Source organism: Cibotium barometz, chromosome 27 (genome assembly GCF_041138505.1).
Source record: "Cibotium barometz isolate CiBa-2024 chromosome 27, ASM4113850v1, whole genome shotgun sequence".
NCBI lineage: Eukaryota > Viridiplantae > Streptophyta > Polypodiopsida > Cyatheales > Cibotiaceae > Cibotium > Cibotium barometz.
The window spans coordinates 37,218,728-37,425,655 of record NC_141072.1 but is presented as its reverse complement, the minus strand read 5'-3'; the positions used below and the strand labels follow the sequence as shown (position 1 = coordinate 37,425,655).

At 43.3% G+C, this 206,928-nt stretch overlaps 2 protein-coding genes across 6 annotated transcripts; both read right to left on the bottom strand.

Annotated features, from left to right (window-relative positions):
* Positions 1 to 28,306: 28,306 nt before the first annotated feature.
* On the bottom strand, positions 28,307 to 31,406 carry LOC147623353 (uncharacterized). Its single transcript, XM_086821498.1, has one exon. The coding sequence runs from the start codon at positions 31,193 to 31,195 to the stop codon at positions 28,532 to 28,534; it is 2,664 nt and encodes an 887-aa protein (XP_086677624.1). The 5' UTR covers positions 31,196 to 31,406; the 3' UTR covers positions 28,307 to 28,531.
* A 42,578-nt stretch (positions 31,407 to 73,984) lies between these two features.
* On the bottom strand, positions 73,985 to 185,648 carry LOC147623352 (general transcription and DNA repair factor IIH subunit TFB1-1-like). 5 transcript variants are annotated; one of them, XR_015269375.1, is made up of 22 exons: positions 185,373 to 185,648; positions 185,132 to 185,242; positions 181,991 to 182,069; positions 174,937 to 175,010; positions 173,683 to 173,743; positions 143,897 to 144,056; positions 143,185 to 143,260; positions 142,997 to 143,092; positions 142,875 to 142,919; positions 140,738 to 140,794; positions 133,021 to 133,176; positions 132,863 to 132,928; positions 126,386 to 126,509; positions 95,930 to 95,989; positions 95,356 to 95,483; positions 95,056 to 95,250; positions 94,638 to 94,751; positions 94,468 to 94,545; positions 77,622 to 77,669; positions 74,526 to 74,594; positions 74,236 to 74,405; positions 73,985 to 74,196 (listed from the first exon to the last, which is right to left on the bottom strand). XR_015269375.1 is itself a non-coding variant. In XM_086821502.1 (21 exons), exons 2-21 carry the CDS (start codon positions 185,210 to 185,212, stop codon positions 74,304 to 74,306), a joined length of 1,869 nt encoding a protein of 622 aa, XP_086677628.1. In that variant the 5' UTR covers positions 185,213 to 185,242; positions 185,373 to 185,648; the 3' UTR covers positions 73,985 to 74,303. The 5 variants fall into 5 exon arrangements, 4 of the variants coding, with proteins under 4 accessions (XP_086677628.1, XP_086677629.1, XP_086677627.1 ...); XM_086821502.1 differs by having other exon boundaries at positions 73,985 to 74,405; XM_086821503.1 differs by having other exon boundaries at positions 73,985 to 74,405; positions 185,307 to 185,428.
* Positions 185,649 to 206,928: the final 21,280 nt, after the last annotated feature.

Here is a 206,928-nt window from a genome sequence, read left to right as displayed (position 1 = left end):
AGCTAGAGAGGCTAAGGTGAAAGAATTCAGTGGAAATAACAGAGTGCTATTACTGGGCAACAAAGCATGGTGTATAGTAAAGGATTGCTATTAAAAGTAGAATGACATAAAAAGTACGAAGTTGCAATCAGGGAACTACACATCATAAGTAAGCAGGTTGAAGATAGAAGTGAGAAACTATTTAGGAAGTTACAACAAAGGAGCTATGCATCGTAAGTAAGCAGGCTGTTGAAGATACAAGTGAGCAACTGTTTGTGATGCAACATATGCTTGGTTCCACTTTAAATGTGCCAAATTTAGGAGATATATGGTATGTTGATTTGGGTGCTCTAACCACATAATTATCCATGGTGTGGTTCGAAGAACCAAGGACCATGTTATGTGAAAACATGTCATGATACAGTGTGCACCCTATTGTGTATGGTGGGAAAGTCCCTTTATATATGTAGAATGGAAAAAGGAAGTATCTTGCCGATGTACTTCACGTTTCAAACATAACAAAGAACAAGGTTTCTATTGGGTAAATGATTGAGCAAGGACTACAAGTTTGGTTTAACCCTGATGGATGTAAGTGCCTCTTCATTGTAATGGAAAACATAGTTGCCGAAATGTTTACATTGGATGTAAGCATGCTTGAAAAGTGAAGGCTGCAATGTTTGCACATGGTACAAGTGTGATTGTAGACATAAAAAATACATTAAACATGTCAATATTTAGTGGCTACATAGTATTGTTATAGATTTGCCAAAGTTCAAAGTGGATAGAATGCATAGAGTATGTGAAGTGTGTCAATTGGGCAAGCATGCTAAGTGTATTTTTCCATGACAAGCATGCAAGGTGCATTCTATTCTTTGGGGACCAACAAAGATGGCATTAACCAAAGGATGCTATTATTATATATCCTTTAGGAAAGTGTGAGTGTATTTTATAAAAGAGAAAAGTGAAGTGTTTACTTACCCATAGAGATTCAAAGCTATGGTAGGAGAATATTTCTCCAATTGAATTAAGTGACTATTTGAGAGAGCATGGGATAAAGAGGCAACAACAAAATGGGGTTATAAGAAAAACATACATATTATAGAAGTTGCCTGTGCATTGGTGCATGAATAAAAGAATATAGCAATTGCAATTTATATCATGAAGATTGTGTCACGTGTGCAACAGTTCATCGCATGGCGCTTGAACACAAGTTTACTGGTAGAAAAACAGATTTGGCACACTTTAAAGTGTTTGGATGCATTGCTTATATATACGTATCAGATGAGGTGAGAAGTAGGTGCATGGCATGAGAGGATGCGTATGTGGAGCAAGAAAGATTGAGCAAGCAGATTGAGTTTTATCGACATCTTATAAGTATGTAAGCATATAAGTAAGCAGATTTTTAGATATGTACTATACTAGGTATATATGTGTGGATATGTATTATACTAGGTAAACATACTAGTTAATTATTATAATGAACTACCAATAATAACAACATATTAATGACATCAAATAGCAAGTCGCTAAGTGATGCAATCAATAATTAGTAAAATAGTGAAAAATATCAATGGTAAAACTCAAGTAAGAAAATAAGTTACATTCTAGTGAAGCATTTGCATTGTAGTGCTAGTTTTTAGGAGAATCTAAAACCCATGGCATTTTTTGATTATCTCAAAAAGTTGAAGTTTCCACCATCCACACACAAATAAGCTACCACATGGAGGCATCCTTGAATAATCAATGTGCCTATGTTATTCAGATCTTGCCAAGTACCATAAAAAACAAAAAATATATATTCTTACAAGCAAGATATGACTTCTTGTTGTTTACCCTTTCCAAATGCAACACATGAACAAGTGGGTTGATTCTATATTATCCCTTCATATGGTGGTAAGCCCTTCTCATCAAGATTCTCTTCTTTTAGACAAAACATTTCTCTAACACTTGCCTTGTACACAACTTCTCCAACAATCTCTAATTTTAAGTCCAATGCTTATTGAACCTACTCAAATGCTGCTTTAGATTTAAGGCTTTTTGCCCTCAGGGAAGTGAGAGTTACGATGTAAAGTGGCAGATGGTGGGAGATCCTCCAATGAAACATCATTATCAAAACCTGCATGAAAAAGCTTTCATGCTTCACCAATTTTCAAAAAGGTACCCTTGCCATGGGCCATACATCGAGAACAATAGGGTGGATGTAAAATCACCAATCTATGAATCTTCCACATATTTTTCACATCAATATTGCAAAAATAGTACATCTTATCTTTTTTTCATTTGTGAAAATTGCAAAACAAGGAGCTACAATCCTTCCTCGCAGTTGCACATCACATTACCAGAACATATCCTTTTGCACCAATTCAAGCATGGCTCAAGACGAAGACAACGATAGTTCCTTACAAAGTGAAAAGTACATGAGTTACTAGATCCAATGGAACACCAATTCTCCAGGCATTACTGAGCATGTACACACAGACACAAGTCCCAACGGTAGAAAGCCAAATCCATAGTATTTCATGAGTGGCATCAACAACTGCCATGGATATCAATCCAATGTAATGAGAGAGCATGGGTGGACCAGGTGGGTGGCCAAATGGTGAAAACATGCCCCTATCTTTGGCTCTCTTTCCCTTGATCTTTTCTCTGCAGCCTTTGTCTCTAAATGCCTACAAATGACTTCCCATGGCTTGCCTTTATAATGGGATCTTGATAGGAAGTTGTATTCAGGTCGGTTTACCTTTTCGACCTACATAATAATTTCCATAACGTCATATTTAGCCTTCAAACTAAACCCAAAAGGTGTCCCAAATATTTTTCCATGTCTTTTGCACCAATAGGCACCTTTTAGACTCCCAAAACCGCTCGAAATTGCCCATATAGGGCCCTTAACTTTTCCCTTTAGGTGGCTCCAAGAAATAATTATGTCGACGTGGCACCGTTAGAAGGTGTGCATGTGACATCAATAGCACACTTCCCATTTATGCAATATAATGTGCAGTATCATCACCTATGGTTACATAACGTGGAATAGACATAGGTTTCGACCTTGTGAAGTGGGGACTCTTGGCTTCTTATCAATTGTCATCCTCAACTGAAGGTTTTCTCAAAAGCCCATAAGATCTTTGGGTAATCCTCAAAATAACTCTAGACCCACTTTGCATCGATCGTTGAATAATTCTTGAACTTCACAAGGTACCTTCTCATAATCTATCTTGTGAACCTTTTCTTTCTTTGTGGATGCATGATAGATAGATTGGTTTGTAGGTTTCCCTCTTGCAAAAACATTAGCTTCTTCTTCTTCCCTGCTTTTTGTGTGTGGGAGAGAACCATCGCACCAAAAGCTATTTCTTCTTACCTCCATCTAGGCATATAGAGCTATACCTTCACCCCATTGGCAAAGGGCGTTCCAGTGTGAGCGGAGTGAGGACTTTTGCGGATGAGCTAGCGCACATCGATAAGTTGCAATTGTGGCTCTAAGGCAAGGCCTAACAAGACATGATTTGATAGACTAAGGTAAGCTATTGACTTGAACATATTCGACGCCTTGACGGGTCAACTGAGGGATTTAACTCCGTTCATCCATGCACTCCAAGCTATGGAGATCACCTAATATTTCACAGTGTTGATTAGGAGGGCACACTCCAAAAAACATACGGGTTTGGAGCCTTGGATGTGTTAGTTATGTTGTTTTTTTTAAATTTGGAGTTTGTTGAACTAGGGCAGTCTAGTTTCATATCTTAGAAGGGGAAAACCCTGATTTCATTAGCGTTTTGTATGATTTTGAAGCCTATTAAGCTTTGATCTTGTTGTATTAAGCCAAGGAGGAATAGCTTAGCAATTGTGATTAGGAGTGGAATCCGCTTTGAAAACATTAACATGAATCACCATTAGGTGTGGATTAGAGTGGGTTAGTTACTTGTATTTATGCATTTCATATTTTTTCATGCATTATTTGAATTGGTAGATTATCCAACAAAAAATACTTAAACACTTGTATAACCACTATTATAACTAGGATTAAGAACCTTAATCTCCTTTCACATTAAAAAAATCTAAAAAAACTAGTCCAAACCTGCCCTCGGGTTGGGGAATGTGGACTACATTCTTGCATAAAAAGATGTGATTTTGGACATGTGAACCTAGAGACATGAGCCTTGGATATGGGAGTTTGAATACGTGAGCCTGTAGACGTGAGTCCAGAGGTAGGCATACCTAATATTTTACTGACCAATTATTACTACCTTGAAGACTTATAAGGACATATCTACTCATGTCCAGTAGACATGAGCTTGGATATGTGAGCCATTTGTCTAGACACGTGACCTTGCATACATGAGTCTAGAGGTATGGAGGAGGTAGTATACCTAATATTGTACTGACCAATTATTAGTTTCTTTATAAGACTTGTAAGGACATACCTACTCATCATAAAATCTATACTAGCTACAAATTCGAAGGAAAATTCTTGTCCTTCTCAATTATTATGAAAAATTAAAGTATAATTATTACCTAATAAGTACACACCAACCCTATTATTGACGTAGTTCCTCGAAGTATGTGTCTCAGGTAGGCTTATTTCATAAAAAGAAATTGTGTGAGCATAATTCATACAAAAAAGGACATGAGCTTACATACATGAATGTATAGACATGAATCTACAAGCATGAACCTATAGATGTGAGACTGGACATGTTAGCCTATAGATGTTAGTGTAAGGGCATGTCCCTAGACGTGAACTTGCAAACATGAACCTGGACATGTGAGCCTATAGACGTGAACCATCATACGTGAGCTTGCAGACGTGAGCCTTGAAAAAAAATGGTGTCTAAAAACAGTTTTGGATTTGCTTAAAGAACTTTTGATGCAAACAAGTTGTGGACTAATTATTAGAAACAATAATGCAATAGATTGTAGTGCATGAAACCACACTTTTTAAAACCTGCCAAGCCTTCAATCCCCCTAGAAAATGACCAACACTTAGCAGAGTGCTCCCCTGCTAATAAGTGTTACCATATTATAGTAGTGATGTGTGTGAACACACTTAGGACCGCCGGGGCACTTTTTCCCTCACTAGGAGGTTTTTTCCCCCGTGCATTGTATATACGCCCATTATCTTCTAGGGCTTGTCATCTTTCATTTTTGGCACTCATAATACACTACTGTGTTGTGCTCAAGCTTCCTCATCTTCTTGAAGTTGTGTGTGCATTCCTGCAACCCTAATTCCAACAATTGGTATCAGAGCAGGCTTCCACCTCCCGGGCAGCATCACCGTCACCTGCCGCTTCATCTCCTCCGATTGCGACGAGGTTTCACGAGCGTCTGCAGGTTAGTATATGCCGTGGGCAAGCCCGTAGGGCTTGTTCGTTTCAGAATTTTGATCTGAAGTCATTTCGCCCTCCGTTTTTGCATTCCAAGTACTGCGCAGGCAAAATCGTCCTACTGTGCAGATTTTCTGTCAAGATTAAAATCTGCAGGACAGGTGCCCATTCGTCTGTTTTGGGCTGTGCTACATAGCACAGGTCGATTTTATACAGGTTTACCTCTTACAGACAGCATTTACATCTAGTAGTACAGTCATTGGCCATGGCTGACAACAATGATGTATTCCGCATGTTGGCTGCTGAGGATAAGTTGGATGGCACCAACTATCCATTGTGGGCATATATGATGCGACATGTATTGGTAGCAAAGGGGTTATGGAACATTGTGCAGGGTATTGATGCACGTCCTATTGTGGCTGGGAATGCTGCAAACACATCAGAAACAGGTACTGTTGATGATGGTGCAGGCACAAGTGCTGTAGCAGCTGTTCGAGAACCACCACTTTCAGCAGAGCAGATTCGTTGGGATGGTAGAGATGCGCAGGCTCATGCCTTGATTGCGCTGTCTGTCAAACGTACCATTATCCCACATATTCGCTCCTGCAGGACTTCTAAGGATGCTTGGGATGTACTTGCCACATTGTATCAGGCAAGAAATGAGGCTCGTGTTGCTTACCTCCGAAAACAGTTGGAGAGTGAGCATATGAACGAAGGTGATTCTATGGATAGCTTTTTGACAAAGATCAAGGATTTCAAAGAGCAGCTCATTTCTGCAGATGAAATCCTATCAGACAGTTCACTTGTGCAGACTGTTTTGAATGGTCTACCAGATTCTTATCAGGGTTTTGCTTCCACTCTTCGCTTGATGATGAAAGGCAATCCCAATGCCTTATCATTTGAGGAGTTAGTTTCTGTTTTGCTGCAAGAAGACCAGTCAAGGCAAAACAGGAATATTATGCGTGTCGCAGATCAAGCTTTCGTTGCTAGTCAGAGAAGCGGGAAAGGTAAAGCTGGCTTTTCTTCTAGTAAGCAGAAATCTGCAAATGCTGCGCAACCAAAGAAGGAAGACAAAGATGAGAAGAAGGGTGACAAACAGAAGACATTTTGCAAGTACTGTAAGGGAAATGATCATGTCATCAAAGCGTGTCCTAAGCTGGCTGCGAAAGAGGCTAAGAAGAAAGAGGCTGGTATGGCTGTTGCAGATGCCTCTCCTTCTAACAATGAATCTGCTAATGTTGTTCAAGTTACAGAATGGGCATTCAATGCGCAGTGCAGTTATGACCCATCTTTGCATGACACATGTATGTCTGCAGTAGATTCAGATGTATGGTACTTTGACAGTGGTGCCACTAAGCATATCACCTCGCAGCGCAGTTTATTCACTTTCCTTGAGTCTGCTCCCACAGGGAATACTGTCACTTGTGCCAATAACTCCTCTTATCCCGTTAAAGGAGTTGGACAGATTGTGCTGAATGTTGCAAATTGCAACACCTTTACACTTTTTGATGCATTGTATGTGCCAGGGATCAAAAAGAATCTGCTGTCAGTCTCCGCATTTGCCAAAACAGGTTTGGTTGTAAAATTTGTGGATGACAGATGTACTGTTCATGATCTCTCTTGTGGTGACATCATTGTAGCATCTGGTTCACTATGTCGAGGGCTGTATAAGCTCAATATGGATGGCAAATGTGTAGAGGATTCAGCATGTGCTATTATGGATACGCAGGCTATTTCAAATGCAAAACTGTGGCATGCACGTTTTGGTCATCTGAATTTTGCAAGTTTGCTGCGCCTGCAGAAATCTGAAATGGTGTCTTCTTTGCCTAAGCTTGAGGCACCTGTCAAGCATGTTTGTGAGGGCTGCATATTGGGTAAAATGCAGCGTGCTTCCTTTCCCAAAGATGGATCAGTGAGAGCTGAACGCAGATTGCAGCTTGTTCACAGTGATGTTTGTGGTCCCATGCAAACTCCATCATTTGGAAACTACCTTTACTTCGTGACTTTCATTGATGATTTTACCAGGCATGCATGGGTATATCCTTTGAAGGCAAAGTCCGAAGTGTTTTTGTGCTTCAAACAGTTTTTGGTTATGGTTGAAAATGTGTCAGAAAGTAAGATGGGCACCCTCCGTTCAGATCGAGGGGGGGAGTATATGTCTTCAGAATTTAATGCATTTCTGGCTGAGCGTGGGATAAAACACCAATGTACAGTGCCGTATACACCACAGCAAAATGGTGTGGCTGAGAGAAAAAACAGGTCTCTCATGGAAATGGCAAGATGTATGGTTAAGAGTCAAAGTCTACCACATGGTTTTTGGCTTGAGGCTGTCATGTGTGCCACTTATGTACTAAACAGGTGTCCCACCAAAGCATTACAGGTTGTCACTCCATATGAGGCTTGGCATAGCCGCAAGCCATCTGTTGGCCATTTACGTGTTTTTGGTTGCCTGGCATATGCATTAGTGCCTGTGCAACATCGCAGAAAATTGGATGACAAAGCTGTCAAATGTATTTTTGTTGGATATAGTGCTGAGAGCAAAGGCTATCGTTTGTATCATCCACAGACAAAGCGCATTTTGGTTAGCCGTGATGTTGTATTTGTGGAAGATGCAGTTCAGCCCTTGGTTTCATGTACTAAGGAGACAGATATCAGCTCACGTGATGTCTATGATACATTGTTGCCTCTTTTCAGTGGTGCACAGTCAAGTGCAATACCTCATGAGGCAGTTTTTCAGCCTATGCAGGTTTTAAATGATGGCACAGATCAGCCTATATCTGATGCAGATGTGCATGATGCACTTGAGGATGAGAGACAAGAGATTGAGGGCTCTAGGAACATGCCTAGATGGCTGGTGCAGACTTTGCGTGACAGCAAGTTGGATGTCCCTTTGTCTAGTCGCACTCGTTCTGGCTCTCATGGTGCCTCTTATGCGTCAGATTGTTATGCATTGGCTGTTTCTAGTATGTGCGATGAAAGTGAGCCTGTTTCATTTGATGAGGCACAAAGTTCAGAAAATTGGATGGCTGCTATGCAAGCAGAATACGATGCTATTATGAAGAATAGTACATGGTCTTTATGTGACTTGCCCCCTGGCAAGAAGGCCATTGGCACTAAGTGGGTATACAAATTGAAGCGTAAGCCTGATGGCACAGTGGATCGCCATAAGGCTAGGCTTGTTGCAAAAGGTTATGCTCAAGAGAAGGGCATTGATTTTGATGAGACTTTTGCTCCCACATGTCGTATGACCACTGTTCGTAGCATCTGTGCATTAGCAGCTCATAATGGTTGGAATGTACATCAGCTGGACATAAAGACTGCGTTCTTAAATGGAGATTTGCATGAGGAGGTGTATGTATCGCAGCCTCGTGGTTTTGTTCAAAGAGGGCAGGAAAACAAAGTGTGCAGGTTAAAAAAGGCTTTATATGGTTTAAAGCAAGCTCCACGAGCTTGGTATGAAAAAATACATGCATATTTGACTGCACATGGGTTTCAGAATAGTCCAACAGAAAGCACTTTGTATGTTAAACGTGTGGATGGTGTACATCTAATCATTGCTCTCTATGTCGATGACATGCTGCTCACAGGACCAAATGAGAGTCATATTGCTGATTTTAAGGCTGATTTGAATGCCTCTTTTGAGATGTTAGATTTGGGGCATTTGCATCATTATTTGGGGATACAATTTAAGCAGTGTGATGGAGGTATTGCTTTGTGTCAGACAAAGTATATTGAAACATTGTTGCGGAGATTTGGCCTTGAAGACTGCAAGCCTATTGCTACTCCAATGGAGACAAGTTTGAAGTTGAGTCTTCATGATGCTGGAGATCACTTTGATGTCACACTCTATCAGACAGCTGTTGGTTGCCTCATTTATGTATGCATTACGAGGCCAGACATTCAGTTTGCAGTCTCACAGGTGAGCAGATTTATGCATAGCCCAGGCATTAAGCATTGGCAGGCAGTGAAGCGTATCTTTCGCTATTTGAGTGGTACTCGGCATCTTGGGTTGTTTTATCCCAAGGGGGGATTATTGCCGCCAGATTTACATGTTTTTTCAGATTCTGACTGGGCTGGTTGTTATGACACACGCGTGTCCACGAGTGGTTTTTGCTTCATGCTTGGAAGCTCATGCATATCATGGTTGAGCAAGAAGCAGCCTACTGTGGCCACTTCTAGTTGTGAAGCTGAGTATAGGGCAGCTTTCACAGCTACGGTTGAGTGTGTGTGGCTCAGACGCCTTATGGCTGATTTGGGTGTTGGGCAGCCATCTGCCACCACCATCTTCACTGACAGTCAGAGCGCATTGGCAGTTGCGCGGAACCCAGTGTTCCATGCTCGTACGAAGCACATTGAGGTGCACTACCATTATGTCAGGGAGAGACTCTCTGCAGGAGAGATCAGTTTGGCTTATGTGCCAACACAGGATAACCTTGCAGACCTTTTCACAAAGGCTCTGCCTCGTGAGAAGTTCGAAGCTTTTCGCAAAGCTTTGGGCTTACTCCCTTTTGTGGATTCGTCCACATAGCTAGACACTTCCCTATACATGAGTGCTAGCTCTTGTTCACCGCATCACTCCAGGGGGGATTTGTTACCATATTATAGTAGTGATGTGTGTGAACACACTTAGGACCGCCGGGGCACTTTTTCCCTCACTAGGAGGTTTTTTCCCCGTGCATTGTATATACGCCCATTATCTTCTAGGGCTTGTCATCTTTCATTTTTGGCACTCATAATACACTACTGTGTTGTGCTCAAGCTTCCTCATCTTCTTGAAGTTGTGTGTGCATTCCTGCAACCCTAATTCCAACAATAAGGCTATACTCCTTCAGGTCCATCTCAACAAGAATCTTTAAGAAGAAATCAGCCAATGAAATGCAAATGTGAGCAGAGGAACACTGGAACACCTGGAAATAGGAGCTATCATAGTCCTTGGAGCTCAATGTTCACTATTGACTCTATCAATTGCTCAATAAACTTCAAGAAAAGGGCACTATCCTTCAGCGAAGCTCCAACGAAGGAGAGAGAAAGGTTCATTATCTCAAGAAGTGATCAAACCATGTTGGACACCACAATGTTTCAAGAATTTGGTGTTGATCATGAGCTAGGGTTATGACAAGCTGACCATGACCAACAAGTAGCCCAACAACAGCTGTAGTCATGGAAAGGCATGCTTCCTTTGGGATTAGTGTTCCTCAAAACGCACAACAATAAGCGCACATAGTGCAAGCATGAGTTCCACTTTCCACAAGATCTTATTATAGAGTGTCTTCACCACCATTGAACCAAGTTCCAGTTCTTCTCTGTTCCGAAGAGGAATAGAGAACATAGGGAAGGGAAAAAAGATAATGTATGGGACTAGTTCAAACCAAAGAGATTCACGAGGGTGGCATTCATATAACATGTCGTTAGCCACATCACAACAAACTTGCAACACAAAGCTAGGCCGATAGATGATAAGTGCCATTGGAAAAATTGCACAGCCCAACCCCATGGGGCAATGAGGAATAGAGAACATAGGGAAGGCCAAAGAGATAACCTAATCCAATGGCATTGAGATAGGCTTACAGCCTGTCATACCATACTTGGACAACATGTCCAAGCCATACTCTCTGTAGTAATCCAATACCATGTGGTGACCTAATCACCTCAATGCCCAAGAAATATCTGAGCTCCCCCAGATCCTTCATCTCAAACTTCTGTCTAAGCAAGATCTTTACATCAAACATCTCTGCATCATGGTCCCCCGTAATAATCAGGTCATCTACATAGATGACAACAAGTACAACCCCTCATCACTCTGTCTCACATACAGCGAGAGATTTGCATTGGCTACATGAAAGCCAATAGTGACAAGATATTTAGAAATCTTGTCAGACCATGCTCTTGGTGCTTATTTTAAGCCATACAAGGCTTTCTTCAACCTGCACACATGCTCGGGGTGACTCACATCCTCATTAACCAGGTGGCTGCAACATATACACCTCTTCCTGCAAATCCCCATGCAAGAATGCATTCTTTACATCCATCTGATGTAAAGACCATTGCTTTGACGTAGCCACTGCTCTCACAACTCTCACTGTTTCCATCTTGGCAAGTGGGCTGAAAGTTTCCTCATAATCAATGCCATATACTTTGTCTACCAATCTAGCCTTGTACCTACTAATGCTTCCATCATTGTTATGTTTTACTTTGTACACTCACTTGCATCCAATGGCTTTCTTGCCTTTAGGCAATTGCACTAAATCCCAAGTCTCATTTCCATATAGTGCATCCATCTCCTCATCCATAGCCTTCTCCCAACACACATTTCAAACAGCCTCATCAATGCATGTGGGCTCTACAACCTGTACAACTTTTGCTCCCAGATGTTCGCAACTTTGCATTCATGGCTTCCATAGCCTTCTTTACACACCAGGTGTTCTCATAGCTGGTATCCCAAGATCCTCATCAAGGCTCATCTCTGAGCCACTAGACTCTCCATCAACATGAGAATGCCCTGCAGAAATGTCAGGCATACTAAGGGGCTCAACCTCTTTCTCTTTGCCTTTATGTGATATACTAACCACATTTGCAGGACTGGTATTATGACGCAGCCTGCCACTCCATGGTTTATGAAAACTGAACCACTAGATGAGGACTCTCCTGGTCCACTCAAAGACTATAATTGCTGACTTGCATTTTGTGCAACCACATTTCCACTCACATCAGTCCCAACAGCTTCTTTTTCAGCAGCATGCCAGCTGCTCATCTCATCAAAAACAACATCCCTGCTTACCCTCAACTCACGTGTAGCAGGGTTATAACACCTGTATCCCTTTTTCTCAAGGGAATACCCAATAAACACACATTTTTCAGCTTTTGGATCCAGCTTAGTTCTCAGTTCATCTGGCACATGCACATATGCAATGCATCCATAGACTTTCAGATGAGACAAATCAGGTTTTCTGCCAGTAAACCTCTCCTTTGGAGTTACATCATGTATGGCTGCAATTGGAGTCCTGTTCATGATGTAAACTGTTGTAGATACAGCCTCAGCCCAATAGTTATGCGGCATATTCTTCTCTCCCATCAATGCTCGCGCAATGTCAGCAATGTGCCTGTTTTTTCGCTCAGTAACTCCATTTTGCTGCAGAGTGTATCTGCATGTAAGTTGTCTCCGAATACCATTCAATGATCATTATTGGTCTAAAACTCATTTTTGTTGATGGAATATTGGGATGAAGCACCTAAGTATGCATTCCCATAGTTGGGAATATGGAAGTATGCATTCTCATAGTTCTTGTCTCTATCACCTATGTAGTTTCTTTACTGATGTTGTGATCGCTATTGTTACTTTTGATGTTTTTGCAACTCTTCCCCTAACAGGTTTCAAATTATCCTTTAGTTAAATCTTGATCATCGTGTTATCCCTCTTAGACATGATCCTCTATTAATAGGTAGGATTCATCCCAAATTAGCTCAGAGCTCTCTCGAATAGGTTGTTTGATGGTCTTGTTGGTAAGAGCATTTTTATTCGATTAGCAATACTTTCATTACTGCATATCCTTAATGCAAATCTACACTTTTATCCATATGATCTATTGAATCCTCACACTGGAAGTAGCATCATACAATTCCTTGTATCTAAGACGAATAACATTCCTTGGTGTCTAAGAAACTGGGGACCATATAACATAATAGTGTCATCATATGGTTCCTAGTGTCTAAGACCAAAAACACTCCCTTAGACATCACATGACATGATCCTGACCTTGGTTAGTATGAGTATCTTGGATTGTTTGATGCACTATCATCTGGATGGATTGGATGGACATTATATTCAATTATTTACCATGATCTTAAGCATATTAAATATTTTGATTCAAGGTTTTAACCTTTTCATAGAAAACTCAAGCTTTTAGAGCACTTTGTTGGAAGGCACTCTAAATCTCAAAAGGTCAAATTTTCAAGTATCTAGAAGTTTCTTTCTTTTCCTAGCACCCCTACATGTTGGCCGCCGGACTGGATATATTACTAATGTAAATGCTTGTCGACTAGGTGGCAATGCCCAAAATGCATGTCTAATATTGCTTCCAAATGTGGGATTATGGTGTGAAACCACTCTTATAGTGGTTCACATAATATCTAGATATTTTTACCTGCTTGACATCATTGCTTATGTCATGGAGAAGGACCTTGAAAGGTTATAAAAGGCATTGTACTTGGTGTATCAATCATCTCACATTGAGTCATGCAATATACTCTCTCTCTCTCTCTCTCTCTCTCTCTCTCTCTGCATCCACTACAATGGACTATCACCCACACATGCCTGGCCTTAGTATCAGAGCTAGCTAAAGTTGCTTGCCGTCGTAGTCAACCATCATACTATAGCTGCTTGGTGCCGTCTTCGTATTGTTAAGAGCTGCACTGATGACTGTTGATTATTGCTTCACCCAGCCTGACTGGCCACACCGCCTCTAGCTACTCGACCTATTACTTTCTCCAGACAACCGGCTCTCATTCTCTGCTCCTTCTCTGGCTGCCTCAGCTATGCCTCTCTAGAACTTCATTATATTTTGTTGGTGACATCAACTCAAGCATGTCTCTACTGCTGTGAAACTATGGGCATAAACATTACATCTCTTGCTCTCATACAACATCAATGGATCTTTTACAAAGGTAGCACTTCATTCAAAAAATTCTCGAGCTCAAAATTCCTAGCTTGGGAGGCTAAGATTAAACAAAGGGAGAAGCCACATCTCCAAAAATAAAAGCATGGAATGACCAAAATGATAGAGATTTGGCACATATTGGTCTTAGTTTCGCTGATAATCTCATACACCACCTTGACTTTGACAAACCTACATAAGAGGTATGGGATAAGCTTGAGAATTTGTTTGGAAAAAAAATAACTCTAAGGTCTTTCTCAAGGAGAAGTACTATACTCTAAAAATGGAAAGAAAATCACACTCCAAGAGCATTGCAGCACAATAGGCTCACTTCTGCAAACAACTCACAAGATTAAATGCAAATTTTGATGAGGATGATAAAAAAGGCAATTCTCTTATATCTAGTATGGAAGAGATAAACAAGTTCAAATAATAGTTGTCTACACTATGAGTGTCCTATGAGATGGCATATGACAGCATGGTGGCAGTTTTGATTGATGAAGAGACAGATAACTTTAAGACCACAATGCCTCTAGTCTTGACTTGGAGAAAAGTTTCTTCACCAAAGAGGGTAAAAAACAAGGGAGTTAGTCCCGTATCAAAACAAGGTCGAGTCTATTAGTTTGAATCAATATCACTGTTCCCTTTCTACTCAAAGCATCGGTCACTAAGTTGGCCTTTCCTGGAAGGTACTCGATCATACCACTAAACTAGAAGCGTCGGCTCCAGCAGTGTTGATGGTCACTCCACTGTGCACTTGGCATTGTTGGAATCTAGTGCAATGCTTGATGGTCAATGCGAACCTCAAATTCGAATACCCTCTCTGTAGGGCCTCCACCATGAATGGTGTATTTGCTTTATTAGAATGATGTAAATATGAAAATAGAGACTGGTTCTTGACCTGCACTTTTCACCTTGGCTGGAGCACTCACCTTGGATGGAGCATTCCCCTTGGCTGTCCTAGCCCTTGGAACACACTTGCCCTTTTTGAATTATGAGGCAGTCTAACTGAATTCTGGTTTGGGTATTTATACCCCTTTCTTATGTTGGTTGGCTAGGGAGTTCGTCAAGCCAGAAGGCATGACCACAAATTCATAGTGACCCCGTTCCATACGAAAGGCTGTCTTGGGGATGTCCCCCTCAACGATCCTAAGATGGTGGTACCCACTCTTTACGTCTAATTTTGAGAACACCTTGGACCCATTCAACCTCTCGAGAATATAATCTATTCGAGGCATTGAGAACTTACTCTCAATAGTCAGCTTATTGAGTGTGCGATAGTTGACACAAAATTGAGAAGAACCATCTTTCTTCTTAACAAACAGGATCGATGCTACAAATGGCGACACAGGCATATGAAGCCAGATTGCAATTCTTGGAGTTGGCGGTCCAATTCTGATTCTATTGCCTTGGACAAGCGGTATGGAAACTTGCTCGTGGGATTTGAGCTTGGGAGGAGGTCTATCTTGTAGTCCTCCTATTTAGATGAGGGGAGCTGGGGAGGGATATTGTCTAGAAGAAAAATCTTATGGAACTTTCACGGAGAGCTTGGTACTTCTCTGAAACACTGACCATCGTCTGGGCAGTCTGGATATAAATCATTGTGCACTGTGCACCTTTCCTGATTTCTTGTTTAGCCAAATGGCTTATGAGAGGAAAGTTCGGGATTTCTGGCTCACATTTAATGTTCACTGGGGCTTTGGACACATTTTGGATAATCCAAAAAGTGTGCCTGTCCCAATCGATATCTGGGTGGAACTCGTGAAACCATTGAATTCCGAGAATGATGTCTACTCCTACCAAAGGGGCAACCATAAAATCTCGCACAAACCTTATGCCTTGAATCACTAATTTAGTACCTTGAGCTTCAAACTTAATGCTTGTCGTCATTCCTGCGCTAAATCCCTCAACTTTCTTATCTACTGAAGTCAAGAAAAAATGAGCTCGCCGAGCGGCCTATTACATGACCACATCCTCCATGTTGCCATGCTGTCAAATAAGACAACTCTCTGGCCACCTATGTAGCCAAAGGCCTTGAGAAATTCATTGCACTCATACACTTAGGCTTGGCCGCCCTTTTGCTTATCTTCGAGCTCCCGACTAACGATTGCACCAACCGAAGAACTGGGACCCGAAGAACTAGGGATAGCCCACTGGGGTCTGTGTGGGAGTTGGGCTCACCATGGAAGCCGTGGAGGCTGAGGTGGTCGTCTGCGGAGTGGTAGTCTTCTTTGGACAATCCTTGTAAGTGTGTCCTTTTGTGTGACAAAAGAAACACCTACCCTTCTTCTTGTACTAGGCTGTCTCCTCAGCACCTCAATTTCCCACCGGTCTTGCTTGCCTGAGCTTTGTGGTCTAGAGTAAGCTTGGGTGCATTGGTCGAGTTCTTGGAGCTAGAGGCTCTCGTGTTATGTCCAAGGAAAAACCCCATCTGGTTTTGGCCTTTTCTCCCCAAGGCAGGTGTCTTGGGAGGGCAAGGCTGGGAAGTCCTTGGCTTTCCACATGTGCACTTCCCACTGGATTTGTGTGGACGAGGCCATAAAGGAACTTCCCTTTGTTTTCCTTGTGAGGTATGCCCAATTGCAAACATAAGTTTGAAATCTTATTGGCAAACTGTAGGACTAGTTGCACATTTTGACATGCCCCCTTAAACTTGTCTTTGAGTCACTCAAAGTAATGGGGCAATAGAAACTGCCGCTTAAGATTGAGGGCAAACTTGTCCCAAACATAAATTGCCATACCTAATCTAGTGTGGGCATGATCCCACTAGCTCCACCAAGGAATGGCCTCACCTTCCAAATACCAACTAGCCAAGATCACTCTGCAAGTATTATTCTTTCTAATTGCAGCAAAATAAGCTTCAAATTGATGTAACCATGAATAAAGGGTTGTGGGGTTGAGTTTACCATTATACTTACTAAAGTTCATCCTCTTGGGAGGATGACTCGAGGAAGCCACTGGTGTCACTCTTGCATCTAAAGCCACAAGAAATCTGTTGTTGCACTCACAACACGTCGCCTGGCGTCATCTTATGCAGAAGCACTGGATGCTGCCACACGGTCTTCTATCAATCAAAACTCCATTGCTCGCATCTGCAACTCGAGGGTCGAACTCGGCTGCGTCGTGACCCTTCAAAAGGGTCAAGCAGTAGAGGATTTGCTATCGAGATCTAGGAAACAAAAGGAGAGGGAGTAGGAGACGGAAAAACGGGCTAGAAATCGGGTTTGCTCTTCCAGGGCCAAGATCTATGCCTTCTGCTCTTCCAATTTAGTGCTTTGGTCTGCGGATTGCTCGTATCATCTGCTGGAACATATCGTGCACAGTCATGTCTGCTACCCTCAAAGGACTTTCTCGTGCTCTTTGTTCCGAAGTTTGTCGTTCTCTCTCTTCATTGAATCTCGCCATCGTAGGAATATGCAATTTCTTTCCCAGAATGCAATCTGACCATCCACTATGTTCGAGATGGGTGGTTGTACTACAAGGATCGACTTTGTGTCATCAAGGGTAGTGATTCCCACCAAGCACTTCCACATGAGGGGCATATGTTTCAAGACACCGTTGTGAGGGTCCGACATTGGAGAAGTTATCCTGTCTTTTGTTTTGGCCTCGCATGAAGCAAGATGTTCATTAGTATGTATGGTTTTGCTGGGTCTGTTAGAAGTCAAAGCCAGACACCAAGAAAGCTGTTGGTAAGCTTCATCCATTGCCAGTTCCAAAGCTACCATGGGAGGACATTTTTGGACTTTCTGGTTGGATTGCCGAAGAGCCAAAGGTTCCAGAATGATTGTATTCTTATAGTTGTTGATCAATTGAGTAAGCAAACCCACCTTATTCCTTGCAAGTCAGATGCAGATGCTCAGGAGGTGGCCATGATTTTCATCTAAGAGGTGTTCCGCTTACATGGACTCTCAAAGATGATTATCTCATATAGGGATCCAAAATTCACTGGAGGTTTTTGGAGGGCCTTGTTCTATGGGTTGGGGACAAAGTTACAATGTAGTATGTCTTTCATCCCCAGACAGAGTGCCAAATCGAGAGCATGAACAAGACTATGATCATGATGTTGCAGTGTTATTGTCAGGAGAATCAAACACTTTGGGAGTAGTTCTTGCCGTTGGTGGAGCATGCCATCAATGATACAGTGCAAGCATTGGTCAAGAAGACTCTCTTTGAGGTGGTATATGGTCGTTTGGTTATTAACTCGTTGATGGCCCGAGCTCTCAAAACTTCCACAGGGAACTATGGTGCCAACCAAGTGGTTCAAGATTTGGACCATCTATGCGACAAGTTTGGGAAGAATTATGGAAGCCATAGACAAAAAAAGTCCATGAGTCCGATAAACATTGTTGGGATATTACTTTCAATGAAGGAGATTGGGTTTATGTCAAGATCATGAAGCAGAAGCTCAAATAGTTTAGACAAGTTTCTTGCAAATCAGCTCCAAAGAAGAAAGGTCCTTCAAGAGCATCAAGAAGCTCAATCATGTAGTCTTCAAGTTGGAGTTACCAAGCCATTGAAGGATGCATCGGGTATTTCATTTTAGCAACCTTGTAGCGTATGATGGTGAAAGGAGGTCTTAGTACTAGAGCAGGTTGTTTAACACCAATACAAGCAGGGTTCTCGTCAAAAGAAAATCCAATATATCCTCACTATCCAATCTAGTAGGCAGTCTAGTTTAATAAGAATTAGTTCAAAGATGAAGAATTAGTTCAGAGATGATTCTCGCTTGTTTTTGATAGCTTATCAGAGGGCCATACATTTGTCCTCAATAGCTTCGATGCAAGTAGGGGAGAATGTGACACACCTATGAGTATGCAAGGCATAACGAAACATCAGATAGCTGCAGGAAGAGTCAGACAAAGCAGGTGACATGTGGCACTGTCATGTGTTATTGATGATATGGTTATAGTGACATGGCATTGGTAACATGACGGTCCGGTACAGGTAGCTGATATCAATACTACTGGCTCACTAGGAGTGTTGGTGTATATATATACATGGGCAACCAACTCATTATATTTTGCTTTCTTCAGTGTTGGACTTCACATAGTGTTTCTCTATAAGTGAAGTGCTAGCTAGGAGTGTAAAGTAGTTCACAAGGTTGTGATTTGATGTCTTCATTCTCAGCCACAACTTGTACTTGAATTTCACTTGTGTTACTTCTTTCTTGTACATAATACATAGTAGTAATTTAGGACTCTTGTGTGTGCTATATGTGATTCTGTCGCACTCTTCTTTCTATCTCTAGAAAGTCCTAGCACATAGGCACAAGTGTTCTGCATATTTGAATGATGACTCCACCTACAATCAAGATAGATAGATCTTGGATTATGAATGGTCTAAAAAACTAGCGAGTAAAGAAATATGAGTGATTTTCAAAGACCAAGATAGTTGAAGAGAGCCTTGGAAATTGGAGAATATGACCAAGATAAGAAAAATATATAGGAAGAGCCAAAGCATCTCTAGTTCTAAAAGAGAACAAGAGCAAAGAGCAGAAGGTGATGTGAGGCCAAGAAGGACAAAAAGGAGGAGATACTAATTACAGTATTGAAGAGGAAAAGTCTACAAAAACTGAAGAAGCAAGTGGCATACTTAAGCAAACAAATGGATGAGACAAATAGATGGATGAGATAACCAAAAAGAAGAAAGAGGTTCTTGAGCTGAAGTGTGCTAGATGTGACAAAACCGATCATGTTGTAGGTGACTGACTACCAAAAGAAGTATTACGTACACTCTACAATAAAACATGACATTTTACCTAAGACTATTAGCATAAGCCAAAGATTCTAACAATCAATGCTATTGCTTGCATGGGGACATGAGAGCCAAAGATTCTAACAATCAATGCTATTGCTTGCATGGGGCTAGGATCAGGAAAGAAGGGACCAAGTAACATTGCTTGGGCCAAGTAAGCCCAAGCAGTGTTAGAAATAAGCTTTTTTTCTAACCATTGAAAAAAAGATCACCCTTCAATCACAACCGGTTTTTATTTAAAAAATGTATAGCTTAATCGGTTTTATAATCAAAACCTCAAAAATTTGAATCTTTAAATTCAAGACTAAGCAAAATTACAAAGGATGGTTTTTTTTGACATTGAGACCAAGAAGTGAAAGATATGAAGAGAATAACTAGCTAAAAGGCTAAGAAAGATTGATGAAAATCCAAGAGGAGTAGGAGACAAGTTGGTAGAAGAACTGGGAAAAAGAGAACTGGCTGAAGTGTGAGGATAGAGAAGACCAGAGCCAAAAGTGTCATGAGAGAGAAGACTAGCAAAAGAGCCAGAAAAGAGAAGGCAAGGGCTAAAAGAGCCTTGAAAGAGACGACTAGTAGAAGAGATAGAAAAGAAAAGGAAAGGAAGCAAGAAAACTCAGAGCAAGTAGATATGCTAAAAGGTTAGGTGGAAGTACATAAGAATACTAGAAAAAAGACTAGGAGAAGATGTGGGAAAAAAATGAAAGCCAAAACAAAGAATCTAGAACAAGGGAACTAAAATAGAATTAGTGAGAAGGCTAGGAGAATAGAAGTCAAGCAAGTAGGACTTTTGTGAAAGACCAAGATAAGATCCTGAGCACAATAGAAATGGTGGAAACAAGATTATTTGGGGAGAAATCAAGAGCATGAAGGGCGGGTCTAGCTAGAGAGAAGAAGAGAAAAACTTTGGAAGAAATTTTCTAAAAAAATCAACTAAGATAAAGAGTAGGCTTCTAAAGAGCGAGCTTGCTAGAAATCCAAGTAGGAGCAAGAATTGGGAGTTATCCACAAACAAGAAGCTGGACCAAAATAGGAAGACATGAAAACTTTCCTCCAGCTGTTTACCACAATGGCAGTTCCTACTTCACTTGTTGCCACGTGCACACAGTGTGATATGGCTAACCTCACATATAATCCCTAAAAGACAAGGCACGTGTAGGAGGGAGGCTATGGTGGCGGGTGAAAGTCTATCATACTAGATGCGCACAGAGAGAGAGAGAGAGAGAGAGAGAGAGAGAGAGAGAGAGAGAGAGAGAGAGAGAGATTATATTGCACGACTCAATGTGAGCTTGGTTGGATATGATTGATACACCAAGTACAGTGGCTTTAATAACCTTTGCAAGTACTTTTACATGACATAAGCAATGATGTCAAGTAGGTAAAAATACCTAGATATTATGTGAACCACTATAAAAGTGGGTTCACACCAAAACACACACATAACACATAAGTGAGTATTCACACCCTTTTTAGGGATGTAAACACACACACATTGGTGGGACACAGAGACATGATTATACATAATTGAGTGTTCACACCCTTTTTGGGGATGTAAACACACACACACTGGTGGACATAGAGACATGGTTACACATGCATACGACTCCGAATCCTAACAAATCCCCCTTCGGAGGGAAGGTGGAGTGACCTTAGAAAAACCTTCAGTATGATGATTTGGGCTCTATACAATCATGTGATACAAAAGAACACAGTGATGCCAACACCTAATCTCTCATGTCAAGCCTAGTAAAGAGCTAGACCTTTCATATGGATACATCAGTTCAACCAAAAAAAACACAGGCCCCCTTATTAAAAATAGGGATCAACATGGAGTGGATCCTTTTATAGAAAACAAGACTTACAATAAGAAAACTCTTGGATCCTTTTATAGAAAACAAGACTTACAATAAGAAAACACTCACAAGATTATTTATCAAATTTTGGGGGGGATTCGAGGTAGAGAACCCTTGACTCACACATAGACACAAACTTATAGGTGGGCTTAAAAAGCCCAATCATAATCTTCCTCTGAGAGAGAAAGATTAGAAAAAGAAATGAAAGCTTTTTCTGATGTTGTAGCAAAGGTTTTCGATTTGCTCAAGGTGTCTTTAGTTTCTTCATCTTCATGGCAACTAAGTTGGCGTGGTTCTTTTCTTGCTTGCTCTTTAGCTAGATGCTTGAAGTATCTGTCCTCAGTATTACCTAGCTTCTTGCATAAGGTGCGCATGTACGTGGATTTTGAGGAATTTGGTACAGAGTGAGAGTAGGCATTTGATGCCAGAGGTCCATGCCACTTTTTGATGTAGGATGGTTGGCTTTTCTACAAAGGCCGACTTTGTGTCGTGAAGTCGTTCAGGGCAACTCTTCTCCATGGTACCCATGACACCATCACTGGTGGTCATCGGAGCATGAATTCATCTATGGAGAAGATAGAATGGAAATATTATTGGCCAAGAATGAGGCGAGATGTGCAACACCGTGACGTTTGTCACAAAGTGAAAGCTCTTTGTGGGGAGAAGATAGGGTTGCTACAGCCTTTACCAATTGACCTTTCTAAGATATATCGATGGACTTTGTCACCTCACAAATCTGCCTCCCAGTCCGCGTAAGCATAATACACAGTGCTTAACTATTCTTGATAGATTTAACAAATTTGTTATGTTATTTCATGCAGGGCCAATGTGATCGCCGAAGGTGTTGCCCATTTGTTCATTCGGCATTGGTACCCAATTGGTGGGATCGCTAGAACCATAGTGTTAGACTGAGACTCCAAGTTTACCAGTCATTTCTAGAGGGCTTTGTTTGGTAATTTTGATACTAAGTTGAATTTTCTAGTGCATTTCACCCACAGACTCATGGCTAGACATAAATCTACAACCAATTGGCCTTTGATGTGCTGACGTATTATGTCCACGATCAGCAAAGTAAGTCGTAATCGTATTTGCCTTTAGTAGTTTAAACAGTTTTGAATGATTCATTTTCTTCAGCTATTGACAAGAGTCCATATGAAGAAGCATTTGGAAAACCATTCCAATCACTATTGACCAAAACCTTGTCTTCAGTACCAAAATGACGGAGTCTTACTAAGAGATTTTGGAAACAATTAAAGACATGTTAGCTAAAGCACAGGAGGCCTATACTCGACATGCCAACAAAGACCGAAGGGATGTGAATTTCTCAAAAGGAGATTGGGTTTATCTTCGGATTATGAAGCAAAGACTGAAACATGTGGACAAGTGATGCCCAAAGTTATCGTTCAGCAGTTTCAGACCTTTTCCTATCTAGAGAAAGATCAACGAGGTTTCAATGAAGTTGAAGCTACCACCAACCTAGGCTATGCATGATGTGTTTCATGTTAATTGCCTGAAACCATATGCAAGTCCAATCCCTTCAAAAGTGAAAGATGAAGCGGAACCATATATAGTTGATGAAACTGAGATGATGGTTCTAGAACATATCCTTTTGCACCGCTTCAAGCATGGCTCAAGCCGAAGAGTAAGACAGTTCCTCACAAAGTTTTTGGACCGAGGGACTCATGAAGCAGTATGTCTTGACAAACACTTCTTTGATGACTATCCGGCTTCATAGTTGCAAACATTCTCATTTGCATAGGTTAGCAAACGTTTGCAAACTTTGCTACATTCTTAGTTTGCAACACCTTGCAAACTCGACTTTTTTTGTAACTCAAAATTTGGGCGGCCATCCATGTTTTAGGTTTTTCTTGGGTAGCATGTAAATACTAAACATTGGGTGGCATGGCTCATCAAAGAGTACCGAATTAAAATGTTGCTGAATGTTGGGAATCGCACTCAAGTAAACTGCAATGCCCATTCACCTTTCAACATTGTGAAGAAGCTTGGAGGTGTGTGATGTACCCCACAACCGTAGCCCACTATAGCCTAAAGCCTACAACCTTTAGGTAGAGTGTCTATTGATATTTTTAAAATTTGAAATTCTCCCAGAAAAGCCCCAAATTTGACATGTTAGTCTACCGAGATGGTTTTCTTTAGGAAATTAGTCATCCAGTAAATGTCACGAATGCATCTACGCCAAGGTTTGAAGCATTCTTTAGCAAACTTGGCAAACTCGAATGTGAATGCACGAATGCAATGAATGCTTGTAACTATGTCTGGCTTTATGGACAGACTATTTGGAGGCTATGCAACCTCCGTCAAGTTAAGCAAAAGGGGATGTCATGTGTATCCCGCACTTGGATGCCACCTGGACATATCTGAACAAGAAGTTGTAGGACGTGGAGTGGAAACTGGTCCCATGTGAGCCCAGTCCGGGACGAGTCAGCCACGGTTTCACTCTACGCATCCGAGGTCGCGTGTGCATTGTCGTGCACATGAAGCAATGCCAATCCGTACTGTGAGTCTCCCTCCGGAACGATGTCGGATGATCTGAGTGTTGGGTTTGCAACCAGATACTAGACATCTGTAGGAGCATGTAGGAAGGGGTCCAACCCTTAGGGCCACCCCACAATGAGAGTCATCTCTAGACATGGGCATTGGTTAGGCGTTAGGCCACCCAAGAGGGGCCAGGAAGGTCCCAATACTTACTCACTAGCCTATGGAGGGGCTGGTAGGCTGTCGGCCAGCCCAAGGGGCCTGGCCAGGTAGCCAATAGGCCCTGGGAGCCTTGCCCAGCCAGTCGGCCAAGCATGGGGGCTGCCTAGTAGCCAGGATGATGCGCATGGTGGCCAGCCTATCTCCGGTGTGAAGCGACTGCTTTAAAAAGCACTTATTACATTTAGATCCGGTCGTGTGGTTTTCGCACCAAGACGACCCCTGTAGAGACAGCCGACTAGCATCAGAAAGGTGTATAAATACCCAGACCACAAACCTTGCCCCGCCAGTTGGCCTAGCATGGGGGCTGCCCTACAGCCAGGATGATGCATAGGATGATCAGCCTATCTCCAGTGTGAAACGACTGCTTTAAAAAGCATTTATTACATTTAGACCTGGTCGTGGGGTTTTCGCACCAGGCCGATCCCTGTAGAGACAACCGACCAACATCAAAAAGTTGTATAAAGTACCAGACCAAAATTCAGTTAGATCATCTCATGATTCACAAAGGGCAGGTGTGTTCCAAGGGCCAGGACAGCCAAGGGGAGTGCCCTAGCCAAGGTGAAAAGTGCAGGTCAAGAACCAGTCTTTATTTTCAGATTTACATCATTCTAGTAAAGCAAATACACCATTCGTGGTGGGGGCCCTACAAAGGGTATTCCGGACCCAATACTGTGTCTAGTGGCTCCAGAGTTTTGGGTATGATATGGACCGATTACCACCTACCCAGTATGATCTACATGCCCCACACCTCTCCCTCTCTCACACTGAGAGGAATAGAGTCATCAGGCAGGAGCTGATTCAGAGACATATCATGCGCACATGGGTGACACCATCACAGCCTCTTTGTACGAAGATGGCATCCTACAGAGATCATTTCTTGATGCTGACTTATGATGGTTTCATTCAGAGACCGCACTACATGGATCTATATCTTCCACATGCTCTGAGAGTAGAGATTGGATAGCTCCGAGTTTCATCACACCCCCTGGAGATTGAGGCTGGACGAGCAGCCCGCATCCCGCGGGAGGAGAGATTATGCAGATTATGCAGAGAGGATGTGGAGAGCGAGTCACACTTTGTATGCAGATGTCCATATTATGATGGGATCAGAGCCACCTACCCTACTCTCTTCAGAGGAGCAGACACATCTTTTCAGTCCATCCTGCAGATATCAGACCAACGAGTACTTGCGCGCTTCTTACTAGAGATATACAACGCTTCTTACTAGAGATATACAGACACAAAGAGCAGTTACTCCAGTCAGGAGACAGGAGAGCCCAGATCCGACAGACTCAACTGACCGATTTCTTCCAGGGGACAGCCATGCCAGATCCCATAGTGATGGGCCGAGGAGTCACTTTGAGGAGAGCAGCGGAGATTCGAGCATTGCAGCGTCCACGAGCGCCCGGATACCGACCTTCCCATAGACATCGACATATGATCAGGGACATTCGGGCACGACACCAGAGAGGCGACTACAGGAGAGAGGACAGCCTGGGCCCATTGATCTGGCGGCCATCTTGCATATCATTACAACTGGCGCTAACATGTATGACATATTACACCCCCCCCTCACCACAAGATGGAGCTGACTAGGAGCATGCCTGCATTGAGCATCGTTGTATCACCCTGGCATATAGTTGTGCATTTACCCCAGTAGTGCTCCATCCTTATATATGTACATACATCCCGACCTCACAATAGCAGTTTTCTTTCAGTTGTTTTATTGTGCACTGAGCACCATCTGATACTCAGAGATACCACATACATTGTACATGGTTTTGTCTCATAGGCCAGTTCTCTTTGGCCTGAGAGAGACATTAATACAATCTCTCTCTCTCTCTCTCTCTCTCTCTCTCTCTCTCTCTCTCTCTGCACATCTTCTTCTATGTTGTGTGTTATCTTCGTCACATACGATTGTTGAATTCTGAGCATTGAAGTTACCGATTCTTCCACCGAGCTTCTGCATGTTATAGAAGCTTTTGGCTCTCATAGGCAAGCGGTGTTGTTGCAACACTGCTCTAAGGCCTCCACCACTAACGTCGCAGAATCCAACAAGTCATCAATGCAAAGCAGCCGAAAATTGTTTTTAATAGTGAGCTTGTTGATGAGCACCCGATAGACGAATACTCCCGTCCTTCTTGACCAAGAGGACCGGAGCTGCAAATGGTGAGAAGCTCAGACGGACCAAGCCTTTGGCTAACATTTCCTCCAGCTATTGCTTGAGCTATGTCATCTTAGGACGACTCATTCGGTATGAGGCACGAGAGGGGGCTATGCACCAAGAATGAGTGGTCGTCGAAAAAATCAGCACTGAACAAGTATCCATGCTCGTCCAAAATGCAATGTCTATCTGTTGTACTGAATCCTCTAACTCATCAGGTTGAATAGCTTGAACATATACCATACATGTATAAGCACCCTTGCGTACCACCCATTTCTTCTAAAGGGCAAATGTAACTGCAATAGGGCCTATGGGAGACGGTAAGGACTCCCCATCACCTCTAAAGAGCGGTCGAAAGTATCCCAGAAAGTCAACATGTGCTCCTTGTGCATGATCATACAACCATGGGTGGCCTAGAATAATATCCACCTATCCAAATGTGCCACCTTGAACGTGCGACATTCAGAAAGCTCTCCAAAAGCCAACAGGGCCTCCTCCAAGGTCTCTGCAACCCGAAATTGGTTCTATCTCCTCTCATGGCAGTGGCTAGGACTATGCCAACGGTGTCCACCATCATAGGCAACTTCAGTCGCTCAACCACGCAATCTCTAATGATGTCCTCTGAGGCTCGTCCATATGTTCATGAAGCATCCGTCAACACATCACAATTTCATGTTGGTCTAGGACCATTGAGATTCTCCCAGACCGGGTCAAGTGAAGAGCAGTTGTGATACTGGTGGGAGCGGAAGGAGAAGTAGATGATGTCGATGTCATAGATACTATTGCGGGCACACAAATTGGCCTTCTCCTTGGACTTCTCCTTGCCATAACCATTCTGCTTCCTCGTGTTCTTCGAACAGTCTCTTCCAATATGCTCGATGGAATCACAATAAAAGCACTTTCCATCAGCCATCTTGGTGCGATGCTCTTCAAGGATGAGGCGAGTCACCGAGGCTCCCCTACTTGCCTTGTCCTTATCATTCTTGGGCTTGGACTTGCTAGCCTTGTCTTTGCCTTTCTGTTGCTCCTGTTATTCCTTTTTACTGCTCTTGTTATTGCGTCCTAGACTTATAACTCTCCCGCATCTCGAGGGTTGTAGCAAGACCAACCGCATCTGAACAATCATGAGGCCAATGTGCACGGACCTCTGCTTGCAAAGACGGTTTCAAACCATCCACAAATCGCTCAACCTACTTCGACCACCAGATGATCCTTAGGAGCATGAGCAAAAACTTCTGAAAACAAGCAATATAGTTGGTTGATTCGCCATGTTTTTGCATAAAACGTTCCCACTGTTTCTTCAATTCACGTTGTTAATCTACGGAAATAAACTGCTTCAAGACCACCTTTGCGATAGTCATCCCAACAAGTCACAGAGTGGTGCCTAAGATTTTCTTTCCACCACAAGAGAGTGGCACCTCTCAAAGCCGTACACACCAAATAGAGCTGAAAAATATATGAGCCATTTGTTGTTGCTAACGTAGCAGTCATCTTGCAAGTCCAATTGGTGATGACTTCTCTGTCCATCTTCCCATTGAACTTAGGAGGCTTCAGAAGCTTCATTAATTGAGTTCGTTCCTCACGAGGTATGGAGGAAGAACTCGATAAACCGGGAGTCCTCCAACGTCCAGCCGATGAAGGAAAGCGAGAACTGTTTGGAGAATCCGGTGGCAAGGAACTCCGTGAACGAGACCATCGGTGACACGAATGACGTCTCTTCTATTGACTTCACAAATTTCAGCCATTACGCAATGAGGTAAGGGTTGGTTGGACAAGGAAGCACAATATACCCCAATTAACCCACGTGCAATGAAGAGAACCCCAAGGAGTAAAGAGGGAGGTAATATTGTAAAAGGGGAAGACAAGGAGTTTACCACCTACAATGAAATGGGATTTATTGAGTCTCCATTTGGTGTGTTTGGAAGGTCCAATGCTGGATTTCAATAAAAAGACGTAAATTACAATGCCTTTGCCACTGTACATCATGTGTTAGGCAGTGACTTGCTTCCACCAAGGGCTTGTGTAGTGACCAGGTTCAAGAACCCAAAACTCCTCAAGGGCTAAGAGAGGAAGGGAAAGTGATGTCACTAGAATCTAGTTCAGTGAACTCGAGCTTCCTAGAAAATCCATGTCATCTATCCACTCTAAATTTTCAGTTATTTCAGTCAGCTGGCCCAGGTATTGAGCCGACTCTTCTTTCCGGCCTGCCATGTGAAGGGCCTTAATAATTGTCTTTAAAGTTGCAGCATCCGGATTAACACCAAAAATCGGCATCCTCCGAACAATTTTCAAAGCAAACTCAAGTTTTTCTAGTCTGCATAGCCCAAGAATTAAGAGGTTGCACGTTTCTATGTTTGGCACCCATCTTTTATAGACCATTTCATTCAATAGTTGGAATGCTTTGTCCACCTTCTGGATTTTGCAGAGGCCCCTTATGATCACCTCAAAGCTGGCCCCGTTTAAAGAAAGGCCTTTTTCTTGCATCAATTTGAAAACCTTGCATGCTTTCAGCACTCTGCACATGTTACAAAGACTTTCCATTACTTTGTTGCAAGAAGCAACATCCAGAAACATGTCCTGGTCATACATCTCAATGACAAGCCTGTAGGCTTTCACGGCACTGCCGGCTTTGCAAAATGCAAGAATCATACATGTGTAGGCAACATCATTTGGGGCCATGCCCCGCCTACCCATTTCAAGAAAGAATGCATAAGCCTCTTCCACACTCCCTTTTTGACAATGTCCATTGAGCATCGTATTGTAGGTTATAACAGTTGGTAGGCAGCCTTCAAGAAGCATTTCTTGGACAAGCCTCGAGGCTTCCTCCAGTCTCCCTGCCTTGCAGAGAACATTGACCAGCATATTGTATGTGAAACCATCTGGTGCACATCTCATTTCCAACATTTCCCTTTTGAGATTGCAAGCATCATCTACCTTTTGTGCCCTACAGAAGCTGGCAATGACTATGTTGTACGTAGCAATATCAGGAAGACATCTGCTTTGAACCATCAAGCGCAAGACCTTGAGAGCATCAAAAGATTTGCCAGCTTTGGCAAACCCAGAAATGAGTGTGATGTATGTACATGAATCCGGATGGTGCCCCTTGGCTTGCAGCTTGTCCACGAGTACAAGGGCCTTTTCAAACATGCCCACCTTGCAGAAGCCATTAATCAAGGTGTTATAAGTGTACATGTTCGGTGGACAACCCCTCTCCATTGCTTCTTTGAACACCTTCTCTGCCTCAAACACCCTTCCTATTTTACAGAGGCCATCTATAAATGAGCTATAGGTGGCAACATCAGGGACACAAATCTTCACCATTTCCTCCCAAAGCTCAAAGACTTTGTGCACCTTACCATGCTTGCACAGACCACCAATTAGAGTACTATATGTCAGGATGTCCGGGACACAGCCCTTGTTCATCATTCCATCGAGAAGATTGTAGGCTTCAAAAAGCTTGCCCTCCTTGCAAAGACCATTCATCAACACATTGTAGGTTACAATACTAGGGACATGGCCCTGGCTTGTCATCTTCTCAAGAAGAGAAAAAGCATCCTCAGATCTGTTTGTTCTACACAGTCCATCTATCAAAATTGTGTAACTCCTAGCATCTGGATTGCAATTGATCAATGCCATGTCATCTAAGAGCTTGAAGGCCTTTGCTACGTGGCCTGCTTTGCAAAATCCATTTATAAGGGCATTGTAGGTGACTTCATTTGGGGCACAACCTGCCTTCTTCATGCGGCGCAGAAAAGAACAAGCCTTACCCATTTCTTTCGCCTTTGAAAAACCGTCGATCATTGCAGTGTAGCTATGGACACCTGGAGCGAGGCCCTCTTTTTTCATGTCCTTCATGAAGCTGCATGCCATTCCAAAGTCCCTTGCAGCACAGAATCCATGAATGAGGGTTGTGTATGTATGCATGGTGGGAGATATGCCCGCTGGCTTCATCTGTTGATAAATCCGGAATGCCCTGTCTAGATGATTCTCCTTCAACAGCACCCCAAGAAGGCAGTTAAAATGCATCACCCCAGCCTTGCATCCAAAACTCTCCATATGTTCAAATGCATGGAGGGCAGCATCAACCATACCCGCCCATCCAAAGCCCTTGATTAAAAGGTTGAACTGAGCAGGTGATATTACTGAGCAGGTTCTGTGGTTGAACACATCCAAGACACTTAGGAAAGCAGGGAATTGCTTCTCGTGACTCCATTTTCCAATCATCTCACGCCTTACACATGCATCATGAGCACATGCACCATGGTGATGTTTCCCACATGCATCATGAGTGCCTGCATCATAATGATGCCTCACACGTGCATCATGATAATGATGATGATCATCATCATAAACGTGTTCTTGTTGGCTTACCCAGATGAAGAACCGCAAGGCCTGTTTGTTATCTCCAAGACACCGAACAACCTGCACTACATGCTGTGATGTTAATGTAAAGCATAATTTCCTAAGAGAGTCTTCAACACAATGGTTCCAAGAGCTTTGCCCAAGAGCTCTGCAGATGGAGTCGACTTCTCTGGCCACCTCAGTGGACAGACACCCTAAAGGCTTGGCTTTCCACAGGCTTCTCTTTGGAGCTTCAGCCCTGTCCTCGTCTCCACGCAGCCTTGATCCATCGTCCTCTTCTGTGTGAAGGGAAGAGCTTCTTATCGACCAGCGTAGATGAGAAGGTAGGAAAGCTCTTTCTCGGAAACGGGCATTTGCAAGCAGGTTGCTGATCCATGGCGTCGGTGACCTCACCATCACGCCCGTGTCTTAGGCCCAATACACGTTGGTAGGGCACCCAACATGGGTGCCCATCCCCCGAGCATGCGAAAAATGTTGTTGCTCGGGCACCCGCAGAGGTGCCTCACTTCTCCACGACAAAACAGATCGATCAGCGTCGATGAGCACGAGTCGACAGTTCTATGTAGTTTCATAGTCATCTCATGTTTGAAACTTTAAAAAAACTGTTAGGAGTGTTCTAGACACACTCGTAGGGCATCCAACATGGGTATCCATCCCTTGTGGGTGCCCATCCCTTGGGACTGCAAGAAAAATGTTATTGGGTGCCCAAACTCAGGCACGTCTTTGATGGCTTTACTAAGAATGCGGACTCGAAAAGTCTATAAGTTATCTTTGAGATTTGCCAGACCTTATATGATCTTGAAAAATATTAATGAGATTGCTTATAGGTTGCGTCTCCTAGATGGAGTACGTGTACATCTTGTCTTTCATGTTAGTCGACTGAAAGAGGTACTGGGTGCATGAAATAACTTGGTTTCCAACTAGGAGCATGCAAGACTCGAGGATCTATTTGTCTATGTTCCCCACCATGAGCCACTTCTTACCATCATGTGTGGGTTGGAGCCTAAGCCAAACAAACCGTTTTATGTTCCTTCGTGTGTTGATCAAATTGCATGATTGCAGTGGCTCAGACATGCTCAAGCATACAATTATGTGTAATTGGTCTTGGGTGGACACACATATAAGTGGACTCTTACTTGGGGTGTTCCAGATTTGTTGCTTTGATTTTGTTTTGAAGCTTGTTTTTAGGTCATTCTATTTACATGCTTTGGAAGGGAAAACCCTTATTTCTTTGGCCATTTATATGATTTTGAAACCAAAAAGGCTTTGATTTTGTTACATAGAGAACCAAGAAATAGCTTAGTAATTGTGATTAGGAGTGTAATCCACTCTAAAACATAAGGAGTGTAATCCACTCTAAAAAAACATAAGGAGTGTTTTTAGAGTGTAATCCACTCTAAACAACATAAGGAGTGTAATCCACTCTAAAGACACGAGGAGTGTAATCCACTCTAAAAACATAAGGAGTGTACTCTAAAAGTAAGTAATAGAGAGTGTAATCCACTGTGAAAGTAAGTAATAGAGAGTGTAATCCAGCCTGAAAGTAAGTAATAGAGAGTGTAATCCAGCCTGAAAGTAAGTAATAGAGAGTGTAATCCAGCCTGAAAGTAAGTAATAGAGAGTGTAATAATCCACTTTGAAAACTTAAGGAGTGTAATCCACTTTGAAAACATAAGGAGTGTAATCCATCTAAAAGTAAGTAATAGAGAGTGTAATCCACTTTGAAAACATAAGGAGTATAATCCACTCTGAAAAATGTAAGCAATAGAGAGTGTAATCCATTCTGAAAACATAAGCTATGAGAGAGTGTAATCCACCCCAAAAACATAAGGAGTGTAATCCACTCTGAAAAACATAAGGAGTGTAATCCACTCTGAAAAACATAAGGAGTGTAATCCAAAAACATAAGGAGTGTAATCCACTCTGAAAACATAAGCTACAAGCTCCATTTTATGTGGATTAGAGTGAGGAAGTTGTGACTTTTTGTTCATGCATTTCATAATTTTTGTTTATGCATTGCTTAGTACTATAACATACAAAATCAACTAAAAACAATTAACTCGACAGAGTTCTTCCCTGTTTAAGAAGGTAAGACTCCTTCAAATCTACCTCAAGCGAGGAGATTTGGGAAGAAATGAGCCATATAAACATAGACACCATGGAACCTTTGGATGAGAGGAGGCACCATAGTCTTCAATGCCCTAGATTCACCAATAAGCTCAATAAATAGCATCATAATTTTTGTGAAAATGACATCGAATTGCCCCATGTTTGGGTGAAGCTTCAGTGAGGGACGACCATCAAGGTTTGCTCGAGCCAAAAGTGCCCAAACCATGTCGAATGCTACACTTTTTTAAACTTTGGTGTCAACCCTTTTGCCCAAGCTGCTGGCCATGGACAACTAGCCATGGACAAGCAGCCCCAAAACCACATTGCAATAATTGGGTTGTGATAATCGGGACATGCAAGCACACACAGTAAAAGAAGGAGTACCATCTCTTGAAGGAGCCCATTTAAGAAGCTTCTTCACAACACGGAACCAAGTTCCAACTGACAAAGAGGAACAAGGAATGCAAGAAAAGCTAAAGAACCAATTACAGGGGGTGTTCCACAAGGTGTCTGTGCCGGCAAGCTTGTAGCCTCGCGCAACCAAGACACTCGAAAAGGCGTGCCAATCCACATAGACGAAGGCGCCCAAGCGTTGGGCACTCAAGAGCCACAAGACTAAGCCACAAAGCAAGGCCACCAAGCAACCACACCCCCTCTTGGTGATAAGAGGTAAGAAAGCAAAAATAGCCTATAAAGGCTCCTAGTTTCTTTAAAAAATGCTATGTGGGATAAATATAGAGCTCCATGCACACAATTTCACTATATTTATCCTACATAACATTTTTGGGAAAGCTAGGAGCCTTTATAGGCTATTTTTGCTCCCTTGTCTCTTATCACCAAGAGGGGGTGTGGTTGCTTGGTGGCCTTGCTTTGTGGCTCTTGAGCGCCCAGGGCTTGGGTGCCTTTGCCTGCATGGATTGGCATGAGCTATGAGGTCTTGAGACATAATTTTACTGTGTGATTTTTATCCAATGGAGCCCCATTTCGCAAATCTACAACATCAAGCAAGAGGAAGGTGAGACTATGAGGGACTACATTGCCAAGCCAGATATCTTCATATGAGATGCCGTCTTTGACGAAAAAGTCTAGATGTCCTATCGCTCATGATCAGTCTTAAGAGCTAAAGGCTTCATAACCATCTTTATACTACATCTACTGCCATGAGGCAAATGGACCTGGTAGACAATCCATAAGACATGGATGTGTCGCCCACTTGAACCGAGAGATAGGGATCATGGACCAAATATCTTCATATGAATTCCAGTCTTGGATGAAAAAGTCTAGATGACCTATCACTCACGATTGGTCTCAAGAACAAGAGGCTTCATAACCATCTCTATACTAGGTCCATTACCATGAGGTAGTGGGTCTAGTAGACAATCTATAAGACATGGGTGTGTTGTCCACTCGAATCAAGAGATAGGGTACACATCATATGCACTTAAGGGATCCCAACCACCACCAACAGAGTCAATGTGATGGGGGCATGAGTATGGACGAGTTCACAGACAATTTTCCCAATCGATTAGGCTAACATTGGCAAGGCTAGCCCTAAGGGCAACCTCACAAGGCCAACTCCATCCAGTTCTGTAAGCCAAACACCCTCATTTATTATAACTAAGAGATATGGTTTGGTGTGCAATTTCTCACCAAAACTATACAAGCATGGAGTGTTTGTTTGCTAAGGGTAAGAGCAACAATTTTGTGCTCATTACTAGAGCCACATGAACCATGACACAACTTATTTATTAGTATTAAGAAGGAAACCTGTAGGTTGGACTTCAAGAGAGTGGACACTCTAGCACCAAGACATATGCTTCCCCACTATGGTAACCCTTAGCCCTACCAAACCCACCAGAGCTACTCACTAACTAGCATAAGCTCCACCAAAACCCTTTACTAAGAGGTATGTAGTATAGACCGTCATATTTTCCATACCCATCTCTGGTACTACCAACTCAATCCATTTCTCCAAGAACCAGAGTACTATTTGACACTACGTGTAGTAGATGCAACGAAGAGAGCTATGAGTCTTAAGCAACAAGACTCATATGAGCAATATAATCTATATGGGTATCTAGAATATGCTCTAGCCATAAACTATGTCTCCTTGTTCAAAGCTATGGTGCAACAAAGGGCGAGAGATCTCAACAATATCGGATGTATGCCATCGCCAATGGAATGCTTCCATTGGAAGTGGCATATATTTGGAATGCTTCCATTGGAAGTGGCATATATTTGGAATCTTCCATTGGAAGTGGCATATATTTGGCATGCTTCCAAATGTAAAGGCCCACACCACATCATAAGGACCTCACACCAAGCCCCTTGAGTGCTCCTCCAAGCACTCCAAATCTCATGCCTAATCCCAATTCATTTCTTATAGGATTTATTGGTCCCATTAACCTAGGTGCAAAGGGAAACCCAAGCATAATGTATCATAGTCGTTGTATTGAGTGGGCCAAGGCATAAGCTACTATGAGATCTACCCGCTAAAATCCTTACAAATATGTGTTTAATCGTTCCTCGCTAGAAATAGTGATGAGAGATTACAATATACATTTTATTATGCATTTTATGAATAAAGAAATGGTGGAGTTTTTACTCAAAGAATTCCTAGTGGAGGATGGATAGAAGAACACCTTACTTCCCACTAGTGAATGGCCAAGCCAATAGTAACAAAATATTGTTTACCATCCTCACCAATAGAATTTTATGTACCACGGGGATTGGGGTTCAGATCCTGGACACACTTATTTTAATCTACAATATTTTGGATCATCTTCCAGAATAGACAAGGTTTTCTTCAATCAAAACAGGCAGTATGGGTTCCTCATACTCTAAGGATGGCAGTTGACTCCAGCATTGCTTTGTCTGATCATATTGTTAGCCCATTTATAGGGTTAACAAGAGCTACTATCATTATCTTACATCAAGCAGTCAAGGTAGACATACCAAAACGTCATACATTTAAGATATGAAGCAATGGTGTCCAAATCTACAACTTGGATGGGCACCCGTAATGGTCGGACGGAATACTCATGGCGATTTCCACTTCAAGAACCTGCGGTAGAAAGTTAGGATGAAGTCCCAAGTGATGTATTTCATGGATATATTATGAGTCATTGTAATAGCATTAGGCCTCTTATGAGCCTAAAGTGCCCGACCGGCCACAACTTAAGTGAGTGTGAACACTTATGGCCATGTATATAAGTGAAAATGTCTCATAATACAAAAGACTCTCCGATTGTGCAATGTTGGGTGTTGGACTCACACACTCACACACACAAACCTGCACATTAGGGTTAGGTGCAGGATAGAGAAGCTCACACAAAAATGAGAGGGAGAGAGAGAGAGAGCCAAAAATGTGGTACCCACAAAATGCAAGTCAACCCTTGCATGTGTGCCACATCCATATAATATAGAAGTACAAAATATTATATGTTAGAGTAAGATAAATTGATCTCCCCTGCATGTAGCCTCTCTCTGACATAGTGATAATGAATCTCAATGTGCTTGGTACGTGCATGAAATACTGGATTTCGTGCCACGGCCATAGCACTCTGGCTATCAGTGAGAATGGTGGTGGGTGTCTGCTGACACTCACGAAGATCAGCCAATAGTCTCCTCAACCATACACAATCTATTGTAGCTGTGAAGACTGCCCTGTACTCAGCTTCACAAGTAGATGTGGCAACAGTGGGTTGCTTTTTACTCAACCAAGATATGCATGAACTGCCAAGAAAAAAACAATTCCCACTGGCTGGTATCATAATCACCAGCCCAATCTGAATCAGTGTATGCATAAAGCTGCAAGCTGCCCCCCCTGGGATAGAACAAACCAAGATCCAGGGTACCCTTAAGATAACAAAAAATGTGTTTGACTGCAACAAAGACACCCCAAAAGATATGTCTGGCCTCGTGTTACACAAGTAAATGAGGCATCCCACTGCCTGGCTGTAAATGCTGGCCTTAAAAGGCTCTCCAATATCATGCATAGTAAGCCGTACACCTGGTTCTATCGGAGTAGAAATGGGCTTACATTCATCCATGTGAAACCTTTTTAGTAAACTTTTTATGTACTTAGTTTGGTGCATAACAATGCCATCATCTGTATGTATAAACTATATGCCGAGATAGTAATGTAAAGGCCCCAAATCTGACATATCAAATTCAGCTTTCAAATCAGCTTTGAAATCTGAAATTTGTGCTTTGCTAGTACCTGTAATGAGCATGTCATCTACATACAAGATGACTATGAGAATATCGGCATCGGTTTTCTTCACATACAATGTGCTTTCAGCTGGACTATTCTCATATGGCAAACCTAGAATCTCAAAATATAATGTGGCAATATCCATATCATGATAATGTAAAGCAAGTAAGGGATCAATGGATTGCATTCAATAGACCTGCGAAGCCTCACCAAGGAGTTACAAAGGGAAGTGAATAATGTGCAGAATGAGATGTAAGTAATTATCAACCTTCAATATTTGGTTTTTTTAGAAATACCTCAATATATTCTTGGTTATCATTGATAAAGTAGTTCATAACATTGCCTAATGTTGAGAATGTTGTGCAACAATTTATCGAGATAGCATGAGTTGTAGTGTTGTAACCAAGGATGCACACATGCAAGATCTTCCACTTCTTCCATAGAAGGGGGCTGAATGGCTGGCTGTTCTACATGAGGATTTTCTTGTGTAGGGGCTGGTTGATTTGAATCCCCCCTAATTGCAATGGGTAAAAGTCCATCAAACATGTCCTGTATGCCTGTATCATTGCTTTTATACAAGTTGTACATGGGCTATTCTGAATTTTCAGCAAATACCACATCTCTACCTGACAAAAATCCTTCGTGTAGTTGGATTATAAAGACAGTATCCTTTGCTTTCATTGCTGTAGCCCACAAAAATGCATTTAATTGCTTAGTCATCTAGCTTTGTTCGGAGTTGTTCTGGCACATGTGCATATGCCAAACACCCAAATGTACGCATATAATCCACTGTTGGCTTTCGGCTATACCAAGCCTCAAATGGTGTTATGGTTTTCAAAGCTTTTGTTGGACACCTGTTCAACACATGAGTTGCACACATTATAGCTTCCATCCAAAATTTGTGAGGCAACTTTTGTGCTTTCACCATGCATCTTGCCATCTCCATGAGAGACCTATTTTCCTTTCAGCTACACCATTCTGTTGCGGTGTATAAGGCACAGTACATTGGTGTTTGATGCCCTTTTGAAGCATATAATCCATGAATGCATTTGACATGTATTCTCCACCTCTATCTGAGCAGAGTGTTTGGACTTTACATCCACACATATTTTCAGCCATTGCTACAAAGTGTCAAAAGCATGTAAACACATCTGCTTTCGCTTTCAAAGGGTAAGCCCAAGCAAACTTGGAGTAGTCATCAATGAATGTGACGAAGTAAAGATGCCCCCTATGGATGCTGTCCGCATTGGACCACATACATCACTATGTATGAGCTGTAATTTACTTTCAGCTCTTACAGCTCCATCTTTGGGGAATGGTTTTCATTGCATCTTTCCCAAAATACACCCCTCACATACATGTCTTGGTGGAGACTCAAGAGGCTGCATATTATTAACCATATGATGCTTCTACAAAAGCATCAAACTCTGAAAATTTACATGCCCAAAACGAGCATGCCATAGCTCTGCATCATGCATAGCAGGAGTGTGGGCAGCCACTGTATTTGCATCATAAGTATGCTTGTCATAGCTGTCCAGCTTATACAAGCCTTTGTATCGTGTATCATAACCCTTTGATGGGTCTTTTACCAAACACTCCTCGTCTTCAAATTCAACCTTTAAACCTTGGTTGTTTGAGACGGAGAGCAGATTTTTCTTTGTCCCTGGAATATACAATATATTTTTCATACATATATTGGCACCACTGCAATAAGTATGACATTACCAATTCCCTTTATTGGATATGTGGTATGATCTTCACATGATACAATGTGGCCATTTGAAGCATAAACCAAGTGCTGAAATACATCTTTGCATGAAGTGATGTGGCTCGAAGCACCACTATCAAAATACCATGATGCATTCTGTCTATCAGATGCAATGCAAGACATATCAGTGTGTCTGAAGCACTTGGTCACTAGTGCATGTGACCAAAAAAGTGTACTCTTCCTAGATTACATTAGCTGATTGCTGTGTTTTGTCATCAGAAGAGTCTGCTCTACTGCATTGCCTGCTTCTTTCCTTTTCTCTTTTGCAATCCGCTTCCTACATTCACTGATGTAGTGTCCAGGCTTATGGCACAGTAGTGACATTTGCCCTTCTTTTTGGGCTTGTTTGCATCCCTTTTGTCAGACTTTTCACCACCAGAAGAGGGCTGTCCCATGACCAGCTTTGCTAGACTGTTGTCCCCCATGTTTAAAGCTCTTTGCTTTACCCTTATCCTTGGCTATAAATGCCTTGTCTTCACCATGGTTGCTCGATAAGTTTCCTCTTGTTTGCTCTTCCTGCAAGAGTAAACCCACAAGCTCTTCAAAAGTGACGAGATCACCACCTCCTCTTATTGAGAGGTTGAGAGAGGTGTGAAAGCCCAAGTAGGAAGGTGGTAAAGAATGAAGAGTGTTGGTGACCATCTGTCTGTCTGGGATAACCTCATCAATGTTGAGCGATTGTTCCTGCAAATCTTTCACTTTGGTGAGATGATTCCAATGTGTCCCATGCAAGCTTCGATGTCTTGCAAGAACGAATGTGTGAAATAATTGTCCTTTTCACTGAAAGGGCTATCAATGACATGGCTTGTGCATCTCTAGAGTCCCATCTCTTCTGCTCTTGTGTGGGAGCAGGTTCTACATCAAGAGCTCTTTGAGCACCTCCCCTTTGAGGCGTGGCTGGCTGTATGGTAAGTGGGCGTGTGTCACCACCACCCACGATGCCCCAAAGCCCTTTGGCTACCAGCAAATTACGGATCATGAAACTCCAGAGGGGGTAGTTAGATCCATCCAGCTTGTCCTCCTGGGTGAGCACACCAAATACATCTGTAGCATTCTGTGCCATGTCAACAAAATATACCTTCAAGCAAACCAAGCACCAATGTGCACTGCCAGCAACCAAATGTCATGTGCAAATGTATGTCTGCAAAGCAAGTGTAAACCTGCACCAAATTGTCCAATTACACAGTGTATACATACGCGACAAATCACAGCTGTAATGCCCAATTACATGCTCCAATATGAAAATCCACGATTTTTATGCACTCCAATTGCTTCAATGTGCATTTAATTGGCCAATTTTCATAAAAGCCCCAAATTTCTGCAAAACTGAAAGAGGTTCAATTTGCTGATTTCGACCTCAATTTTGAAAACCCCCAAATTGTAATTTTTTAATTTGGACTTAAATTGAGAAATCCCCCAAATTGCACCTGCAACTTTCCTTTGAATCTGACTTGCACAGAAGTGTCTGCAAAATCTGCATATGACCTGCATTGAAATGGCTACAAATTTTATACTTGGGTTTGACCAAAAATGTGTACTAGGAATACCTTGTAGTTGTAGAGTGTAAATGATGTTAGGCAGGGAGCACACATGCGAGTAGAGCTGACGGTGGGAGCCGACGGAGCTGGGAACTCAACGAGGAGAAGCACTTGGAGCTGCAAGCGGGTGCATGTACGTGGCAGCCAGGTGGAGGCGTGTAGAGTGCGCTGGAGCTGCAGGTGTCGAGGAGGGCGCACACAGCTGACGAGGTAGGCGGAGGCGGGGCGGCGCCAGGGGCCCGGCGGCGGTGGAAGACAGGACGGGCGGGCCAGGCGGAGACCTTTCCACTATCGCAGTCGGCCGGTCTGGGGCAGCCCGACGGGATTTTGTGCAGTGACTGCACCGGCTGGGGGCTGGGCACTGGTGGCTCGCTGCGCACTAGAAGCACCGACGCGGTTGGACGGCGAGGGCGAGCAGAGGATCGGAAGCGGCGGAGCTGGGCGGCGGCGGCGCGACAGGGCGACGAAAACCAGTGAACGCCCTAGAGCTCAGAAATGGACGGAATTTTGCCAGGTTTGCTGCAGATTCTCCACAGGCAAAATTTCAGGGCCAGCTCCTAGCTCTGATACCAATTGTTGGATGTTGGACTCACACACTCACACACACAAACCTGCACATTAGGGTTAGGTGCAGGATAGAGAAGCTTACACAGAAATGAGAGGGAGAGAGAGAGAGAGCCAAAAGTGTGGTATCCACAAAATGCAAGTCAACCCTTGCATGTGTGCCACATCCATATAATATAGAAGTACAAAATATTATATGTTAGAGTGTCCTTTCACACTTGATGTCCAAGGGGAAAAAACGACATGGGAAAAAAGTGCCCTTGGTGCCCTTGGTTAAGCCCTGTTCACACATAGCACGACCATAAGTGAGCATATGCCTACATGAAATAGAGTCTTTCTCTTGCTAATCCTCTTGCTAATCCTCTTGCTAATCTCTCTCTAATCCATGCTAGTGAGTGTGTGTGAGTGAAGTAGGTGAGAGGAGGGAGGAGTACACTTATTACAACGTGGCGGGGTGTGACAACGCTCCCATGGGAGGTGCGGTGGAATTGCTTCTCAAGGAGTTGTGGAGCTTGGAGACCTCAAGGGTTATGAGCTTGGCCATTGGAAAGATCCCCATGACAGTTGTGGTTCACCAGGTAATCTTCTTGTCGGTGTGTTTCGAAGGGGGTTTGGTTCCATAGAAGTAGAAACATGTTTGTAATCTGTCATTTGGAACTGTTCTAAGAGCTACTGAATGTATCTCCTCTGAGATAACATGATGTCCCCCTCAACTAGTATAAACTAGATACCCAAATAGTAAGAGCTACTGAATGAATCTCCTTTGAGATAACATGATGCCCCCCTCAACTAGTATAAACTAGATACCCAAATAGTAATGCAAAAGCCCCATGTCGTCAGAAACATCAAATGCATGTTGGCCAGTCTCATGAGCAGATCATCCACATAAAGCTTCAAGATTATGAGATTATCCCCTTGTTTATGAACATAGAGGGTACTCTCAGTCGGACTATTCTGAATCAGACAAGAGATCAAGTATGCGTAATTTTTTTGATACCAAGCATGTGGAACCTACTTAAAGCCATATAGTGCTTGACGCAATCTGCAATCTGCATACCTTATGCTATGCATGTTTCTGAACAAAGATAGGAGGCTGAGATACATAAACCTCTTCCTACAAATCACCATTCAAAAAAGCAAATTTGACATCCAGCTGATGTACATTCCAGCCTTTATGTGCAGCCAATGCAACAATTATAGTGCGGATGGTCGTCATACGTGAAGTAGGTGCAAAAGTCTCATCATAATCAATGCCTTCTCTCTGGGCATACCCTTTGGCAACTAAACGAACCTTATAACAATCAATGGAGCCATGAGGATTCCGCTTCAGTTTATATAGCCACTTTGTGCCTATAGCACACTTGCTGGCAAGCAAGTCGCATAAATTTCATGTAGCATTTTTTTCAATGGAGTCCAACTCCGTACGCATGGCTGAAACTCAATTGTCATCCTCCAATGCATCAAGATGAGAAAGTGGTTCCTCATTACATTGGTAGTAACAAGGGATGTGTTAAGAAAATGAGATGCATGTTGAGAGGCAGCTCATGTCTGACTTGGTATAAGTGGAGTCAGCTTGTCACACAACGTGGCACTCAACGTGGCACGGAGCTAGTAGGGAATTGTTTGCGAGTCATGGTTAGCTACATTCTCTTTAACTAATGCATCACCTAAGGTGTCCGGATCAAAGTGTGGCTGATCTCTGGAGCAATATGGGGAATGTCAGACTGCTGAATTTGTTGATTGTTAGCACATCAGAAGGTTGATTTAGAGCCAAAGCAGGCTCAGCTGATTCAGCACCTGTACCAAATAATGGCAGCAATGTATCAAAAGTGCCTTGGTTGTAGCTGACATGAAAGCATAGGTTGAGATGCATATTCATCAAGGATGACATCTCTTGATACAATAAGCTTCCGAGTGGACGGAACATACATCATGTATCCTTTGCTTTCACTGTTATACCCCGCAAAAGTACATTTCAATGCCTTTTCATCAAGTTTATGTCTGTGTGGTGCTGGTACATGCATGTAAGCCAGATAACCGAAAACATGCATATGACTATAGGAATTCTGCCATTCCAAGCCTCATAAGTTGTCATAGATTTCAATGCTTTAATCGGATAATAATTTATCACATAATTGGTGCACACGACCACCTCAAGCCAAAATCTAGATGGAAAATCCTTTCTTTTAAGCATATATCTTGCCATTTCCATCAGTGGATGATTACGACACTCAACCACACCATTCTATTACGGTGTATAAGGTATACTACACTAATGATTAATACCAACTGACTGCTGCAGAAAAGCTGTAAAGTCATGTGATAGATATTCCCCCCCTCGATAATGCAATATCAAGAGCTTATGGTTGCAAGAATTTTTAACCATAGGGAGAAATTGACGGAGAGATGAAAAGGCATCCAATTTGGCTTTCAGACCACACCCAATAGAAATGAGTGTAGTCATCAATGAACGTCATAAACTATAGTTGTCCTACAAGAGATGATGCCCTCATAGGGCCACACAAATCACTATGTACAAGCTGCAATGGCCAAGTAGCTTGCACAATGCCATCTTTCAGAAAGGAACGACAATGCATCTTTCCCGATATACATCCCTCGCATACATGCTTGTGTGGGAGCTACATTGGTGGAAACTCCTGAACCATAGACTCACATTGTAACCGCCGAACAGAAGGGTAGTTAAGGTGACCAAAATGAGCATGCCATAGCTCAATATCATGCTTAACGTGTGATGTAGAAGCAATCATAGCATCAACATGATAATCACTACTCATGTCATACATGTCAAGCCTATAAAGGCCATTACACAATGTACTAGAAAGTAGAAGCGCATCGGAATCAGTTCTATCATAAATGGAGCAGTAATGATCAGAAAACTAGATTTTGAGGCAAGTGCTGAGACATAAATTAGATTCTTATGGATTAGGTACATACAAAGTGTCAGCAAGAGTATATGTGTCCCCACTACATGATGTTAACTCAACATTTCCAATGCCTTTAATGGCATAGGATGCATTATTAGCACACAAAACTATAACACTTCATGGAGCATCTCTCAAGGTGGCAAACAACTTCTTGTAGGAAGAATGTGTTTTGTAGCACCGGAATCAAAGTACCAATCAGCAACAACAACCAACAATGACAAACAAGAAGCAGACATAGTACTCCATGTGATTGTTAAGGCATAGCAATCATGGACAAAATTTGCTTCCTTAGCATTTCCAAACAAGTCACTAATGTTTCCAGACATATTACACAGCAAATAAATGTACAAAATGCAATATATCTGACACAAGTAATAGCTGCACGATGCGACTCAAAAGTACCTCAAATGTCTTCTCAATGCATGTGCAAACTCACCAGACCAACAATCTACAAGTTGGAATCTGCAGGCAAATCGGTAGACTCAGAATCTGTAGGTCGGAATCTGATGATGTGGAATCAACAGGCCGGAAGTTGACATGGAATCAGCAGAACGAAAGCTAATATAGAATCAGCAGGTTAGAAGCTGATGTGGAAGCAACACGTTAAAAGCTGATATAGAATCAGTAGGATGGAAGCTGACATGGAATCAACAGGAGGTTGGAAGCTGACATGGAATCAACAGGAGGTTGGAAGCTGATGTGGAAGCAACAGGTTGGAAGCTGACATAGCATCAGTAGGTTGGAAGCTGACATGGTAGCAACACACACCAAGGCAGAAGCTGACATGGAAGCAGTAGGAGGTCGGCATCTGATGTGAAATTAGCAGGTCAGAGGGTTGACGCAAATTCTACAGATTAGAGCCTACAAGTAAAAGCAGCTAACGTTGAATCTATAGGCGGAAGCAGCTAATGCTAAATCTACAATGCAAATGCCGAATGTCAAAGGCCATAAGCAGAATGCTGAGTGCCAAATGCAAAAATTTGAAATTCGAATGCCAAATGCCAAACGTAGTAAACCTAGCCAAGAAAGTAAACGTGGCCAACTATTAAAGGTGGAAGCCTAAAATCCGAGTTGCTAACATGGAAGCTGTAATCAAATGCTAAACATTGGGGTTGAAAGCTAAATTCAGAATACCAAATGCGGAGAGCTAAAGGGCATGACGCTAAATGCTTCATGTGGAATGCCTGAAGCTAAACATTCAGCTAAATGGCTGAATGAGGAAAGCCAAACATTGAACGATTGACTGGGCGCAGCTGCTAACGGACGTAGAAGTTCAATGCCAAAAGCTGAAAGTCGAAGGTTGATTTGCTAAACTGGGAAAAATCAATGGATGTAATTGAATGGCGGATCGAGCAAAACTGAAGCTGAATGCTGAATGTGTGAATGCTGAAGCCGAAGGGTAGCCAAAGTCTGAACTACTGACCAGGCCAGGCTGACAGACGCAATTAAATGGATGACTGAGTAGAATCGACCGATGTAGAAGTCCAATGCTGAATGGCTGACTGGGCAGAATAAATGGACTTAGAATTCCAATGTTGAAAGTTGAAAGACGGTACTTAGATAGCGGTAGCAATGGTAGAAACATTAGAACTTGGTAGATACTGAAACTTGATGTTGCTAAAAGCTTCTGAAAGTTATGTGTAGTGCTAGTGTGTGAGGTTGTCTAGAATGTATGGCAGCACAAAGGAAAGCTGATCAATGTATAGAAGGAGGCAAAAACCCTAGATGTGTGAGAAGTGCAAAGTGCAAACTATGAGAGCTTACTGATACACCAATCTGTTAGGAGGCGACGCCAACGAGGAGGGTGTCAAGGCCAAGTTGAGGACCTACAAGAGCAAACTCCAATGAAGGAAAGGTGTCAAGGCCAACAACAAGATGTCAAGGTGAGAGCAGATATGAACATCAGTGGGTGTGGCAGGTGTCGAAAACCAAATGCGAATGCGGGTTCTAATACCAAGACTCTAAACATTACTCTGATACCATTGTTGATGAGGGAGTAGATTCTCTGCACACACACAGACACACATGCACACATAGTCATATCGAGCTCAAAGAGAGAGAGAGAGAGAGAGAGAGAGAGAGAGAGAGAGAGAGAGAGAGAGAGAGAGAGAGAGAGAGAGAGAGAGAGAGAGAGAGAGAGAGAGAGAGAGACTAGAAGCGATAGATGGAAGTACTTGATAATGATATGAAATGAGTGGAGTACATGAGTACTACTAGCCCTAGCCCTAGGGCTGATGTGGTTAACACACAAGAGTGTGTTCACATAAGGAAAAAAACCCCTACCAAGCACAAGAGTGTGTTCACACGAGGAAAAAACCCTGCCAACAAGCACAAGAAGGTAAAAAGTGCCTGTGGGTGGCTAATACTACCCTCATCATGGTAAACAATCCCTTCATAATCGTCAAAGTTCTACATTGGAAGTAAACCTACATCTTGTAAGTTTTACATTGGAACTATATCTTATAAGTTTTATGTTAACCCCATAGGTACAATGAAAGAGTGAAAGAGAGGGAAGTAAACTTGCATCTTGTAAGTTTTACATTGGAACTACATCTTACAAGTTTTATGTTAACCCAACAGGTACAATGCAAGAGTGAAAAGAGAGCATCATCCTCCGGAGGGGGTGGATTACAACCATTGACTATGAAATCACTTGGCAAAGAAGAACCGCTATACTAGAGCTTTCCCATGGGATAGTTATCATACCCTTGGTGGACAAGGACACCCTAAACCTTTCAACATCCTAAGCCTCATCTTCTAATTATAGGAGGGTCCATCACCTTAAGTAACACCTAACACCCCACATTCCTCTCTCCTTACACTACATTGATGTTGGCCCCCTGTAAACCCTTATTGAGATTCAAAACCTCATTGATAAAGACAAAGACCACCCTAAGCATAATCAACCACCCTCTTGGGAAGTAACGGATATCAACAACCCTCCAAGAGCTGTCTTCTTGAAGGCCAAAGAATCTATGATACCTAAAATCAAATAGCCACATCGTTGAGTAGAAATATAGCAAGCAGGAGTCTTAAGCAAAAGAGCTTTACCCACAACCTATCATTGGACCCTTGTCAAGTTGCTAGAAGTTTAAGGCTTCCATTTAGCTCCCCTAAAAACCTCAGTATTGTTAAAATTTAGCATTTCTAGGGAGGCTCATAGAGAAAGCAATAAATTTCATGATTAAATAATAAGAAAAACACTTAAATAAAGATTAACTAAAGCATAATCAAGATAATAATCACATGATGATTGTATAATAAGAAAAACACTTAAATAAGGATTAACTAAAGCATAATCAAGATACTAATCACATGATGATTATATTAGTCAAGCTCTTCAAATGAGCCAAGGACTACATGCTTTTATAGCTCTCAAGGAGTCATACATATATGTTTACTAAAATATGTGCTTACTAATAGTCTCTTATATAAGATTAGTCTCTTGTATGCTTACTAAACTTTGTGCTTACTAACATATAATATTAGTCTCTTATATAATGTCATCTCAAGCATTAACTTTAACTTGCATTTTGAGGAAAATCCTCATGATAATATCCAAGCCGCAAGCTAAGGGACAAGCAAGGGTCTAACTGAAAGCCAACTGTCTTGGGACACTTCACGGCCATAGGCATATGCTCCATAATGGTGGTGCCCACAAACCACCCTTGGTCACACAAGAACCAATCCGCTAATTGGAAGACCGACTCCACAAGCTCTCTACTATGAATATGCCATGAAGGAATGCTACCCTTGTTGTGAAGCCGTTTGGGTATCAATGATGTTGGTAGATTAGCCCAAACAAACTCTGCTACACACTTGCTTGGTCATCCCTTAAAGGTTAGTCCCTCCATTGTATGTGCATGTTGGTAGATTAGCCCAAACAAACTCTGCTACACACTTGCTTGGTCATCCCTTAAAGGTTAGTCCCTCCATTGTATGTGCATGTAAAAACCGCACTAGTTTCTTCATTGATCTGTCATGCCAACAAAACATAATTTCATAAGAAGAAATCCTTTATAAACAAGGGAGAATTTAGGAGAGGATGTAAACAACAATAAATATTTGATTGATAGTTTATTGACATACTTATTTGGATCTTCAATCAAGTTTTCCATCTAAATGATGTATCCACCACGAATAGGGAGTACAAAAATAAATGGTTCTTCAAGGTCTCCTGTCATAGTCCAACACGATGATGATTTTAGAATAAGCTAGCCATGAACCAAGAGGTGACAATAAAACAAATCCTACTAGGGTGCTCCAAGGTCTCCAGCCATGGTCTCCAGCCATAGTACATGATGATAATTTTATAACAAGCTAGCTATGAACCTAGAGGTGACCATAAAACAAATCCTACCATCAACATTTTTTAGCTTCCTCTCCAATGTCGAAGCCTAACACAAGCATTAATTGGAGTTATCTATAAAGCATCTCAAAATTGTCTTATGAAAACACAATCACGAACATGAGAGTTAGCTAGCTACCTTCATTATAATCATGTATACTTGAATCTATGCTTGCATGTCTACCACCACTTTGTGATCCATCACCACCATGCGATCTACCAACTCCAGCTCCAAACAAGTCTCGACCCAATTTCATTTTTGTTCTATATCTCTATCCACATTTGGTGGTGGGTGCAATGCATTTTTAGCTTCCTCTCCAATGTCGAAGCCTAACACAAGCATTAATTGGAGTTATCTATAAAGCATCTCAAAATTGTCTTATGAAAACACAATCACGAACATGAGAGTTAGCTAGCTACCTTCATTATAATCATGCATACTTGAAACTATGCTTGCATGTCTACCACCACTTTGTGATCCATCACCACCATGCGATCTACCAACTCCAGCTCCAAACAAGTCTCAACCCAATTTCATTTTTGTTCTGTATCTCTATCCACATTTGGTGGTGGGTACAATGCAGACCCACGTTGCTTGGACATCTTGCAAAGTACACAGAATGTAACTCTTAATATGGTGCTTTCCGAAGTCATTGAGGAGGACATTGAAAAGGAAGGAGATCTCTTTGATAATTGCCTAGACCTTGTGGAAGATGAAGACGATCATGAGCTGGAGGGGGAGTTTCCATTTAATCCTGGCGGTGCCTTGTTTTAGGCTATGTGATTATAATGATGGTTTACCTACACCTATGTGTAATTTTTGGGATGATCCATGCATAGAGCCCACTGTATGTACCTTATCTCATGATTTTTTATGTCGGATAAAAGGGTGCACGTATCTTAAGACTTAAGGCATTCATTAATGGAAGGGTGGCTCGTGTATTGGTTGATAGTGGTAATACACATAGTTTTGTTAATAAGAAATTTATGTGCAGTCTCAAATTACAATCCACCTCTTTGGCAAATTTGCATAATATTTAAGTGGAAAATGGGGCTAGAATAGATTTCACAACAGTGTATTATAATGAGGACTTGGAGCTCACCTAAGCATACACAATGGAAGTCAACTCAAGAGAGACCTCAAGAAAGTGGGGTATGTCTATGTATTACAACTTTGCAAGGATGAGAACAATGTGGAGGAAGAGAGTAAAGTTACACATGAAGAGATGGATAAATTGTTGAAGGAATATGAGGATGTATTTCAAATGCCCAAGTGTTTGCCACCTAAAAGGGATATTGATCATGGGATAGAGCTTGAGCCTAATGCTAGGCCCATCAACAAGCCTCCATATAGATTGTCAAAGGTGGAGAAAGATGAGGTGGGGCAAAGTAAGTCCAAGAATTAATGGACATGGGTTGGGTGGAGCCATATAAATCTCCTTTTGCATCTCCTATGCTTTTGGTAAAGAAGAAGGATGGTACCTTTCGAATGTGCATTGATTATAGAGACTTGAATAAGATCTCTATCAAGAATCGTTATCTAATCCCAAGGATAGACGATCTCTTAGATAAACTGATAGGAGCAAGATTCTTCACCAAGATTGAATTGAGGTCCAATTATCACATCAAATAAGGATAAAGAGAGGTGATGAGTATAAAATGGTATTTAGGACCGAGAGGGGTCTTTATCACTTTATGGTTATCCATTTGGGTTATGTAATGTACCCGCCCACTTTTCAAGCCTTGATGAACAAGTTGATTCCACCTTTCCTCTTCAAGTTTATTTTGGTCTTCTTTAATGACATAATGGTGTATAGCAAGAGTGAAGAGGAGCACATGGTTCATGTATGCATGGCTTTTGATGCATTTAGAGCCAACCAATTGTATGCCAAGGAGAGCAAGTGTACATTCATGGCCAAGTGAAGTAGAGTACCTTGGTCACATTGTGGGCAAAGATGGCATAAGGGTGGATCCAAAGAAGGTGGAATGTGTGAAGAATCGGCCAACTTCTACCAATGTCACACAATTGAAAGGATTCTTGGGTCTATCATCCTTCTATAGAGTGTTTTGAGAAGTATGCTCACATTTCATTTCCATTGACGCGGATAAGCTCAAGCCTGAAGATTTATTTTGGGATACTACGACCCATAAGAGCTTTGAAGAGCTGAAAAGTACGCTTACTCTGCTCCTATTTTGGTATGCATGGAGTTTTCTAAGCCTTTTACTATAAGCAAAGATGCATATGGAAGAGGTATTGGTGTCGTGTTGTATCAAGATCATGGATTAATTGTAGTTGAAAGCTACAAACTTGATGACAAAGAGATGGAGATGCATGTATATGACCAAGAGAAAATTGCTATCTTGCATGAAATCAAGAAGTGGCATCACTAGCTCTATGGAAGCAAGTTTTTTGTGAGAAGTGACAATCTCTCTCCCAAGCAAAGAAGATGGTTAAAAACCCTTCAATATTATGATTTTGAGATCACTTATATGAAGGGAAAGGACAACATCATGGGCCAATTCACTTTTAAGGATATGGGCATGTTCATTACCATCACGGAATTTCATAAGGATTGTGGATATCCAAAAAGTGTATATGCTAGATGAAGAGGCATCACATATGGTACATAAATTATAGCATGGTATGTGTGATGATTTGCCTCATTTTTTATTGCATAATGGGCTCTTATACTTCAAGGAGAGAGTGTATCTTATACCTCATTTTTTATTGCATAATGGGCTCTTATACTTCAAGGAGAGAGTAAATCTTATACCTCATTTGGCATTCAAGCAAAAATTTTGGTTGAGATTTTTCTCCCATGGCGGGACATTTGGTTCTATGATGCACTAAGAAAGAGTTTTCAGTAGAAAGTCCTATGAGGAGATGTACATGAGTTTGTCTCCAAGCGTATGCCTTGTCAACTCAATAAGGATCCCATGCATATTTTCTTCAACATCTACCTATTTTGGAGGGTAATTGGAAGCATTACAATGGATTTCATTATCGGACTTCCTCTTACCAAGAGGGGATGGGATAGTGTTTATGTGGTGGTGGTTTGCTTGATGAAAGCTACCCATTTTGTGCCTATAAAGGAAAAATATTTGGCATTTATGGTTGCACGCCAATTTATGTTATTTTTGTTCGAGTAGCATGATATGTCATAGCAAATAGTGAGTGATCGAGATGTAAAATTCATGGACACTTTTTAGCGTGCACTATTTGAGAGCATGGGAACTCCAGTGACTATACTAGCACGACCTATCAATTTAAAAATCAATGGTCAAACAACAAATGGCTTGAGACTTACTTGAGGCATTATTATTATGAGATGTAACATGCATGGGATGAGTGGTTACATTTGGTGGAGTTTGCATATAATAGCAGCTATAACATGAGCTGCCTTTGAGGTTGTGTATGGCTATAAGGTGCATGTATCTATTATGGCTTAGGCAAGAGAATTTGAACCCTCATGCCATGGATGAAGTGGAAAAAATGCAAGCCCATTTGCAAACATGCAAAGATAATATCAAGAAGTCTCAAGAAAAGATGAAGCATTATGAAGATGCACATAGAAGACCATTGGAGTTCAAAGAGGGTGATTATGTGTTCTTGAGGATACCCAAGACGAGGATGGTTCTCTCAAGGGAAACACCAACACTAAGCTTGGTTACCACTGTTATGGCCCTTACAAGTTTTTGAGAAGAGTTGGAGAGGTGGCATACAATTGTTTCTACCTACTACCACAAGGATACATAATTTCTACCTACTACCATTGTTATGGCCCTTACAAGTTTTTGAGAAGAGTTGGAGAGGTGGCATACAATTGTTTCTACCTACTACCACAAGGATACATAATTTCTTTCATATATCTCACTTGAAAGCTTATGTTGGGCAAGAAGCACAAGTTTTGGATGCGTCGCCTCCCATATGAATGAGGATGGAATGGTCAAATATGTGCCGAAAAAAGTGTTGGATATGAGAGATAAGGTGCTTCGTAATCAAACTTAGTAAGATGGTTGAATATGTGCTGAAAAAAGTGTTGGGTATGAGAGAGAAGGTTCTTTGTCTCATCAAAACTTAGTAAGAATATCTTATCAAATGGAAAGGATTACCTCAAGATGAAGCAACTTGTCAATCCTATTTCATGTTGGAAGGCTTTGAAGCTCTTTTGGATGTATTTGATGGGGCAAATTGAGTGGAATAACAATAAATACACTTTTTGGAAGTTTTTGTTATTCATTGTTATAAGGCTATGGCAAAGCCGATTTTGCATACAATTGGTATATGCACTTCTCAAAAACATAGTACTATCATGTACTATAATTTGGAGGTCGATTTGAGGGCATTACATCTGGATTTAGGGACTTTTATGCTCAAGAATTCTCTCTAAAACCAAAATTATAGATTTAAACCTCTTCACTCATGATATTAGTATTGGTAATTATCTCGGTTTTGAGGACACAACCACTCCTGAGGGGCAAATACTTGGTCATGTAATTAGGCCATATACATATTGGCTAAAATAAGAAGGCTAATAAGCCAACAAGGGGGCCATGGGCATGCTCAAGTGTGGAGGACAAGGCATAAGTAAGTGTGAACATGGCCAAGGGTATATTAGTCAATTATAGGCTTAATTGTAATTATTCCATTATGATGACTAAATATTTTCACTAATCAATTATCTTACTCAAGCAAGCTTTAATGACCTATATCCAACTCCATGTAAATGAGTTAATTCCCAATCTCCTTCTTGTAGCCATTAGGAGTATGTGACATGTGATTTGCTAAATATTTTCACTAATCAATTGTCTTACTAAAGCAAGATTTAATGACCTATATCCAACTCCATGTAAATGAGTTAATTCCCAATCTCCTTTCTTGTAGCCATTAGGAGTATGTGACATGTGATTTGCTAAAACATGTTGCGATCCTTTTCTCACATAGCAGTGACCGTAAAGTCAAATTTCAAAAGTAAGAACAACCATCGAGTAATTTGTCCCATTGTGTAAGGCTTACTGACAAGATATAACAACGTTTGATGGAACACACAAAACATAAATTTGTTGGCCAAAAGATAATGTACGTACATTCTCACAGCATAGACCATGGCCAACCCTTCTCTTTCTATGGTTGTATAGTTCATCTCTTCCTCATTGAGTTACCTACTAGCAAAACAAACAGGGTAGTTCAATTTGTGTTCCCTTCTCTTTCTATGGCCAACCCTTCTCTTTCTATGGCTGTATAGTTCATCTCTTCCTCATTGAGTTACCTACTAGCAAAACAAACAGGGTAGTTCAATTTGTGTTCCCTTGGGTTGTGGCAACACACGTCCAATGGTAAAGTTAGAAGCATCAATATGCACATGATAGATTAAGTTCCAATTTAGGGGTCATAAGATAGGTGTACTTGTTGCCAATGCCCTCTTCAATTCATCATATACCCGTTGACACTCTTCACTCCATTCAAATACCACTAATAGTCTATACAATGGCCTTGCAATTTCTGCATAAATACATCTTTGATAGTACTCAGCATGATAGTACTCAGCATGTCCCATGAATCATTGTATTTATGCAATTTCTGCATAAATACATCTTTGATAGTACTCAGCATGTCCCATGAATCATTGTATTCCCTTTTGAAGTTGGTGGTGGAGGTAATTCTAACATCAGTTTAACCTTGCTCTCATATGCGAAATAGCATTTTTAGACGTCCCAACATAATCCCACATTTTACACAAAATTGTCATTTTTATGGATTTGGGGGTATTTGATATAATTTACACCTTAGAAATACCTTCCTTAAGCAAGTTAGGTAATCCTTCCCATTGGAAAAAGCACACAAAGACTTCCAACCACTCTTGTAGGTAGTCCTTGAATGTTGTGCACATAAGCATTTAAAATGTTGTGAAGGCATTGGTTAGTCCAAAGGGCATAACTTGATATACAAACGTGCCTCCCACAGTGGTAAACTTGGTCTTATGTTGTGAAGGCATTGGTTAGTCCAAAGGGCATAACCCAATATGCAAATATACCTCCCACATTGGTGAATTTGGTCTTGTGATGGACACTTGCTTGTAGCCTAAGAAACTATCTAAAAAACCATAGAAATGTTGCTAACCTGATATGTAAATGTGTCTCCACCGGTGGGGAATTTGGTCTTGTGCTAGTCTTCAAATGTGATGGACACTTGATTGCAGCCTAAAAAATTATCCAAGAATGTGAAGGCTTTTCGTCACCACAGCAACTCTATCTAAAACATGTTCTATATATGGCAAGGGGTAATGATCCTTGCTACGCATTGCCATATAACTTTTTCCAAATCCACACACTCGCAACTTTCCATTCTTCTTTGGCAAATTGGCACAATGATGATGGGTGACACCCAGTTAGTGTGCTCGATTTTGTAAATGAATCATGTAGAGCAATAAGTTTGTCAATCTCCTCTTACACAATGGTTAAATAATACTTAGGATTCATTTGGTAAAGTCTTTGCCTCATTGGTCTCGATCCTCAATTATAGGGATTGTGTGTTGTACCCCCTATGGTAGTATTTCCTCTTACACAATGGTTAAATAATACTTAGGATTCATTTGGTAAAGTCTTTGCCTCATTGGTCTCGATCCTCAATTATAGGGATTGTGTGTTGTACCCCCTATGGTAGTATTTCCTCTTACACAATGGTTAAATAATACTTAGGATTCATTTGGTAAAGTCTTTGCCTCATTGGTCTCGATCCTCAATTATAGGGATTGTGTGTTGTACCACCTATGGTAGTATTTCCTTCTTGTTTGTATATTTCCAAGAAAAGCAATCCTTAAACTCTTTTAACAAGATCTATTTAGTAAGGTCTTTGCCTTGTTTGTATATTTCCTCTTACACAATGGTTAAATAATACTTAGGATTCATTTGGTAAAGTCTTTGCCTCATTGGTCTCGATCCTCAATTATAGGGATTGTGTGTTGTACCACCTATGGTAGTATTTCCTTCTTGTTTGTATATTTCCAAGAAAAGCAATCCTTAAACTCTTTTAACAAGATCTATTTAGTAAGGTCTTTGCCTCGTTGGTTTGGATCCTTCATTGATAGGGATGGTGTGTTGTACCACCTTTAGCTCTGGAGGTTGGGATTTCTCTTGATCCTTACAAATGGATAATGACTTTCTCTAATTCCTCAACCAAATGTCGAAGAACTCCTCATACACCTTTGCAGCTTTGACGTATCTTAGCCGCCGTTGGGCATTTGTCGATTTACTTCGTAACATGGTACATCTAGCCTGATAATGCTTTTGCCCCTAACCATCTTCGGATGTGTTTCCCTTTCAATGGTGCCTCGTTGTCTGAACTTGTTATACTTGACAATTTTGATTCTGAATCAGCAATAGTACCAACCCTTATCATAAAGATAGAGGTCAAAGGATCCCTCTTTGTTAAGTCTAGACCAATGTACTTGGATGACAATACGTACATCCAATTTTCACTAAAATATGTAGGAAGGAAGGATGCATACATCATGTCCTATGCTTCCCCAACATCTAGAATAATTTTTAGTATCAGACACTTGTACCGAAGTGGTTTGGTTAGTCGTTTTGTAGATTCATTCCCAAAGAGGTTACCCTCTATCGGATGAGTCTTCCATGTTTGTATGTCTACCTTTAGAACTTGGGCATCTTTATGCAAATAAAGATAGTCTAAGTCCCAATCATATACCAACCTAGTCTCTCTCAGGAAAGGTCTTCCAAGTATCTTCAAAACTCGGGCGTATTTCCACAAACAAACTTGGTCTAAGGCTGAATCATGTACCAACCTAGCCTGGTGCATCTCTCCCTACCTCTCCACCATCTGCAAGTCGATTAGCTCCAGATGCTTCTCTCTACTGCGATATAGTGCTACTCGCTGTACTCGACTATGTACTTACATTGTACCTGCTCTCCACCCACTGTACTCGACTATGTACTTGCACTATACTTGTACCTGAAATACTAGACTCTGTACCTATTGTACTAGCAGTACCTAGTTGTACCCGACTACTATACGTTGCACGATTAGACCTACAAGTACATGCTAAAAAAACCCTATTATACTAGCAAGTACATGTTTAAAAACCCTACCGTATCGACAAGTACTTATTGAGAAACCCTATTGCTAGCTAAATATCATCCTATATCTACAGTACCATATGTACGTTTGTGAACCAGCACCAAGTGTACCTATTTGAGCACCGCATACCCCTATTCATGTACCTATACTTGTTTGTGTACTCGTACAAAGAAGGCTTGAGCCATGGTCTGTGCCAAATCTACAGTACCAAATGTACGTGCTGTGAACCGTCACCAAGTGTACTTGTTTGAGCACTGCGTACCAGTACCTATTCATGTACATGTACTTGTTTGTGTACTCGTACCAAGAAGGCTTGAGCCATGGTCTCTACCAAGGTGCGAGCCAGGCTCTAATAAGAGAGCACTTGTTTGTGCGTGGTCTCACCAATGACACTTTCACGTTCACCTCCCTCCAAGTGTATGAGGTTGGTGGCCATGCTACTTTGACTCATTCGATGAGTCTAGCATTGACAGTCTACTCCGACAGAATTTTGTTTGGATAATTTGTCTTCGTACTTGCATTGTATTGGATTATTTGGCAGACATGCCCTTGGAACTTTGTACACATTAAATAAACAAATAATATACTTCAGTATTGAGGGGGGAGTCGGCCTGTTTACAGCCCCAGTGGTGGTGTACTGTGCAGTGCCTACCTCTTTCGTAGATTATCTTGTGCAGTGATGTATCATTTAGTTCATGCGTATTGTTCCCAAGACAGCGCCCAAGGACATTTTGCACCAGTTATAGCGGTATCTAAGCACGGTTGTTTTTTCCTTCTTCTCAGTGGGGAAACGATCGATTAGGCATTAGGCTCTGTGTGGACAGCCATCAACACTATGGACAGCCATGCACAAACTAGTCAAAGGGCTAGTTCTTCACATGGCCAAGCAAGTGGTACTCATGCTTATGAAGCTTTGGGCAATAAGCATATGCATGGAGGTTATACAGAGGAGAAAATACATGTGGGATAGCCTTCTCAAGGTAAAGAGAAGATGTAAGAGGATGACCCAAATGTATTGAAAGCAAAGATTGAGCGTGTCAAAAGGTAGTTGTATACCAGGGAAGAAGACTCAAGACGCTCTATGATAACCCGCAAGCTCACAAGCTTATGGAGGCCACAAAGACTGAGTCTATGGTGGCACACACTATGGATTCTATGGCAAAGGAATTGGGTATGAATCCCCGAGAGGTAGCCCTCAACTACCTTATGCGCATAGGAGACTTGGTGAAGGGCAATGCAAGTGAACTTTGTGGGAAAGAACTCCCACATGTGGAGACAGGTAATGCTATGTCTCACAAGATAAAGTCTTATGTGCACAAGATGAAGCTTCCATGACTTCCAAGCAAGCCTCCACCCTACATGGGTCAAGAAAAGCAAGGGATGTACATGGCAAAGAGAATGGCAAAAACAGGATGATAATGTACATGTGATGCATGCTTCCCATGGGGAAAGTGATAGACATGCCGCCGCGCTTTGCCTATGGAAGTGGCTAGAGATGAGCCCCGTCATGGGCTGAAAGTTGTGCAAAATGTTAGGACATCCAAAGCTGATTATGTATCACCTGCCACTCATGCCACTGAGTATACCCATGGTGAACGAGTCTCATGCAGGGATCCTTATGTGAATGCAAGTGTTGGAACCGCCTTTGCACAGGTCACCATTGGATAGAGCACATGCATCCATGGTGCATATTTCTCATTAGGGTCTTACACATTCACCTACTACTGCCCCGGGGAAGAGAAAGCTAGAAGCTGGAAGCTGGAAGAGAAAGTGTTTCTCTGTTCAAGTCTCAAGACGACTCCGGTCGTCCCTGACCTCGGCTCGAAAAACAAAAACAAAAAAAGAAAGCCAGAAGATGAGGATCACCATGCCAAGAGGCTCAAAGAATTTAAAGCATGTGACAAATTTGTAAAGTTTGAAGCCTATCATGGTGATTATGATGCAAGGTAGGCAATGGCTTTTATAGCCCATTTAACATTGCCTTCGGTGATGAGGAATTCTCTAAGAAATCCAAAATTTTCCATGTAAGCATGTTTCCAAAGAGCTTGGCTACCCATTGATGGATCACAAAAAAGCTCTCTAGCACCCCTGTTCAGCTATGGGAGGACTTTAAAGAGGTTGTATGCACATTCTTGCCCCAATGCCGTGGAGAAGAGCATGAGCAAGTGGGATAAGATTGAGCAAAAGGACAATGAGTCCATGCAGACATAAGTAAACAAGTTTTGTGAAAGATCTACTTGTAGGTCTTGCCATTCTTGTTTGTGGGTGAGCCCGAGAAGAAAAGGAAGTTCAAGTCTAGACTTCAACCGGTCTACAAGTCTGGTCTTGATACCACAATGCTACCTTGCAGGACTATATAGCAGTTGCTCTTGCCATCGAGCAATTGGAGCATAAATTGCAGTAGAAGACCATGTTTTCAAGGGCAAAGAGAGGATTGGTCATAACCAGAAAAAGAGCAGACAACATGCTAAACTTTTTTTGAAAGATGTAAAGAGTGCTGGGAAGGCTGAAAATATGCAGCCCAAGGATGCCTCACAAGTTTGGCCTCACTCCCGACGAGCAAAGGGGTCAATATGTTGAGGGTAAATGCTTCTCATGTGGTAGCAAAGATCACATGTTTCCTGAGTGTCCTAAATGTAAGAACAAGGGCAATGAGAAGTAGCAAAAGGCAAATGTGCATGCCACCCCTGCTGTGCAAGGGAATACAGGAAATGAAGACAAAGAGAGGATGATTTGGGACAGCTCAAGGATCAGCTTGCATTCTTTATTTTGATGATTGTGCCATAGATAACTTCATTTCTATGGAGATGGCATCTGCAATGAACATTGATGTAGGGGACATGGGACCCCATATTGAGGCGGGGGCTGCTTTGTGGGCAACCAAGTGCAAGTGACCCCTATCTTTGGAAAGTTGCACATACACATCCAGGGATATCTTGCTCATGAGAATTTCTTGGTTGCACTATTGCACAGATGTGATGTATTGCTTGGAAAGCCGTGGCATCACCGCATAGAGCCACCAAGGAGTATAAACCAACAAGATTACTTTTATGCATAAGGGTCACGTGCATGTTATTGATGCTGACCAAGAGGGAAACTCCATCCCAGTTGTATCTCATGTTCAAATAAATAAAGCAATCAAAATAAGTATTTCTGTGAACTTGGTTTTTGTACGTTGTGTGGTGGTTGGGTGATGGCCTCTATAACACCACTAGCAGACACACAAGAGGAAAACGTGTAAGGATCAGAACTTGGGGACTCTAGAATCCCAGCTCAAATGATAGCAAACAGCTTTGGCTCTATCCCTTGACCTCTAGCTGACACAAATGGGCACCTCTACACCTTTCTGTTCAACCTGGCTGCTACCTCCAACTGTCCTCCACCATCATACCTAACCTCCAAGACTTCAAACCTTTTACTCAAAAGCCTCAGCAGCAGCAGCTGACAAATAGCTGACCTAAATCTCTTCCAATTGCCCCAGACAGATCAGATAATGACTGTTTTCCGAATCATCAATTGATGACCCCAGATGAGAAACTATTTGCCAATATCCGAACACTTCAAAAACTTATTTCAAAACTCCATGGCACTCATTAGCATCCTTTTGCTGACCCAAATTCACTTCAATTGTTGCAAAAATGACAGAAAACCACCTCTGAAAACCTCCTTTATGTTTCCAGTCCAAAATGAGTCTTTCTGGATCCTCTATGATCCTCCCGCTTTAGCAAACTTTATAGTCACTATCCCAGAGTCTTACCCAACTCTTGGCCAACCCCCTTCTGATCCCCTATACGGATAGAAAAACAGACAGAAAACTGTCTTAGATGACTGACACAAAAATGATCTCAAAACCTGACCATAATTTAAGACAGATGACTGCAGCATATTCCAGACAGATTTACGTCTGTCTATCTTCTAGAGTGTCCTTCTGTTGTCACCCTGTTGGCACAATTCTTCCCTAGATGCTTGTAAACTAGTTCGGATGCCTGACGCAAAATCCAACCCCAATATTCGTCCTCCTAGATCTCTTATTGTCCTCCCTCATCTGCTAGCATCAATCTATCCTCCCTAGGACCACGCTAGACATTCCCCTAAGTTCTGCTGATCTCCAGCTAACGCTAATCCAACTGGTCTCAGAATCCCTATCTGGATCAGTAACTCTCTCCTTTATGTCCACCATATCCTCCTAGTCCTTAGACTACTCTAGTTTCATGAAGATATGACTCCAAAGACACTTGTTGTCAACAACCGACTACTATTGACTGATCTGATTTTGCTGATTGCTGATGGGGCTGACTCAACTGGAGTAGACGCTTGTTGTCAACAACCGACTACTATTGACTGATCTGACATCTGATTTTGCTGATTGCTGATGGGGCTGACTCAACTGGAGTAGACGCTCTCAGCTTTGAGTCCTCTAAGATCTCTAAAACCTCCACTATCAAGTCACAACTGCTCCGTAATGAGAAGTTTTTCCATAACCCTATTTGACTTCTGTCAGACTACAAATTGTTAGACTCGACTCAGAATAGCTTCCCTTGTATCTAAAATGATCTATATGATCCTTATTCTCAATGTGCTAACTCCCTAGACACATAGCTGCCTGTAGAGCTGACATCCTTCTGACCCTTTCTGACAGCATTCTCTCAACAAAAGAGGACTTTTTCAATTAAAGGCAGCTCAGACCCCCTAGATTGTCAGACACTCCTTCATAGGTGCTCTATATCAACAAAAAACAAAACAAAACAACTCAAACCAACCTCCAAAACACAAATATTCATAGACAATGACACATGTACAAGCTTCAAACTCATTGTTCTGTTCACAAAACAAAAAGAGACTGTCTCAACACCCCTAAGACAATGGGTTGTAACTTATCAGCAAAACACACTGAAAACTTAGGGTTTTTATAGGTAAGCTCCAGCAACTATCCTAACTACAGTGAATACACTGATACAAACTGCAGGCCTCTCCTAGACAGACTCAACTCAACACACAACTGACCTACAACAACAACTGAACATGAATTGGGCTAAACCATGTCTGTAACAACAGAGTCGCCTTTCAGAGATAACCAGGGACACATCTCCTGCTCGATTCTTTGGACCAAGACACCTCCTCTGTTCTGATTTACCCAATTGCATCTCACTTCAATTCTGTGACCTTCGAGAACTGGAATCTCTCCTGTTTGCAGTAGTTTTCTCCACTGTAGATCCTTCTCACTCTTTTTTCACACTTACTTCTCTCTTCTCTCTTGATTCTCTTGCTCGTCTTTGTCCCCCATAAATTGTCTCAATTCCTCCTTTTTCCCATCGCCGCCTCACCGCCTTTCTGGAACAAACGCGTCGGCTTTCTCCATCTATTTATTGGCATCCTCCATGTTTGCTTTAAGCTTTGGGCACCTCTCACAACGTGAAAATGTCCAAAATGATGATGTATGTATAAACACTCTTATGAGTGATAGGCTGAAATTTTTAGATGCATACAAAGATTGTTTTACAAATGCATTGCTAGGAGACTTACCTCTTGAGCCAAGGCCTACCTAATATGATAGGGTATGCCCCAACCCCAGCTGGCATTACATTCATGTCAATCACAACCTTATGTCCTAATACATTCATTTCCATGGCCTCAATTACACCCAGGCATTTGACTTTAGAGGTGTTGGCCATTTTAACACTAAAAATGGACTTCCCTGTTACTTTGAAGCCCAAGTCATGAATTTCTTCCTCTCTCATAACACAGACTTGGGATCCATCATCAATATACACCCTACTTACCTTTATGCCCTGTATCTAGACATCTACAATTGGCAGAATGTTACACACCCTGCTCAGCTACACTACATTAGCTTGAGGTGTCTCAAGAACCGGTTTCCAATCCCGTGCATAGATGAATCTTCGATAAACTTGATGGGTTTGCATGTTTCAACCACATTGACCTTAAGAGTGGGTATCACCAAGTGCATGAGGCACCACAGGACATACACAAAACCGCATTCATGATGTCATTTGGATTATACGAGTTTTTGGTTATGCCGTTTGGTCTCACGAATGTGCCGGCCACGTTCAATAGAATGACGGATCACATTTTTCGTGAACATTGGAAATTCACGAGTGTGTTTTTCGATGATATCTTAGTATTTTCCAAGAAAGAACAAGAACACTGCTAGCATTTGGCCATTGTGTTTGAAGAGCTTCGTAACAACAAGCTCTTTATCAATGCGAAAAAGAGTGAATTTTTCCTTTTCGAGATTCACTATTTGGGGCACATTGTATAAAGGATGGTGTCAGGATGGATTCTGCAAAGATTGAAGCCATTCAAAATTGGCCTGAGCTATCTTCCGCTAGTATCTGGCCATTGTGTCTAAAGAGCTTCGTAGCAAGAAGCTCTTCATTGATGCAAAACACTATTTGGGGCACATTATATAAAGAATGGCGTTAGGATGGATCCTGCAAAGATTGAAGCCATTTGGAATTGGCTTGAGCTATCTTCCGTACATGAAGTGTGAAGCTTTTTGGGTTTATGCTCATACTACAAGCGTTTTACTAGGCACTTTGCATGGATTGCTTCACCATTGCATGAGCTCACTAAGAAGAAGGCAATCTTCAAATCCATAGTTGATGAGAAAGAGGCTTTCTTTCGCCTCAAGGATGCCATATAATGAATGGGCTTGTGTTAGTCATCCCAAACTTGCACAACCTTTTTGTGTGGCGTGTGATGCATCCGGAAGTTGCATTGGGGTTGTCCTAAATCAAGAAGGACATGCCATAGCTTATGAAAGCCATCATTTGCATGATGTCGAGCTTTCTTTGGGCATCTATGAGAAGGAGTTATTGGTTTTAATTCATGCATTGACTAAATTTTGAAAATACTACCTTCTTGGGGCTGATTTTATGGTCAAGACACATCATCAAATTCTAAGGTACTTCTTGACGCAAACAAAGCTTTCAGCGAAGCGTATGAGGGTGGCAAACTTCTTGTATATGTTTCATTTTCAGATTATGCACACTCTAGGAAAGAAGAATGTGGTGGCAAATACATTGTCGAGGAAGCCATATGTGGTTGCAATGTCAGTTGCCTCACATGGCGACTTGTCTACCATGCGTGAATCGTACCATATAGATGCTAATTTTGGGCATATATGGACTGATTTAGTGGCTGGACATGCACATGCCTCTTATGTGATCAAAGAGGGGTATCTCATGAAGGATAATTGCCTATGTGTTGTGTCAAACATGAGGCAAAAGGTCAATGATGAGTGCCATGCTTCACTATATATGTAGCACATAGAGGTATCATACCTACTATGCACATGATGATTGAGCATTATTTCTTTTGGCCTAGTATGCGCATGGATATTGAGGCATATGTACGTGCATGTATCACATGCCAGACGGTCAAGTTTGATAGACAAAAGGCTCCAGGTTTGCTTCAGCCGCCGTTGCCTAGTCCCTCGCATCCATGGGAAAGTATTGCAATGGACTTTATCATGGATTTGCCTCGTACTCAGCAAGGCAATGATGCTATTTGGACCATTGTTGACAATAGGTTTAGCAAGAAAGCACACTTCTTGCCGGGTCAAAAAGACCATTAAGCCTGAGCATATGGTCAAGATATTTGAGACACAAGTGTTCAAACACAATGGTAGGCCTAAGTCCATTGTGGGAGATAGAGATCCCAGGACTACGAACCCCTTTTGGAGAGCTCTGTTTGACAATATGGGCACTAGGTTAGACTTCTCGTCTGCTTTTAACCCCCAAATGGATAGGCAAAGTAAGGCTACAAATTCAGCTGTGTTGAATCTCCTCAAATGCTATGTTGCAGATCAGAAAACAGCTTGGGAGAAGTATCTACCACTGGTAGAGTTTGCATATAGAAACACAATGCATGCCTCCATGGGAAAGGCCCCATTTGAGATTATTTATGGAAAAGTGATATCACCACCCATCCTATGAACCAAGGATGAGATCTTTGCAGCTGATGAGTATGTCAGAGATCTTGATGTTGCCTTTACACAAGTGCGGATAGCCATTGCTCATTCACAGGATAAGCATAAGAGGACTATCGATGATAGTTTTTTTCGTGTCCAGATGCTGATGCCCAAGATATGATAGTTTTTTTCGTGTCCAGATGCTGATGCCCAAGATATGTGCCTACCCAAACCCTAGGAATGAGAATAAGCCCGTAGAGTATGGTTAGAACCTTAGGAAATAAGTGGTCTTTGCATGGCCACCTTCTAAAAAGAACTAATTGTTGTCAGTCCAGTGAAGTGAAGCAGGAACTTCTGCATGCGTAGGGAAAGGAGATTACAAGGAGAGCCGGGAGCCAAAGGAGGGAGAGGAGAGAAGAGGGCGAATTAGCCAGGAGAAGAGAGGAGAGCTCGTATTGTGGGGAAGCTCTGTAGAAACTTGTTGGATAGTTGTCTTGTTGTTTGGTCTTTTTGGATTGAAGGTCGTCGAATCATTAAAGGTAGACTTTGGATTGTTATAACAAGTTTCTTTTTATGGTTCTCTCAAATGGATAATCTCCTATGGATGAGCCAAGTGTTGGATTTAGCTAAGTAATCATTAAAGTTAAGCTTTGGATTGTTAACAAGTTTCTTTTTGTGGTTCTATCAAATGGATCCTTCTCTTGTAGATAGTTTGGGTTGTGGATTTAGCTAAGGAATATTAAAAACATTAGCCCTTGTAGGAGGGAAACTTTACCCATTCTTGTGATGTTTAACCCCACCCCCCCCCTCTCTCTCTCTCTCTCTCTCTCTCTCTCTCTCTCTCTCTCTCCATTTGTATGTGTGTGTAGAATTGAGTTTTTTAACTAGTTGTCTGACAACTTCTGTGAAAGAATTCACCAAGACTAGGTGCTTCTCTCATGCTATTATTATATGACAACCTACGACAATGTAGTGGTCTTTAGCATTGTCTACATGTGCCAAAGACCACTACTATGCCATAGTAGTGCCAAAGCTATGCCAACTCTATGCCAATGGAGTGGCCTTCGGCACTTTTTATATGTGCACACACTTATATCTTGGTTAACTTAGCTTCAATCTTTGTCTTCAAAAAAAACTATCCAATCACGCTAGTTTTTTCCTTTTTTAACTTGTCTTCAATTTTCGTCTTCAAAAAAACCCTACCCAACCACACTAGTTTTTTCTTTTTATGCTTTTAGTTAAACTTTTGCAGATTTAAAAGAGTACTCAATGTCTCGTAAATTTCACAAACTTGCCCCCATGCAAAAAGAGCAGTTGCCCTTGAGTGCTCTATTATTTTTTCAAATAATCAGATCTCTCATCTCTCAAAAAACAATGCACATGTATGTACATACCAATTTGTACAACCTCGACATTATAATGTTGCTATATGAAAATCATGTAGGCTTAAATAATGTATTGTTGTTGTATGTACACACACACACACACACACATATATATAATGTACATATAAATTTGATGAATCACATAACTATATGAACATATTTGATACAACTTTATAGACAAGTCTAACACCACTGCTGCATTTGCGTGGGATAGATTTGACGTTAAATTAAAGCTATATATACAAATTACATGAATCTTATGGTTGTCTATGACTACGTAAAAGAGGTAATTGGCATTAGTTCTTTGTGTGTAGACTAGATTGATTTAATAACAATGTATGTATGTTTTCTCAAAGCTGTGTACCTAGATTTTTGGAATAAAAGAATTCTCTAAAAAGGTAAACTTGCCCACACGTGGATGATGGTGCACCCACTATAGTGTCTATGCACAAAGCACACATATACATGCATTTCATCACACATTTTCCCATATTTACATTGTTTTGTTGTCCCAATAAGTGAACAAGGAGCCTAGCGGGTGTAGGGACTGGGCATAAACCACTTAAACACAGCACCACAAAGTGGAATATGCATTTTTTGCACCACATATTCATGGCCCTTTTTATATCGACCTATACATCTCCCTGCCTTCTATTCATCAATCTTACAACAACCAATGTCCCACCATCCCAAAGCTTACACTTTGGGATGCAAATGATGAGTATTAAGACATTAATGGTTGCAACTTGACTTATAACACCAAGTCTCAAACAAATTATGCGACGCATTCACTCTAAGTGTAGCAAAGTTGCTAACTTGTTGGCTTCATCAAGACAATGAGTTAGACATATGGTCAAATCCACTCTAACTCAATAGGTAATCCATTCTCTCCCATAAAATTTCATCATCTCTCTCTCTCTCTCTCTCTCTCTCTCTTAAAACTTGAAATTTTATAAATGACCAAAGTGATAATTAAAAACTATAATGGGCATCAAAAAAATCTCATATAATGGACTATACTGAAATGTAGTAAACCAAAATGTTTTACATAGGAAGGGCCACCAAAAAACCTTATATATAACGAGTCTAAAGTGGAATATACAAAAAGATAAAATACATCTAGGTAGAATCAGATGGGGCCACTGAATCTTGGTGTTCTTTAGATGTAGAACTTCCCTTTTCAAAAAGGTGACGTCTATGTGGTGTCATGTGCGTACTGTAATGATGCTTATAATCAAAATTTTCTAGCTCTACTTTCAAATCAACATGTACCTAGGTAATACGTAAAAATCCATTAAAAACTTTTTGGATTTTTGAGATAAAAGAGCTTGAAATTATACAATCATAATACTGAATATACCTTGGTCAATAGATGATGTACTTGCATGGATAAGCATATAGGTGGGCCTCAAAAAGCTATACATATACTCGTCATTATGATCATGCCCAATAGCTTGCTAGTAGTCAGTAGGCTCTCAATAGCCTAAGTATGATATAGTGATGCAATTTGGACTACAAGGCCCTGCAACCCTATGAAGATCTACTCTATAAAACCCAAGTGAAATGTATTATCCATCAAAGAACCAATGACGTATAGAGACAATCAATTTGTATCACACACAAATAGCTAACAGAATAGACCGCCTATACTCTAGCCTTGACCTGCACCTAGTTAATACATAAAACCCATAACAACTTTGGATATTTAAAGATAAAGAGCTTTACAATCATACAATCATGATATTTAACCAACCTTGGTCAATACATGCCACATCTTCTTTGATATACATATGGATTGACCTTTAAAAATATATATAAGTAGTCCTTATTACAACCATCCCCCATAGGCTCCTAGTCAACACTAGCCTTGTAATGGGCCACAAAAGTGGCTCTAAGCCATGAATGTGGCTTAGGTTGGATCTGACTGAATTCTATTGATTTGGATGTAGCTTTTAGAAATGAATTTAAAAAGTGATGAAACTTGTCAAGTGTATCCAACTGATGTAGACAAAAAATCCGTTATGATTTTTGAGTGAAGTTAAGCTTGGTATTTTTCAAAAGCCACAAAAGTTTTCAAGATACGTAACTTTGAGGGTTTGAAAAAGTTTTCAGCTTTTATCTTATTAATGTCATATCTATATGAATGAATGACATACATATAGAGTTTTTTTCATAAAATTTGTGGCCTCTGCTAAAAAAATATTACAAAAATTTATGGTATAAAAACTCAAATTGAACAACATTCTTCAAAAACACTCTCAATGAAGACTCTCAAAAAATAGATTTTTAAAGCTATTTTTATTCTTATATTTTTTTTTCCAACTACTATCTTGTGTTAGGTATAATCCCTAAAAGGAATTCGTTTGAATATTTATCACTAGAGAATAATATTGTTTTAACAAAAGTCTCTAATAAAAGCCACAAAAGTGGCTTTTTTTCTACAAGACTAGTGTAAATGGGCTTTTGGTAGCCAAAAAGAACACAACCATATAAAATGGACTCTTATGGCTTGTAACTCTGTTAAGCTCTACCATATAATATGGAAGAAATACACTCACTCACTTAAGACCAGCACAAGGATCACGTCCAAACGTCTCAAAATAAACTGCTACATAGATACATAAAAAATGTATCTCTTACAATAATAATAATATCCCTTATGCACAAGAGAACATTTTCTCCTTCACAGAGGATTTAAAAACAAAAAAAGGTTAGAATATTAACTTATAAAAATTTTCTGTATACAAGAACTCAACCAATAAATGAGTAGGAAAAATGTTGAGATATCGAGCTCAACTAGTGTTTCGAGCTCAATTAGTGTTGGGGGTGGACATTGATGACCGATAACTTTTGCACTTATGCCACTTACACAGTTGGAGAGATTATGGTTGATATGCTACCATTGGGTGATAGGTTGTGTGATATGCTGTCATTGGGTGATAGGTTGTGTGATAGCCACATTTGGATTACTAGAGTATGGCATAGTTATAGCCCTAGCTCATATAGCCAGGTTCACACTATGGAATAACTATTGTATTTTTTAATAAGAGAGTATTTTTCTTTATAGTATGTACTCTTCTCTCTTTAGTTTATAGTATGTACTCTTCTCTCTTTAGTATGTACTCTTCTCTCTTTAGTTTATAGTTGTATAGAAGAGAAGAAGATAGGAGAAAATTAATCCATCCCTCTTATGTCTTGATCTCTCTTGTGTGTGTGTAAATGTTTGCTTGCAAGAAACTCAAGCTCACTCTCTCCGCCCCACATTCTCTTTATGGTAGCAAAGCTCCGATTTATGTAAGAGCTAAGAAGGCAAGCAAGAGGTAAGAACGAGGTAAGCAAGGAAGCCAAGCATGGCTAAGGGTATTTCCATCTTTTTCCCTCTTTGATTCACCTTTGGTAGCTATAGGAGTTACATGCAGACATAGGGAGGTCAATGTCTTAGATTGAGGTATCCTCCTCAATCTATCAGTGAAGAAAGAAGACCATGTTGTATCTAGTTAAATTTGTTTAACTAATATTTTTGCATTTCGATGCGATTCGAGTCCCGTTTTGGCTCTGCAAGTTTTCCACAGAGACTTTGTGAAAGTGTTGATTTTGATTGTATATGTCTAATTTCTAGTTCGGTGCAAAGTTAAGGTAGAAATTCGGTTTCAAAACAGTCTATATAGAGAATTTGTGATTTGCTGGTTGTATGTTTATGTGACTATTCTATATATAGTTGTAGTTGAGCATGTGTGCGGTACCACGGTGTTGAAGATTACAAGTATGCTGTAAGTGAAGAAGTATTTGTAAGCACTATTTCGTAAAATTTACTGCAAGTAAAGATGTCAGATAGTCTATCCCAGAATGTGAGTGAAAAGCTAGACAAGAATAATCAAGTACGAAAGTTCAAGATAACCAATTTCCTTATGAGACGAAAAGTGATATTTGGGAACTCATCATAGGTGATGAAAAGGAGCTAGAGATTGGTGAAGAAATCCCACCCCATAGTAAGTGCATGTATCATAGCTTCTCTTCTTCTTCTAATAGAAAAATACAAAACCTACAAAACCCACGTGCAAAACAAAACGTGCAAAGTACTTTTCTTCTTTAGTTACTAATTAGTTTAATAAAAAGAAAGTTGGTGCAAGATAATTGCGCAAAACACTCTAGACAATTTCAAATTCAAAACTTAAAATTCTCTAATGCACTAAAGCCGCTTAAATACTTTAAATACTTCTTTTTCCCCAAAAATCCCTTAGGTGGCACGTGATGATTTAAAACTCCCCAAAATTTAAAAACCCACAAAAATTCGCCTGACTGCCACGTTCCCTCCCCTTAAGAGATATACATATATATAGATAGATATAGAATCTTACAAATTGCTTCTTAACAAATTTTCAAACTAAAAACACATGGCCACGTGTAGGTCTATCTTCGTTGGAAACTTAACCAAATGCATCATTGGTAGGAGCCTGTCTAACCATTATGTGTGGAAATTCTCCCATATTAACTCCCCCCCCCCCAAACAAAAGATGGTAGGTCCAATTCACATTATTTATCCCCACGTGATCCTTGCATGTAAAAATTCATCTATTAGAAAATAACATTTTCTCCAACCAAACTAAAATCTTTCGTGGATTTCCAATTAAAAAAGAAGCTAGCGTCTACACAAGAACTTTTGTAGAGTCATTCCTATTGGAATGTAGGGCCCCGCGTGAATGCTTATGAGGATGGACGTATGCAAAACTACCAATTATAATGCAACCGCTCCTCTCCTCTCTTTATCTATTACACATTAACCATGGACAACCAAGGCATAAGGAGATGAGAGAAAGCAGAAATATTGGATTGCTAAAAAACAAGAGGAAAAAATCCCTTCGATTGACCCTTTGTATTCCGGCTTCCATTCTTGCGTTTCGCTTCTTAATGTCTTTTACATACCATAGCAACGTGCGGGCTGAGTACTAGTATGGATGTAACCGTGCTCATGCAACTAATCCAACTAATCGTGTGTGTCTTCGCCTATCTCTTCTTGTCTCTTGTCTTTCTGCGCATGTAGCTATGGTGATTATCTTTAATCTACTCAGGCCTCTTGGCATGATTTCTTACATGGTATCAGATGCGCTAGAAGAACGTGAGCCCGTCAATTGTGGCACTTGTTGCAAAAGAAGAAGCCTCCAATCATACAAAAGCAACCACCGGATGCACTCTGCCCTCCTTCGACTGCTATTCATTCATGGATGGAGACAATGGGTCCTCATCATCTCGTTATTCTTGGCCAAAGATCAAATCAATCTTAATGCCACAGATGCCACACATTCTTCGTCACTACCGCTTTTATTATTTTTTTAAATATTTACATGGTATAATAGTAAACTCTGATGGTAGAGAACACTAGGCTAGTGGGTATTTGAGAGAGAGATTATTGGTATCCACGAAAAGATGGAGATTAAACATGCACATAGTAGAGAAATATACAGAGAGGTTTTTGCATGTGTGTGAGAGTAACTTTCGTTAGATAGATTTTTCTACTAGCATTAATACCTAAGAAAGCAATGTTGATTGTGAGCAAGGACACCCTACAAACTGCAAAAAAAAAGCACACAATCTTACATGTATATCTTATCTTAATCTTCTCTTCTTCTTCTTCTTCTTCTTCTTCTTCTAATAAACAATACTTTAATAGTCATGGAGCTTGGAGCTCTCACCTACAAAACTTGCAACCTACTTGCAAAACAAAAAGTGCAAAGTGCTTTTTTGCTTTAGGTAGTAGTTATTATTAGTGTAATAAAAATAAAGTTGGTAAAATAACATCACGCAAAACACTGTAGACAAATTCAAATTCAAAACTTGAAAAGCTCTGAGCACTAAAGTGGCTTAAATGCTTTAAATGCTCCTTTCTCCCCAAAATTCCCTTAGGTGCCATGTGATGAGCAACCCCCCACCCTCCATTTTTTAAAATAAAAAAACCCTCTAAAGTTCTCTTGGCTACCACGTGGCACACCTTCCCTTTCCTTAAGAGATATATCGATTATTAGAATTTTACCAACTTAGCTCGCAAATAGTATGTGCAAAGCAATCACACCTAGAAAGTTGTCATATGCTTAAGTGGTTGATACAATCATTTCCCAACTAAGCTTTGCCAAAGCATCACCAAGATTGAGGCTAGACCAATAGTGAGCCGTAGCCCCCCGCCCCGCCATGCGGTGCCCACACATGAGCGTCCCCTCTTTTTGGGCTCACGAAGTGTTCATCAATGCTTGTTGCCTACAAGTTGCCCGCATTCCGATGTCCAATGCTACTACGGCTCACCACATTCCAACTAGTTGAAAATAGGAAAAAAATTAGCAATAATTTTTAGCCCAAAGATGAACTTAAGGCTTGATCTAAATAAAAAGGGCTATTTTGATACCCTAAGAAAAAATAGCTTAAGCTCAAAATATTACAAATGTCACATCCCAAATGTTTCCACTTCTCCTTGTATTTTAAGTAGTTTCCCTTTCATTTATGGAGTCCTGTGAAGTCTTGATATAGTCCCATGGACATTTGCCTAGCCATTGTTCAAGAAACATGTTTACTAAAGCTTTATATCAATCCTATCCTTTTCACCATGGTTTGAAGAGAAAATAGTAATTTTGAGCAAGCATTTTCTTCGTCGTTTCATTCAATTTTAACTAAAACTTGAAATCTTTTAGGAGTTGTTTTTCCTTTTCTCACCATTTTAAGTAGGAATACCATAGAAGAAGCTTATGGTTTTTCAAGGCATAAAGGCCTTTCCAAGTGTTTAAATGTGTGACTATTTGACTTCAAGTTTGTTTAATCTTTTTCGAGGTGGGAAAGCAAGCACCACCCTATTGCTGGGCTAAGGCCCAAACATTAACACCCTCAACTTGTAGGATTATAGGTCTTGGGTTTGAACCTTGGCGCTAATATAGTATATTAAACTTTCCAAAATAGGAGAGGAAGCACCATCCATTGGTGTGAAGATATGGAGCAAAGTACATTCCTTCCAAAGATGGAGTACATTAGTTAAAGCACAATCGTGGCCAATTCTGGTGTAAAGTCGATGCTGATCTTCAAGCATGTATATTTACAAATATACAATCACACTTATTCATTAATCTCAACGTGGAGGACCTTTACACAATGGAACATCCTATGTTAAAGAATCCAAATCATGTTTCAATTTTGCTGCTGCTTTTTTTGCCCCTTTTGAAACCTTTGCTAATGTTATGTAATAAATATTCTATTTTTAAAAGTTTTCTTTATTTTTTAAAGAAGGTAACACCCAAAAAAGAACCATTTCTTGAAAAAAAAAACCATCATGCAAATTTATAACCCTTTTTTTATCAACGTACTCGTGTGAAGAAAACAAGGACTAATCTCCATTCTTGCTAGAACAAAGCCGCACGTGCAATTTTTACCCATTGACTTGGTTGGCTCTACGTGATCAGTTTCAAGGATAGGGTTCTGAGCTCCATTGCATGCAACCTGACCAGATCTGCTCATTGCACACCTTCGCACTCTCCATGGGCTAGCCCATGGCTGGTGGCTCTGTCAGAGGCTTGGTCAAAGGGCTCCTGACCCTCTATATGAGGCAGCCGACAGCATGCACGGACAGCATATCCCTGTCGGCCAGCAGGAAGGCAGCCATGGACCTCATTTACAGCCTGTCTTGGTACTACTAGGAGGTGGAAAAGAAGGAAAGATTAACTGAGATATTGACCTAACTTGTTCGGAAATAAACACAACCCCATCTTTGTTTGCTTCCCATCTTGCACAGCATTTTGATGGAATTTTTTCCCAATCTGCTTCTATGAAAATGTCCTCTAAAAGTGGAAGTGAGCTTGTGAGCAAAGGGTACATGATGCAATACAAAAACTCGTATGTTGGGTTTGCAATGCACAATGAAGGGTTTGCATGAGCCTAATATAGCTGAGGAAGCAACTCATGAGGATGAGTTGGATTTGAGAGTAAACATGCGCTTTTTTGTTAAGGGTTCGCCTAACACACTATATAGTATCTAATCATTTCATTCTTCTACATATCGTTTGATTAAATTTGCCTATTGTGTCTCAATGTCCTCCCCACCTTGTGAGAATTCAGATCCACTAATGAATGAGCCCATTTTCTCAATGTCCTGCCTGCCCAGCATGTGACATTTTAGATCCATTAAACAACCTATTAAATGGAAAGAAAGGTCTTGGCTTAAATTTGCACATGCCCTTAAGATTTATGGCCACCTTTGGCAACACCTTAGAAATGCAATGGATGAGAATGCAAGAATCCACAGCATGCATCACAAATAAATCAATAATGGGACCACATAGATGATGAATATTGAACATTTGTAACTATAGTTGTTGGGTTTGTAGGTCTGGCAACGCTCTTGTACTCATTTTTGACTAGTGTTAGGAGCAGCAGTCATGACTTTTGGCATGTGCACACCAAGCATGCACACACACTGCACGTTTTGTAGTCCTTGTTGGACATCATTCATTCTTCATATTTAGTGCAAGAAGGGGGGGGGGGGGGGGGGGTGGTACACATGCAGTCGAAACTATAAAAATTTGGCCAGAGGGACGTTGGTTTGCTGTTGTGTTGGCTCCGACAATGACTCATCCAGGAGTAGGCACACCGTTCATGTCGGAAGTCTTCTGAAATGACTTCAAGGTCCTCTTCTCATCGTTGTCCCAGTGTGAGAAGGCAGCATCAAGGGCCTGAATAAGAAACATGTGGCCAGTCTAGGTTGATCTGGCTTTGAAATAAAGCATATTCCAACTCTAAGCCTGTTGTACAGATTTCACTTGTAAGTGCATGCAAGATTGTTTTATGATTACCTGGATCAATGGTTGGACCAATTGTGATAGATGATGGCGATACTCTGGCCTTGCTGCTTCCTTTATTGCCTGCAACCCCACATATCTCATGAACCACCGATGGTTTACTCTCATATTAAGCTACTGCTGAACCAAAACTCAAAAAGGGCATTCAACAAGTCTTTACTTTACTACTTTATACATCTGAGGGATCTGCATGCTGCAATGCTGGTGCATCTCTCTCCTAGGTGCAGCCAAATGTAGCTAAAACCCAGCATGTTTCTTTGAAATCCAGGGCAAGCCAAGTTTGTATGATGCATCATTTGATATTCAAATAAGATAGGCAAGTGACACATCTGGCCTACCACTATAGATACATTGCAAAAAAAAAAAAACTATACCTTAGACATTTCTACCCTTTGATTCCACCCCTTCTTTTTTTTGTTTCAAGCCTTAATCCACTACAACACTACACACATACTTGAGGTTAGGATCCCGTCTTGACCGTCCAACATTATTTTGACGAGTTTTGGTCTTACAGGAGCAGAAGTATTTGCCGTCAAATTTTTTAAAAGTGACTTTTTCCGCAATGATTTCAAATACCTTCTCCAGGTTTACCTTGACCAAAATATCTCTATTATTTTATGGAGGAATCTTACAGAGGGAGAGGGAGAAAATTAGATGAGCTAGTTGGCCCCCTCCTCATTGACATGGCCACCACCATTACTAACACATGATACTTTAGGGTGATATGAGAGCTGGACACTTTTTGTTTTGGGATCAGATCTGACATTTCAGCTCCTACTACTTTCTTTGATTTTTATTTTTAGTACATGATGCTGTATTTCATGGACATGATGTAACCTTTTGGTCTCATAGGTCATTTTGGCCTTTGTTAGACGTTAATACAACTTTCTTTCTTTCTCTCTCGCATGGCATGAAACACCCCCACACAACCCCCCCCCCCCCCCCCCCCCCCCCCCGCCCCAACAAATGGAATCATGGATCGTTTTCCCCCATTTCATTAGTCTAAATTTCCCCTACCACGACCTCTCACAAAATGAGATCAACCGGATCATTTGGTTAGACCTACTCGGACTACACATACATCAGACATGGGTGTCACCGTCAGAGATTCAGGGTATCCTTCCACTGCCTCACAGTAGAGACTGGCAGAGCTGAGAATATCCAACAAGAGAGGATATGCTGAGTATGCACCACGGGAGCGGTAGAGGATGAGGCCCATTATATGTTTAGTTGTCCAGATTACTACGAGATATGGGGGAGATTCCACTGCATTTTCCAAGAGGGAATCGAGCCACTCGCAAGGGTGATATAGAGTGAGGATCAGAGATGCCTAGGCATGTACTTGATGGAGCTTAGACGACATAGGGATGTAGTGCTAAGGCAACATGCTGAGAGACAGAACTTGCCACACCCATAGCTGCGCTCCAGCTCACGTCCTAGACGAGTCAGAAAGCTCCAACCCAGAGCATCAAGACCCTCCACCACACACAGACACATCCCGGAGGTTCTCCACCGACATAACATGCTCCCATCACAGAGGCCTGACCCATAGGATAATCATTTGCTATCTAGATGTATACACACATTGGTATTTCTTCCATTTTTTTTTTCGTTTCCTTTTTAGTTCTTCCATGGCTCAGTATATCCATGTTACCATTGTATTACTTATGGTCTCATAGACCCTGGGGGCCTTGCGTAGATTTTAGTATAGCTCTCTCACTCTCTCTCGACCGGCACCCTCGACCTCATGGTCCCCGCCCATGCCCGCGTCACTACAGGAGGATAGAGCCATCATCTCCCACCACCACAGGACTTTCTCCCGCCGGCTCAGCTTTACTACATTGGGTGCCATGTTGTAGTGTCCTATGTGGGATACTTCAGGGTGATATGAGAGCTGGACACTTTTTGTTTTGGGATCAGATCTGACATTTCAGTTCCTACTACTTTCTTTGATTTTTATTTTTAGTACATGATGATGTATTTCATGGACAGGATGTAACCTTTTGGTCTCATAGGTCATTTTGGCCTTTGTTAGACGTTAATACAATTTCCTTTCTTTCTCTCGCATGGCATGAAACACCCTCCCCCTCCCCCTCCCCCCCCCTCTCTTGGAGGCGGTGGTCTGCGAGGGCTCCCTAGAGATGGTTATCCCTTCGAAATACTAGGTATCATCAGGTGAGGTTCAAAGCAATCAATAAGGTGTCATGAAGTGTGTGCACCCTGCCATATAGCCTCATCTACGTCTCTTGGAGGTGACACATCTCTAGTATGAACAGACCAAGGCATCTCTAATCTCTTCAATCCAGCGTGCAAAAACAAAGGTCCAAAACCCACTCTGAAGAGGCAATGGAGTCTCCCTTGTATCTCATCATTTGACATGCATTTCAATCGGTAGTGCTCCTCTATTTCTAGCTTCTCCAGTTTGCATTATCTGAATATGCACTCCTTTATGGTATATACCTGCTAGAAGTGGAGATGGTAGCAGAGGTAGCAGAGGAGAGCGAGCTCATGCCATAGTAGCAAGCTGAGATTCAATATTAAATGGTTATGCTTGGGCCGCATAGAGGGAGTATGGATACATCTTATCAGCTGTCGAAATCGGATGCCCTGCTCCCAGCTGAGCTTTTAGCCAGCTTAAGGTGCCCACCTGCAATGTGTCTAAAGCATGCATATTCTGACCTAAGGTAAGTTTCTGATGATCAAATTCCATTACCTTTAAGCTGCCTGCCTACGTCCATCCTCAGCATAATAGGCTCTTATATGAAAGCCAGCTGCATTGCCTTGACACTGCATTATTCTACTCATCCTACTATAGCTGGAAGATTGGCAGCCCCAAAAAGTCAAGTCATTATACATACATACATGCATGCATGGATGTGTGTGCGCGCGCGCGAGCGTGTGTGTGTGTGTGAATGTCCATTCCTCCAGTGTAACTGAATTTTACATGGTTAAAGATCTTCAAAACATCTCTTTAGGTGAAGCAGACTTTTCTGTCTAATCGGATATATCTTAATCTTTCTTTTTCTTAATTTTTCCACAATAAAACAATACATGCTTCATGATATTAAAATTAAAAAATTAAGTCCATACTTGTAATTTATTGTGGATTTGCATCAGTGCCCCTTTGATTCGCGAAGCCTGCATCAATCATTCGAAAGGAGAACATCACTCACTTCTTAGAAAAAGTTGGAGATTAGATAACTTATATGAATGCAAACAAAAAGCAATACAAGGATTTGCACTAAAACTAAGGTGGTAATGAGAGCATAGCTGGTACCGACTCTCATGCCATTACTATACACACGTAATACACATGTAACGTCGATGCGCACTCTCATGCTGTCATGGTACCAACTCTCCTTCACACAGCTTGTCCTTGAGCCGACGGCTCTTTGAGATCGTTACACCTTTTAGTTAAAGCCTTTTCCTGGATTCTTCATTGAGGATGTTAACTACTCGTGCCTTCCAGTATAGCCCCCTCTACTGTGTACCCATTACATGTACTAGGAATTACAAGACTTTGCTTTTCTTTTTTCCAGGGAAAGAGATCCTTCTATAAATTACTGAGAAAAACAGCCATAATGGCTAAGTACAAAGGGCCAATCGGAATACAAAGAGGGGAGCAAGAGTAAAGAAACAGAAAAAAGGGGGGGAAGGATGCTCTCCTCCTCCGGCTGGCCGCTCTGGGAGGAGAAGGCTCTCATACAATGGGGGGGAGGGGGTGGACAACCAAATAGGTGGTCTATAGTGCCAAGTGGCCTAAAGCTTCCCACACTATCCACAGAGGGTGTGAATAATATCAAGCCAGACGCTCCAGATGGACTCCGCTAGCGGGGTGAAGGTGCCCTCGATGGCCTCACTACAGTGAGCTCTCTAAATGTGCCATGCAATAAAACTGCTGCAAATCTCTGAGAGTCCAACGATCAGTGGATGGAGCTTGAACCAGCACTGCAGAAATACGAAGATGGGAGACATGTAGAGCAAGTCCCCCACCCTCCTCATAGGCCATGGTGGCCTTGGCCTCAGTGGCCCAAGCAACTGAGCCCCAAGTAACTATAAGGGAGGGAGCCTGGTCCATAGTGAAAATGCAGAGAATACGCTGCCAAACATGCTGAGCCTTCGAGCAATCCCAAAAGCAATGATGCTGGGAATCCGAGAGATGGCCACACCTTGAATAGACTATTGGCCTACCTCCTATGGCCAGCCAAGTGCCAACCGCCAGGCTCCGATGCCCCAGCTACCACAGAAAGAGAGTGATCTTTTGCGGCCGAAAACTATCCCACAGCCTCTTCCAGAAATTTGAAAGAAACTAAGGGGCATAATCCAAATGCCAGAATCTCTCTATGGCCACCTTGACCAATGGAGGGTCTATGTGCCACTCATGAGCATGGAAACCATTGTCTTTAAATGCAGGTCTAAAGCCACGAGCCCACATCTACGTGAAAATCTATCTCATACTCTAGGGACAAGAACTTCCCAAAACCTGGGTGCAGACGGAGATCCTAGCTAGGAGGAAGTCCTTCTAGGGCTCACCACCCAAAAGAAGGCCACAAACTATCAACTTGCCCGAAAGGACGTGGCTCTGAATAGAGGGGTTGATAATGCCCGTGTTGGAATTAGGGTTTGGGTTGCAACAATGCACACACACAAGATAGAGAAGATTGAGAGCACACAAACTCACTAGATTAGAATGAACAAATGTGTGCGAGATACAAAAGATAAGTACACACCCCAAAATGAGTAGATAAGAGGGTGTACATACACACGGGAAAAAAACCTCCCAGTGAGGGAAAAAGTGCCCCGGTGGTCCTAAGTGTGTTCACACACTACCATATAATGCTACAAATCCTCCCTGGAGTGATGATGTGAACATGTACAGGGTATAGCCGATCAATCCTGAAAAGGCAGTAAGCCCAAAGCTTTACGAAAAGCTTCAACTTTTCACGAGGAAGAGCCTTTGTGAATAAATTTGCCATGTTGTCATGTGTAGGCACATAGACCAAGCTGATCTCTGCTGCAGAGAGTCTTTCCCTGACATAGTGGTAATGCACCTCAATGTGCTTAGTGCGAGCATGAAACATTGGGTTCCTCGCAACTACTAATGCGCTCTGGCTGTCAGTGAAAAACGTAGTGCTAGACGACTGTCCAACACCCAAATCAGCCATAAGACATCTGAGCCACACACTCAACTGTAGCTGTAAAAGTGCCCTGTACTCAGCTTCACACTTGGAAGTGGCCACTGTAGGCTACTTCTTGCTAATCCATGATATACATGAATCACCAAGACGAAAGCAAAACCCACTAGTGGACACTCGTGTATCATAACATCCAGCCTAATCTGAATCACTGAAAGCATGCAGTTGTGACTCACCCCTCTTTGGATACAATAATCCAAAATACTAAGTGCCCTGTAAATAGCGGAAAACCCGCTTAACAGCCTGCCAATGCTTCGTACCTGGGCTATGCATAAATCTGCTCAACTGTGAGACCGCATACTGTGTATCTGTTGCGCACATAAAGAAGGGATCCAACAGCCTGCTGATACAAACTAGCATCAAAAGAGTCTCCTGTATCTTGAAGACTAAGTCGAGTACCTGTCTTGATAGGTGTAGCCAGAGGTTTACAGTCTTCAAGATTAAACCTCTTAAATAGCTTCTGTATATATTTAGGCTGCAGCATAACAATGCCATCATTGCGCTGCATAAATTGAATCCCCAAATAGTAATGCAAGGGTCCCAAATCTGACATCTCAAACGATGACTGCAAATCAACCTTAAAGGCTGAAATCTAATCTATATTGGGTCGTGTGAGTAGCATGTCATCAACATATAGAACGATGACAAAAAATGTGTCCTTACTCCTCTTCACATAGAGGATACTCTCTGTTGGACAGTTGCAAAAATCATTTGCAACCAAGTATGCATGAATCTTCTCTTTTTTAACCTGCATACTTTAGACTCTTCTCCTTTCACAACAAAACCAAGAGGCTGCGATATATACACCTCCTCATGTAAATCAACATTCAAGAATGCAATCTTAATATCCAATTGATGTACATTCCATCCATGATGTGCTGCCAAAGCAATGAGACACCTAATGGTAGTCATACAAGATGTGGATGCAAAGGTCTCATCATAATCAATGTCCTTTTGCTAGGCATATCCCTTTGCAATGAGTAGCCTTGTAGCAATCAATGCTACCATCTCCTTTGCGTTTTAACTTGTAAACCCACTTAGTACCAACGGCCTTGCCATGAGGTATATCTGTCAAATACCAGGTGTCATTCTTGAGTATAGAGTTACACTCATCCTGCATAGCATGCATTTAATGATCATCATCCTGTGCTTTCTCAAAGGAAACAGGTTTCTCCTCATTACATAAAGTAAAAATGAGAACATGATTCACATGAGAATAATCTGCATGATGAGAACTTGCACGAGTTCTGCTAGGTAAAGGAGCTGCCAACTTGCTATCCCTCAATGTCTGCACAAGTCATTTTGACATACGCCTAGATTCTTCTATGCTGCTCTCTTCTCATCCACTACATCCTCAATAATTGCCTCATCAAAACGCTGATTTGCAGGTTGATTTTGCACTTGCAAAGGCTGAATTTCAGCACCTGGTTGAGCATTCAATTACTCTACATATGGCTGCCCTCCATTAAACAAAGGTAGGAGCGAATCAAACATGACCTGTGAGCATACATTCTGCTGTTTTTTGCATGAAAGCATCGGCTGAACTGAGTTTTCCACAAAAATAACATCTCTACTTACCAAAATCCGCTTTGAGACCGGATGATAGAGTCTATATCCCTTGCTTTTTGAATTGTATCCCACAAATATGCATTTAACTACCTTATCCTCAAGCTTACTACGTTATTGCTCAGGCACAAGATCATAAGAAAGACAACCAAAAACACGCAAATGAGCCACAGAAGGCTTCCTGCGCATGCCAAGCTTCATAAGAAGTTTTAGACTGCAAGGCCTTGGTAGGGCATTTGTTCAACACATAGTTTGCGTACATAGTTGCCTCTAACCAAAAACCATGAGGTAAATCTTGGGCTTTCACCATACATCGTGCCATCTCCATGAGAGACCTGTTCTTCCTCTCAACCACACCATTTTGCTGAGGTGTGTATGACACTGTACATTGATGCCTTATGCCTTTTTCAGCCATATATACATGAAATTCCTTGGACATATACTCCTCCCCTCGATCTGAGTGAAGGGTGCCAACTTTACATTCACATGTATTTTCAGCCATGGATACAAAGTGCCTAAAGCACATAAAAACCTCTGACTTCTGCTTTAATGGATACACCTAGCTATATCTGGAGTAATCATTAATAAAAGTGACGAAGTAGAGATATCTCCCAATAGATGGTGTCCTCATAGAACCACATACATCACTATGTATAAGCTGTAATTTCTTAACAGCTCTCACAGATTTATCCTTTGGAAATGATGCCCAATGCATTTTACCAAGAACACACTCCTCACATACATGTCTAGCAGGGGTCTCAAGAGTTGGCAACTCAGACACAATATCATGCCTTTGAAGGCGTAACAAACTGCCATAATTCAAATGGCCAAATCGTGCATGCCATAATTCTGCATCGCTCATAGCACGAGTCGTAGAGACTGAGCAAGTATCATGTTGCAACTTCTCAAATACATCCATCTTGTATAGGTCATGAAACAAGGTACCTGAGACAATGATAGAATAACCATCATTTCTATCTTGGACTATGCATCTGTCATTCACAAATTTCACCATCAAGCCTGACAAGGCTAAGGCTGAAATTGACAGCAAGTTCTTCTTAATGCCTGGCACATATAAAACTTTAGAAAGAGTAAATGCGTCCCCATTTGCAGCAGTGAGCACAACTCTACCAACTCCTTTGACAGGATGTGAAGAACCATTTGCACATGTGACGGTTCCTGTACTTGGGACGGATTCCAGAGATGAGAACAAATTTTTTTGCGGAGTAATGTGCTTACTAGCACCACTGTCAAAGTACCGAGAATCCGATTCTACCACTGACATGCATACATCATGAACAGAAGGATCATAACTGCAATGTATAGTCCATGCCCATCATCTTGAGCAAAACTTACAGATTCCTTCTTCTTTGCACTTGGTGCAGATACATCAGCCACAACCATACCCGATTCTTTCTTTTTCTCCTTCTCTAAACTTTTTCTGCACTCATTTATATAGTGCCTTGGTTTTTTGCAATAGTGACACTTGCCCTTCTTTTTAGACTTATCACCTTCTTTCTCTCCATCCTTACCTGAGGATTCTAATTTTGGCTTATAGCCACCATGCGAAGAAGCTTTACCTTTGCCTTTCTGACTGGTAACAAAAGCTTAGTCACCAACTCGCATAACAAATTTGTTTTGCCTAGACTGCTCTTCTTGCACGAGTACTGAAACCAGCTCATCAAATGTAAGGGCATTTGGATTTCCCTTTATCATGAGTCTAAGGGTAGAGACAGAACTCTGATAAGAATCTGACAATGCATTGAGAACTGTGGGTACTAATGTACTATGAGGATATATCTCATCCACACTAGTGAGCTGCTCCTTTAAATCTTTGATCTTGGTCAAGAAGCTGTCCATTGAGTCTCCCTCATTCATGTGCTCAGACCCCAATTGTTTGCGCAGATATGCAACACGTGCTTCATTGCGCACCTGGTATAATTGAACAAGTACATCCCATGCCTGTTTTGAAGTCTTGCATGACCGAATATGAGGAATAATGCTTCGCTTCATAGAAAGTGCAAGCAATGCATGTGTCTGTGCAGCTCTTCCATCCCATCTCGTTTGAGCAGCAGTGGGAGGTACTGGTGGTGCATGTGAAGGAGCTACATCTGTATCAGATTCTACTTCAGATGTACCTGCAGTACCTAGTTGCACTGTAGTTGTAAAACAGGACAAGTTTCACTACCATTGACCACATTCCAAAGACCTTTAGTAATCAGTACATGCCTCATCATATAAAACCACAATGGGTAGTTAGTCCCATCAAGTTTGAACTCAAAAGACAACATGTTGAATACATTGCTACTGCCAGCCATGATTGTCTACCAAATAAAAAATCTTTCAACACACTGCAAGTACTCCGTATTTACTGAATGCAATCCCGAATGGCTGCCAACTGGCTGAATCACCTTCAAAGTGTATGAAAAATAACACAGAGTAGAGAATAGAGTGTTATTGGAGAAAGTATGATGGTCAATGTTGTTGAAGACACTATAGATGCTTCTGCACACCAAATCTTTACCGCTGCACAGCCCAAACATCCAAAATCAAGCAGAACCAATCCAAAATGACGCCTCTCTACCTAAAACATTTGCAGAAACCTTGCAGTGTCCAAAACGTGTCCAAATCGCACCGCGGACCTCGAAAATTCAGTATACTTCGTATACAACACACTACAGTATATACCTTCTTCGCCTAAGAGGGTATCTCAATCGGAGACAGAAAAACAGGGTCGTGAGGAGAAAGGCAGACTACTAGATCAAGTGTCAAGGAAGCTAGCTCTGATACCAATTGTTGGAATTAGGGTTGGGGTTGCAACAATGTACACACACAAGATAGAGAAGCTTGAGAGCACACAAACTCACTAGATTAGAATGAACAAATGTGTGCTAGATACAAAAGATAAGTACATACCCCAAAATGAGTAGATAAGAGGGTTTATATACGCACGAGGAAAAAACCTCCTAATGAGGGAAAAAGTGTCCCGGCGGTCCTAAGTGTGTTCACAAACATCACTACCATATAATGCTACAGCCCAAGCCCCCCTCTGTCATCGTGGCTGAATGATCACTCTCCAAGCCACCTCCGCCCAAGCAGGCCTCACATCGTTACCAGCCTAAAGAAACTTGTGCATCAATCATTGCACTTGACCAATGCAAGCTCGAGAGAAGGGCAAAGGCCCAACAAGAAGTGATGTACCACATGGTGGTGAGAAGAGCCCGGTTCACCACCACAGCAAGCTAAGGAAAGTATGGTTGAACTCCAATATAGTAGCTTCTTCCGAATGTTGAGAAGAGGGGCTAGCTATTGCTCCAAGGAGGTATCGATACCAATCTGGCATCCAAGATAACCAACTGGAGTGCCACTTGGGATCCATCGCGCCTCAATTGGCCTCCAAGTCAGTGCGGGCGATGAGCCAACGCAGAATCCACACGACTTGTGCCACTTGATCTGTGCTCTAGATGCACGGCAAAAGGTCTCTATCGCCTTGATGAATCTCTAGAGATTCCCCTCATCTTCGGATAGGTATGTTATTGTGTCATCGGCAAACTCTGATTCAAGTAACAACTCCTACGTACGGATGGGGATGTTGAGATTCAAGCTCGTGTATGCCAGCTATGCTATGTGCTGGCATGTTAGGTAGCAGCATGTGTGAGACATAAATGACCGTGTCCAGCTGGTCATAGTGTGTGGACATTAGCGAGGGTTAGAAGTGTGTGGACACAACACAATAGTGTGTGTGTGTATTATGGATTATGGCTTTATGCATTGTGTGAGAAGGGAGATGGCTTCCCTCTATGGTTAGGTTTTGCAATATACATTAGCGTTTGCTCCTCTGTGTGTGTCTCCTCTCCCTCTACCTGTTTTTCAACATGGTATCAGAGCCTGGTGCTCTCTATTAGGGTTTATGAGTAAGTGAGAGAAGAGGGAGAAGAAGCTGTGAAGCTTGCCATTGATGCTGTGAAGCTTGGAGCACACTGATTTCTATCAGATCTGAGAGCTTGGCCTACCGGGTAAGGTCTACTAAACACCCTTGAGCAGATTGCAGGTGATTCAAGCAGAAACAAAGTAAATTAGGGTTGCCCAAAGCAAAGGAAAATTCTGGTGTTTTGAAAGCTTTCCATTGGAGCTTGGAAGCGGTGATGTATGGTGAAATAGATGCAAATCTGGCAAAGAAACATGTATGTGACAAGGATGAATGTATTGGCAACTCATGTACAAGCCCTACAACTGATTTTGGAGCAAATTTGATGCATATAAGTGATTGAAAATCACTGGTTTTGAAGCTCTCACAAAACAGAGAAATAGAGGTCAACTTTTGATAAAATTAGAGCAAGTTTTTGGCAAAAATCAATCCATTGATGGGATGTACACATGCCTAGGAGTGTTGGGCATCTAAATACAACATCAATTATCATTTTAATCAACTCAAATTCCCTCTACAGCAGGCGGCACAGCCTGGTATGCAGAAACAGAGCATTTTCTGATATTTTTACTGAGTGGAGACCACAAATCAACTCTTGTGCTTGGTAAATTCCAAAATTGGCTTAGCAAATTTGTGATTCATACTACTGAGGAGGTTGCTACACGTTTGGTTGGAGCAATTATGATCTATGGAGCTGGAAATGAGCTGATTAAACAGGCTGTCTACTGTGTTCAGTGAAACAGAGTGTGATTAATCGACTAATTACTCTCTCATCTTAAACAATTGGTCTAATTCTTTTTACATGGAGTTAGTGGACATCATTGCTAAGCTAATGAATGCCTGGTCTCTCAATTTGGACAAGGATTGAAGAAATTAGAGCAATTTTACTACTGCTTTTTTTGGTTTTTCTGGTTTTTCTCAAAACAGAGAAGAGGGTTTGACAAAATTGGTATGTACACACCTTGGTTGGTGTTGATATTCAACATTGAGCTTGTTTAAGCGTCAATGCAAGTTATCCACACTTGATTGAACCACTACATTGCAATTTGGAGCCTCTTGGAAAGCGCATCAAAGCAAGGTATCTTGGACTGCGTAAACCAGTTCATTTTGGATGCATACAGTTTGATTTTCTACATCAAAATTGAAGTTTGTTGACTACTTTGGAGTATCTGGAACACTCATTAGAGTGTGATTGAGTTGAGGAAGGCTCGTTTACAGATTTGGACGTGTGCGGAAGGTGCATTTGCATTGAGCAAATATGTCGGATAATCCAGTACAAATTGTGGGTGAAAAATTGGATAGGAAGAACTTCCAGGCATGGAAGTACAGGATTAAAAGTTTTCTGAAAGGAAAAGGCTTTTGTAATCTCATTACGGTGCAGAGCCAGAGCCGGAACTACCCCGACAACCTACACAGCAGCAGGTTATAGCTCATAAGCAATGGTCAGAAAGAGCATACAAAGTCTTGCATTATCTGTCTATATGTATTTCGGATGCTATACTCATATATCTACATGATGCTGAGAATCCCAAGGATGCATGGGATACATTGGTAAAGCTGTTTGATACAGACACGAGTGCTCGCAAGTCTCAATTGCGACAACAGATTCATAATGTGAAACGGAATAGAAGGAGCATCCATGATTATGTACAGGAGATAAAGAAGTATGCAGATGCATTGGCAACAATCAATGCCCCCATGCCTGATGATGATTTGGTAGACACTACCTTGCGTGGTCTTGGCAAGGAGTATAAGTCTTTTGATACATGCATCTCGGTTCGGAGTACAGGTTTACCAGACTTTGATGAGTTGGTTTCACTCTTGCTTGTTGTAGAGATCAAACTCAGTGACTCCTTTCATGATGCATCTACTAGCCATGATGATAATGGCAGAAATAAGGCTTTCTATTCACAAAGAGGATCTAGAGGCAGGGAGAGATTTGCATCACGTGGCCGTGGTAATGGTCGTGGATGGCAAGACAGGTCACCACAACAGAATTTTCAGCCTTCATATGGTGCTAGAGATGGTCGTGGATATACACCTCAGAGAGGCAGAGATAATCCTCGTGATAGAGGACGTTGGGAAGGCCAACAAACATCTATGCAAGATGTGAAATGCCATTATGGAAAATTTGGTCATACGGCACGTGATTGTTTCTGCAAACAAATTGATTTGAGAGGGGGTAGAGCACAACATGGTGGACATTATGCACAACATGGTGCTGGAAATTATGCATCAAGCAGTAATGATGGCAGCACAAATCACTTGTTTGCCATGAAACATGTTGTGGGATCTATGATGACGAATGCTGAAAATGATGACACTTGGTATATGGACTCTGGAGCATCAAACCATATGACTTGTCATGGTGAATGGTTTGAGCATATGAAGCCTATGGATGTGAAAGGCTATGTGGAGACAAAAGATGATACCCAACATGCCATCACACATGTTGGAAGTGTACCATTGGTTATGCACAATGGTGAAACAAAATCTATGTCAGATGTATTGTATGTGCCTTCTATTACAAAAAGTTTGGCCTCAGTTGGTCAAATGGTGGAACAGGGATTACAGGTTCGTTTCAACGAGCATGGTTGTTTCGTTGAGGATTTCAAAAATGGATGTAGAGTCATTGCCAAAGGCAAGAAAGAAGGCAGGTTATTTAAGCTGGATGCTGGGATTCCTGAGTTGAAATCAGCCATGTTCTCTAAAAGCCGAACTGTGGTATAGGACATTGACATGTGGCATAAGAGGATTGGACATGTGAATATACAAATGTTAAAGAACATGCAGGCAAGAGGCATTGTTAGGGGACTGCCTAGATTCAAGTATGATGGAAATATGCATGCTTGTGAAGCCTGTCAGTTTGGAAAGCAGGCGAGGTTGCGGTTTCCTAGAGAAGGCAACATGAGTAGCAGGCCACTTGAGATAGTACATAGCGATGCATGGGGTCCTGCACAAAACCCATCCATTAAAGGCAGTTTATATTATGTGACATTCATTGATGATTTCAGCAGAATGACATGGATTTACTTTCTCAAAGAGAAAAGTGAAGTGTTGGGAAAGTTTATGGATTTCAAAGCTTTTGCAGAGAAGCAATATGGCTCTTGGATAAAATGTTTGAGGATAGATGGAGGTGGTGAATACACCTCACATGCTTTTGAGCATTTCTTGAGAAAGCATGGCATAAGAAGACAGTTAACTTGCAAGTATACACCTCAGCAAAATGGTGTTGTTGAGAGAAAGAATAGAGTCATTTGTGAAGTGGCTAGGGCGATGCTCAATGAAAAGAGCATGCCAGATTATTATTGGGAGAAAGTATGTGCTAGTACAGTGTATATACTTAATAAGACACCCACAGCAGACATACATGGAAGTACGCCAGAGATGCGGCTTACACGTTTTAGGCCAGACATTGGACACCTCAAAGTGTGTGGTTGCATAGCTTATGTACATGTGCCTGACGAGAGAAGCAGGAAGTTGGATCCTAAGACAGAAACGTGTGTGTTTGTTGGTTATGCATAGGATCGAAAGGCATACAAATGTTACAATCCACAAACTAGGCAAGTGGTTATCTCATGAGATGTGGTGTTTGATGAACTTGCTAGTTGGTACAAAGCAAAGGATGAGGGTGTCATTGATTCTTGATGCTGATGTGCATGTGAACTTGCCACAAGCAAGTTCTAGTTCTATCTCTATGTTTGGGCCAGCAGAGTCTGAGAGTAGAACTGTACGTCCATGGTCAGGACGCTTGAGACATGAGAGTGTGAGCACTGGGAGTAGTGCTGTGGATAAAGGAAAGAAAAAGGTTGAAGGAATTGGAATTACAGGTTATGAGTCGTCAAGTTCAGAGAGTTTGGATGAGGAGCTTGGCATACCCGTTTTACGCACACCTGGTGCATATGTGCCACCACATGCTAGAGTGACAGGTGTTCAGAGTGACCCGCATGCATTGCGGAGATCCCAAAGGGTCAGATATCCAGTTGACAGGTTGACATATCGTGATTTTGCTATGCATTATGCATATATGACCTCTTTGGTGAAGCATGTGGAACCTACATGCTATACAGAAGCTATTGGGAAGCATGTATGGGAAAAGGCAATGGATGTTGAGATGAACGCTTTGGTTCATAATGAAACATGGGATTTGGTTGCATTACCACAAGACAAAAATGTTATTGGTTGCAAATGGGTTTACAAAGTGAAATGCAAGTCCGATGGTTCCATTGAACGTCATAAAGTGAGATTGGTAGCTAAGGGTTATGCACAAACCCAAGGCTTAGACTATGATGAAACATTTAGTCCAGTGGCGAAGATAGGAACAGTGAGAGCAGTCATTGCTATGGCTGCAGCAAATGGTTGGGAAATGCATCAAATGGATGTGAAAAATGCATTTCTAAATGGTGATCTACAAGAAGAAGTGTATATGGCACAGCCAGAAGGATATGTACACCCAAAGTATCCCACTCATGTATGCAGATTGAAGAAGGCATTATATGGTTTGAAGCAAGCACCTCGTGCTTGGAGTGATAAGATGAGCAGATATCTTATCTCCCTTGAATTTCAGGTTTCTACAGCAGATTCTTCACTCTATGTGAAGAAAACAGATCATGGGATTGTTTTACTTGTCATCTATGTGGATGACTTGATTATCACAGGAGATCATGATACAGATGTGATGCATGTCAAGAAAGCATTGAGTGGGCACTTTGACATGAAAGACTTGGGTGAATTGAGATACTTTCTTGGAATTGAAGTGATCAAAGACCATGTAGGTACATGGTTAGTGCAACCCCAATATGCACTGGATATGTTGGCAAAATATGGCATGACAGGGTGTAAGCCAATGAGTACACCTTTGGAGCAAAATGTGAAGTTGCAGGCTGATTTTGGTGAGGAGTTGGATGATCCATCTATGTACAGAAAGATGGTTGGTAGTCTCATTTACATGACTATCACACGCCCGGACTTGAGTTATATTGTGGGGCTAGTAAGCCAATTTATGCAGAGCCCCAAAAAACCTCATTTGGATGCAGTGAGACGCATTATGCGATACGTAAAGACCACTGCACATTATGGTCTTCTTTATGAGCATGGTAAAGGCTTGGATATACATGGCTACACAGATGCAGATTGGGCAGGTAGCTCTTATGACAGGAGGTCTACTAGTGGTTATGCCTTTACACTTGGAAGTGCCGTGGTGAGTTGGAGTAGCAAGAAGCAACCTACTATTGCTTTATCTAGTACAGAGGCTGAATACAGGGGTGCAACCATTGCTACATGTGAAGGAATATGGTTAAAGTCTCTTGGTTGATTTGGGTGAGCTTATTGATGGCAAGGTTGTCATTCATTGTGACAACATGAGCAGCATACAGTTAGCCAAGAATCCAGTGTTTCATGCGCAGACCAAACACATAGAGGTCCATTATCACTTTGTTAGAGAGAAGGTGCTGGATGGTACAGTGGATCTACAGTATGTGAAGACTGAAGAGCAGGTGGCTGACATCTTTACAAAGCCACTTAGCAGGGAGAAGTTTGAGTACTTCCGTACTATGTTGGGAGTACGTGGGATGAGCTTGAGGGGGAGTGTTGAGAGCTTTGATAGCCCAAGCTCATCTACATCTTCATCTATGGCAGTACATCATGAGCTTGAGAGGGGCTGTTGAGATTCAAGCTTGATGTCAGTGTATGCCAGCTATGCTATGTGCTGGCATGTTAGGTAGCAGCATGTGTGAGACATAAATGACCGCATCCAACTGGTCATAGTGTCTGGACATTAGCTAGGGTTAGAAGTGTGTGGACACAACACAATAGTGTGTGTGTGTATTATGGATTATGGCTTTACGCATTGTGTGAGAAGGGAGATGGCTTCCCTCTATGGTTAGGTTTTGCAATATACATTAGGGTTTGCTCCTGTGTGTGTGTCTCCTCTCCCTCTACTTGTTTTTCAACAGGGGAGACGCAGCTTCTAGAGCCCTGTCTCTTGACTAGAGAGAAAACTGCTCATGGCCTTGGCAACAAACAAAAATGGATAAGGAGCCAATGGATAGCCCTGCCAAACTGAGCGCCAAACTGAGCGAGAAAGCGAAAATCTATCACCTCTGGCTCCCTAAATGAGAACCTAGCTGTGTGAAGACGAATAGAGCCTAGAAACACCACGAACCCACTCCTGGGAAATCCCATCCGACACATTGTCCCCTCCTAAAAGCCCCAGTCTACCCTGTCTCATAGGCTTTCTCAAAATGCCCCAGTCTAACCTGTCTCATAGGCTTTCTCAAAATCCAAAAGAAGAACAATAAGATCCTGCTGCCTCAACCTAGCTGAAGGAGTTGCCTCCCTAAAAGTGAATATGATGTCTAGAATGCTCCAATCCTAGACGAAACCCGTCTGTGTGCCATGAATCAAATCGGGGAGGAAAGGCTGCAATTGCCTGCTGATGCTTTGGCTAGGATTTTGTAGGCGGTCCCTAAAACGGTGATGGGCCTCCACTATCGAATCTCCAATCTGTCACCACCCTCCTTGGGAAACAATTCGATCAATCCCTCTGATAGCCTCTCCGGTAGGGAGCGCTTGTGGTCATAATCTCATTGAAGGAAGCTTTGAAGCCACCTTCCATGAGACCCCAATGCCGAAGAAATAAGGAAACCAGAAACCCACTTCTCCAGGGCAATTACCCCTCGGGAGTGCCATCAGAGCCTCCACAAGCTCCTCTAGAGTAAAGGGTGTGAACAGGAAAGTCCGGAGAGCGGGAGGAACCACCGCTCTCGTGTGTGGCCAGACCCGCTCGCGCGTGTCCAACACCTGAGGGGATAGGCACGCACCCATGAGAAGAGAATGGAAGAAATTTGTGGCAATGGCTCGCACTTGGGAGGGATCCGCAACTATGAATCCATCTTGGCCTCGCAACCTACGGATACAATCCCTCTGCTTGTGTAGGCTTGAAATCTGAAAGAAATCTCTGGTGACCCTGTCTCCCACCTGGGTCCAAAAGGAGGCTTTGGCATGGTATCTATACTCCACCCTCCGCTCCTCAATAGACCAAACCTCAGTACAGGCTGCAATCAATTGGGCCTCAATCCATGGGCTGTCCGGGGTACTCTCTTGAAGCCATTGCAAGGAGGCTAGGCTCCGATGGATTCTCCTCTCTTGCTCTCGGAAGCCATCCAGTCTAATTTGTGCGGACTCCTATAATAAACTGCTGATCTCACCAAGGCCTGTGACGACAGCTCCTACGGCTGAACCAATGTGAAAATCCCAAATCTTCCATATCTCCTCTATCATGCTGCAAATCTTGGAATCCTGAATGACGCTGTCTAGGATCTGGGTGCTCAAATGTATGTCTTGCCTCCATGGGTCCTCCTCCATGGATAGAATGACACGTGCATGATCAGAGAAAGTAGTGTCTGCCAAAATACCAATCATGCCACCTTGTCCACAAGCCCACTCATCCACATAAAACCGGTCTAACCTAGAGAGGTTGGGGCCTGTACTCCTCCTGTTGGATCTCGAGAAGAATAGACTCCCGAGGCTAAGTCTGAAATCTGGTAAATGCCAAGGGCCTGTGTTCAAGGAATAGTACTAGGTACATAACATCCTATGAGGCGCAGCCGTGCCAGATGGGCACGAATTCTACCCTCCATGTGGAGCCACTCTGTCCGGGCCCTGGAATATGCATACTCTTGGCTCCATCTATCACAATGAAGGTATTTGTAGGAGGGGGGGGAGAGGTACTGCTGCTGAAACATAAAGAAATATAAAGAGAAGTACCTTCAACCTGGAGGACACCAGCTCCCCTCCGGGGTCCTTGTGGCTAGAGCCACCCACCTCCATCCATGCCAATGGCTAGAAGTGAGTGAGCACATTGGTGATATGCAGATGATGTGAGAGCTCTGTGATCTACCCGTGAATAGCGGCAGACACCGACTCCGTGCTCCAATCCGTCCCGGGCGCTGCACTCAGAGGGAAGGACAAGATCATCGCGCCACTCTTCGGGGTGCAAGGCCTGGAGTGATGAAAACCACACACGCAAATGGGGGCCACTATCTCCTTGAAGATACCCGCTCCCTCGATGGGGAGGCATCGGTAGAAGCTGTAATCAACTGGTTACCCCCGAACTCGGGGAAGGGGGGGTGGGGGGGAGAGAGAGCACGCACCGGGGAGGATGGTCATCGCTACCAGGTCCGAGAAACGGTGGATCAAGCGATGAACCGAGCTAGCCTGTTGCCTCCTCTCCAAGTACGGTGTGGCCCGGTGGCCGGCAGGAATGCTCTTGTGAAGCGGAAGGTGGGGGAAGGGGGGTTCCGAAGAAGCTGGGGCAGAGGGAGCCGAAGGAGGGAAAGCCAGAGCAGAAGATGGTTTGGGGGGGGTGGGAACAGGGGCTGAGAGGGAGCTCAGAGGAAGAAGGGTTCACCTGCGAGGGAGGGGGGAGTGGGCTGCGAGATCAGGCTCACGAGAGGCTTTGAAGGGTCAGAAGGCCTCATGTGAATCTAGATGCCTGGAGCGGCCGGGTAACATGACTAAAAGAAGAGATCATACTGCCGACTAGTGTTCCTTAAACCTAACTAGTACAACTGTTCTCCATAAGAGTTGAATTGATTTGGGAAGTGATCTCAACAGAAATATGAAGGTTACCGGAATGATCTCAACAGACACTAGGGCACAAACGATAAAGTTCATGATGTCAAAAAGTTCCAAAAATGATTACAATAGAGGTTATTTATAGTTGTTGTTTCCTGCTACTATCAGTTACCAGCAACTGTACATTTATGATATAGAAGATGAACTGTTTCCCCGGTTGCTGGATTCCTAATTTCTCACGGCGCAATTGAAACTCCTAGCCTTGACTACACGCAGGCAGTACTTAGCCGTCTCCATCCAGCCTCTTGGTGACAGTTCCCATCACCAACCCTGGCCTCAAATAATCTTTTAGCTTCCTGCGACTGGGTCTCCAACTAATAGGAGGAGAAGATGGATGAGTCTCATGTGCCATGTCTCCTAAAAAACATGAGTGATGTCCTAGTTATATATAAAGCATCACACTACATTTCTACCAATTCTATGCAGGTGAAGGGCAGACTCAGCCGTGTTGAGAACTAACACTAGAGAGAGAATAGTTATTTGAACAGCAATAATAATTAACATTTCAGCTTACAAAACATGTGTACACACGTGCATGCACATATAAGAAAGTGACCGTACTGGATTAGAAGCATTGGAAGTGACCATGGAAAAGAAATATCATGGTTACCTTGTCTCGTAAAGAGCTTGATGTGAGTGGATAAGCTGCCCAAAAGTGCCGCAGTAATTCATGGCTGGTAGCTGACAGCTGCCAAGAAACCATAAGTGGGTCTCTTCATCATGGTTATATCAGAACAAAAGGGCCTACTCGAAAAAAAATCAACATGTAGTCATATTTACCTGAAGCAGCTCATCTCGTGTGTTGCGTGGAAGACTATCAAGTAAGTTCTTTTCAGCATTTTTCCCAACTTGGAATTTTCGATTTGATATGTACTGTGTGAGCTCATTCAGAACCTTAAATGCAACAGAGAGTTACTAAGAACACCAGTTGCATAATGGTTGATAAGCTTCTCAGGGTCTCTACTGATAGATATCCTGCCCAGCCAATGGGCAGGGATCGGGATGGAAGGGCTCCGAGGAATGGGCCGATGAGATCACCCCTTTTCATTTGTGGGGTTTGTCTCTAAAGACCCTAAGAAATGAAAAGTGGGGTTTGTCTCTAAAGAACCTAAGAAATGATAATGCTCATCTATGTTCGGAGTTCAATTAGCCGATATGATTGACAAAAAGGAGGCTGAACTTCAACACTCGCACATACCCTTGATGCTATCTCTGGTACAACAACAGCATCTGACAAGGAGTTTGTTTGAAGTTCACGACGCTGCTGTCTGAAAGCAGAAAGAGTTTCCTCTGGATTTGCTGGCGTCAATACAGGTGGTCTGCTTATGCCTATGTTTGTTGATCCTGTCGTTGCAGCATTGGGCTGTTGTGAATCAAAGTAACTCCTGGGATCCTGCGAGAGAGAAGGTTCTTATAGCCACACCAAAACAGAAAAGGGCAACTTTAGCCGTAATACCTTTAGTAGATAGTACCTGAATGCAAGAAGACATGATAGTACCTGAATGCAAAGAGGGACATACGGAGGAACTTGAGGTCCCTCTAGATCATCAACCTTGGTCATTTCATGCACCCTCTTTAAACGCCTTTCCTCTAATCTGGTGTTATCATCCTTGGCAACCACTTCGCCTACAAAATATCACCAAGATTGCTGATCTTATGAGGGAGAAGCAGTATCATGTGTCAGTTGTTGGGCAGGAGAGTGGAGGTCTTACACATAAAGTCCCCCTCTTTCCCATTCATTCCCACTGTCAGCAAACCTCACGGTCAGCACGGGATCACAATTTATGGAAGGGCTATCAAGCACGTGCACAACTAGCCCGTCCACAAAATGTCCTTTACAAAAACAGCCCACCCATTCCCTTTGTAAGAGAATCAGAAGACTGCAACTCATGGATAGGCAATGGAACCCATCCACAACCTGTTTGGCTGCAGCAAGTGGGCTGTTTGTGTACAGGCCCTTAAATTACAGAAATTTAGACAAACAAGCTGGTAAGATAAATCTTCACACACAAAAAGGGAGAAGAGAACCAAAGCAGTACTAGTCTCTTTCTTGAGAACCGATAAAACGATACCTTCTTTTGCATTCAAAAGGGCATATGCCACAGTGGTTGTGTCGCGTAAGCTTTCAACATCTGCAAAAGCAATGCCAATAGATGTGGCTGATCAAATGATTAAGAACACAGAACTTCCAAGCCCACGTACCCCCGCAAAAAAGGTTACAAATGCAAACTGTGTAAATGATATAGAGGCAGGTTGTTCTAGCTCAAAACTTAGGGAAGGCCACCAGCCAACCACCCAAGGAATAATGGGCTACATGACTTTCTTGCATACACTTCCAAGAAGAAAACCCTAACCACCTAAGTGATCACCACCACCTGTGAAGGAGTTTCTTGCCCACCAGAAGGGGCGCTACCAGTCCAAGTGGCAGCCACGATAGATAACTAACCGGAGTGCCCCCTAGAGAGCCAAACCTCTGCAGGCTGGTCGCAGAGATTTTCTCGCCGGAAGCTGCAAGAAGCTGCAAGACTCTCCCCACTGAGCACTAAAAGAAATTCTCAACGGCTGAAATAAACCTCCTCAAGCTACCCTCTGAGCAAGCTAGGTAAGCTATACATCCTCTATAAACTCTAGTCAAAGAGTTTAGGAACTCTTAAGCTTCTCTGTCTGTCCTCACATCACAGCTTAGTTCCATTGCTTATGCGCCAGCACAAGCCAGCTTTACACACACCATTTTCTCCACTTGCAAGGCCCCCATAGGATCACAGCCTTTCAATAGTTGGTATGATGAGTGTAAATTTACACACCTCTACCTTATACAAGACAAGTCAAAGGGACGGATCTCTCCATCAGAAATGCCGAGATTCTTTTTCCGCCTTACCCTTCAAAAGAAGAATGTGCACAAGTTGGATATGTATCAATTTTTCATGAGTGCAGATAGTATTTTAGGAGAAGAGACCACCCATGCCCCCACAATGGGAGCCCTACACACATCTGCTTTATAATATCCCTAATCAGGCCCACCTAATCAATTCAACACACCACATCCACCACCTTCTTCACCAAAAGCCAGTGACAAAAAATCGCATAACAGGAGATGCAAAGACCACAAGGATCTCCGTACGGAACATTTTTCTTGTGAATGGAAGCCTTCGGCCCCTATCTTAGCCAACATCATTAATTGGGCTTTATGTGAGCAATCCCCTCCATCATGGACAACCATCACCATTATCTCTATCCACAGAGCACAAGACCCCCTGGATTCCAATGACTACGAAACTATCATGATCGACCACAATTTGACCAGGGCAAAAAAGGTGCGAGCTCCATGGGCTTCAGCAAGACCACTACAATTGGACCATATCTTCTGTTGAGGACACAAGTTTTACTCCTGCACTGTGCTTTTGACAAGAAGACCACTACAATTGGACCATATCTTCACACTGCGGACACAAGTTATACTCCTGCTTTGACAATTGCAACATTGATTCATAGTCCAACAAGCCAATTAATCACCCTAGTCAGATGGGGGTCAAGCAGAACCTCATTTCAGATATTAAGACTTTGAGCACATTTCCAATGCAGTATGTAAGCAACAGGGCTTCCAAAGCAGGTGTTCAGCAATACTTGACGAAATTCTTCTTGCATTCCAACGGAGCTCTATATATGACCACAGAAAAAGAGGTGCAAGCTCCATGGGCTTCAGCAAGACCACTACAATTGGACCATATCCTCTGTTGTGGGCACAACTTATACTCCTGCATTGTGCTTTTGGCAAGAAGACCACTACAATTGGACCATATCCTCTGGTGAGGACACAAGTTATACTCCTGCATTGTGCTTTTGGCAAAAAGACCACTACAATTGGACCATATCCTCTGGTGACGACACAAGTTATACTCCTGCATTGTGCTTTTGGCAAGAAGACCACTACAATTGGACCATATCTTCACACTGCAGACACAAGTTATACTGCTGCTTTGACAACATTGATTCATAGTCCAACAAGCCAATTAATCACCCTACTCAGATCAGGGTTAAGAAGAACCTCATTTCAGACACAGACTTTGAGCACATTTCCAATCAGTATGTAAGCAACAGGGCTTCCAAAGCAGGTGTGCAGCAATACTTGACGAAATTCTTCTTGCACTCCATTGGAGCTCTATATATGCGAGCTGCCAGATCTCGTTGATATAATAGGCCACCAACTGAAATAGTAGTCTCGATTCTACTCTATGAGAACAATGTAGCACTACTGTGACACAAAACAAGGTTTGCGAACACGTTACTCTTTCTCTGAGAAAGAGTACCCAAAGACAAAGGTGACGGTCTGCCACATCAGTCATAAAGTGCTGCCAAAATAAGCTTCAGCCAGAGAATGAGTGTGCTCAAGGACTACAAGTAAGTAGAAGTGGTTTTTTCATGACCAAACTTCCTCACAACACCAGCCCCAGAAGCTAAATTAAGCGGCATTATTGCCTGCACACCTGGGAAGGAAACAATTCTAAACAGATCTCCAGCAGGTTCAAAGAAAGTCCCTCTTTTTCAAGGCACCACCCCAGCTATTCCTAACCCTAACATGCAAAACAAACTCAAAAGACATGCACGACTTCTGAAGAAAACCTCAAGATAGAAAAGCCCCAAAACCAAAATACAATGGCATGAAACACATTAACCACCCAACCATTACATACCGATCAACCTCCATGCACCCTAGATGTGAACAAATGAATCCAAAAATATGTTTTTCCCGTTGATTGATCCCCTGTGCATACATACAAAATAGGCCGTGGTTGGCCTAGCCTATGAACCCGATCTTCTTTTGGACTCCAGCCTCTGCCAAGTGTTCGCACCTATGACATAAGTGATGGTATGCACTATCTCATGCAGAACAACTGGAATATTTGGATCAGGAGCTAGAGGAAGCACAGCAGCTTCATGCTTCACATCCATTCTTTGGCACAAGTAGTTCCAGATTTGGAGCTGGCAGGAGAGCGACAGGAACTACAGCAGCTTCACCTTATACACCTTCACTCTTTGGCACAGGGAGCTTTGGAGGATTTCATCTAGGAGCAAGAGGCTCTGAAACCGGATTCACCCAATGGGGGGGGTCACTATTCTTATTACAACCCTCCTATTCACGGATACCCCCCACAATACTACAATACTCCAGTTGGATATATATCACGCTCCAATCACAGAGGCCTGACATTCACTCCACCATCAGATCGGTTCTGGCCAAGGCGGGTATCAACATTAGCTGATCACAACATATCTCACTCTACACAGGATCATCTGTTGATCACATGTACTCTCAGATGTTTTCATTTTACTTTTTCTTTCAGTTTTCCATGGCTCAGTATATCCATGGTACCATTGTATTACTTTTGGTCTCATAGGTCCTTGGGGTCTTCCATAGACGTTAATATAACTTTCTTTCTTCTTTCTACTCTCTAAAGTTGATGCTAAAGATTCTCACCCCATAAAGGTATAAAGAAGGCCTTGTTGTGCATTATCATGATCAACCTCAGTGCATGTAACATTGGTATTAGAGCATTAGGTTGGTAACCCAACTCGGCTACCTAAAGAAGTGAGAGCATCCGATGGATGGTTAAACTGTGGTCCGAAAAAGAAACCCAGGCCTCCACCATGTCGGGAGAGACATCTCATCAAGAAGAAATCTAGCAGGAAGGGATGGAGGCACAAAGCTTCCAAACAGAAAAAACGCTTCCACCAAGCACAAAAGAGCTCTTGAGAACAATGATGGAGCAAATAAATTCTCTGAAGATGCACCTTGCCGCCGAAAAAGAGAAGCCCAAAGAAGGCATCTCAGATCTGGCACAAGTCCTGCTACATATTGAAGAACAACAAAGAAAAGATGACGAAGCAAAAAGAAAAGCAGATGAAGAAAAAGAACTGAGACGTACGGAGGAACAAAGGGATAGGGAAGCCACACGCACATATGAGGAAGACCAACGCCGCAAAGAGAAAGCCGACCGAGAGTTCTAGCAAAGACTCAATCGGGAGGCTGTGCAAATCTAGAATCAGCAAACGATGGCACAAATTTTTTCGGCTCTTCCTCAGCAAGCTCCGAGTTCCTTGTCCTCCATCACCTTGACCACCACCGTCATACGCACCTCTCCAAATTTTAGTAAGTATGATGGTAAGTGTGATCATGCTGCAGTTACTCAATTTATTCATCAATTTGAAGCACATTTTCCATTAGCTAAAATCACAAATCCACAAGACAAATTCCATGTGGCAGCACCCCATCTCACTAGGGAAGCCATTACTTGGTGGCAGCATTGGTCAAAACTTCACACAGATCCCATCACAAGCCAATTCCGTTTCATTGGAACACCTTCGTGGTTGACCACAAAAGCCCGTTTTCTTCCACCACAGTACATGACCAATCTTGAGGATGAGTTTTACAAACTCACTCAAGGTGGTTCCCTTGTTTTGACCTATTCAAACAAGGTCATTACAATGGCCGAGTAGTTGGGCATATCGGAAGAAGATAAACTCAAGTAGTTCATTTGAGGCTTAGACACTACCATTAGGTACCCAGTGAGGAATTTTGAACCTCAGACTTATGCACGAACACTAACCCTCATTCAGAATCAAGAGTTGATGCTGAACGGAGGTAAGCCCAAGCAGGTACAGTCTACTCCAAAGCCCCAATAGCAGTCATCTACCCAAGGTAAGGGGGCTCAAACTAGAAAAGGCCAAAAGGACCAAAAGAAAAATTCCTCGGGTCAATCAAGTAATAAGAAAGATTCTACGCCCAAGAAGACTCCTAAGGAAAAAGCTAAGGAGGGCATCACTGAAGGTTATCTCCAGCCCAATGAACAAACATGGTACAAGACAGAGAACCGTTGTTTCTTCTGTCACACTGTGGGACACGGGAAGAAAGATTGCACTAGGCTCAAAAGTCTGCTAAGGCATCCACTTCCACAGTAGCAACCGTAGCATCATCATCCACACCTCCGCCATCAACCTCAAATGCCGTTCAGCTTTTACCCTCTTTGAATTCAGTGCCACCAGTGGTATTTGATGATAAGCAGGAGGGTGAGGTTGACGGCAAGACCAAGGCTCTCATTCAGGCCTACGGCACTGCAAAGGGACAATACTTCATTGTCCTCTTTGACATGGGCAGTTCTGAGGATGCCGTCTCTCCGCACTTGGCTACCAAGATGAGTTATACCTTGGTTCCTTATCATTTAGATGTGGATGGGTTTACCCTTAGTCTATGTACACACATCACTCATAAAGCTCAACAATTTGAGTTTCAAGTTCAGTGGGCCACATTCCAGCAGGATTTCATTGTCTCCTCTCTTTTAGGGTGTGACGTGATCCTTGGGATCCAGTGGTTTCGTTAGTATGCACCCATTCCTAATTGGAGGCACGACACTTTCACCATAGATGAAGGCTTTCCTGAGCCTCTCATGATTCACGGGGATCGGAGCATTCCTCGCATTCCATTCACTTCCCACATTTAGGCCCAAAGAGCCATCAAAAAGGTGCAAAGTGTGCGTTGTTATATATGTCCGCTCTCAATCTAATGCAGTTCAAGTAGCACCCAAAGGGGAGTAGCAGATGGCTGGTCTTTTGTCTCTATACAGCAACATCATGCTCCGAGACGACCTCCCACCTACTCTCCCACCCAATAGACCTGAGGACCATCGCATAGAGTTGGTTCCTAGTTCAGAACCTCCCAGCAAGTTCCCCTACCGCCTTTCTAAGGCATTGGAGAGCGGGCTAGAGCAGCAGTTAGCCCAACTCCTCCGGTACGGATTTATCCAACCATCTTCCTCACCTTTTGCTGCTCCCATTTTGTTTGTCCAAAAGAAAGATAAGTCCGCACGCTTATGTGTGGATTACAGGGCACTCAATAAGCTAACAATGAAGAATAGGTTCCCCATGCCCAGAATAGAGTACATCCTAGAATGACTCAATGGTGCAAAGATTTTTTCTAAGATAGATCTTAAGAGCGGCTACCATCAGGTTCGGATCTTCGAGGCCGACATTCCAAAAACGGCCTTTAGGATCGAGCGTGGCCACAAAATTTGTGGTGATGCCCTTTGGTCTCACCAATGCACCAGCGACGTTCAACAAAATGATGTCTCGGGTTTTTCAGGATCTCATTGGCAAATGTATCTTCATCTTCTTAGATGATATTCTATCTTCTCAGGGGGACAGCAGAGCAGCAAAAGCGAGATGTGGCACAGGTTCTGCAATTCTTGCAAGCCAATGAGTTGTTTATCAATGCCAAGAAGAGTGAGTTTGGAGTACATGAAATCCATTACCTGGGATACATCATTAGTTCTTCAGGTATTAGCCTCAATCTTGAAAAGGTACAAGCCATTCTCAGTTGGGATGTTCCCACTACAGCCTAAGCAATCCACTCATTTGTGGGTCTTTGTCAGGCCTACAACACCCACATGGACAAGTTTTCTGACCTTGCAGCACCTCTTATGGACTTGCTCAAGGGTGTGAAGACTCGTTGTGTCAAAAAGTGTTCGTCACGGGCAAGGCTCTAGAGGCATTCCAGGCAATGAAGAAAGTTGCCTCTGAGTCTCCAGTTTTGAAGTTGGCATCATGATTACCTTTGCCAGTAACCTTGCCATTGGAGCTGTTTTACAGCAAGATGCTAGGCCAGTGGCTTATTATAGCCGCAATTTGAATAACGCCGAGAAGAATTATTCAGTGTATGACAAAGAGCTCTTGGGGGTGATGACCACTCTTAAACATTGGAAGCACTTCCTTTAAGGGAGGGACTTCACAGTTAAGACAGATCACCAAGCACTTAAATGGTTGCAAACCATGCCTAGTGCCCAATGGAGTGACAAGCAGTCTACATGGAGTCAATTGTTCCAACAATTTGGGGGAATGATTGAATACGTCCCAGGCAAGAATAACCCCGTTGCTGATGCTCTTAGTCGCAAGGGCACTGCTCAGACATTGCAGGAGTCCACTGTGCTTGAAATTCTAGGCAGACTTAGATAGTGTAAAGGCACGGTATCCCGATTCGGAAGAGTTCAGGACTCAATATCATTTGACTCTCAATTCAGAACCAGGCCATTATAGTATATAGGATGGTTAGTTGTTTTTCAAGAACCGTCTTTGTGTACTCAAAGAAAAGCGTCAAGTCCTTCTCCACGATGCCCATGATTCTCTTGTTGGGGGTCAGAGGTATCAACAGTACCTTGGAGAAGTTAAAGTCGTCATTATATTGGCATAAGATGCAACAGGATGTCTACCAACAGCGCACAGTTTTGGGTGAGCCCCTTTCAAAGGATGAGCTTGTTGAGGCTTTGAGGGTCCTTCCGCGTCATAGTTGCCCTGGGGAGGACGGATTGACGCCTGCCTTTTTTATGCGCTATTGGGACCTTTTGGGGCCAGGCCTCCGTAGGGGCTTTCAGTATGTTTTGGACACTGGAATGATGCCACAGAGCTTTTCAGAGGGCTGGATCTTTCTTATCCCCAAGGGGGAGGGAGTGTCAGATGATATTCGGCATTGGAGGCCTATTACGATCCTCAATACTGTCTACAAGGTCCTAGCAAAGGCCTTGAGTTTGAGGATCCAGCCCTTCCTTGGGGAGTTGATTCATGCTACCCAGACAGGATTCGTCAAGGAGCGCAGTATCCTTGACAACATTTTCACCTTTTGGGAAGCGACGGCCTGAGCTAGATTTCTCGGTGAAGACTTGGTCGTGATGCTTCTCGATTTTGAGAAGGCATACGATAGAGTCGATTGGGGTTTCCTAGAGGGCACTATGCTTCGCCTGGGTTTTGAGCCAGACTGGATTCGAGGAGTGGTGGCTCTATATTCCACAGCTCGTAGCCAGGTGTTAATGGCAGGAGGACGGGGGCCGAGTTTTGAGTTGACCAGATTAGTCTGTCAGGGATGTCCTCTCGCCCCGTTCCTTTTTCTCTTCTTTGCAGAGGCTATGAGCATGTATCTGACAGCAAAGGAGATTGGTTTGAGAGGACTCCAGCTCCCAGTCCGGGGTAAGGACTTGCTCCATTCTGAGTTTGCTGATGACACGGGATTGTTTCTGCATGGCTAGGCGGCCAATCTACAGAGGGCAGAGCAATCGCTACAGGTTTTTGGTGTGGCTTCGGGAGCATTGATCAATTGGCGCAAGACAGTGGCTTTTTAGATTAGTAGCGCTCCCGCTTCGGCATGGAGCCTAGACCCGGGTTTTAGATGGATTCCTCCTGGCACAGCAATGCGATATCTGGGATGCCAGATTGGACTTGATTTGTCACCTAAGCAGCAGATCGCCCCGCTTCTTCTGAATATTCAGAAGAAGCTTTTATATTGGAGTACAGCTCGGCTATCCTTGGCTCGGAGGGTGGTGGTGACAAATCAGGTGCTTTTAGCGACTGTGGTACATCACGTCTTGTTGGATCTTCTCGAGCTCTTGCATCAACCGGGTACAGAGACTGATCAAGAACTTTCTTTGGTCTGGGCGGGATGGTCAGCTGGCCCGGGCTAAGGTTGCTTGGGCACTTATTACTCTTGCGCTGACCCAGGGGGGCTTGGGCATTATAGATCCAGTTGATTAAGGAGAGCCTTGTTAGGGAAGCTTATTGTTCAGGGGCTACTTGCAGGCGCTGAGCCTTGGAAGGAGCTTCTATATCAGCGGCTACAGGCTAGAGCTCCCCCCGCAGGGGGCACTTGGCCACCTGAGATACGGTGGATCTTCATAGACATGAGGAGGACAGGCCTCAGTAGAGGATGGGAGGACAGAGTTGCCTTGAGCATCCTGCGAGCTTGGGAGCTGCTGCGACCCGGGCTTTCTCAGAGACCTCCCACTTGTGATGAGGAGCGAGCCAGACAGCCGCTCATCTGGGCCCCGCGGTACCCACAGAGCAGGGTCATATGCTGGGTTCTCGACCTCGTCTAGCCTGGGGACCATTGGCGGCAGGCCCAGCACGCAGTTTTGGAGATTGACAGGCCTTTTGCAGTCTCCCGGAGGAGATCCAGGCGGAGAGGCTGAGTCATTTCAGAGGGGGGCTGATTATGAGGGATGACATTCAAGAGGCACTCACTGAGGAGTGGTTCACGCCTTTCGAGCCAGCGGCCCACGGTGGATGGGAGCCTTTACACAGTTGGAGATCCTGATTGCTGTCAGAGCTTGCACTGAGGATGGTAGATGCCTCCACTATGAGATACAAGATGAGGGCAGACTTCAGAGAGTGGAGGCGGAGTCGCCTTTGGTTGCAGAGTGCATCTTTCAGAGGATACGGGTAGTGGCCGCCGCTTCTCGGAAGTGGCATATTGATCTAGACCCTGCAGATGTGGACTCTGATTGGCGCATATGGGCATATGTTGCGTGCCCTTGGCCCGGCTCTAGTGGGACCCTGGCGAGTACGAGTGGCATGCTCCTTATTGGTCCCCCGAGGCCACAGAGATCACCTTTTTCCAGTACACTGTTCGGCTGGGGAGGCATGTTTTGACTGCGAGGAGGATGGTCTCTCCAGCTCCATCGGAGCATTGGTGGCTACAGGGACTCTCACAGGAGTTTCTGGAGGATTTCTGGACCAGGCTCTGGGCTAGCCGACAGGCACGCAGGATCTCGACTTTCCAGTGGCTGGTTGCCCACAGGGGCTCTGCAGTTGGCACCTGGCTTGTCTACAGTGGCCTTCCATCTCGGCTTGCATCCGATGCGGCGATCCATTGAAGACATAGAGACATTGCCTATGGGACTGTCCACAGGCACAGCAGATTTGGCTGAGGATGCTGTGCATTTTGGCCCCCCTCTCTCCAGAGGGCCTGTATACGTGGGGAGCCGTTGCTTGGTCGACTTCGTCAGGGCCTGCTCTGGGATACGAGACGGAGTAGGACAGCCACGCCATCAAATTCATTAGGGGCCAGCCTCGCCTTGTTCCTTCACCGGATTTGTCGTCCGCCGGCTGGACACAGGAGAGGGATCTATGATGGGAGCTCCTCAACAGCCTCACCATATGGTTCACCTGTAGAGCCCGTTGTTTCAGGGCCTTTGAGGGGAGACTGGAGCCACCAGCAGAGACTGTTCGGGGGATCTGGCAGGAGTTGATTCACACACTGCGAGGACAGTATGACCGCATCCGGGGCGACTCGGATCAAGCGATCTTGCGGCGCCAGGCCTTCCACACCACTTGGCGCTGCGGCCCCTTCTATACTCTACACGCGGGTACCCCCCGCTGGCACTACAGGCCACCTGTTTGGATTTTCCCCCCTCCTATTGTATGATATAGCCTCTCAGTTATTTGTACATTTTTGCACCTAGGGAGAGTCTCCCTAGCTGCCTTGATTGGCTCTCTGCTCTGCCTTCTTATGAGCAGGAGAGCGTTTTTGTAGCCCAGTGGGCGTTTTTTTTAAACTAATGAAAGGATCTTTTCTCGGGAAAAAAAAGCATGTCTACCAACATGTCCAATCATGCCAGATATGTGAAAAAGTGAAAGTTCCTCATATCAAATAGGCCGGGTTGCTTCAACCTTTGCCTATTCCGGAGGGACCCTTTTACAACATCAGTATAGACTTCGTAGGCCCTCTTCACGCCTCAACTGGATCAAGAAACACACAGTGTATGACAATTGTTGATAGATTTAGTAAGTTTTGCATGCTCATTCCATGCAAGCAGACAGCCACAGCCGAGGACATAGTTCGCATGTTCATTCGGTTTTGGTACCCCATTGGTGGTTTGCCACGGACTATCACATCAGATAGAGATCCAAAATTTACGTCCCATTTTTGGAGAGCATTGTTTGACAATTTTGAGTCTAAATTGCAGTTGTCCAACGCATTCCATTCTCAAACAGATGGCCAAATAGAAATTTACAATCAATTGGCCTTTGACGTTTTGAAATCATATTGCCATGACTAGCAATCAAAATGGGAACAATATCTTTCTTTGGTTCAGGCAATCCTAAATGATACTCACTCATCGAGTATTGGCCGAACGCCGTATGAGGCCGCATTTGGTCGCTGATTCTCATCTCTTTTAACGAGATAGGTCTCACCATCTCTTGAGGCCGAGACATTCTCGGAAATCATAGAGTCCGTTAAGGAGCGCCTTGCCAAGGCTCAGGAAGCATATACCCGGCAAGCTAACAAATCCAGGCGAGATGTCAACTTTAAGGAAGGGGATTGGGTATATCTCTGCATCATGAAACAACGGCTAAAGCAAGTAGGGCCCATTTTCAGTCATTCAAAAGTTAAGTGATGTCTCTTTAAAGTTAAAGTTGCTGGAAAGTCAGACTATGCATAATGTCTTTTATGTTTCTTGGTTGAAGCCATATGTAGGTCCAGCATTGCAAGATATATCTGAAGAGCAACAACCAGATATGATAGATGAAGCTGAAGTCATAGAGCCAGAGCGAATTATCCTCCACAAATGGAAGCATGGATCCGGTCGAAGAATACACCAGTTCTACACGAAGTTTAAAGACCGCATAACCCATGAAGCAGTTTGGCTGGATGAAGAGTTCTTTTAGGAGTACCCCCAGCTGTTGGCGGACTACTTGGAAGCCCTGAACCTACCACCAAGTTAAGTAGGAGAGAATGTCACGTGCACCCTGCACTGGGGTACAAAGTGACACACTGGCATGATCATCAGTGCAACATTTGTACAGAACTAGAACCTTTTTTAGGATTATTTGTCGTGCGCCCCCGTGACCCCGTTGTGAGCCCTCAATCCAAGGATAGTCAGGCACGAGCTACATAGGTCAGTCTCCCAGCTTTAGGGGTCAATTAGTTGTCAGTCCTCTTAACTCACTTGGAGAAAGCATCATTCAAGACCATGTATGTGTCAAGCTTAGCATGGATGCATGTAAAGCATTGTAAGTGCACTCACATAGAAGGGGGCCAGCCCTAAGGCCAGCCCCAAGGCAGCCCATGCTTGGGCTAGGCCTTGCAAAAGCATCCAAGGGCTTTGCCAAGCAGTCGGCCGGCAGCCAACAGTCCGACCAGCATCTAATGGCTAGCTGACAGGGAATATAGTACCCGACCAGCATATAGTGCTGACCAACTGGCATATTAGCAGTCGTGACGGTCTTTCAGCAGCCAACTGAACATTTCATCAATCGTGGGATTCTTGCATCAGCCGACAGCCTCCTAGGGGCAGCCGACTGCTGTTCTGAGTAGGTATAAAAGCAATGCCTCAGCCCACACCAATTTAGTCAAGCATTCAGCAAAGAACATTCAGTCTGCAGCATCCTATCAACTCCAGGCAAATCAGGAAGATACTCTTCTATCTCAGCTAGCAAATCTGCAGTCCTACAGTCATTTGGACTTGCATCATTAGCCAAGGAGAGTCTTCAGCAGAGCCTCAGGATAGCTGGATATTCAGCCGAGTACGGTCTTCCTCCTTGCGTTGGGCATTCACATCATTTGTACTCAGCATTTTCTCCAAAGAATAATATAAGCAAATCTCCTATTTCCAGGGGGGGGCCTTCAGTGGGTATTGGGACCCAATATTGTGTTGTCTATTACATTCTCATTCTCTTCTCTCTCTACTCTCTAAAGTTGATGCTAAAGATTCACACCCCATAAAGGTATAAAGAAGGCCCTCTTGTGCGTTATCACGATCAACCTCAGTGCATGTAACAACAAGAGATCCCATTGCTCATCTGGAAATGTTTGACTAGATATGCGAAACATGTAGGCTTTGCATCCACTGCAAAGCCTAGACAATCTGACAAGGTCAAACCAATCCAAATTGCTAAACTCATGTTGAAATTCAACGGGACGAGATCCCATTGCTCATCTGGAAATGTTTGACCAAATATGCAAAACGTGCAGTTGACTCGATGACCAAGTAAAGGTGAGTGCCTTTGGCCTCACCATGGAGGAAAAAATCATTGGTTTCAATCGCTTTCCGAGGAAAAACCAGATTTCAACGTTATAAAATGGCTTTAACACTCAGTTATTACCAAGAGGGGACCTGCAAGAATCCGTGATCAGCTATACCACGTGAAGCAGCTCCAGAAGGAGTCAATCGGCAATTACATTAATCAGGTGCAATACCTACATCCTCGTTGCACTGATCCGATGAAACACTATCCGGAAGATTCACGGATGGACTACATGATCTATCAATGGCATAAGTCCTTTGAGCCATGCTATCGAAGCTGCAACAGAGATGCTTAGGATAGCGATGCAAATAGGTAGGGGGGTTGCACTTGCAGCTGCGTTCATTGCAACACCTAAACACAAGGTCAAACCAATCCAAATTACTAAACTCATGTCGAAATTCAACGAAACACGAGACCACACTGCTCATCTGGAAATGTTTAATCACAAACCCAAGTGGCTTTTTGGGTCCAATTCCAACGATTTAGGAGCATTTTTTGTAGAATCCATCAGATGACCTACTTGGTACTAGCGGGGAGGCCACTTCAATCCACCACTAGCAACTGAAACTGGCCTTCAGAAAATCTGGCGAGCGGTGAAACAAACACTCGCACACAAAACACTTCAACACCTTTGAGGATCAAGAAAAGGAAAACAAACAGGGGGAGCTAGAGTGCTCCTGCAAACAGTACACGGACACCGATTGGCCCCAAAACGCAGTGGCGCCCCTTGCGGTATTTCTTTAATTGGTTATAAGAGCTTTGATTACAATAGGGCTGGAAACTCAGCTGTCACAGTAGAAATCCTGAAACCTGCAAAGACTCTGCATCATGGCTTCTTGTCCACTTGGCATCCACAAACAAGTCCAGCCATTGTTCACATCAAAAGACTCTCACACATTGAGTTTGCATACAAAAGCTTTCTCCCATGATCACGGCTACCATAACCATCCATAGCCTCTCACCCTATGAATAGCATCACACCCTAACACATCCGGTGCTTTTGCATCACAACACAGACTCCCAAATTGTCTCAAAAAAGAACTCGCATCATAGCTTAGCATACCATACAGTCGACACACCTGTACCAACCCTCTACGTACTATCCATCTCTGTCATGGATTCCCTGTCCCCTGCCCAATCAGTAGCAAGGCTGTACCAAACATGTGTCCATTCCTGTACCTTCTGCCTGCATGTGACCTATCTTCTGGAGAACCATAAACATGTTTCCTCGAGAAACCTACGACCTGTTTCCACGTGAAACCCTTAGGCATGTTTCCCTTTGAAACCTTTGTCTTGTTTTCATACAGAACCATTCACAGCACCATTCAACAACAGTGCCAACAACGGCGTACATCTAGTTACCTATTCCCTCATGAAACATCTGGAAACATAGAGATGCCCATCACTGTAGGTCCCTCTGTTCCTTTCTAGAAGAAAGAAAAAAATCTGCTCCATTAGCACGCAGCCATGCGAGCTTGCATCACTCCCATGCCAAGAAACACTTTCAATTGACTTGTACTTGCAGCCGGAAACCCAAGCACATAGCTGAATTTGCAGCCAACCAAAAACAGCCCATAAACAGTCCTCGAACTGATCTCAAAACAGTCCCGAGCATTGCTCATGTTCATAGCCACATGCACTGCCACGAAACAGTTCATAAACCCTTTCCAAAATCGTCCCGAACCAAAGCAAAGAGAAGCTGAAAGTTCCATCAGTTGAACGCCATCGACATGATGTCTATGTTCATGAAAAACCAGCCCCTGTCCGCCTTTATGTCCAGAGAAACTAGCCCCCTGGCCACCCAAGAGAAGAGCACGCAGCCCTGAGCGCCTATAGTCCAGCCCTCCTGTGCACCAAGCGAGAGAGAGAGAAAGGAGCATGTGCCGCAGCTTCAGCCCTCCTCCTACTGTTCAGCCCTCAGCTTTTGCACACATAGAAAAGCGCCCAAAAGCAGCCTGCCAGCCCCTGTTTTCTCCCAAAAAGCAAGAGAGAGAAAGAACGAGACCTGTCTTCAGTCTCCAGAACCTCCCCCAGACTTGCCAAGAGAGAGAGAGATTGGCTGTGTGCTTCCTGCAGCCCAACAGTCCTCCAAGGAGAAAAAAAAACATGTATCTCTGCTGCATCTGCCCGTCCAGCCCTCCCTGCAGACCTGTCCACTTCTCACCAGAGAGAGAGAGAGAGAGAGAGAGAGAGAGAAAGAAAGAAAGAAAGAAAGTTATATTACTGTCCACGGGAGGCCGAATACGGGAGGCCGAATCCGACCTATGGGACAGATCAGGTACATCCATTTACATTCCACTCTGGGTATCGATGCCAAAGAGGCATAAAACTGGAAAAAAAAAAAACTCAAAATGAACTCTTAAGACTCTTAAGAGTTTAAGTTACAATGGGTTCTATTGCATCTAGTTCGAAATTGAGGTTCAAAATAAAAATAGCTATATTTCATCCATGGATGGATTTGCTCTTGAGGGGGGTGGGGTACGGAATTCTTTAATGATTGTATATTGCCCATTTGCCATTCTTTCTTGCTTCTTTAACTTTATTCAGCTCTGCCGATTTGTTCTTGAGTTGTAGCTAGGTGAGTTCATCAGGTATCCATACCTTTGTCCCCTGGAGAGACCTTGTTTGCTTCATCACTGCTATTTTCTCATTGTTGTCCATATAGAAGACTTTTGCCTGTGTACCCTTTACTATAATAGAGATAGGGTCTCCTAAGTCCACGAAGGGGACTACTTTGCTCAGTTGTGCTGTAAGTACATCTGTATCTAATATGTAGTCTTCTCGAAGCTCTTGAGCTATGTCTGCCCTATCCCAGCCTTGAGAAAGAAAGAAAGAGCTGCAGCCCAGTCCCCTGGCCCGACCAGCCTGCCTGCTTTTCCCACAAGCCAAAGCTCCTTTTCATCATAAGAGAGGCGCCCCTTTTCTGCCCACCACCCCCCTTTCGAAAAAGCACACACGTGGCCCCAAAAATAGCATATGGGCCACGTTTACTTTCATAAAGGGCATTATAATGTTTTTAAAGGTTTTTAAAACCTTTTGAGTTAAAATCTCTTTGCCCCCTTCACACTTGGGATTGTCCACACATGGGTTTCCTTTTTAACTCCAATCCGATGCCGTTCACACTGTCCACCATGTCCCTGTGCACACCTGCATACTGTCCAAAGAAAAACACAGGGTCGTGACAAGCAACTGTCTAGCTTCTGCTTTGATCAAATGTGTGAAAGGTGTGGTTGGCCAGACAACCAAGTTAAGGTGAAAGCCTTTGGCCTCACCATGGAGGAAAAATCCGGACATTGGTTTCGATCACTTAAGTTTGAGGACAAGGCAAACTTCGACGTTTTAAAAATGGCTTTCACAGTCAATTATTACCGAGAGGGGACCCGCTAGGATCCGTTAGATTAGCTACATTAATCAGGTGCAATACCTACACTCTCGTTGCGCTGACACTGACAAATTCTCCAATGAAACACAAATTCATGGTGGGACTCCGTGATCCATCATTGCAATATGCCTCGTACACACAAAGGCATAAGTCCTTTGAGCCGTGATAACCACACTAGCACTGGATGCCCAAACTTGAGATGCTATACTCTACCTAGGTTTACTCGGGATTTTGTTACCACAACATGGGAGGTGTTGAGTGGTGAATCAGTTGAGGGGGGACTGGAAAGTAGAGTAGGTAATGAAACCTCTCTTTTCTTTTTTTTTTCCATAAAGAGACTTTTATTAAGTATGAGAAAAACATACAACAATCACAGCTATAAGCCGGAAAAGAATAGAATCACCCCAATATGTAAGGTGATTTCAACCACTGAGGAGCATCATGATGCCATGTAGACCTATGGTACTAGAGGAAAAGAAAATGCCATGGTCCCATTCCCGCATAAATATCGCATGCTTCGCCTGCGCAGAACGAGAGGGCCCTTGAATGCGAGCCCAAGTAGCCATAAGAGTGTGGATGATATCACCCCATGTAGTACTAATGCACTGAGACCCAAAAATCTGGACACCCTCAATAGCCTCCATGCATCTACGCTCCAGATCTGCCATGTTATAATACTGGCAATAATCTCCCAAATGGTGTCAATCCTCTGTCTAGGGAGTGTATAATCAAAGTGAGGAACATCCTGCAATAAACCATGCTGGGCAATACCGCTACGAATGAAAAAAGCAGAATCTGTATCACTGCCCTCATAAAAAAGCTGCGGACCGGACTGGGAGAGCCAAGCAACTGCCCCCCAAGTCACATGCATGGCTCGGCTACTCAGTTTGCCCATAAGTTGGGCTACAGGACCCCAAATCTACTGTGCAATGCTGCATCCCCATGGACAATGTTGTACGGACTCAGGATCTACCGCACATTTAGGACAGAAAGGTGCTACACCAAAAACTGATCTCCACTGATTGGTAGGGAGACCTCCATGTAAGAATATCCAAAAGAAATGAGAGATCTGGCTCCTTCTGTATGAGTGCCAAAGTCTATGCCAATATCTGTACTGTATCATTGGAGAAATATCATAGCTCTCCCAATGAGGCCTGAGAGTAGGGATCCTATGCATCTGTCGAAGAGGAGAAGCCTGGCATTCCGAACAGTGAAACTGAAAAAAAAAAAGGCTTTTCAAAGGATCGAAGGCATCAATCCACTCCCACTCTCCTGGATCCCACTGAAGATATCTGATAGGACTACCACCATATAGCCACAAACACCAAGAGCCATGAGTCACTATCTAAGGAGAAGGGTCAATAAACCAGTGCTTCCCCGACCGACCAACAATCCTCACTGGACTAAGCCTAGTATTTGGGATGATCTCCTCCATACTAAATCTCCTCAATCTCCCCCCAAGCATGATAGAATAAATGAGGCAATCTGTATCCTCCTGGCCCGGGAGAGCAATGACCTGCAGAGGTATGCCTATCCTCGAAAAAAACTCCCAGCCAACTTGGATGATAGTCTCCGTGAAAGGTGTCCCAGAAAGCCACTCATGCGGAATAGCTGCATCAATCTGATCAATACGAATGCGAGAGCCCCTAAGATGCTGAGTGGTTGCAAGTCTCCGATCCTCCGGAAGACTCTTAAAGGTCTTCCAAGCAAGAACTGTGTATGCGCATCTCTCCCATCCTGACCATTGGATATAACGAGATGCACCAAGTGGCCGACCAACCTCATCCCTAATGAGCTCGTTCCACATAATAGGTTGTCGGTCAGCCTCGTCCAAAGACCTAGGAAGCCTTTGTCGCAAAAAATATCTCATGCTTCTTCATGCTCGGACAATGGCTGCAATAAGAGGGAAAGATGGTGCCCTAGTATCAGCCTCTGTGAACAAAAAACATGTGCTGGGCATCCAGTCTCTCCCGACCCTGGGTGTACATCTGGAAATCTGAGACAAGAAAAAATCCTTCCAAGGCTCAGTGCCTGGTAGGAAACCTCTGACCACAAGTTTGCAAAGCAACGCCCTGCACTGAACATCCGGATCGATAATATTCAAGCCCCTCTCTCTTTTGGGCTGAATAACTGTGAGCCAAGCTACCTTGGCACGGGTGTCTGAGGTGCCATCCAAACCCGACTAGAGAAAATTGCGGATCAATCTCCGAAATTGGCCAATGCACGCACGAGAGAAGCACCAACAAGAGGCAATAAACCAAGCTGAGGCAAGCAAAACCTGATTAGCCACCAAGGCTCTGGAGGCTAAATCTAATCTCCTAGAGCTCCAATGGAGGAGCTTCTTCCGGATACTCATAAGTACCGGAGTAAACTACTGTGTAGGAGAAATATCAATCCCAACTTGGCATCCCAAATATCTAGCAGTGCATCCTCTGCTGATCCAAGTAAAACCAAGCTCTGCACCCCAATCAACTCTCGATGAATCACTAACCCAAAAACCAACAGATTTGTGCTGATTAATGAGTGCGCTTGCTGCCAAACAGAACTCCTCTAGTGCTACCTGGAAGGAACATAAGCATATATGTGAAGCCTCCAAAAATAGGGCCGTGTCATCAACTAACTCAGAGTCAACCAACTCCTCATGACTACGAAGAGGCAACCTCAATCCTGAAATACCAGCAGTGGAGCGGAGAAAGATGCTCATGGCCTCTGCAACTATGATATATAATAAATGGGCTAATGGGCAGCCCTGTCGTGCTGAGCGAGAAATCTGAAACCGCTCCCCTCTATCACCGCAAGCAAGAACTCTATTGTAGGCATCACAATACATGCATGAAACTCCCTTGATCCATCTCTGAGAGAAGCCCATATGACTAAGAGTACCCCGTCACCCCTGCTTTGATGTATGCTGCAGCAGTATGGGCACCTGGGCTCGCCACCTCCACATGGTCTCAGATAGAGAAGCCTCAGATGCTCATGCTTTCACGGATGATCCGCAGCAAACCCTCCGTCCCACATGACATTGTCCGCACGGAGTTCGCTGCACCTCCTATGCTAGTAGAGGCCCTCTTCCAGACGATCTGCTTCATACAGAGGATCAGAGATACGCCATCAGATCGACTCTCACATAGAGCTTTTGAGGCATCCAAGCAGCTCGCATAGAGTGGAGATAGGAGATCATGGTATTCACAGATGATACAGTGGCTCACTCAGCATGGTCTCGACATAGATCACCTGCCACCTTTCCAGTATGATATACATGCGCCACACATCCAGCTCTCTCACAGTGAGAGGAACAGAGTCCTTCGGCACGATTTATGGCAGCGATACACTCGAGACTTGGATTACACCCAGTCAACCTCTACCGCCGAAGATGCTATACTACAGAGATCAGTTTATGCGTATCTGAGCGGATGGATTGATACAGAGACCTGGATACATGGATGTGTACATGCCTCACAGTGCCCAAGTGGTGATTGGCCAGCTCAGAGTGTCATCACACTAGCTTGAGATTGTGGCAGGTAGGGCAGCACGGATCCCCAGAGCAAAGAGGATATGCAGACTATGCCAGGAGGAGGTTGAGAGTGAGGAACATTATGTATGCCGATGCAAAGCATATAGTGTCATTAGAGAGAGATACACCACCATCTTCAGTGGACATCCCTCACTCCGCCAAATCATGGAGTCCGCAGACCAGCGCAGATTTGGCCAGTTCTTGCTAGAGACACTGCTACGGACTCATACCACAGGGAGAGGTGGGCGATAGCTCCAGCTCACTGATTTCTTCTAGAGATCTATATCCCAGTGCCTACCCTGACACAGGAGGGGGGTTACACTTCAGCGCACTGCATACCTCCGAGCGAGACGGAGACCGAGAGCACCAGGCTACCAGACTCCCAGACTACATCATAGGGAGATCACAGAGATACGGGCTCGACATCGGCACCATATCCAGGAGCGGCTAAACTCACACCCGGAGATGATGCTCCAAGGTATTTTTGCCTCGCCATCGCCTATGTATCACATATTACACCCCCATTATGGTACTGGTTGGAGCTAGACAGATCTGCATTGCATTCTTGTATACCATACGCATATAGGTTGCATATCGAGCCTCTAGTAGTAGTGCTCCATCCATCACACCCCCCCACTAGCTCAGTACTTTCATACTTTATTTCATGTTCATTTTGTCCTTTTTTTCTGGACATCCAGAAGACATTGACAGTTGTACATTGATTTGTCTCATAGGTCGAGTTTGGCCTCTAGTAGATATTAATACAGCTTTCTTTCTTCATCTTCTTTCTTTCTCTCTCTCTTGGTCGAGAGGTGTGACACTTGACAGAGCCACTGAGTTATGCAGAGCTCGACGCCCTAGACCCCATGGCCCTCGCCCATGGCCAATCCACCATAGGAAGATCCCGGCCATCATCTCCCATCATCGCACGACCTTCCCTCTGCGGCCCATGAGGGATGTATTAGGGTGATATGAGAGCTCTCTGCTCATGTACCTAGATCAGATTTTAAAGTTCTAGATTTTTGTTATCTTTCTTTATTACTATTTTGTACCCAGGATGATGTACCTCTCATGGATATGATGTAACCTTTTGGTCTCATAGGTCCTTTTGGCGTTTTGAAGACGTTAATATAACTTTCTTTCTTTCTCGTATGACTCCATCACACTATGGCGTTCTTCATGCCACAGCCTCCATAGCCTCCACAACTAGGAGTCCTTTGATCCAACAAGGACAACACGTTTCTGGAGGGTTTTAGTATTGATCCTAAACTGTTGTTTCTCAATACTCTCAGCCACATCAACAATATATGGGCTATGTGCAACCCCCTCAACCTTGTGGACAGCGTTCACCTGCTCCTCAACCTCCTACATCTCCTCTTGTGCATACTTTCTATTCTACCATTCTTGATTTTCAGAGACAGTTAGCAGAGCTACACTCCCAGGCTCCCCAAGCTGTAGCTAGTAATCCTCCTTGTCTGCAAGTCTCTTTTCATACACACAACCTTTTTCGGGTGAGAAGAAAGAGTGTGAGGAGCTTTACATGGATAGCTGGCTTGGGAGGTGGCCCGCCTTTTTTGATCCGTATAAGTCCACTCACGCTCAGCGTATTAGTCAGATTCAAAATTATGCTTCAGCATAAGGCATTCGCCTCTGGTGGAAGGACCTCCGTGTGAAGCCAACATGGGTGATTTTCAGCTTGTGTTTTTTTTTTTGGAAAAGTAGGAAAAAATATACAAAAATGAGATTTCAAACCAAACAAGGGAGAAATCTCAACCAATCAGGTGCCTTGTGCTGCCAACAAGATCCCATATGTGTGGCAGTGAAAAAGATGCCATGATCCCATTCTCTCATAAACTAGCCACCCTTTCTCTCTGTAGGCTCTTGAAGATCCCTAGATAGTGGCCATGAGGGTGTGGATGATATCACTCCAAATCTTGCAAATGCCTGTGTACCATAAACCAAAGTGTCCTCAATGGCCTCAGTGCATTTAGCCTTGCAAATGTGCCAAGCTGCAATGCTAGCAATAATTTCCCACGCAGTCTTCAACCTCTGTGTAGACAGGAAGTATCCTAACTCCAACACATTAGGATACATCATGTCCTAAAGATGGCACCGCCGAACTGATCATAATGGCCAGATCCTTGTCGCTCCCTTCATACCTAAGCTCTGGGCCCGACTGTGTCAACCAAATGATAGCACCAAAAGAAATGTAGGCAGTCCTCCTCATCCTTCCAAGGAGAGGTGCTATCGCACTCCAAATCCTCTATGCTTCCCAACAATTCCATAGACAATGGTAGATTATCCCTGAAGCTCTTGCACATCTTGGGCATTTTGGGCTAACACCAACGACCAATCTCCACTGGTTGGTGGCAAGACCACCAAGTAGAGAAAGCCAAATAAAGGATAATATATGTATCCTCCTATAAGAGTGCCCCAACCTCCGCCAAGAAGTCCTCTGAATGTTAGGTGTGATACCATAAGCCTCCAAATGACTAGAGTTTGTCCCACGGCAAGATGCCTGGCGTTCTACATAGTATAACTAAAGGAAGGCATGCTTTTCATCGGGTTGGTAGCATCCCTCCGCTCCGATTCACTGGGCTCCCAATGCAAATACCTGATATGACATGTGCCCTACAACCAAAGGCTCCAAACATCTGTAATCATCTTGGGGCGAGATCAATATAAAATTGCTTCCCCACTCTACCAACTCTCACAAGACACACCACCAGGCCCTCGGTGATATCTTGCATGTCACATCTCTCCAAATTCCTGTTACAATTTGTGCATCTATGTGTTTTGGGGCTATACCTATTATTGGGTATTTTATACATTTTCTCCTATTTATTTTGTCTAGGGCCAGTCGGCCAGTTCCCTATTGCACTGTAAAGGAGTTCCCATTATTCACTCATTCATCCACTTCCCTTGCACATTGTTCAACACTCAGTGCTGGCTATTGCCATTGTAAAGCTTTACTGTTGTTATCAAAGGTGATCTTGTCCAACTCTCTCAATCTCCTTAGCACTCTCTCATACATTTACTGTTTATGCTTCCGCCTGTGATCTCCTTCATGGTATCATACGCTTAGGTCCAGGCTGCTCCAAACTCCGCAAATCTGCCCACCTTTCCTCCTTTGCTGTGCGTTTTCCTCCATATCTCTCCCGGCTGCAGATCCATAACAACAAGTGGCTGCGTTTCCCAACTGTGCTGCGTTTTCAGGTCCAGCCAGCCTGCTGTTTGCTGCCAGCCAGTTTGGTGGCTGCATTTTCTCCTACAGAAGCAAGCCGGCCAGGTACTGTGCTGTGTTTTCAGGTCCAGCCAGTTTGGTGGCTGTATTTTCTCCTACAGAAGCAAGCCGGCCAGGTACTTGGCTGTGTTTTCTTCTACAGAGGCAAAAGGTGGAGTTGTGGCTGTGTTTTCTGCACCGGCATCTGTTTTTGGGTGAGTTCTTTGCATTTGGTGCTGCCAGACAAGTGGCTACATTGTCTTCTTCTTGCACAAGTCCTTGCCCTTCTAGTAGGAGGTTCCCGGTGGATCTTAGACCGTTTTGCTGCTGTCCAGCCTCTTTCTCTCTCAGGTTTGAGAGGGGGCTGATTGTTCCTGGTGCCTCGCTTCATCGGAGAGCACTTGAGAGAAGTGTTTGAGAGCTGAGATTTGTTCTTTGTTGCTGTGGATATGGCTCCCCCCTATATGAACAAGGATGACAAGTTGAAGGACCCAACTATGCTCATTGGAAGCTTCAGAGGCGGATCTGGTTCATCCACAAGGGTTTGTGGGACATTGTTCAAGGCATTGAAAGGAAGCCCAAGCATCCTCAAAACTCTAGGAGGTGGACTCAAGATCAGGAGGATGAATTTGTTGCGGAATTACAAGACTGGGAGAATCGGGACTCGAAGGCGCATTCTGTGCTTCACAGAGGAGGTCTCACTCGCAGTGCAAACGCTCACCAGTGCTCATCAGGTATGGTCAAAATTGGAGGATCTCTTTGCACAAGATTCATCGATGAGGGCAATTACCTTGCAGGGCAGCCCTACGGTTTGTTATTCCTTGAAAACAATTCCATGCAGTCTTTTCTCATGAAGGCCAAGGTTATCCATGACCAGTCTATGGATGCTACTTTATCCTCTTCTCAGCTAGCTGCCCTTATCCTCACCAAGCTTCCTTCGGACTATGATGTGATTTCTCAATCTTTGCGGTGCTAGGTCACATCCACTCAGTTGAATTTTGATGATCTTAGCTGCCTACTTTTGGAGGAGGAGTCCGTTCTTGTCTCACAGGGTAAGTTGAAGGTGTCACTCTCAACAATTCTAACCAGGCACTTTCCTCGGTTCAAAAGAAAGGTCGGAGTCGCTACGCTACTTGTGGAAAAAGAGGCCATCTGTCGAAAGATTGTTTGTCCAAGAAGAAGGAAAAGACCAAGAGCAAGGCTTCATCTCAGAGAAATGGCAAAGACACGATACAACATAGTGATATAGATTCTAGTACCACTTCTAGGGCTCCCAGGGCGCTTCCGGCTCAAGAGAACCCAAATGGCGTACTTCTCTAGTACACATGCAGTTTCCCCCCTTGTGCTTCTAGCCAAAGCAAGCTTGTGGCCGAGAGAGGGGACTGATTGCAGCTCCACTTACTAGTGCATGGGAACCGTGGTTCGGAGTTCCAAGCATTAGACATCTGGCAGGACATGGTTATCTTTGGTACAGCACAAATTACGAACTGGATCTGTTCTAAGTTCATTGTTCGAGGCTTTTGGGACGTGATGTGTTCCGTCCACTCTTGGGGATTATGGGCGCGGTGTGTCTAGCAGCTCATCATCTATGAATTCGTGGCCACGCAAAGTTCCTTGCTGTTCGTGGTGGCATCTTGTTTCAAAGAAACAGGTTGGTGGGTGCTCTCTCCGAGGTGATTCCAGCATTCGCGGTGCTCGAGGGTCCATGCTTGCATCTTCATCGACTTATCTTCTTCCGACTCTTGCACACTATGAGCTGCAGAGGGGGTGTTAGAATTTGTGCATCTCTATGTTTTGGGACTATACCTATTATTGGGTATTGTTATAAAAGGTGATCTTGTCTAACTCTCTCAATCTCCTTTGCACACTCTCATACGTTTATTGTTTATGCTTTCGCCTGTGCTATCTCCTTCAATACCATCCATCCTACATAGATAAAAAGACCGGTGCATCATCCTCTCCCAGCCTGATGAGAACCATAACCTATAGAGGTAGACTTGTCCTTGAAAGACTCCCAATCACGAGTGATGAAACCCTTCCAAGAAGGTTCCTTTGAACTAGCGGTTGGGTATAGCAACATCAATCTGCACAATCCTTTGACTAGTGTCCCTCTGATGCTGTGTAAGCACCACTCTCTAATCCACCGTGAGACTTTTAAACATCTTCCAATCTAGCATTGTGGAAAAGAGCATCTCCAAGCCAACCCACTGAATATGCATAGCTTCCCCAAGAGGTAGGCTAAGGTCCTTTTTACCTGATTTCAATTTATTCCAATTGCACATTGAAAATTTCTTTTTGAATATCTGTTTTAGGGGAAACCATTTTAGACACTAGGAGGATTTTTATATCAAAAAATATCTCAATTTTGAATTACCTCTCTCTAGACATTTTCTCTTTTTAGGCCAAGACAGAGTAAAACAAGATCTTTCTTTTATTTTCGAGAGGGGAATAATTATAAGATCAGAAGGGGAGGTTTTTACACCTGCACACCTCAAAAAGCCAGAGGGAGAAATTTTACAATCGTAGAGTCAGAGGTGCAGGGTAAGTTTTTTCTTTGTAAAATGATTGTCAGAGGATTTCTTACTTGCACTTAGCCATGGAAGGACTTTCTCATGCAATAGATTACGAGGTGTACTCTGGTTAGGGGACGTGACTGGATATACAGCCCACACTTTTATCTTTTTAGATGCAGAGCATCGCCACCCATCTTTCCTTTTGGTTAGATCCCTTATATGGGCTTGGTATTGCATGAGGAGTCTCTTGGTTCACACACCACCACAGTCAGCTGAGGAGGGTAAGAGACAACCCATTATGGATGAGTATGGTAGAAGGGTCTAGATTTTCTGAAATTTTTGAATTAAGGTTCCAATGGACCAATTAGATTATTCCAAATGTAGGGAGGAGATAAATTGAAGAATAAAAGAAAATCCTCCCAAAAATGAGTAAATACTCACATAAGATGAAGAGTTGACTAAGGACAAGGTTATTAGTTAAAAAAGAAGAGATATTTAGAAGAAATGATGCATTTTTGACACCTCATTGTGGGGGAATTCCCCTCACGAAGAAGACACCTATTTCGCATGTGTGGTTGAGTTTTAAACTCACAAATAATGAGATATTTTCATCTCTTCTCTCTCTTGCTTTAACTAGATCTAAAAAGTAAGCTAAACTGACCTAAAAATGGTCAAAAAATTGACCAAACTAATCTGAAAAATTCTAGAATCAGTTTGCTTGGTTAGAGGCTCACTTTTTCCTATAAATGAAGCCTCCTTCTTTGTAAATGATTAATAGTGTTTTATCCAATGTTACTCTACTCCTCTCCAGAGCCAAAAACAATGAATTTATTGATATTTCATTAGTTTTTGACCATTTCCTCTTCAAAAGAATTGGTGGCCACTCTTGTTGCAAACAAGAGTAGATCCCTCAAACCATCAAGCCAAAGGAAAGCTCACAAAAATTCATGTAAGCTAAAAATCCTACTTTTTCTTTATTCCATTTAATGGTTTTCTAATTTTTGTTTTCTATAAAATGAAAAATGATGCTATGCCTTGTTGGAAAGGCTTTTCTCCTCTCTTCATTCTTGAATTCAGCCTTTCTTTATCCAAGATGTGTAATCAAATTGTTAGAATTAAACTTTTCATATTGTTTCTCTTTAAAAAGTAGAATTTGATTAGTTTAGAATGCTTTAAACCATTTGGAATAATTTCTAAGTAACTTGAGAATGGAAAAAATTAAAAAATAGTCAGCCATACAAAGGAGGTTATGGTAAAATTTTCTTAAATTTTGTGAAATAAGTTTTATCATTTATTATTCAAAAAGAGTAATCTCCACCGCTTGTGTATTCTAAAAGTGTTATTTTTATTCTATGCAAATTAGAAATATTTTTATAATAAAAGTGTTGTTTTCATTAGAAATAATTTCTATGCATAGAAAGATGCATATTAGGAATATTTTGATTATAAAAAAGTTACTTTCATCAAAATTGATTTTTATGCATAAATAGATGCATAAAAGAATTTTTTTATTATAAAAGTGTTACTTTCATTAAAATTGAATTATGCATAAAAGATTTTTTTTTTATAAAAGCGTTACTTTCATCAAATTTTGATTTTATGCATAGAAAGATGCATAAAGAAACTTTTTTTTATTTCAAAAGAGTTATTCTCATCAATTTTGATTTTATGCATAGAAAGATGCATAAAGAAATTCATTTTTATTTCAAAAGAGTTATTCTCATCAATTTTGATTTTATGCATAGAAAGATACATAAAGATATTTATTTTTATTTCAAAAGAGTTATTCTCATCAATTTTGATTTTATGCATAGAAAGATGCATAAAAGATTTATTTTTATTTCGAAAGTGTTATTCTCCTTAAAATTGAATTTATGCATAAATAGATGTATAAACGGATTTTTATAAAAGTGTTATTTCCCATTGAAATTGTTCTTATGCATAAATAGATGCATAAAGAATCTTTATATCAAAAATAAGAATTCTCTTACATTCTATAAATAGATGTGATGATATGTGATGCAAATCAGATAGATGGGAATGAACGGATGGATGGATGTGATGAGAATAGAAGTGATGAGAGTGAGAGGTAAATAGATGTGATGAGATGGGATGCGAATCAGATAGATGGGAAAGAATGGATGGATGGATGTGATGAGAATAGAAGTGATGAGAATAAGAGGTAAATAGATGTGATGATATGTGATGCGAATCAGATAGATGGCAATGAATGGATGGATAGATGCGATGAGAATAGGAGTGACGAGAATGTGAGATGAATACATGTGATGAGATGGGATGCGAATCAGATAGATGGGAAAGAATGGATGGATGGATGTGTGGATAATGTGGATTGATGTGGATGGATGAGTGGATAATGTGGATTGATGTGGATGGATGTATGGATGATATGGATTGATGTGTGAGTAATGTGGATTGATGTGGATGGATGTATGGATGATGTGGATTGATGTGGATGGATGTATAGAAGATGTGGATGGATGTGTGGATAATGTGGATGGATGTGGATGGATGTATGGATGATGTCGATTGGTGTGGATCATGTGGATGGATGTGGATTGATGTGTGGATGATGCGATTGGATGTGATTTGATGTGGGAATGATGTGATGTGATAGGGATCGATGAAGAAAAAAAATTTGTGGAAAGATGAGAAAAGATGGGGAGTAATGTGAAAGGATGTGGAGTGATGAGAAAAAATAAAAATATTGTTTGAACTGTATTTGTATGTGAAATATGTTTTTAAATGATTGTTTTATGTCAAGAAGCATTTTGACCGTCTTGTGAATGAGGTCGTAGAGACCTCTCTTCAAAGTTGCAACTGCTGACGGAGAGTCAACGGAGGACGTCTCGCCTAGCAAGATCGGCCGAGGTCTTGACCAGCCTCGGTTTGATTTAAATGGTGAGCTTCCGGTACAGTGGATGAGGGACCAAGGAAACGGTCTATGAGTGAAGCGCTAGGTGACCTGCGAAGGATCCTAGAGGGTGCTGACCATATGGTACTCGGGCTCTCGGTCCCCAAAGATACCCACACGTACATTGGGGAAGATATTGGAGCAAGGAGTAAGAGTTGTTTTCTGAATTTGGACATGGATCTGGTTGGTTGACCTTGCTGGTCTGTAACGGATGAGTCCATAGCTCTTTTATATGGATCCGTTGGTTGATCTTGCTAATCTTCAACGGAGATTCCATTTTGATATGTGAATATATTGCCGATTACTATGAGCTAGGAACTATCGATGAAAAGGCCCCTGCGTGAACAGGTGGTAAGCATTCTGGTTGCCAATGATGCCATAGGTACACCGATGAAGGAATGATTGGAAATAGGGATTCAACCGGAGATTTTGAGGATTGTGATCAGTGACACAATGGTTTCATTAAAAGATTGTTTTAAAGGTAGCTGATGCTGAGAAAAAGGCAATTTCATATTGGGTGTGTAAGTGGTGTGACTAGTTTTTAAGTTTGCATGAATATCCGGCTAAGGGGCCTGGGAACTCTTTTTCCTGGTACCCGAGACAAAACCTAACCAAATTCTTAATTGGATTCCATCACTACAGTGGTTGGGCGGTTGGCTAACCCACGGGACTGGATGGGATTAGGCTGGACTGATGGATCCCTAAATTGAGACTCAATTCTGTTCTGGTTCGATAGATGAAGTAAATCCCAGACAAAAATTGTTCTATGGAAAAGAATCAACGGCTGTGCCTCTCAATGAGGAAAAACGCGTTGGTCTCTATGATCCAAGTACAATCTTTTTCCTGATCTGACTATGGGACTTACTGGTTCGATCAGATCAATTCAGTTAGTTAAGGCTTTTGACTACGTTAGAGAAAAGTTATCCTGGAGGAATCGCCCGTGCTTTCCGGGCAAGGGAAGTTTTTCTGGGTTCGGTTTTGGAAGAACCGATGGAATAGTCTCTTGTCCGGATATCCGTAGGCGAGGCTCCGAGTGTGGGACCCTGCCCCGCGCAAGAAGTGCTACTTCCGCTGCTAGCACCCCTGAATTCGTTGCGCGGTGGGGAGAGGGACCTCACAACGATGTTCAATCCCTACTCTTGCTTGGGTAAGATAATGGTTTCCCAAGAGTTTTACGAGAGGGTATGTGGGTGTATCTTAAAGTCCCGAAGGACTCTAAGACGATGTGGACTAGCAAGCATTACAAATTATCTTCTCAATAGTGTAGTCCTTATCACATCACAAAGAAGATAAGTGATGTAGCTTACCGGTTAGCACTACCTCCTAGAATCAAGATTCACCTTGTATTTCACATCAGTCACTTGAAATAACATATGGGTGAAGGTGGACATTCTATGAAACCCTAGTTGGTTCACTCGGGTTCCAGATCAACGTGCTAGACGGTCTTGGCATACCATCTATTATGAGTACTTGATCAAACGGAAGGAACACTCTGAGGTCGAGGCTAGGAGTCTATGCGTAGCCTCAACAATCACATACCCAGATTCATTGCTGAGGAACATCAATGGTTCTTAAGGGGAGAAGTATGTTTATCCAAGGATCCTTGCCCAAAGCATTATTCTCTTGGCCTTGATCCACTTGATCCTTTCCCAAAGCATATTCTCTTGGCCTTGATCCACTTGATCCTTGCCATTATCACCACCAATCAATTAGGGTCATGACACTCTCCTTTCACACACTATTCAGGCCGGCATCCATGTATGAAGCTACCTCTTTGGACAGTTGACCTCACATCGCTACATTTGAGTTCAACGGACACGCAACGTTTCATGATGATCAAGGAACACTTAGACAGCAGTGACAGCAACAGCATGAGAAATTGGCCAACAGTTCCAGGGAGCCCAAGACCACAGCAAAGAGATTATGAGCGGCAACAATGCGAGTCAACCAGGAGTAAACCATTCCAGGAAAGAGCTGGAGCATCCCAGCGACTCCTTTGAATCAATGGAGGTAAGGATTCAGGGTACCTGACTTACCCTGAAACATAACAAAGACAATAAGTGCCTGCACAATTAAAACACTCTTTATCAAACCAACATAACTTGAACAATCGAACCCACCTAAAATGCAACCATCAAGCACAACTGATGCGTGTCTATTGATATCATGCAACAATGTCCTTTTCACTTGTGTTGCATCATCTGTTACATTTTCCTTGCTTCCATCCCGGAAAATGCCATGACCCTGATAAAAGATAAGATATATCAGAGACTTCCTTCTCAAGCTCTTTGGCCATACCTAGAATGATAAGGTGACTCAACAGCTGTTTTTAAGGTGCAAGTAACACTCAACAAGTATTTATCATGCTGTACCTCAACTTTTGAATATGAGACAGCTAAAAATACAGTTGAAAAGAACCTGTGACTATTGCCTATAAGATGATAAATGCATTGTATACATAGTTACATACTAAATAAATGGTGATCAGATGCTCCAGAAATTAAAATAGTGTGTTTCTAATAATGGCTCCACATTTGTAAATGAAGGAGCATAAATATGCCCTTCTTAGATGTAAAAACAGTTCAGCTCAAACCAATAATGGGGAGAGGTCAGAAGAATGCCCCAATCATCGCTGTTTTTACTGTTCTCTACCTCTCCTTGTGGGGTGCATCCACTACTTTTTCACTTTGAGCCTATCCAACAGGGAAAAAGATTATCAACAACATAAAAGAAATGGTACATACACCCACATATTGGCCCGAGCACCGGCTAGTGCATGTAAGTTTCAGATTCTTCCTTCAAGTTCACCCAATTCCAGTTCTTCAATCCAGGTGCCACTCTCACAAAGCCATTGATTCAACTATGAACAGGGTTGACTTCCACAAAGGATGATCGAGGAGATTAGAAGCACCAGTGGCATTAACAAGGCTATCATCTTTCTCTAACCCTCACAGGATTTTACATTGATGAGGCTACTGATTTTATTTAGCAATCTCGTAGATCTGGAACCCCCCTAACACCATCCTACTGTTGTGATCTTTTCTCATGCAGATGAGATTGTGCTGATTTCAGCTTCTGCTGAGGGGCTGCGAAAGCATTTGGGGACCCTTATGACTTTTTGTCACCAGAAAGAGTCAAGGATCAAGGTCAGCCTTAGTAAGATCAAGGTCATGACTTTAAAAGAGTGGAATGGTTAGAGAAAAAGGAGCCCATGGAAGAGGTTGACTCCTACACCTATTTGGGAGCGGGTTTTCCTGGGTCATGGTTCAACATGCAGAGAGCTTTAGAGAATCCCCTTTCAGAGCGCAATGCTTCCAATCTCACTTTCAGGACCCACAAATGAAAAGTTGGTTGTTCTACTTCTTGGGGCAACGCGTAGCTATGCATGGAGCCCCTTTTTGGGCACTTGAACTTGCTAGAAAAGACCCAAAGTAGGATCGAGAGACTACAGGCTATGATGATATCGGGACTTCCCCGGAGTAACCATCTGTACTGCATGATATCAGATGCTGCCACTCTTATTTTAAGTGTATTTGAGCTCTTGCTTCTCACCACCACTCTTTACTTCTTCCATGCATCTTGCAAGTTCTCTGACAGGTTTGTATTACAGGGTCACTACTATCTTGGTATTCACATTGACAGATTACCACCGCTTCAGTACAGCTTTAATGCTTGTAAAAGCAGGCATAAGATTAGCCAAATCATTAGAATGAATATACTACTACTCTACATCTATTCACCCTGGCCCATCTTCCCATGGAGATGAACTTCCACAGAGGTGATTTCCTGCAGTTCTCCAGAGAATTTCATACAGAAGCCTAGTTATCTTCAAAGAGCATAAGATTAGCCAAATCATTAGAATGAATTTACTACCGCTCCTACATCTATTCACCCTGGCCCATCTTCCCATGAACATCAACTTCCACAGAGGCGATTTCCTGGATTTATCCAGACAATTGCATACAAGAGCCTAGCTACCTTCAGAGACACATGTCACACGCTTCATGAAGTCTGATTAGACTCTAAAGTCTGGTCGCACCATTTGATCCAGTCACGGACATCCCATAGATGTGGGAATTTGAATCCCAGGAGCATTTTCTTTTCACATGCCTGGTTGATTAGGAGACCAAGGGTAGATACAATTGCTTCTTTCAAGAGGGGTTTTGGTCCCTTTTCTCTTTTCATTCAGTACACTGATATTTTCCCACTCGGGACTAGACGGCTCCTTGAGGAACTGAAAAGAACCAAAATACATGCGTACCAGCAACAGATCCTCATGGACAATAGCAAGAAGCAGGAAAAGGAGAATTCCACTCTGGACCCCCCAGGATTTTCAAGGATTGTAGCACCTCGAGGCTTGGGCCCCTTCTGGGTTCAAGGGTTGACACCACTGCTCGTGTGATTGACAGACATCCCAGATCCCAAGACTAGACGTCAGTCAACTGACAACAAGGCCACCAAGTTCAGGAGGCAACATATGAAAAAACCTAGACCTCAGTTTGACCTGGAGAGGTACATCCAAAAGCCATAAAAGTAAAATTTATATAGTGCTTACAGACATGCACCAATGATCTAGAGGAAACATGCTACTACACTTGACTTAACACTATGCAAACACTCTAGGATTTCTAGTGACACTTTAGGCATATGCGTCAACTACATGCTTAGCCTCTCCACATTTGCACATTTCACCTACATGGGAGTCCAGTGCGTACAGTCACATCTTACATATACCTTACCAGCTCAGGGCAGCCCTACTGTTTGTGAATGCACCATAGTCACAAAAAAACAGGTTTCGACGTTTTGAAACCAATGAAAAACAGAGAGAAAGAGGCTGGACAATAGCAAAACAATCCACCAAAATGCACCAAGAACACCCAACCTGTCACATGCATTCTGCACTGTAGTGCATGGTGAAAAGATGGCTCATCATCATCAGTGCAACATTGTACATTATTAGTACCTTTTGGGATTATAATTGTCGTACGCCATGACCCCATTGTAATCCTCAGTCCAAGATAAGTCAGGCATGACCTACGTAGGTCATTCTTAGCCTTAGATAGTCAGTCAGCCAATCCAAGTCCCTTAACCCACTTGAAGAGATGTATTCATGCATGTAGAGTCAGTAGAAGCCTTACAGTTTGCATCAGGACATGTGTGCATTTATGCATAGCATTCATCCCATATGTATGCAGGCCACCTGGACCATTGCAAAAGCCTTCAGATATCATCTAGCAGTTATAAATAGTTGAGCATGTAGTCCTTTCATTCATTCATATCATAATCAGCCTTGAAGCACTCAACGCTTGGAGCCTTCAACACAAGGAGCATAAGCGATTGCAGAATTCAGCACATCATCCTTCAGCGTTTTCCTCATCAGCATCTAGGAGCATCAACGCTTGAGCAATTCAGCCTCCATACAGTAAAACACAGCATCTACAGCATTCAGCCTACAGTACCCCTTGCGTTTTCAGCATTCATACAGTTTTCAGCACCCTCATATGCATCGTTTTGCTACAGCCACTTGGTGAAGGTAAAACTCAGCATTCATACTCATTTTCAGCATTCATACATAGTCTAGAACAGTCCCAATCAGCCCCTTTCTCAGCCTCATATTTGCCGCCTTCCTACATCCATTGGGAAGAGTGCATAGGCTCAAGATTGGTCAGCATTGGTGCTTCTACAGCCATGTACAGTTTAGCCCGACTCTTGGTCTTCGTAGATCTTGTGTTTGGCTTATCGTCAATCCACCGTTAGTCTCTTAAAAGAAATAAAACAAATACTATTCCCGTAATGGGATAGGGGACCCTTCAGTGGGTAATTCGCGACCCCATATGGTGTACAGTTTCTATCTCTCTCTCTCTCTCTCAAATCTCTTAAAGTTTGAAGTCTTAAAGTGGATTGCTAAACTCGGGAAACTCAGGATACAAAAGACGATGTGAGCATTTGTGTGATAGGATCCTCAAATTACGAATACTTCCACTGCACGTTACATTGGTATCACATTCAACTTGTCCACACACACCGTATCCTAGCATGAGGGCATCCTTGGATGGTCAGATTGCGTTCTGCCACGACCACCGACTTCAGCATCATGTCTAGAGAGGCATCCCAGTCCAGTACCAAACCCCAGCAACAGCAAGCTGCTGCGTAGCCAAGGAAAGGTAATGCATCTTCTAAAGATGCTAAGAAGGACGGCAGTAATAGCTCTAGTTTAGAAGGTAAGAAGGATAAAGAATCTAAGCCTAAGAAAACCCCCGAGGAAAAGGCTAAAGCAAGCATCACTCGAAGTTATCTTCCTCCAAAGGAGCAAAGGAAATACCAGCCAGAAAACATATCCTTTTTCTATCATATCATAGGGCATCATAAGAAGGATTGCCACAAATGGCAAGCGGAGCAAGCCTCCAAAGCACCTTCTGCCACAGTTGCCATAGCATCTCCAGCTCCTCCAGCCCCACCTACTACCACAAATGCACTTCAGCTTTTACCTTCTATGCCATCCGTGGTATTCGATGCTAAGCAAGAGGGTGAGAGCGATGCTGCACAAAAAAGCCTCATCCGAGCTTATGACTCTGCCGGCAGTTTGTAGTCCTATTTGACATGGGCAGTTCTAAGGACGCCATCTCTCCCAGTTGGCTAACAAGATGAGCTACACATTAGTACTATATCATTTGGATGTGGACGGGTTCACACCTGGTCTCCGCACCCATCAGAACCTCCTAGCAGGTTCCCCTATCGTCTTTCCAAGACTTTAGAGGGCGAGCTAGAAAGATAGTTATCTGAGCTCCTCCAAGCCGGATTCGTTTGGCCTTCTTCCTCACCATTTGCTGCACCCATCCTATTTGTCCAAAAGAAGAACAAGTCTGCACGCCTTTGTGTAGACTACAGGGCATTGAATAAACTCACCATTAAGAATAAGTTTCCTATGCCAAGGATTAAGTACATTTTGGAGCGTTTAGACGGTTATTAACGTCTTCCATAAGACCGAACTCGGCCTATGAGACAAATCGGAGTACCTGTATGGGGTATCCTCTGTCATCCCAACAAAATGAAAAAGTACTGAACAAAAAAAGCTGAATCTGGGTGTGCAGGGGATGGAGCTCTACTACTAGGAGAATGCAAAGCTATATGCATGGAGTATACAATCATGATATGCAACCTAGCTAGCTCCATCCTGTACCATACTGAGGGTATAAAATGGTATACATTAGTTAAGGGGGTAGTGTCCACAGCTCCCTGAAGAACATGCCTGGGTGTGCTCTGAAGCGAACCAGTCGCTCCGCACCCTCTCTGTGAAACTGAGCTCTGATCTCTATCATCTGTCTCTGGTATAGGCGTGGTGTCCGAAAGCCAGGTGTCCTCTGTCTCCTGCGGGCTCTAAGTGTCTCTGCTCTCTGGAGAGTAATTCCCTGCCGTGTAGGGGCTGGATCTCTGAAAAAATGTAGTAATCTGTGTCTATCGCCCCCCCTCTGGAGCTGTCTAAGCCTGTAATAATGTCTCTCTGTGGCACCGTATGTCTAGAATGTATCTCCCGAGTATGCGTTGGTCTGCTGCCTCAAAGATCTGGCGTAGGGAATGTGGCTCTCTGAATAAAATGGGATATCTCTCTCTGATGGCTGTATATGCTCTGCATCTGCATACAGAATGCTCCTCACTCTCCACCTCCTCTCTGCACAATCTGCATACCCTCTCCTCTCGGGGGATCCGTGCTGCTCTGCCAATCTCAATCTCCAATCGGTGTGATGAAACTCTGAGCTGACCAATAGCCACTCGGGAGCCGTGTGGTAAAAAGCCCTCCATGTATCTAGGCCTCTCTATAAATCCATCATCAGTGATACTCATGAAGTGATCTCTGTAGTATAGCATCTTCGGTGGAAGAGGCTGTGTAGGCGATATCCATGTCTCTCGTGTATAGAGCTGCCATAGATCCTGTCTCAATACTCTGTTCTTCTCACTATGAGCACTTGTTGACAAGATCACCTTTATTATCGCATGAGGCTTTTATAATGGCAATAGCCAGCAAAGAGAGCAGTACAATGTGCAAGGATTGGTTACTACAAGTGATAAAGAGGAGGCCCTTTATAAAGTGATGCAAGGAGCTGGCCGACTGCCCCTATGGAATTGGCCGACTGCTCCACAACCCACTAAAAGGAGAAAAATGGATAAAATCCCAATAAATAAACACACCCCCAATACACTGTGATGCACAATATTCTAACACCATCCACTAGTCAGGAATCAACAGCAAGCTGACCAACTGCATCCCATGGGGCTAGCTCTTGAAGGAAAAGCCTTCTACAACCATCTCCTAAGCGAGCAGACTTAGAAAGCTCTAGTCCTTGTAACTTGCATTAAGGATGAGAGTCCTGTTCCAAACAAGTCCTCCACATTACCTTGTATGGTGCACATTATAATTCTTGTAGGGCAGTTAGGGTTTCTTGTGTTTGAGTGTCAACAATGTCTTTTGTCGTTACTCACTATCTCCCAAGTTACATTTCGTTACTTTAGCATGCTACTACACCATTATTAACAGTAAAAATGATTTGCACAGACCAGAAATCTGACAAGAGCGGTGTACAGAGGATTCAGAACCATACAGGTAAAGACAAGTAATCATCAGCAAAGTCTGCAGTCATGTCAACAGTTGGATCCACCTTTCTAATCTGGCAGCAAAGATGCACATTTAGCATAATCAGAATGACAGAACTCAACTCCAAACTACATAGCACCAGCAAAGAGGGAGAGCTTGACATACTTTCCTTCGTGCTTCACTGGCAACTAAGTCATCATCTTTCAGAAACATAGCGAGATGTTCATCCTCTTCAGCTTCCGCTGCAACCGCCGCAGCTATTTGTGTTCTATGTATCAAGTCCGCCCGACAATACTTTGTCCAAAACTCCACTTCAGTCATCTGAGAATTTAGAAAGGGCGAACTTCAATAAAGAAAAAGAAGCAACCACTTGGAAACAAGAAAAAAGGTGGAGGTTAGTCTTACCTTCAGTCTATAGAAAACAGACATCAAAAAGTTTAAAGCTCACCAAAGTGAGAAACCATATGAATTTTTACAATTCAGAATGACCAATCCATGGGGCTTGACTGTAACAAACCACTCAAGTAAACCTACCATATGAGTGTTGTACCAGTCTACTAGCGATGGAGTAGGCACTATTCAAAGCTGTCAACTAGTGTTGTCCTGGGGAAGAATCTTTCACCACACCTCCTCGCAATCATAAGGAGTACCCAAATACAAAGAACCTCCGCCTTAATGAGTACCCCAACTACAGAGAACCTCTGCTTCCCAGAAATCTTAATGAGTACCCAACTATAGAGAACTTTTGCCTGTGTAACTACACCAGCGAGGTGTGAACATCCTGAGGCACTGCCTCGTGAACAATATATGCACCAACACTTAAATGTAATAGCCACAATGCACAAAACAATCTGCAAGAGACAAGCACTGCACAATACACCACCATTGGGGCTGTGAACAGCCCTCAATACTGAAGTATATTATTGCAGTATTTCAACCTATACAAAGTTCCAAGGGCTTGCCAGCTAGATAATCCAATCCAATGCAAATATGAAGACAAGTTACCCAAACAAAAGTGTGCCGAAGTAGATTGTCGATGCCGGACTCATCAAATGAGTCAAAGTAGCCTGGCCACCAATCTCATACACATGCAAGGGAGTGAACGCGAAATTGTCATTCCAAGACCATGCACAAAGAAGCACTCTCAAACAACAGCCTAGCTCACACCCTCGCAGCAGAGACCTTGGCTCAAGCCTCCCTAGTGCAAGTACACAAACAAGTACACACACACAAACACATACAAGTAGACAAACAGGTGCTAGTATGTGGTTTCCAATACCAGGTACACGCGGAGTCAGTTCACAACCAGTACATTGGGTGCAACAGGTACTACTGTAAGTACCGCAGGTACAGTAGTGTTTCAGCAGGTACAGAAGAGCGGGTACTGCAGGAACAGTAGGGTTTCCACTAGGTGTACTTTCTAGTACAGTAGGGTTTCAGGAGGTACTGCAGGTACAGTATGCTTTCCAGCCAGTACTGCAGGTACAGTAGGGTTTCAACAGGTACAATACGGTTTCTAACAGGTGTACTTGCCGGTACAGTAGGGCTTCAGCAGATACTACAGGTACAGTACAGTTTCCAGCCATTCCTGCAGGTACAGCAGTGTTTCCAGCAGGTGTACTTGTAAGTACAGTAGGGTTTCAGCAGGTACTCCAGGTACAGTAGAGTTTCCAGCCATTACTGCAGGTACAGCAGGGTTTCCAGCACGTGTGCTTGCAGGTGCAGTAGGGTTTCAGCATATATTGCAAGTACAAAAGAGTTTCCAACCGGTACTACAGGTACAGTAGGGTTTCCAACAGGTGTACTTGCAGGTACAGCAGCGTTTCACCAGGTATTGCAGGTACAGAAGAGTTTCAGCAGGTACGGTAGGGTTTCCAGCAGGTGTACTTGAAGGTACAGTAGGGGTACAGTAGGGATTCAGCAGGTACTGCAGGTGCAGAAGAGTTTCTTTTGGGGTGTCAATTTGCAGAGATGATCCAAAGAATGATGCACTGCCTTTTTCCAACATGAGAGAAAGAAAGAAAGAAAGAAAGATTTTATTAACGTCTTCCAAAAGACCGAACTCGGCCTACGAGACAAATCAGTGTACCTGTGTGGGGTATCCTCTGTCATCCCAACAAAATGAAAAAGTATTGAACTAAAAAAGCTGAATCTGAGTGTGCAATAAGTACAATGAGTGGGGGAGGTGATGGAGCTCTACTACTAGGAGAATGCAAAGCTATATGCATGGAGTATACAATCATGATATGCAACCTAGCTAGCTCCATCCTGTACCATACTGGGGGTATAGAATGGTATACATCAATGAAGGGGGTGTCCATAGCTCCCTGAAGAACATGCCTGGGTCTGCTCTGAAGCGAGCCAGTCTCTCCGCACCCTCTCTGTGAAACTGAGCTCTGATCTCTGTCATCTGTCTCTGGTATAGGCGTGGTGTCCGAAAGCCAGGTGTCCTCTGTCTCTTGCGGGCTCTGAGTGTCTCTGCTCTCTGGAGAGTAATTCCCTGCTGTGTAGGGGCTGGGAGTGGGGTGGATCTCTAAGAGAGGGGAAGTGAACCGTGGGAAAGGTTGGTGGAAGGGGTCCAACACACCCCCCCAACACACACATTAAAGAGGGCCACATGGGGTTTAAATGGCCTAGGGAGGTGCCATAGTTTGGGCTGGCACAACCTTGGCCCCCTCGGCCCCTAGCACTGGCCATTGCATGGTGCCCGGCTTTAATGAAATGTGAAAAGCAAAGGTTTTAAAACCTTTACACAAATAAAGAAAGGTTTCAGTGAATACTTACCACCTGTTCACATGCCACAAACCGTGTCAAAATACAAAGCACTCGCACGGTTCACAAGTCGGCGTCCCCTGCCCATGAACTTGACACGTCATAACAGGCAGTTACACAAAAACAAGTCACACGAAATCATTTTCTAGCAAGAAAAGATGCGTGCACATGAATTATGCAATGCATACATCTCCCATTCCTGGAACCTGTAGATAGCAGGTCTTCCCAAGCATGGAATTGGCTCAGTGGGAAGCCTAAACATGGATCCCTAACAGTGGGTTCCATGTCCTAGCCACACTGCGGGTGACATGAGGCTTGGCCTCCCGTAGGTGACATGAGTCCTAGCCTTAGTACGGGCGACACGAAGCTTCCTAGCCTCCCGTACCTTGGCACAAAACAAGGGAAGATCACTTGGGCGATCAAATGGCGACCTTCTAAACAATTGACCTTAACTGAAAAGCCTCCATATATGCCCGAAGAAGCTGTGGGTAATCTTTGAAGTAGTCTTCATCAACCTATTTTGCGTTGATAGGCAAATACATGGTTGTTTCTCATACGAGTACGAGCCTATTCGTACCATACCATTCATATAGTTTGTACAGTTCCATAAGATATCGTACGGTATGATCCCCCCTCCCACCCCCCCTCCCCCAAAAAAAAAAAGGAGAAATTCCAAATGCTCAAACAAAAATAGAAATCCTCCTCAACGAAGATCCCAAATGCCCGCAATACTTCGCAACTTTCATGTCCACTCAGTATTCCATATGGGGTAGCTGAGAGACCTAAAAAATCTGGCAAGGTAGACCGGTAGTGTACACTTGATTGGTAGGAGAAGAGAATCTTGTTACATCACTTTGAGATCCCTGGTATTGGTAGGCTAGATAGTCAAATCCTCAAGTTATGTAAGAGGGAGAAGATTTGGACAGGGCCATTTTGATCTACAGAGGAGTCCCTAAACCTATCACCCTAGATGCACTGCCCGTATCTATGCAAGGACGGTCCCTTAGTCATAAACACTACACTGGGAGACCTTTGGTAACGCACTACCCATGCAGGCTCTTTTTTGGAGATAATTGGGAGATCCAACAGGGAGAGACACATCTCCATGTTCTGGTTCCTCAAGCACTGTGGACTCCTCCCTCCCCAACCTTCCCTCGCATTCAAGCTTGAAGCTCCATAGTTTGTAACTGTTTTTTTTTAAAGCGTATTTTATCGTACGGTATCCCAAAATTTCATATCGTACCAAAAATTCCCGTATGGTATTGTATTTTTGTATCGTGACAACTATGGGCAAATAGTTCTTAAACTTCACAAGGTATCACCTGGAAAGCTTACCAACCGGTAGCTCTCTCTCCTTGTTAAACACAATCTGCTCAGGTTGAAGATCTTCCTCTAGCTCATCAACCTCTAGCGACTCTTCTTTCACAGGCTCTTCTGGCTCTGGCCCCACATACTTCCACAACAGACTCACATGAAAGGCATTGTGAATCCTCCAATGATTAGGCAATGCAAGCCAAAAAGCAATCTCATTGATCACCTTAAAAGGTCCGTAATACCTAGTAGAGGGCTTAGGGCATGCTCCCTCCTTTCCTGGCCTCTTATGGAATCTTGCTTTCTCAAATTTCAGCAATACCCAATCTTTCTCTTTAATGTCCACCTCTCTTCTATGCTTGTGGGGACTCGGCAGCCCTCTCATACTTATCCTGTGAACGAGCGATGGTTGTCCGCACTTCTGCAAAGGCAACATCAAGATCTCTGATATACTCATCAGCTACAAAGATCTCATCCTTATTCCGTAGGATAGGTGGCAATATCACTTTGGGATATACAACCTCAAACGGGGCCTTTCCTGTAGACGCATGCACTATGTTGTTATATGCAGACTCTCCTGCGGTAGATACTTATCCCAAGCTGTTTTTTGGCAACATAGCATTTGAGGAGATCCAACACAACTGAATTTGCAGCCTCACTTTGCCCATCTGTTTAAGGGTGAAGCCGACGAGAAGTCCAGCTTATGCCCATTTTGTCAAAGAGAGCTCTCCAAATGAGGCTCATAGTCCTAGGATCTCTATCCCCCACAATGGACTTAGGCATACAATGGTGTGCCACAAATATCTTGACCATATGCTCAAGCTTAATGGTCTTTTTGACCGGCAAGAAGTGTGCCTACTTGCTAAACCTATCAACAATGGTCCAAATAGCATCATTACCTTACTGAGTACGAGGCAAACCCATGATAAAGTCCATTGCACTACTTTTGCATAGCTATGAGGGAATAGGCAATGGCTGAAGTCAATCTGGAGCCTTTTGCCTGTCAAACTTGACCTTCTGGCATGTGATACATGCACGTACATATGCCTCAATATCCTTGCCCATACTTGGCCGAAAGAAATAGCGCTCAATCTTGTGCATAGTAGGTATGATATCTCTATGTCCAGCATATACGAAGGAGCATGGACCTCATCAATCACCTTTTGCCTCATGCTTAACATAACACATAGGCAATTATCCTTCAGCCGCTTAAACCAAAAGTAACCTCTTTCGAGGCATGACAATAAGACGAGGGTAGACGATCAGCGGCATACATGTACACCATCTCAAGCCCCACAAGCCACGCATGTACTCTCATGTTAGGCTCCACAAGCCACGCATGTACTGTCATGTCAGGCTCCATATGCCATACAGACACAACATGTCAGGCTCCACCAACCATACATGGATGTCATGTCAGGTTCCATATGCCACACATGAACAGTAGAAAACAGAAGCTGTGAGGAATTTTGTGCCAATATGAGAGAAAGTGCCCTTCTTTAAGAAAGGCCCCTTTTGTATAGCCCTTCTATGAGAAATGGGGGGGCAACTTGCCAGCCAGCACTGCAGGTACAGTAGGGTTTCTAGCAAGTGTACTTGAAGGTACGGTAGGGTTTCAGCAAGTACTGCAGGTACAGTAGAGTGTCCAGCCAGTACTACAAGTACAGTAGGGTTTCCAGCAGGTGTACTTGCAGGTACAGTAGGATTTCAGCAGGTATTGTAGGTGCAGAAGAGTTTCCAGACGGTACTGCAAGTACAGTACGGTTCCCAGCAAGTGTACTTGCAAGTACTGTATGTACAGAAGGGTTTCCAGGCATTATTGCAGGTACAGTAGGGTTTCCAGCAGGTGTACTTGCAGGTACAGTAGGGTTTCAGCAGGTATTGCCGGTACAGAAGAGTTTCAGCAGGTACAGTAGGCAGCCAGTACAGGGCAGTATAGAGAGTTTCTTTTGAGGCGTCGATTTGCAGAGATGATCCAAAGAATGATGCGCTGCCTTTTTCGATTATGAGAAAGAGGGCAAGTGAATCATCTTTAGTCAAGGTGGGCATCTTTATGAAACTGCCCCCACCTCATTAAAGAGGGCCACATGGGGCTTAAATAAATGGCCTAGGGTGGTACCCACAGTTTGGGCTGGCCACACATTGGCCCTTGGGCCCCAGGCACTAGCTTGTGGGCGGTGCCCGGCTTTAATGAAGTGTGAACAGTAAAGGTTATAAAACCTTTACAAGAATAAACAAAGGTTTAAGTGAATACTTGCAACCCGTTCACATGCCACAAACCGTGTCAAAATAAAAAGCACTTGCACGGTTCACGGGTGGGCATTCCCTACCCATGAATTGGACACATCATAGTAGGAAGTTACACGAAAACAGGTCACATGAAATCAGTTTCAAGCAAGCAGAGATGCGTGAACATGTATTATGCAATGGATACATCTCCCGTTCCTAGAACATGTAGATTGCAAGTCTTCCCGACCACGGAACTAGCTCAATGGAAAGCCTAAACTAGGATCTGTGAGAGTGGGTTCCACGTCCTGGCCACACTACGGGTGACACGAGGCCTGGCCTCCCGTGGGTGACACGAGTCCTGGCGCCTAAATACGGGCAACATGAAGCCCCCTGGCCTCTCGTATCTTGACGCAAAATAGGAGAAGACCACTTGAGCAGCCAAATGGTGACAGCCTGAAGCCCCACATGCTGTCTTCCACCTGTCTTTTTTCCTCTTTGTTCTTCCAAGCCCAAGGTTGTCTAACAAGCTTGTGAACACATGACATTTTGTCCTGGAGGATCCGCCTTCAACCTCTTATACCATTTTATAGGCATAATCATCTCCTACATCTGTAGTGATGGAAAAAGTAGAAGTTGTGCTTGACGCCTTTTGGTGGTACATTCCATCATTCAGATCTTTCATCCCTTTACTAGATTATTTTAGGAACTTTTGATCTCATTCTGTGTACCTCTAGCTCATTATGTCCAAATGCGTGTGCTGACACTGGTGCATGAGAAAATTGTCACACATTGAAGGCTGTTCGTAGTGCTTTGCAAACTCTTCGTACTCTTTGTGGCACAAAACCACTTCTGGCTACTCTGTTCGTCTCTCTGTAAATCCACATATCATTGAAAGAGATCCTGCAGGATGAGGATATGTTGCAACCCATCAATTAACAGTACTACCTACTCTTTGTAAAGCTCTACTTGTAAACCCATCTTATGAGAAGTTGTTTGTGAGATTGGTGTGGGTTGGTGGGGGGATGACAGATCTATATTTTATGAAGCTTAAATGAAAATGAGGAAAAGTAAATACACAAGGGCGCTATATTCGGACACAGCAGGCATTGAACCAATCATGCTTCAGAAATTCCAGGTACTTCATCTTGAATGTTATGAATGTATGGAGGATGTACAGAGCGTGCGCCCCATCATAAACTAAATCTGGGAGTCTGACTGGATATGGTTGGATATAGCTATACCACCAAGAACTTAACATAGTTGCAGGAAACAGTGCTCCTCCGCATTCAAACAGAAAAGACCCCTACATGTAGGACATCACAAAAACCGTTGCAAAAAAAGGGAAGATGGAGCAATGGGCAGAAAAATGCAACTTTCCACAGTAACAAAAGCATTTCCCTGACACTTTATTTAACATATGCTTACTGGTTATACCATTAATTTCTTACAACGGAACTCCTATCACATGTTGTTTAGACACTTGACTTACACCACATGGATGTGCTTCACAAGGGTCTCCTTTCTAGCAAAAAAAGACATAGATGAATACTTTTATACCATCAGTGTTTACCTTCGATGGTACATATGAAAGGAAGGCCCTATGCACGGCAGGCTTTTCTGAAAATATCTGCACAAAAGAGAAGTAGGAAGGTAATCAGATACAATTAAATATACTCTAAGAAGCATTAAGGAAGGATCAGTTGCATCAGGAGTAATCCATTTCACACCTATGGACTAACAATAATATGAACCAAACTTCTTTAAGGTAAGAAAAACACCATAGGGTCAAACATACATTCAAACACTAGTCTGCTGGCATTCACACATGTCCTCAAAGCCGGTGGGCCATCATATGCATGAAACCAAGTATTGTCCTCGTCAAAACTAAGTCATTCCCACGTTTCAATGTCTAGGCACCATGGAAAAATAATATAAATCATGGAAAATGATGCATCAAAGAAATATCTCAGGTGGGTGCCACACCCATGGCACCACCTTGTATGGGTGGTGGAAAAGGGCAAGAGAAGTTGACTAGCCAATAAGGAACCTCTCTCCCCCTTGCGTTTGCTTGTACCTTTAAAAACAGGTTGTATGGAATCCAGAGGATAGTGAGGAGACGCCTGACGCCCCTTTTTGCTTACACTGCATGGCTGGGCCGCAGGATTCGGATGTCAGAGGTGGAGGGCACTCCAGTAGCAATAGCACATTGGCAGTCCCCAAGGCCTCCCGACACACTTTCTCGAAAGCAGCTGTGGGATAGTTTTCTGCCACGGAAAATCACTCTTTTTATGTGGCAATTGGCACATAGGAGCTTATCAGTTGGCACTTGGTTGGCCATTGGGGGTAGACCAGCATTATGTCAGAGGTGTCGCCGTCCCCAAGAGTCTCAACGTCATGTCTTCAGGATTGCCCGAAGGCTCAGCAGGGTTGGCAGATGATCCTACGCATTTTTACTATGGATCGGGCCCTTGCCCGTATTGTTACGTGGGACACAAATGCTTGGGCCACTAAGGCCGAGATCATCATGCCATATGAGGAGGAAGATGGGGGACTAGCCCTTCAGGTCTCTCACCTTCGTATTTCTACAGTGCCAGTTCCAGCTCCTACAGGTCGCTGGTTCTAGCCAGAGATGGGAGATTTGCAGCAGTATAGCTGCATGGCATATATATCCTCTTTGGTGATAAAGAACCCAAAGGGAGGGGCTTGTCCATCTTCAGCTCCCAATGTGGTGTATTTCTGCACAGACACACACAGCACATAACACAGTGTATACCTTGCACATATTTCATTTTCAGTTGTGCATTATGTCATAATGATAATAAAGTGATGTTTTTAAAGTCTCCAGATAAGAGCGTGCCAGTTACAAAAGGATCTTTGATGGCTGAAGTGGAAAGTTGACAGTGAACATTACTGAAATTGACAAGATCTGCAGTGCATGGTGTAGGTGGAGGATGAAAAGAGGAGTGTGTAATCGGTCTAGGACTTTTTATAGGCCCCTTGTAGCAACCCAATCTGCAATCTCCCTCTAGTCCACTATTACTCCAATAGCAAAACACTGGTCAGATGGCAGGCCTGCCCCAAACCGCAGCTCTCAAGGACCTATTGCAGCTCTGCACACCCTTGTGATGTGGGCCGCTCATTCGCAACCTGCGCCGTCTAGCCCTCTAGCTTCTCCATAATCATGTTCCTTTTTGGGACCGAGTCCAGTGTCCAATCACGCACAATGCTTGATGCAATTTCATCAAGTAGTTGTTTAAATATCCATTTGATGAAAAACAAGGACCTTGCACATCTCCTTGACTCAACATTGGGAACTCCCCACAAAAGGAGGCCTTAGAAACACAAGCTAGCCCAAGCTTTGGCTAAACCTCTGAAGGAGAGGCATTGATTTTTAACAATGCACATATTTGTTCACTTTGTTGCAAGAGCAAGTAAAGCTGATGATTGAGGGGAGATCTCCAATGAGGTGGCCGAGAGAGAAGGTTGAGGTAGCGGAGGCTGCTGAAGACACCCATGGAGAAATGGTACTTCTTACCACGATGAAACTCTGCTCCATGGCCTTATCTATAGAAACCATTTAGAGCAAGCTCAGGAAGGTTTACTGTTTCCAAAGTTGAGTTTAATGGAGACCCTGTTTGTCTTACTACCTCAAGAGTTACTTTCTTTGTCTTAGAGAGCGATGTCTACATAAAGGGATATGTATGTACCTGATGAATGATCTCTGGGGTCAAATTGAAGGTTACTTTGTTTGTCTGCATATAAAGACAAACAGTAAGTTTCAAGGTAAAAACATGCCAAAAGAAAGGCAAGGCTCGAGCAGAACACTAACTCGACCGTCATGCATTGGCCGAACATCAGTGAGCATCGCACTTTTCAAACCTGTCCTCTGTTTCTGGACTTTCGATGCCTCTTCATCAAGTGTGTGCTGCACTACAATATTATTAGCGAGAGGCACATATGAAAGCTTTCATGAGTCCAAATGAACTTGCTACCATCCAATATATGGACATTGAACACCTTGCGTGCAGCCCAAAAATCAGTCTCTGTAAGCACTCCATTGATAACAAGTTGCTGGTGTAGCTTCTGCAATTCACTAAATCAGCACTATTGAGTCAGGGCCTTCTGTGCAGTTTCTAATCAAAACAATTAAATCTTTTAAGAGAAACTTTATTGCATTTGAGTAGCACACCCTGGTAGGCTACATCACAGAACTTCCAAGCCAGCCTCACATCCTGGATTTTCAGCAGATTGTTCATAAATACTTCAGATAGAGTCTGCTGACAAGAAGGTGCTTGCAATTGTAATCAACATAAGAAACCTTTATCCATCACACATTATCTTGGCTATGTTGCGCCAATAGAGAATGACAAGCAATGCCACAGAAAAGGTTGCCAATAGGTGTTTGTAATATGTATCCTAGAACTCAAAGCAACGTTTTTGCAGTAGCTTGGACAAGATGGTAGTTGCCAAGGTTGAGCATGCAGGTGGCATATTTTTTGCCTGTAATACGTCAAAGAGCCCCACAAATTTGGTGGCTTAGCCTCTGCAGAATGGAGCCACCTTTCTTCAGGAAGCCTAAGTGGCTTGCCATGTCACTATCATGTCTATCACTAGAAAGGACACTTGGCTATGCAATGCTGCAATGCTGATAGATTCAACACACACGCACAATCACATTTATCCTACATCCAGTCCTACATTCAAAAAATATGGTTGAGTAGCAACATACATGTCCTCACTCAAAAGCTTCATCCTTCGACCCATTTCTTTGTGATTTAGTTGTTCACTAGGCATTGGATGTTCTGCAGCAGAAGATCGTGATTGCCCTTCTCCAGCCATATTAGCTTGCTTGGCTCCACCTTCTCCTTGATACTTCCCCAGAATTTTCGCTGCATAAAGGCAGGCATATATAAGTCCTGACATAGCTCAAGATGTAAAAGAAACTAGAATAAAAACACAGGAAACTCTTAAAAAAACACCCAAAAGTAGAACGACCTAATTTAGGTTACAAGTATAAGATAAGACTTGCACGTGTACTCACGATGTACCAAGTTTACCAAGTTTATAAATTAAATCGTAGCAAGAAATATTAACATCTAGAAAAGACCCCAAGGGTCTGAGAGAGAGAGTAAGAAAGAAAGTAAGTTATATTAAACGTCCCTTGTCTTCAAAAGAACCAATGGATATATGAGACCAAAAGTGATACAATAGTGTCCATGTAATCTCATCATGGTACAATAGAAAACAAATACTAGAGCTATGAGCTGAGAATGTCAACTCTGAGACATATGATACAAGTGGGACTGTCATGGCCCTGTGAAAACAGAACAGCACAAGTGTGGGCATGGTAGTTGCAGAGTCAGAATATTGAATGATTCACATGGGGGGTGCCCGGACAGAGTTTAAGATGTGTGGACATCCCTAGGTGTGAAGGGGGGAACTAGAACATTAAACTTTTAATGTTTATAAAAGTTGCCCCTAGGCCTTAGTGGCCCTAGGGAACTTTTAAAGTTTGGGGCCCTAGGGATTATTTTGGGGAGGAGGGCCACTCCACTTTTGGAGTGTGTGTTTCTCTCTCCTCTCTCTCTCTCTTCCCTTTTGGGAGTCGTGGGGGCTTGTGGGTGTACATGCGTGGAAAAGCACAGAAGAAGGAGGCGGCTGCTGTATGTGTGTGTTGCTGCTGTTTTCTTCTGCATATTCAGCCGTACTTCCCACGTGTGCAGTCGTACAGTGCTGCTGTAATCTGCTGCAAGCGCTGTTTCTCTGCTGGACTGTCTGCGCACAAGCTCTGTACAGGCTGTGCAGACAAGTACACAGCAAGTACAGTACTGTACGACTGCCGTACAGTGTACGGACAGTCAGGTACAGCAAGTACTGCTGCAGGCGGCGCAGGACAGGTGCTGGACAGAACTGAATACGCAGGTTCCGGCGAGTACAAGTGTGGACAGCAGGCTGCATTTGCAAGTACAACTCTTGGCACGTATCCCGAGGTAGTACAGACGGGTACGGGGCTGTATTTCAGCTCTGTACTTTCAAAGACAGCATAGAAGTGAACACAAGGAGGAGGGTACAGACAAGTACAAACACATGTGTGAAGCAGGGTTGTGGAAACAAGTGCCTGCAAGTACAGATTGGTACCGTTGCTTCCCCCAGTGCTGTTTCACGAGCTGAATTTGGTAAGCTCCGTTTCTGTTCATCTATCTCTCTTTCTACTGCTTGATGTCTGTTGCAGATATGAGTTATCTGGCCCCTTGTGAGAGGAGGGGTATGGCAGATTGACAAGGGTTGAGACAGAGTTTGGACAGCATATGTATGTATGAGCTGAGATGTTGTATCATGCACTTTAGTTATGCCAGATGTATGCTCATGGCTGCCCTGCTTAGTGGTCTTGGCTGATCAGAGGGAGGCACAGTGTGTTATTGTGGAACACAGATCTGTGTGCATAGATCCTCTGTGCTAAGAAGGTTTTGTGGGCCGTAAGATTGGACATACAGGTGTAAACTCTTGGCTGATTTTTGTTGTACTCAACCATTCATATTATTATAATTGAATAAAGAAATACCGCAAGGGGCGCCAAGCTTTGGGGCCAACAAGTGTCGCTTTGTTTTCAGATTTGGGCACTCTGGCTCCAATCTGTTTTGTTTTCACATCTAGACTACAAGTGGACGGGTGACTGCTAGTCTACCGCACTTTAGTTCCTATCAGAGGCCGGTTTCAAGGACCATCATCATCATACAAGGATATCGAGCATGCCGTTAGCCTGTAGAAGGCTCTGCAGATCTGCCGGGCATGGGAAAGTGGCTCTGTGCCTCTCCAAGATCTCCTCAAGCTGGGGTTGATGTCTGTGTTGCTGGCGAGGTCCAAGGAATCTCAGGCGCCAGGCTCGCTGTAGTGCCGAGAGAGAGAAAGAAAGAAAGAAAGATATATTAAGCCTCTACTAAAGACCCAATGGGCCTATGAGACCAAAGTGATACAATAATGTCCATGGCATATCTCATCATGGAATGGAAAATAAAACAGCAAGAAAACATAAATATAGCTCTCTCACTGGGGTCATACAAAACTGTCCATGGAAACTCGTCATGGAATACTAAGAACATTAAAACATGGGAGCAACATCAGCTCCGAGTAGATGGTATACCACTCTCCAAAATGTCAAGCATGGGGCTGACGAGTATGGCCGAGAGGTCTCCCTCAGCTATGTCGCGTGGAAAGGTAGCTCGATGGCGGTGGAGCATGTTCTGGATCTGGAGTTGATGAGGTGATCGTGGCCGACAGGGGGGGTCGAGGGCGTCAGGCATGCTGGAGTGCAGAGGCTCGGTCCGAGGTAACTCCTCTCGGGCGAGGTAGGTCCTGAGCAGCTCGTGGAGGGTCCACAAGATCCACTATGTCGCTGTCCTCCACCTCCTGGGTCCGGAAGAAACTCGTGATGGTTGGCTGCCGAGGGAGGGGGCGGGGTGGCTAGGGCCTGTGTCTCAAGAAGGTGTCCCTGTGTCTGCGGAGCTCAAGCAGGAACAGGCCCAGGCAACGCTGGTCTGGAAGTCAATGATCCTGGAGAGTGGACCGAATCCCCCACGAAATAGAAAGTGAAACCTCCCGCGGATCTCATAGTATATTGGGCAGCAACATATGTAATGCTCCTCGATCTCAACCTCTCTGTGGCATAGTCGGCAGATCCTCTCCTCTCTGGGTGTCCGTACGAGCTTCCCGGCACTGAAGATGCGCTCAGCTCTACTGGTCTCCACTCTGAGGCGGTGGGAAGAAACCCGTATCTAGCCAATCGCAATCTGCATGGCATGGGACATGTGAACACTCAATTAGCCCGGCTTCTGGATGAATCCATCCTCAATGAGTGAGGAAGTGGTCTCTGTAAAAGTGCATCTTCGTGGGGAGCTCCGGGGGCGTGATCCATGTGCAATGTGTGTAGAGGATAAGAAGATCTGACCAGATAACCCGATTGATATCCTCGTGAGATAGCCGGAAAAAAGGGGAGTCCAAACTGTACTGAAGGGGGGGTAGGCGGTCCATGCAGAGCCCATATAACGAGAACCAAGTGGAAACTAGTGCATACCATACTCCAAAGTGCCCCTCAAGTGCTAGTTGTCTAGAGGACTCCAGGGCAAGCCTTGGGTACCTGTGGGGATCCATGTGACTGATGCGATGGAGGTATGTGACTGTCTAGAAGAGTGCCTCCACTACCATCGGGGCTGCAGCAAACTGTGCGTGGATAATCTCTTGTGGGACTGATCGTTTGCTGCGGATCATACGGGAAAACATCATGGCCTGGGGCCTCTCAACTCGCTGCCAATCCTCATCGGATAAATCTGGCCCCCAAAAAGCTGCTCCATGGTGTGACAAGGGTGTCAAAAAGTCAGCCCTTCGTCCTGGGCTCCTGGAAATGTGCCTGGAAGCACTGCTGCTCAAGTAAGCTCAAGGCTCCATATCCCCGCGTCACTCTAGCATGTGCTGCGGGAAGCATGGTAAAGCGTGGGCCACTGAAAGTGACACCAACGTAGACATAGGATGAGACAATCTCCACAGGATCCCCTCTATATGTGAAGCTCAATCTGGATGTGACGGGGCGAGAGGTATTGAAAACCATTACCTTGGTTTTACCAAGGTTAACAAAGAGGTCCCGCTAAGTGCAAAAGTCATGTAAGGCATCCAACTGTCTCTGAAGCCCTTCGGCTGAGTCTGAGAGGAGGACGATGTCATCTGCATAAATTAGTATGGGGATCAATATGCCTGCCAGTGTGGGACCAACCACCCCTAATCCATCAATGACGCTCGAGATCTCATCAATGTAGAGGCCGAAAAGGGTGGGTGCTAGAGGGGAGCCCTGTTTCACCCCAATAGTGCTATAGATCTCCTGTGATGTACCTCCTGGGGCTCTCACTCCTCCAGTGACGGACTCATAGAGGGTGATGATGCTCCAAACCATGTCGGATGGGATTCCGATCTCCTATAGACAGTGTAAGAGGCGGGCTCAGGGTACAGTATCAAAAGCTTTGTGGAAATCCACAAAGCAGCAGTAGATCCTCTGGTGTCGTGCTCTACCCTCCTCAATGATGGCACGGAGGGTGAAGATGTGGTCAAGGGTAGAGTAGCTCCTCCGAAAACCAGCGTGTCCCCCCTGAGGCTCTGCATCCCTAGCTCTCTCCAAATGAATTGAGCTCCGCCTCTAACACTGATCCATAGAGTTTGGCCAATGTGTGGCCAATCATGATCGTCCTGTACTTATTAGGATCAAGTGGATCTCCGGCTTTGAGGATGGGGGTGATGGTGTTGGTGGACCAAGAGGGTGGAAATCCTTCACAAAGGGCTCTATTGAACATGTAGGCTAGTAGGAGCGCTAGGGTATCATGTGCATGCGAGATGTACTCGGCAGTGAGTCCCTCATGATCTTGGGCTTGCCCATTGCATAGTCTACGAATAACCTTGAGGACCATGCCCTTTGTGAAGAAGGTGGAGGTGGTGGGGCGGGGGTCTGGTGGTGGGGGTAGGGGTGGCTGATGGGGGATATGATAGAGGGAGCGTGCATAGGAGTGCCATGTGTCTGGGCAGGTGATAGGTGTGGGAGGGTGATGTTCTCGGAGTTTCCTCCATCATGCCTCTTTGCAGTTCGGCCCTAAGAAAAGCCAGTATAACTCGTCCTCTTTTCGAGCATAGAATTCCCGTTTCTTGCGTTGGATGAGCTGTTGAGAAATCCGTTGCGCTTGGCGCTTCGTGATTTGCCCAATGCGTACCTCATGCTTAAGACGGGAGCGTGTGGCGTCACATTCGTCATCATACCAACAGTTATGGGGCATGGAACCGCAAGGTGGCTTGGCGGTAGACCGCCACGTGCAGATGAAAGAAGCTGTGGCGGACGTGTGGAGTATGGTGGTGAGTTGTGTTGTGAGGGTGGATAGGGGGACAGTAGGTTCCACATCCTGGGGTTGGTGGTAGCTGTGGTTGGAGTAAACAAGGTCAAGCTCGTGATCAAAGAGGACCTGAGTGTAATGTGAGATGGGGGGGGTGGTGGAGGGATGGGTGGTGTTCAGGTAAGAGTGAAAGAGAGCTAGGCATGGTCAACTTCAAAAGGGGGTGGTGGAAAGGAGAAGTCGGGGATAAGGTGTGCCAAAGCCGGAGATCCCATAAGGTAGTCCATAGTGCTAATACCCCCTGAGCAAGGGAAGGAGACGACGGCGCCAAGGAGGGCCATCGGCACATCCCGTTATAGATAACGAGACCATGTGCAGCTCCCAGCTCTAAGAAATATCTCCCATACACTGTGACCTCACGGTCCTGTGATGATCCTTGCAGCCCTATGTCAGTGATGTCCAGAACCTGTAATCTGATAGGGTCGTCTAGATCGAGTAGTGGGACGTGCTGACTTCTCGCCCTGGCGACTTACAAATTATGACCGCTTCCAAGTTCACACTCACTGAAGTCCCAAGGCGGACAACACTCAATGTCCAAGACCTGATCCTCCCCTTTTACTCATAAATGGGCATCTCCCCATGTCCCTTCACTTGATTGGACCCCAATTCACTTACTTATTAAGAGAAAATTCGGGTTTTCTCTTCATGAAGATCTTTGGAGGCTAAAAACTCTGCTTTTGCACCATTTCTCTCCATTTCCAAGCTCTCCATAGCCATACCCAACTTGCTAGGGTGTTTTCCAAGCTTCCAAGAGTGTTTCCAAGTGCTAATCACTCTCCTACTCACTCCCAATGACTGAAATTCAGCAAAACAGCTCTTATTTTTGTTGTAATTTCTAGTCTTTTTGCTGAAAACCCTAATTTCAGCCTTCCTTTCTCAAGTTGAACCATATGGGAAGCTTTCCCAAGGTTCCCTTCATCCTCTTGAAGACTTTTGTCACGAAGAAAGGCGACAAATCAAAGATCTCAACACTCCAAGGACTTCCATCACGAAGACTTCCGCTGTCATCGACTCTACTTGCTATTGGTAAGCTTTTATGCTTATATATGGGAGCAAGTAGCAGGAGGGAGGAACCGGATTACAAGATCACATACCTTGTGTAGTGTTCTCTTGTCCTACGTGCTCTCTTGCAGATTGTTGCTACCATGTGTTGGTAGAACAATAGAGAGTAGATGGTAGGGAACATGGGCACTTGAGAGGGTAGTGTGGGTTGCAAGTCTACATCAACAACCACTTGTTTGCAATAATGTACTCATATGCATTGGTATGGAACTCTGGTCAGAAATGCCCATGACACTACGTACTTGATTCTCCCAAGATCAGTATATTTTATTTGAGGGAGCGGTCGGCCGTTCTGGCTCATTGTGTCTCTTGTCAATTCAGTAATTTACTTCTTGTATTTAAACAAGTGTCCATCAAATCTTATTGTATTTAAGTGTATTGATTAGCATTGTGTTCAACCATGTTACAGCATAGGTGGCACACCGGCGTGAGGCGATGGTGACTATTCATGAGGCCCGCAGAGCAGGCAAGTGGACTATCTACAGAGATGGTAGCGTCATTATCACTGAGAGCCGTCCCAAATAGGGACGCGGGGTCTATGAGACCAAACACCTGTGGTTGGCAGTATGGAACTACAATGGCATGCTGTGGTCGAATCCAGGAGGCTTGAGCGAGAATCTCACAAGCAAGGATGTCATTTTTTATACAGACACTCATCAGCACCCTGAGAGGGGCTTACCATACATAACTGGCTATGAGTGGGAGTCAGCTTTTCCTGGCGAGACCCGCACATTAGAAGGAGTACGTGGCTCTGGGGGGGGTAGCTGTCCTTTTGAGATCCCATATCCGACGGATTCTCAGCATCGTCCAGAAGGGCGAGGATGCACGATATCTTTGGGTGCGGCTACAGCTTAGCAGTGATAGAGTCATCCACATTGCTGTGTGTTATCTTGCACCACGCACTCCCCTTACGCCGCACAGCATGGCCAGTCACCGTACTTACCATTTCACGAGGATATCATGGAGTTCTCACAGTTGGGGGAAGTCCTCCTGCTCGGGGATTTCAACACTTTCAGTGGCCCACACTTTACCATGCTTCCCGCAGCACATGCTAGAGTGACGAGGGGATATCCAGCCTTGAGCTTACTTGAGCGGCGGTGCTTCCAGGCACATTTCCAGGAGCCCAGGACGAAGGGCTGGCTTTTTGACACCCTCGTCACACCAGCCTTGATGTATGGAGCAGCTTTCTGGGGGCCAAAATTATCCGATGAGGATTGGCAGCAAGTAGAGAGGCCCCAGGTCATGACGTTCTCCCGTTTAATCCGCAGCAAACCATCAGTCCCACACCAGATTATCCACGCAGAGTTTGCTGTAGCCCTAATGGTAGTGAAGGACTCTTCCAGACAGTCACGTACCTTCATCGCATCAGTCACATGGATCCCATAGGTACCCGAGTCTTGCCCTAGAGGCCTCCAGACAGCTAACACTTGAGGGGCACTCTGGAGTATGGTATGCACTAGTTTCCACTTGGTTCTCAGTATATGGGCTCTGCATGGACTGCCTACCCCCCCTTCAGTACAGTTTGGACTCCCCTTTTTTCCGATTCTCACGAGGATACCAACCGGGTTATCCGGTCAGATCTTCTTAGCCTCTACACACATTGCACATGGATCACACCCCCGGAGCTCCCCACCAAGATGCACTTTTACAGAGATCACTTCCTCACACTCATTGAGGATGGATTCATCCAGCAGCCGGGCTACTTGAGTGTTCACATGTCCCATGCCATGCGGATTGCGATTGGCCAGATACGGGTTTTTTCCCACTCCCTCAGAGTGGAGACAGGTAGAGCTGAGCGCATCTTCTGAGCCGGGAAGCTCGTACAGACACCCAGAGAGGAAAGTATCTGCCGACTATGCCACACAGAGGTTGAGACGGAGGAGCATTACATATGCCGCTGCCCAATATACTATTAGATCCTCGGGAGGTTTCACTTTCTATTTCGTGGGGGATTCGGTCCACTCTCCAAGATCATTGACTTCCAGGACCAGCATTGCCTGGGCCTTTTCCTGCTTGATCTCCGCAGACACAGGAACACCTTCTTGAGACAGTCCCTAGCCACCCAGACCCCTCCCTCAACAGCCAACCATCACCAGTTTCTTCCGAACCCAGGAGGTGGAGGACACCGACATAGTGGATCTTGTGGACCCTCCACGAGCTGCTCTGGACCTACCTTTCCCGAGAGGAGTTACCTCGGACTGAGGTTCTGCACTCCAGCGTGCCCGACGCCCTCGACCCCCCCCCCTGTCGGCCACGATCACCTCATCAGCCCATGCTTGACATTTTGAACAGTGGTATACCATCTACTCGGAGCTGATGTTGCTCCCATGTTTTTATGTTCTTAGTATTCCATGACGAGTTTCCATGGACAGTTTTGTATCACCCCAGTGAGATAGCTATATTTATGTTTTCATTCTGTTTTATTTTCCATTCCATGATGAGATATGCCATGGACATTATTGTACCACTTTGGTCTCATAGGCCCATTGGGTCTTTAGTAGACGCTTAATATATCTTTCTTTCTCTCTCTCTCTTCTCTCTCATATCCAGGAGTGGCTACCTCACTTACACTCACACCCGGAGATCATGCTCCGAGGTATTTTTGCCTCGCCATCGCCTATGTATCACATATTACACCCCCATTATGATACTGGTTGGAGCTAGACAGATCTGCATTGCATTCTTGTATACCCTACGCATATAGGTTTCATACTGAGCCTCTAGCAGTAGTGCTCCATCCATCACACCCCCCCACTAGCTGTGTACTTTCATAGTTTATTTCATGTTCATTTTGTCCATTGACAGTTGTACATTGATTTGTCTCATAGATCTAGTTCGGCCTCTAGTAGACGCTAATATAGCTTTCTTTCTTTCTTTCTTTCTTTTCTCTCTCTCTCTCTCTCTCTCTCTCTCTCTCTCTCTCTCTCTCTCACACACACACACACACATAGAGCTTTTGAGGCGTCCAGGCAGCTTGCACAGAGTGGAGATAGGAGATCATGGTATTCACAGATGATACAGTGGCTCACTCAGCATGGTCTTGACATAGATCACCTGCCACCTTTCCAGTATGATAGACATGCACCACACATCCAGCTCTCTCACAGTGAGAGGAACAGAGTCCTTCGGCAGGATTTGTGGCAGCGACGATACACTCAAGAGACTTGGATTACACCCAGTCAACCTCTACCGCCGAAGATGCTATACTTCAGAGATCAGTTTATGCGTATCTGAGCAGATGGATTGATACAGAGACCTGGATACATGCATGTGAACATGCCTCACAGTGCCCGAGTGGTGATTGGTGAGCTTAGAGTGTCATCACACCAGCTTGAGATTGAGGCAGGTAGGGCAGCACGGATCCCCAGAGCAGAGAGGATATGTAGACTATGCCAGGAGGAGGTTGAGAGTGAGGAACATTATGTATGCAGATGTAGAGCATATAGTGTCATTAGAGAGAGATACACCACCATTTCAGTGGACATCCCTCACTCCGCCAGATCATGGAGTCCGCAGACCAGCGCAGATTTGGCCAGTTCTTGCTAGAGACACAGCGCCAAAAAGAGAGACTACTACGGACTCATACCACAGGGAGAGGTGGGCGACAGCTCCAGCTTACTGATTTCTTCCAAAGATCTATCCTAGTGCCTACCTTGACACAGGAGGGGGTTACACTTCAGCGCGCTACGGACCTCCGAACCAGTTGGAGACCGATAGCACCAGGCTACCAAACTCCCAGACTACATCAGAGGGAGATCATAGAAATACGGGGGTGCAATGTGCATGATAGTTTCGAAGTAGTTTTGTAGTAAGACCTTGCAAGATAGTTTGAAGTAGTTTTGTGTTATGTGATGATCTTTTGTATTTGTCAAGATAGTTTCGAAGTCCTTTGTCTGCTAATGTATGTTTTGTAATACGTGAGTGATTTGTTGTTTTTTCATTTGTGTATTCATTGTTATATGCTTGGTTGAATAGGTTATTTGTTGAGATGGAGGACAATGTTGGATCCAGTGATACCTCCAATAGAGTCCAAATTTCAAATAGCAAGAAAAAAAAGGCACCTGGGATAGAGTGGCAATATGCAATTAACGTTGGTGATCGATTCATAGATTGGGAGTGTAAGCTATGCCATGCAGTAAAATCAGGTGGGACGCCTCGACTAAGAGAACACTTTTTAGGCGGACCGAAGAAAAAGTCATGTACCCACCCCTGTGCACCTATAGTGGCCAAACGCATAAGAGAAGAAATTCAAAAGAAAGATTCAAGAAAACATGACACTCCTACCGTTAATGTATCAAGGCAGCAAGAACACTGTTGGTCTAATCATCAAACTCCCGCTACATCGCCTACTTGTACCCCGAACGGCAATGTGCAACCAGAAGTAATCTACCCAGTGCATCTTCCTGCAAGCGAAACTTTGACGTAGGAAATATACCCATGCGTCAAACTTTTTTTAAAAATGAAGAGAAAGTTTCTCTGTTTCCTAAAAAAAAGGTTTCGTGAATGCTAGGTTGGCTTGTTACATATGTAGCATTATATGGTAGTGATGTGTGTGAACACACTTAGGACTGCCGGGACACTTTTTCCCTCACTAGGAGGTTTTTTCTCCTGTGCGTATGTACACCCTCTTATCTACTCATTTTGGGGTGTGTACTTATCTTTTATATCTGGCAGACATTTGTTTATGCTAATCTAGTGAGTTTGTGTGCTCTTAAGCTTCTCTGTCTCTGATGATTGAGCTACCCTCTTAGGAGAAGAAGTATACAGAGTTTTCGGGGTCCACCGCGATTCGGACGTGTTTTAGGCATTGCAAGGTTTTTGTAGACGTTCTAGAGAGTCGTCATTTTGGATTGGTTTTGCTCGATTTTGGTTGTTTGGGCTGCGTAGCGGCGGCAAAGATTTGGTGTGCAGCAGGAGCATATACAATGTCTTCAACAACATCGACCATCATCAGTAACACTCTATTCTCTACTCTGTGTTATTTTTCATACACTTTGCAGGTGAGTTGATCAGTTGGCAGCCATTCGGGGTTGCATTCAGTGAATACTCAGTACTTGCAGTGTGTTGAAAGATTTTGCATTTGGTAGATAGTCATGGTTGGCAGTAGTGATGTATTCAACATGTTGTCCTGAGAACAAACTTGATGGGACTAACGACCCATTGTGGTCCTATATGATGAGGCATGTACTGATTGCTAAAGACCTTTGGAATGTGGTTAATGGTAGTGAAACTCGTCTTGTTTCACATGTACCAGTGCAACAAGGTGTTGTTGCAGGTACATCTGAGTGGACGGGATCGCCCCCCCTTTGCAGATACATAGAGGGCAGGAAAGGATATGACACGAGAGCGACCCCCTCGTCATTAGATTCCCTGATGCCACTAGCAGACAGGCCTTCTTAGAAAGGGGGGCTGCCCTCAAGGGCACACAGGTGTACATGGGAGATGATCTCACTCCAGCACATGTCACCATTTGGCCACCCAATTGGTCCACCCGTGCTTTCTTATCATGTATGTACATTGGACTGGTGTCCATGGCAGTTGTTTATGCCGGGGGATTGATGCCACTCATGTGATACTGTAGACTTGGCTTTCCGTTGTGACTTGTGCCTCCGTGTACATTCCCGGAAATGCTTGGCGGATTGGTGTTCCATTGGGTCTGGTACCTCGTGTACTTGCATGGAGCACGTCTATTTTGGTATAGTCTCATGAACGGGGATTGTCCATACCAATGCTGCATTGCATCTTTATGTGCTTGCTTGCAATTGAAATTGCATGCTGTTTTCATGCTTGCTTGACCAATGTGTAGTTCCGGATAAGGGGACGCCCGCCCGTGAACCGTGCGTGTGAAACTGTCTACTGACATGGTTGTGTGGCATGTGAACAGGTGGTAAGTATTATCCAATCTAGGCTCAAAAGCCCTTAGGACTTAGCCAATATTTATAAGTGAGTGCGTTCCCTCTTCATTAAAGCTTGGGCGCCCAAAAGTCACTTATAAATTATGACCGCTTCCAAGTTCACACTCGCTGAAGTCCCGAGGCGGACAAGACTCAATGTCCAGGACCTGATCCTCCCCTTTTACTCATAAATGGGCATCTCCCCATGTCCCTTCACCTAATTGGACCCCAATTCACTTACTTATTAAGAGAAAATTCGGGTTTTCTCTTCATGAAGATTTTTGGAGGCTAAAAACTCTGTTTTTCCACCATTTCACTCCATTTCCAAGCTCTCCATAGCCATACCCAATTTGCTAGGGTGTTTTCCAAGCTTCTAAGAGTGTTTCCAAGTGCTAATCACTCTCCTACTCACTCCCAATGACTGAAATTCAGCAAAACAACTCTCATTTTTGCTGTAATTTCTGGTTTTTTTGCTGAAAACCCTAATTTCAGCCTTCCTTTCTCAAGTTGAACCATAGGGGAAGCTTTCCCAAGGTTCCCTTCATCCTCTTGAAGACTTTTGTCGCCAAGAAAGGCGACAAATCAAAGATCTCAACACTGCAAGGACTTCCATCGTGAAGACTTCCGCTGTCATCGACTCTACTTGCTATTGGTAAGCTTTTATGCTTAAATATGGGAGCAAGTAGCAGGAGGGATGAACCGGATTACAAGATCACATACCCTGTGTAGTGTTCTCTTGTCCTACGTGCTCTCTTGCAGATTGTTGCTACCATTTCTTGGTGGATGAAACCGGCCTCTGATAGAAACCAGAGTGCGGTAGACTAGCAGTCACCCGTCCACTTGTAGTCTAGATATGAAAACAGAAAAGATTGGGGCTAGAGCGCCCAAATCTGAAAACAAAGCGACACCTGTTGGCCCCAAAGCTTGGCGCCCCTTGCGGTATTTCTTTATTCAGTTCCAAAAGTATGAAAGGCTGAGTACAACCAAAAATCAGCCAAGAGATTACACCTGTATGTCCAATCTGATGGCCCACAATACCTCTTAGCACAGAGGATCAACGCACACAGATCTGTGTGTCAAAGCAACACACTGTGCCTCCCTCTGATCAGCCAAGACCACTAAGCAGGGCAGCCTTGAGCATACATCTGGCATAACTCAAGCACATGATTCAACATCTCAGCTCATACATACATGTACTGTTCAACCTCTGTCTCCACCCTTGTCAATCTGCCATACCCCTCCTCTCACAAGGGGCCAGATAGCTCAAATCTGCAACAGACATAAAGCAATAGAAAGAGAGATAGATGAACAGATGCGGAGCTTACCAAAATCAGCCCGTGTATCTGCACTGGAGGAAGTAACGGTACCAATCTGTACTTGCAGGCACTTGTTTCCACAACCCTGCTTCACACGTGTGTATGTACTTGTCTGTACCCTCCTCCTTGCATCCAACTCAGTGCTGTACCTATCTGTACAGTCCTGAAAAATAGCATTGTACCAGTCTGTACTGCCTCGGAATACGTGCCAGAAGCTGTCCTTGCATACGCCGCCTGCAGACAGCAGCCAGTACCTGTACACGCCTGTACCTGCGCAGCCAACCTGTACCAGATCTGTCCAGCGCCGCCAGCAGCAGTACTGTCCAACGCCTGTTTCTGTCCTGTCCGTACAGCTGTACCTGCAAACAGAATCTGCAGCAGCCTGTCTAGAACCTGTGCGCAGCCTGTCCAGCAGAGATACTCGCAGCAACTCCTGTGCGCAGCCAGCAACAAAGCGTGTACCTGCAGCAACCTGTCCGTACAGGGTTGTACGGCTGGTTTGCACAGAGAAAAACAACAGCAACACCTTCTTTCAGTCGACTCCTCCTCCCGCTTTTCCATGCATGAGAACTAGCATGTATGCTCCACGTTTCTCCAAAAGCTAGAGAGAGAGAGAGAGGAGAGAGAAGCACACACTCCAAAAGTGGAGTTGCCCCCTGTCCATAATAATCCTAGGGCCCCCCACTTTAATTATTATTAAAGTTCCCTAGGAGCCACTAAGGCCTAGGGGCAACTTTAATAAAACATTAAAATTCTAATGTTCTAGTTTTCCCCTTCACACCTAGGGATGTCCACACATCATTAACTCTGTCCGGGCACCCCCCATGTGAATCATTCAATATTCTGACTCAGCAACCACCATGCCCACACTTGTGCTGTTCCATTTTCACACGGCCATGACAGTGGAACAATAGACAGCAGATGGTAGGGAACATGGACACTTAAGAGGGTAGTGTGGGTTGCAAGTCTACATCGACAACCACTTGTTTGCAATACTGTATTCATATGCATTGGTATGGAAATCTGGTCAGAAATGCCCATGACACTATGTACTTGATTCTCCCAGGATCAATATACTTTATTTGAGGGAGGGGTCGGCCGTTCCGGCTCATTGTGTGTCTCTTGTCAATTCAGCAATTTACTTCTTATATTTGAAAAAGTGTCCATCAAATCTTAGTGTATTTAAGTATATTGATTAGCATTGTGTTCAACCAAGTTACATTGGTATATCAGAGCATACGGTTCTCTTTCACTTCTATCGTGAGAGACGATCACCGTAAACACTAGCTATCTCTACACTTAGAACATTATGGACAGCCATATAATGAATGTTGGAGATGCTAATACAAGAGGCAAAAACAATGAAATGCATGCCTCCAATGCTTTACAGGATGAGCAAACTCATGTGGTGCACAATAGGGAACATGAATATGTGGGACAGCCGTCCCGTGGCAAAGAGAAGATGCAGGAAGAAGAGTCCATAGTCTTGAGGGCTGAACTTACTCGTATGCAGACTCTTCTCCATGCACAACAAGAAGAATTGAATCTCTACCGCCGCGAGGATCCATTGGTACATGACCGTTTGAAGGCCAAGAAAGCTGAATCTTATATGGATCATGCAATGGCAATTATTGCTCAAGAGTTGCACATGCAACCGAGGGATGCAGCACGTGCATACATGGCTCGTACCGAGGATGCCTATGCAGAAAAGGCAACCATCCCACATGTCTTGGAACCCCCACAAGTGCCCAAACAAGAACTTATGTCTAAGAGGATGAATCTCCATGCTATGGGAGACGAACAATCAGTGACTTCACACCATGCAAGAATACCTTATGTAGCCCATGAAGGATACAATGTTTATGGCAATGGTCAAAATGTGGTGTCTGACATGAGGCAAAAGGTTTTGGATGAGTGCCATGCTCCTCCATATGCTGGTCATAGAGGCATAATGCCTACTACGCACATGATTGAGCGGTATTTCTTTTGGCCAGGTATGCGGAAGGACATAGAGGCACATGTATGTGCATGTTTCACCTGTCAAAAAGTCAAATTTGATAGGCAAAAGGCACCAAGTTTGCTTCAGCCATTGCCAAACGTTTTCCAAGGACCCAATGGGTCTATGAGACCAAAAGTGGTACAATAGTGTCCAGGTAATCTCATCATAGTACAAAAGAAAACAAGACTAGAGCTATGAGCTGGGAATGTCAAATCCGAGCCACATGATACAAAGTGGGATCATCATCATATAGCCTATGGAGCTAACCCCCCGGTAGGAGGAGGGGGCCATCAAGGATATCAAGCATGGGGGTAGCTTGTAGAAGGCCCTGCTCTGCAGATCCACGCCCTATGCCTCTCCAAGATCTCCTCGAGCTGAGGCTGATGTCTGTGTTGCTGGCGAGGTCTAGGGAGTCTGGGACATCGGGCTTGCTATAGTGCCATGGCCCGATCTAGAGTCACACCAAAGTGGGGTCAAGCGGGTGGTCGGGCACTCGAGAATGTGTAGCTCAATGAGGCCATCCGGTGTCCTCTCGCTGTTGGACCACCATACTGGTGCTGCTGCTGCTGCTGCTGCTTTGTTGCCTTGGTGCAAGAAGCTGGGGAGGAGAAGATAGTCCTCGGATGTGGATCATCCTCTCCGGCGCATAGAGCATCTGCACCAGGTGGTCTCTCTTTGCCACCAAGCCTTGTGGATCCTTCTTGTAGGCCATGGCAATGGCCCTCTCGCAGGTGGCTCCCACGTCCTTTGATCGGATTCCAAGCATGGCGTCCACTACGAGCTGCTTTGGGTACTCGCTTTGCTTTTGCTTCCCTTTATAGCGTACCCTTGGTATCAGTCCAGGTTCCAGCCTCCTGCACCGCAGCTCCACCATCCCCGACCCCAAGATTTGGTATCAAAGCTGTCCAGGCTCCACCCTCTTCTGCCTGAGCTCCACCTCTGTTCACAGCACACTGTCCCTGCCGTGCGCGCCATCTCCAACAGTTGTCCATGCTCGTCATTGTCCCAAGGGACCCTGCCGTTCGCGTCTTCCCTGCCCACTTCCACCTTGCCATTTTTTCCTCTCTTTTTTTTTTTTTTGTGTGTGTGTGGGGGGGGGGGGGGGGGGGCGCGAGGGGGGGGCGGGTATTGGGGCTGCGCAGGGCGGTGCTCCGCCAGCCCCAGCCATGCAAAGCCCATAGGGCCTTACCCAGGGAACCCCACTTTTCAGCCCCCTTCACAGAAGTTGCACCCACACCTCGGTCCGTGCCCGACCTTCAGCGCTCTCGCTCCTGCACCCTCTCCTCGTCCATCAATCTTCTGCATCGACCTTGATCTAATGCACCACTCACATCTGTTACTTCTTCGTCGGCCTCCCCCAGACATTTTCTATTAGATAATTTTCTTTGCTCTCTACATTCTGTTTTTTCAGTACACTCGCAGGTGTCTTCCTTCAGTGAGCTACTCGCAGCCTAAAGGTTGCATTCAGTGGGCACTCAATTTGCAATGTGTTGGACAAATAGACCTTGGTGTGGGACAGATAGCACTTGCTGTGTTGGACAAATTGCACTTGGCATGGGGCAGATAGCACTTGCTGTGTTGGACAAATAGCACTTGGTGTGGGACAGATTACTTTTTTGTCAGCAAAAATGGCTTGAAATGATGTATTTGGAATGCTTCATGCTGCTCAAGAAAAGTTGGATGGGACCAACTATCCACTGTGCTCATACATGATGAGGCATGTACTTGTTGCCAAAGGCTTTTGGAATGTGGTGATTGGACTTGAAGCACACCCTACCTCACCAGTACGCCAAGAGTATGCTACAAGTGCTTCGGAGGGTGATATTGCGTCTCCTTTGACAGCAAATCTTGCATCCCCTTCTACTACAGAGCAAGCTAGATGGGATGGTAAAGATGCCACTACACTGTTGGAAATAAGTGCACACTAGGTGTACTATTTCTCTAGTCTAGTTTCAGTTGAGTCTTTGTGTCTTGAGTCTAGTGCCATGTGGTACCTCTACATTTATCCCATAAGTGAGTCTACTCAATCTTGTACTTCTCACCTATAAATTGTAGGTGTCACATCAATAATCAATCAATCTTGTGTCTTGTCTACACTCATCTCAAGGTAACTCTTTGTCTTTCATTTGTGTTCTTGTTTCATTTCTAGTCTGCTCTTGCTTTCATATTTTCTACATGGTATCAGAGCCATGGTTTTAGGGTTTCCCTGTTTTTCCTCTGAGCTTTCGCCATTCTCTCCAAGCTGTCCCACTCAATTCAGCGCAGCCCGCTGGTGTTTGCTTGGTTCAATTCTCTCTCTCGTTTTGATCTGTTCGGTGCAAAGCCTCCATCGCCATGGACCTCAGGACACGGAAGGCACGCACTCTAACACATGGGCCTCTCTCTCTGGCATGCACCAACCTCTCTCTCTCTATCAAGCGATGGCGAATCAAGAAACCCCTACTACTGTCGGGACAGTGGTAGGAGGAGCTCCGACATCAGCGTTAGCGTCCTCACGGGCAGCTGCTGGCGCCTTTCTGGGCCGCATCTCAGAGACTTGGCAGCACACCGTCTCGCAGAGCCGGCCATGGCGGGAGCTCGTGGACCGCTCATCCTTCGCCAAGCCAGACTCTCTGGCCGAAGCAGGCAGCCGGATCCGCAAGCACAGCGCCCACTTCCGCCTCAATTATGCCCTTCTCTTTACTGCGGTACTCGCCTTAACCCTAATCTCTAATCCTGTCTCTCTTTTCCTGCTCTGTGGCCTCCTTGCAGCTTGGGTCTTCGCCTACCTCATCAGAACCACTCCCCTCATCCTCTTCAACAGAACTTTCAGTGAAAGGGAAGTCAATGTCGGATCTGTTCTCATCTCTGCTGCCATGTTAGGGTTTGCAATCATCTGCATCCATGCCACTCTCTTCTTCATCAACATGTGGGTTAGCTGTCCATTGGACCAGCCAGACCTGCAGCAGCAAATCTAAAGCAAAAATCAAGTATCTCTCTATCTTGTACGGGATTAGACACTGCCAAATATGGTAAGACCTTCCCATCTCTCTCATATTTGTCTATGCTTTCATGCTATCTACCACCATTGATCACCAATGATGTAGATCATGGGGTAATGTCATGTTTATTTGTCTACATGGACTTATCTTGTCCCTATCCAAGAGGCACCCCTGCATTACCCACTCTAGCAGGAGGATTGCCCTTGAGGAGGGATTATCTATCTAGGTCCATCTCTCTATCTATCTACAATCAATCAGTCTCTCTGTCTATGTGTCTATCCTGTGTGTCTATCCTGTCACATGTCTTTGACACTCTATCTATCAGTCTATATGCCTCTCTTTTGTGGATTAGCTACCCACATTCTCTTGGCATTTTCTCTCTCTGTCCCCATTTATCTTCTATATCTGTCAGACTCTCTGATGTCTATCTGACATTCTCTCTCTCTGTGGGACCACTCTACTGGCTGATTGTCTCTCTATCTGTCTGTCTATGATCCACTCTTGTCCCTACCCTTGTGGACCCATATGAGGATATCACTTGAGGAGGGGTGTTTGAGGATCTTTTGTCTCTCATGTCTCGTCTCTCAGTCTATCAGCCTTTATGTCTGTCTTCTAGTCTTGTCCATCTTGTCTTCTAGCTTGTCTCTCAATCCTTGTCTAGTCTCTCTGTCTTGGTCTTATCTTTTGTCATGTCATAGTCTTGTCTTTTTGTCTTCCTCCTAGTGTCCACTTAAGGAGGGTGTTGGAAATAAGTGCACACTAGGTGTACTATTTCTCTAGTCTAGTTTCAGTTGGGTCTTTGTGTCTTGAGTCTAGTGCCATGTGGTACCTCTACATTTATCCCATAAGTGAGTCTACTCAATCTTGTACTTCTCACCTATAAATTGTAGGTGTCACATCAATAATCAATCAATCTTGTGTCTTGTCTACACTCATCTCAAGGTAACTCTTTGTCTTTCATTTGTGTTCTTGTTTCATTTCTAGTCTGCTCTTGCTTTCATATTTTCTACATACACAGGCTGTAATAGCATTGTCTCTAAAGAGAAGCATAATTCCTCATATTCACTCATGTAAGACTACCACGGAGGCTTGGGATGCGCTTGCAGCCCTTTATCAAGTACACAATAACGCATCCATCGGCAGTTGAAGACAAAGCATACAAATGAGGGAGATTCGATGGAGGGTTTTTTCATGAAAATCAAAGAATTGAAGAAATAGCTTGCAAGTATGTGGTGTGTTGGGGTAAAGGCGTTATGCCCACCCTTATAGTGTGTACAAGCCCATAAGTTATAGTACATAGTACACTTAGTACTTTTAATGTACTAAGTGCACTATGTGTACTAGTGCAATATACATGTGTGATAGGGGAGTCACACACTCATGCTTTTCATGAGTTGACTTATCCCCACAACTCTCTCTCTCTCTCTCCCTTGCTTCTCTGTGTATGTCTCCCATGAATGAACTCTAATCTAAACCCTAATTTCTGGTTTCTCCACATCAACTGGTATCAGAGCAAGGTCTTCCCTCCCTCTTCCCTCTTCCTGCCTCTGTGTGAGCTGCTGGTCGTTTTTCTTCTGTGTGAGCCTATCAGAGTCGCAGCAGGCAGCCAGAAGCTTGCAAGAGAACAGAGGAGAAGAAGTCGAATACAGGACTGTCGACTTCAGGCTGGGCGAGCACGTGGCACAAGGCTAGGCGAAGCTAAGCGAAGTCAGCGCTTGGCGAAGACTAGCGCTGCTGGTGGAGATAGCGCTGGGCGTACAGGCGCTAGGCGTAAAGCCACAAAAATCGCAGCCAACTGAACGAAGCGATAGGCGAAAGCGCTGGCGTGAGACGTGCAAGTGGCGCTAGGCGAGTGAAGCGAAGGCAATAAGCGCTCAAGGCGAGCGAACTAAAGCGAACGCAAAGGAGCAATCAGGCGATGACGGAGGCTTCCACAGCGAGAAGCGAAGGCATCAACACAGAAGCGAAGGCATCAACTGGACGCCTTCATCCGTGTTCTTGGTTTTGATGCCAAGCGACAGGTCCAAGTCAGTGGCTTCCTCGTCCAGAGGCCTGCTTAATTGAGCTTTCACTCTGCAATTTTTTTTTGGAATCTCTAGAAGCTCCAACCAGCTGCAGTTCATCTGCACACATTTTCAGTAGCATCAGCATCAAGCATCAGCACCAAATTCGCCTGCAAATCAGAAAAATCAAAAATTTCAGAGGTATTTGCCTTCAATTTTTTGCGAATTTCTTATCAATTCAAGCAATTGAGCAGGTACAGGTGCCCAATTGCTCAATTTTTGAGCAAAATTGGCAAAATTGGGTGACATTGGTCACAATCAGGATAAATTTGCAGGAAATTGGTCAAATCAGGATCAATTTGCAGGAAATTGGATGTCGAAATTAGGGGCTTTTGATGTAAATGTGCAATTAAGCACTCATACATGCTGTATGATGTGAAAAATCGCACATTTGGGCAAAATTGCAGCAAATTGCAGCAAATTGCAGTGCAAATCAAGGGGCTTTTGTGCCGATTTGGTTGATTTGCATGCAGGCAATCGCATTTGATGCTGTGGATAATGTGTTGATGCCTTACAAGCACTCAATGTGCCTGTAAATCAAGGGGCTTTCATGTATTTGATGTATATGTGGCCAGGGGGAAGCATCGTGAACACTCTGGATGCCTTCATGTGCGTCAATGTACCATGCATGATCAGAAATTGATCTCAAATCAAGGGGCTTTTCAAGTTTGTATGCTTGTTGAGCTTGGCAAAGCAGCAGGCAAGACATTTATGCCTTGAATCCTCAGAAATCAGCTTGCAGTCAAGGGGCTTTTGCCCAATTTCTGTTCGGGACTGTTTTATGCAGTGTTCGTGACTGTAAAAATCTGATTTTCACTCATTTGGACAGCCAGGAGAGCATTTATTGCTACTGTACCTGCTGGTACAGATTTGGTACAGATTTGTACATGTTTTGGCATGGCTGTACACTGTTTTGAGTGATCAAAAGGTTCAAATTCAGCTGCTGAAATTGCCGGTACAGGTTTGGTACATCATTGGTGAGCACTTGGTACTGCTGTACAGTACTTTGGAAGGGCAAAAGAGCACATTTAAGGTGCTGTCCAAAATCTGCAGCAACCAGATTTTGGTGTTTTCATCACAAAAAGTGAGAGAAAAGTTGCATTCTTGCTTCCGCAGTGGGAGATAAAGCTTGGGAGAACATTTGTGAGCACTTTGTGTGTTTTGGGTGCAGTGTTTGCACATTTGCAGGGAGTCAGGCATTAAAGGTTGCATATTGCTATGGCAACCACAGGTGAGAGCTCTTCATTGCTTCACATCAAGAAGCTTGAAGGCTCGCATAACTATGATATTTGGCAAACCCAGTGCTACAATGTGTTGCTTCAGAAAAAGCAACATAAGCCTATCAAAGAAAGGGGTGTGATGCCCGCTTCTCTTACTGCTGAAGAGTGGGAAGATATGGATGAGCTGGCAAGATCTACTATCATGTTGTCTGTGTCAGACTCATTACTTTTCAGCATTCGTGAAGAGAAGACAGCTTGGGGAATGTGGCAGAGATTGCAGGACTTGTATGCCCAACAAAGTGCCTCAAGCAAAGTGTATTGGTTAAAGAAACTCATAGGTCTTCAGATGAAGGAAGGGGCTTCTATGACAGCCCATCTCAATGAGTTTAATGGTATTGTCAGCCAGGTCATCAATCAAAAGTTGGCGATGGACGATGAGTTCAAAGCCACCTTTTTGTTATGCACTTTGCCAGAGAGTTGGGACACATTTAGGACAGCCACTAGCAATTCGAATGCTATGCTGTCATATGCAGATGTTGAGGGTGCTCTTCTTCAAGAAGAGATGAACAGGAAAAACAACTCTGTTGGAAAGTCCAATGCAATGAATGCACGTGGGAGATCCCAGCAAAGGGGGAAAAGCCAAGAAAGGGGAAGGAGCAAGTCTCGCTCCAAAAAGGATTTGGAATGCCATTATTGTGGCAAAAAGGGACACATCAAAAAGCAATGCTACAAATGGAAAAATGATCAAAAGGAAAAGGGAAAAGGCAAAGACAAAGAGAAAGACGAAGCCAAAGATGTAAAGCCGAAGGGCAAAAGTGGAGTCAAGATCGAAGAAATCAATGTGTCACATGCAGGTGGCAGTGAGGATGAGGTCCTATTTACTTCTTCACTTGATGCCCATTCACTTCTTACAGGTGGTCATGGTATGCACTCATGGATCATTGATTCAGGTGCCTCCTTTCATGTCACAGGTTGCAGAGACTTGTTTGTCAGGTACACTGCTGGCAATGAAGGAGTGGTTTATTTGGGTGATAACCATGCATGCAAGATTCTTGGCAGAGGTGATGTAAGGCTTGTATTTTCAGATGGCTCACAGCTTATGCTCCATGATGTCAGGCATGTGCCTGAGATCAAGAAGAATCTGCTTTCTACTGGACAGCTTGATGATGCTGATTATGTTACCACATTTGGTAGTGGAAAGTGGAAGATTAGTAAGGGCTCACTGGTTGTTGCCAGAGGCTCTAAAGTGGACACTCTTTACTTTATGCATGCAGGTGTTTGTCACCATGCTAATGTAAATGCAACCGAGCTGCCGGAAATTTCTATGTGGCATAGCCGGTTGGGACACATGAGTGTCAAGGGAATGGAGCAATTGTCTCGTTTGGGTTACTTGCCTTCTTTAAAGTTTTCAAGTTTTCAGTTTTGTGAGCATTGTATTTATGGTAGGCAACTACAGTGCCCCCACAAGAAAGCTCTTGGTCAGAAAGATGCTCAGTTAGAGCTTGTGCATACAGATGTATGTGAGATGCCTCAGCTTTCTTTGGGAGGGGCAAAATATTTTGTGTCTTTTATAGATGATGCCACACGCAAGGTGTGGGTTTATCCTCTTCGTTTGAAGAGTGATACATTCTCAGTGTTCCAGAAGTTTGTTGCTCATGTTGAGAATCAAACTAGCAAAACACTGAAGGCTTTGCGTTCCGACAATGGTGGAGAGTATATGTCCAAACAGTTTCAGGACTTTTGTGATGCTAAAGGCATCAAGAGGGAGCTCTCTACTCCTTATGATCCTCCACAAAACGGAACAGCAGAGAGGATGAACAGGACCATACAGGAGAAGGTCCGTTCTATGTTGTCACATGCTGCATTACCTCATGGTTTTTGGGCTGAAGCTGTTATGACAGCCGTTCACCTTATAAACAGGTCACCTAACACGAGGCTTGGTGGGAAAGTGCCAGAGGAAGTATGGACAGGGAAGCCTCCGTCATACAAGCACTTGAGAGTGTTTGGTTGCGTTGCGTACGTGCACATACGCAGGGAAATGCGCACCAAACTTGATCCAAAGTCTCACAAATGCATATTCCTAGGATATGGTGACAAAGGTGAAATGGGGTATAGACTTTGGGATCCCATGAATAGAAAGATCATACGCAGCAATGATGTCATTTTTGATGAAACATGCATGTATAAGGAGCCTGCAAGGCAACAGGAGCCTGGCAGAGTCATCTTTGATGATGATGGACATCATGGACAACAACAAAGGGCTGTAAATCAGCCATTACAGCAGGAAAACCAGCCCTTAAATGGTGCTGAAAATGGTCCAAATGGACAGCCAGAGATGGCAGAAGATATCCCTATGGATATACCACAGTTGGAGGAGATACCGGGCATGATATTTCAGCCTTATGGCATGGAACAGGAGCCACCAATGGGTGATATGCAGGCTGGACAGCAACCTGCAAATGATGGTCATTGGGTACGGAGGTCCACTAGACCCTCCAGAGCCCCTGACAGGTTTGTTCCAGGGGTTGACTATTTGATGCTTACTGATTGTGGGGAGCCCTCATGTTACAAAGAGGCTTTACAGAGGGCAGACAAGGCTCTATGGGAGCGTGCCATGAAGTCAGAGATGGATTCTCTGCATAAAAATGGAACATGGAAGTTGGTGCCTTTGCCTGCAGGCAAGAAGGTTTTGCCATGCAAGTGGGTATACAGGCTCAAAGTTGCATCAGATGCTAAGCCAAGATACAAAGCCAGGTTAGTGGCTAAGGGCTTCAAGCAGGAATATGGTGTGGACTTTGATGAGATCTTCTCTCCAGTGGTCAAAATGACCACACTTAGAGCTGTGTTAGCTTTGGTTGCACATGATGATCTGGACTTGATTCAGATGGATGTGAAGACTGCTTTTCTTCACGGTGATCTCCATGAGGAGATATATATGCAGCAGCCAGAGGGTTATGCAGTAAGTGGAAAGGAGAAGCTTGTATGCAAGCTGAAAAAGAGTCTTTATGGGCTCAAACAGGCACCAAGAGAATGGTATCATAAATTTGATACATTCATGAAATCTCAGAAATTCAGGAGAAGTGACATAGATCACTGCTTGTACACCAAGAAAGCTTTGGATGGCAGTCTATTGATTCTCATTTTGTATGTTGATGATATGTTGATTGCCGGGAAATCTCGTAAAGAGATGGATGCCTTGAAGAAGAGGCTGCATGAAACCTTTGATATGAAGGATTTGGGTGATGCAAATCACATTTTGGGTATGCGGATACTTCGGGACAGAAATCAGCATGTGTTGTATTTGTCTCAGAAGGAATACATTGGCAAAGTCTTGCAGAGGTTCAATATGGACGGGGGGAAGAAAGCTAGTACTCCTCTGCCTCCATATGTGAAACTCAGTGCTATGGACAGCCCACAGTCGGATAGTGACAGGGCTGATATGGCCAAGATTCCGTATGCTTCAGCTTGTGGCAGTCTCATGTATGCCATGGTTGCTACTAGGCCAGACATTGCATTTGCAGTGGGAGTGGTTTCTAGGTACATGGCCAACCCTGGCAAGAAGCATTGGGAAGCAGTGAAAGGTGTCATGAGATACCTGAAGGGCACACAGGATTTGTGCATTTGCTTTGGCAAACAGGATGCATTAGTGCATGGTTATACGGACTCGGATTATGCCGGTCATCCAGATAACCGGAAGTCTACTACCGGTTATGTATTTACATTCACAGGAGGTGCTGTGTCATGGATATCCAGGATGCAGAAGTGCACTGCCTTATCTACTACAGAGGCCGAGTATATTGCAGCCACAGAGGCTTGCAAGGAGGCATTATGGCTATCTCGGTTAGTGGTTGATTTGGGCTATACAGGGGATATTCCATTGTTGCATTGTGACAGTCAGAGTGCCATTCAGTTGGCAAAGAACCCTGTCTTTCATGCAAAGACAAAGCATGTGGATGTGAAGTATCACTTCATCAGAGAGGTGATAGAGAACAAGCAAATTCAGCTTGTTAAGATTCACACGGATGACAACCCGGCTGATCTGTTGACGAAGAGTTTGCCTCCGGAGCGGTTTGCTCATTGCAGACACTTGATGGGCATTGGATGAGGCCAGTTTCAGCCTTGATATGGCCTTGTATATTATCATGTACATGCTGATTTTTCTTTTCCTTTACTTAAGGGCACTTTGCCTTTAAGTGGGAGGTTGTTGGGGTAAAGGCGTTATGCCCACCCTTATAGTGTGTACAAGCCCATAAGTTATAGTACATAGTACACTTAGTACTTTTAATGTACTAAGTGCACTATGTGTACTAGTGCAATATACATGTGTGATAGGGGAGTCACACACTCATGCTTTTCATGAGTTGACTTATCCCCACAACTCTCTCTCTCTCTCTCCCTTGCTTCTCTGTGTATGTCTCCCATGAATGAACTCTAATCTAAACCCTAATTTCTGGTTTCTCCACATCATGGTGTATCCTGACAGTTCATTGGTACCCATCGTTCTCAATCCATTGAGAAACTCATACCAGAGTTTTGCTTCTACCATTAGCCTCATGATGAAGGGTAATCCAAATGCCCTAACATTTGATGAGTTGGTTTCAGTGCTCTTACAAGAAGAGCAATCAACGCAAGAAACTCTTGTGCCTAAGCAACACCGCAGTAAGCTTGATAACAAGACCATCAAATCTATTTTTGTGGAATATAGCCCGGAAAGCAAGGAGTATAGGCTTTGCCATCCAGCCACAAAGTGGATTTTGGTGAGCAAAGACATCGTTTTTGTGGAAAACTCACTTCATCCCATGCTTACATGCAAAAAACAGCAAGGGGTATGCCCACATGATTTGTTTGATACACTCCTACATTTGTACAATTTGGGTCAGCCATACGCAGAGCAATCAAGATCTCAGCAAAGTGCTATAATTCGGCCCCTAGCTGCAAATCAGTCCCCATTGGCGGAGATTCAGCTTGTTTTACAGCCCGCAGATCAGCCCATAGTTGAAGCTGTTGGACATCCATTTAGAAGTCCAGACGGGTGCCGAGATGTTTGTTGGATACATTATGTGATAGCAGAATGGAAGCTCCTTTGCATAGCATGACACGTGCAAGTTCTTACTATGCATCTACTTGTGTTCTAGAACATGCTCTCATTGCCATTTCATGCAATGAAAAAGAAAACATTTCCTTTGAGAAAGCATAGGAAGATGAACATTGGATGTGAGCCATGCACACTGAGTATGGCTCAATCCTTAAGAACGACACTTGGTATTTGGCTGATTTTCCTCATGGAAAGAAAGCCATTGGTAGAAAGTGGGTTTACAAGCTAAAGAAAAAGGCAACTGGTAGTGTTGACAGTTACAAGGCTAGGCTTCCTACAAAGGGTTATGCTCAGCAAAAGGGCATTGACTATAATGAAAACTTTTCTCCCATGTCACATATGACTACCATTAGATGTATCATCGCATTGGCAGCACACTGGTTGGCATACACATTAGTTGGATATCATGACTGCCATCTTGGCTCTCTCTCGTGAAACATTCGAAGCTTTCGGGGATTGATAAGCCATATTCATGTACGTGTTCACATCATCACTCCAGGGGGGGTTGCATCTAGGACCAGGCCGGGGCACTTTTTCCCTCTTTAGGTGGTTTTTTCCCCCCAACCGTGTGAACACCCTCTTATACACTTTTTAGGGTGTACTTGTACTCGGTACACATTTCATTATCAAGCAATCTACATTGAGTTGTGTGCTCTCTTCCCTCTCACACTTCTCTGCATCTCCACAAATGTGTGTGTGTGTGGGCACGTGCATTGCTGCTGCTGCATGGTCGTCATAGTCAGAAAGATGTCCTACTAATCTAACCTCCCGAAGTGCCGTCTCATCAGTGTCCTGATGATGGTGAAGCTCCATTAACTACAAGCCCAAACATCTCTGATCTCAATACTGCATCACTCATGAGAGGAGAACAAAACCATCTCAGAAGAGGCAATAAATCTCCTGTATATCTCATAGTAGACTGGGCATCTGCTTGCATAATGCTCCTCCACCTCAATCTCTCGTCCTCCAGATCCTACATACCCATGCCTCCCGTGGAGTGCCCTCAGATCTCCTAGACTCAATCCAAAGCCCATGGGAGGATACCCTCTACTGGCCAGTGGAAATCCTCATCACATGCAACGTGTATCCTCAGGTGGCCTCGATAAATCCATCCTCTAAAATCCTCAGGTGGTGCTCTATAAAAGTGGAGCTTTGTAGGAAGCTCGTGTGTGGACACGCATGTCCAACTCGTGTGATGCTGGGTCATGGGTCATGTCTAGGGGGATGATGCAATTGATCTCTTGCCAGGAGGAATCCAAGAATAAGAAGTAAAATATGTATGCAATATGGAAAGACTCTCCATCTTAAGGCCATGCATGTGAAACCAACTAACAATGTGTGAGTACCAGGACCTATTATGGCACTGGAGTATGTCTCTGATGTAGAGCTGGTGAGAGAAGGGTCTAGAAATCAGGCTCCGGAGACGTCTGTCTGTCTGTAGAATCTATGCCCTCTTTCATGATACCATGTGTGCGGTGGACAAAACTTGTCTACAATCCCCTGCTGTGGTCAGCAGGGGCTCACAAGGGCTGGTTGTCTTCTCAAAATGTTAGCTATCAGCAGGTGACAACCAATGAAATGATGGTCATTCCGGTGGCCCCTCTCTAAGCTCTTCTGTGACAGACAATGTCCTGTTCTGTAAAAATCTCTGACCCTCCAGGATCTAACTATAGTGTGCCATTACAATCAATTCCAGGCAGCTATCCATAGCGCTGGTATGGTCTCATAGACCCTGTTCCCCTATTTGAGGCACTTGTCCATCCCAATCAACACCCCATGAGACTAATGACACTAATATATGTGTGAGTGTCGTGGTGGGAGATGCATAGGGCATCCTCGATAAGAGGATTATCTGACACTAGCTATGTTCTTCTCGCCTCCTCTATCCCCTAATGGATCATTTTTGTATCTCGTGCTGAGAGAAAGAAGGGGGCATTAACTGGCACCACGAGTCTTTAAAACAAAAATCAACAAAACAGAAGTCTTGATCAAAGCCAAATCTGACCAGAAGTCACAAAAATATCAAGAAAAACAGCTGTTCCACATAATAATACAATGATCATAAAAAATAAATAGATTAATTAATTAATTAAGAAAAATGTGATGATTGTGGTAACGCCACCTTAGTATATTTTTTGGAGAAATGTGCAATAATATTTGTAGAACAAGTTCTTAAGGACAAAAGGACAAGCTCCTAGCTATAGCAGTTTAACGGCATTTGTTTTAAGAAATGTGCAATAATATTTGTAGAACAAGTTCTCACAAGCTCCTAGCTATCTACAGTTCAACAGCATTCTTTTAGACCTGCAAGTCAGTCACAGCAACTGCACTATCAGCAAGCAATGACAACTGAGACATCAGAGAGTTTCAACCTCCTATGACAAAGTGGTGAACAGAGACATCACCTTTTTATAGAAATCGTCATGCATGCATGATTCATGGTCATCAATGTTATCGAGAGGAGACTCACAACCAGCTCATTCTGTGGAATCCACATGCGGAAGAATGGGATGTGAGATAATGAATGCAAGATACTGGAAAACATCAAGGAGATGTAGTTCCTACTAGGAGTCTAGCGCCGCTTAGAGGGCTGCCTCAGAAGGGAGTTGACTAGAAAATCAATTTTAATACCTCATAGGAAGAGGGGAGAATACCCACGGGCCTCAAATTTCAAGGTTTCAGTGCCCTCCAAATGGTGGTTTATTCTTTCGACACCCTTCAAATTTAAGGCTTGAGCAGAGAGATACAACAGAAAATCGCAAAGCCCCATACACGCACACACACGCACACACTGCTAGCAAGGAGCAAGGGAAATAGTCATGTTGTCAAAAAAGGATAGGTTTGTGGTTGGGATTCATGCACTAAACAAGAAGTCCTTGCACTTTGTGGGCTGGTCGCCTGCAAGTAGTACTCCCAGGTGCACTTGGGGATGGGGGTAGAGGGTGGTGGTGTTAAACCTTACCAACAAGGTTGCGACATTCATCTCGATCTTGAAAGTTATCGAATTCAAAGAGATATCCTTCCTGCATGTTTTCAAAAAACAAACTGTTCTTCATTAGTAAAAGACAAGGATTGATGACACCCTCCCTCCCCTTTCCCCACCAAAAAAAAAAGCTTGCCATGCTTCTTGAGTCTTCTCACTGATGTTCCCTTCTGTTTTGAAACCACATAGCTCAAACTCTTATTGAAGTCACTGAAGTGAGATTATTAGACCCAAATCAGTTTCAGTTTACCAACAACTACTTCTCTTTCAAAATGAAGACACTAGAAACCAAACCATTGTTCTAGGTGCAAGAAGGGGGAAGTTGCATGCAGCTCTACAATGAACACTATACCCAGTTGTTTGTGGATGACTGGCATAGGCATGCCAATCACAAGATTCACGTGCTGACATTCCACAACTTGAGAATTTTACACATACTACCTCACTTGTGATAGCAAAGCCACTAGAGATATCCAATTGTTGCGTTCACATGACCAGGGCTCTCTATGGAAACCATTATCTGCACCACAAATGGCTGAAGGTTATCAACCATCAAAAGACTGGTTTCGAGCTCAATTTCTGCATGTTCTCAGCAAGCCCCTCCTCTTAAATCCCTTGTATGGTGCAGAAAACACCACTCTTAACAATGTACTCCATTCAGAGAGAGTAGGGCAACAGGTCAGGTAGAGAGACTACTGATCGATTCTCTTGTTTGATTCATAGACCCTCTATTCCACCAGACATCATTTGAGGTTGAGTTCCATGCATATATCCAGCATGCAAGAGTACAATGTCGCAAGAGAGCAGGGAGGATAGAAACAAAACACCTTTGTTATGCCTTGTCTGGCATAAGTAGAGGTTTCAAACGTTTTGATCCCCATGGGGGGAATTCCATAAGCCTTTATAGGTGTACAGAATATATTGCAAGGGCCAAGGGGTAGAGGTCAACAAGGGAAGGTAAAAGGTGGTCTATTTAGAGTCTTGTTGATATGTGAGAAACTTTAAAAAGAGTTACCAAACTACATTGGTGATCTTGAATATTACTGGCTTCTTTATCCTGTCTTTGTAAATAGGACTTGCACCGAGTACAAGGTGGTAAGTGCAGAGATTCATCATTAAGGTGGGCACAGTGTTGAGACACTCAAGAGTTTCATCTCTTGTGTGTCTCGGCCGCTTACACAAGGGACAGTAAGGGGATATAGCATTCAAATTTCAATTTAAAGACATGCATACCTTCATCTCCGCATCCATGAACATGTTCAACAGAGCCTTTTTAAACTTCGGAGTTTCTTTACTAGCTCGATGACCTGCACATTGACAAATATGCAGATTGAAAGCTATTAGAAGTTTATATCCACAACGTTTGTGTTTCAAGTCTAGAAATACTGACTATTTGAAAGTTTTCTTTAGTATAAATTGAACTACCACACAGAACACATTTAAAGAAAGGTGGACCCTCCACTTTTATAGTGTGACCTTTCCATATGTGTTGATTCATAACTCAATGCTTGTAAACTAGAAATTGAACTACCACACAAAACACGTTTAAAGAAAGGTGGACCCTCCAGTTTTATAGTATGACCTTTCCATATGTGTTGACTATACCTCAATGCTTTTATGCTAGATGGAGAGCAAGAGGTGTAAGAACTCCTCCCAAAGCCAAAGGATCATCAACCAACCGTAGGTCACGTCTACAACTACACCAAAGCCAGGGGCTAAAGTTCCACTCCCACAGGCCAAGCCAGTCAACTCTAGTGTCCCATACCACCAAAGCCTATCCTAAGGGACCCTCGGCAAGACCGCCTTTGATCCGCCATGTCCATGGCAGGAGTATGATTACTCTGATCTAGGCTCAGACCATTAACAATCAATAATAATAATAACCCATGGCCTCACTTATATAGTGATAACTATCTCCATAAATAACCATCCAATCATAAATAGCCAATTCACAAGGATTTATTAATAATTAACCCTAGCCACATGTATGTACTTGCTCTTCCCCTGATCTCTGGATCCCCTGACCCTACTAGATTAAGCCCTAACTAGTGTTTGACAACTAGGCTCATAGCCCCGTACTCATACAGAGTCCTTGGGTGCATAAAGTTACATGCTCACATGCACCCACTCGTAGCAATGTAGAGAGCCAATTTCTACACTTTTGTCCTAGAGGAGGAACACTGGATAAAGAATTCATTAATGCTAACCGGGAGTGGGGAGACCTCAAAACAAAAACGCTATTGATGCAATTAAGATTAACAAAATGGCAACAACAACAACAACATTCACAATGCCATGCAAGACTAGAAGTAAATGTATACACACTAGGAACAAATTACCCCCCCTCTCCTTTTGGCCGGCCCCAGATAATGACTTCATGAACAAGGAGTTCTTGTACATACAAGCTTTGAGAGTAACTCATGCCAAATTTCCAAATACACTTGCTCAAAATGAAAACAGTATTAAAACAATAATAATTTTGCTGATGTAGATAACCATAAGAGGTCTTCTTTAGGGTAATCCAACTCCGAGCTAGGACCCTCTTGGTGCACCTTGAGACAGACTTAGTGTCACGTGAACACCCGTGGCATGGCCTAAACCTCAGCATAAACAGCACAATCCCTGGTTAGGACAGCAATTAAGGCTTAGCATTAATAATGCATCACCATCAGCACCCTCATCAACATCAGCATCATCATCAGCATGTTAAGCATCATGGAGGGCACGGGAACCCAGTCGGCAGCCATAAGAAGGCTCTACACAGCAGTCGGCAGCCACATGGGTACTCAGGCACCCAGTCGGCCAGCACATGGGCAAAAGCATTAAAATCAGAGCAGCATTTATAATAACATTTGAAGTAATATCATGTGTCCACAGTAGGCCAATAGCAACACCATGGACCGACCAGCACCTCAAGAGCATATATAAGCATAAGCCAATCATTTGCAAAAAGCATTCATCATTCATCATTTGAAGAAGTCTACAAGTCAGTAATAGCATGTATAACGCCAAAGGTCACCCTATTGGGGTAGACCAAGGGCCCTTGAAGATGTACAATCATTCAGTCACCTTTTTTTTTTCCAACTGGCCTTAGGCCCAAGATCCTCCCGCAGTTACACCACCCGTAGGCGCTTAATTATCCGCCCGTGGGTGATGCCGCCGAGGAAGCACCAAGGGGGGTTTTGAACTTTGGACCCCTTGGTCCTAGGCAAACACCTTCACCACTTGAGCTATCATTCAATCACCTTTTTATACCATATAATAAAAGAAAACCTTGACACCAACTCTATCTCTCTATTCTTCTCTCTCCTATGTCTTAATCATGTTTATTCAACATCTTGTTCTTAATCAAGCTTAGGACTATGGATCATACAAGAGAGAGAGAGAGAGAGAGAGAGAAATGAAATGAAATGAAATGAAATGTTATATTAACGTCTTCAAAAGGCCATAATGACCTATGAGACCAAAAGTTACATCATGGTGGATCTGATACAATGTCTGGATAAAAAAACCCAGAAAATGAAAAATAAAGATGATACTACTGGCACCTAGAAAATGAAACTGGAACTGGAAGGTACACTATGGAGGTACCTCCATCTCATAATATGTGCCGCATCGGACACTGGCGGATCTCCTCAATATCCTCTGTGGTCAGCACCCTGACTGGGTGTCTCGCATGCCTCGCAAGAATAATCCGAATCTGCCGCTGCAACCTCCGTCTATGCTGGGATGCCCTCCTCCGTAGTCGTGGGCGTCTGGACCACCCAAGCTCAATCGCACGATCAATCAGTGTACCCCTGGTGTGGGCGGTATCCATGTCCTGCTGCTGCTGTGGTCCATCTGGCGCAGTGATGGCCGGACTAAAGAAGTCTGTAATGTGCCTCTGAGTCTGGCTCTCTGTGCGCCTAAGCAGGCTATCTCTATGTCTCCGCAGCTCAAGCAAGAACAATCCCAAACACCTCTGGTCCTGGTACCCCATGACTCTGGAAAGTGGTCCAAAACCCTCTCTGAATAAACAGTGGAAACGACCACGTATCTCATAGTATGCAGTACAATGGCATATATAATGCAGCTCTGTCTCTGGCTCCCCATGGCATACTCGGCATATCCTGGCCTCAGCTGGTATACCTCTATATCGGCCAATCTCAATCTCAAGCTGGTGTGAGGATGTGCGAATCTGACCAATAGCACATCGTACTGCATGAGACAAGTGTACATCCATGTAACTGGGTCTGATCACAAAACCATCTGCTGTGAGCTGAAGAAAATGCTCTCTGTAGAAAGCCATCTTCGTGCCCAGCTCCTCAGTCGGCTGTATCCATGTCCTCCTAATGTCCAGCTGAACTAAATCCTGACGGATGAGTCTGGTAATCTCTGTCCGTGTAAGAGTGAGAGAGGGTGCCTCCAGAGAATACTGGAAGGGAGGCAATCTGTCCATGCTAAAACCATGTGCCTGGAACCAAGATGTCATCTGTCCATACCAACAAGCCGTGTCTCCCTGTAAAGCTAACTGTCGGGAGGACTCCAGGGCGAGGCGTGCATATCTATCTCGGGGGAGATCCCACAAGCCATGTATGTAGGAGACTGATCTCGTAAGAGCCTCAATCACCAGAGGGGCAGCCGCCAGCTCTGCTCGAATAATCTCATGAGGTACCACAGCCTTGGCTCTAATAAGCCTAGCAATCATAGATACCAAAGGCCTCTCCATACCTCTCCACCCGCCTGCGCTGTGATGGCCCACTGGAGAGAGAGAGAGAGAGAGAGAGGGTGGCACACAACTCGATGTAGATTATGTAATAATGAAATGAGTCCAAAGTACAAAAGATAAGGACACCAAATAAGTGGATAAGAGGGTGTTCACATGCATGGGAAAAAACCTGTCCCGGCTGGTCATAAGTATATTCACACACATCACTACCATCATAAGTATGTTCACACACATCACTACCATATATATGACTACAAATTCCGCCTTGGAGTGATGATGTGAACATGTACAGGGATATGGTTGACCAATCCCCAATAGACAACAAGCCGAAAGCTTTGCGAAAAGCTTCAAGAGGAAGAATCTTCGTGAACAAATTGTTGTCATGTGTACAACTTATCCTCGCATCACCGTGTGCTTTTGCATGGCCCATTGCCTCAACAACCTTATCAAAGACATAGGGGCCTTGGATTGGGTTGCACCTGTCATTGAGGGTGCCAACAAAATAGTGACCTTTGTCCTCAACCATCACAGGGTGCAGCACGAGTTTTCCAAGAAGTCAAGCCTCTCTCTTCTTAAGTATTCCGAGACGAGGTTTGCATTCAACTTTCTCATGCTAGGCCGCTTGTGTACATGTAGCGGGGCATTGAGGGGACTCTTCCTCAGTGATGAGTTTGCACGCACTTCAGAGGCTTCCACGACGGTCGGCAAATTTTGCAGGGAAAGGGCGGATGATGCAGCATGGTGGGAGGAGGCCAAGGCGCTTGTGGAGATGGTGCAACCGATTATTGATCTCCTTAGGGTGGTGGATTCCACTCAACCATGCATTGGCAAAGTGTACGAGGCAATGGATCGCATGACAGAGAAGCTAAAAGCAATGTTCAAAGTCAAGCCTCACTATAAACAGGTCAACCGATTATTGATCTCCTTAGGGTGGTGGATTCCACTCAACCATGCATTGGCAAAGTGTACGAGGCAATGGATCGCATGACAGAGAAGCTAAAAGCAATGTTCAAAGTCAAGCCTCACTATAAACAGGTCAAATCCCTATGTTTGAAAAGGTGGCAAGCCTACCACTCTCCCCTCCATGCTGCTGCCTACATTGTTGATCCTGAGTTTCAAGGCAAAGGGCAACACAAGGACAAAGAGGTGAGCAAAGGCCTTCGACAAACCTTGGATCGCCTTTACACTAGTGAGGAGGATCGCCGCACAATCAAGGACCAATTGCAGATTTATAGAGAGAAGCGGGGGGCTTTTGGTTTGGCAGATGCACAGGCGGACCGCTTCAAGGTAGGGTCTGCACTTTGGTGGGAGGATTATGGTGCGGAAACTCCAAAGTTGCAGGAATTTGCTGTGCGCGTACTCTCACAGGCTTGCAGTAGCAGTTGCCTAGAGCAACTCTGGTCAGTTTATAGCCACATTGCCTCTAAGAAGAGGAACCGCCTTGGTGTACAGCGTGCAAATGATTTGGTGTTTGTCAGTGCCAACTTGCGAATGCTTTGCAAGGGCTTGACAAAGAAGGCAGATCCTTTCACCGAATGGGAGCAGGCACAGCAGGACCCACATCTCTCTGATCAGCAGAGGGCCGAGATTTTAGAGGAGCTTGAGGTTGTGCCCGAGGCATTGTCCCCCCCACCTCCCCCTCCCCTCCCACTTGAGGACCAGCCTATGGAGGACTTCACCGAGGAGGTCACGATTGATCTTCACCCTTTTCAGCCTCTTGCCTAGTCTCTTGAGTCTTGTATCTTGGCACTTAGTCATATTGCCTTGAGTGTACACCCTCCTTGGGCCTTTCATTATGCCATTTGGCATTTTTGTTTAGATTGATCATTGTACACTCACTTTTGTTTATCACGCCATCGGCGCCCCATTATAGTTTTTTGCTAATACGACTATGCATTTCTCCTCTTTTTGGTGCAATTTTGTGCTTAATGTCTTGGTTTCTAAGTGTAAATCAAGTGTGTTAAAAAAAATTGCAAAAAAACAATCGTTTTCAGATTGCCGTTTTTTCCACCGTCCCCGGGACGGCCTTTTGTCCCGTTCCCGTCCCGTTCCCCGTCCCCGTCCCCGTTCCCCGTTCCCCGTCCCATGTTTCTATGCTAGAGAAGCTAAGACTCCCAAGGCTACGCCCCAACTCCTCCCCGGCAGAGCACTCCACTCCTAAGAATGTGGCCGTGTAAATAACATCTTTCTTTCTTTCTTTTCTCTTTCTCAAACTGGATACTTAGAGGACATGGAGTTCACCTAGTCATCCACTGCGGACGAAGATGGCCTTCTACAGAGTCCACCTCCTATGCCTAACAAAGGATGGTTTCATCACCCACCCACACTACATGGGCACACCTATCTTTTGGGGTGAGATGTGCAATCGGCTAGATCCGCACCTTGTCCCACCAGCTTAGAGTGGAGACTGCCAGACATGGGCCCAAGGTGGCCGCACCAAAGGACAGGATATGCCAGCTCTCTCACACAGAGCCCGAGACAGACGATCATTGCATACGCCGATGCCCTGTATATTATGAGATTCGGGGAAAGTTCCATTGCCTCTTTCGAGCTAGGTTCGGACCACCTTCCAGGATCATGGACTTCTCGGAACAAGGATGCCTGGGACTTTTTCTTCTGGAGATCTGCACACACACGGAGTCCTTAGTGAGATCTAGATCAGTTGTACTTGCTCGAGGACTAGCACAGAGAGGTCTCACCGACTTCTTCCATACCAACACTCCGAGGGCCGATCCACCTACCATACCCGGACCACAGGCTAGTGTAGGAGCTCGGCCGAGAGGTGTGACACTCGACAGAGCCACTGAGTTATGTAGAGCTGGCCGCCCCAGATCCCATGGCCCTTGCCCACAGCCACGCCACCACCACAGGAGGATCCATCCATCATCTCCCATCATCGTAGGACCTTCTCGCGCCAGCCACCTTGAGCACCATGTCACAATGGCCCATGAGGGATGTATTAGGGTGATATGAGAGCTCTCTGCTCATGTACCTAGATCAGATTTTACAGTTCTAGATTTCTATTATCTTTCTTTATTACTATTTTGTACCCGGGATGATGTACCCCATGGATATGATGTAACCCTTTTGGTCTCATAGGCCAAAAAGAAGCAAGAAAGAATGGCAAATGGGCAATATACAGAGGAGGACAAGCAATCATTAAAGAATTCCGTACCCCACCCCCCTCAAGAGCAAATCCATCCATGGATGAAATATAGCTATTTTTATTTTGAACCTCAATTTCGAACTAGATGCAATAGAACCCATTGTAATTTAAACTCTTAAGAGTCTTAAGAGTTCATTTTGAGTTATTTTTTTTTCAGTTTTATGCCTCTTTGGCATCGATACCCAGAGTGGAATGTAAATGGATGTATTTGATCTATCCCATAGGTCGGATTCGGCCTCCCGTGGACGTTAGTATAACTTTCTTTCTTTCTTTCTTTCTCCCCCAAAAAAAATTATCTTTGTTCCTTTTATTGCTTGAAATGGAGTAACATCGTTGGTCTCATGGAGTAACATCGTTGGTCTTATGCATTAATAAGATACTTTCCTTCTCTCTCAAAAAAAAAAATCATGTACCTTTTATTGCTTGAAAATGGACATCAAGATTTTGAGCTACCTTCGGATCATTTGATTTCCATTGAAATTTATTTTGGCTCTGTAACAAAACTCAATAAATCATCTCTCTCTATCTCTCTCTCTCTCTCCCTCCCTCCCTCCCTCCCTCCCTCCCTCCCTCCCTCAATCTCTCTCTCTCTCTCTCTCTCTCTCTCTCTCTCTCTCTCTCTCTCTCTCTCTCTCACCCCAGTGAGATAGCTATATTTATGTTTTCATTTTGTTTTATTTTCCATTCCATGATGAGATATGCCATGGACATTATTGTATCACTTTGGTCTCATAGGCCCATTGGGTCTTCAGTAGACGCGTAATATCTCTCTCTCTCTCTCTCTCTAGCAGTAGTGCTCTATCCATCACACCCCCCCACTAGCTCAGTACTCTCATACTTTATTTCATGTTCATTTTGTCCTTTTTTTTTCTGGACATCCAGAAGACATTGATAGTTGTACATTGATTTGTCTCATAGGTCGAGTTCGGCCTCTAGTAGACGTTAATACAACTCTCTCTCTCTCTCTCTCTCTCTCTCTCTCTCTCTCTCTCTCTCTCTCTCTCTCTCATTTGGACTTTTGAAGCCCCCCTCCCTGCTCGCGCCGCACGCTGGTGGTCTCTCTCTCTTCACGCCCCCCTCCACCCTTGCTGTGCTGCGCCTGTTCGTACCCACCCACCGATGCTGCCCTGCTTGCGCTGCGCGCCGATGGTCTCTCTCTCTTCGTGCCCCCCTACGCCCTTGCTGAGCTGCACCTGTTCGTACCCACATGCCCGTGCTACAGTGCTGCACCTGTTCGTACCCACATGCCCGTGCTGCTGTGTGGCGCCCGCATTCCTGTGCTCACCGCCTGAGTACATTGTGTAGTGTATTGTGTGTCCGCCCTTGCTCAGGCCCCCAAGGCAGCAACTAGGGGGAAATAGCCTGGTGTCACTTTTAGTGGCCCACGCTTTACCATGCTTCCCGCAGCACATGCCAGAGTGACGTGGCTTGGATTTATGGCATGTGAATGCCCAGTAGACGCGAATGATGCATACTTGTTTGTTAACTAGCTTCTGTCTAGTTTTTGCAGAAGGTAAGTATGCATTTATTATATCTAACACATGTGACAGGCCATGAAGATGTACCATCAAGAACAAGGACATCGGTCAAAGAAAAAAAGGCATTGAGATGTTGCCAGATGAGCAGATAACAACATAGACACAAGGAAAGACCACATGCACAAGCTTGCTAGATGAGGCTAGTACCTGTAAACATATGGAGGTACATGATGTACTTGGAACACATCGATATACATGGAACATATGGATGTGCTACGAACACTTGCAATCTGTAGTTGAGGACAACTACGATATAAGAGGGAGGAAATGTAACTATTTGGCCCTCCTAGCTCTATTTCACATGATGAAACCCTTGCTTGGACACCAGATAGGTGGAAGAAGACATGGGGACAAGGTCCATAAGGTTTGATTAGAAAAATAGTCAAAAAGTAGCAAAAAGTCAAATAGGGTTGACCGCGAGCCAAGAGCACTCTTGAAAAGAGGAGATTGAGCCAGACCAAAAAGCTAAAAGCTGCTTTTTTGAAAAGCAACTCCAAGGTCAAAAAGCAAGGCCCTGAAGCTAGAAAAGCAAAACAATAACTTTTGACTAAAGTTAAGTAATATTTTCCTATTAAAAAGACCAAAAGCAAAGTAAAAGGCAAAAGCAAAGCAAAAGCATCACTTTTCGGCAAAAAGCAAGGCCTCCCCAAGTATAAAAGAGCCTCTCTTGAGCATCAAGTTGAAGAAGAACCTCTTCATCGCATTGCCATCTTTGTTGAAGCGTGGAGATCATCTTCTACATCATCATCTACTTGATCATGAACCAAATCATGGAGTTTTTCATCACTCCCCGCTGATTCATAGCACCCCATCAATCGCAGTGCCACATCGTCATTTGTCCGTACCGTTGTACAGATCCGTACAACCATACAAACATGTATGGACTGAAAATTCAGAAACCCTTAAAATTTTAGAAACCCTAAAACTGCTCCAAAAACCCTAGAATTTATTTTTTGGAGGTTTTTATTGCCCAAAAACCATTAAAATAGGTTTTATATCAGTTTTCTTGCCATAAAGAGCTTTTCCATGGTTTTCTTCATCGACAAGGCTGTAGGAGTTGTGGAGATTACTCATGGGATGAGTTAGACTTATATCTGGAGTTGGACTTGGATCTGGACTTAGATCTAGACTTGGATATGGACTTGGACTTAGATATGAATTTGGACTTGGACTTGGACTAGAACTTGGACTTGGATTCGGATATTTGGACTAGAACTTGAATTTGGACTTGGACTTGGACTTGAATTTGGATTTGGACTCGGACTTGGACTAGAACTTGGATTTCGACTTGCACTTGGATTTGAATCTAGACTTGGACTAGAACTTGGATTGGAACTTGGACTTGGCTAGAACTTGGATTGGAACTTGGACTTGGATTTGGATTGAGAGTTCTCTAGCCTTGAAGATGAATGCTGGGCCTTGCCCAGCATACATGACTTTCTTTCTTTATTTCTTTCTCCCTGTAGATGCATTCAGGGATCCCTGCCACCTGTCAACAACAAATCCAAGACATACTCAAGTACTCCAGAGACATGGACCACAAGAGGTGAACTTTATCACAACTCTACGTTCTCACATCGAGAAGGATGGTACTATTATTAGATGACGACACCACATGGCTGGTTGGGTTGATCACATTCTACGTGCAAACCCATGAGTCCTATTCTTTGGATAGCTAGTTTTTTTTCTTTGGGTCTATGGTAAACGTAAAGAAATCTCCCTCTCTCTCCCTCTCCCTCTCTTACACACACACACACAATATTAACAAAGACACAGTATTTTCCACTCAGTATCATCTCGGAGTCTTACAATTCTGTTCTTTTAACTGTAAGACAATCAGTTTATTGTACTTTTTAGTTTCATTTAGTTGTTCTCTTTGATGAGACACCAACTTCAGATGTACTCTCAGTTTTGGTTCCATAGGCCATTATTGGCCTGTTACAGACGTTAATATATCATTTTATTTCTCTCTCTCTCTCTCTCACACACACACACACAATTTTAACAAAGACTCACCAGCATGAGAACGCCCGGAATGCCAGGACCTTTTGGAGTTGTTAGGAATTTGGCTCTTACTGTCAGCGTGGTGCCATCCATGACGAGAACTTGACCTCAGCTATCAGGGGCCTGTTGCAAGATCGATCGCCATATACGTTTTTTTAATTTGTTTTCAAAAACGGAGGAATTTTACCTAAAAGCTCATCGCTTCTGTGGTGCTGGTTTTTAATAAGAAATAGTAAAATTAGACTTTAAAAACCTTTTTCTGCCCAAGTGATGTTCAAGAGAGCTAAAGTTAAATTTTTTTTTTTGTAGCGCTGGCTGCTTGCAAGTTGCGATCCGAGAGAGAGAGAGAGAGAGAGAAAGGGGAGGAGATATGGCCTCGGCAAAAACGAAAATATTTTTTAAGAAATGCCTTTATAGGCATTAAGCAAGATTATCTATACAAGATTAAGCAATCAATGTGGCGGGTCGAGTACACCGTACCTAAAAGTATAAATAAATATATATTAGTGGCCACTACGCACTTAATCGTAGAGACAAGAAGCTTCTTCGCTGATTCTCAAAGTTGTATTTAAAAAAAACAAATATGTTTTTTTTCAAGGAAATGGCTATTTATATTAAGAGATTAAAGAAGAGTTACATATTAAAGATCGGGATTGGGAAGATATTTTTGATGAGATAAAGTTGCGGTAGTAAACTCACGATAGTAAACTTGGGACAGTAAACTTGCAATAGCAAACTCAGGGACCGATGGTGAGGGTTAAATCAGGATCGCAACGCCACTTTTTGACCGTTGAATGAAGTAAACTCGGGGCATTAAACTCAAGAATAAAATTACGGGTAAACTCAAGGGTAGTAAGCTTGCTTAAAGTCGGGTTGGGATTGGGACTTAAAAAAAATTTGGGAAAAAATTATATGTGCAAAAGGTGATTTAAAGCTAGGTCCCATGTAGTATGACTAAAGTATTTAACCACTACACTATAGTTTCTAGCAAGTACCCATTGCTACTTTTGGGTTCTGATTTACATGGCACACCACTTTTAAGGCCGATCCGACACTCGAAAAGTGGCATCATGATCTTGATTTAATCCCCACTGTCGATCCCCAAGTTTAATATCCCAAGTTCACCACCCCAAGTTTACTTGATTGGATAGCCGAATCATTCCCTACCTTTTGATCCCTCCTGGAAGGGATCTTAAAGACCCCATGCCATTTAGTGCCGTGGGTTACCTTGTGTGATGGGACATCACACCCGTCACTCACAAGGAGGGGATCTTGAAGACCCCTTGCCATTTAGTGTCGTGGGTTGCCTTGTGACAAGACGTCACACCCGTTTTTTGGCAATTTGATTGTAAAATATAGCCACTTATTTTCATTGATAATCAAAAAATAAGGTAAATTGTGAAAAAACAAGCATTATTTCTACTAAACCCGTCATTTTGAATGGTGGCCTAGCCAATCAAAAATCATCCCACTTATAAGTGTTGCATTGAAATACCATACATGCTTTGCACCTCAAGGGGCTAGGAGTATTATTCATGCAACGATCAACCTCACCCGTCTTCAACAACAACGGGTAGGAGCGTATCCCTCCTCGAACCTCCAAACTGCATGCTTGAGCCTCCAGAAAATTTACCCCCATTCTTACCATGCTGCCACCACGTAGTAGCCCCGTGAAACTCATTCTTAAGATAATACATAGATGTGTCATATTTAGTATTCATGTAGTGTGTGTGCGACAAGATGTTTTCCACACATGGTGAAGAACCTTCCTATAACTAAACTAAGGTGCAAAATACTCCCTTTTTTCACACTCTATTAATTCATGTTCTGAAATTCACGCATAGAGGGAAAGTAGCCCTCTATTAATTCATGTTCTGAAATTCACGCATGGAGGGAGAGTAGCCCTCCCTCCACGTGGCCAAAGGAGGCGGCTTGAAATTAAAAAAGGAAAAAAAAAGTGCTTTTCCCTCCATTTCAAATTCGAGCGAGGTGGAGAAGCGTGAACTTCACACTCTAACACCGGGTCACCATCGCGGATCCAATCTAGTCTCACAACCTCAGCATGATTACATTGTCTGTCCTCCATCTGTTGCTCCAGCTCCAGTCTTCTACACCATGGTTGCTTGTTGGGTCCAGTTCCATGTCTGCTCACTAGCTCAGGTGTTCTCAGCACTCTTGTAACGTTCGTCACCAGCTCCACATCTGCTCATCGCCAGCTCCATGTGTTCTCAGCTCTCTTGCAATGCCAGCTCAAGCACAGAGGGAGAGTAGCCACCCTGTTGGTTGTTTGCGTAGGTGGACGGCCCTCCCATCACCCCCGACAGTGCCCCCCCTCTCCTTCGCCTCCTCGAGCTCCTCAAACGCCTTCGCCTCCTCCATTTGCTTCACCACTCAAGGTGTTTTATTTTGCTCAAGGTCGTTTTTTAAATATTATATATATGTGTGTGTGTGTGTGTATATATATATATATAATGTATGGAGAGTGTATAATCATTTGTTTTATTTTAAATAAAAGATATATATATATATATATTGTAAGATAACCGCCCATCCCATCACCAGGGATAAGGAGGCATCTCACTCGATAAGATCATGCCAACCCATTGTGAAAGCTATCTCATCAGTGCCTCTCCTGGACGATCCGATTTATAAGCAATATTCACAAGGTTGGGGGTCCTACCGAAATATGTCAAGGATCTCTTTTCAGTTTTTTGTCTCTTGTAAGGAAACACCCAACTCATCAGGTCCACCCAACCACCCGCTTCCCAGTGACTAGAACTGTTCATCTATGAGGTTTACCTAAATTACTATGCACATTGTTTCACTAATACAAGTTATAACATGATTCATTTAATTATCCTTATGCACATGTTCCTTTATCCCTTAATGAATACATTCTTTTCCAATCAAGTCAGCCTACACACAGAAAGAAATTCATCATAAGAACAATTGTAATTTCAAACCCTCAACTTCCCGAGTTTCATCCATCTCCAATCCCTCGGCTCACCGAGTCACAAAATAGTCTAGAGCTTATAACTGTCTTGGCAAAAAATCACTCGTATAGTAGAACGATAAGTGTCCCCTTCACCCTCTTCTTGCTATGGAAGACCTTTCCAGCTCAGTCTTGTAACTACTAGAAAGAACCCTCGCCCCGCCTCGTGGTGGGTTACCCAATGAAGGCGGTTGCCCGATCTCTACATATTTCTAAAGTCAGTTGCCCCGGGTGGGGAGTACTCAGTTGCCCTAGACCGATCACTAAACAGATCACATCGGAATGGTTTCCCCAAACCGATCTCGTCGAAGTGGTTTCCCTAGGGGAAGTTCCCTAGTTCACAAACTCATTATCATAATTATCCGCACTCTGAGACCATGCTTGTCACCATGAAAATAAATAACTCCAGATATGGCAAACACCTTTCTATAAGAAGAACAGTCACTTGTCTATAATAAACAATCCTAATTTTTAACCAATGGCTAACAATTAAGGTCTTGTCCTAGTACTCAAGATAACAAAGCCATTCTCAAACTAAATCCTAGGCCTTGGGAAATCACATAGGCCTTAGTACAAATTAACTGTCGGCAGATGGAATCAAATTCTATCTTATGGTGGTCAAGCCAACTAGGGATAATTAGTCACAATCCAAGACGATTAACGAGGGTGGAAACCTCATTTTATATCACTCAGTCAATCAACTTAAGTCCCTACTTTTCAAAAACAAAATCAATTTACGATGACTTCAAGTAGTGAAATAAAAAGGTTTTGAGTTAAGATTGACTTACTTGGTGTTCCGAATAGAAATGAAGACAGCTAGCTTGGAAGCAAATAGTAGTAGCACATTTTCCTTTATACATTGTCTTGGTGTGGTCTATCTTTTTCCTTGTCTTTTCACATCATTCCATCTCGTACTTGCAATATGAATTCATTTCTCGATCCTTGGATTTTCATAACATACCTTTAGCCTGGTTGTATACTTGCGTCTTGTTGGTCTTGGACAAAAGCAAGTTGTACATGTATTGCTGTTGTCAATAATAAGGGCATCATGGTGGTGTGCGAAGCTTCTAGATGTATAGCAATTATAGCAGAGGTCAAAGATGTCACCACCAGCATTGTGGGTGAATGTGTGCTCCTCCCAGACAAATCTTACAAATGTAGCCCAACATGATGATGGGTGCATTTCAAGAGTCACACACATGGATGCCAACATCAAGCAAGTAGTGGAGGGTGATGTACTCATCGAGCTCTAAGAAGCCACTAGAATCCACATCCAAGAATCTAAATAGCTTGGGGACAAGGCCTATTTGACAGGCATCATAATTATCATATCCTTAGATGAACTCTAGAAGAGAGATCCAACCGTCTTGGCTCTCATCCAACTCGAAGAAGCCCACCCATATGGTTGCCTTGGCACTCGGGGCCAACCTATTGTAGTGGAGGGTGATACTCTCATCGAGCTCTAAGAAGCCACTAGAATCCACATCCAAGAATCTAAATAGCTTGGGGACAAGGCCTATTTGACAGGCATCATAATTATCATATCCTTAGATGAACTCTAGAAGAGAGATCCAACCGTCTTGGCTCTCATCCAACTCGAAGAAGCCCACCCATATGGTTTGCCTTGGCACTCGGGGCCAACCTATTGTAGTGGAGGTGGGCAGTCTTTTGCAAAAGCAAACAATGGCGAAGCCAATGTTATTCAGGGTTACCTATTGCCAAGCTAGTAGAAGGGTTGGAGAAGAACCATGCCCAAACATATAGAAACTAAGGTGGCATCTCTGTTTCTCTCTCTCTAAAGAAAGGTCAAATAAGAACAAGTAAAGAGTACCGAAAACCACACCTAAGGTGGCATGTGTATGTTTAACCTATTGAGAGAAGAGGAGGTGATGAGAGGGTGCATGAGGGAGAGGGAGTCACAAAGGGTAAGGCTGGCAAGGGGTTCGCTAAAGGGGAGGGAGAGGCTGCAAGGGTCGAGAAAAGAGGAGAGCACATGAAGGGTGGTGAGAGGGTGGTTGGGAGAGGAAATTAGAGAAGCCGTAGAGAGAAGGGGTGAGAGATGGTAAGGGCTGGCTGTGGCAAGGAGATGAGGGAAGCCTTAGAGAGAGACGGGGTGAGATATAGCACATGGGGTGGTGAGGGGGCTGTCGGAGGGGAGGAGTGAGTGGTTGATGAGGGGTTCGCCAGAAGGGGGATCGAGTGGTTGTTGTTGGAGGGTTGGCTAGCAAGAAGCTGTAGAGAGATGGGATTGTGTCTATCTCGCTGACAAGAGAGGGGAATGAGTGAAGGTGGAAAAAGGGAGTGAGGCATTACTGCTGTTGATGGAAGGTGAGTGAGAGAGAGGGAGAGGTTACGAGTTGGCGAAGAGAGAAGGGAGCAAGAGAGAGGGGGTGAGTGCTAGTGAGGGTGGTGAGGGGCTACATGGGAGAAAAACAAAAGGGATCGACAAAAGCTATAGGGGGTGTTGCAGCTAGCGAGGGGGTGAGAGGGTGATTGGTGAGAAGCCGTAGAGGGGGGGGGGGGTTGAGAGATTTTGAAGAGAGGCGGGCTTTGGTGCTTTATAGGAGCACAAGGGGGGGGGAGCGTGTATGCAAGGAGATGAAAGACTGCCATCATGGCTGGCCGATGAGGAGGAGAAGATAAGGAGGGTTGAATCGTTCTCTGCAGCCTCTAGAAAACAACGAGGAGGGGGGTGGTCGACAAAACGATGATGAGGAGGGAGTAGCGCTAGCCGCCGCCACCTCCTTTTACAATTTAAAAATTAAACTTGAACGACAAAACGACGAGGCTTGAGATGGGTAAGAATTTCACCACCTTTCTCTACAATTCCCAATCAAATTGCACCTTGTAAAGAGATGGGTTTTCCTTTCCAAGTCTAAAAAACATCCTTGATCTCAACCTCGCACCCACGCAACTTAAAATTGGGGTTCTCGGGCACGTGAAGATTGCCAGGGGCCAAAGCACTGTGATTCTCGATTTGACGGTTCATAACTTGTTGCCAATGTGCCCTTCTATGGTGGAGGGGAGAGCACCTTAAGGTTCTATATGATCTTGCACACCATTGTGGGAGGAAATACTCATATTGAAATGCCCATGGGGTGAGAAAGACATTGGGCTATTCGAGAGACATAGTGGTGGGAGGTACCGTGGTAAGGCAGAATGGCAATAACAACATTAGGTGTGGAGGTGGTGGTTGTGATATCTCCCAAGGCTCGTTCAGACAAAGAGGGAGCGTCACACAAGCAAGCTACAAAACTGGGGATTTTACATATATATCGAGAGAGAGTGTGTGTAAAATGATTTTGGGTTTTTCAAATAAAAAATGACTTATTTTGTTTATATATATATATATATATATATATATATAGAGAGAGAGAGAGAGAGAGAGAGAGAGAGAGTAGAATTATTTTAGGTTTTTTAAATAAAAAATGATTTATTTTGTTATATATATATATGTGTGTGTGTGTGTGTGTGTGTGTGTGTGTATATAGAGAGAGAGAGAGAGAGTAGAATGATTTTGGGTTTTTTAAATAAAAAATGATTTGTATCGTTAAAAAAAAGATAAATAGATAGATATATATATATATATATATATATATATATATATATATATATAAAGAGAGAGGGAGAGAGAGAGAGAGAGAGAGAGAGAGAGAGAGTGTGTGTGTGTGTGTGTGTAGAATACAATAAGAAGGGAGAGTATTAGAAAAATTCCCTCTTATGTATTGGATAAAAGAAAGGGAGGGATTTTGTCTATTCTCCATGAACTCTCGCCCATACAAGGTATACATGCAGCTACTTGGCCGTAGGCATCTTCATGCACTTTAAGCCACTCATTAGGAGGGATGACACATGAGTGTGGTTTTGTGGAGCACAGTTATGGGCAAGTGAGAAGAAGATGAGTTGTGGACAAGTTCTTGCCAAATATTGTTGTAAACATGGGCGTGTGTCTCTTCCTTCATTCACTGAACCACCCGAGTCATTAAGGTCTCTTTTGATTGGTAGTGACACTACAAGTAAAAATTTTCAGGTAAACATTAGGGCTTATAATAGTGTGTTGATTTTTGCATCATTGGGTGCACAAATAGATGACTCTCTCTTTCGCAATAGTAATTTCTATACTTTCAAGGTGCATGGGAGTGTTTATCATCGGATTGGGTTGTTGGTCCCCAATGATATGTACAATCCTAAGCCACAGTTTGCACAGTTGTATATGTTTAATACTGAGCACGAATTACAAAATTGACTAGGTGTCATGAATGGATTGGAATACACGACCTCGGAAGCACTTCAATCCATGATGCACACTTTTGATCCATTTGCACAAGCTTTTAAGTATGTGGGAAGAATGTTGATTGACAATCCGGGTTTGGAAATTGAAAATGATTATATGTGAGACGAAATCCACATCTAGGTAGTACTTGATGCCAACAGCTTTCGAGATTGCTAACATCATGATAAGTCAAGGTGACGATCATAATGTTGGTCGTCATGATATTTTATTGTATACTCAAGAAGGAGCATGCAAACACATCTCTAACGTGCATAGGTGTTACATGCCTCTTTTGTATGTTATGTTATTTCCACGAGGGGAGGACAGATGGTACTTGAAAATCCCTTATACTGACCATAAACCTAATAAGACTGTCCAAGACTATGATAGATTAGTATGTGTTGAATTGCCTAACAAGAAAATGTTTCCTGCTCTTCCATGATGTCATGTTGCATTCCAATATCCATGGGCCCTATATACCATTTACTGCAAGTGCAATTTGAATGGATAAAGGGAAATGCACAAGGGACTATCCACAAGCTTTTACACAAGAGACTATTGTGGATGAGAGTGGTTACCCTATGTATATGCGTCGAAATGATGGAAGAACTGTGGCAGCAGTGAGAATGTGTAATGTTAATAATAGATGGGTTGTGCTATATAACCCTTATCTTTTAGTCACGTATAATGCTCATGTAAATGTGGAAATATGCTCAACAATAGCAGCAATAAAATATCTTTACAAGTACATATACAAGGGGCATAAGCGTAGTCGATGAGACTGAGAGATATTTGGATGCACGTTACGTCTCTGCATCAGAGGCTTGTTGGAGACTCTTTGAGTATGATTTACACAATGAGAAGCCTGATGTGCAACGGTTATAGGTACACTTAGATGGAGGTCATAATGTTATCTTCAGAAATGATGATAGTATTGCAGATTATTTTCACAGGGAAAATGTAGGCAAGACTACTTTGGCTGAATGGTTTACCTGTAATCAACAATATCTTGAAACAAACAATACATTGTATAGTGATTTCCCTCAACAATGGGTATGGAACTCTAGGTTGAAGAAATGGACCAAAAGAAAGATTAGAAACACTTTAGGATGCATGTACTTTGTAGCTCCTTCGACAGGTGAGGCATACTATTTTCGCCTACTTCTTACAATATGTAAAGGATCTAAGTCATTTGAAGATTTGTGTTCGCTCAATGGTCACATCTATCCTTCCTTCAAGGCAGCTTGCATTGCCAGAGGGATACTAGAAGATGATTCTGAATGGGTTGCATGTATGGAGGAAGCATCATCCATGCAAAATGCCTTGTAGTTGAGATGTCTTTTTGGTACTATATTGCTATTTTGTGAGCCTTTTTGTCTAGGAATATTGTGGGAGAGATTTTGAGAAGAAATGATAGAAGGTTTTCTATGCCAGTTATTGAGAAGCAGGGGTCAGTTCAATAATTCACTGAAACTCAAGTGCTGCTACATTTAGAAGAAATTCTTCATACTCAGACATGGACATTGGTAGATCTTGAAGGAATGCCTGAACTAAATAGAACTAATTTAGATGTCTTGGGTGAAAGTAGATTGCTTTTGTAAGAGAGAGCTTTTGATATTGTCGAACAATCTAACCTGTCAAGTGCTATGGAGTCAACATTAACAGATAGCCAGCGTATTGCTTTCGATGTTGTAATGCATGCAATTGTGATAGATGCCGATAGTATTTTTTTCCTAGATGGTCCGGGGGGATCGGGCAAGACCTATTTTTATAATTGCTTGCTTGCACGATTACATAGATAAGGGCATGTTGCTTGCACGATTACATGGATAAGGGCATGTTGCTCTAACCACTGCATCATCAGGTATTGCTTCTCTACTCTTGGTGAATGGACGTACTGCACATTCTAGATTCAAGATACCTCTGGAGCTAAACAATTCTTCAACTTGCAAAGTCCCTATACATGGACAACTTGCAAAGGTTTTGAGAGTTTGTAAGCTCATTATTTGGGATGAGGCTCCAATGATTCATCGTTATGCTTTTGAAGCATTGGATAGGAGCTTTACACAAGATGTGTTATTCTCAGATAAACCATTTGGTTGTATTAATGGGGGGAGATTTTAGACAAATCTTGCCTGTTATTATGAAGGGAAGATGTGAGGATATTGTTTATGCAGCATTGTGTCATTCCTTTCTATGGAACTCTATCAAAGTTCTAAAGTTAACTCTATGGAACTCTATGGAACTCTATCAAAGTCCTTGGTGGAAAGGTTATATTAATGGGGGGAGATTTTAGACAAATCTTGCGTGTTATTATGAAGGGAAGATGTGAGGATATTGTTTATGCATCATTGTGTCATTCCTTTCTATGGAACTCTATCAAAGTTCTAAAGTCCTTTCTATGGAACTCTATCAAAGTTCTAAAGTTAACTGGAAATATGTGTATTCAATCAAGCAATACTAATGGATTCAATGAGTTTAAATAGTGGGTCATGTATATTGGGAATGGAGTGGATTGTAGCAATGATAATTCGATGGTGGCACTACCAAAGTAATATGGTCTTACAAAGATTGACCCTTAAAGACTTGGTACATTGGGTATACTCTAAATTGGTTATCACTATGACATATGCTTCATACTTTAGTGAGGGTGCTATTCTTGTTCCGATAAACAGTCAAGTGGACATTGTGAATAAGACAGCTTTGGATGCAATGCCTTGTGAGCCTAAGCAATATTTCAGTGTAGCTTTTGATGCAATGTCTCGTGAGCCTAAGCAATATTTCAGTGCAAATTCAATTCTCGAAAATGATGAAAATTCATTCCTATATTCAACGAAAATTTTGAATGCAATCGACCTTTGGGGGCAGATATCCACTTCACTACTTCGTTTTTAAGTTAAAAGCTCATGTTATTTTGCTTCGAAACTTGGCTCCAAGATGTGGACTCTGTAACGATACATGGATGATATGTAAGGCCTTTCACTCTAAAGTCTCGGAGACTGAAATCATCACTAGTACTAAAGTTGGTAAAAGAGTATTTCTTCCATGGATTACCTTTATATGCACCGAGACCCAACCACCATTCACCATGAGACAGAGATAGTTTCCCGTGTGGCTGGCATTTGGCATGTCATCATGGTCATTGAATATAACATGATTTTGAATCAAAAGATGAACGTGCAACCTTTGTATATATCTGACTTTTCATCATACAAATCATATTGGTATAAGCGCAAACTTGCCTCTGGATGTAGACATATACCATGCATTTAGATAGGGTGCATGTGTGTGTAGAGAGTGTGCACATGCAATCATGGGTGTGTATGTATTGTGTGTAGATAGGTGCATGTGTATTTTTTTAGTTTTTTATTGTTTTTAGTTTTGTTTTAGGTTTCAAGTTTTTAATAATTCACGGATACGTATACAATTAATAGGAAGTGATATGCTAAATATATACAAGGGGGTTTGAAGATTCTGGCTTACCGTGTGGCCTCATTGAGCAAAGGTTGAATGGTGTCACTTGCTCATCAACAATAAAAGCCTTGAAGTCACAACTACCGACTTTGCCAACATACTTGATTGATCTTGTGAACCTTCAGGTTGCTTTGGGGATGCCATAAAAGCATGGGCATGGCTCCCATTGGGGTTTGGGACCATGTGTGGCTCTACACATGGGGTTGGTATTACCTCTTTTGCTTCTTGGTGTCCACGAACTACTTTGACTTCTCTAAAGGTGGTGTCAAAACATGAGTCAAGGTGAAATCCAAGGTGGATCCACTGCTCTCCATTTCTGCTTAGGCTTTGAGATTAGCATTAAAGGCATGCATTTTGGTCTCCACTCCATCTTTAGTCTTCAGTGTGGCATTTCATGGCATGGTTATAGAGGCTTGTGGTGTGGAAATTATTAACTTTGAAACCCTAATAGATGGGTTCCCTTCACAAAATCCTTTCACTTCCAATGAGACCCAATAGAATGTCGATTGCTTGGTTCCAACAGCTTGGGTTGACCCAATAGAATGTCGACTGCTAGGCTTAAACTGGGATTTGAGGCTACTGCTGACTCTCCTTGGATTTGGAAATTAAGTGTGGTCTGCAAGGTTTTTGGGGTGCAAATGAAAGGGTTTCCATCATAGAAGCCTTGAGCTTCTAACATCTTGACGAGGATCCAATAGGGCTTAGGGTGTGGGTAAAACTCTGTTAATTAGAGCTCCGCCCACTTGGCAGATCTTCACTCATGGGCGTAGGCTTCCAGCTAAATGTGCCAGGACTTTGCATGGGCATTGTACTTTCCTTGGCTATCGCTCCTTTTTAAACAACAGGTAACATGACATCCATTTCAACTCTTTTGAAATACTGTCCCAAGGCACTTTTGGCTATCCTTCTTTCTTGGGTATGGAGGGAGGGTGCTCATTGTGGCACGACTCATTCTAATCTTCTTTGGGTTTAGGTGTGTGGGCTCCTAGGTTCTAGTTGGATAAGTCCCTCCAAAGTTCATAATTTCCTTATAAAAGAGAACTTATCGGGACTTAGACTTTGAAGGACAAGAAGGCTATGAGGCATGCTATGTCCCTTGGGTAGTATTTGTGCTTACTTGGGTTATACTCACTCGAAGGTGGGCTTGGACCTACTAACATGCGAGCATGCACAATGATCCTTCCCTAGGAGTTAGTGCCTCTTATGGGGTCTAAATGAAGTCACCGCCTATCATACCAGAGAAAATATTTTGGTGACTATGATGTCCCATGGAAGGCTAACTTTCACCTCCTACCAAGCCCTCCTTTTTTTACATCTAGCCATGTAAGATCTCATTGGATTTGTTCCATAGGTAGATGCTCCAAGATTGACTCTTTTTTTGGGTTCTCAAACACTCACGAAGCGTATGCATGACTGTTCAACATTTACATCACTGACAGGTTTGGTAGTTGGCAACCACATATCTTCGCCAAAGATTCTACAACCCGACTACATCGACTAGTCTATATCTACCCACTCTTCTTAGCATGCTCACATTATGTACCACTTGTATATACTCTATTATGTGTGTTAGTCACTTTATCTTATTTGTAGGCCTCTTTTGTTGTGTGAAGAAGAAGAAAAAATTTCAGCCTCTTACCTTGTGTGTTCTCTTCTAGGGTTTGTGTGAGTGTGAGTGTGCGTGTGCTTTTGCAAGAGCTCACGCTCTCTTCTCCCCTGCAACTTTTCATGGTATCAAAGCTTGGTTCATGCTAAGGGCTGAGCGGATTTGTGCACGTCAAATAAGAGTGCTGTTTTTGGTAAATTTATGTTGCAGATAAGATATCAAATGATGGAATAAACCAGATTGTTGCACAAAATCTTGACAGGAATAACTTCCATGCTTGGAGGTTTAGATTGACAAATTTCATGTTGATGGAAAAAGGGTACTGGGACTACATTGAAGGTGAACATGCGGAGGCACCAGAGATACCGGAGATTAATCCAACTACTGCAGATGTGAAAGAATTCAAGGATTGGAATCAAGGAGAAAGGAAAGTCATGTATTGGCTTTCTATTAGTATACATGACACCATGATTGGGCATATACAGGATATTAAGTCACCTAAGGAGATATGGGACACCTTGGTGAAGCTGTATGAAACCAACACCAAGGTACGAAAGATTCAGTTGAAGAATGAGCTTCATATTGTGGAGAAGAAAAATATGTCTGTGAATGATTATTCTTTTGAAGATCAAGGGAATTGTGGAATCCCTTGCATCAATTGGTGTTTCTGTTGATGATGATGATGATAAGGTGGAAGTGTGTCTACGTGGTCTCGGGCCATAATACAAGGCATTCAAGACGTCTATTTAGACTCGGGAGAACATCCCCAACTTCACAGATTTGGTGTCAATGCTGATCATTGAAGAGAAAAACTTGCGTCAAGATTAAGAGTCTTAACAAAACAAAAATAGTTCAGAGTAGCAGGCCTTCTACACAAGTGTAAGTAGAGGACGAGGTAGAGGTCATGGATGTGGCCAAGGTGGTGGCCGAACAGGCAATCAAAATTATGATCAGCAGCAGCAACAGTCCTAGGATTCACAACAACAACACACAAGTGGAAGAGGCCAGTTTAGAGGCAGGGGGAGTCAAAGAGGTCGTGGTAATTGGCGAAGGCAGTATAATGATACACGAGGGTGTTTTTACTGTGGTAAGCCTGGACATGTGTAGGCAGATTGCTATAAGAAGTAGAGTGACATGCGAAATGGATCCTCTACCCGAAATAATGAGGATAATGAGAGGTTGTTTGTTATGCAACATGTAGTTTATGTTGTGTCTAGAAATGATGTAGCAACATGTGAGGATGATGTATGGTATGTTAATTCAAGTGCTTCAAACCACATACAAGTCATAGTGAGTGGTTCAAGGAAATGAAGAGTCTTGAAAGACTAGGTTTTGTTAAAACAGGGGATGACACTGCTCATCCGATTGCCCATGTTGGAGATGTGCCATTGTCTATGCAGGATGGTAAGGTGAAGTACCTTGTAGATATACTTCATATTCCAAACATTACAAAGAATCTGGTTTCTGTTGGCCAAATGATTGAGCAGGGTTTGTATGTCCAGTTTTACCCTGATTGGCTGTTATGTAGAAGACTTTAAAGATAAGTGCAAGTTGGTTACAAAAGGCAATAGAGTGGGGCAAAATGTTTACATTGAATGTAAATATGCCTGAAGTGAGTGCTGCAATGTTTGCAAATGGTTCAAGAGTTGTTGCATATATATACATTTGGCAGAAGAGAATTGGGCATGTAAATGTGCAAAGAGAATGAAGTCTATGCAGACTAAAGAAATTGTGACAGGGTTGCCTAAGTTTAAAGTTGAAGGTATGCGAAAAGTTTGTGAAGCATGTCAATTTGGAAAGCAAACCAAACAGGCTGTTGGGGCTGATGTAAGTGGAAACGTGGTTGTACAGAATGCAAGTCAGCAATCACAATCATTTGAGTAGACTAGAAGAGTCCTCATCCAACGGTTTTGTTGATGGACCATGGAGTGGTGGCAGGCTGCGTCATGATACCAGTCTTGAAAATGTAGTTGGTACATTACATAAAGGCAAGGAGAAAGTGGTTGAGGCCCTTGGTATGCCTAATATTTCTGTAAGGCATCCTCTTGTTGACGGAGATTCTAGTGGCTCGGAGATGAGCCTTGATAAGGAGCTTGGGATTCTAACAATGAGGACACCTGGTGTGAAGAAAGCTATGGAAGCCATCAATGCAAAGTTACGAAGATTTGGAAGAGTCAAAAACCCTATGTGCAGAGGTTGACTTATGATGGTTATGTGCACATCACTATGCTTATATGGCAAAAGTTGTGCAGGTTATAGAACCCACATGTTTTGATGAGGCTATTCGAAATGTGTGTTGGGAGAAAGCTATGGATGAGGAGATGGATGCATTGTATGGAAATGAGACTTGGGATTTGGTGCCATGGCTTGAAGGCAAGAAAGCTGTAAGTGGGTGTATAAGGTGAAACATAATAGTGATGGTAGCATAAAAAGGTACAAGGCTAGATTGGTAGCCAAAGGATATGTGTAAACACATGGGATTGATTATGAGGAGACATTTACCCCAGTTTTTGCAAAGATGGCAACTGTGAGAGTTTACATCAGATGCATGTAAAAAATGTGTTCTTGCATGGTGACTTGCAAGAAGAAGTGTATATGGATCAGCCACCAGGTTTTGAGGATACAGGTCACCCATAGTATGTATGTAGGCTTCGTAAGGCCTTGGATGGGCTGAAGCAAGCTCCACGAGAATGGCATGACAAGATTGCTAAGTATCTTGTCACTATTGGTTTTCATATAGCACATGCAGATCACTCTTTGTATGTGCGCAAGAGTGATAAGGGTATTGTGATCATCACCATTTATGTAGATGATCTTATTGTTGGGGGTGACAAGTTGGAAGAGATTGGGCATGTGAAAAGTCTTCTCAAAAGGAAGTTTGAGATGAAGGATTTAGGAGATCTGCGCTACTTTTTGGGAATTGAGGTCATTTGCACACATGAGGGTATTTGCTGTCATAGAGACAGTATGTATTGGACATGTTGTCCAAGTATGGGATGGCTAATTGTAAGTCAATCTCGATGCCATTAGATTAAAATGGCAAGCTTAGTGTGGAGGATCCCACTATGTAGAGGAAGATTGTGGGGAGTTTGATCTATGTCATGATCAGCAAGCTACATTTGAGCTACACTATTTGAGCTACACTGTTGGCTTAGAGAGCCAGTTTATGCAGGTTCCACGTAAACCACATCTTGACAGTGTGCGACGCACACTTTGGTACTTGAGAGCCACTGTTGATTATGCATTGTTTTATGCAGCAGGTGTACCATTGGAGCTATATGGGTACACAGATGCAGATTGGGCAGGTAACATCTCATACAAGAGATCTACCAGTGGATTTATATTTTCATTGGGGAGTGCTACTTTGACATGGAGCAGTAAGAAGCAGCCCACAGTTGCCTTGTTAAGTACAAAGGCAAATTATAGAGGAGCTGCGGTGGCAGCGTGTGAGGTAGCTTGGTTACGCAAGCTACTTGCTGATTTAGGATTACTTGTGAAGAGAAAGGTTGTCATATATTGTGACAATCTTAGCAGTATACAGTTGGCTAAGAACCTAATTTTCCATGCGCAGACAAAACACATTGAGGTACATTACCACTTCAGGGAGAGTGTCTTGGCAGGTGACATCGACTTGGCCTACGTCAGCACACAGGATCAGATCGCTGACATCTTCATGAAGGCCTTGGGAGCTAAGAAGCTCCACAGATTTCGAGATATGCTTGGAGTTCATGAGCTGGAGTTGATCTTGAGGGGGAGCATTGAGATGTCAAGCTCAACATGAGCTTGCACTCATGAGGCGCCTGCATGATCGTTCGACATTTACATCACTAGCGGGTTGGTAGCTGGCACCGACATATCTTTGCTAGAGATTCTACAACTGGACTACACTGACTAGTCCACATCTACCCGCTCCTCTTAGCATGTTCACGTTATGGACAACTAGTATATACTCTATTATGTGTGTTAGTCACTTTATTTTCTTTGTAGAGCTAATAACAGGTAAGATTTGTCTAAAATCTCCCCTCATTAATACAACCTTTCCACCAAATGGTTTATATGAGAATAACACATCTTGTAAGCTCCTATCCAATGCTTCAAAAGCATAACAATGAATCATTGGAGCCTCATTCCAAATAATGAGCTTACAAACTCTCAAAACCTATGCAAGTTGTCCATGTATAGGGATTTTGCAAGTTGAAGAATTGTTTAGCTCCAGAGGTATCTTGAATCTAAAATGTACAGTATGTCCATTCGCCAAGAGTAGTGAAGCAATACCTAATGATGCGCAGTGGGCGAGAGCGACATGCCCTTGTCCATGTAATCACGCAAAGCAAGCAATTATACAAATAGGTCTTGCCCAATCCCCCTCGGACCATCTAGGAAAAAAATGTCACCTGCATTTGTCGCAATTGCATGCATTACAGCATCAAAAGCAATACGTTGGCTATCTATTAATGTTGACTCCATAGCACTTGACAGGTTAGATTATTTGACAATATCAAAATCTCTCTCTTCCAAAAGCATTCTGTTTTCACCCAAGACTTCCAAATCAGTTCTATTTAGTTTAGGCATTCCTTCAAAATCTACGAATGTCCATCTCTGAGCACAAAGAATTTCTTCTAAATGCAACAGCGCTTGAGTTTTAGCATATTGTTCAATACCAGTGAACTGGTATAGAAAATCTTGTATCATTTCTTCTTGAAACAGGAAGGCTCACAAAATAGCAATATAGTACCAAAAAGACATCTCAACTGCAAGGCATTTTGTATGGATGATGCTTCCTCCATACATGCCACCCATTTAGAATCATCTTCTAGTATCCCTCTGCCAATGCAAGCTACCTTGAAGGAAGGATAGATGTGACCATTGAGCGAACGCAAATCTTCAAATGACTTAGATCCTTTACATATTGTAAGAAGTAGGCAAACATAGTATGCCTCACCTGCCGAAGGAGCTACAAAGAACATGCATCCTATAGTGTTTCCAATCTTTCTTTTGGTCTATTTCTTTAACCTGAAGTTCCAAGGAAATCACTATACAATGTATTGTTTGCTTCAGGATGTTGTTGATTACAGGTAAACCATTCAGTCAAAGTAGTCTTGCCTACATTTTCCCTCTAGAAAACATCTGCAATATTATCATCTCTAAAGATAACATTATGACCCCCATCTAAGTTTACCTACAACCGCCGTTGCACATCAGGCTTCTCATTGTGTAAATCATACTCAAAGAGTCTTTGACATGCCTCTGATGTAGAGACGTAACATGCATCCAAATACCTCTCAATTGCATCGACTACAAAAGCAGCATTAGCATCACTACCTTGTACAGTGCTAAATCTTATTGTTGCTCTGTCGTCATGCCCCTTGTATATGTACTTGTAAAGATATTTCACTATTGCTATTGTTGAGCATATTTCCACATTTACATGAGCATTATATGTGACTGAAAGATAAGGGTTATATGGCACAACCCATCTATTATCAACATTACACGTTTTCACTGCCAAAGTCCTTCCATCATTTCAACGCATATACACAGAGTCATCCACACGTCTCTTGTGCAAAAGCTCATGGATAGTCCCTTGTGCATTTTCCTTTATCCATACAAACTGCACTTGGATTGAATGGCCTACAGGGCCCATAGATATTACAATGCAACACATCATGAAGAGCAGGAAACATTTGCTTGTCAGGAAATTCGGCACATACTAATCTATCATAGTCTTGGACATTCTTATTAGGTTTATGGGCACTATCCAAGATCAATAATGTGTGTGAATGAGGCAATCCTCTTTTTTAGAACTCAATGACACATATCCAATCACCTTACCAAAGAGCTCCTTCTTCATAATATTTTTCATCATATCTGAATTTTTTTGGTGAAATACTCTTGTAGTCAACTCAAGCCAGTCACATGCACTTTGCCCTGGCAGTAAAGCATCTAATATCTCTGGCCACTTTGGGTTACAAAAAGGAAAGTAATGAATAAATCGAGCTTGCTCTTTGAACGAACAATTGCCATGGCATCTTGATAAAGCTGATACATTTGTCGTGGGGCCCACCAGTAAAATTGGAAGGTAACACTATTCTGCTTCCCAATGTCCTTCCTGCAATACCACTTCTACTTCTTTCTACATAAAGCATGTCTGCTAAAACACTATAAACCTCTTAATGTAAACTTTTTTTGTTATGGCGTAGCCAAGATAACCGTGACTCTTCAACACTGCAATAGGCATCAACCATAAACTGTTGCAACAACCTTCGACCACGTAGTAAGCATGCATTTGTATCTGAATGAATTTGCGATCGATAAGCATAGTATTGTCGTTGAGTCACACACTCACCATTTCGCAATGCACTCACTTGTACATCAGCATAAGGGATTTTCAAGTGTCGTTTGTCCTCCCCTTATGGAAATAACATAACATACAAAAGAGGCATGTAACACCTAAGCACATTAGAGATGTGTTTGCATGTTCCTTCTCGAGTATGCAATAAAATATCACAATGACCAACATTATGATCGTCACCTTGACCAATCATGATTCCAGCAATCTCAGAAGGTGTTGGCATCGAGTACTACCTAGATGTGGATTTTGTCTCACATATAGTCATTTTCAATTCCAAACCTGGATTGTCACTCAACATTCTTCCCACATACTTGAAAGCTTGTGCAAATGGATTAGAAGTGTGTATCATGGATTGAAGTGCTTCCAGGGTTGTGGATTCCAATTCATTCATGACACCTAGTTGATTTTGTAATTCATGCTCAGTATCAAACATATACAATTGTGCGAATTGTGGCTTAGGATTGTACATATCATTAGGGACTAAGGACCTAATCTGATGAGATAAACACTCCCATGCACCTTGAAAGTATAGACATTACTATTGCAAAAGAGAGAGTCATCTATTCGTGCACCCAATGATGCAAAAGCCAACACACTATTATAAGCCCTAATGTTTACTTGGAAATTTTTACTTGTGGTGTCACTACCAATCAAAAGAGACCTTAATGGCTTACGTGGTTCAGTAAATGAAGGAAGAGACACATGCCCATGTTTACAAGAATATTTGCCAAGTCCATAACTCATCTTCTTTTCACTTGCCCATAACTATGCTCCACAAAACCATTACTCATGTGTCATCCCTCCTAATAACCACGAGTGGCTTAAAGTCATGAATATGCCAAAGGCTAAGTAGCTGCATGTATACCTTGTATGGGCGCGAGTTCATGGAGGATAGACAAAATCCCTCCCTTTCTTTTATCAAATACATAAGAGGGAATTTCTCTAATACTCTCCCTTCTTATTGCATTAGAAAATGGCACTTCTCTCTCTTCATGCGTAGAAAATGGCACTTCTCTCTCTTCATGCATAGAAAAGGAAGACATTGTAATTGCATTACCCTCATTTACTCTTCTAGCCGCATTATAAGAGATCCTATTTCTAGCAATGAAGCAACGGTACCTTCTTTGTAAGTCTCAAACTTTAAGCCATTAATATCCCTGAATAAACTCCACTTGCCATTTCCCTTGTTATTTCTTTCAAAAGAGCAATATTCCTAGCAATCTCACGTCGAAAACTTTTACCACTCTTGTTGAATATCCTTTGATCTTCACCCAAGGCAATTCGAGAGCTAAGATTGTCTCTTCTTATTGTAGTGAAAAATGATATGTCTTTCTCTTCATGGGCAGAAAATAAGAACATTGTAGTTGCATCACCCTCATTTGCAAATTCTAATACACTCTCATCCTCTGCCACTACTCTCTGACCATCTACCAATACACTTTCAGCCTCTATCATTACTCTCTCACCATCTACTACTACTCTTCGACACTCTACCTCATCTCTCTCATCAAATATATTGGCTTCTTCATTAGCTCCATTCCATGGTGCAAGTATTCTCTCACCATCTGCCACAGAAGAAGATAGCATCCTTGTATCACTTTATACAACCCTTGTGACCACATCCTCATCACTTGCATCAAGGCATGCCTTTATTACCTCATGATTTGCCATAACACCCTGATTAGCCACCACTACAGAACCCTTGTTAAAAGAAATCGTGTTCATAGACAATATCGTGGATGTAGCAAGACCCTCACTAGCTCCATCCAATGTTACTCTTCTAGTTGCATTATAAGAAGCCATATTTGTAGCAATGAAGCACTGGTACCTTCTTGTAAGTCTCAAACTTTCAGCTAATGACATCTTGGAATAAAGTCCATTTGTCATTTCCCTTATTATTTCTTTCAAAAGAGTCCTATTTCTAGCAATATCACAACAAGTACTTCTAGCACTCTTGTTAGATATCCTTTGATCTCCACCCATGTCAATTTGAGACCTCTCAATGCTAGATTGGGGCAAATGCGTCAAATTTTCTTTTGCTGCTTTTTTGTGTGCAGAAAAGGTATCATTTTCTGCAAGAATCCTATGAGCCTCTTGCATCAATACATCACCGGTATTACATGTAACATTATGCACCCTTGCATCATAACAATAAGGTTCACTATCCCTTGACTCTTGTGCACTTAGTATTTTTTCATTTCTTCTCCTTTTCCTTGGAGCATTCAAGAAAATGGTCTAAAGAGGACACCTCAAATTACCTGTCTCTACCATTCTTGCCATAAACCTAATTCCATCAAGTACTCAATTAGAAGGAGTGGCACATTGAGTATAAAGTCATTTTATTTATTATAAAATAGTAAACCTTAAATAAAAATAACAATATTTTTTATATAATATTTGTGTATATACATAATATAATCCCTCATGAGATTTTATTCAATCTTCACATACATACTAAAAGATTATAAAACTCTCTCTCTCTCTCTCTCTCTCTCTCTAGTTTCTATATGTTTGGGCATGGTTCTTCTTCAGCCCTTCTACTAGCTTGGTAATAGGTAACCTTGAATAACAATGGCTTCGCCATTTGTTTTCTTTTACAAAAGACTGCCCACCTCCACTACAGTAGGCTGGCCCCGAGTGCCAAGGCAACCATATGGGTGGGCTTCTTCGGGTTGGATGAGAGCCAAGACAATTGGATCTCTCTTATAGAGTTCATCTAAGGAGCTGATAATTAGGATGCTAGTCAAAAAGGCCTTGTCCCCAAGCTATTTAGATTCTTGGATATGGACTCTAGTGGCTTCTTAGAGCTCAATGAGCACATCACCCTCCACTCCTTGCTTGATGCTGGCATCCATGTGTGTGACTCTTGAAATGCCCCCATCATGATGTTGGGCTACACTTGTAAGATTTGTTGGGAGAAGCACACATCCACCCACAATGATGGTGGTGACATCTTTGACCTATGCTATAATTGCTATGCATCTAGAACCTTTGCACAGCACCATGATGCCCTCATTGACAACAACAACAACAACAACAACACATGTACAACTTGCTCTTGTCCAAGACCATCAACGAGACCCAAGTATACGACCAGGCCAAAGGTATGTTA

Coding starts and splice junctions, on each gene's coding strand:
- LOC147623353 (XM_086821498.1), bottom strand. CDS start 31,195: ATGGTGAGGTCACCGACGCCATGGATCAGCAACCTGCTTGCAAATGCC.
- LOC147623352 (XM_086821502.1), bottom strand. CDS start 185,212: ATGGATGGCACCACGCTGACAGTAAGAGCCAAATTCCTAACAACTCCA. Junction 132,929..133,020: donor CCAGTGAAGCACGAAGGAAA/GTATGTCAAGCT, acceptor CTTTGCTGCCAG/ATTAGAAAGGTGGATCCAAC. Junction 77,670..94,467: donor CAAGCTCTTTACGAGACAAG/GTAACCATGATA, acceptor TGATTGATGCAG/GCTTCGCGAATCAAAGGGGC.